We start from the raw sequence: 251,072 nt of genomic DNA on the forward strand, positions 1-251,072 counted from the left end.
CCCAATATCCCAGGTTAGGTAAAGGGGACATTGCCTTGCATAGGGTGCGCTCTTTCAGATGGGATATTCACTTTCGTTGGTTACTAAAACTTTTATGGCACCTATTGTAAGAGTAGGGGTGTTGACCCCAGTGCCCCGGATACATTTCCAGTTGACCCCTCATATCATCATGCACTTCATTACCCTCAGATTCCAATTCTCATTTCTGTCCTCACCTAAATGTACTTGAAATACAGGCAAATAAAATATAAGTTGTTGTGTATAAGTGCATCAGCTAAGTGCATCATTTCCGGAAATGTTAACGCTAATCTCCCTTCTTTCTGTGCTGTAACTCTGCATCCACAGTGACCAGTGCTCCTTGACCAGAGATCTGTCATAGAGCCTCTGAAGAAACTTAAATCTGTTTGGTCTCTTCCGTGTAGGAGTATTTTCTGCACAATGGAAGTGTGCAACCAGTGTAACTTAAGGTCCAAGTTCAATATGTTTTTTTTCTGATCCAGTCAATTTTGCCATAAAATACTATTAAGCCTCTCCCTGGGTCTTCACCAATGCATTGGCCTCTTCCACCTTGAGTGACCAGTAATGACACCGTTTTCAGCTTGAGCCTAATTTACTTGGTGAAACTAAGATGGCTGGCCCGTATCATTGCAGGGTTAGATGCGTTTGAAGGGCACAGACACATTCAGGCCCTGCAGCTCAACTTTGTCTATTTGTGGGACGTTATCACAGACGGTTTGTCCCACTCTTAACAGCACCGAGCTATTCCGGTTCTCCAACTATCCACTGATTAGAGTGAAGTGCTATGACGGGGCAGGGAGGAATGTCCATTGGGAAAGGACGATCCCACCATTAACCCCACACTCAACTTTCCAAAGCCCCAAGCACTTACCATATCCAAATCCTATATTGAAATAAAGTGTACCTTGTCGATCTTTTAACAAGAAACCAGGCAAGCCTAGTTCAGCCAGACCGTATTAGAATATGAAGGGTGATTCGTGCATTTAATAGGTCTAGTGAAGCTACTGATATGACTCATCAAGTCACTTAACATCTGAACAGCGCCTTAAAATGACGTCTTAAATTAACACAGTACATCAATGGAGACGCGTTTTTCTCACAGACACGTGGCCTACAGATTACACGAAAATACAGCATCCATATTAGGAACATTATCATTCCTCCCCAGAAACTCTGTTCTTCCTCCTCCTCAGTCATCACCCCTCCCCTGGTCAAGTATCCGCTCTCCCCTTGTCAAACATCACCCGTTTAAGCTTCAGTCCTCCCCTAGTCAATCGTCAGCCCTCCCCTGGTCAATCGTCAGCCCTCCCCTGGTAAATCGTCAGCCCTCCCCTGGTCAATCATCAGCACACCCCGTGTCAATCGTAAGTCCTCCCCTTGTCAATGATCAGCACTTCCCTTAGTAAAGTATCAGTCAAAAGTATACGATTTTTCCCAGCAAATAAAACAAGCAGAAAAACTGGAACTATTATCACATGGACTCAATATAGAAGAGGTGCTGTATTACAGAAATACACTCACCTAAAGGATTATTAGGAACACCATACTAATACTGTGTTTGACCCCCTTTCGCCTTCAGAACTGCCTTAAGTCTACGTGGCATTGATTCAACAAGGTGCTAAAAGCATTCTTTAGAAATGTTGGCCCATATTGATAGGATAGCATCTTGCAGTTGATGGAGATTTGTGGGATGCACATCCAGGGCACAAAGCTCCCGTTCCACCACATCCCAAAGATGCTCTATTGGGTTGAGATCTGGTGACTGTGGGGGCCATTTCAGTACAGTGAACTCATTGTCATGTTCAAGAAACCAATTTGAAATGATTCGAGCTTTGTGACATGGTGCATTATCCTGCTGGAAGTAGCCATCAGAGGATGGGTACATGGTGGTCATAAAGGGATGGACATGGTCAGATACAATGCTCAGGTAGACCGTGGCATTTAAACGATGCCCAATTGGCACTAAGGGGCCTAAAGTGTGCCAAGAAAACATCCCCCACACCATTACACCACCACCACCAGCCTGCACAGTGGTAACAAGGCATGATGGATCCATGTTCTCATTCTGTTTACGCCAAATTCTGAATCTACCATCTGAATGTCTCAACAGAAATCGAGACTCATCAGACCAGGCAACATTCTTCCAGTCTTCAACTGTCCAATTTTGGTGAGCTTGTGCAAATTGTAAACTCTTTTTCCTATTTGTAGTGGAGATGAGTGGTACCCGGTGGGGTCTTCTGCTGTTGTAGCCCATCCGCCTCAAGGTTGTGGGTGTTGTGGCTTCACAAATGCTTTGCTGCATACCTCAGTTGTAACGAGTGGTTATTTCAGTCAAAGTTGCTCTTCTATCAGCTTGAATCAGTCGGCCCATTCTCCTCTGACCTCTAGCATCAACAAGGCATTTTTGCCCACAGGACTGCCGCATACTGGATGTTTTTCCATTTTCACACCATTCTTTGTAAACCCTAGAAATGGTTGTGCGTGAAAATCCCAGTAACTGAGCAGATTGTGAAATACTTAGACCGGCCCGTCTGGCACCAACAACCATGCCACCCTCAAAATTGCTTAAATCATCTTTCTTTCCCATTCTGACATTCAGTTTGGAGTTCAGGAGATTGTCTTGACCAGGACCACACCCCTAAATGCATTGAAGCAACTGCCATGTTGATTAGATAATTGCATTAATGAGAAATTGAACAGGTGTTCCTAATAATCCTTCAGGTGAGTGTATATTGGAACCCCGACATTCAGAACGTATTATAGGCATTCAGAACTCTACATGTATTATAGGCATTCAGAACTCTACATGTATTATAGGCATTCAGAACTCTACATGTATTATAGGCATTCAGAACTCTACATGTATTATAGGCATTCAGACGTATTAAACTACTTAAAACTGTCTGAAGTTCACATTCCAAGCAGTATAACACAAGCAAAAAACAATGCACAATATGCTCTTTAAACAGCAAAGCTCATAATAAATCTGCAGCTTATTTATATTCTATCTTGTTAAAACCGTGTGCTATACTGAACTGGATGCATAATTGTTTTTAGCCTCAATAAAATCATAATCCCTTTCTTAACAGAACTAAGTAAATTATTTTGTATGCACAATCATTTCAAAGGGCAATGTCAAGTTTTAAATGTAAATGACTTAATTCTGGTCAAACTGAAGTATTAATAGCAGCATTTCCATCCTTAGTAATGCCAAGATGTGAAGTCTTCCATGCCAGGTTCAGTCTTTTTCTCTACTTCTGATCATCAGCTATCAGATGTAAAACAATGTTAACAATATATAGGCCTGGGACCTCAAACTTACTGTGCAGGTTATTTCCTGCCCAGTTGGAAATGTTTACTCAGCTAATCATAGACCACACTAGTAATAACTAGAATTATTTCTTCAATGTGTATTACTTAACAGCTATTGATACAGTTAAACTGACTAATGTTTCTTTCAAAGTTTACCTCCACCACAAACAGCTTATTAGCCAGTAGTAGGCTTTACCAGTATCTACTAACTTACTGGAATAGTCATAAGAATTGAGTGATTGCTAGCGAGTCTGCCAAAGCTATTTCATTTCATGGCATAAGAAAGTATTTTTTTCTTTCATGGCATAACAACATACTTTTTCTCATTCATTCGTGAATTATATTGATACAATAACTATCAAGAAAGGTGACGATAACTAACTTTTTCATCAAGTGAAACGACGAGACAATCGCGGAAATAAAATAAACTATAGGTCACTATAGGTCACAAATTTGCTTCTCTAACCACTATGCTATTTAACAAGGTTTAGTCTGTCACTCACTCAATCATTCAGTAAGAGACATTCGTTCATCCTAGCCGCCTCCACTTACGCGGTCCGTCAAAAATAACAATGGTTACTTTCGTAACCCCAGTTCTATGAGTGGAGCGTCGCCCATAGGGGCTTCGCTCCTATTGGTTTACCCCTCTGCGAATAGGCAGGCACTGAACATTTAAATATGCAAATCACACCTCTCATGGCCATCTGCCCCCATGGCTATAAAAGAGGTCGTCACACCCCAATCTGTCTCCCGACATACCTTTCTTCACGAGAAAAGCAGTCAGTGACAAGTCAGGGCATGAACCTATGGGCGACGCTCCACTCATAGAACTGGCGTTACGAAAGTAACCATCGTTCTATATCGTGAAGCTTTGCCCATAGGGGCTTCGCTCCTATTGGTTTAGGGCAAAGCGAGCGAGCCCAAGATGTATTCCCTGCCGGTCACCCACCTCACCAAAGAGATAAGTCCCAAACAGGACGGCCCAGGCATGGAAAACCACGACACTGAGCTGCTTCCATCCGGCTCACACTAAGCACATACGGTTGCGCTCTGACCACAGCCCCCAAACGAATGTACTTACGGCACCAACCCATCCGGTACCTCCTCAATCAGTCTCGACTGAATCGGAGGCCAGCCCAGAGAACACGCCGAGACCCGGACTTGGCGCAGAAGTAGATGCTCAAGCACACACAGTGCGAGCGTCACACACAAAAGCGCACAGGCACCCCGGAGCAGCAGACAGACCCATGTCAAATGTGCCGTCCCAGTAGCTCAACGGACCCAACTCACACCCCAGACTCAGCCACACTGAGCACAGAGTGAGCCAACGTGCCTGCGGCCATTTCACGTAAGTAAAATCGGACAAACAGCGACGGCGTCACCCAAGACATGGCAGCACAAATGTCCTCCACCCCCACGCTCCTAAACAGAGCGGCCGAGGCCGCCACTCCACGCGTGACCCCAAACCCTCTGGGCGTAGGAGTGCCACGTGACTTGTAGGCAAGATCAATCGCCTCACATAACCATTGAGACAGACCGCCTTGGGGCCACCGTGACACACAAAGAGCTGGGGCGCGGTCTGCACCGCAGCCATGTGCTGAACATACTGTGCCAAAGTGCGAACCGGACACAAACGATGCAAGCTCTCCTCCCTCACACAAAACGACGCCTTGATCACCTTGGGCAGAAAAGCTGGGTTAGGGAGCAACACGGCCCTGCTACCAACGCCATTGGTCTGCGTCAACAGCGCAGAAAGGTCACTGACCCTCTTAGCAGAAGTCAGAGCCAACAAAAGCGCAGTTTTAAGGGACAGCATCTTCAATGGTATCTGATCAATCGGTTCAAACGGCGCGTCACACCAAAGAACCAAAGCCAAATCCCACTGAGGCAACATCCGCCGGGCCACCGGCCGGAGACGGCAGGACCCTGCTAGAAAACGTTTGACCAAGGGATGACTAACCACAGACACTCCATTGAACCACAGTCAAAGACTACAGCGGCCTTTTGGAATGAAGGCTCACTCACAGGTAAATAAGGTGAACACACAACTTTATTTATCGAAACAGAGGAGCTCCCCACCAAACGCACACAGGGTGGGGAAGCGTCCGAGGGACTCTCCCCCCCAAAGAGTCAGGTACGCCGCTTCTTAAAAGGTGGGGCCTTACGGCCCCCGAAGTTATGTTGGCGGGGAGGAGGAGGAGGGGACAACCTCTGGGGGCGAGGTTCCCACACCTCACGCTGTGTCGGGCACGCCGCATCCGGTTCAGAGTGCGGCGATGTTGTGCCCGGCGAAGCAGACAACCCCCAGGCCTCAGTGAGGCCTCAGGAGGAGCAGAGGATGCTACAGACGAAGAAGGGACCGGCAAGAGGGGACCCAGACAGAGACGCTCCTCCATGTCCTTCTTTTGGCACACCAGGGCCTCGGTGACCACAGCGCCGAATAGTGTCGCCCTCCTGTTGCGGAGTGTTTAAGAAGGGGACCTTATCCGGCTCCTTCAGGGAGGTCAGTGCCAACCATAGGTGCCGAACCGGCACGACCGATGTCGCCATCCCCCAACCGGCCGAGAGGGAATTGGCCTGTGTGAGTTTTAAGATGGCCGCCGAAGCACGCGCCACCTCGCTCACCTCAGCCGGGGACAAGGAGGTGCAACCCTCCGTCATCCCAGCCACAGCCGCAGCCAGAAGGCCCACATTGTCGCAAAAGACTGCACCGAGATGGCGTATTGTTTCTCCGCCAGGCTGGCGGAGACACGGTCCCTCACCGAAGGCAGGGCGGGGCGCTTGTCGGACCAGTTGCTCAGGCCCCGGAACCAGGGAGTACGCCAGAGCTGTTTCCAGGGGCGGGATGCCCCTGCTCAGTGTCTCCAACCGCCCCTCAACCGTAGTGAAGGCGAGGTGAGATTTCCCAGTCCCTCGGGTCATGAAAGGAGAGCTCCACACCTCCTCTGCGTATTTGCGCAGGGAGGGGACCTCCGCGTCCAGCGGGCAGCCTCAAACAGAGGCTGCCCGCTCCTTGGGGGGTGAGACAGCCTCCTCCAAAGTGGAAGAGCTGGAACAACTCCGCACCCGCTCAGCCGAGAGAGGGAGAACAGTTCCCGAGACGGGCAGAGCCAAAACCGGGCCGGTCTCCTCAGCCTCCGACCCCGACTCCTGAAAGGAGTCCTCCTCAGAGAGGAGAGAGAGGACATCGCCGAGGGGGACCTCCTCGGAGAAGTAGGCAAGCCTTTCCATCCTCACCGGTAAAGGGAAGCCTTTCCATCCTCACCGGTAAAGGGAAGCCTTTTTCATCCTCACCGGTAAAGGGAAGCCTTTCCATCCTCACCGGTAAAGGGAAGCCTTTCCATCCTCACCGGTAAAGGGAAGCCTTTCCATCCTCACCGGTAAAGGGAAGCCTTTCCATCCTCACCGGTAAAGGGAAGCCTTTCCATCCTCACCGGTAAAGGGAAGCCTTTCCATCCTCACCGGTAAAGGGAAGCCTTTCCATCCTCACCGGCGCAGGCGGTTCACACAGGCTCCTCGGTGGCACCGCCACAAGCTTGCAGCGGTCCCAGACACGCAGAGCACAATGTGTGCGCGTCCACCCCCGGGTCTAATTCGCTACACCGGCAGGTTGACAGAGACATCAGTGGCCGGGGTGCTGCAGCAGAAGAAGCCGCTCCAGCGACTGAAGTTGGTGAAGCCATCCTTAGCTGTGTTGAAATTCATGTGTTGAATGCATATAACTAAACTTTCTCGTAAAAGAAAGAAGGGAGACAGATTGGGGTGTGACGACCTCTTTTATAGCAATGGAGGCAGAAGGCCATGAGAGGTGCGATTTGCATATTAAAATTTTCAGTGCCTGCCTATTGGCAGAGGGGTAAACCAATAGGAGCTAAGCCCCTATGGGCAAAGCTTCAGGATATAGAACTGCATTAATTGGAGTTGATTTCTTCAAATAGCCTTGTACATGGTCGGGCAATATAATAGAACTGGAGCGTTTCCAACTGAGTCGGCTTTAGCTGAAGAACAGACAAACCATCATGTATGTGACAAGGGATGGCCATACATATTTGAACGATAACCCGGGTCGTGCAGGGGTACAAACCTGGTCCACAATACTTTTTAGTTGGGTGGTTGTCAAAATCATCCAAAGGTTCTGTCATCCAAATTCACAAATGGACAGCCATCAATTATATGTTGGTATGTGATTTAATTTTGCAATATATGCGAGACGTTCAATAATTCCTCGAAGAGCTAGCTATAAAATAGAAACATAAAAGAGAGCCATCTTCGAGGAAACAGTGTAGTTCAGTTTGTCCTATTTGTATCTCCGTTGCTTTCCTTTCATTGGCTACTCAGAGGTAATATGATTGGTCAAAACCTAATTCAATGGTGCGGTCCGCGAATATGGGGCTAGTTAGCTAGATTACGCTCATGCGGCAATGTAAATATTAAACTGTTACAGTTTACTGATTGTTTCAGTGAAGTAACAGTACTGTACCATAGTTGATCCTCCGATATCCCTTCACTGTAAGATGCCATAAACTGGCTATTTTGTTTCTCGCAGTTTTTGTGTAGCAAGTTGCTTGCTAGCTTGCTATTTAGCTTAGTATTTTAGCTAGGTATTGACAAGTACACTTACAAGAACATTAAAACAAACGTTGATATATTAAATGTTTAATAATTCTTACTTTGTTGCTTCGACACTAGCTAGTACAGCTCGCCAACGTTCCCAGTCTAGCTGGATTGGTAAACGTTAACAAAGTATTCTAAGGTGTCCTTTTTGTGACTGTACTACCAGCTTGTAATCCCACTGCTAGACAATTCATTTCAGATATGATCGCCTTAGGGTGAAGTTAACTAGTTAGTAAGGTAGTCGCGTTCCCTTGACTCTTAAGCAATGGTTGCAGTTCAGAATGTTGGATAACGTTTGGAGTCACTACCAACCTCTAGGCTGTGGATGATATCCAAACTTACTCCAGCTCATATCACTGGCAAACTTTCTAACTCTTTGTTTACAAAACATTTGAGGCGCTTGCCCATATTATACTGGTTAATGCTGACTTTTCCCTTTTCAGCCCACAATAATGCCTTCCTTCCGTCAAGTTGGTGAGAAGCAGCTCCCCAACCCTGTTCTGTGCATGGCATGGTCACCGAAGAGGGATCTTATTGCCTTGGCGAACACTGCTGGGGAGGTAGAGAACTAAACACTCAAACATATTTATCACATTAGCTTTTTGTGAAAGTCATTTTGTTCATCTGTACCTCAATCCATGTTTTTGTTGTAGCTGCTACTGCATCGCCTTGCCAATTTCCAGCGTGTTTGGAGCTTGCCACCCAATGAGAACACAGGAAAGGAGATCACAGCGCTTGCTTGGAGACCTGATGGCAAAAGTAAGAGATGGCAAAAGATGGACCTGAATATCTCAACTTCACATTGAAAGTATAGAATAATAGTGTTAGTGATATACCTTTATACTCAACCCAAAACCTTTACTGTAGCTCTATATATCAGCCACTGTATGTTTGTATGCTGCCGATCTAAAGTGTCTCCTCTGTGTTCAGTCCTGGCTTTTAGCCTCGGGGACACTAAGCTAGTGGTGCTGTGTGATGCAGAGAAGGCCGATATCCTTCATCTATTCCCAGTGGAGAACCCTGTGTCCTGCATGCACTGGATGGAAGTCCTGGAGGAGAGCAGGTCTGCATGGGGAGTTTACACAATACATTTACAGTGGCACTCAAATGTATTCACCCCCTTGGACTTTAACACATTTAATTGTTACAGGATGTAAGAACACTTCCACGTCCTTGAATATCTCTCAGAAAACCGTAAAGTTCATTATTACTATATGGCACAACTTTCTAAAACAGGCTGTCCTTATGAACTGAGTATTGAGCAAAAAACATAGTAGTTAGGGAGGCCACCTAGAGGCTTCACACGTGGCCTTTATGGTAGACGCACTCACAGCTAGAGTTTGCCAGGAGGCACATCGGAGTAAGAAGATGCTCTGATTTGATGAGACCACAAAGCGGTGATTGGGTTCAACGCTAAGCGCTGTTTGCCACAAGCCTTGCCACACCATCCCAACCATGAAGCGTAGAGGTGGCAGTGTCATGCTATGGGGATGCTTCTCTGTGTCAGGACCGGTAAATCTCGTTAAAATAGAGGGCAAAGGGGTTTTCATTGAATTTGTAATTAATTTAGAATGACTTGTTGATTGGTTTCTTTTGTGTTTATCAGTGGCAAAAATTTAATTAAATCAATTTTGATTTCATGTATCAAAGATTGGGAAAAGTCCAGACAGGGTAAATACTTTTGAGAGACGCTTAATATGTGGTTGGTTAAACTAGAGACTGTTTTGAAGTGTGTAGTGAAATTATGAACCACCTGTCTTTCAGCGTCCTTAGCTCATTCTACAGTTCTGAAGACGAGTCCAACCTTTTTCTTCCCAAGCTGCCAACTCTTCCGAAGAGGTACAACAGTCTCTGTCATAGAATTTGTTTTGGTTTTATTAATCTAGAATACATTTTACAGGACATCCTGTTTTTTTTTTTGTTAACATATATACGGTACCGCACTTGTTTTTACTCCCCCTAACCCAGGCTAAATATTGTGTTGTTTATTCTTAGCTACAGTACTACGTCCAAAATATTCAGGTATGTTTATTTATCTTCATTGCAAGCAATTCATGTAAATGTTTCAGGGGCTCTTTAGTGGTGTTTATTTCAGTCTATCTGCACTAGAATCCCATTTTCCCCAAACTACCGATAAACAAACCCTTTGTCTCATAGTGAAGAGAAGTCAGATGAGATACTCAACCTTTTGGGAGAAGTGAGGTGAGAGTGCTCAGAGTTTCATATGCTTTATTATTGAAGATTGATTTAACACATCTTAAGTACAGTTTCAAATACAGTACTCACATGGTGAATTGTCTGCAGGCTGAACATCCTGGTTCTGGGGGGAGGTTCTTGCTTGTTGGAGCTGTATGCTTACGGGATGTATAAGATCGCCACTTTACCAGAGGTAAGAATACACCCACATTATCACAATCACCCAGTCTCTCCTCACTCGCTCTCGCTCAATCTCTCTCTCTTTCTCGCTCTCTCTCACTCAATCTCTCTCGCACTCTCTCTTTATCAGGTTCCTGGGACATGTCGAAGCCTGTGTCTGTCCAGTGATCTGAAATCCCTGTCTATCATCACGGAGATCCGATCATCTGACAATGACCCGGAGATCCGCTACATCCAGGTAATCAGCCATGACTACATTTAACTAAGGTTGCATTTTGTGTCACATATGCATTTACTCCCTTTTGATTCTCCCTGTTTATGTTTGTCATCTCCAGCTGGACACCGGGCTGCTTTCAGACTGTCTCCCTGAGGTCACTCGGATGGCGCGCAAGTTTACCCACATCTCCACCTTGCTGCAGGTCGGTGGCCTCCTTATGGAACTATTGTGAGATGTCTTCTCATACAGATGGCGTGTCTCAGTGCTACAGCTCGAAAATACTGCTACTTAAACAGAAAATCTGAGTGACGTGAATTATACAGTATAACGAATGCATGTTTTCTGTAGAGGTTATAGAGAAACTTCAAATCTGAATACACTACAAATAGATTTTCCTGCTACGCAGGAACATTCCTTCAACAAAAGGATGATCCATTTTAGAAACAACGTCTGTAGTTAATATTTCCGTGACGTCGTTTGGGAGCATTCGTCATACAAGTCATGGCTCCAGGTGCTTGTTCTGCAACGTGTTCAGCATCTCTGGGTTTTTTCTTCAGTATCTGCGTCTCTCCCTCACCTGCATGTGCGAGGCTTGGGAAGATATCCTCATGCAGATGGACCTCAGGCTTACTAAGTTTGTTCAGGTCAGTGGTCACTGTTATTTCAGTGTGATTTTCCAAAAATGACAGCTGAGTGATCTAAACCAGTTTGTTTTATAGGAGAAGAACACCAACACACAAGTCCAGGATGAGTTTCTGGAGCTTTTACTGTGGGGACAATCAAGGTGAGGAGGGTCCCTGCGATCCAATAATACTTGTACTCTACCCTCTCCTTACCAGATGGGCTTTCTACCAGGTTATTTATTGTGTAGTTATAAGCACACTGGTTTAAGATGAAGTGCTTTGAAATGGCCTGTAGGTGGCACTAAATGACGCCATATACCGCCTCTTAAAAGACTGACTGAAAGATCTACGGGCAGACTCTTACTGAATTCTGAATTTTTGTATTAGCCCTGAACTACAAGCCCTCCTCATGAATCAGCTGACTGTCAAGGTGAGTTGAATAATCCAGTCATTTAAAGATTAGGCATAATTGTGATTTTTTTACTGTAAGACTGATGTGATTCTGTTGTCTCATAGGGGCTGAAGAAGCTGGGCCAGTCCATAGAAACCTCTTACTCCAGCATTCAGAAGCTGGTGATCAGCCATCTACAGAGGTAGCCACCCTTGACTCATCACAATCTCATTGATACCGTTTCGGGTACCAGGCCTCATCTCTCTTTCCATTCCTCTCCACAGCGGGTCTGAGGCTCTGTTGTACCATCTCAGCGAGGTGAAGGGGATGTCTCTTTGGAAACAGAAGTTCCACCCACTCGGCCTGGACTCTGTGGCTATAGAAGGTGTATAAATACTCCATGAACCATGCCATAGCTTTACCGATGAAAATGAGATAAAGGCGGCCTAGCTGGGACATTTGTTCACAGCTCTGTTTTAGTTTTGTGTTGCTTTTAGCATCTCAAATAAAAGTAAAATTAATATTCCTGTTTTGTTTAAGACGCCATTACAGCTGTGGGGTCATTCACATTGAAAGCCAATGAACTTCTACAGTGAGTTTGTTTGTGCTATTTATCAATTTTCTCAATTATTTAAAATGAGGTTTAATTCAACCCTGGTGTTTGGTAAACATCTGCCCCTCATGGCCGTGTGTCTTCCATTCAGAGTGATTGACAAGAGCATGAAGAACTTCAAGGCTTTTTTCCGGTGGCTGTATGTAGGTAAGTCCTCCACATCAGGGAGCTGGAGATGTAGTACCTTTTAACAACTAATGGTACATATAGTATATTTAAAATAATATTGGTTATTAGATACTAGTTTTTCAATGAACATGTTCTGCAGCTATGCTGAGGATGTCGGAGGATCACGTTCCACCTGAACTCAATAAGGTGAGGTGAAACAGAGGGAAAGTTAGGAACATTTCAATAGGTGTTGTACACTAAATGGTTGCTATAATGTTAATCTATCCCATTGAACTCAGATGACACAGAAGGACATTGCCTTTGTGGCAGATTTCCTGTCTGAACACTTCAGTGAGGTAAAGTTGATTCAACAAGTAGAATAGCACTAAATTCACCCAGCTCATCACAAACTAGACTTTAAAAAAATAATATATATATATAATTCCATATTAACAAGCCAATGAAATGCCCTTTCCTGTGCTCATCCAGAATGAAGAGCTGTTTGACCGGAAAGGAAAGTACTTTAATGTGGAGCGTGTCGGCCAGGTGAGGGACACGTCATCTGTGTGGGTTTATTCTAGTGCATGGTTTCTCCTCAGATGTTCTAACACACGGGCACACCTTTAACAGTCAAAGCCGTTGGCTAATTAAATCAGGTGTGCCAGTTTAAGGTAGAAATAAAACATGTTAAACATCTGAGAGAAGCTTTAGGAAAGGTTTGGGAAGGCATGTTCTTGCATGTGAGGTCAGAGTTATCTGACACACTTAAAATCTTTTGTTGTTTCAGTACTTGAAGGATGAAGATGAGGATCTAGTGTCGCCACCCAATACCAAAGGAAACCAGTGGCTGAAGTTCCTGCAGGAGAGCACACATTTGAAAGGTGAACTACTGGATACCCTTTATTTCAGGAGAGAGAACCACACAGGAAGCAAGTGTGCTTTTATTATCAAAATGTCTCTGGATGGAGGATTTTGGGATGAATTTGTCTGTTGTTGTGAATCATTTCCTTATTGAACTGACCATGTTCCTAATTTTCTGGTTTACTTAGAGAGCCCGCTCCTCTTCCCTTCATACCCTCAGAAGTCCTTACACTTTGTGAAGAGAATGATGGAAGGGGTGATTGAGTTGTGTCTCCAGAAACCTGCTGTAAGTCTGAAATGCACTCAAATCTATATTCATGTGCATTTCTTGAGTACTCAAGTGCAGACCAATTAATTCTGTCCCTGGCATATAGCACATTGTCAAATATATCAAATTTGGCTCTAAATCTGCTGAGTCATGCATTTATTAGCACCACTTCCAGGAGGCTATAAATCTGAATAAGTATTTGTAACATGATCCTGACTTGTGGCAGGCTGTTCCTCTCTGTCCACAGTAATAACCTCGACACATTATCAGTTTGTATGTTTAATAAACAGTTATCATTTCAGTTATAGCAGTTTTCCATTCCTAGACAGCACTTTAGAGATGACATCCAAATGAAGCTGTATGAATTCAAGTTCTGATGTGACATATGTTTTGGTATTACTCATGTGCTTATTTATAGGAGGTAATTGGAAAGTCTGTGAAGCGTTCTGTGAGTTTGTCTCTCTACATTGTACCAGAGAGGTAAGCTAGCATTTATGTCATCTTCTCAAAAACTATTTTATTGAATAAATGTTTACTAATTTGTGGTATGTTTATTTCATTGATTTTGTTTCTGTTTTTGCAGTTCAGAAAACACACCAAGGCTTTTTGAACTTCCATCATTGTGAGTAACAAAATATTATTAAAATGTTACCAAAAGACTCATCTTCTCATGATGAAGAATGATGAAGTAATTAATATATAAGAATTATGAAGTAATTAATATATATTACACCGGTTAATTTCAATAACATTTAAGTACTTTTTAAATGTGTCTTTAGGTACAATGACAAGAAGGCCAATTTGCACTATGTGGTGTTCTGCATGCCAGAGGTTTCCCCCTGCAAGCTTTACCTCCTACGGAGAAGTACAGAACCAAACCGGTACAATACAACACTGCTCACTAAGTCATGATGTTCAATCCACATTGACTTTGTCTTTGAACTCCAAATAGCCTTTTGTCTTTGACAGAGCATTTCTTTCTCTGAATATGTATCTGTTTTGGTGTTTTCCCAGGCCTGTTTCCAATGTTCTCACAGCCATAGATCTCAGTAATGTTCTGTGCCAAAGTATTGATGACACTACTGCAGGATCCAGGTGAGTGAATCTCTGGTCATCTCTCCTACAAATGGAACACAATTAACACCACTTCTAGCTGTACAGGACAATATCACTGCCATTTACTTTGTGCTTTTCTCTTTGATTGTTATTGAAGCACCATTTTTTGGGGGGGGGTTCTGTTTTTAGCTCTGACCGTGTGTACAGTTGCCAGGATGCTCGTTTCTATGACAATGAGACATTGACAGTGGTGCTGCAAGCATCAGAGGAAGAGGAGAATAGGGGGCGTGTCCTGGCCCAGCTCCCTCTCTCCTCCGCCCTCAGCTGCAAGGAGGAGTTCAACTGGGACTCCAGTCTTAGGTGTGTGGTTCAAAAGGCAAACATAGCCCTATATTCCTAAACCCCACTGGTGATCTGCTCTTAACTGTACCTATTGCCTCACCTTAAACCATGATTTACTACAAACTGGAACAAAAGATGCGCACGTAAACACAAAAGATAAACCAAACCTGTAATTCACCTGTTGTGTGCTGAACATTTACTCTACGCATTGGCAGTAACCGTAATTAGTCATGTAAAAAAGTTACTACAGTCCCTAAGAAATTGTCTTGTACTTTACATATCCGTAAATGTTATCTTCACTTCAACACTATTAACAGATAAAGGGAACCTATTAAGAATGACACTGATAGATTATACGTTACATTCATTTATTCGTCCATAATAAACAAAAATGCAATTTCATAATGCAGAAAATATAATCACACCCCTAGCTTCAGTAGATGGTGTGCTGCTTTTTAATGTTTATGAATGGCTAAGACCCTCCCAAGTTTGTGATTGTAAATATAGGGGTTTTCTAAAGTTTTTCAGAAAAAAAATGCTTTTTTGTTTGTTATTTGCATAAATGGTTTCGAAGTAAAAAATGTTTTGGTTAAATTGGGTTACCTTATCAATAAATTAAGTTGGAATGTAGCTCATATATCCATGTGTCCAAATGTCAAACTTTTAAGGGGATTTACATACTTTGACTGTATTCTCAGGTTGGACCAGCAGAGTGGTTCCATCCCCTCCCAGGGGCTAGTTCTGGAGAACCAGTGGAGAGACTTGGAGAACATGAAGGCCCAGTTTGTGGCTGTGAATGGGATCAGGAAGGTGGCCTGTGTGGTAAAACAGTGAATTCTCTTACTAAGTCTTTAACAGGCTTCACTTAGAAATTTGGTTTAAAAAGTTCACATTATTCAGTTATGAGGTCCTTTCTTTTCTCTGTAACCTAGCTGAGCTCCAACCTGCGGCACGTCCGTGTGTTTGAGATGGATGTAGAGGATGAGGAGGATGAAGAGCGGCCTGAGTCACAGAACGCTGGCTCGGACCAGGATGGCCTAGAGGAGACCCTGGGGAGCCAGGAGGAGGCTGAAGGAGGACAAACGGAAGGCCAGGGAGGGGGACTGAGGCCTGAAGAGCAGCTAGAGTCTGGAGAAGGACTGGAGGTCTCATAGCAGAACTTCATGTAGGAAATATATTGACCAGCCATTCCACTCACTATGGCAGTAATCAGTCCCAGTTGTGTCATTGTAAAACTGTTGACTACTCCCAGCAATTTTGTCTTTAACAATGTGGAAATAAATGCTTTGATAAAGAAACTTGCTTCTGGTTGTTTTTTCTTTTTTATCTTTTAAAGCAAGTTTCAACTGATCTCTAGATAATGTAACATAGATGTTACATTGATCATCAAAAGTTTCAGTCATAACTATTAGTAGTATTTTAAGATAATACTAATTCCTAGTGTACAGTATAACATCTGTTTTGCCAGACACTAGTCTGAAGTACACCTCACTGGGTGGGGCAAGGCGAAACTTAAGAAAAATAATAGATCTTTGTCAACTAACATGTTGGCTGGATATATCTCATCAATATTCATATTTTTTGTTTACATGTCATTTAATTTAGTTTTTATTCTGATGTTATTTCTATTGTATTGTTTTTTTTTGTGATGATTTCGTTACATGGTCATATCTTGCTGTTGATAAGACAAAGAAAAGTTAAGAACTTAAAAAAAAAAGTGAGCTCACCTCGGTATGGTAAGCGCGTGCTTGGTTACGAGCTCGTAACCGATGTAAACGTGATGACCTAGTCTTGCCTGTTGGTCTTTCACAGTTGGCGACGGGTATAGAGTGAAAATGGCCTCAGCTGTACCCGTGTGTACGAATATTTGGAAAAGATGACGCCGATGAGCCCTATAACTTATTTGAATACAAGTGTATTTAGTATACATGTACGTATTGATTAAACTTACTTACATATCGTGACCACCAGCAAAAAAGAAGAAACGAAAGATCACACAGCCAAGGATTGTGTGTGCCAGTGGTGGCGCTAGCTAACGTTTTAGCTATGGAGGATATCAACTCAAACATCAACGCGGACTTGGAGGTGCGGAAGCTTCAGGACCTGGTAAAGAAACTCGAACAGCAAAACGAGCAGCTCCGTAGTCGGTCCACTCTACTGTCTTCATCTGGAGCAATGTCAGGGAATCATAGACCGCTTAGTGCAGGATACGAGTCGCCCCTGTCAGCCTCCTCAGCGGCTGGGTTGGCCGGCTTCCCTGGGGTGGGGTTCAGCGGAACGGTTGGCTATGGAGGGCTTTTAGAAAACTCCCGTTGTCTGAGCCCTAGACTGTCATATGATGGCATCAGTTTCAGGAGAGCATATGAGGGCGAGGGGGCATCGGCTAACACCCCTTTCACTCGTATCGACCCGTATTTTATTGACGCAGGGGAAACATTAGGTTTTACGGATGAGGGGGAAACTTCAATCTTGGATGAAGTAGAAATCCTCGATCTCGAGGACATGGATTGTCTGAACGAAGATGAAGACAGCTGGTGAGTGATACAGCACTATTACACCATCTGTAATTCAAGTAGCGTGAGGGCTCTCAAACAGCAGTGAGATAATTCAACAGCACGCCCTAATACAAGAACTACCAATCAACCAGTGTGTCAATGCACCCATATGTGACAGCTCCTCAACCTGGCGCAGCTGGTATAGGCATTATCTATAATGACAACCGTTCGGGAGGGGAAAGACTCCTCATTGGAATGCACCGCACGGCCATGTCCTTAATACAGTAGTTTGCGATGTTGTGTTCTTTTGCCAGACACACTGAGGTCATCACACCGCAGAGAGATTGTTTTTCGTTCAGTCAGGGGTGGGGGTTGGAAAAAATCCCAATAAAAAGGGAATCACGTGTGAACTTTCTAACCACCTGTGCTTGTCACATCACATCCTCGTCGTATTGAAACAGTGGAACCTGGCATTCATTGTTCAGTGGTTGCTGCTGTGCTTGAACTAATCACAGTCCCTTGTTAGTCCTCAGCTTAGTTGTAACATTTTGATTTGACCTTGTTTACTCTTTTAAATAAAATGACCCCCATAAAAGCTAGTAGTAATCAGTTATCTATATACAAGTAATCAGTTATCTATATACAATAGATGTGGACAGTATTGTGTCTTCATGCTAACAGAAGCTCAGTCAGTATGTTTTGGTTGCCAGTTTCACTATTTCGGTGACATATTGCCGAATTCTGCCATAGTGGTGAGAAGAGTGCAGTGTGCTCAGTCAAATTGAAAGTTGTTTACCCAGCCATAGTCTATGGGGAAAAGGCCACAGTTAGCTCCTTTGTTAGGATTCCCAGTGCTGCCACACACACACACCAGCCACCAATGTAGTGAATGAAAACAGCCTGAGGGAAAGTAATTGGCTGCTAGGACTAGCTAAGGGATTATGACAATGCTACAGTATGTGACATGTTGTGCATTTTGGCCCAGCCAGTCACCCCACTGAAGTTCAGGGTCATCTGTTTTTGTGCACTGACTGTGCAGTTGCGGTTTAAAGGGTAAGGTCGCTTACACGATAATACACAGATTTACTCTACCAAGTGTAGCCGCCTAATCTGGGTAACTGGAGATGTTTTGATTGGATTTGTGAGGCAGCACAAATCTCAATAGTGATCCCAACTTGAGGTAATCCGTGACACAGTTGCAGAGAGTTAGCCCTCACTGTCAACCTGATGGGAAATAAGCCTGTTTATAATGACATTTTTTGTTTGTTGGAAGAGCTGAACCTCAGAGCCATGTCCGTGCCTGTCTGTGTCCTTCATTCTGACAGACGGGCCCAGGTCTACACTAACAGTCAGTTAGATAGGGGTTTTATTGGCCTCTTAAAGATCATTTAATGGTAATGGGTTGTGTTTTAGGTCAAGGGGTGGGAGGAGGTCAGCTGTAGACAGCAGACGGTCACTAATGATGGCCAGAATGTAAAGGGCCAATGCTCTGGCAGACCCTTCAGTCACAGCATGAGAGCAAAGGAGCCTTTTCCTGGCTTTGTTCAGGGATTATGCTCTGCTCATATCAAAATGACTTTGACTAAAATCAGAGAATCTGGTCTATATTTGGAAGGAAGAGCAGAGGGACTGAGAAGTTACCATATGTCCTTTCTTCACCAGTTCCCCTCCACACACACTCCTTTCCTCCCGCTGCCTGTCTGCCCTGCAGCCCAGGATCCACACCCAGGATTACCCTTAGCACTTTGGACTGAGGGCTCAGCCCGTCCTGGTCATTGACTCCCACAATCCCTAAATTAGCATCAGATTGGGTCTGCCGGCCTGCCCGGTCCTGCAGTAAAGTGCTGTACTGCTGTTACAGTCAGGGATTGATGCTGAAATGCATGTCTACATGTGTTAACTGGACAGTCAGGCTTAATTCCAAGTAACAGCTTGGACACTAGACCCAACATGCCTTTAAAATAAGATTCTTTAAAAGTTATCATCAAAAACATGCGCACTTCTAACCCGCTGTCCATAATCGGTAGATAAGGCTTCATCTCTCAGCCCTATTGTTAGATGTTTTGCATCTGATTGTTCTCATGGTAGGGGTTTTCTCCCTGACTGAGTGAGACAGAGGTGATAGTTGCTGACTCAGATGTCACTTCCTGGTACAGGCACTTTCTCTCTCTCCTCTTTCTTTCTCTCTCTCCTCTTTCTTTCTCTCTCTCCTCTTTCTTTCTCTCTCTCCTCTTTCTTTCTCTCTCTCCTCTTTCTTTCTCTCTCTCTCCTCTTTCTTTCTCTCTCTCTCCTCTTTCTTTCTCTCTCTCTCTCTCTCTCCTCTTTCTTTCTCTCTCTCTCTCCTCTTTCTTTCTCTCTCTCTCTCCTCTTTCTTTCTCTCTCTCTCTCCTCTTTCTTTCTTTCTCTCTCTCTCCTCTTTCTTTCTCTCTCTCTCTCTCTCCTCTTTCTTTCTCTCTCTCTCTCTCTCTCCTCTTTCTTTCTCTCTCTCTCTCTCTCCTCTTTCTCTCTCCCCCTCTAGTATCAGCCATAGCGTTGATGAGATCTAGGCCTAGGCAGGTTGTAAATAATGCTCACCAGTCCTGCCCCATCCATTTCCTGTGATTATCATCAGGTCTTTCATCTTATTGATTTGCTGGTGATTATCCCAGCCAGCCTGGCCCGGTTAGTCTTCTGGAGGATTGCTGTTGCCATTGCAGAAGTGCCAAGTACGTTAACAAACAGGAAGATGGTTTCTGGCACTACTGTTAAACCTGATGTCTGAGATGAGAAAAGGGGATCTAGTGACCTAGACACACGCTGGCAACCAAACACACACTGCTGCAGTGTGGTTTTAATTCTGGCTGGTTCATCATACCCCTCTAGTTCTGTCTGGTTCATCATACCCCTCTAGTTCTGTCTGGTTCATCATAGCCCTCTAGTTCTGTCTGGTTCATCATAGCCCTCTAGTTCTGGCTGGTTCATCATACCCCTCTAATTCTGGCTGGTTCATCATACCCCTCTAGTTCTTCCACTGTCTATCAATAAAAGCATAACATGGCCAAGAAATGTATCTCAGTGAAGAGAAGGGGGTGTGGTATATTTTCAGTGTCATATGTGATTCCTCATGAAACCCAGATGAAAAAAGGAAGGCACGTGCAGAAACAAAATCTCCAAAATATATATGCCAAGTTGATGAATTATTTCTCAGTTGAGCTTTTAGATACACACTTCAAATCTGTATAAACAATCCATCCACTGATAAACCATTCCGGAGATGACAATTCTGGAAAATGTTTTTCATATCCATGTTTTGACACGTGTGGTATCGTCTGCTGGGTTCCTCCAGGCTATACGAAGCCAAGCTGAACAGCCCCCTGCAGAAAGCCCTGAGCCCCATGGTGTGGTGCCGCAAGGCCCTGGACAACCCCAGCCCTGACATGGAGTCCGCCAAGCGTTCTCTCATCCACAGACTGGACCTCACCATGTCAGGTACAATCTCCACACTCTCTTCTCAGTCCTGGTTCCTCTCTTCCTCCCTTGCTTCTCATTTCAAGTGTACAGGTTTTTTCTGGATTCCCGTCTGCTTTCATTCCAATCCCTGCCATGTTAAAATGTAGAATGCTTTGGGATGGGACAGTGGCCTGTGGTTTCGGCTCACTGGTACCTGGACCACCACACCAAGGACAAACGTGCTGTGGTTTTGTGCTAGTTACAGCGCTGTATGGTGGTGTCACAGTATGTGTGAGTGCAGGTCTATCTCTGTCCCCTTGCATTTGAAAACTAATAATAGACAATCAGCGAGGCTCCAAATCCTCCTGTCTAAAGTGAGATGGGCCAGTTCCATTTTTACCCAGGTATTCTCGTGTGACACTCGCGTATCACATTAAGTAACAGTTTGTTGGAGGACTCTATCTATAAACTGGGGTGTTGGTCAACGCCAAAGCAACGGACGACACCTTCAGGACCGTGGGGTTCCAGTCCCGTCTCCTCGGACTAGCCTGTGGCCCACACATCCACGTTCGGACAGTGGTCTTTTGGATGTGTGTGTCCAGACCAAGAGGCTAGATGGCCACTGTGCAGATGGTGGTACCATACTAGATCAATTATTGGGGGAGGGGGAGGTGATATCATTGTGAGGGGAGGATTATGTCACCGATAATAGACATGATGTAATGCTTCTAGCACCCCCACCACCCCCCCCCTACTCAAAATCTCCTCCTTGCCACACAAAGGAACATGCCGGAGTACCGCTGGTGGCCCTTTGCACTGCTTATTATTAGCTACATTCTTCAGGTGTGTGAGAAAACAGCACTGCAGGCGAAACACCTCCTGCACTATGCACAGTTGACAGAGGGTTAAAGGAGCTCCCTGCTGGCTCCTCCATCTTAAAGTACCTGTGCCTGAGGAGAGGTCCTGACTACTTCAGACAGGAGAACAGGACGTTTGGCTGGACTGGCCTGTCCATTACGTACTGATCCGTTTGTGTTGACTGTAAGCCTCACTGACGCCTTGACACGCCCCCCTCTCAGTGTCGACGGGAGTGTGAGGAACCGGTTGCCATGGCGGCGCACGAGGACTGCGTTTGCTGTGTTGAAGGAATTTCACGAAGTGCGGGGTGTCTGGTCTGGATGCTGACTAACATTCCACGCGTCCCGGCGGTGTGTTCAGACCGCGTTATGAGGATTTAAAGTGCGTACAGAAACCCCTTCTTTTGGTGGTTTTAGCAGTCAGTGTCAATGGAAAGCCGTAACGGATGCCAGGAAGGCCCATGGTGACCGCTGGTTCATGGAAAAATCTGTGTCTGTTTCTGTGTCTGTGTGTTTCTGCTGTTTGAGTTTGTCATGGTAACCCAGCCTGTGTTTCTACACTCCCAGTTACATGTAAACAATGCTGTCCCTGTCTTATATTACAAACTGGAGGCAGGAAGGATTTTATTCTCCCAGCTTGTTCAGTTAAAGACATGTTTTATTATGTGTTATTAATGATTATAACACGCCGTCCGATGCCAATTGTGTGAAAACACATTCGGAATGGAGATGTCTGAATAGGCTTGAGTATGGAAACCAGGGTGAGGATTTAAAGCACGTGCATCATTCATACTGAAACACACGCAGAAGAAAATGCGCTACTACATTAACAATATTTTAACTTCTGAGCTAATGGGGGACCTAGTTGATTTTATGAATTCCAAATGTGAATGTCAAAATCACAACGGTAAGAGGGTTATCATAAAAGGATGGACAGACACAACCTTAAAAAAGGAAAGCGACAGTTGCTGCTTTCAGTCAAAGGTAGGCTTAAAACGAATGTCCTTTTCAACTGCCATGGTGAACAGTTGGAAAATCTGAATGGTTGGTTGCATAGCAGACGAGCCTCCGGGTTTAAACTACCCCACATATCAGACATACTGTGAGGACTTTTACAGAGGTTTGCATTGATTACAGGTAACAAATACAACTTTTAGATTCCTGTGTATTTCTCCATTTACAGTAATACAGTCATCTTCCATTGGTGTTCTGCTTTTAAATAGGACTAACGGTTGGAATGTGAATACTGAGAAGCCTGATCATTTCCTGGAATCTTCTCTGGAAAAAAATAACCCTACTTCTGAAAAGGACTTTTGACAGTACCATTCAGTTATTGTATGTGTACATCAGGAAGACTCTAACCCCAGGCTGATAGCTGGCCTGTCTGGCAAGCATCGCCCCAACATGTAGCTACTGGGACAGTACTGCAGCTATAAAGGACTGGATGGTCCCTCCTCCTCTAGTCCAAGTCACGCTCTTTCACTCATTTCATCCCTCTTTTTTCCACCCTCTCTCCAGACCACACAACTAAAGCTCCTGTGGCCCTCCTTCCCCTATCCATCTTCCGTTCAATCAAACCTGCTAATCTCTGGCCCTGCCTGTGCTTTGTCTCTGGGGGTTGTTCACTGACTTTGTGCTGTTTAGGCTAATTCCAATGAAAACCAAAGGTTCTGCTGCCCAACCATCTTCTTTCTCCCACTGTTCTCATGGCTACAAGTTCATGGAAATAGTGGTTGAATACAAGGGTTGGATGTCTTTAAGTGCATGTTATGTTCATTTCTATTTAATAAACTATGCCCTTAGAGAGAGTACACGCAGTATCTGTCTAGGTGGTGTTCAAAATAAATGTTAGCTTTCATTTTGGCCTGCGGCAGATTTCAGGAGGTTTTTCAAAATTTGTTTTAGGCCACAATATTTCAGGAGGACATTTTTATTTGGTCCCTGTTCTGCAAAATGCTAAGACATTCCCTGTAGCCAGGAAAACCACTGAGGTCCTTATGATGATTAGCTATAGAACTGAACTGCTCCATCCAACGTCTTCTTAGCCATTAAAAGTTCACTCTGGTCACCTGATCATCCATCGCCTCCCTGGTGAAAAGTCCCACCCTGCAAACGAATCATTGGTTTGGTAGACAAAATCCGAGTGACATCCGACTCTTGCCTGTTGAAAGTAAGATAGCAGTCAACCCTTCCCTAAATGATCTACTGCACCCCTGATAGTTCTTTGGGTTTGGATTGTTATTGTCAGTGATGTGTCTTAGGGAGGGGAGGTCACACTTTTTTTGAAAACTGTTTGTTTTTGGAGGATGTAGGCCATTTTCATGTGGTCACCATGTGACTGGAGTGCAATTTTAAATCACTCGCCCCCTTGGAATGTAAATACTATATCAAGTGTCTTTGGTTTTGGTGCAATACTTATCTACAGGATTCAACTGTTGTATACGTTCTCCCAAAGGTCTGAAAGAACAATTGAAGTAATCTCTAATCCATTTAGGTTACCTATGGCCAGGTTGAACTCTGTCCAGTTACTTAAGAACTAGAATCAATCAGTTTGCTTTAATCTGGGGAAAAGTGATGTGGAAAACAACAGGGCATTTAACTGTTTGCAGATAACATTCTAGTGGATTAATTTATCTGGACCAGATTGCATTAGTCAATAATCTGTCGGAAATTAATTGTCATACAGTGCCCTCTGGAAATATTAGCACATTTCTTTTTTTAATGTTGTTTATAACCTTGATCTGACACTAATAATGTAATATGAAAGTAACTTTTAAATGAGTGAATTTTTCAAGAAAATAAAATCTTATATTCAGAAATGTGCCAGTTATTGGCACCCCTGCATTTAGTACTTTGCACACTCCCTTTGCCAAGATAACAGCTCTGAGTCGTCCCCCTTAATATTTGATGAGGTGGGAGAACACAGAAAGGGATTTAAGACCATTCCTCCATTCAGACACTCCAGATCCTTCAGGGTCCTTGGTCCTCCCTCATGGACTGTCGTAGTCCGCTCACCTCACAGGTTTCAGTGAGATTTAGGTCAGGGCACTGGGATGGCCATTGCATAAAGCTTCATTCTGACCACTTTTATTTCAGGTCTGTTCTGCAAAGCAGCGCAAACCAGACATATTTGGTAAGACCTGAATCTAAATCTGATAAAAAGAGATATCATACGAATCAGAATGACCTGATATGTAATGGAAAACATTCCCCCTGTCTTCCACTATCTGATACCTGGGGCAACAGCTCCATGTGCTTTAGTCCCCTTCAGTGGGATTGGTTCAGTAACCTCCTTGTTAGCAGCACCTGACCGGAGTCCTCTGTAGGCTCCCCCACTCGGCCCTGCCTCCAGAGGTCAGAGCGGGGGGGGGGGGGGGGGGTAGTTAGTGCCGCAGCTGACACCAACACATGCAGGGGCCACTTAGAGGCTGGCGACTTCTAACTATGTATCAGAAGCCAGTCAGCTGTCTCTCTGTGAGGACCTGGCGGTCTGGTCGGGGCCTGACACACAACACAGCTCTTGTACTGCGCTGTCTCTGATCTCCAAGTAGCATTCTATTTCTGAGCAGGCCGGGGGAGTAGGGAGTATGAAGAGGAGAGTTGGTCATAAAGGACTCTTTTCCAGTCACCACCCAGCTGTGTGAAACCCACCTAGACAGAAAGGGGAGATGAGCACACGTGTGTCCCTGGATATTGGAGTGTAGGCAATACTGTGGGCTGAGCGGAACACAGAGGGACTGCAGCGCAGCAACAGTAATGCCCATGGGCTGGTGAGTCGGCAGAGCAGATCACCAGGCTGGGCTGAGGCTTCGTGGTGAATCGTCAGAGCAGACAACCAGGCTGGGCTGAGACTGGCTTGTTGGCCTGCTGTATGAAGTCTGTGTGGAGAGCTGCGGATCACAGAACCGCATTGTCCTGCCTGACAGCGGAGTAGGGAGTGAATGGGCCATATTGTTAACTCCTCCAGTTCATGAGAAAGACATCCACGTCTGCCATAAACTTTGAGTGACTCAATGATGTCCCCCTCTGCCAACAAATTAAGACATAAGCTAATGGGCCTCAGAGAGACAATGTTCCTTGTTAGTGAGCCTGTAGACATTGGCATTGAAGCACCTAGATGCCTACAATGACTTCCCATGTCAGACATTCAGGGAAGGATCGGTCTGGACCAGGATAGTGTCTGTACAATCAGTCCCACCAACTCTTTACTTCCACAACCTTTGCTGATAACTTCTTTATTGAGAGAAACATTGCACGTTACGCCTGATGTGGTTGTCCCATCTAGCCGAATGACCTGGCTGCAAGTCACATGGGATGACAGCTTTGGTTACTCAAATGTAAATGCAGAATTAATGTTCAAAAAATTATCTCCTCACAGCCAACAAGCGCAGGAGCCTTTACGGGAGTCCCTACAGTCCCCAGGTGAACTACGGAAGCCCGTACTGCACAAACACAGCCAACAGCCCTTACAGCAGTGGCTTCAACTCCCCCTGCTCCACGCCCAGCAGGGTGCCCATTGTCAGACAGCAGCTCATGCCCCCTGTCAACCAAGGTACTCCAGCCTCGAACGTGCCTTCTCTTCCTCTTATTTTCTGTTAACATGTAAATGGCTTTGACATGGGCAGCATCTGTTTACATTGCAAAGCGTTGCTGTTAAACGATCAGCTATGTAGTGGTAATCATGTGCAAGAAGTTACGAGTATGAACAACTTTCACAGTCTTTTTGTCACTACATAAACTCCAGATTGGTTTTGAGGTACAAGGTCTTGTTGGTCGATGTTAACTGGAGTGTGAATGTCCCCCAGTAACGCATCACCAGCAGCGCGCTGGCTCAGCCGAGAGAGATCGCGCCCCCCCGCCGGTCAGCCCACAGTCCTCCGTGGACAGCGAACTGAGCACGTCCGAGATGGACGAGGACTCCGTGGGGTCCTCCACTACGTACAAGCTCAACGACGTCACCGACGTGCAGATCCTGGCCCGCATGCAGGAAGAAAGTGGGTACCTCCGGGTCTGCCGTGTCACAGGAAACGTCTCGCCCTGCGAGATTCCGTTTACGGCCGCGTGTCTGTTTTGACCAGGCGTGTCTGTCTCCAGGTCTTCGGCAGGACTACGCCGCCACGGCGTCCAGGAGGAGCTCTGGTTCGTCCTGTCACTCTCTGAGGCGCAGCACCTTCAGCGACCAGGAGCTGGACGCGCACAGTCTGGAGGACGAGGAGGAGGCGGCGCACCCGGCCTTCCACCTCCCCTCCAGCCGCTTCTCCCCCTCCCCACGACACTCCCCCCGTGCCTCCCCCAGGAACTCCCCCCGCTCCCGTTCCCCTGCGCGCTCCCTGGAGTACAACCACAGCCGGGGCTCCCCGCAGCCAATCATCAGCCGGCTCCAGGCCCCGCGTCACTCCCTACAGGGCCACGCCCCCCAGGACCTGCAGACGAACACCGTGAGGAACGAAGGTAAGGGCACACTGCGAAATGATCCGTTCTGGCTGAAATGCAGGCCGTGTTGTTGCTGTTGGGTCCCGCTGGTTCCATGTGGTTTTGCTCTGCTGTTCCGTTTGTAGACAAGTTGAGGCGTAGTCTTCCCAACCTGACCCGCTCCAACGTGGCCCAGCAGATCCCAGAGCCCGTCAAGAACAGCAGGAGCTGTGAGTCCAACCTGCAAGTGCCGAACGGCGGCTCGCCCAGACACCAGGCCGTCAGTCAGTCAGCCAGTAAGTACTACACACACACTGTACTTGCATTCACTCAGTAATAGCTGGGACTGTTATCCAATTCTGTTGTCGTAGGAAACCATGTTTAGCAGCTGTATGTAGAAGTGACAGGAGTGCTGATGTAACTTTGTTTCAATGAGTGACTGGGTGACACCATAACACGCTTCCTTTGAGCTCTAAGGGTCACGGCTGTCTTGGTTTAGTAGGCTGGGGATTCTTTCTCTGCTTCTATCATTTCTCTTCCTTCACACGCTTCTCCCATATCATCCCCATCAATTAGAATCAAGGGCTTCAAACTGGGTCCTCGTCAGAGTTTATAGTAAAGGATGTTTAGGGGGGAGTGCTGAAGCTGAATTTTCCACGTGAATCGTGACAGAGTCAGTGTGTTTGGAGCAGGATCTATTCCCTTCTAATCCTGTAATGGGTGATAATCTCCACGGTGTCGCCAGGCTAATCCTCACTCAGAACCCGAAGGGAAAAGGCTGCTGGTCAAAGGACACATAATCTGGATCAGTCAATCTGCTGGATAAGAGCTTCATACCCTGATAACCCAGTGTGTGTTAGGTAAATGTTAGGTAAAGTTTGACTAGAAACACTACCTGTGTATATGTGGATGTTATATGAGCATGGCGCCACACCTCAGCTGTTGGTTTTACTCTTCTAACAGGGAATCGCCTCCTTCACTTGTCAGTGTTTCCTCTGGCTGTTGTGGGCATGTTTGACACCACTATCCCTACCTTCTTTCTAAACTCTAAAAGCAGAGCATGCGCTGTCCGTTTTGCCCACCGCTCTTCTTCTGCTGAGGCACTGGTACTGGGTTGGCCTTGTTTCGGCCCAGCTCGGCTCTGAGTTTTCTCCCTCCGGACGGTGGATGTCTGCTGAACCACATCGCCCCCTGGTGTTCTTGGTCACTCAACCTTGTCTGAGAAAAACGCTGCTACTAGCCTGGCTCGGCTGACTCCCTGGGTCTCCCTCCAGCTCCTCCAGCTGTCTGGTCCCTCCCTGTCTCACCTCCTCCACTTCAGAAGCAGCACTGTAGGTCAGGGTATGTCTGACTGTGCTTCTCCACATCTGTCGTCTCCATTTGTTCCCCAGTAGCCCAGCACTCCTCCGCTGCGCTCCACTCCCGGTACTCCACCCCCCCTCGCTCCTCCCAAACAGGACCTCCCGCTCGATCATTACTGTCCCCGAAACCCAAACAGCACCTCCAAAGCCCGTCTTCCCTACGAGGTAACGGTCTCCCAGGCCACCAGATGAGTAGAGAATCCCCTACACACACACACACACACACCTTTAGGGTCTGTCTGCAGCATCCTCCTCCACTGGACTCAGTAGTGTCGATGGGTACGGTCGTGTCCAGGTTTCTGTGGTAAATGGTTGTTTTCTGGGACGGCCATGGAAGGCAATTCCGTTCCTGAAAGTCTCAATGGTGTTCCTGTGTTGGTGGATTTTCAGCGTGGCCTCTTGGGTTTGTCTGGTCTGACCTTATGTAGCAGGAATACAAAGAACCGCATGAACAAGGCTGGAAGAAAATGGAAGCGTCCGGTTGTCAGGCTTTTTCCTTTTCTGCTTTTCTCCTGAAGAAACGGATGCTGCTCAGGATGAATGTTGAGGAAAACCTTCTGAGAAACTGGTTGGGATTTGCCTTGGGGGCTGCCAGATGTCATATCTGTTTCAGACAATGTTTCAGATGTATCTACCAGATGTAGTAGCATGTTATTTACTTTTAGGGTGAGGTGTATCCTGAAGTTTAAAGGGACATTTTATTGTTGAGCTCTTTTCCCCATCCATATCGTCCATGCACTTCCTCCTGCTCTATTGAATGTAGTCCAATCTCTCCTGTGTTCGTCTTTGTTTAGTTCATCTCTCCTGTTGCTTTGGAGAAGAAGGTGATTTCAGTGAGTATTCACTGATCATGCTCCCTAATGTTATACATCGTGATTGTGGTTCCTTCATGACGTGAATGTGTAAGTGTTGAGGCCCAGTTTTTCAAAAGCTACCTCTCCGGATTTCCCCTATCAGATATGGTTACATACGTAGAACTAGAACAAATAGAGCAGATGAGTCGTTGACTTAAACGTCATTGTTTTCTTTGTTCATCCTGTTTGACAACTGTTGAAAAACTGGGCCCCGGGTACCACCTGTAGCATTGGTTTCCTACCACTAGAGGGCATGTGTGCCTCACTCCCCTTACAAATGAACTGTCACAGTTGGACTTGGTAGAGTTTGCAGACACTTAATACAAGGCCTCCTGTTCATTTGTTGTTTCCTTTTGCTTGGTTTCGTGTACGGTTCTCGTGGTGAAATCCCATCATGTCAGCGCATTCGAAGAGTTCTTCTGAACACACATTAGGTATTAGCCAATGCATGTTTTTCATATGTATGCTGCATTCGTATCCCCGTTGCCTCGGGTCATGGTGTTGTGGTCCGTTCCTGAGCGGTGAAACCTCTGACGCTGATCTACATGCCCGTGGTGGGCATAGTGAAGGGTCATAATCTATGAACCTTCTCCTTAAACTGTAGTGTTCTGTCCTGACCTTTGCCCTCTCCTGTCCAGTCCCTTCTCCCAGCAAGTTACGCACCCCGGCCACCCCGTCGCCCCTGGCCCTCAGGCAGCCTGTGAAGGCCACGTCCACGCCTGGTTCTGGAGCCTCCACCCCGACACGCTCCTTAGGCCCGGTGCGCAGCGGTCTTCCTCGGCCTAGTGCCGGGGGAGGGGGTGGTGTAGGAGGCGGAGGCATCCCTGTGCCGCGCAGCAAACTGGCCCAGCCAGTACGCAGGTACACAACTTACATTCACTGAATGTTCAAACACATCTTCCAAACAAAGCAGGTCTGTTAATTAGATGTAGTTAGTTTTGCCGAGTGCCCTTACAGATCTCAGCTGTTTCTCTGGTTCTTCCTCAGGTCTTTGCCTGCTCCTCGAACCTACAGTGGAGAGAACTGGAGGGAAGGCTGCTATTGAGGCTGGCCAGTAGGGGGCGCAGCAGCTCTCATCAGCACAAAGAGGCAGGCGAACATTACAATGTGGCACTTTATCAACCAAGATTTCTTTTACCATGGATAAAGAAACAATATGAAAGAAAAAGTTGGATTCTTCATACTGTCATGAAGAACACAATCTGAATATCTGAAGCAGCATGATGTGTGCCTCTGTCTGGAGGGGCCAGGTAGAGCAGGCAGGCGGAATTCAAGAGATGCCAAAGAAACCAGCCGAGCTCCGATGCCACCAGAGGGCACTCTCGACCGCCTCAGTGTGTCTGGTTAGACATCAGTCATTCACAATGCTTCTCATCATCTCTCCCTCTCCTCTATCTGTTTTCCTCCCTCAGGTTAAAATGTTTCTACACATTTCTCTTTTTGCAGTCTGTTCTCAACAGATGCCTTTGTCAGAGATCTCTATGACGATGCTGTGCAGGTAAAATGTTCCCTTAATATTAAAGAATTGTTGTGAACGTTTTACGGACTGAACACAACCTGTAAGGTTATGTTGTGAATAAATCACATTTTGTTTTCTCTTGTCAATCAACTAGAATGTATTGAAATGTTTGGGACATTTTCTGAATAATTATTTAAAGGTTCCATTTTCCAAATATCCATATTCAGTATTTTGTTCCTTAATTTAAAAGTACATTTTAACCTCAACTGCAAAGCTAATTCTCCAAAGTATTCTTAGATGGTTTCATAACAGGTTATTTGAGTGTTGAATGTTTTTATGTTGAGAACATACAGGTGACTGGTTGAACACATGTGAATGGTAGAAACAGGCCAAAGCCCCATTCCAAACCTGTAACATATCTAGCCTGTGGTTGAATGAGTATCGACCATCACATATATTCTGGGTTTGTCTGGGTTATAATGTGAAGCTGGGCCAATCCATGGCGGTCGTCACAATCTCAAACTTCTGGTTTGGTTAGTTATTTCCATTTGCTCTTGCCCATTCAGTTAAATATGCAGTGATAGCATCCAGACACTAGTCAGTGAGGCATGTGCCCCCTCTAGACATAACTAATACATATAGAATCCCACCCTTGTAGCCGTGCGAACCAAGCATGCAGCAAATGCTTCATTTACACTCTAAGAGAAAATCGTGCTGGAGGATCCTTCAGAATTACTTTAAAAATGTATTTGATTAATCCATTTAATGGTTCCTTAAATATCTTTAAAATAAAGAAAACTGAAGAATCTTCCAGGAGAGTGATATTAAATGTAAAACCTGCAAACAATATTGTGTCAGTGTATGTTATGTTGAGAGAGAAGGAATAAATGATCAGGACATCTGGAAAAAAAGATTATCGTGGAAAGGTTCAATAGGTTTGTGAATTTTGCCTCTTGTGCTTTAAAATGAATCAAAGAGAGATATTGTTGTGCCAGAAATGATCAATCTAGTGCCTATTAATTTAAAGTTTCACTTTTAATGTGCTTTTTATTTTTAATTATCATTATGTGCCAATTTTGTCTTGGTTTGCCAATATAATTTGTCTTTGCATTTCTGGTTGATTTTGTTTGGGCTAATACATTTTGATTATTATTTTGTAATTGCATATCAACAATACATTTATAATTGCTTTTCCGAAAAATACATGTATAATATGCGCCTTGATATTTATAACTACTCTCATTCTGTAAATGAAACTATTTATTTTAGAGAGAGGTGCCTCTGTATGTCAAGGTTTGGATTTCGTGGAAAGCTTGGGCTGTTTTCGCAAAAAGATATGCCACACCATTTTGTGTGATAGTTTTTGTTAATGAACTTTTTATATCCACCAACATGACATTGAACTTCCCGGTGTAAACTCACATTTCAATTAAAAGTTAAGAATCTGTTTTTGGCTGTTGTCATGAATGGGGATTTTATGTTTTGAACCAATTACATTTTTACTTACTGACATTGGAAAGTATTTGGATCCCTTCACATAGAGTGTGGATAGATTTATTACACAATCCTTGTCCATAGGTAATGAGCATCAGCAAATTAACAAAATATTAGATATGTTCTCTGCATACATTTACTAAAGCTCTAAACATCTCTCAATGTGCTCCACCTTTATGATATTATTTCTTATGTAAGTTATTTTAAATAGTAATTCTGTTTTATTTAGATTTTTCCCACGTAGGTATTCCTTTGAAAATTTACAAAATACACCATGTACATATAACATTTAATCGCAGACCTTTATTTTGAAGGCAAAATACAGAAACCGGAAGTCTGATTGTTGCTGCGGAATATAGGCTATATAACGTTTCACCACAGACTTATTTTGAAGGCCAAATATGAAAACCAGAAGTCTCATTGTTGCTGCTGAATCTCTAATGTCGCTTGCATTGCGCTAATCCATTGCTACCGATTGTAGCTATGGAGTTGAAACAGAGCTAACTAGCTTCTTACCTTGGGTTGTCTTTCAGACGATGGCTGTCTACTTTATATGAGTGTGACAGTCACTCAGTTCCACACAGATGTGCGAATACACAGCCATAGCCAGTTACGTTTCTCTGGCCTCTTAAACCAATCCTAGATTGCTGCTAGGCCTGGGGAATACCTATAGGACTTTTGTTGCAAGGTAACATCTCAAAACATGTTAACCCAATCAAATGAATTGCTTCGGACGTGCTTACACATGTTCAAAGAATAACGCGGGAATAATGCCTTCAGTGCAACAGTAGCTAGCTAAGTGAAGATGGCTGGAAAATCGCCAAATAAAGCCCCATCAAAATCTGTGGATGTCGCATTTGTGGTGAACCATCAGTCTTATGGAAACAAACATAACCTTATCTTAGGTAAAAATTATTGCGACCAGACTACACACTTGCTTTAGAAGATATAATAGGACCAGTAACACTGAATGATGGGTTTTCTACAGCTGTATGTTGCTCCTGTAGCAATCTTCTGCTAACATAGAAAAGCGTGGATGAGGTAGGAGGTAGAAAGAATTAGCGGTTTTGTGAAGGGAAAAGATTATTTTAAACTAAGAACAAAAATAAGTGATTCAGCAGTCTCAACCCCCAAATATACCAACATTTTAGCCCTAACGAATTTTCTCATCTGCACGCCGCCAGACAAAATTCGCCATGCATCCAGGACTTTATGGTGGATTGGCACATGACATACCACCATGAGATTGCCAAACGTCAAAGAACTTAGAACATGAGGAAATTTGATTATTTGGTCTGATGACACCAAAATCAACCTTTTAGTCTAGAATTTCAAGCACTATTTCAGGCAAAAAACAAGGTACTGCCCATCACCTCGCTCATACCATTCCTATGGTGGGAGCATCATGCCATGGGGATGCTTCTCAGCTGCAGGAACTGGGAGACAGGTCAGGATTGGAGGATAGATTAATAGTCTCATTGTTGCTAATAGAATAAAATGCAGAGATGTTTTTATGTCCCAGACTTGAAAACGTTATGGGCCATTCCGCCAAATCTGTGCCATTTGCTTGTGACCTTTCTTTTTCCATTTTCAGCACTGTATCTAATAACACTCGTGTTATACTATTCAAAATGTGGTAAGGTCAATCTCAGGCAACTTTTTACAAGGTTTCTTAAAGGAAGATCCTTGCATTTTTCTCAGGCCTGTTATGGAAACTTTTTCAATATCAATTAAAAGTCATGCCAACAAGTTTCTTTGTTTCTCCCTCCATTAAGAGGGTAATTTACCGAAATAATTGGTTAAATGTTCCAAAAATATATATCTGTAACAACATATGCAGATCTTTTTAAAACACCAAGCCATATTTTGTATTTTTAATGGAGACCCCAACCTCAATATTTTCAAACATCAATGATGTAAATTTTCATACAATTGTTTACATGATGGACCAAACATAATAAAAATTTTTTTATTGTTTATCTTTATTTTTTTAATAAAAAACAGTTAAATGACAAGAATGTACATTGGGTAACAGGAATGAGCACTAAGTAACAGGAATGAGTGCTTGTGTGTGTGTGAATAACTGGATGTCACACAACTTCCTTCAAATAAATAAACATAAAACAGAGGTCATTATATTAGGCAAAAATACCTTAGTTTTAACAACATAAAAGCTATAACAATTGTGTGCATGCTTTTGCAAGAGTGTGTATGGAGTGTGTTCTTGTGTGACTGCTTCTTCCCTAAATAGTTCTTGCGTAGTTTAGAGCTGAGCTTTGGGTCATTGTCCTGTTGTAGGAGGGAATTGGCTCCAATCAAACGCCATCCACAGGGTATGTTATGGCATTGCAATATGGAGTGATAGCCTTCCTTCTTCAAGACCCCTTGACCCTGTACAAAACTCATCAAAGATGACCTCACCTGGTCCAGGCAAGCAAACGTGGCAGTAAAAACTGCCCAAAAGTGCCTATACTTCCTGAGTAAACTTTAGAAGTTTGGCATGTCTGCAAAAACTCTCACCAACTTCTACAAGTACACCATTGGTAGTTACTGCTTGGTATGACTGCTTCCCCGCTGCTGATTGTAAGTTAGCAGAGTGCATCACTGGCTGCCAATCTCCCTTCCGTGCAGGGCAACTCCCAGGCCATAAGGCTTCTCAAATAGCAATGTTGTTCTATTGATCACATGAACACTTCATATGCTCTGGTCACATGTACATTCAATGTACATAGAATATTGTATCCATTTATAGTCACTTCTACACTTATATTTATAATATTTAAGATTCCTTTTCATACTGTCCATATTCTCATGGAATTGCTATATTGTATATTTTTGCTATTATTTGTGCTTTATTTCTTAATGCCAACTCCGTAGATGTCGCGTGTCATGTCAAGAATTTCACTGTTCAGAATGACGCTAGGTTATTCAGTGCAACTGACAAATAAAAATACTTAGACATTGAAATTGATGCTCCAGATACTTTTTTATTGGATCATTAATCAGCACAACAGTTTTCATCTCTGCTAACATAATTGCAAATGGGTTTCCTAATGATCAGTTAGGCTTTTAAAATGATAAACTTGGATTAGCAAACCACGTGCCATTGGAACACAGGACTGATGGTTGCTGATAAAAATGCTGCTGTTTGCAGCTTCAATAGTAATTTACAACATTAACAATGTGTACACTGTATTTCTGAACAATTTAATGTTATTTTAATGGACAAAAAATAATAATCTTTGGAATGTGACCCCAAAGTTTTGAACAGTAGTGTATATACATTTAAAATGGCTATTTCATTCAAACTTCTCACTCCTGTTACTTTGATTCAGTCCTGTTACCCTTCAAATTAGTAACAGGACTGAAAGAACAAGACTGAGTTTTTAGCATAATATTCACAAATACATGAAATTTAGCCATATGGCATCAGTGATAGTATCATGAGAACACTTTGCAACTTCAAGTGGTTTACCAAAACTCTCTTATAAAAAACATAATAACATCTAAGAAATAATTTAGGTAACAGGACTGAAAGTTGAGATTGACATTCTCACTCATACCTACAATAGGATAATAAAATACAAAAATGTAATTGGGTGAGAACTAACTTGTGGTCTTCCCATGGTCTTCAGGAGACTCAAATGATGCTACTTCCTCTTGCTCACATGACTTGTGGAATGTCCAAAAGGGGGGATTGTGTCAGGGTAATAGGACTGAGTGAAAACCTGGGGACATGACCATCTTTCTGTATTTTAGCTAACATATTATGAATTTCCGATAATATATTTTTTTATGTCTAAATTGGAAAGCAAATCACACAATAAAACAAAACAAATACAATTTCTGAAGAATTCTAATCATTATATTTCATGGTTGTCAGTGTTCTAGGTCGTTTTTATTAAGGCTTTACATTAAGTATCATCAAATTGCAATTAGGGACAAAGTGCAGAACATCCAACCTTTTTGAGCTTGAGAAGAAGGAAGTATGTGAGCAGTTGCTAAAATCCAGGTGTGCAAAGTTGGTAGAGGCCTACCCAATTAAGAATTATATTAAGAATATTGCAAACTATGATTGTTGCCATATGGGTTTATACAAAGTACTGAATAAAGGGTCTGAATACTACATGAGTACATGAGATATACTACTTATGAATTGGTACACATTTTCTAAACTGTATTTTTGCTTTGTCATTATGGGTAAAATGTGGAGAAGTTTTTTTTTTAAATTGGTGTCCCCTAGATTCAACCAACTTCCGCATTTCTCCAGCTGTGAGCCTTGGATCTCTTTTCTCTCTGTCCCCCTCATTGTGTGTGTGGGAATGAAAATATCGAGGGATTCCAATAATTATAACCAGTTTATGAGAATCATTTTTATTTCTTGCTTAATTCTAGAGAGCACTGTAAGAAAGAAACTGTTCATCTCCATTGAAACAATGGATCTTCTGGCAGCATATCTATTGTCCCAAGCCATAACTCGTTTCGTCGTTAAACCAATTAATTAGTTTTCCGTGTGTCTTGTGGATTGATTTGACTGGAAACCATCGTCCTGTGCAACTGGGAAGCTGTCATTAAATTAATGACTGCATTTGACTTATGGCAGGACTTTGAAATGGCTAACATGAGTACGAGTCCAATTAAAGTCAAACGTGAGAGCCCTTTGAAATTCACATGACACGCCCACTCAGAGATTATTTTTTATATTACTTCGACCAACCAAATTAATTAAAGATTGAAAAAGCACAGAAAAAAAAATATGTTTACATTCAACGAACGAATACAAACATCATAGTTTCCCTTCATGTTTGCCAACTTCGACATTTGACCAGTCACTCAATGTTCTGTGTTTGCCACAGCAAACTGCAAGCATGATTCATTGAATATGGTGTCAAAAGTAAAATGACCCATATGCGGTCTTTCATATAAATAGGGGAACATTTAAGAGTGAACTGTACGATGAATAGGTCTACATGTTTTTTCTAATGCACTAGCACAAGGAAAATATCTCTGAGTGCTCAAATTAATCACCCTAAATTATGAATTTCCCATTGACGGTAGCAGACTCCCACAACCTTTCTTAATGTAATGCTAGCGCGCCTGTTAGCTGGCGGGACGCTAGGAGCCAATCCGTGGCCCTTGACCGCAACTAGGTGGATCAGTGTTTAAAACGAAACGCCATGATGCGGCCGCATTTTCCCTCTAGTGCCTGGAGTTTATAACAATGTAAATTGGTGACAGCGCTCGATGACGACGCACCGCAAAGGGACCGCAGTTTACGCACTGGCACTTTTAGGGGGACAAGAAATGTGGAGAGCTTCTGTCCCCTAGTAAAGAGATGGACAACTCAAGTGTGGTCGTCACTGATATTACAACTACTGGCCTAATAGAATTCCAGAACTTCACCATGAATGACACAATCTCCCGACTCTCGGAAAGCTTCTCCGCGGAGCTCGCCATGTCAGGATTACGCGCAACGAACGACCCCGTGTATCTGAAAGCCAGCACTCTCAGGACTGCTGTTGCTGTTGGGCTTCGGGCTGAAATACCGACCACCGAATCCACTCACGTGGTGATTGCCTTTTGGGATTCCCCGCTAAGTCATGGAATCAATGTTTTTGTGGGGATTGTACTATGTTTTACCATGCTGGGGCTTGGCTGTACGGTAGATGTAAGCCAGCTTGGTGATCATATCCGCAGACCCATCGGGGTGCTTCTGGCTCTGGTGTGTCAATTCGTTATCATGCCCCTGGTCGCCTTCCTGCTCGCTCTGGCATTCTCTCTCAACGATGTAGCGGCTATGGCCGTGCTACTGTGTGGCTGCTGTCCAGGAGGAAATCTATCCAATATCATGTCTTTATTAGTGAATGGGGAGATGAATCTGAGGTAACTAGAAAATAGCAAAGAAAATTCCCTTATGGAATTCTCGCAAAGCGTAATATATTTGGCTACACCTTTCCAAGTGAGATATAAAATGCACATCAGCAAAAGTATTGGAATGTGGAGTCAATTTTCGGTTAGAAAACTTAAGCTAATAAGTAAAATTTTACTTACAATACACGAGTCTAGGTGTCACTTGGTTTTTACGCATTAGAACATTGAAGACGAAGACTTAAGGTGAACCAAAATATTAATGTGCTATAAAAAAAAAGTTATTTTTTTTCAAATAAGGACGCGTTACAAAAGCTACTATTATTCGTTAAACGTCAACCATTTAAAATTATATGTATGTACTGGTCACTGATTTTACGTTATGGGACTTTAATATAAAGTTAATGTGATGGTGTGTTTCATCTTTTTTTCTCTAGCATCATAATGACCATCTCCTCCACGGTCCTAGCGCTGGTGCTAATGCCGCTGTGTCTGTGGATATACAGCCGCGCTTGGATCAACACTCCGGTGGTCAACTTGATGCCGTTTGGTGCGATTATCCTGACGCTATGTAGCACTCTCATCCCCATTGGTCTCGGGGTAGTGCTCCGGTACCGCTACAGTCGGGCGGCAGACATTGTTTTAAAGGTAACTACAGAAAAGGCGTTATAAAAATGTTTTGTTGATGGGTTTCCTTGTTTAATGTGAACACTTGGCAATTTATTACATGGCAGACACTTATCCAGTGCCATGCACAAGAGCAATGACATGTTTTTTTTACATTACACAAAAATATTCAATAAAATAGTATGCCTAAAAATTTAAAGTGAATATTGGATTACATATCTGAATGTGTTTAATAATTTTCTGATTCACTTGAAAAACAAGACAAAAACGGAAGTGTGCATTACACTGTATAGCTTTGTCAGCTAAAATAAAATAAAATAAATTGTAATAGATCTTTTGACATTGTTTTACCACCAGTCTGACACTTGCATAATTGTTTTATGTCTCGCTCTTAGTGGAGACAAAGCTCCACAGGGCACGGTCACAAAGAACCACTGTACTGTCAGGAAGAGCCCCTCCCAATAACGTACCTACTTAAAAGCAGCCTGGAGAGGGAGGGGCACCACAAGTGACAGAATCTAACAAATAACAGATCCAAGGGGGAAGGAATGTATGAAATCCCGAGGATTCAAGTGGACCTTAGTAACTCCAGTCTTGTCCTTACTCTTTATAATATTGTTTCCAATTGAATAGCCTAACCCCCCCACCCCCACCCACACACTATCTTAATATCAATTCATCAATATGTGGATATGTATAAAAGCTAAAACTGCAAATAACTGGGAATACTATGTGAAACCGTCTTGGTGTGGTGAATGCCTACGCCATAAAACACTGTACATTTTCCCCAAGGTGTCCCTGTGGTCTCTGTTGGTGACCCTGGTTATGCTGTTCATCATGACGGGAGCCATGTTGGGGCCAGAGCTGCTGGCCACCATCCCTCCCTCTGTCTACGTGGTGGCAGTGCTCATGCCAGCGTGTGGCTACGCAGCAGGCTACGGCCTGGCCACCCTCTTCGACCTGCCGCCCAACGTACGCAGGACCGTGTCCCTGGAGACCGGCTGCCAGAACGTGCAGCTCTGTACGGCCATCCTTAAGATGGCCTTCCCACCGCAGCTGATGGGAGGCATGTACATGTTCCCCTTGCTCTACGCCCTCTTCCAGGCAGCTGAGGCTGGCATATTCATTGTGGCCTACCAGATGTACCGGAAGGAGGTTTTACAAAAACCTGATACAGACCCATTGGGAAGCAATAGGGACATTGGATATAATAGGTTTGAAGATGAGGACATGGGCTGTGACGCTTATGGGTCTGTGACTACAAGTGACCCAAATCTTATCATGCTGGAGCCTTGCCCCGATTCCACCCCTGTTTAGGATAAGACTGCACACCTTGAGTAGAGTGGTGCATTTTGACATTCAGGTCCACTCATGACATTACTGTCAAAAATGTATGTCACATTAGTAACCTCTGACTCTGGGGAAGAAACCTCATGTTTGTATACATGCCTCATGAAAGGACAGAACATTTATGGAGGAAACCACAAAATATCTGTAGCAAATATAAGCCATACAACCATAAAACATTATGTTCTTAGAAGTAAAAAAAACAAACGTTTTATGAATACTTTAACATCTTGTGTATATATGAAAATGGCTGTGGGAATCGATCTCACTAAAAGTATTTTCAATTTATCACATCACAGCCGACAAAAACATATTGTTTGCCAAAAGTACCAACTTTTAACATGCTTGTAAGTCTATTGTAATCATCTGATCTACAGAACATAAACACTCTTCGCCGCTCACCCTAGCTCAAAGACTGTTGTTGTTGTTGTTTTTTTTTTTATTAAACTTAGATTTTTTTTAATAGAATGCTGCTTTAAAAATGTAATAAATTATTATGACAGACAATTATTATTTTTACAACAAATGTTCAAGTTTAAGGCTACACGTTTTTGTACCTGTGGTTTTAGTTCAAGACAAGAACAATCATGTAGTGACCTACAATCCTTAAACAGAGCCTAATATCATACTCCATATCAATATATGTACGATGACAAAGTCTGTAAAAAGAACAATTGTGTATTTGTTTATCAATGTATATTTAAATAATACCTGAAAAATAAAAACATCTAGTGACACTTCTACATTCCCTTATCCTGCGCCGTTTCATGTTATTCGCAGATCAAGAGTGATTGGTCTTTGAAAGCAATTAGAACTGGCACACCTGACTACAATTACTGAAATGGATCGTCGTCAATCTATTTAAATTGGTAATGCAAATAACCACAGTTGGCTGAGAAAAAATGGCTTCATATTTAGACGAGTCAATCGACAACTATTTCTATTCATCTTACAACCCTTATTATGGCAGGTACCCCAAACCAAAAGGTGCGGGATGGAGAAACAAAACTTATTTGTCTAACTATGGGGACACTGACGCCTACTTTGACAATTACCAGCGTGCGCAACTTAAATCTATCTTATCTCAAATAAACCCAAATCTTACGCCGAGGCTGCGTAAAGCTAACACCAAAGATGTCGCGGTGCAGGTCAATCCGAAAAAGGATGTCTCAGTGCAGTGCTCCCTCGGCCCACGGACCCTCATGGCCAGAAAGAGAGACGCTTTGCGTAAGAGGAGACAGGAGGAGGCCCAGCTTACTAGTAGCCCCGGTAGTCCAGGCACCTCGGTGGGAGGAGTGCGCTACCCTCGCACGCTGGCAGTCTACTCCCCTATCGCGTGCAGGAGACTTTCATCATTTCTAGAAGACGAAAAAGCAGAATCAAGTCAAACACAGACTGATGAACCAGCTGAAACTGAGAAGCAGGGAAAAAATAACGAGAAGTACACGGAGGAGAACATAGAAATCGCAAAAGATGAAAATACTGGGTCAGTTAAAGTTACAAAGAAGACTGAGCAGTCAGTTCTGACCGAGGATGTTAAAGCAAATCAGGCTGGATCTAAAGTCAAGGCACGCGTGAGGTTTCAGGTGAGTTCCGTTTACTTTAATTGACATGCAGACCCACCCACTTCTAGATTTGAAATGTAGACTATGTAAGAGCATCAAGTATAGAGATAATATACCCTTTCTAACTGGTCTTCCAATGCCATCCCAAGTTTCTGGAGCAGAAGTATGGTTATTACCACTGCAGAGACTGCAACCTCCGTTGGGAGAGTGCATATGTTTGGTGTGTCCAAGGAACCAACAAGGTATAGCACTAGTCCATTCACTCCTGAGTATGACTGTCTGGAACTGCCAGTAATCAATTACTGTCTCTGTTAGGTCTATTTCAAGCAGTTCTGTAGAACATGCCAAAAGTCCTTCAATCCTTACCGTGTTGAAGACATCACCTGCCAGGTATAAATCCAAAGTAATGTGTGAACAGTTACCGTAAACCATGACGAACTTGTGCTCCAATTACCTTTGTCCAATCTGTCACCACAGACCTGCAACAAGGCACGCTGTGTGTGCCAAACAACTCTACGCCATGTTGATCCCAAACGCCCACACCGCCAGGATCTCTGTGGCAGGTGCAAGGGGAAGAGGCTCTCCTGTGATAGCACCTTCAGTTTCAAGTACATAATTTAGCAGGAACCTGCACATGAACTTTCACCTACATCACATCCAACCTGCAGGAAGTGTCCTACAACCCAAAGATGGCCCTCATTCACATTGAGGCACTGGGCTTATATTTTGAGTTTTTTTTTTTTTTCTGTTCTGTTGCATTATGGAAGTGATTGCAGGAAAAACATCTGTGATTAAATAAAATGGCAATACCCAGCAGTCTACATTCTCTGGAATTCTTCTTTGCACTGTCTTGGATGGCTCAGTGGACAAAACTGAATTTAAATGTGACTGGGTAATACAAGGTGATTTGTAGAGCAGTCTAGAGTTGCCTCACTGCAGTGTTTCATACACGACCACCTGCTTTTCAAATCAGTGTGACAGAAGCATGTGGAGAAACATCTGCAAGACATTGTTCAAGTGAAATTATCCTTTGGTTTCCTACCCAGAAAATGGTGTATATACAGGTGCTGGTCATATAATTAGAATATCAAAAAGCTGATTTGTCAGTAATTCCATTCAAAAAGTGAAACTTGAATATTATATTAATTACACACAGACTGATATTTCAAATGTTTATTTATTTTAATTGTGATTTATAACTGACAACTAATGAAAATCCCAAATTCAGTATCTCTGAAAATTTAGAATTTTACTTAAGACCATATTACTTAAGGATTTTTAGAAATGTTGGCCAACTGAAGAGTATGAGCATGTACAGCACTCTACTTAGTTTGGGCTCCTTTTGCCTGAATTGCTGCAGCAATGCGGCGTGGAGTCGATCAGTCTGTGGCACTGCTCAGGTGTTATGAGAGCCCAGGTTGCTCTGATAGTGGCCTTCAGCTCTTCTGCATTGTTGGGTCTGGCATCTTCCGCTTCACAATTCCCCATAGATTTTCTATAGGGTTAAGGTCAGGTGAGTTTGCTGGCCAATTAAGAACAGGGATACCATGGTCCTTAAACCAGGTACTGGTAGCTTTGGCAGTGTGTGCAGGTGCCAAGTCCTGTTGGAAAATGAAATCTGCATCTTCATAAAGTTGGTCAGCAGCAAGAAGCACTCTAAAACTTCCTGGTAGACGGCTGTGTTGCCCTTAGACCTCAGAAAACACAGTGGACCATCACCAGCAGATGACATCAGAGAACTTAACTTTGGACCACTCAGCAGCAGTCCAGTCCTTTTTGTCTTTAACCCTTTTCCTTCCCTTCGCCTCTCTATTAATGTGCTTGGACACAGAGCTCTGTGAACAGCCAGCCTCTTTAGCAATGACCTTTTGTGTCTTGCCCTCCTTGTGCAAGGTGTCAATATATCAGTCTGTGTGGAATTAATGTATACATTATAGAAGTTTCACTTTTTGAATGGAATTACTGATAAATAATCTTTTTGGTTATATTCTAATTATATGACCAGCACCTGTAGGTTAAGAGAAACTGGAATCAGTTTCCTTTTAAACAGCAAACAAGCAAATTTCAGCCACTGCTAACAATGGTAGTTCTACAGAAACTGTTAACATGAAATCTACAACATTGGCTTTAATGTTCCTTAAAGGTGATTTCACATGAAAACATTGGGACCCTTACTCTAACAGTTCTGGCCTCATATTGACAATGTAGCCTGTCAAAGTAAAATGTCTTCTCACAAACGGTGTCATTAGAACACAACGATTAAAGTATTACACATTTCTAAACCAGGTGGTTTGAATGGCTGTTAACCATGGTATATGAAACTGTATACCACAGGTATTGCATCACTTTTTACTGCTCTAATTGCATCGGTAACAGATCATTAAGGCATTTTGGGATTTGTTATAAGCAGTGTCATGCCAAAGAACAGGTCTTGGGAATACACCACCCCTGGTACCTTAGTGCTTCCAAATAGCCCTAACAATGTAGTGTGAAGACAATGACAAATTCATATGATCAGGTTTTTATTTATCCAGAGAGGAAAAGGCTGGTATGTGAGATGACAAAAAAAAAAAAAAAGAACGGTAATGCTTCTCTAAATAAAAACTATTTTTCAGGTAAATAATATATCCATTAAATAATTAAGAACAGCATTCAAATGTACCAGACAAGCAACAGACAAGGTCTCTGTGAGGAATGAGTACAGTGATCGTTCACAATGTGCCATGACAAGTTTTCTGCGACGGTTTCAGACATCAAGTTCATGTTCTGCAGTTCCACAGGCAGCGAGCAGTGCCTTTTCAGAAGCAAAAGCAGAGCCTTAATGGCAGCAGTTTCCACTCAGAACACAGGGCCGTGGCACACAATCAGCCGCTTGAATCAGCTAACGTGGACCAACACAGGCCTCGGTTTCCCCTCATAAGGCTTTTTAGCGTATCCTGTGCCGGGCCGACACCAAGAGATCACAGTGGAGAGAAGGAATGCATATGACTGGGCTTGGCTGGGCTGTGGCGGTCCAACAGGAAGCAGAATCTATCCTAGCAAGCCCCTTTAACCAGTTCCAATGACGTCTGACCTCTAAGCATTTGGACCGCGACCCCCACCAGGCAGGCCAGTTTTCAGGAAATAAAGTTTGTGTGAAAGGATAGTGGAGCGAGTCCTTAGTGACTGTCTATTCCATTAGCTTTATACAGACTACCCCAATAAACAGTGCATTACACAAAAGTACAAGAGAAAAATACTGGTTTTACACTATACATTTTCTAAAATATATACAGAGTAAAATAAGTTACTGATGTTTTCATAATGAGTTGTAGCCAGTCTGCGTGTGTATGTGTGTGTTTGTATGTGTGCACGCAATGTGTATACAAGAATATCCAATTTATAGCACACAGACTACAGTCTCTACAGGCAGCTACTTATTTGGTTACAGAGTGAGTTTCATTAGATGACCTATTGAAGATGATGCTGGTCTTCAGTGCAGGTCAATAAACTTGATGCAGATCATTAAACGGATAGATTTCTCTTTCTACAGTCCCCCGTGGGGGTGGGGGAAACGACCTCTCCCCCAGGGTTCCAATTAGACGTTAAATATCCTAACATTTACAATCTAGGATGTTAGCTCTAATAAAAAATAGGCGATTTCTCAAAAAAAATATTCTTGCAGTGCTCTCCTCTTTTAAGCATGCTTTTTTTTGTCTTAGTATTTGTTTAGGCTTCTTGACAGGGACTTTCAAGAGTCCATCCGGTTTCCTTCCGGACGGACACCCAAGTCTCTCCCATGCTCCAACTCTTCTGCTACAAGAACACACCAGATTGTCTCCCTGACCAGACCTCAGGCCCCATCCAGAGTCCTGAGAGGGTCTGAGGAGGCCACTGGCCAATAGGGAGGCCCGCCAGGTCATTTCCGCCAAAACACTTCCAGTTTAGCATCATCATCCCCTGCCTCCGTCTGACTTCGGGACCAGTCTTCACCAGTCACATAACACCACAACTTATTGCAGCAGAATTTTGCAAGTTGGTTATTCCGGGAAAACATATTAGCTTTCTAAGTATTAAGTCATATATATATTAATAAGAGTCACATATATTCCCACACCCTTTAGCCCTTATAGGTGGAGTTTGTCCTTTTCTCCCCAACACTGAGCTGACGGGAGCCCTGAGTGGTACAGGGGATGTTGGCTCTAGTCCAGCCCAAGCCAAGCTGGGTGCCTGGAGCCTCATAGTCCAGTGCTGACTACAGTGGTCTGGGGGAGCTGGCAGGCCTGACTCAGAGCCTCTCTGATCTGCAGGTTGAGCTCCATGAGACGGCCACTGGCCTGGGACAGGTCCCTGCTGGGTCCCACCACAGCCAGGCAGCCCGTCTGGCCCAGTGTCTGGTGACGGAAGTAGATGTGCAGTAGAGTCTGGACTGCGTCGTCTGACTCATTCCCAAATATGTCATTGGGCCACAGAGACCTGGTGGAGGACAGGGAAGGATCAGAGGGGCTAGGAGGTGATATACTACAACCAACTACACTGAGCACATTATACACCTGTGTAATGACTTACAATACAGAATCGATGTATGATAGAATGGGACTTAAGACTATTCATTTTTCTTACCTGAAGGTTTTGACCTGTGTGAGGGCCGAGCCAAAGTCTCTGGCCCTCAGGCTCTCAATCAGTGATTGGATGGCTGACTCGGTGCTGGTCTGGGAGGCATCAGAGACACCCATTTCCTCCTGTCCATCAACTCCAGTCTCTGCCTGCTTCAGACAGCTCTCCAGCATGGCCAGCTCTTCCGACATGTTGGTCACCTTGAAAATACACCACCGAAAAAGTTAATCTCACGTGTGTGTTTCTGCAAGACCTGTCTAGAAATTCAGTGCAACAATGCTGTTAGTATTGATTTGTGATTAACTGGAATATCTGACCCAATCTCTCGATGTGAGAAATAAGTCAGTCTCATTCAGGGGATTAAATGAAATTAAACCAGTAAAAAAAAAACTGAGTGGAACTAGACCCAATGGCAAAAGATTATCACATGGAGACTGTGCAGCCCTGCCTCAGTGCCTGTTGGGCTGCAAAATATTGAGGGTGTGGTTGGTGTGTGTGTAAGAAAGATAAAGAGAACACATACATCTTGGCATTGCATAGAATTTTGAAATCTTATCCTACTGGGACATTCCTTCATAGTCATTTTTTGGGGGCATGTCACCTAAGTGGAGGTTCAACTATACAAAGAGGTGCATGCTTGGGTTGTTTGCATTGTGAAAGTTTAATTTCATTTATTTTGGGGGGAACACAAGATATTTCATTATGTTAAAATCGTTTTTTTCATGTATTTAATAAAAAAAATAAAGTATTTTATTTGTAGTATTGTTATAGTAAAATATGTATTGTTCTTGAACTTGGTTGATTAAATAAAGGTAAATAAATCAGTGGACTGAAGTGATGCCTACTGCTCCTTTTCTATAACAGTGCTTCCGTTGTTGCCTTCCGGCAGCTTCAGTGTTCCACCACCCGTTCCCCTGCCCCGCCCCGTCTCACCTCAGCATCCCACCACCCGTTCCCCTGCCCCGCCCCGTCTCACCTCAGCATCCCACCACCCGTTCCCCTGCCCCGCCCCGTCTCACCTCAGCATCCCACCACCCGTTCCCCTGCCCCGCCCCGTCTCACCTCAGCATCCCACCACCCGTTCCCCTGCCCCGCCCCGTCTCACCTCAGCATCCCACCACCCGTTCCCCTGCCCCGCCCCGTCTCACCTCAGCATCCCCCTTCAGTGTTCCACCACCCGTTCCCCTGCCCCGCCCCGTCTCACCTCAGCATCCCACCACCCGTTCCCCTGCCCCGCCCCGTCTCACCTCAGCATCCCACCACCCGTTCCCCTGCCCCGCCCCGTCTCACCTCAGCATCCCCCTTCAGTGTTCCACCACCCGTTCCCCTGCCCCGCCCCGTCTCACCTCAGCATCCCCCTTCAGTGTTCCACCACCCGTTCCCCCGCCCCGCCTCACCTCAGCATCTCCCTTGATGGTGTCCACAAGACTGATGAGTTTACAGTAGGCCTGGAAGAGCAGCAGTAGCTGGAAGTGCAGCTTGTACAGCCGGCGACACAACTCCAACTCCTGGAGAGAGAGAACACAGAGTAACCCACAGACACCCAGCCACACCTCACCGCCTTCTGAGAAGGCCAGGCATAACGCTCACGTGATCAGACAGATGAATATCCTGGGTTAGAGACAGAAGGGGGAAGAGATGAAAGGGTTAACAAGGGCCAGAGCTGAGAGATGTCCCTACAGAAACTACCAATGGGGTCTAGACCAGTAGGGACGGGCCTGCACTATTAACCAGCAGTACAAGTAGCTATTAACATTAGCCTTGGAGGACTGGGTGTTCAACAGCCACCCCCACCAGTCTGGGCCGGTGACGTCTATGAATGACTGTCTGGGACTGTCTGTCTGTCATGCCCCTGAAGGTACATCCAACCACAGTGATGAGAACTACTGACCATATATGGCCGGAATTATCCAACAACATCAGGGGAACATGAAAGAAAAATTGGATTTTTAACATTTATGGGAATGGAGCAACAAGCATGCAAAATGATAGGTAGACCAAATCTTGCTAATCACAGCTCTCCCTCTCTCTCTATCCTCTCCTCCCCATAACCAAGGTCAACATCCCCCTTCTCAAATTAGCTAGACAACATTTACAATTAGGATTTTACGGCAAATCAGTCGAGAGGATGGGTTAAAGAGTTTTATTAAGGCAAAGCCAAATGGAAAGAATCAATCTGCATAAGGCTAATGATGGGAACAGTATGAGAGGTGAATGAGGGAGGGGCCCAGGCCTCGGCTGGCTGGCTGGTTGGCAGCAGTGGTACATGGACAGAGGGTGAGATGGTCAGTGTTGTCTGGGTGACAGCATCATTATGTTAGAGTCTAGAGGAGTACTAAGAGAACCACTTACTGCTAGTTTTTCCATTTGCTAAGCAAGAGGGTGAGCAGGTCACAAAAACAACAAACAAAACAGGAAGAGAGAAAGAACCAAGAATTAGTGAGCTTTCACATGATACAGTGAGCTGACAGGCAAGAGGCAGGAGGGGTAGCCGTCTTAACACCTGTTTTCAGATCAGTTCCAACAGTGGTTCTGTAAGAAAAACAGCTCACAGCAGCTGTTCAAGGATCAGTGTGTTTACGTCCAAGCAGTGGAAAAACATAGAGATGGGAAATGGGACCGGGAGGCTGCCGTAGACAGAGGGAAATGGGACCGGGAGGCTGCCGTAGACAGAGGGAAATGGGACCGGGAGGCTGCCGTAGACAGAGGGAAATGGGACCGGGAGGCTGCCGTAGACAGAGGGAAATGGGACCGGGAGGCTGCCGTAGACAGAGGGAAATGGGACCGGGAGGAGGACGTAGAGGGAAATGGGACCGGGAGGAGGACGTAGAGGGAAATGGGACCGGGAGGAGGACGTAGAGGGAAATGGGACCGGGAGGAGGACGTAGAGGGAAATGGGACCGGGAGGAGGACGTAGAGGGAAATGGGACCGGGAGGAGGACGTAGAGGGAAATAGGACCGGGAGGAGGACGTAGAGGGAAATAGGACCGGGAGGAGGACGTAGAGGGAAATAGGACCGGGAGGAGGACGTAGAGGGAAATGGGACCGGGAGGAGGACGTAGACAGAGGTAAGAGGACAGAAGACATTGCAGGGGAGTGAAGTGGAAGAGAACAGCGAATGAGTATGTTCAACTGTGCTGATGAGAATGCAACAGAGCTCATCGTTTACAGCCAAGCACTTTCTCTTCCCTGAAAGAGAGGGGGAGGGGAACAAGAGAAGGGAGCTGTACATCTTTCACCTCCAGCAGCCAAGTCAGAATATTCCGGGGACAAGGACATCACACAACATGGCCGGGACTTATTCAGGCCTGGGATCCCAGCTGAGTGAAATTAACTACATTAATTACAAGGCAGAAACCAAAAACAGGTGTGTCTCAGCCCTCAACATCCCTGTAACAGGTAATCTTGGCTGACCTCAAGTCAGCGCATATCTATCAGAAAGCTGAATTAATACTGGCTTCAGGACCAGCGGACTGACCAGGGTTCAGTAGCCAAAAAGTGTTAAGATCAGCAGTTTGCGTCTCATTTGAGCGGCGGATTTGGTGAGCTGGTAGGAAGTTGAACCATTTCGTTGAGAATGAGTGGGCATTTAAAATGGCTTTGAGACTCAGCGATGAGGAGGCATTTTCCATATGTACCGTGCATTTCTACACACAGCTCAGCGGTGTTCAGGTATGTGGGGGTTACCTGGGCCTGAGTGTTGGGGCGCTGGTTGTCGTCCTTGTCGCCAAACGTCTTCCTGCAGTTCTCTAACCACTGTGAGGATGGGAGAAGGAAAGAAGACACACGTCATGCCTACGTCAGTCTATGCAAGGCATTTGTTTTTTAATGGAAAAGTGTAAGAGAGTGTGTGTGTGTGTGTGTGTGTGTGTGTGTGTGTGTAGGGGATAGATTTAATAAGAGTGCTGTACTTAACAAATTAAAGAGGGTCTGCTTCAGGGCAGGGAGGGGGCGGTTCCCCTTCCTTCATGGACCGCACCCTTCTCATTCAATTAGCATCCCAGAATCCCCCATCCCCTGCTCTCACACACAATCTGTCCTCTTTAACCCCCGCCACCCACCATCTCTCCTTCCTGCTCTACGGCACTGTAACTGATTTAGCAGGGCCAGGGGATATTTTTAGCCTGTCAGCAGGGGATGTCGCTAGATAAATCCACTCATATCATTGCAGTGATTCAATGGCTGACCCCTGATGAGAGACACCCAAGCCATTAATCTTCTGATGACTCAGCTTGTTGTCTCTCCTCTGTTCTCTCAGTTTCTCCCTGTTCTGGACTAGAGTGGAAATCAGACTGTATCTAGAGCATCGTTGAGCTTTAGGAATGAGGCCAGTGAAGCCCCCCCCAGAGGTCTGGTGGAGGTCTGGTCTCAGGACAGATATGTAACATAATCAATAACTGGATGGAGGATTGAACAATTGTAGGAACTGTTCTGTGATTTTCCCAGATTATCCTGCTTATTCCTTCCTGATATAGCAAATCCTCCAATAAAGGATCTCGGGAAAAGTAGAGATCCTTTAAAAGAGTTGACAGAATATTGTAAACCTAATTAGGTGCATAAAAATAGGGTGACAGGGTGTCCAATACAGATGGAGATAAGGTGATGGATCTCACCTCCTCGGCTGCCTCCCTCTTCCCGTTGTACGTGTCCAGGTGTTCCTGCAACTCCAGCACGCTGAACTTCAGAGTCTCCAGGAGCCCACATGACACCAGCTACAAAACAGACATAACACACCACACGCTTGAGTAAAAACAGCTGTTTGGAGAATTTTTTTTAAACCTAAAACCCTGGAATCTTTAGTTGCAATGTAGACTCACTGTTTCAGCGTCCAGCAGCACCGTGGGGCACTGAGAGTGAGAGGTCATGACCTCCAGGGAACTAAGGAACTGGTTCCCCATTCGCTGCAGCCTTTCTCCAAGGAAACGAACCGACGAGTGGGTGATGGTGGAAAACTTCCGATGCATGCTCTGCATAAACCCAGACAATGAAAGTCAACAGAGCTCACACACACACACACACAGACAGAATCCTACAGGGTTTCCCTCACCTTAAACAGTCGGGAGAACACGTGGAAGGTGTACACAGCAGAGGACCCATCCGTGTCAGACAACATCTGGTTGACATGGCAACGCCAGGCATCCTCCTCGTTGTCATAGGCGACAGGCTGGAAAGCTGCCAGGATGGCGGAGAGGAAGGGAGAGGGGGGTGGGGAGGCCTTGATCTCGGGATAACCATCCTGATCCCCCTCGTCTTGACTGGAGACACAAACACACAGGATCCTGCTTTAGCTCTACTGACACACAACTCACCTCCTTCCAAACGCACCAACATGCACAGCCTCGCTCTAAGTGGAACCAAAACAAACAGACTTCCTCTGATCCGCTCTCACTGCAGACGTTTTTGCTGCAGTGTGGATTCAGCAGCAATCCACTGCAGAGCCAGAGCCAAGATAACACAAGGAGCTTCTACCTTATTCACACACACACACACACACACACACACACACACACACACACACACACACAGAGATACTCACAGGCCCGTGGGACCAAACAGTCTGACGAAGCAGACAGAGTAGAAGTATCTGATGCCTGTGCTGCCGAGCACTGTGGAGGACACGGTCTTCATCCTCATCTTCACCTTAGCTAGCGCCTCTTCCTCTCTCTGCCTGCCTTCCTCTCCACAGCACGGTAACAGTGTCTCCCTGCCAGCTAAGCTAGCCTGCCTGTCATAGTGCACCGTCCTACACAGCAATGCAGAGCATGCCTCTATCGAAGCCCACGATCTGACACACACACAGCAACACAGGCCCCAACCTCACAGCAGGAAGCTCCACACACAGCGTCCTGCTGAGTTAAGCTTTCTGGTTGGCACACACATATGCACACGTGGGTACACACACACACACACACACACACACAGCCGAGCCCCTCTGTTTTCCCGGGGAGGATCGTTTTGGAGCACCGCCATTCCCTCTAGCGATAAATAATTCTGCTTGGGTTTGGAAAGGGGGAAACATAATTCAAGTAACTGCATGTGTACTAAATGAGCTGGCTTCTATATCTCTGGTATTTCTACAGAGTTGTGTTGTTGATGCACTGTGACTGGAGTCCTCTAGCATGTTTGACCACCTTGGTCACAGTCTGTATGTTAAAGCCAGAAAGGAGACACCTTTAGAAAGAAACCAGCGGCCGGCCAGGAGGCCAGCCTCACCACCCAGCCAGGTGACCTCATCAGCCAATGCAGTTGGGAAAAGCCAAAGACAACCTAACCCATTACTGCAGCTCATAAGACGAACTAGGCCAGGCAGACCTGACACACACACAGACACACACACACACACATACACACTTCCAAGCAACAATTTCAGTAAAAACTGCACATACAATACTTAATGTCCCATTACACACACATGCACGCACACAGTTAAACACTGAAGGGTCAGCGGCAGAGGCATGCCCTTAAAGTGGGTTAAGGGGTTAAGTGCCTTGCTCAAGGGAACATCGGCAGTAGGTGGCACCTGAAATATTCATGCCAGCAACACTCCGGCTTCTCGCTTACAACCCCCAGATTCCTCTTCTCCACATGCAAGTGTGAACTGAAATCATGTACGGAAACGTAAACAGAATGTCAACGTAGAGACAGGATCACTTAGTCACGGATACACACCGGAACACGTACAAACACACCTAACTGGAGGCCCCCGAACCGTGCGGCAAGTTCTCTCACCTGGACATATCCGAGAAGTCCGCCTCCTCCTCCTCACAGCGTTCATCCAGCTCCTTCAGTGCCAGCGTCACATCCTCCTCGCACACGGAGCCACAGGGGCTGTCTGGGAGGGGGGGCAGGACCGTGAGGGAGTCCCCCTCCTCACAGAGGGATCCCGGCGGGGTGTCTATGGCCGGAGGGGGAGGGGGGGCCGGGTCAAGTTGGTCGTGGGGGTCCTGCGTGTCCGTGAGATCGTACAACTCCGGGGGGTCCGGGGGCAGAGGGGGGGCACTGCTGCCAAACCCCGTGTCTGTGCTCACACTGCTGCTCAGCTCGTCCGCTGCCGTCATGCTAACCCCGTCCTAAACAACAACACAGCCAGCAGAGGAGGCTCAGTAGCATGTTGAAGACACTAACAAAGTGGCGGTGGGGGGGGAGTGGGGGTCACATTTATTTCGCCTTCAGAGGCCTGCACTGAAAAACTGCATTCAAAATGAGCAAAGACACCACTTCTATAACACTGGTCTTAAAGACATTTCCTGGTGACCTTATGGAACCAGGTCAGATTGGTTGCCATGACAATAGCCCTTCTGCAAATCTTCCTTAGATCCACTTAACTGTCTGCCTGACATGGAAATGTAACAAAAACAACATAATTCTGAACTAAACAAGAGGGAGTCTTGGTCAGTATAATTTTAAAGACTGATATTCATTTTACAGTTCATATTCTGAGTCGGTCTCTCTCAGGAGAAATCAATAAACAGAAAGACCAATATCAGTGGTGGTGCTTAAGATGGTGACCCTCATGGTTAAAAAGCACTGACAACATGGCCTTCTGAAAGGCCTTCAGACAGATGACCTGTCACACAATGATGTGTTTCATGCCATGAACTAGTGATTTACAGATCACAATAAAACAACAGTAACTAACTGTGCAAACAAAATATCGTTATGGTCAATTACATAGCATTGGAGTTAAAGTAGATCACACGGCACAGAAAAGTGACTGTTGAACACAACCATGTTGTGACCCAACCGACAATGACCAAACGGCTTTGTCATGTGACAGGGCAGATTTCTGAGTGACAATAACAGGAAACAATACGAGTCGCCTGTTCATGCAAGACATGTCCATGGACGTCAAGTCCAAGGAGGGCTTTTCCACAACGTCCAATTGAAATGACTTGATTTCTCAGTGTTTTTCCCTCCATCTGAAAGCCTGGTGCATTAAACAGAGTGGCAGGCTGCCAAGGCGTCACTGACGCACAGGGGCCATATTACGGAAAGCTTTTAGGAGTGGTGGGGGGCCGTCTGGGCTGTCGCAGACCAGATGAGTAACAGTATTGATTATTTTATCGGGGGCTCATTAGGCTAAGAGCTGGGCCTGTGATGAGGGAGATGTCCTTGGCTTGATATTGAGATGATAGTGGGAGGAGTATGAGATCATAGGGAACGCACCATTCACATGACTAAGGAGAAGTGTTCGGTTCTGGAACTGTTTCATTCACATTTCATCCACAGGTTTGTGTCCTTTGTAAGGGCCCGTGAGAATCAATTCAGAATGGGTTTTCAGGGGTCAAACACAGGCAGCTTTACTATCCACACAAACCCTAAGGACAGGGAACTATATACATTATGGACGAAGTGTTGAACAAGGGGGCATACTCACCATGGTTACGCAAGCCAGCGTTCGCAGAAACTGGTTAATGTAATAGGATAATGGAAAATGTTAATGCGAGCGTTAGTGAGCGCATGTTAAAATGTTACCTGATTGGGTGACCAGGTTTGATCTGAATGTTATGTGTGTTTTGCTTCACAGTGCTCTCTAATATTGCTAGCTGACTCAATAAGCTCATACTCACATGCCTTGGGGTTGTCCAGCGCTCAGCAGGAGGTCTAAGTGCCCATTTGAGCGTTCAGGTACCCAATTGAGAGCTGAGCAGTTTCAGCTGGCCTGAGGCGAGCAGCGCCCAAGATCTCTCCCCCAATCAAACATGTCAAAGCCAGACCGGACAAGCAGAGAGAAAGCAAGAGCCCAGAACAGCGGTTGCACCCGCACAACAGGACGACAAGAAGAGGAAAAGATGCGAGCAGAGAGAGCGCCCCCTCCTGCTCTGTCCAGAGAACAGTCAAGAGCCAGCCTGCTGCACATAAGGAACAGCGCTGTCACCACAGAGCCAGGAGAAAATGTATAAGGCGGGCAGCGTAGCGCAGGGAAAAAATTAATAAAATAAAAAAACTTTAAAAGGTAACGAGCTAGAAAGAGCCGGAGCACCACAATTTATTTCTCCCGATTGGTCGCACCTCAGGCAGCTGGCTGCTGAGGGAGTCGGAGCGGGGCATCTCCAGGGCGGGGCTGTCCACGCGGGGCAGCAGGGCGGTGGTCTCTTCCGTCAGACCACTGCAGGATGACTCCTGGGACTGCTGCAGAGAGTCCACGTGGTTGGACGTGGCGTCGTCCGTAGCTGAGTCACTGTTCATCTGAGGTGAGGGAGACGGCAAAAAAAACATTTGACCTCGGTTTTTTTTTAAATACAAATTGGAGCCTACTCATTGAACATCTCTGCTATCATCTACTTCATTGCGCTTCCTCAAGCCTACAGGATATCAGCAAGTATACCGTTTAGGTTTTTCAGTTAAACATTCAGCCACATTTTTCTGACGTTAACCTTTCTGGAAAAAAAACTACAATCCAGGTGTTATTCATAACGTTGGACTTTCCCACAAAAATGTGTCTGTAAATGACATGCTGCATGCTCATCACAGCACAGTTTGAGTTACCTCACATCTACACACGACAGTCTTTTGGCCGACGGCCACTGAAGGCACAGTCTCATTCGCACAGCGCGCCATCAAGCCCAAAGTAGGAGGAAGATGAGAGCACAGGCTGAAGTGCAACTCTAGTCTAGGAATTACTGTTGTTAACAGCTTGGCCAGGTTGGCTACAGAGCCACTTAGAGCAAAGCAAAGAGTTTGATAAAGGCAGCAGGATGTTTGGGTTACTGGGATCATGCTCACAGAGGAACATGCAGTTGATTAGATGCTAGTTGTACATTTCACTAGTGTTTCTGTGAGATGGCATGCTCTGGACTAGAGTCAAGAGTTAACACTTTGATACAGCTAATCTCCCAGCTACTGTGTACAGGAAGGAGCTACATTGAAGACCTAAACATACCAGAAAGCTGAACCGAAACTGAGAATCAGAAGCACCGACTGGGTCTGTACATTACTTACCTAAAACGATTTATGTAGGAATGGGGGGGACAGGTTTGTGGGTAAAATGAGGGGGGAGGCTCTAGGTTTGGGGAGTGAGGGGGGCAGTGAGGGGAAATAGTGACCGTTCCCAGCAGAAGCAAGCGTCTAGCCCCTGACCATAAGGGGCGAGGAGCAGCTCTGCTCAGCGACACGCACACCATGCCAGCAGGCTGTGTGAGGAGCAGGGGGGGCAGAGGGGAACCCGGTTGGTGGTGGAGACTTACGAGGCCAGAGCGGGTGAGAATCTGGCTAGCGGTCAGTACCTCCTCCTCAGACGACTCGTCCGTGTCCTCCTGGTTGGTGAGGTTGAGGCTGGGCGTGCTGCCCGCGTACTGACACTCCTGCAGGGACGGCGTGTCCCCGTCTCCTTCCCCCTTGTCCATGCTGTCCAGGGAGCGCCGACGCACGCCCCAGTTGAAGTTGTCCATGCTCTCGCCCTGCAGGACACCCAGAGCGACAAGTCAGATGCCGGAAAGGACCAACTTAGGAGGAGGCGGGGTCAGATGGGTCACAACAGCACACGTCCACAACACAGTACGCTGCTAACATGCCATCTAAGAGCTGTGTATGCAGTCACGGGATGTGACTACGCCTGTCCTCTAAAGCCGTTCGACCTCAGCCATTTCAGACACCCAACCATTTCGCAAAGGTATAACTGAGTGACAGAGTGCAGACTACATTGACCATGAACCAAACTAAACATTTTTGTGGCATGCTTTATGGGATGTAGACTGGCCAAACCGGTGCTTCTACAGGATTACAACAATCACATCACTGACAGAAACACGGGGGCGTGGTGAAGAGCTGCACTAACAACCTGGACCAAATACATACCTGCAGCTCCTTGTTGCGGGATGAGAGGAGAGGCAACAGGTGGGTTAGACAGAAGAAGTGGGGACAGATATATGACATCATGGAAGAGAAGTCATACGATGACACTCATACAGCAATGTTAAGACGCACACAATCGCACACGCTGAAAGAAACCGTTTACCGTCTCCAATCGACAACGTCGTCCAAAAGGACGGCACAATGACCTTTGTAAGTGGCTTGATACGGTATAGTGTGCAGAGAAAGGCGTGTGTGTAGAGACAGTACATGGCCCTCACCTCTGCGTCCTCCAGCTCCACATCCAGGAAGTCAAAGTCCTTGAAGACCCCAAACTGCTGCTCACTTCCTGCGTCCTCCCCTTGAACCTCCTCTTCCCTTACCGCCTCCTCCACTGTGGGGATCAGACTGGTCTGCTGGTCGCCTGAGTCCAGGTCCTCGTTGGACGAGAACACCACCTAAACCCAGACAGAGACAGCCTGGTTATAGTAAGTGGTTCCCTGATCACATGCAGTGATGGGATGTGTTTGTTGAAGTTGACCACTAAATCGCTGGCCATGCTCGCTCACAGTTTGACATGCAGGGTGTCTTACAGAAGGATTCTTGGGAATGCCCGACTCGGCACCGCACAGAGAGAGAACATTCATGAGCTTCTCTCTAGTTCTCCTCTGAAACGAGACAATAAAAAAAACATGAACAAAATGCCGTTGCATACCAATGTTTGGCATCAGGCCTAGTTTCATCATATAGGCTGTAGGTACCTGGGAGAGCTGAGGCCTCTTCCAGCTGACAGGCACCAGGCCATTGGAGTTGGATCCAGAGGATGTGGAAGACGTGCTTCGTGTCACAGCGATGACCTGCGGCTTCCCATTCCGCCCCGCAGCTGTGCGCTGGTCCCCATACTTATGCCCTATGATGGGCGTCTGGGGGTCAAAGATTAAAATAGTTAGTAAAGGTGATTACACCGGTCTGTTACTTTTTGATAAAAGCCAAGGGGTCAAGGTGAATGGTATTGAAGAAACACGGAAAGAAGAAAAACAGAAGGGTGAAAAGTTGACAAGATGAAGCGAGAGCAGGTAAGAACATGAGAAAATCGCTTTAGCACTAACTTGTATTAGCATAGCATAGAAGCATATTACAGCTTCATAAAAAGAGATGTTACAATATAAAACCAAAAGCACAGCCACAAAACCATCAGTTCACACATTCAGCAGGCAAGACTTCACCTCTGAGATGTCAAAGTGGAAGTCCAGCGTCTTGCCGGGCAGCTCCTTAGAGGAGTTGTTGAATATCCGAGTGAAGGCGATCTCTGGGGACCCTGAGGACTCGGTGCTATAGGAGCGCTGCATCTCATCTGGCACCACCAGGCTGGCCGACCGAGACACCACCAGCTTCAGGATGTTCTGGGCCTCCTTCCAGTACGGGCTCTGAGGAACACATTCATGTTATGTTGACTAGATGGTCAATAAATTCACGCATTTCATAGTTCTACACTTTAACTTTCTGGAAGGTAAAGAATTGTATTTTCCATCACCTAATCCCCCCCCAAATCGGATTGTAGGCAAAGGCTGTGCCCCGGTGATGCGGCTTTCAATCCAACTCAGACCTTTTGGACATCCCTTACAAGTGACCTTGAAAGAACTCTGAATGAATGGTCGTACACTAAAGAAAGAATCCCCTTGTACAAAAGCTGTGTAGGTCGGTGAGTGGTGGAATGTCCTGAGGCTGGATGGTTTGTAAGCTGCAACTCAGTCTGGATGAGCAGTTAGGGCCCAGGGCTCAGGACTGGTAAAAGGCTCTTCCATAAAGAGCCATGGCTGGCTGGGTCTATATGCCATGAGTTGCATGACCTGCTTTAATATACTATTCTTCCAAAATGAATCAGTCTGTAGACAGGGAGACATTCTGGCTTTCTTGCTCAGATAGTCAGTCACACTCTCTCCAGGACATGAAAGCCTTGTCTGCTGACATGAACGAGCTACGGGAGGAACGGTTTCTGTGCCAGGCAGCTCTATGTCTGTATCTCTCATTCCTTCTCTCTAAAACGTCTCAGAGACAGACGCCGTAAACATCAGTGTTGAATCCTGAAATGGACAAACCAGGTCTCACCTGGATGTATTTGCCAATGATCTTCATGATCTCCAGGTTGAACTGTTTGACCGGCGCAGCTGAAAGGTCAATGTGACTCAACAGGCTGTAGATGATCTGTAGCAGGGACTGCTGCATGCTGGGTAGGCCTTTCTCAAGCAACTGCAGAAAAGAGGGGAAGAGTTATGAACAGGCTCTCCTACTGGCCATCCTGGATGCAGGACATCTACCAGCTCGTCAAAAACAATCAATTCAAGGTAACTGAGGGATAACTGTTAATCAATTGGCCGCTTCGGTCCTCCGGCCCAGTGTTACGGGAACTTACCTCGGCCAGGTAGGTGACCAGATTGAAGGTGATCTCAGGGAAGGCGTCGTGTAGGTAGCGACACACCACGTTGATCCAGTTGCTGTAGTCTCTGGAGTAGCTGTGAGTGCTGTACAGGGTCATCATATGTGCCAGGTTAGACAGCGTGGCTGACTTGTTGGACAGCGTGGACGTCTTCTCCTCGGCACACACCTTGGCTATCTTGTCAGCCGTCTCCTTGCAGAACGGTGTAGGGTTGTCAAAGTGCTGGATGAGGTGAGGCAGCAGGCACAGGATGTTCAGAGGGAATCCTACAAGGAGACGGCAACAGATCAACGTCACAATCAAAATTTATGTCATTCTCCTGTGTAAAGATGGTAAACCGCCCAATTCCCATAAGCAGGCACTAGCCTGGGAGGGATGAGTGCCATTTACCAGGCATGGAGCCAGGAACTTGGCGCTAGATGAAATCAATGGGATCAATACCTGCTCTCTTACCTGCCACCTGGGAGGGGTCGACCAGAGTGTGTCGGGAGACGCTGATGAGCTTGCTGAGCAGGTGGATGGTGAGCTCCTGGGTGGACGTTGAGGTGAAGCCCTTGAGGAACAGCTGCAGCAGGCCGGGGAAGCTGTACCACTTCAGCTTGGCTTGCACCCTCTCCAGCCTCTCCCTGCTGTCGGCCTTCTCCAGGGGAAGCTGGCCCAGTAGCTTGTTGAGCAGCCGCAGGGCCAGCAGGTACTCAAACTCGTAGTCCGACTCCAGGAGGGAGGTGGCTATCCAGAACACCGTGGCCATCAGGTTGGACGGGTCCACCGGAGGGGTGGCCTCCCTGCCGGGCCCACCCCCTCCGCCCTCCCGCAAAGACGACAAGCTCCGCGTTCGGGCCAGGTTGCCGTGGCTACCACAGAGGCGGTCGGCGACGTCCAGGGTGTTGCTGCGGCGGCGGTCGCCCTTGCGCTCGCCCATGAGGCTGGCGCGGAGGGAGTTGCTGCGGGCGTGGCCATGCGGGTAGTGGCCCGGGAGGAACAGACCCCCACTGCTCAGGTTCAGCTGGCCCGTGCTCTTCCTATTGGCTGCAAACTTAGCCCCCAGCGAGTGCTCAGGAGCAGAGGCCCTGCAGGGACAAATCAAAGCCAACTCAGTACCTGACTAACGCCCGGTCTCAAAGCGGCGTGTGTTGAGGAAGTGTGAACTGGTCAGCCGCTTACTGTGCCAAGGCGATGAGAAGGTCATAGTTCTTCACGGTGTCAGCGAGCGTGTCGATCCCTGACTCCAAAGTCAGCAGCAGCTCGATAACAAAACCCTGAGGGAAACGAGAGTCGGAGGTCAACATTGCGGACAGAGACGCCTATCCGAGGTCAGAGAGGATAATCCATCAGGGGGGCGGGGGCGCATGTATGAACAGCTACACCCTCTCTGATCTGAGATCAGAAGGTAGTGGCAACAGACTTGAGGCAGATGTCTTATTTAGAGGGTTTTTTCCTGAAACAGACTGACTCACCTGTGCTTCCTCTCCAGGATCTCCCACTGTCTCTACAAGGCGTGACAGGACAGCAGAAAGAGTGGCAGCTGTCAGAGGTTGTTTGAGTGCCCTGAAGATCTGGAAGGATCGGCCTGCATAGTGCCGAGAGGAGCAGGACAAGGCCGTCTGCAGGGCGACCTCACTGAGCAACTGGTCCAGCTGGAAACCTGCCACACAAACACATTGTGTCAAGGAAAGGCAGAGAGGCAACAGAGAGAAATAAGAAAAGCGGGAAGCGGTCTGAGGTGCCGCTTTCAGCACACGTGTACTGCTGCAGCATGGATTCAAACCCGCTGGTCTTTCAGCAGAAACTGTCCATCTTTCGCCAGTGTCTCCGGCAAACACACTAACCTGACTCGGACTGTTTGAAGACAGTCACTACATGTCTGAGGAACACGCTGAGCTGGTCAGCACTCTTTATGTGGGGGTTCTTGGGTGACACATCCTCGTGGTTCCACAGGGGACCCCGCTTCCTGCAGGGCCAACAGAAAGACATTTATTGCAGGTAACAAGAGAAGTTACAACTCTCAACACACAGCGTGTCAAACCCTAAAATGATTACCCCAAAAGACCCAAAGAATCTGAATGAACCGGCACACTTCCACTCAAACACATGCAATCCAACTATACCCCATCCGTTCAGACACGGCTGCAAGCGTGAGACCAGGCACATGGATTGGAGGAAGTTAGTCATGATAGGCCAACACACAGCAAACTGATATAACAGCTCCGACGACCAAGAGACACATCCAATATTAACAGCAAGCGTAGGCTCCAGTATAGCAAAGTATTGCTCACCTGGAAGTGACAAACTCAATGAGGGCTTTGACCTTCTCGTCCTGCTCGGCGGTGACATCCACCTCATTGATCAGGGCAGGGGTGAGGTGAGGCAGGGGCGTTCCTCCGGCTCCCAGGCTGATGCTGGACGATGTCGAGCTGGAGCTCAGGCCTGAGTCTGTCATGGGAGACGGCTGGTAGTCTGGCACAAAGTCACACACTCCTGCATGAGGACCACATACACAAGCACATGAAAACAGAGTTTCTGGGCTGGTGAATAGGTTACCATGGACACATCTGAGACTTCGTGAACTGATCTGTGAACAGGGGAGCAAATGAGGGTCTCTGCTGCCCCCTTCTGGGCTTAAGGAACAATACAGAACACAGCAAAGGAAGAGACAGGATCAGCTAAATATAATTGCAAACTTTGTTAAGTAACTCCCTACCTCTTTTCAAAAAGGTTGAAAGGAAATTGATAATTGAAATGAAAGCTGTCCCCACACTGCGATTTGATTTTACATTGCAGAAGCTGTTTAATTGTTTTGCTAACTTTTCTTTAAATGCCTTATTTGGTTGTCGGTAAAACTGGAGGAGTCCACTGCAAAAAACTGGAGGAAATGCTTTCTCTAAAACCAAAACTCTATCAATATACACATCTGCACCAAAATTAGGCACTCAATTTAATAAATATCATTCCAACCCTCAAACACAGGGAAGTTTGCTTCCTTGAATGTGTGCAAGGCATTATGAAATCCTTTAGCAATATCTGAAAAAACTAGTTTCTGGAGTATACCCCTTAAACATGGGAAAACAAGAACAGTGGGACATTTCCAGTAGAAGGTGTAGAAAACTCAGTGAAGCAATAAACCCAGGTATTGTTTTGGGGTGTTTAAATGTCTTTTTGTCCAAGCCTTTTGTCGTTTATATTCAAACATTTACTTAATTAAAAATTTAAGCCAAACCCAAGGCTTCCAATACATTCACAAACAACAGAATCCTCTCTTCAGCTCCTCTCCTCCTCAGGTTTTACAGAGCAATACTGACCTGTGAGGTTGAACTGGTGGGGCGTTGGCTTCACAGTCAGCACCTTGGGGTCGTTGTACTCCCGGTTGCGCAGTAGCACGGAGGCCAGGGATTGGACGCTGCTGTTGGTTCCCTGGACCACAAGCAGGTGAAGCAGCAGGCGTTTACAGTGCTCATAGACCTCGGGATGCTGGTGGTCAAACCCTGGAAGAACAAGGCACGATGAACACCGGAAAATGGGCAGAGTTTGCCTGCCTTTTTGTCAACTGGCCAGCTCTACACAGGCAAGAGGTGAGTTACCTATGAAGATGGAGTGCAGCAGGAGGTGAATGTAGGCACTCCACTCCACCTTGACCCCGTGGTCCACTATGAGGTCAGTCAGTAGGATCACAGCGATGTTGCACCTGAGAAACACCGCAACAGACGGTCAAGCTGGGACCAGGAGGTCCAACTGGGGCCAGAGGAGGAGTGAAGGGGGGGAAGAGGTTACCTGTGGAGGGGTACTCCGGGGGTATTAGTCTCTGGCAGGTAATCCACCAGAGGGGACCAGCAGCCCCCTGTGGGCGGGAAGGGGAGTGGCTCTGGACGGTTGTGGTCCATCACCTTCAGACGCCAGTTAGCGTACAGCGGCATAGAATCACCTGGGAACAACAGTGGATTAACACCCGTGGTCGCATGGACCTTTGGAAACGCATATCCAAACCAGGGTGGAGATCAGCCGGGCGGTGACTCTTACTCTTCTCCTCCTCGTAGGATCCTCCAGAGCTGCTGCTGTAGCGAGACTCCAGGCGGTGGTGCTGGCGGTTCAGGTTACTGTTCAGACCGCTGTAGATGTCCAGATGGACATAACTGGAGGGGACAGAGATGGACAGCTGCAGTCTCACTGCGAGGGAGCGTGCGTCGGTGTCTGAGACGGTGTGTGTGTGTGTGTGTGAAGTGATCCACGTCATACCTGTCATCCATGTTGGGGTCTTTGTTCTTGCTGGTGTCATGGTGACCTTCTGCTCCCGGCACCATGGTGTTACTGCTGGAGGTGGTTCCTGTGGACAGAGACCGGGAAAGGCATCTAGGAGCTATGGCAACACGACAAGGTTCAGGAGGTGGGTGGGAACATGACACCATGTCAGTACGGCTTAATGAGACGGTCATACACGGAGTCAAACAGTCCCAGAGGGAGTAGATGGGTAAGTAGGTTAGAAACGACAAGGAGTACAGGGGGGCTGTGCTTTCAAGACTGCTAATTTCCGTTCATCTACAACGCTCAGCACTTAATGTGATGCACATGAGTGTATGTCGACTGAATGAGATTGTGTGGTCGGTCTCCATTTCTGCCGTTGCTAGGGCACTGTGACGATGTACATTCAGTGATACATTAGCAAATATTTTGTTGTTTTAAATTATCCATTACCTTTTTGTTTAATGGTAATGTCTTAAGAGTTACTCAGCTTAAGTATCTGTTAGTCTTGGACCAAAAAGCTGCAAGACCAATGATGGCAAATAAGTTGAGGGCTTGAATATTTCTAGCTTGCCTGCATGATCCCTCAACAGCCCACACCAGCAGGCTTCTGTATTCCAACTCCCTGGGTAACTTTGGACAATTGCTTTGACGTTCACTTTGTAACAAAATACGCAGTTTAAAATACATATTGATTTAGGTCCTTATATGTACATTTCCACTATCAGAACATGTACACCAGTTAACATTCTGGGTACGTGTAAACACACTGCAAAGGAAGGCCGTTCTGACTCTGAGGAGGTATAAGGACAAAGCACCAACCCTAAGGGCCTTATTTCTATTATAAACACATTCAACAACATGACAAGAACAGTGAACAATTTGTTTTGCATTGAGTTTAACGTTCTGAAAGCAGGTAGGTGGGCTCCGATATGATTGTCTACCTGCTGAGGTGACCGAGGGGATCTTGTAGCTGGAGGTGATGCGGTAGTAGGGGGGGTTGTCCATATGAGTGACAGCCGAGCTCACTGGGTCTGTCAGGTCCAGTTCAAACATCAGCTCTTCCAGAAGCTGCATAGTCTTATCTCTGCCCAGGTACACCACCACCCGCTTCACCTGAACGAACACACACACACACACACAATAATGGTTGGACATGGAAGGTGTGTGATGGAGAGACAATAATGAATGAACTGGACTGATGTGTGCCGGGGGGGATAATGTATGAACTGGATTAACCTACAGTAGGGTGGGAGAGAGGATAATGTATGAACCCGACTCACATAGGGCAGGAGGCTGGGCTCACTGTTAACCCCTGACATGCTGATCAGGAAGTGCAGGATGATCTTGAGGTTCTTTGGCCAGCTGTCTGCGAGGGTGGTCCACACATTCTCTATCTCTGACCAGGCAAACTCATCCCCATACTGAACACAAAAGAACAACACGGCTCCAGCAAACAGACACCATCTTCTCCAATGTATTTTGAGCGTGTGTGGTTAGGTTGCGGTCATACCTTGGCAGTCATAAACATGAGGTTGTTGAGCACCATGGTTGTGGCGTGCGGGGAGCCCCAGCCCTCCCCTCGGAGCCAGCGGCGGCTGTTGACCATCATCAAGTCACGCTCCCGGGCATCCTCCTCCTCCTCACCCATGGGCGCCTCCTCCTGTCTCCGAGGCGAAGGCTTAAAGTCCACCAGCTCCACGTTGTTCATCCACGGCAAGAGGTAGTGAAGCATCACCTGGCGACCACCAGGGTGCGCTGTCTGGATGCGCTGGCTTACCTCTGGGTGGAAACAGTCATCAGGACATTAAATCTATCTGCTTAATGTCAAAGCTGGGGCCTGCATCTCAAACAGAGGTGTCATCGGACATATTCCCAACAAGCCAGACTAGAGTGTAATGCGTTTGTTTGTTGGTGCAGACCTGAGAAAATGGGCATGGTGAGCTCCGGGTAGGTCCGGGCCAGCTCCTCAGACAACTGGTAGTAGGAGACGGAGTAGAGGTGAGGCAGGGGAGAGGGAGGGGTCAGAATCCCATCTGTTCTCTGGATCTCTAGTTTATGAGCGTAACGGAAGAGCTTGGGCTCCAAGATCTGGGGAAAACACATTGAGTACACTCAAAAATACAGAACACTGAAAAATAACATTTAGTACAGGCAAAGAAACATGCCAGTGGACAGCCGTACATGTTCAGAAAAGTGGCAAACGAACCTGCAACAGCTGCATGGCCACCTCATAGATATCTCTGGACGAATCAGCTGCCTTGAACAGGATTAGGTTGAGCAGCACCACAGTGTCAAACTGGTAATCCCTGGAAAACATGCCGTTTCAATCAGTACTAGTACGTTACAGATTAGAGACATTATAGCCTTTCAGTTAAGACTTATGAAATGTGACAATCAGTACCTACAATATGAGCAAAATGGTTTTAAGTATAATTGAAATAGGTTTAATGTGTTGGAGTGTTTTGTGCCAACATCAGAAGGGTGTGAAATATGTTAATAAAATATTCATGTAGGTATAGTGCAGACTGGCCAGCTCATCTTACAATAGATTACTGCTTGGCCAGCACATCCTTCACTAGGTTACAGATTGGCCAGCTCATCCTTCACTAGGTTACAGATTGGCCAGCTCATCCTTCACTAGGTTACAGATTGGCCAGCTCATCCTTCACTAGGTTACAGATTGGCCAGCTCATCCTTCACTAGGTTACAGATTGGCCAGCTCATCCTTCACTAGGTTACAGATTGGCCAACTCATCCTTCACTAGGTTACAGATTGGCCAGCTCATCCTTCACTAGGTTACAGATTGGCCAGCTCATCCTTCACTTGGTTACAGATTGGCCAGCTCATCCTTCACTAGGTTACAGATTGGCCAGCTCATCCTTCACTAGGTTACAGATTGGCCAGCACATCCTTCACTAGGTTACAGATTGGCCAGCTCATCCTTCACTAGGTTACAGATTGGCCAGCTCATCCTTCACTAGGTTACAGATTGGCCAGCACATCCTTCACTAGGTTACAGATTGGCCAGCTCATCCTTCACTAGGTTACAGATTGGCCAGCTCATCCTTCACTAGGTTACAGATTGGCCAGCTCATCCTTCACTAGGTTACAGATTGGCCAGCTCATCCTTCACTAGGTTACAGATTGGCCAGTATTTCCATTTCCAAAATGTCCATAATATATCGGTAGTAATAGTGAAATGACTTTATTATTATTATTTTTGGTGGATACAAAAGCACAGCCTAAAATGCAGAATTTGTAGAACCAGGCTTTTCTGTGTTGTTAAATTCTACACTTAATTTCTGTTCAAATGGCAAAACAAACACGATAAGACAAGGATTTGTACAGTTTGTACAGCTTTTGTCAGCTGGTCTTAACAGTTGGAATTCAAACTTACTAACGCTAGTGTTGACTCCCACGCGGTAGACATGACACAGCAAACTGTCCAGCTGGGACAATCCATTCATTAGTAGGATATGTTACTAAGTAGGTTCATGTTGTAAGTAGGCAATTGTCCACAGAGGACCACACACGCGCTACAACCAGAGAAGAGACGTGCCTGTTGTGAAAGACGTTGGCGATGGCCCTGAAGCAACCGGCCGCCACGCGCCGTGACCCAGTGTAGCAGCGGTCCACGGCCCAGAACATCAGGTTACTCTGGTCTGGATTCAGCTCCAACAGCAGCATCACAGCCTCACAGCCCAACTGGTGCACCTACAGGGGCAGACGTATGGATTATCAGACCTAACACTGAACTCCGGGCGCCAGCCTAGCAAATCTCCTTCCACTTCTCCACACCGCCCTAAATCACTGAACAGGTGAACGCTCCACATGACCCGGCTCCGTTACGTTTTCAGAGCAGACGACGGGGTCAGGGCAAGGTCATCCAGGTGGGGAGGAGCAGTGGTGTATATTCTCTCTTACCTTCCTGTCCTGGGAGTCCAGGATGTTGTCCAGCCACTTGTAAAGGTAGCCATCTGAGGAGAGGCCCACGTTGTCAGCAACTGGACCGCAGCACAACACAGCAGACATGGCCTACATAGCAAACACATACATCAACCACATAGGCATGGATGGGGAGTACAGACTGGAGCCGGCAAAACTGCTGAGGACTGACAGACTTCTAGAGGTTGGCCAGCTCATACCATATCTACTGTGATTAAAGCGTGATGTTTTCATACACAACCACTAACTGGGTCATTTTGGAGCGTAAAACCATTGTGAAATAATGATTGGAATTAAGTTCCCCTGACTGTCGGGCTGTGTCCAGTTTCCTGACCGTGGTTTACAGAGAGACCTCGACAACGGCTTTGTAAGAACAGACGGCTGTACCTTGAGTGCACAGTACTGGTGCCGGTTGATCTGCATGTTGCGGTCGCTGTAGCGATCCAGCGGGGTGAACATGATGCTGAACGGCCCGGCCCAGTGGCTGAACAACATGAACAGACTGTGTCTCAGAGACTGCTGGGGGAAGATGGTCCTCCTCTGGTGAACTGGTGGGAACACATGTAAGTCAAAACGCCGACCCAACACACCGTTGACAACACTTCACAGAGCGCAGTGTGTATGCAAGCATGTGTGTACCTGGGACGTTCTGGATGATATTGGCCACCAAGGCGCTGAAGTGGCAGCGGATGTCCTTCAGTGTGTCTGAGTCTTTGTCATTTTCGGCCTCCAGCAGCTGTCTGGTCAGATCCACATACTCCAACAGGGTAGAGTTCAGAGAGTGACTCTCCCCATCCAGACCGCCACTCGTACTGCAGGTGAACACACACACACACACACACGTGAGTCAAAAGACGGAAGGCACATGATTCTCTACAAGGATCCCATAACCATTTGCATTGATGTGACAACTTGGGACTGGTCCAAACTGGTCTGGTGTCCACTCACGTCTGACTGATGACTCCAGCATCCGCCAGCAGCTCAAAGATCCGGACCAGCTGGACCCTGAGGATGTCACGGCGCCTGCGTCGCTTCATGTTCTACAACCAGGGAAAAACAGTGGGCAGTGAGCAGTGGCTGTCTGACGGATGACTGAATGAGCTGTTTCAGGACACTGAGCTGCACCCACCTCCGGCCTCCTCTCCAGAGCCTCCTTAATGATGAGGTTCAGCTCCTCTATTAACTCTCTGAAAGACACAATACACGTGAGGACATGCCTGCTGACCACACACTGTGGCTAGCCTTCTGCTGACCATGTAACACACAGAGCAGGACACCATCAGACAACCCCCATAAGACGACCGTCAGCAAACGTGCAGAGGTCCTCACCTGAAGGCCACGGGGTTGGTCCGGCCAAGACCCAGGACGAGAGACTCTGTTATGTCCATGCTCTCAGAGCGCATCATCGGGACGACGTGTTTGAACAGGGATGAGGGGGACGGAGTGCCAATAATCTGAAAAGAAAGAAACATCCCACGTGAAAATAGACCATTCACAAATCTCCAACTGGAGGAAATCGGAAGAGAAACTTGCCACGGGCCCTATTGCTAGCCACATGAAAGGCCCAATATCCGACCTTTGAGTCATAGCTGTAGCCACTGTCCGGCGTGGACGCCAGCGTCTCAGGCGGGGAGCAGCGGACGGAGCCGGAGGTGGAGGATGAGGAGGAGTTGGGGGAGGAGGTGGCGGAGCTGCAACAGAGGATAAGGTAGTTCCTCCATAGCCCCACGTATGAGTCACTACTGCTGCTCAGGCTGTTCACCTTCTTGGCATTTATAGGGCTGCTGCAGGGGCACAGGTCAGAGAGCAAAGGTCAGAGGTGATTTCCTGATAGGTGATATGAAAATATATTTGAAATAATACCCATATACACAAGCACCAACTCTTGTCCCCAAAGGGCCCATAACTTCATACAAGGCCGGGATTTAATGGGATGATGTCATCCTTCAGCGATGGTGTTAGCCATTCTGTCCCCATACATGAGAGAGGGTGACATCATCCTGCACCCTAGCGCTCAGATTGCAAACACATTCTGAGTGGCCTTTCAAAAACGTAAACGTGAGACACACGAGAGAGGTCCATTAAACGGGCCTGGTGACATACTTGATGTCCACTTGTGGAGACAGCAACTGGAGGCGTGTGTAGGCAAACATCCAGGCATAGCTGACCGCGGTGGGGCAATGCTTGGGCAGGTGCTCCTGGCGCAGGTAGCTGGACAGGCTTATGGCCCAGGGGTCCTGACCTTGCGTCACATGGGCAAACACCCAGATGTGCGACGGGCTGACCACGTCGAACTGGTGGCTGATAGGAGACGAGCTCCATTCTGCCAGCGTCTGCAGGTCAATACCGCTGGGACAGTAAAGGAGGTTGGTCTGCAGGACAGAAAGTTAGCGCTTCAATTGAGGCATTATGGGTCAAGTTAAAGAGTTATGGTTAGATTATGAGGCTTTAAAGTTGGGTTATTGATTTTAAGGTTAGGTAAATTACTTATTTATAAGACCACTAAATTGCCGGTCTTAACCTTGATAGTAAAACCAATGTGTTTGTGCATACACGATTCCACAAAAGCTTAGCCATCTTACCTGGTCAGCTCCAGTCAGGTGGATGAAGCTCTCCAGCACAGACGCACTGACTCTGTCCATAACATCTATGGCCAATTCCTCGTCTCCCTGGTGGGCAGAAAAAGTTAGTGACGCCTGAATATTACTGACACAGTACAAACATGCTTACACAGTACAAGGGTTCCATTCAGATCTCCGCATCGCCTGCCAGAGCGTGTAGTTACCTTGGCGATTCCCAAAGCGGTGTGCAGGGCTCGGACCTCTTTGAGGACGTTAACGGCCAGCCTGCGGGTGGCGGGGCGGCAGCTGCACAGCACCACCAGAGCCAGGCCCTCCACCACATGCAGCACCCCCCACAGAGGAGAGCGTTCCAGGGGGAGAGGCGTACCGCTGCCAGGGCCCTGCTGGAGCACACAAACACACATGGACACTTTGTTACACAATAAAACAACTATTTACAGTACAGAACCAGTTCAGTAGGGCTCGAGCAGGACGTGTTCTCATTACCAGCAACAACCTGACAGCGAATAACGGCCTTGCTCGTAGGAAGACCTGACAGTTATTTGCCTGATGCTCTAATCCCAAGCTGCCCTACTGCCACAAATGGCAAGGTGTTCGAAGACCTTTACGAAACACACTGAGCGGACGGCACTGTTACCCGGACCACGGAAGACGCCATGGTATTAAACCTAGCCTCAGCTGACCTGGGCCTCGTGGCTCTTGTTGCTGGTCTGGACGGCCTGCCTCCACTGGCTGATGAGCTGCAGCAGCATCTTGACAGCATTGTCCAACAGCGTGGGATGGACGTCGGTGACCTCACGCACAACAAAGTAGACAAAGCCGGAGAGCACGTCCTCCCTCCACTCTGGGAAGTCCACCATCAGGGCCTGCAGGGTGGTGAAGGCCAGGCCGCGCAGCTCCTCATCCATGTGGATGGTCAGCCTGGGCAGGGGGACAGAGGACACAAACCGTGTGATGCTGGAATCAGATACCATCAGCAAGACTGATCAACTCCCTCCGGAGAGGAGTGAAGTGAGATGGAGGGTCCTTACTTGGCCAGCAGCTCAATGAGGTCTTGTCGGCTCATGCCGTCTGGGATCAGTCTGGGGATGGCTGCCACACACGTACGAAACAGGTCGATCTTTGGCTTCCTCTCCCCCCTGCAACACAAGAGGGACTTCACCAATGTGCAGAGGACCAACACACCTGGTAAAACACACATTTCAGAGGCACTTACGTGATCATGTCCTCAGGTTCCTTGTTGGACATCTGGACGCTGGTCATGCTCATGGAACGGCCCACCTCCTTGTCTAGGTGACGTAGGATGTTGTCCAAGGCCTTCCTCACGGCAGGGTAGTATAGTGACATGCCTACACACACACACACACACACACACACACATTAAATCAAACCCCATTTAATGTGCAAACTCCAAGGTGATTAACTTCTCAACTAACGTAAACGTTAAATATCGGTGTATAAATGCAGGAATTTGCAACAAAGCCAGTGATCCCTGAGTCACAGCCGTGTAGTACTGGCCTTCTGTGACCAGGGCGGAGCTTGGAGGGGTCGACCTACCGATGACCTTGGCCTCCTCGTCAGTGAGGGTGGTGGCCAGGAAGATCTTCTTGACGCGCAGGGTGTTTCCTGAAGGCATGATGACCCCTGTGGTTGGCATTGGAGGCTCCCCGTCCTTCTGCTGCAAACTGTCAGCTATGACCAGGAAGGCCCTGAGGCCGATATTCATCCTCTGGAAAACAAAGACGCAGAGAGATGAAAGAACAGTCAGAGAGGACCTAGGTTGCCAGAACAGAGGACGATTGGAATGTTACAGTCTTCTCTAGCCTCAGCCATCTCATACCTCTGGGTTGATGGTGAAGGTCTTGTGAGATTTCCCAACACAAAGGAGGTCGTAAATGATCTCCTTCATAGCAAAGTCCAGCCTTTCCTGAAAAACGAGCCACAACATAACAATAATCACGTATAGGATACAAGCCTTGACCTACTCCCCTGCAATTTCCTGCAGGAGTCATTAGACCATGGAGGTTTCCTAAAACATACCTGAGCTATGAACTGGATGATCTTGACGAAGATGTTGAGGGGCGTATCCCTCGGCACCACACTGCGGGAACCTTTGGGGAAAAGTGCTGAAACAATGCTGAGCAGCCGGCTGCAGAAAACAAGAGGGAATAACAGTTTAATAGAAACACACTGAGGACTATGATAAGCTTTAAGAATAAATGGGATTCTGGTTCTGTAAAAGGAGTGATATGGGCACTGTTAACTGTGATTCTGACTGGGTCAGTTCATTTTACGTAGAGGTGAAACCCTTGACCTGCCAAGGAGCGAGCCAGTACTGACCTCTGTGTGACCGTATTACTCTCACACTTGATTCTGATGATGTAGACCCACAGCAGTCTGTAGAGCGACTCCAGCGCCACACGGGACATCTTGGGATCTTTGTTCTAAAGGGGCGGAGGGAGAACGTTTAGAACGCCTGCCTACTCAACCCACTGTGTTCACCCATCTGAGAGGACAAGGAGACGTGTTCCTGCTGTGAAAGACAGCAGTCTGCAGGGATCAGGCACGCAAACCATCAGGTTGGCCTGGATGAGGCGAAATGAGGCTTGATTCAAGTCTCAGTCACGTTTGAAAAGTGCCTCGGTAATGATATGATTCACAGAAAGCAGATCTGTGATAAGATAATGAGCCTGCTTCAGATCTGATGACATGTCAGCATTCATACATCTGGTACAAACTAATTACATTCCGGATTTATGAATCATCCTACACTACTGATTGAAAAGATTCTGGTAATTATTTCAGTTACAGAATAAATAATGTTCAGTGAGTCTGGTTATTTATAGAAGGTACACAGTGTTATGCTAGCCGTAGTCTGTGATGTTCCAACCAATGCGTAGTGTTTGTACAGCTGAGTGTTCACAGAACCTGTGACTACAGGTGCAATACACAGCGCTGTAAATTAAGCCCATGGCAGCAACATGCGCTCCAACATCAACACTGCTAACAGCCAATACAAAGGAATCTTTCAAGGGTACCCAGTGACCTTTCCACCCCTCTGTGGACCATGGAGCTGCCAGTTTGCAGCACACAGCCGCAAGCCAACCACGCCGATAAGAGAATTGGGTGTATCTGGGGACAGCCTCTGAGCATCTATAACAAGAAATGCTGCATGGCGTTCCACAGGCCTCTGAAGACAACATCCATCTGGTTGTCCTCAAAACTACCAACAACCTCTTCCAGGCTTCATACTTTCATGTCCATCAAGGAGAAAGGAAGAAGCCTGAGAATGTTATTCACTCGTCAGCATGATTCAGACCGCTCTGTTCTCACCCTCAGGACAATGCTGTAAACATACACAACAGCCAAGCCTTAGAGCTCTGGTTGAATCCAAAAACCAACTAACGGTGTCCAACCATTACTTTGAGCGATCTTTTCTCCTGTTTATTTTCAGCTGAAGGCAACAACCAGTTTCAGTCTAACGCCTTGTTGCTCCTGGCAAAAGGGGTTCATTCCCTCGGGACGGCGTTCAGAAAAGGGGGATTCATGACACTGGACCAACTCACCTGCAGCGTCTCAATCTGCTTTCTGATGCTGTTGTTAGACGGCATCTGGAGCGAGTGACAACGTCAGAGAGACAAAACGACAGAAGACAAGGAGCGTGAGGATGTGGGGAGGGGAGACATGCAGGTTAGAAAGAGAACAGAGCGACAAAATATAACTCAAAAAATGACGTGACTAAAATCCCTCACTACTGATTTATATCCACCTGAATCAGACCCATATTAGGCAGAGTGAGAGGCAAAGAATGGAACACAACAGCAGTAATAGGACGCATGTCAAAACCCAAATATCCACCAACAATGTTGTATAGTAAGACTATACAAACCCTGTGTGGCAATATTAGACAATATTACTTATATATTGCTTACATTTTGACATGTACCTTGACATTCTTAGGTTTTATACTTTGTCAAAGATGTCCAATAGATGGCAAATCAAAATTAAAGGAAAGAAAACGGAGACAGAAAGACGCAAACAATCTGACAGCCAGACACCCACACAGACTGGGGGTAAAGCCAGGGAGAAGTAGGTGTGGATAGGGTTAGGAGAGAAACTATTAAAGGAGAAACTGTGTTAAAAAGGTATCATGTTTTGCTCCCCCCAAAACAAGGCACTAAACTGAATCAGCATTTGAACTGATAATCTGATCGTCACACTTTAAAAGGCCTAAAATGCATTTCCAAACAACTCCGCGCCCAGGAGAATAAAGGTTAGACTACAAAAACATGGGAATTTCGATGGCATTACCACCAATAGGCTGTTCTAAAACACCAATTAAAGGTCAATTAAAACCCAGGAATCAAAGGGAATCTAATCTCACAGGAAATCAAAAGCAACCTAATTACCACCTGATTGGTCAAAGAGAGCTCAACAACGGAGTTGTCAGAGAATTACCACCACAAAAGCAATAGGAATTATAGCCCATATCTGACATGGAATCAGAGGGAATCAATCTAAACAAAGGGAATCAATTCAGAGTTGAGGAGCGTGGAGACAGTCACAGAACAGTTCATTCGGGCTGGACTAGCTGGAGAATGGTGCAGGAGAGGAGAGGAGCATGATTGATTGGCTTGTTTGCTTTGTGATTGGTTTGCGGGGGTTGTTGTACAGGGGAGAAGGAAGATGATCATTGAGGTACACCCTTCAAGCCCCCCAAAAAAGATCAGAACTTAGCTGCGTGTGCAAATACAGCCTAGGACAACAACTTACCTGGGCTAAAGAACATAATGTTAGAACAGTACCATTTTTGTCATGGTAGCAGTAATACATGATAGAATTCGCTATGCAATGAACATATTTCATTTGACCAAAACATTTCTTTAGCACCATAATGCTATAGGCATTGTAGATTATCTTTTCATAATATAGTTTTTAGTACATTTTCATTACGTCCCACTAAACTTCAACATTTAGGCAAACCGCTTTCTTTAAAAATGAAACCAAGGGTGTCCTATGAAATGTATGTTTTTCATGGAAGACTATATATTGTTTACTGGCTGCTGGAGAAGTGATTGAGGGGATCGTGTTGTGTACCTTCAGATGAGAGAGGCAGTTTGTGAGGAAGATGTGCCAGTTATTGAGGAAGAACTGCTTCTGACTGACACACAGCAGACACGTCACCAGAGGATACAGTGCCTGGAGGAGAGAGAGCACAAGTCAACCATGGCACAAAGAGGGAAAAGCAACGTTGGAAAGAGATGTGAGGGAGAAGATTGAGAGTAAACAAACAGAAATGACAAAAGTAAATACTCAAAACAAAAACGAGGGCGGGATGGCGACAACAAGCTAACTTTACCAAGGAGTGCTTCTTTCTGGAGCTAAGGTCAAAGGTCGTCTGGTAGAGCATCTCAACAAAGTTCTTGAGGCACGGCACGTTGACTTCATTCTTCACTGCCTGCGAAGAGGAAGCAAATGAGGGTGGTCATTCAATGGGAGACCTAAACAACACCCTATTCTCTATATAGTGCACTTCACCACCACCTATGGTAAGTCATTAGTGTGCTTCCCTGGTAACAAAGTGTAATACACCATAAACAGAAAGGCTCAATGCCAATGTTAACTTGTTGAGCCACAACAAACAAAGGAATGTGGGTCTTTCCCCTATTTTTAAATGTTCCGTTGTCTGGTTGGTACTCACAGCTGCAACAGGGATAAGGATCTCCACAAACAGGCCAGCCAGGGCATGCTTTACATCCTTATCCTTCACCTCCAGGAAGTACTGCGCACACTCCTGAGGAAGACAGGAACACGGGTGAGGACAGAGGGGGAAACACACCAACAAAAAACCAACTAACAAGCTGAAAAACCGTTAAGACAGATTTCGGTATACAAGCAGAACACATCAGATGCAAGATGTGGTGCCACCTATAAACCACTGCATAGTACCCAGCATGTTCCATTAATGCGCTGGGAAATCAGGTCTTGTTAAGAGGGGAGCATATGGAGTGAGCTTTTTACTGCCGAATTGAGCTTAATGAAAAGGCACTGCTCCGTTCAGGGCTCTTGGCACAGGGATCCACTGTCTGATCGTTACTCATCTGGCTTTATGAGGCTCTGCTACAAAGAGGTGCTGAGCTCAAACAAAAGGGTCACAGTAAAACGTTCATCCTGGCTGTCGTTTAGCAGAGAGTCATTGCTCCACCGTACTCAGCCACTCAGGTAACATCACAAGTATAGTGGTGTACAGTACAGCCATCCAATATAGGACATCCAGGTCTGTAGCTCCAAGACATGGTTGAATCCACTAAACATGAAGGTTTGGAAATCAAGTGCAACTAAAATCAACTTGCCAAAAAGAAACTAATATTCTACTGTTCGTGTTTTGGTACGGTTTGCCAAGGTGTGCTTAAATGAATATTAAGACACACGAGTAGTGACCTGCATGAACTGGAAGGAGGCCTCAAAGTCCTCCACTGGGTACATCTTGACCCTGAAGAACTTCATGCCCATGATGAGGCTGATGATGCTCTGGACCACATAGGGGCTCTGCTCCTTCTGCCTCAGCTCCTTCAGCTCTGTGATGAACTTCTTACGCACCGCCTGGAACCTGGAGAGAAACCCCCCCCACACACACTCAGCACTCCATCTTTGTTTAAACAAATTCTTTGTTCAGAATTTCAGAAGGATATGACAGTTTCTACAGCTAAATCAGAACCTTAATTGGCATTTGCCCAAAGCAGAAGCTATTCACTCTGGGACAAAACACTGAGACAACTTTAAAATACTACATAAAAAAAAAACTTAATAATTTAAGATCAAAACAGAAGTGTCATGTTCAATTAATTAGGTTAGGGGAAAAACTCTTACTTTGACTGTGTGAGCACTCCAATGACTTCAGCATACAGGTCAGCAATGATGTGTACATTGCCAGTGTTGGGGCCAGAGTACCTTTCAATAAAAACACATCCATTATCCACCCACGCACAGACAACGAGCCCTCCTGATATTTGAATCTGGTGGTGTGAAGACACTGACCCAAAAACATCAACAGACCTGTGGAGGAGCAGCTTAAAACAAACATACACCAAAACTAATAAAGAAACAAAGTCCTGAGACAAAAGCTTCAGCGGAACTTTGGAAAACCTGAAGCGTGTGGCAATAAACTGTGGGATTCAGAGCAGCCTGTGTGAATGTTAACTTAAGTTTCTTAAAATGTGGTGACGGTTTTCCTTAAGTGACAAACAGTGTGGGCAGACTAAGTCATTCACACTGGCCATAAAAGCCAGTCTACCGGAATCCAAACACACAACGTAATGAGTGACTCGCGGGCAGAGACCAAAACACTGGGAAATAGGGTGTGGCACTGTGTAGAGCTACACCAATATTATGCATGTGATTTGCACACAAAGTTAGAAACAAACTGCCTCACTGAATTTATGGAAATGTCGACACGTACACAGAATCTATAGAATTGAAAAAATATAGGACAATTGAAAGTAACACCACTGAAGTACAGAAAACCTGAAATGGACAGACATCATCAAATGTAAAGCTAGCCTTGATGAATGACAGTGTTCTTTACCAACTGATATAATAACACTTATGTTGCCATCTGAAAACACATTGCAACAATTATTCCACTTCAGTTGGGAGTCAATTATTTCATTTGACTCCCAATTGAATAATTTGACTCCCAAATATTTATTTGGCAGTCAAAGTGTACTCCCAATTTAACCAACCAAAAATGGCCAAATGTGTCAAAATGTATTAAGAATTCCTTTGGAATTCATTTGGAAATGTCAATTTTCAGAGAAAAAGCAAAGTCTGCATTCCTGATTAATTATGGAGATATTTCCACTTCATAACTACCCTTAAGGCTGACACCATTTAGTTGACCAGCCAATTGTTTAGTCAACCGGCTTTTGGTCAACCAAGATTTTTCTAGTCGAGATGTCTAAATGTTATTTCCTTTGAGACACCTGTTTGATACTCACTTATTAGTGGGTCAGTCATATTTAAACATGTGGAAAAAGATGTAACAGGTTGTAACAGGTTGAGACAGGCAGCAATAGATGACACTGCACTATATCAAATGTATAAACTTGCAGTACTTCGTAACTTCATTTCATAGAAGGTTCATGTACATTTCCTTAGAGATCATGGATGGCAGATGTTTCATTTGAGTAGTATGCATTTATTTATTTTGAGCAACAGAATAAACACCAACAATCTCAACTCAAACTAGTGTTTTTCTTAAAAACCCATGATTCGAATCAATCTTAGACCTTTTAAGGCACCAGCACAGGCTCGGTTTCTTGTCAGATCATAAATCACCTCAAGCCTGACAGCTGCAGTTCACAAATGGGCAAGAGCCTCGCGCCGCACAGGACCATTGAGCTATAAAAGGGCAAGACAGATCATGCAGATACTGAGTAGTGTTGTCGTTGGGGGATAACCGTACTTAGTCAAGGAAGCAGAAATGCTCTACTTGACTTCCAACAAATTCAGCATGACCAGTGAACGCTTGGCATGGATTTGAAAGATCTTCCGGACGTTTGTGAAGCAAGAAAGAAAAACTGGGCAAGACAAGTTCAGCTGGCCGTGGGTAGACCTGACAGTGGTGACGTGGGTAGACGTGACAGTGGTGAGACAGGGAGGGGGGCCGAAGAGCAGATATTTATGGGCCAAGTCTTGATACCTAGTGGCCAGTAGACATGTTTTTGGTCATTACCATGACTTCATAACATAAGAACATGCAAGCATTTTAATGATCTTAAAATGCCATATTGGTGATCACCCACACTTTAGCCAATTTTCATGAAATACATTCAAGCTTTGTCAGTGGGGGACAAAGCAGTTAAAATGGGCCTGCTTCTCATCCTACAACACGCTGATAATCCAGGAATTTATGCCAGGGTCCTATTTGTGGACTTTAGCTCTGCTTTGAACACAATCACACCAGAACCTTGGGAACCATTAAGCCATGACATTCTGTTCATTTCTGGAACAGGATTTTAATTCATAGCCACAATGAGATTGTCAATATGGCATTGCAATATCATTTAAAAGGTTGGCAGTGTGTTATAAAGGCAAAAGGGCAATTACATCAACAAGCCAGGGGTTCTAACCTAGGAAGTTACACACAGGAGTCCAGGGTAAGTACCAAAAAAGAAGGAGGATGGGGATTCCAATCTAAGATGTTGTGCCCGCAAGTCCATCTCTCTAACTACTATGCCAGTGGTTCTTAACCTTCTCCTAGGGACCCCCCAGCCATTCCATCTATTAGATTAATAAACTATTTGTCTAATTAACAAGCCCTTACCTGATGAATCAGGGCTAGAATTAAAAACTGTGAGATGGCTGGGTCCCCAGGAGAGGGTTAAGAACTACTGCACTATGCTATTGGACAATGAATAGTTACCAGGCAGAATTTCAGAATTACTAAAGACAGGCATGCAGAGCATTGTGCAGACATTTTCATTTTATTTAACCAGCTAAGCTACGGATCCAGCATTGTCTGGAAATTTTACTTTTAAGCAATGCCTTTCTGTTCATAAATGTGTGAGTTAGTCTGGGCAGACTGTAACGTAAATCTATTTCCTAGCTAGAAGAAGTGGGAGATCATAAGATAGCGTAAAACAGTGATGTCGACATGGTAGGTATATCACTGGAAATTAAATCTCACAATGTAAACAGGAACGCATTGGTGGTGAATTAGCTGCCTCAGCGGACAATTCAGCCAATGCGCCTGTATTTTCCTTTAGGCTTTATGTTTGGTTTACTGTATGTAGCTAGTATAAAGTTTGTGGGCAGTGCAAACACAGTAATCAATTGTGACCGCGACTGATGGACACTATCCTACGTAGTCTCAAACATGCCGGTGTAAATTCAAATGCTATGGAAATGATTATGTACACCAATATAAGAGTATCGTTTTACTCTCTCTCATAATGTAAACAAGCCCATAAGTAGTTTGTTTGAAGTGGTGAGAACACACAAATCACACCTAGGGTCACTCCAAATACCTCCACCCTGGTCCACTTGAACCAATGTGGTGTCGAGCGACATTCAAATGAGCCCTGGCGCAGTTCATTTTAAGCGAGAATACAATCCAACACAAATAGGAATGTATATTGTGGGATTATTAGGGCAGTTGTCAACATTGAACCAGCTATGTACAGTACAAAGGGTCAAGCACTGGCTAGCTAGCATAATGATGGTCAGAGGAAAAAGTGAAATATCTGACCAGTCAAAACCATTGCCAACCACATGGTTTTTGTTTACAAGGGCAGTAAGAAAACCCTATCGGATTCAATAAGAATTGAAAACAAACGTATCAACTTTGATTCAGACTAACAGACTAGTAGGTGAGAAAACCTTAAAATAAACTGCAACTTTGCTTTTTCCACACTCAATTTGACCTTACAGTTGAATGGTGCTATGGTTGTAGTATGTGTATTAATGACTGCTGGCGTCTTATTATAATTAAACAAGTGTGGTGTCTCTCTGTGTGTGGGTGAGACAATGGGTGCACGCACTAGTGCATGTGTGTATTGGTATCTTACCCCTCTTTGTGTTTAAAGTGCTTGAATGCCAGGTTCAGAACTTCATGTACTAAAACATCTGGCACGGGATGAAGAGGAATCTGTGCAGCAAACATAAAAACAGTCATATTAGGCACATTGATATTCCCTTCACGCGGTCTCTCTTTGCTACCATTCATTCTGCTTCCTACTGGGGCCAAGGACAACCAAGCAGAGTGTTAAGCCCAGGTCCGTTCTACTGGCTTGGATGTGGATTGTCTGCTGCTGGCGTGCATGCTGTGGATGGCTCGGTACGCTGTAGTATGCTGACACTGCAGTGACGGTGCATTCTGCATGAAGCCTGCCACACTGGCGGAAAGGCCTAGCTCAACACACTAGGCAGCACACCACCAGCACGGTGGAAAAAACACTCACCTGTTTTAACACTTCTACTGAAACTAAACAGAATATGAAATCTATGGCTAAGTCCCTCCGCTCCAACAGGTAGTCTTTGTCCCGATGCTGTTCATCCCTAGAGAGAGCGAGAGATTTACAACCAAGTAAAACCATTGGAGATCATTAGCTCGGGAGTGGGAAGTGAGGGGGAGTGGGGAGGGGCGGGAGGGAGGGATGAGCAGGGGGGAGGAGCATCATACCCTTTGGACTTGGTGCTGGAGCGAGGCCTGTACTCATAGGACTCATCCTCAGTGCCGCTCTGCCGCCGATACCAGTCAAATAGTGTTCGCAGCAGGGAGGGCAAACAGTGTTCCGCTACGGAGCTCATAGAGCTTATTAACTGCAGGAGGAGAACAGACACACATTTCGATGGTCACTTTTTCATATATGATGTATTTAAGCATTCGCCATGGTCAAAGGCGTTCAATGTATCACAAACCTCCAAAATGCCTTGTTACTATGATAAACCGGTTTACAACACAATTACAGCAGTAAAGACTGATGTGACTTTACACTAGGGACACAGCGGTACACGGTGTGTAATCAAACCGTTCGGTACGCCCCCTACGGTTCAATATGCACACGCAGAGTTACAATATGCCAGGCATTTTCCTATAATTTCCAAAACATCCTTATTACAGACTACACGCATGATGTGGATTCAGATCCACGGAACCAGACACGTAGCCTGGGAACAGGTAAGGCAGGCAACTGCGTGGGGCAGGCCGTTAGGGGGCTCCTGAGGGCTGACAAACCTTACTCCATAGCAGTGTCCCAAAAATGCAGCAATCCCAGTAACCGTAACACACTCCATCTTTAACAACCAATGGACGATTTTGCAATGACATCTCTGAAGGAAACCTCCCTAAAGGCTTCCCACCAAGAGAGGGGAAACTAAAAACTCCTACCGTTGCATCCCTCCATTATACCTCCGAATTCTAACCACATGTTTTACAACTATTTATATTTATAAAAGCTTATCAGAAGTACAGCAGGCTCCAAGCAGCATGAGAATGTACATAAAGGTCAAATACATAAACAACACAAACACACAACCCCCCCAGAGCAAATATTTTTACCAGCCACATTATACAGATCATTACACAAAGACTGAGGGGCAATGCTTTATGTAGACAGCCCAGTGAAGTACCAGAGATGACACTCTGTCGTAAGGAGACATGAGGATGGGAGGAAATGGATAAAGGGAGCGGGAGAGAGAAGTGAGGGGAAGAGGGTGACCTAATCACTGGGTGACATACAGTACAGTACAGGATGTATCGATTGGGAGTGTGGTGTTGGGTGACATGTCCAGCACACAGAGATCCCATCCTATTGAGCTGCTAGCGCTACAGCTGCCGCAGCACAGGGCTCTGCAGTGGCTGTACAGTCAGTCATCAGTCATTATGGAGGCACGACGGCCAACAACAGGCCCTGGCATCAACGCCTCAGCATGCTGGTCAGCAGAGGGGAATGCAAAGGTATCCCCAGGAGTTGTTTTTGTCCAACTTGGTGCACAGGAGAAAACACACATTCAGACTAAGTTCTATGCATGTCAAGCTTAGCATTCACAGCAGGCTACAGTAACTAGCGTTCCCAGCGGGGTACAGTAACTAGCGTTCCCAGCGGGGTACAGTAACTAGCGTTCCCAGCGGGGTACAGTAACTAGCGTTCCCAGCGGGGTACAGTAACTAGCGTTCCCAGCGGGGTACAGTAACAAAGCGTTCCCAGCGGGGTACAGTAACAAAGCGTTCCCAGCGGGGTACAGTAACAAAGCGTTCCCAGCGGGGTACAGTAACAAAGCGTTCCCAGCGGGGTACAGTAACAAAGCGTTCCCAGCGGGGTACAGTAACTAGTGAAGGAGCTGGCTGAAGGATGCCAGGACTGAGAGTTATGGAATATTCCTCAGTGCCGTCCTTGTACTAGACGGACGCATTCCAAGATTTACTGACCAGGATGACCCAGTAGTACCATTCACCACCACCCCAGTCAGTCAGTCTCACTCAAATCAGTCAGCCCGTCGGTCTGTCCCCAGTCAGTCTCACCCCAGTCCCTCAGTATCAGTCAGTCACAATTGAGGCAGGCAGTAGGATCTATAGAACGCTGTATCGTCGTTGGCTTTGTGTTGTGCTGAACAAAGCACTCTGCAGCAGCTCCATTGTTCGGGTCTGCAGGCAACGGTCAGAGATGTGGAACAGACGGATGGGTTATTGAGTGGGGACTGATTGGGTGGAGCTGGGAGAATTCAACTACTGTATGGATGTGAGGTGTGGGCGTGTGTATGTATGTAGGGGGGTACGGCACATCTGCGCACGCATATGCACTACAACTCACCTGATCAAACTGGGCATCTTCCCCTCTCTGAAGGGACCGTGATAAGGGTTTCTCCTAAGGGAAAGGGAGAGACTGGGCAGTCAGACAAGTCCTCAATGGAAAGACAAGGATTCCTAACATTACAGCTTGTTGTCATTACTATCAGCAGGCCAGTGGACGTGAGGCCAGGTGAGACAGCTGATGAGACTGTGGCTCTATATGGGACCTAGTCATTGATGCTGAAGATCTGCTTTCAGCCTGGGGCCAGCCTGAGTAAATAGACAGCAAAGCTGACCACCGGACAAAAAACAACCAGCTTCTCTTCTCCAGGGTGAATAAACATTTCCCCTTCAAAACACACCCCTGCTCCCTAGTTAGGGCTTATTTAAGTTAGGACTACATTTTCAGAGACATATCAAAGACTAGAGATTTTTGATTATTTTGTTGTGTTAACTTCCACATATCGATAGCTGGAGACACCAACCTCCGAAGTAGTGTGCACCACATTTTGGATAGAGACCCCCACCAATTGCTTCGGAACTGTATCAAATTCCTCTGCATGGTGCACAAATATTGCTTGATTTTCCCCTAATTGACACGCTCAATCCTGCATAGTACCTCTCAAACACACCAGTATAAATTTAAAAACTATGGAAATTATTATGCAAACTAAGATAAACATCTATCGTTTTATTCGCTCCCATGTAAAGCAAATAAGCTCCAAGTCTTATTCGTACTTCCCACAGAATCCTGCTATCTGACCAAAAAAAGCTCCAGATTCCACGAAACTTTTGGGAAATCAAACTGGAATGCATACGCCTCAATTCTCAGACTCCAGAGACACACACACACGCGTTTGTTTTTATATCCTCATGGGGACCTGAAAACAAATTTGCATGCTCCCTTGCTTTAACCTAACCCTAATCTAAACCTAACTTCAATGAAGTAACAATTATGCCTCAACTTTACCTAGATGTAATGCCTAACCTTAACCCTAAATTTAACCAACAATGCCTGGACCTTAAAATAACCCCCAATTCTCACTCTAAAATTAACTGTAAGTTTGACCCTATACCCTGATACAGAAAATGACTTTTGCCTCATGGGGTCATGCAAAATGTCCCCACGAGGTATGTTTTTACTATACTTATGGGGACATTTTGTCCCCACAAGTATAGAAAAACAAGTGCACGGACACACACGACGCACTCATGTTCAAGTGTAAAGACAGGGGTGTGGTTTGGACAGTAACTGTATTTGGGCCCCTCCTTCTCAGATTGCGGTAACTTACTAGCGGTTCGGCCATCACCACCTCAATCTTCTTCTCTGCCAGCACGGCAAACTCCGCAAACAGGCTCTTGATGACAAACTCCCCGGGCTTGAGCTCAGGGTCTATGGTGATGCTCGACATGGCGGTGGCGTTGCGCTTCTCCCACAACTGGGGGGCCACAGAGGGGGCGCGGCGTCTACTCACGCTGTTTACTGGGGCCGAGGCTGCAGGGAGAAAATGAGGGGAGGGGGGGTTGGAAACACTGGGTCAGAGACAGAGAGCGCAGTTTGGTGGTTCTGAACACTGACGTCACATGACAGTGGGTCAGGAGTCAGCTGTAATTCAAACAGAAAGTCACAGAGTCAGACTCCGATCAGAGGCAAGATGACAAATAGAATCCCCCTCAAAGTGGATCTCAGCTCACACTAATGACCGGGAAAAGATAATACCCGTAGAGTTCCCTGAAAAAAATGAAAATAACACTGCCTACAGCTTAGTGTTAAGCTTGATGACACTACAAAAAGTAAGGAATCACCTAACTAACACTGAGGTAAGAGGACAGTACTAGTTGAAAATGTGGAATCAAAAGTAAAAAAAGTGATGAGAAAGGCTTCCATATAGACTACATGACTGAGTGGCAAAAGCATGTGATCATGATGAGACCATGACAACAGAGATTGGCACAGTTTTGAGATGAAGATAAAAACCACTAGGGCAGAATTAAAGTGAAATAGTAAAACATTTTTTAATAAACTAAACAAATACAGTTAGCTAGAAGAAAGGTGAATGTGCATAGAAGCTCTCAATGTTTACACAAGCTTCCTGTAACACATTCCTAGAGGGGTCAGCCTGGGAACTGAATGAGGAGTGCGTGCATGTGGGAGCTTGTGTGTGTTTTCATTAAGCCTTTGTTTGATCAGAGTTCTGTTCTATCCTGTTGGTTTCCTTAAAAAAACAGTTATGGGCATTTGAAATAGTTTCACTTATTGAATATCATCTTTTTATAGGGGGTATATTCAGATAAGCAAAACATGAAGCAGCCGCAGCCAAAAGTACTTTCAGCCAATACATCAAATTTTCTTTTAAAGACAGAGGGTACTGAACAAAGGATATGGACCGTAGAATTCTTAATTGCACTGATATTGAAGAACCTTTGTTTTGATACAGAACTTGATATATTCTTTCAAATCAGAAAATAAACGCAGAGACAAGGTAAGCCTAAAAACACAGACCTTATCTGAAGCGATTCCAAAATCACTCATGGGATAAATGAATGGTGAAATGCAAAAAGAAAACAATGTCCCATTTTGCCATTAGGTTTTCTGTGGATTATACCCCGTCAACCATTCCAGTCTATAACAACGGTGAAAGATACACAACAGTAGAGAGGCCCGCCCATACGCAAGGCTTGTGTTTAATACTAAAACTCCTGCCACTCTGCTGCCTACATAGTTTTTCAGGGTTTTGCAAGCGCTGCCCAACCCATAGTCAACGTAATCTGGTCACTGGTGTGTAGCCTAGAAGCTTGATGTTGTACACAAAACTGGTGCTTTGGAAGATGAGGGATTTCTAGATAAAAATGATCCTAAGCTCTGTGTGATTCTCCCAGCACAATGTCTTCCCAATGCAAAACCCAAGTTCGATGTGTTTTCCACCAGAGCGTTTTTGGGTGGTGGGGGCAGCGTCTGGGAACGAGGTCAGACATTAGAAAACACACTGACTAACAAAAAGAAACACTTCTCTGCCAGAACAGAGGGGCCTCTGAGACGACAGTCTGTCTTCAGCCACTGGTCAGTACTCAATTCACTGGTCAGAATTCCCTCCTCCCAGGAAATGGCCCATGGTTTCTTCCCAGTTACTATGGGAACACTGATGTGTTGCCCAAACATCAAAGCAACAGTTAGGACCCAAAAAACGTCACAAAGCAAAAATTAATGAGTTTTTCAGACGAGGAGGAAAGATGTTCACACCCAGCAACTCACCGATTTCAACCCTACTGAACAAACAGAGACACACAGCTTAACTAGGGGATGGTTACATAATAGGACGTAATAAACGCGGTTGGGTTCGGGTGGAATAACGTCGATAAAGTAGTGTCAGGAGTGTTGCAGTCCTTTGAATTTTAATCAGCAGCCACACAAGCCCACTGTTACTGTACCAGCCGCAGTCACTAAGAGCTGGAGGTGGGGCCCTTACAAGCAGACTAAACATCATTGGAAGTTTCCAGTGGCGTCACAGCCTGGCATCCTTCCAGACCAGGCACCCTGCGGTTTGGAAAACGGTCAGGGACAGAATTTGGATGAATGTGGCTCCAATATTGCAGAGTGTTGCGTAGTTAAAAGTGTTGTTCTGCAGTAGAGAGCCTTTGGAACAGTCCCTCTTTATTGACTGCGTTCCACCAACACCCCCTTTCCCCCCGGTGATGTCACGTGGCCAACCCCGTACAGCCAATCACAGGCCCGTGCCCACAGCCTTCCGCACGCTCTTCATGTCCCTCCTCTGTCTCCCTCTCTCACTTCCCTTACACCCCCCCCCCCCCCCCCCCCCCGCGCCAGCCCTGGGCCGGCTGGGCTGCTGACGGCCTGGCTCACCCAAATGAGAAACCAAACATTGTTTGTACTTTTCCACTCAACAACAGTGAGGAAAAAAATGCAAGGCATCCTATCCCTGGCCAAGTCTCTGGCTCACTTTCTTCCCTTCTCGCTCAATGGGGTGTCATTTGTGATGAGCACCACATCCCTGTGTTCCCCAACTAAACTTATTGACACTGTTAACAAACACCCCATAAACCGGGGAGCTGCTTCCACTTGCTGGTCACTGACAGACTGCTGTAGTAAATCACATAACCACTTTCCACATTCAAATGGGAATGCAAAGGCAAACATGACCTTGAGAGTCCAAGTAGCTACTCATCATAACTCGTCCTTTAGAATTAGGAGGGCATCAAATGAAGTTGCTACTTCATATGCCAGCAATATTGTCACTATAAGCTGATGCTTAGAAAAAGAGAAATTCTTAAAAAACGCTTACCTGAACCAATGCTGTCCTGTAAAACCCTGGCCCTCAGGGGAGTGTAGAAATTCACACTTTTAATAAAAACCTTAAACTGAAAACACCCACTGACTTCATCCGCCTTTCTGTTGCTTAACTGCGCATGTCCAACTTAGTTGTCTTGTGCAATTTGATTGGACGATGTTCTGTTATATATGCGATTTAATTGGCTAATTAATATTTGGAGACATGGCCTCCTTGAAATAAGTCTGCTAAGATTCTATTGAGCATAAAGTTAATGATTGTACTTATATATATCTATAATAAAAAATATGTATTACAAATGTAAGTACATGTAAGTGCCTGTGGCACGGATCTGAAAGACTAACAACAGTGATGTATCAGCATCAGCCAGGGACCTTAAATAGGGCCTTCTCTAGGGCCTTCTCTAGGGCCTTCTCTAGGGCCTTCTTCTAGCACCTTCGTGCAACAGAAAGAATATATAATTTCATTTCAGATGATCACCTGCTAAATCCCACCAGATAAATGTGTTCAGGGCCAGCAACAAAACAGAACGTAATGGGCTGAAGATTTGAATCCCCAGGCAGAACTAACTTAGGAGCTACTGTGTTGTAGTGAAGATGCACCAGGCAACATGTTTCATGCTCATCAGGCCTTAACTCCCGCTGCGACAGAGGAGATCCCAAGCCTGCAGCTAAGAGAGAGCATGTAGCAGGATTATCCAACTGTTACAGCCCACAACTTCACCTCGCTTTTGTAAATATAGAGGCCTCCCGAAGGCTCCCTCACTTCCGCTCTCAGGACAGCCAGGAACAATTGAAGGAACACACGGCTGTGTGTGTCCTTGCCTTGCATTTTGTTTCTGGAGCGACAGCGCTGAATGTTTACAGGTACAGTAGTGTGCCGATGCGTTACGGAGGCTCTATTCTAGCTCAATGTCTGGACATGTCCAGGTTCCGAAGCACGTGTGCCAGCCTCCCTTTTGTAGCAAATAATCAAACCAGCTATTTAGATATCACACAGCAGTAAATGCATAAAATACTCTGATCACATAGTGTCTTAGACCTCAAATAAATTCCCTGTCTTTAATGAGGACATGGTTAATCATGGTATAACCAACAGACTGATAGGCAGATGGGGCATCTACACTGGCTGTTAATAAGCCTGCCAGTGCCTAGCATGAGGATCACAGAACCATATTGTTCTGTTGGCCGTTTTGGGCTTAAGGGACTGCAGAGAAGAGGACAGGCTGAGCAGGTCCGAGTATATAGGAGCTGGAACCTTCTGGAAAATATATAGGACAGGACAGAATGACCAGAAGAAAAAGAGAGAACGCAGGGGATAGAAGTTTTGGCGGGGTGGCATAGTGACAGTTGCTGAAACTAGGCCTTACACCTCATTGTTCTGATGGAGAGGCCCAATGGAGAAGAGTTGGCAGCCAATGCCGAGTGGAGGGGGGCAGAGGGGCATTCATTAGAGAAAGAGGGGCACAGGGGGGAAAAAACTGTTTACCCAACGGTCAGCTTGCTTTTCTGCTGAGCATTTACAAGGAGCCAGCAGCCTGCTACTGTAGCAGATTTAATTCCAGACCGTTGGAGGTGGCGTAGATTGCCTGGTTTAGACTGGTTGAGAATAAGGAAAGTTGCAGTTGGCAACTGAAAATAAAAAACCCACCTATTTTGCACAGCTTGCTCAACATGTTTGCAACTTGGTGGTCCAAAAAGTACAAATCTCCAGGCTAACCTGAACTCATTAGACAGATGATTATTACTTATTCGGAAGTGGGCCACTGGCAGTCCGAGGAAACATTATCAGAAATATGATGAGACTGCGCCAGAACAGGCTTGGTCCGAACCTCACGACAGGCTTAGTCCTTGTCAAATGGGTCAGCATCAATGCTCACAATCAGTGAGCGACATTTTCCCTTGTGTGTTTCTTGATAATCAAAGAGGCAGTGAGCAGGTGAACAAACTGCTTGACTAATGAGCCTTACTGTTACTGTAACCTCCCAGTAAGGTCTGGGAAGAGCACCATGAGGAAGGTCAATAGGATGGCGCCCTGGCCTCCTGATGTGATATGTGCGGTGTACCAGTATAATAATGGGAGTCATCTAGAAGAACAATCAATGAGGAAACATTAGCCGTCCCACAGGATGACAGCGCGGGACAGAGATCAAATAAGATAACTAGTGCAGACACATTTAGGCACATAACATGTACTTGGTGCCCTCAGAGAGACCCAGGGAGCACACTTCCTGTCTGTATGCAATCAGCGTCTGTATCTGGAGATGCTCATCTGGGCAAAGAGGCCCAGAGGGACAAAGACCAGCCAACCAGTAGAGCGATCAGGAGAGGGGGGAGGGAGGGAGGGGGAGAGAGAGACCAGGACGGGGTGGGAAACCAGGAAATGGGAAAGAGAGTGAGACCAGGACAGGGGAAAGAGAGACACTCAGGGAGTCTTACTTGCCTTCTACCTGCACACACAGCAGCATGAAACGGTCCCACCTGGACCAAACATCTGTCTAACACATCTACATGCTTCCCGTCCCACCTTGTTTCTTATTCTGGCCTGCATTACACTGTTGTGAGGCTGCACCTTTCAAGTATGAGAGCAGGTGAGTGTCTGCTGTCAAGGTAGATGAGGGTGTTGCCCAGCTGTGGTATGTAAACACTTGTTTCTGGGCAGGGCAGCTGGTCTCATCTAGAATGGAAGAGGGGGTACTCACAGCTGCCGCTCCACGACTTCAGCAGAGACTTGATGCTGATCTCAAAGAAGAGCGAATCCTGCAGGCTCAGCATGACGCCACTGAGGATGTTCACAGAAGGCAGCGGTTTCACGGGCCAGTCCTGCCAGCGGGGTCCCCCAAAAAATGACAGCTGCAAACTTTGACCTCAATCGACCAGAAACACATACACAATTTCTCCCCCCAAAACACACCACCCGCCCACCCACAAATGCAGCTCTCCCCCTGACAGACAGCAGCCTGAGTTTTACCCTCCAGAGGAGCTGGATATAGGCGCCATCGTGAAAGACCAAGCACCCCACCGGTCAGCCGCTGTGAGCAGACAGGACCATGGACAAGTGTCAAGCTGTTGGCTGTCAAGCTGTTGGCTGGGTTGAGTGGACAGCAGAGGACTAGAGAGACGCGGACGGAGTAGAGCCGGAGGATCCTTACAGCGGTATTCCATCCAGGCGCGTGTTCGCCAGCCAGTCCACAGAGTCCCTCATCCCGCTCAGAGACAACATGAGCTAGGGGAATACGCTCGGGAAACTTTCTTCCCGATGGGCGAGGGAAGACAGCACAATGGCACAGGACTTGTCTTTGTGAAGCGCAGCAAAATTCCCTGTTCTCTTCACTGTTTTCTTCCCTTCCTGTGCGTGTGTGCGTGTGTGTGTGTGTCGAGCCCCAGCCTGCTCCTGCTAGCCCTGTCAGCTATTCTCCCCTTCGCTCTCTCCCTCTCCATTCGCTCGCAGCAGCCCCTCCCCCTCACTAACTAGCTCTTGTACGCTCAGTGACGCTCACTCCCTCTTTTTTATTTTTTTTTCAATAGCTGGGTGAATGGGTGGGGGTGGGGGTGATGTCATCAAAATGCTGCGAGTGTTCCTTGGCTGTGTTCCAGAGCTCCTAAGACGTTATTAGAGTGACTGCTCTGCCAGCCTATCAGAACTACACTTCCTGGTCTCTCCACAGCAGTACTGATGCGTCATCCAACTGCAGTGTATGACAGTGAGAGAGGGGGAAGGAGCCGGACACCAGAGTAACAACAGAGCAGCAGAAAACAAAAAAATCTAAATGATTCTAACTAAATTCAGCACTTGTCCAAATCAAAGATGAAAGTATTTAATAAAAAATGTATGATTTCATATTTATAAAAAATGCCATTCTACACCCACACACCCAACCAGCAACATACATAGTAGCTAATAGTGTCCTTAGTGATGCTGGAAACGAATCGTCATATGAGGAATTTTCACCTTTGACTTGCCTGGGGACCCGAAGGTCCACCGCAAGCTGCGGCCCTCACCCACATGGCGCATGGCATGATGGGTAGTAGGATACCTAATCTGTTTGGGTCAACAACAAATTGACACACCCATAGGATTACATCATGGTTGGTCCAGCAAAAGCCACTAGACACAAAGAAACACTCACGCTCACAGACAAACACGACGACAAATGCCCCAGTGTGTGACTTGGTCTCTTTTTAAACCCTGGCTGCAGACTGAAACAGAGCCACATGACATCAACTGATTTGTGGTCATATACACAGGATTAATTCTGTTCACTAAACATTCCAGGAAGAACAGATACGAGACGCAACGCTAAACAAAACAGCTCTGTTTGTTCTCTGTAGCTTAACCGCCACTTCGTGCTTTCTCAGTCCCCCTCACTGTCACATGACTCCCAACAACAGAACACAAGTTATGCAAAAACCAAGTGGGGCTCTGCATTGTAAACAAACACACTCCACAAAGACTTGCTTTGTCACGCCCTGCCTTCTTGGCTCCACAGCACACTCCCTGGGCGTTCAGGAGGCTTATGATCCACGGAGCAGCAATGTGCACTGAATTACGCAATCACTTCTTGCGATTTAAAAAAAACAATATAGGGCGGTCAGAGGAGTAAGTGCGTGGCCCTGCCAATGTGAAGCCTTGGCCTGTATGCCAATGCAATGACCTCTGCTGCATCTCCAGTTGTCTGAGGAGCAACATTCCTTAAGCGTTCCTTAACACACCTGATCATGTGGTCACTAGACACAAACACACAGATCTCTCTGTTTAGGGTCAATTGTACATTTCTTCAGGAATGCAGTGAAGAGTACAGGATATCATCAAATAACACTGCTCCCCCAACAAGAATGTCAACAATGGAACAAAGCTGTGCAAAGGGGGAGAGTAAAAGTTTAATTCTATAACTCTTATGTAGAAAGAGAGATGAAATTCAGACAACATTTAAACTGAAATGCCGCATTTTGCAACTTCCATTTGGCTTCATAGCATAGATGAAGTCCATGATTTTTGCCCAATGGTTTAAACCTGGTGCTGTAAAGCCAAAATGGATCCCTGATATTGGGTACTAATGTCATTTTTTGCTGACATAAAACCACTTACATTGATGATTTTGGTATGATAGGGATTATATTTATTAGGTTACAGATTTATAAAAAAAACATATTACACATCCAGACCAACATTTCTAACATTGTAGCATCTTTAATTAGGTGCCTCAACTGCAACTCAACCTGAACTTTTGTGCTCAGAGGAAAACTCTTAGCTCTCATTTTAAGACCAACCCAATGTGTTTAAATTCTGGTAGAGGCACACCAACAATGCCCTGGGGTCCAGCATAGGACAGGGCTGCCTTGTCACACTGCATGATAGCAAAGTCTTCTGATAGGTTGGGTGCCTGAATGTATTCTTCTCAGCACAAACATAACAGCAAAAACTTCCTGGCTGAGCAAGCAGTGTGATAAGAATCAGAACGGCTCATCCAGATGTACTTAGGAGGAGCGTTTCCAACAGGCCTCAATGTTTGCAGAATTTGTATCCATGATGTCATTGCATGTACAGTAATAAATCGCTAACCAAAGAACTGTTCCATATATTTGGAGCTAGTGACAAACTAACATTTTGGTTTACCAGCCACATGTAGACGGAATATCAAGATTTCCCAGACAAGTACAGTGGGGGAGAACAAGTATTTGATACACTGCCGATTTTGCAGGTTTTCCTACTTACAAAGTATGTAGAGGTCTGTCATTTTTATCATAGGTACACTTCAACTGTGAGTGACGGAATCTAAAACAAAAACCCAGAAAATCACATTGTATGATTTTTAAGTAGCCAAATACTTGTTCTCCCCACTGTATATGGTTCCCCCCCAAGGACACCATAAAACACATAAGGGTACAGTGTAACGTCTCTAAATAACCTTTCAGTCTCGATTGTCGACTACCTGGCACCTGCTGTGAAGCTGACTAGGCAAGGCCATAAATCTTCTCAAAAAAATATTGGAATTATTTATTTTATCCCAGGGTGAATTACCACATGCGGAGTAGAAAGTGGCGGACACAATATTCCAAAACGCCACTGTTAAGAACTTTGTACATAAATGACTCAGGGCAGAGCAATCTCCTGATTGCTGATTGACATCTCTTCATCTTGACTGGCTCCAGACATTACTGGGCATTAATGAGAAGATCTTCCCATGGGGCCACAATGAGAACTAGGGATGCATTTCCTGTCCACAGCGTTCTGCACAAAGTGGGGGGAAAAGATCAACAATCGATAGAAGCTGTAATTCAACGCCTGACCCAACCAGCCACCAGTACCTAGGCTGCAGAGCAAAGGCCGCTTTGGTCAGGAGCATCCGATTCATCACTGATCTTTCTACAGCTTGGCCTAATTCCTTATCTATGGATTTACCATGCACATCCTAGAGCCTCACAATGCTAACATCATATACTTTTAGCGGCAAAAACAACATTAAATCACCAATTCACAGCTACGTGATAGAGGAAAGCTAATGAAGCTGGGCAGCTACAGCGCCTCTCGGAAGTATCCTGGCATCCCTCTAAAACAGGAGACGTACAGCACCCGTCAAGTATTCACCCCCTTGGGCTTTTTCACGTATTATGACATGAAATCTAAATGTATTTAATTATTGCCACTAATCAACAAAAAACTGGCCTATAATGTCAGTGAAAAATAGAAAGGTGCAGAATTACAAACATGCAATGAATAATCTTCAAACATGCAAGACCATCCTCAACACTCGCCACCCTTTTTTTTTTTTTAAAAAGCCCGGCGGAGGTAAATTCTAATAGGATCGCTCAAGATAAAATCGTGACAGCCCTACTCTTAATTAAATACAGTTTGATTTCAGGTTGTCACACAAAATGTCAAAAAGCTCCAAGGGGGGGAATCCTTGACAGATGCTGCATATCTGCAGTATTAGAGGAACACCAGGCTGCCACACTTCTGCAGCAACACGTCACATGTCAATACCATGTCGAAGAATAATATTCAATAGGAGCTCCCATCAATACGAATTACAGTTCCACCCTGAACCACCAGGTACTCCAAGCCACTGCACCATATCCTCCTTTACCTGAATGCACCCAGTTTTGACAATCAAATGCACAAAGCTGAGTCAGGGTGAGTTACTTTAAGGTCGCCAAAGCACAGCATCCTATAGATGATACTAGCACAGGGCTGCTGTGAGGCAGCCAAATGACAAAATCTCATCAAACAGCCCCCTGTGATCACATCTAGATCACCTTTGTTTACCCGGCACCATTGTCTCATGTACAATAGCATTACATTCACATTTCCAGGAGTCATATTAAATGATTCTAGTCAGGGCTCCAGACTGCAACCAAATTTTTACATTTGGCTAATCTTTTTCTTGTCTTTTGAAGTTACATTTTTTTATTGGTTGATTCAGGAAAACCACCAAAAACAAACCTTTTCCTCCATGTTATTTGATTTAGTCAAACAAATGTAAATTATTATTGTCCTGGTATCAAACTCCCTATCGGTCTGTGTTTCACTAGTTGTGCATACAGTGGGGAGAACAAGTATTTGATACACGGCCAATTTTGCAGGTTTTCCCACGTACAAAGCATGAAGTCTGTAATTTTTAACATAGGTACTCAACTGTGAGTGACTGAATCTAAAACAAAAATCCAGAAAATCATATCATATGACTTTTAAGTAATTAATTTGCCCTTTATTGCATGACATAAGTATTTGTTACATCAGAAAAGCAGAACTTAATATTTGGTACAGAAACCTTTGTTTGCAATAACAGAGATCATACGTTTCCTGTAGTTCTAGACCAGGTTTGCACACACTGCAGCAGGGATTTTGGCCCACTCCTCAATACAGACCTTCTCCAGATCCTTCAGGTTTCAGGGCTGTCGCTGGGCAATACAGACTTTCTGCTCCCCCCAAAGATGTTCTATTGGGTTCAGGTCTGGAGACTGGCTAGGCCACTCCAGGACCTTGGATGCTTCTTACGGAGCCACTCCTTAGTTGCCCTGGCTGTGTGTTTCAGGTCGTTGTCATGCTGGAGACCCAGCCACGACCCATCTTCAATACTCTTTCTGAGTGAAGGAGGTTATGGCCAAGATCTCGCGATACATTACCCCATCCATCCTCCCCTCAATACGGTGCAGTCGTCTTTTGCAGAAAAGCATCCCCAAAGAATGATGTTTCCACCTCCATGCTTCACGGTTGGGATGGTGTTCTTGGGGTTGTACTCATCCTTCTTCTTCCTCCAAACACGGCGAGTGGAGTTTAGACCAAAAAGCTCTATTTTTGTCTCATCAGACCACATGACCTTCTCCCATTCCTCCTCTGGATCATCCAGATGGTCATTGGCAAACTTCAGACGGGCCTGGACATGCGCTGGCTTGAGCAGAGGGACCTTGCGTGCGCTGCAGGATTTTAATCCATGACGGCATAGTGAACTTCTTCCATTTTCTAATAATTGCGCCAACAGTCGTTGCCTTCTCACCAAGCTGTTTGCCTATTGTCCTGTAGCCCATCCCAGCCTTGTGCAGGACTACAATTTTATCCCTGATGTCCTTACACAGCTCTCTGGTCTTGGCCATTGTGGAGAGGTTGGTGTCTGTTTGATTGAGTGTGTGGACAGGTGTCTTTTATATACGTAACGAGTTCAAACAGGTGCAGTTAATACAGGTAATGAGTGGAGAACAGGAGGGCTTCTTAAAGAAAAACTAACAGGTCTGTGAGTGCCAGAATTCTTACTGGTAGGTAGGTAGGTGAGCAAATACTTATGTAATGCAATAAAGGGCAAATTAATGACTTAAAAATCATACAATGTGATTTTCTGGATATTGGTTTTAGATTCCGGCACTCACAGTTGAAGTGTACCTAGGATGAAAATGACAGACGTCTACATGCTTTGTAAGTGGGAAAACCTGCAAAATCGGCAGTGTATCAAATACTTGTTCTCCCCACTGTAAATGTGTCATCCACCCACCCCTTTTTGCATACTGTAGCCAAACCACTTTTTGCTCTATGCCACTTGTGTTAGAAAGTTATCAGACAGATCAGTGCGAACGGCCGTAACAGCCATATGACGTAAGACTATGAGAATAGATTCAACATGTTTCATCTCGTCCTATGTAGACCAGGTGATTTATTTGGAAATCTGACAGTTTCAAAGACATCCCTTCTGCGATCATATGGTCTTCCATTAAGAGTTGCACACCAGTCTGTGACATTCATAAACACACCCTGAAGTCAAAGGAAAATGGACGGCGCCCTTAAACCAAATATGTTGTCTCATAATCAAATAATTCCTTGGAATACACTGCACTCATATCCACCACAGGGTTGGTGTGCTTGAATGACAAATGAGAGCACCACCTCAAAAGACTAGGGAACCAGGGCAGGCCATGTCAGACAGGAGGAAGACCTGAGGGCATGGCACAGAATCCTGCAAAATGGGTGTGGGGAGGGACAGCTCCAAACAGCAGAAAAAGCTACATCAAAACATTGAGGTAATTTATCTTTAGGATACATAGTAGTAGTATAGAAAGTAAGAGTCTGTAATAAATTGCAGTGAAAATGTAAATTCCAAAAGCTAAAAATAAATAAAATCTAAATAAGTTTAATTTTGAGAAAGAAAATATAATTAAAGAGGTTATTAGTCAACATTAAAATGTACAGACATAAGGCTAGGGTTCCCAGAAATGTTGTTCCCAGAAATGTTGACAAGAAAACCGGTCTATTTACAAGAACACCCATTTTAACACTGAATAGCTACAACCGAAACCACCCAAATAAGGCACCCTATCCATTAGCTTGGCAGTGGACACAAACCACATGCTGCCGCAAAGTGTAACACTGCACCCATGGATCTGAACATCTTCCAGGGTGCGGCTTGGTGGGTTCGAACGCCAGAACACACACCGGTAAAGCGACAATCTGAAAAATCAATCATCGCTTTCTTTGGTATGACACCCCAAACGCTGACATTACTTAAATGACTGCAGTGGAAAGGCATCTCTGACTGAAATACGTAGCAAACGATAGTGCTATAGGAGTTTACTTTGAGTTGTCAGGACACAACCATACCACCTTGATCAACATCAAAAGGAATGTTTTGTCTGAACCAGGAAGGGATTGTCCTCCTGGGTGAATGGAATGTTGCAATTATAGTAGTGTCATCTCTTCATGATGCCCAGCCTATTGAGCATAAGACACTTCACACTATCCAAATTAAAAGATCAGAACATTTCCAATATAACCTATCTATTCACTCCTTTCAGGCTTTGGAAATTAAGGTGGCAACAAAGAACACACAAAGGATCAGGAATACAAGTTTATCATCATAAGAGTTCAGGAAACTCTTACGCGATTATATAAAGTATGATTACATTTTTTTTTTTTAAGTGCTTACTCTCCCTCCCTTAGATCAGGTTGTCTATACAGAAGCTGTTCCTACCTACTTAAACTACTATTTGTGGTTTAGATCCACAAAGCCATAATTTGGGACGGGTGTTCATCTGGACCCCCCACATGTTCCACACAGGAAAGTCCCAAGGAGAGAGGGGGCTTTTAACCGGGCAAAGAGACACCAAATCATGTTCCACCGTGCCTGTACAACTCACGGCTGGTTTACATTCAGCTACATTTGTCGAAACATATCTAAGACGAGATGCTAGATAGTTCGTTTTGTTTGTTTGTGTAAACTTGCAGATATCGAGACACCAACTTCCAAGGTAGCGTGATGCACATTTGAGAAAGTAACTCCTGGGGTTTTTGCAAGACCATGGTGTCAGAACTGCATTCTGTGCAGGGCACACTCACATCGCTCGATTTCCCCGCAGCTCATGGCCACGATGCTGTGTGGCACATCTTGGATATGCTGGTGTAAATTCAAATGCTATGGAAATGATTATGCAAACCAAGATGTGAATCTAGCCTTTTACTCTCTTTCTCATAATGTAAACAAGCCTTCAGCTAGATCTTCAACAAGTCCTATAACCTGATTAAAGCCATTAAAGCCTCATTGTCCCAGAGAAGGAATGTCCCAGTAACAAAGCAACAGACTCATATCCAACAGTAGGAATGTAACAACGAAACACTAAAATTCCAGCAGTCATTTCACAGTAACAGTCAGAGAGACACACTCATATCCTGTCTTGCAGCTGTTGTGAAGAAGCATTCTGTCGTCGTCTCATAGGGGTGTAAGAGATCTCACAACATGGGGTCAAAGGTTTTTATGTCTGTGAGGGCAGTGTGAGCCAGTTCAGGTGTAGCAGGCTGTCAGTGTTGACTGTCCGTAATTAAAGTTCTCTAAGAAGGAACAGTGTTTGGCTGGTGTGTTCAGCCATGTTTCAGGGACAAACAGAGCAAGCGTGTTCTGACAGGCGGGGTGAGCACAAAGCCCTGCTGATAGACTGACGAGTCATCGCCCTGCTGACGATAAACACAGGCTGGTTGGCTGACTGGCCTAGCACTCACACACTGAATTACACCCATCATCTCAAAGGCTACTCACAGTTGATCAAGTGGGTTGATTGTGAATACAGCGGAGACAAACTTGATCTTGCAAGCTAGCTAGCAAGTAGGCAAATCAAATAAATAGTTGGAACCCTGAGCTGAGGAAATGCATTTGGCAGTTCAGTTTTAATGTAAGCAGGGGTTTGGGTACATACAATTTTAGTCAAAAGGTCAACAGATCTGGCAATATTAGCTGGGTATGGCCTCCTAAGAGGAAAATTGAATTCCTATACCAGTCACACTGGTTGGTCCAGTCCAATCTGTTCTAAAAGATTCTGAAGGAGACCTTCCAGTAGTCCTATCTAGTGATGTCATCCTTTTTTGGTGCTTCAATCATTTAAAAAAAAAAAGTTTGACATTTACAAGAAACCAAAAACCATCAAATACAACAGCATTTGATGGTTACCAGCGGATTCCCGCATAAACCCAGATCTATGTACCAAGCATTTTCCCTCACAATTCCATTTCAAAATCAGGTGACCCCAAAGGTTGCAATCTCTAATATGGGAAACAATGCCTTATTGGGTTATGCACCAAATGCATAGTAGATGACCAGTACATTTCTCAAAATATCTGCTAAGGAGAACTGCTTGGCGTACACTTATTTAAGGGCCCTTGAGAAACAAACAAAAGCATTCCACAGACCTGTTCCAAGGCATAACACTCAGAAGTAATCACTCCCGCCAACAGAGTGCTGGAAATACCTTTAAGCTAAAAACTCCCAAACAGTAACTCAAGTTCCGTTTCAGCGTAATTTACAACCTTGTGACAGCATATTCCACGCTTCTGCTAGCTTCAACTATACCCTTTTCCTGTGAAACCCTGTGTACATAGAGATCTGTATGACTATGCAGCGTATCTGGAGTGTTAATGTCCCAGACCACAAACTACTAACCACACTAATGTCAACTCCATCAAACGAGACATGAAGCAGGAAGCAGCTTCATTCACCTGGAGGTAATGAACCATCCACCCACAATGAGACAACAAACATTTTCATGTGATGGGGTCTCACTGGTATTACACTTTGAAAAAATATTGTAGCTGATGAAGGTACCAGCCTCCTGTAATAGGCCAAGATAATGCTACAATCAGAATAGAGCACTGTATATAACTGGTTTAACATTTCCCTTCAGTATTTGACCAAGCAAAACAAATGATTCAGCAGGATGTTGATTTTGCTCAAACAGTACCAAGGTTCATTCTAGGCAGAGGCTCCTCCTGTCCTGCGTCAGTTTCTGTCAGTAGTACCTTTGATGCGGTTGGTCCTGCTGCAGCGGGCCGGCCTGGCAGTGGATGTACTCACCAGACCATCCTGGTCCTCCTCGATGGTCTGGCCCATAGCCAGCAGGCCCAGTCGCTTCATTCGCAGGAGGCGAGGGCCTGTGTCCCGTGACAACACCCCCCCGGTTTCCAACGTGCCCCCATCCCCCGACATGACGGCTGGGACCAGACTCCTCAGGAACTCCATGTCTTTATTCCACGTACATTCACTCAGTCTAGCCCAGAGTCCAGAAAGCGCACAGCCTTTCACCGTTTCCCCCCTACCCCATTTTCCAGCACAGGACTACCTGGAGGTTTTCCACTGACAGCCAGGACACTGTCAAAGGCTGTCTGCTGAAGTGAAGAGACACTTTCTGGCCTGTTGAAACACAGCACAGAGAACTAGAATCTATCTTTCAGGCTCCTCTACATTGAACAGTCTGAGTGGAAAACGTCCTTGGCAGCCAGAAAACCTACCTGTTGGCCCCGTTCACAAAGGGAGAAAGCAAAACAGACATGAAACTCTTCCTCAGCAGTGATGTAACCGGGAGAAGGGCGGAGCTAGGCCAGATCGGGTGCCAGGCACTATCATGGGCGGGAGCAAAACATGTTCCACAGAAGATAGCACACGCCTGGGCCTCCAGCCAATCAAAACACAGGCAATGTTGGCCACACCCTGGCCCACCTCCCCCAGCAGAGAGACAGGGGAGTAAGGGAGAAGGAAGGGAGAAACTAGTCTTGGTGTTGAAGTGAACCGATGACAAGTGGAAGGGGTGATTCTACTCTCCGGTCCATCTGTGGGCATTGATAACCCTTATCATCCAGGGAACTGTGTCACATGGAACCACAGAGACACAAATTGCCCTCCACCATCCCTAACTGCTTTCATTTCCACTCTGTAGACACTGTTTATGATAAAAATCTGAATGATGGCAAAATAAAGTTATGTTTTGGGGCCCTGTTAGCAAATCTGTTTATATCTAGAGTAAAGGGAGGATAGTGGTAGTTAGTCAACTCAAACATGCATGATCAAATTCAGCTGCTCCTCAAGAAAAACAGAAGCCAAGACACGCAGACACAACAACTACTAAATATAGTCAACATGCATATGAAAATATAAAAGAGATAACAGACTTATGCACTCCATACATACAGAAATAGCATGGTCATGGAGTATGAAGCCCCTTTAAGGAGCCATTCTAAAGAAAGCCCATTTTCTGCCGATTCATCGTCACCACGCATATGGAGTTTAGCTAACAGTGGAAACCACAATGACGGAACCAGAACTCCCTCAGAGAGCCTGAGACACTTCTCATTTTATTGTACTGTTAATTTTATTGTAGTGTCAATTGACAGCCAATTCTCATTTAAAACAACCTGGCCAAAAGGCATAGCCTAACAAGACAACATTTAAACATAAATACAATCAGTATTTTAATTACGAATTGCAGACCAATTGTGAGAACATGAACTGAATTTTTGGGTATTTTTTGACAGAGACTTCTCATTAACAGAGAATGTATACATATTGTATTGTAAATAAACATGAAAATATCAGCAGCATACCATCATGTGCCTTAAAGTGAATGGTTTATTGGTTAGAACAAAGAACCCCAAAAAGCTGTGGGACAAGAGATAAAACACACCTAAGGGATTAAGATAAAGGGATGGTCAGAACATGTCATGTAAGATGCTGCTGTATAAAAGTCCTGGTCCAGGCCTTAGAACGTTGGGTGTATCTGCAGAAGGGCCTGGCATCAGTGATTGCCATTGTTCTGTGATTCTCATTAAACTCTATTGGATTCAGAAGTTCCTGAGTTGTTGCACATTTGTTTTAGAAAAACATTGGACCGGTTTTTCCACGACAAAGGGTAGTCAGCACTAAGAACACAAAGATCCAGATTCATACAAAAGTGTCATCTGCGTAAATGTGAATAAGAGAGTACCCCGCAGCAGGTGACATCGACGGATACAGAGAATAAGATCAGCCAGAGAATCAAACCCGGAGGAAAACACATTGAAACACCTGGGGTCCAGACAGCAGGCCCTTTGTACATGCACTGTACATGTTATGAAAAACTGTTTTGATACATGATTAAGGCAGTTCTGAGAACTCCAGGCTGATAAAGCTCATCTGATCAGGTGTAGAAGAACAGAAGTAGAACTACAAAGATGACTGTATCATAAAGTCAGAACCCAGCTGTTGTGAGTCACCTGACACAGGTTTACTGAGGTCAGCTCAGCTGCTGTGTAGTAGCCTCTATGAGTAAGGAGCCTTAAAAGAATGAAGATGACCTGCGACCCATAGCAGCTAACATTAAAGCAAAAATCTATGCCATCTATTAAAGTGCAAACCTTTTTCTACTTAAAAGCCCTAAGTTTCATCCATGCTGGTACTGTTTGTGTGTGTGTGTGTGTGTGTGTGTGTGTACGCTTGCACGTATGTATGTTTGACTAAACTCTGAGTGTCAGAGGAAGTGCTCACACCCTTTGGCGCAGTGTGAACATGTCAGTAAAATGTAACCATTTCAGTACCAGCCCAGTGTTAAGGTTAAAGCTGCTCATTGTCCAGCATCGCATCGCATCGCATCATCTTCCGCTTAATCCGGGGCCGGGTCGCGGGGGCAGCAGTCTAAGCAGGGATGCCCAGACTTCCCTCTCCCCAGACACTTCCTCCAGCTCTTCCGGGGGGACACCGAGGCGTTCCCAGGCCAGCCGGGAGACATAGTCCCTCCAGCGTGTCCTAGGTCTTCCCCTGGGTCTCTTCCCGGTGGGACGGGACCGGAACACCTTCCCAGGAAGGCGTTCCGGAGGCATCCGAAACAGATGCCCAAGCCACCTCAGCTGACCCCTCTCGATGTGGAGGAGCAGCGGCTCTACTCTGAGCTCCTCCCGGGTGACCGAGCTTCTCACCCTATCTCTAAGGGATCGCCCAGCCACCCTGCGGAGAAAGCTCATTTCGGCCGCCTGTATCCGGGATCTTGTCCTTTCGGTCATGACCCAAAGCTCATGACCATAGGTGAGAGTAGGAACGTAGATTGTCCAGCACACAACATAAAATAAAAGATTCCAAAAGTTTAGCCAACGCACCCAGATGCACCTCATTCTTCACATTTTTCAGCTTGAACATCACAGTAATTAGAATTATTTGTTATTTCTTGGGTAACCACACAGTCATTCTGCTGTGTAAAAAGAGTGTTGCAGCGGGCATGACCACATAAAGGACAGTGATGTGATATTTGAGGTTAATAGCACTGCAGCAGCTCTGCCCTCTAGAGGCCATCCAGCACAGTGCACTGCCAGAACAAAACAGAGCACCGAGCATGGTTTAACAAGTCTTTGTGCTGAGCTTATCACTCCCAAGGCCCTGTCCATTCCCTTTAAGAAGAGGAGGCCCAGTCCATACCATGAGAAGAGGAGGCCCAGCCCATGCCATGAGAAGCATAGGCCCAGCCCATACCATGAGAAGAGGCCCTGTCCATACCCTTTGAGATTATACTGCAGCAAGTTGTTCTGACTTGGAGTCTCTCCAGACCTGTTGTCACTGAAGTTGCTGTATATTACTACTGACTTCAGTGTAACCAACAGGGTTTTTTCTGCCACAGAAACTCTTAGTGGTCAATTGCTCTGCCTATACTTGCTTGGAGTTATGGGCCATCCATTTTGTTAAGGTGTCTGTTGACTCTTATACGACTTAAATAACCGTCTCATTCTGAAAAATGTATCACAATTAACCAGCGAGTGGTAGCAAGACAAGCAGAGTGTTTCTTTATTAATGGGTATACTGAAACGGCCTAAGCATTTTTGTTGTGCAACCAAACTGCAACCTTGCACGCTGTAGTATAGCTACAGGCTATCCTAAGCTCAGGGGTTGGCGTGTGTGTTCTGCAGAGTGGAGGAGAGCGTGAAGATCCAGTGGGAGTGCAGAGAAAGTAAGAGCTGAGTGATCAGTGAGATAGTCATCAATGGACCAGGGTAGCACAATGGCCAGTGGAGGTGACTGTGGTGTGGAGGGCCCGGGCTGGCGGTGGTGTGGAGGGCCCGGGCTGGCGGTGGTGTGGAGGGCCCGGGCTGGCGGTGCTGCCGAGATAGAACAATGACCCGGCAAAGGAGGCCCAGATCCCAATCACACCAGGAATGTGGAAGAGGAAGCTCAGGGAACAATGAGCAGCGTTCTAACGCCGCACTAGGTACCGCCCCAATGGTGCTCAGGCCATGTTCTGCTCTCAAGCCTGAGAAAACAGGAAAAGTGCCGGGCCGGGGCCAAAGCAGCAGCTCACGTCGCACAGCTGCCAAACACGAGGTGATGTCGTCCCACATGACCCTGCTGGTTAGTCTGACAGGATCCTATAAAACAGCTGTGTAAAAGAAAGACAGTGGCTGGACGCCCTCCTGTGGTCCAGACAAACACTGCACAGGGCTATAAAGGACATTACAGCATTGCCCTGTCAGTAAATACCGTCTGACACCTAAGATGACATACACACCTCATTTTACGCTCTCAGCAATGTGTTGCCTCTGCCTCTGCAACTTTTCTCCAGTGTGTCTCGGGCTTTACCTCAACACCCGACAAGAAGTCTAAGTAGAGCTGCAATGGTACACGCCTCTTTAATGGTTTGAACATGAAGCTAAATGAAGACATGGTCAAAAAGATTTCTAAACCGCTTGCTATGCTGTGTTGAATGCCTCTTGAATGAATTTGAGCTGAAAAAATCCAATATATTCTACAACAAGAGCATTTGCTGACCTATTATATTTGAACATTGAAAACCTTTTTTGTGAGCCGAACTTAAGGACGAATCTCAAGTTTAGCTGCATTTTGTCTTTCTAGTAGAAAACAACGGTGACGGAAAAACAGCTGTTGATAAAAATATTTATGGTATGTCACCACTGCTCAACATGATTAGCTTACTCAGCTGCTAATGCCTCAAACATCTGAGCACATCTACACCAGCAACATCACACCAGTGTCAATATCACCCGAGCAAATTGGAAACGCAATGTGCATTTAAAGAGAAAACGCATTGTAGCTGTGATGACAGAAGATGAATATTGCTCAGCGCGGCCAGTTAAAAGAATACAAATTCAACATTAATTTTAGTTTCTATTCATGGAGTTACGTTTTTAATTGACAAACAGTTAATCTTGAATGCATGACTGCATTAATGTCAAGTTTTTCACCAACAAACCGGTGATCTACTAAAGCGGCTCCGGCTAGCTAAGCATTCACAACGTTACGGATGAATTAACCCATGAGTACAATATTTCTCACAACAGAAACATTGAGTTATTTAAATGCATTACAATTTCCATTAACATTTACAGTATCAGTCGAGTCTCTCAACCAGCTTCAAGATGTAGTACCCTAGAATGCTTTTCCAAAGGTTCTGAAAATATGACAACCCTTCAGTTTTTGACCGATTTTATTTGTTTTATAACTACTTTTTATAGGCATAGTAAAAGCATTGGAAACACACTTAAAACATTTATTTTAAACAAAAAACAACTAAAAAACACTTGCCTTAAGTTGTGGAATTGATGTATTTTTCAAATCGATTAATTCGATTTAAGTAATCAACAGATTAAGTGATTATCAAAATAGTTGTTAGTTGCAGGCCTATGCATCAATGCTTTCGAACAGCCCTTAGCAGAGTCTAATCGGGCTACAAAAATGATCTACAAAAACTCTTTATAGCCACAGACATGCGCCTGATCTTTTAGAGTAAGAAAGAGACTGGAGGGTTTCAGTATCTTCTAAAAGTGCTTGAGCCATGTTACGAATGTACCTCCCATACCTATTTCAACAAACAGGTAGTACCAACCATAGATAGAAAGCAGGAGATGGGAATTATAGCTCCATCTGACATAGTCATCATGTTGATACCTTGTGCAACAAACACTTGTAAACAATGCCAAATATTCGGGATATATTTCTCACTTGTCTCACTTCATTAATACTCAAATTGCTAAATGTAAAAATGTTCTTTCAAGGAAATTACCTAGAAAGCTAGCAGCTTCTATGATCAGTCTCTTCAGACAATGTTTGCTAGCAGATCAAGTTAAGGCACGCCAAAGCACAAGTTAATAATTAATTGGCCGATAGGAATCACACAGACTTTATTTTGGTTGAGTAATAATAACAGTTTTAATTTAGTTTTGTTGATTGCGCTCTCATGAGACATTTTAAGGCTCTCATGAGACATTATTCATGGGTTGGCACTGAATATTTTTACAAATAAATTATAAACTGATCTTCTGGAACTGTTGACATAAATGTTTTGACCGTGGGAGCGTTTTTCCATCCATAGTTGCCTCCAAATATCCAGATGTGTCATATATGAACACAGAACAGTTTGGCCCTGACACATAGCTGCTTGCTCAACAAGCACAACAGCCATCTAGGTCAAACTAATTGTATTGACACGTTCCTCTGTCTTGCAGAGACATGCTTGGATAGGTCTTACAGGGCACACTTAGCCTGAAGGGATCCTTTGGATGCATTACAATTACTTCCCCCACTGTATGCACCTATAACACAGAACAACCCTGAGAAAATAGAAGTCCGGTCACTTCTTGGTGTGAACGAGGTTGAAATATTGTTTCACAGAAGACTGTCAACAATAACCCTAGCTCACAGTCTTGGGTCTAGAGCAGAGGTTCTCAGACCTCTACTTTGGGGACCCCCAGTATGTCCATGTATTTGAAACCATTTCAGATCTAGTCCACCCAAATCAACACATCAACTACTTATTAACCCCTGGACTAAGTGAATTGGGAGTTAGTTCAGGGCTAGAGCAAAGTTGTGAAATGTCTTAGCAAAGTTGACATGGGCCTGGAGTCTTAGGAAGATTACAACAGCCCCCCAAAAAATGAAATTGTCCTCAATGCCATTTCTCATAATTATAAAATATTTACAGTGCCCCGAGATTAGGGGATTAAATCAGACAGAACATTCTTTGTCAGTTCCCACACTGATTAGCTCTGTAGCTCCTGTATAACACTCATGTAACAAAACCACAAAAAAGATTGTGCTAAACCCCGTGTGACATCACATACCTCAGGGCCATAGAGCAGGGCCTGCACAGGATCAGTTAGGAAGGAGAGGTCCCTTGGTGTCAGTGCACAAGAACCTGAAAACAACAAATCATTCCATAAGCCACCAAGCGTGTCAGTCAATCTTTGACCAAGAAGCATTCTGTAAACTCTTCCCACCAATCCCAAGTCACATCCCAAAGTTCCTTTTATACTTTGGCTTTAGAGTACCGAGGCGCCAAAGGTCGGGATACTGCCAGTGCCCAGGTCAATCCAGCGCTGGGATATTCTGTTGCTGTGCTGGGTCAGTCAATGGTAGCTAGGATTAGAATCTCCTCCTGAGTATTGAGCAGAGCAGTAATCTGAAGATTACCCACTCCATCCAAGAGGCAGTTGCATAACAGTGATCAGAAACACCACAATACAGAACTAACACAGTTTCCATCCAGCAGCCATAAAAACCAGAGTGACTGAACCTACATAAAAGCACAGCCCCACATCATATAGGCTACTGCTACTTAGGCGGTGCACCATACATGCACCGCATCCCAGGGAATTTGGAAACACCCACGGGATGGTTTTCCATAACCAAACTACTCCTCTGAAGTAATTATTCTTTTTAAATACATTAGAACATTTGCAGCAGCTTTTCAACTCAAAGGCCTGCAGTCAACTTGTCCAATATGTAAGGACAGTGGTTGCAAACTCTTTTCAGTTAATGAACCAGCAACTGAATTTAACTTAAGCCAGACTGCCTCTGAAGTACCCGCTCAGCTTCATTGTGACCAGTTGAGCCTAAGGTCTCATGAGCTTTCAAGCACCACCAGTACACAGGCTACAGTGGCAAGCATGCTTTGTTGACGTTGCTGAATGTGTCAAGATCATGTAAAAACAAACATGTTGGCATTCAAAATGCATTCAATCCAAAAGGGAGGGGAAACAGCCTTATTACTAAGGGACAGTAGAGGGTGATGAGCTGGTGGTAGCTGTATATGGCTTTACCAAGAGAAATCACCATCTCTGCTGAAATCGAACAATCACTTCGTTTACTAGTCTATAAGTTGCCTTAAGAGAAAATGGTGAGCACACAAACACTTGAAAAGACAGACATAACCCCTTTGTGACAAAATGTCATGATAATATGAACAAACCGTTACGATCCAATTAAAAACATAAAAGCATGGACCTTCCTAGGAACCATTGTGTTAGCAGATAAAGTTCTTCATTTGTCACATTGTGTTTTTTACTATGAGAGCTTACATAATGGCCCAGAACAGTAAAGCACACTTTACTGTGCTTTACTGGTACAAAGCACACTCGAGAAGGGGAGTTGGAGAGACATTTGGTTTAACTTGCTAGATACTGACTTACAGGACTAGTATCTAGTATCCAGAGTTGACCAGTGATTTCAGTACTGAAACAAATAAAAACAAGTCTGGGTGAAGATTTTAATTTAAGTGTATATTTAAACTAATGCAAAAACATTATGAATCACTCAACTCCAAAGGCCTACATTTAATTTTGCAGGAATAAATGCAATTATCATCTGCAGGTTGCATGCACATTGGGCTTTTCTATCAAATGGAGTAGTAAAAGTAATTTTACAAAGTTCAGTTTTTCCACCAGCACATAAGTGAGGTAAGACTGTAAAGCCGGTAAGTGGCCTGTACTCTTGGTTTTAACAGGTTAATTGAAAATATGTAAGCCACTCAAATAATTAATTTAAGAATTAAAACAGAAGATTGCACACTATGGCTCCTCGTCAAGGCTAAATTATATTTTAAAGGCCTAATAGGTGGAATAGGGGATGCAGGTAAAGTGAATGACACTGCAATTTTTTATATTCTCTAAGTGTATGTAGGCATCATGATGAATCGGAACCAGGGACATTTAAGTTAAAGGTCAACGCTCTGCTGCCCCTACCGTGATGACCTAACAAACCGAGGAAGAGCAGGGCAATGAGTCACAGACCAGAGTCAGACCAAGACATAGAGAGGGCGTGAGACACAATCATCCTTCAGGCAGCCCTAAGACAAAAGGTCAAAACAGATGTGGAAAGCCACAAAACCACAGACAAACTGTATTTAATAACAGGCATCAATACAAACACTTGTCCTACTCACAGTCAGTCACGGCGGAATGAGGCATCTTGTCCCAACACACACAGACAGATTAATACATCACGCACTGCCAGAGCTGTGAATAATAGCTCTAACTTCCTGTTACAGATCAAGACTAACTCCAGAAACAAAGTCTATGAGGAGACCACAGACAGAACAAGTTGAGCAGAGAACAAGGCCGCAAGGTCTTTTACCTCTGAGATCTGGATACACAGCCAGACAGCAAAGTTCTGAGTTCTATATATAGACCCATCACATGCAGAACAAGTAGACAGCTGCAGTCATGCATTTAGTGGGTAGAAAATGATGAGGACCACAGAAATGGGGAACTAGAAACTATGACGGGAGAGAAACGTGCTTCAAATTTTTAATGTGGCGTTATGGGAAGTGAGTTCAAGAGCCAGGACAACAAGGTCATGACAGTTGGCCAGTAGGCAATAGACTGGATCAATGATTAACTGAAAGTGAAATCCCCGACAGTGTTTAACTCAGACAGGATGTTGATCTCATCTGCAGGTGGGAATTTACTGCATCATGACCAAGAAAAAAAAAAAGGATTAGTCTTATGCACCGGATACCAGGCCAACCACACTTAGAGTGAGTTCTTATGCTACGATTCCAGCTCAACAATGCTAGATACACATAAAAATTATACATTATATAGAATGTAAATATGTATAATAAACATATACTGGACACCTAGTCATTCAAAGGTATTTCCATAGTTTTATCATTTTCCACATTGCAGAATAATAGCAAAGACATCAAAACCAGGCCTCAAAGTAAAAAAACAATTGCTGGGCCAGTGGGTTTGAAACTTACTGGCTCCAAAAACATTTTCTTCCAAAAGAAGTAATTTATCTGCGTTACAACATATAATCAAATACTTTTGTTACTTAACATATTTAATCCTTATGAAATGCATTCTGGATATACAACAAAAAATATTAATATTTGTTATCACATTTGTAATTAAAAATTTATAAAAAGATAAGTCAACAAAATATCCGACTGTAAAACAAAACACTAACTCATTCATTCCCGGGAAAACAAGGCGTCTTTAACCGTACATTCACACTGTTCGCGAAATTTCGGATAGCCAACGCTAGCATCGCCCAGAGCGCTTCGCTTGTAGCATACTTGTGGGTGTGTCTGTGGGCAAACTAGCGTCATAACAGCAGGTAAACGGTGTATTGAGGTTTGAGCATATCAAATTTGTATGAAGGAACGTCAGATTATTACAATTGTTACAGAAACGTATTTTAATAAATGTTTATATATTTCTATGCCTCATTGATGTAATGCTTACCACCTGCAATGCTAGTTAGCAAACCAGCTTGCTAGAATTAGGTGGCCACCATTCATCTAACGTATCGAATATCGACACCAGAAGCACCAACTATTTCGGCCATCTTTCTCCACGCTGCATTTTTTTTGTTTGCGTCTCTGTAGGAAAATAGCGCGCAATCGTACAGCTCAGGGAATCCCATCACTGCTACAAAAATATTTTCATCTTTTTAAAAAGGACCACAAAAGCAGTTCTTTTTTATTCTGTTTAAGTTATCTTTATTGTACGGAGAGCATTTCACAACCACCTACGCAAAATCCCGTGACTGGTCAGTCCCCAGCGATAGGCGCGGGTGATTTGCAAAAGTCCGGAAATCTGAACTTTCGCCTCTCACGGGTCCCACGCATTGCCCAAAAAGCCACTCGCTCGCCACGCTTCCCTTCATTGAAATGAATTGAACCATTGCGAATAGAGTGGATGTACAGTTAGTTACTAGGTATGCAGTTGTTATAAGTCGAGCAATCACCCAATGGGCATATGCATTTAAATTCCTGACCAGTAAGGTCAAGGGCCCTAAAGACGGATTGTCAGCTACCCGCTTGGCTGTCATGTATACCAGGTGCTGTTTGCTCTTGGCATGGCTGGTCAGGAACTGTTTGCGAAAGTTGTCAATGCCTTTGTAAAGAACAACATTTGTCCGCTCTAGTCCGGAACTTATGACCGACGACTCTGAGTTCCATCGAAGTCGAAACAGGTGCATTATTTTTTGCATCTACGTAAAAATGTTCGCTTTCGTTTGAGTCCGTAGTTATCCTTCACTGCCTTCTTCACTTAAATGACTCGAGTAAGGTTATTATATATATTTTTTTTTTGTTTGTTTTATTGAGAAACTATCCTAGCCACGCTTCACATCACTGCTCAACATGATAATAATCAAGCTTGCCATTTAGCGCTCAGACATCCTAACACTGCCTTAAAACAAGCAACACAAGGTGCCACATGCGATTGTGGCTCGTAAAAAAAAGCGTACCGGCCAATTCCAAAATTCTACCCGCATTTAAATTTAATAAAGAATATATATATTATTGGTGTCAGCATAGAGGTATAACGGTGGGGGAAAATAAAAACATTCTATCTATTTTCCCCATTCCATATGAATTATTCTTGCCAGGGATTTTCCAGCATATAAAACAAAGGCGGCCGCCTTTCCAAAATCTCGCACCGCCTTTGTGTCTGCATGGTAAAACATAATTTTGAGCTCATATGCTAAATAGCCTGCCAGCGACATAATCCTACTGCAGCGAATATGACCGTAGGCAGTCTTCCCAGATGGGTAGGTTTCTCCAACAATTGGGCTTTTTTCAGTGGGCTTGGATTAATGACTTGTTTTTATGGTTGCTATTGTATTAGGGAGGACATTGTAGTGTGTATTAGCTACATGAGTAGACATGGAAATGGCAGATTTAACAGTATAATCAATCATTTTCTTTTTCCAAGTAGACAGATATTATATGAGGTATATCACAGAGGGACGTATGGTAGAGCGCAGGGTAGTCAGGTAGGGGTTGGGGTACCACCTTTGACACATTTTCAGGCCGGAAAAACCCTGCTGGCTCTGCCTAAATGTTACTATAGTTGATCACTTGAAGGGACCATAATGCACACCTGTCGACATAACTTTTACCATTTGGCACCTCCCCTTCTACACATCAAATCAGGAACCATCACTAAACCCACAAAAAAAAAGCATAGAATGGTTTCCAATTAAAAGTAAAATTTCAGAACAAATTTACAAAGATATGTATACATTCTTGAAAGGTGAGACGTGCATTTTCCTATTAATAAGGTAGTTAGTTTGTCTATGCGGGTAAATCTAAGAGATTAAGGACAAACCTGTGTTCACACAAAGATCCCAGGAAATTGAGCAAAAGGGCCACAGCAGAACTAAAGTACATCTGGTTCACCAGCATTACATCACAGGTTTAGCCCTGGCGTAATAACTGCCTTCCTATGGCAGCGGAAACCCCGCTCTTCCCCTAACAGAGAAGGCCTTCAATGCTACTGTTACTCCAAAATAAATGTTTATTCACATATTCTTAAAGCTCCTACTCGCACCCAGTGCAATTTCTGAAGAGAGATAATGCAATGCCGTTTTACCCCCCCCCCCAGCCCTGAAAGTCCAAACACATGCAAACACACTGTAGGAGGTCTGACAGAGGTACTAAATTGGTTTTATTGGGCTGAGGACAGGGTGGTTTCTCGGTTGAAGTCAGCCTCAAACATCAATTATCCAGCTCCAAACCCGTTCTCCCAACCCAAAGCCAAGAATAATCTGCCTCTGCAAAGCCCAATTATAGGCCAATTCTAGCTGCGCTTACTATGCATTTCAGTGCATTGCAGAACAGAGAAATAGGTTCTCTAATTTTATGAATCTTACGACAATGGGGGACAACAGACGACTTATTTAACGTTTATTCGAAGTTGCTTAGCAGTGGACTACCATTTAATCAATATAACTTACTTGGATTTCTCTTTTTTTACCTGCTCTTCATTGTGAACCAACAGATACATTGTGCATCAGTTAAGGTTAATAATTTAGCTCTAAGTAAACACATGCCTACAACCTCTTCAGGTCCATTGGCAAGAGATTCAGCCTTACTATGCAGGCAAATGAAGGCAGTCATTCAGCTGCTAATAAGAATACAGATTGATACCATAAAGTTCACAGAGTAAAACCACAGTTTCCTGTACGTGCTATTGATAAGACTGTAGGTGAACAGTTGACAAGTCTTAGGAGTTCAAAAGCAGAGAATCAACAAAAAGATAAGACATGTGACATTGTGAGCTCCCTATAGGTACAAAAGAGAAATTGCCTGAGTCAGTCCGTCCGTCCGCTCAAACAAAGTGGGAGGGAAGATGGACAATAGTCTGATGGGACAGAAGAAATAGTGAGACGCTGAGCTCATTAATGTTGGACTGCATAGCTCTTATCTGGCACCTATAAATCTAACTAGCACACGTTGCAGTGATAAGACTGATCTGTGGCTCCTACATGGCTTATACTGGCATCCTTACCATTCAACCAGCTCAACTCTTTGTGGTACCAAATCATATCTTCAGAAACATCACACCACTGTGAAAGAGCTTTTACAGTGTACTTCGGTATCAACATTGTCAATACCATACACACATGGTGGTGTGTATCTGCACAAATCCATTGAGCCACCACCAATGATTTCAACTGAATTGTACTGTTGTGCCATACTACTTCTGTTTTCAGACCATGAATATCAGCACAACCTCATTTAGACAGAAGATTCATCAGAGGAAATGGTTTCTTCAACAGAAATAAAACTTGTCATTATAGTTACATGTTAGGTGTATTACAGGCCATTTGGAAAAATGTTGCAAAGTGGTGAGAGAATGACGACAGTCTGCAATGCCAACACGTTAGCTGCCTGGGTTGTTAGTGAGCCTGGCCTTTCATCCCTACCCATCAATGCCATTAACGACTTAACAGATTAAATCAAAACACACACTCCCTGACACACATCACCCGGGAATTATGCCCCGGATAATCGCAGATAGAGTCCCCTCTGCCATCTCGAGGGATTCTCCGCTGTTCCTATGCTTTGAGAACCAGTGTGCATGTGTGCAATGCAAACATACACACGAACACACACATCTGTATGGCCATCAGAGGCTTATCCCTGCAGGGCGAGGCCGGGAAGATCAGTCAACACAACAGAGAGACACATGTTTGGGATAGGGAGGGGCTCACTGTACCATATACCCACTTTAAAGTGACCACAACTGATTCCAGACAAGTGTAACAGCTTCTTGTCCTGACTATGACAATCTAGTTATCTAACCTAATTTATTCTACAGTTATACGGAAGCTGTAAGAGTCATCTGCATCAGCTTATACACAGTAAGATATTGCCGAATCACCATTTTCATAATTAAAATATTGCAATGATAAGCAAATAAGGTTAACAAAAAAAGCTCTTGTATTTGGACCATTGCAAAAGTGGAATTGTCTGGGGTGGATGGAAATGTCAGACTCAAATCTACACCATTCCTTCTGTCTGTAGGTAATCAACATAATTTAATGTTTATGAAACGGCGCAAAGAGCATTAAAGTCCTTGAATCAACTGGTTACTGGTTATTTCAAGCATGTATATCATCACCCACGCTGTAAATGAAAAGACAGACCGTTCTTCAGATGAGAAGTGCATTGCAAAGGCCTTGGGGTCCACAGCCTACATCTGAAATAGTTATGCCCTCACCACCTCCAGGCTTATTGCCGACTGACCGGATTCCTCTGTGTGCCTGTGTTCCCGTCTGACTGCTAGAGCTTCCAGGGGGAAAAAAAGACAAACTCCCTATTGTGTGTCTGTAGCACTCAACAGAGCAGATAAAATAACCCTAAGAATGTTAGACATAAACTAGGCCTACACCACTATCCTCCCTTTTGTCACACGAACACACCAGAAAAGCTGCTGTTTGGTTTCCCATGCCATTCTGGATGTGGCCCAGTAAAGTAGTGGAACAAAAACAGCAGCTTAACAGGACACCTGCAGTTGGGCTACTACTTTAAATACACAAAAGAATGTCCAGCAGCAGTGACAGAATGTTTACTGTGGAAATACAGAATGAAGGCTAACAACAGGTATAGAGAAATCAAAACTCTATTATAGAGTTTTATGGGGATAGAGTTTTTAATGACGATTTTTGTGTCATTCGATGCATCTATACAGACCTGGGCATTCACAAACACATACATTGGACATGACAAAGTTTAATGGTAAATGTTGGAAACTACCTAGCTTTACAGATGTGTAAATACAAGTATGTAGATACATAGTTAGCTAGCCAGCAGGCTGTAAAATTATACGTCTAGCAGGATATTTAATCATGTTCCAACTTGTCTGTTACTAACTTGCCTTCTCAAACATACATTTCAGTGCTAGTGGCAATAGCTACATTTCAATCAACGGACTGGCATAGTTGACAAAAAAAGGGAAACAATGCGTTATCTACATAGCTAGTTCGATATAAACGTTGTTTAACAACTACTACAGCGTGCTGACATGTCATTCTTGTGCTGCGACTTCAATGTCGCTATCATCAAAGTAACGTAAGTTAGCTACCACAGTACTTGCTACAATAGATAGCTACGTTAGCTATAGCTAGTTAAATATAAATAAACAATTGGCCTAGCTAGTAATGCTAACAACAGTCACATTCATTCAGCTTCCTTTCTGTCCACCATTTCAATGTTTACGGACATGACAAATTTCTGACAACATGGTTAGTTAAGTTGCCGTTAAAACGAGGCTAACTACATAGAATAAATAATACATAGCAAGAGCAATGTTAACTAGATAGCTAAAAGTAGCTAGCTTTAGTCAGCTAACCGCTACCGCGTTGGCTACCTAATAAGCTAGCTAGCGATACTACTAGAGCCAGGCTAACAAACGGCTAGTTAGCTGCCATCGACCTATTCGAGAAATATGCTAACATTAGCTTATACTGACGTGTGTAATAAACGTTACCAAGTAAGCAGCACGCAATGAAAAGCTAGTTTGCTAAACAGCTAACTTAAACTATGTGGTGGTGGGACAGACTTCCAAATCTCGGCCGAGCTTACCTTTTTAAAGTGCGCTTACTGTAGCTAGTTTCCTAGCAATCCAACTCCTTTTGCATGCTAAGACGCTTAGATAGGTTTTTCCAACAGTAAAACTTCGCTGGGCTCGCAGAATATATAGCTTTTTCAACATTTGTGCATGTTTCCCCACCTCCCTTTTGCTTTCTGTTTTTTAGAACATTCTTTTTTTCATTTTTTTGAAAGACATACAATTTCGTCGAATGGTAACTACCCTCCGTCCTTGACAGATTGGCGCATTGGTAAAAGATTTTGTAGTTTGTCTTTTCTGATAGGAGAGCAGTCAGAGCACCACTGTCAATGTGTTGGCAAATTTGCCCCGCCCTTTGAATTTTAGGATTGGTTCTGACTGTATACACCTACATTGTGTACATTATTTTATTTGTTCAGCCTCGTGCAATCTTATGCCTCTCTGTATTGATTGGATGGTGTTATTGAGAATGAGTGAACGAGCTACTTGCGCTTTCACACGGACGCTACTGCGTTACAAAATATCGGCGCAAAATCAGTGTTTCGATGGGGAAGGAGTGTTGGTCTTGAGCGGCTGTTGCATTTGGACTGTACGATATTAACACTCAAGCGCCCTCTGGTGCTTTTGTGTGCGCAGCAGCATTTCCCCTGGACAACTTGGAGGTCATTTCTTAAATTTCCCCAGATTTTGTAACTTAATTTGAACTGCTCTTAAATACATGTGAAGTCATGTCGCAAACATCAATGGGATTAATGGATTCTCAACAAGAACAACAACAACAAGTGGCTCAGGTAATGTAAATACAGTATGCACTGTTTGTTACGCTATAACTTTAGCTCACAGTAGCTACTTAGCTAAGCTTTAGCTAGCTTTCTTTGCAGTAGCTATGTAACGAGTTAGCTACTGCACTAGCTTGCCAAACGTTTTTTCCAAGTTAGCTAGTTACAGTAATAACAGCAAGGACATGTTTTTTTTAGAATTTGTAATTAGATAACTTGGTACTTGAGTAGCCATGTCCTGTAATATCTCTACAACACAGTACGCAATGCTCTGTATTCAGATAGCTTGGCTAAGCACACTAGCTGAGTAGCAAAGATAGCATTGACTTGTCTTAGTCCACCACTACTAGCTAAAGCACTGGCATTTATGTACAATATATAGTGCAGGTGACATTGTATAAGATATCTAGCTACAGTATACTTCTGTACCGTGTTGACCAGGGTTCAGTTGGGGTATCCTACATTCCTACTGAGGAGGAGAGGAGAGTGTTTCAGGAATGCGCTACAGAAAGCTTCTGGTACCGATGTAAGTCAAACTAATTATTATATTTTATGCGATTATTGTAGCTTATTATATGTTATTTAGCCTTTATTTCATCAGAGGGGACCATGCATATGACCAAATGTCTCATTTGGTGATGCGCCATGGATCTTTTTTTATTTAGTTATTTAACCAAGTAAGTCAGTCGAGAACCAATTATCTCCTTCGATTAGGAGCTATCCAAAGGTGCTGAATTGCGAGAGAAGGAAAAAAACAACACAAAAGATGTGAAAAGATTATATACAAGAGAAATAAACATGAAATTGTACAATATGCAACTGACAGTGGAATTGGAATTTGCTTTGTAACCCCTCCTAGACTAGCCTAACTTAATAAATAGATTTTCTAGACAGTTGCGGCTGATTCAAATTTTATCAATTTTGGGTGATGGTTAAGGTAGGGGTGTAATAACCTCTTCTGCATAACCAAACTGCATGTCTGTTTCTTAAACCTGTTTTCTGCCTAGGTTTTTGTGGAACACATCTTGCAGGAAAGATAGCCTGGTTAAAACACAGAAAGACCTGATTTTCATTGTTCTTGGGAATCCAATGTTTTATTTATACTGTACCCTGTTTTCTTTCCATATAGCTAGTTTCGCTAGTGTTGTAGTGGCAGGCGTAATAAAATAAGGAACTAAAGTGGCTATAAGAATGTGGGGAGATATTTTGAACTAATTGCTGCCTTTTCTTTCCAGCCCTTCCATTAACTGCTGTGGCAATGTCTGTAGCTCAAGCACTTGTAATGAAAGGTACGTTTTAATGTTCTGTTCAATAAAATTGTCACTTTTTTGGCTCTGATTTATTTAACTGTTATTTAAGCAGTCAACTGAGAACACATTTTTATGATGACCTGGCCAGATGCATTAAATTGCAAGTTGACAAGACGACACAAAAAAAAATAAAAATCAAGTGTACAAAATGAATTCCATAAACATCTAATTACACTAAACAACAAGACATACCGATTTGACCAATTCAGCGGGTGCATTGATCATAGCAACTTGTTTTATTTATTTATATAAACTTTATTATAAAGTTTGGTGAGTTGGAACATTTCCATAGGTAGTCCAGTGATCGTAATGACAACCTTACCACATGGGGTAAACTCCTTGAATGTCTTACTTTAAAACAACATCAACAAGATAATTATATTGTCATCCTTATTGCATTTTTAAATTCCTACACATTTGATGCTTTCTTTTATATGAAAGTTTAGAAAGATAAGAGTGTTTTTGCTGAAAGAGATGTTGCCCAAATTTGAATCAATTCTGCAGCAATACATCTGTATCGGAAGCCTTGGCCACCGGAGTGCCATGGGATATTGTATTTCAAATGGAGAACTTAAACAATATCTGGAGGGTATCTTTAAATAGCAATACAAAGAGCAGCCCAATGCCCTTTAAATATACAGGATTCTACTTGGTTTAATGTTCTGTTCACCTTTCAGGAGTCCTTGCCCCGTCACCAAGATTTGGTTCCCTGCCTAAAGTAGCTAGTAAGTAAAGGCTAGATTTGGGGTATGTGAGGTCCTGCTGGAATTTGGAATATAGTTTTTCTTTGTGAAAAATCTTTGAAGATTAAATTCTTCCTTTATGATGCCCATTTTCAGTTTGTGGCCTGTTTGGATACTTTGGCGGGCAAATCTCCTACACAAAGATTTGTGAAGAGAAGTTCAAAATGCTGGAGAATTCCCCATTGGGTGATGCCATAAGACAAAGGCGCCGTCCTATCTCTTCACAGTAAGTATTGGATCTCACACACACGCTTTCTGGTTGAATGTTCATTGTGCCATTTGAGCCTTTGTTCTAGTACTTATTTTGATGTTGTCAATTCTCATTGGATTCAGGTTTGACACTCAGAACCAGTTACAGTCTGCTGATCCTAATCAGGCTTTATTTGAGCAAGCCTCCCATTCAGTGACTGAGCCTCACTTCCAAGCGGACTCTTCTAGCTGTCCCAGTGACAACTCCTATGGCGATCCGTTCATCTCTTCCCTCAGTGAGCCTGCGCCCACTGGGGCTGCTGATGGCATCAACACACCAGGTAGGGATCTGAGGGTTTGGTGGTGGGGATTACAGACGTAGCCACCTCCATGTTTCATGCACAGAACAATCTTTTAAAATGAAAACACTGTTTTCTTTACAGATCACATTTGGATGTGTTATCTCACTCCTGACTAAACTGGTTGATCAGCTAGTATAACCAGCTAGTGATTAAGCTAGTGATTCTTTTTTATTGGCCATAACATTCCATTGGAATGGCCTTTTTCTCTGAAAGGTCTCCCCCCTCACTGCCCTTTTAGTCTCTTACTTGGATGATGACACTCCCAAAAAGAGACCAATCCTGTATGAGGACCTACGAAGCAGAAACCGTCAGAACTACGAGGTTACCCTGACCCAAAAGGCAGACATACTGCTCAAGCCCCCGGCTGAAGCACCTGTTCCGCAGAAAGATGGTGAAATGCTCCCCACAGTGATATGTTACCATAGGCTCTTTCTATCCAGTATGGTGCCAACAGTGGGGATAGGTTCCTGTCTGTGTAGGCCATTCAGTTTGTCAGCAGTGCTCACATACTTGGACATGAGTGTCATTCTGCCAAAGCATAGGGTCTTGTCAAGACACAGGATATGCTAGTAGTTTACATAATCAATTGGCCATTGATCCTTTATATTTGTTGATTGAAACCAACAATATTCTCTGTGCACAGGTAAACATAACATTGCATTGACATTACGTGATTATCTGATCTTGTTCTCCCTACACAGTGAAAAAGAACCAGTATGGAGATGCGTGGGATGAGTGAAGAGTTCCCTTGTGAAGCCAGTGATCTGCTGTGGTACCAGGAGAAGATGTACAGGAGGGCACATGTAGTATAAACAAGTAGTTGTCCATTTATGCCGTCATGCCATATAAATTTGAAGAACACATGAGGTATTTAATGTCAAAAGTGTCAAATAATTTGTCAAATGGAACATGAGTAGCAGCATTTCAGAAACTTCCAATACAGTTGAATGAATCAAACCAGTTTACCAGTAGCCTTCTGTATTTTTCCTGTCAGTGTAGGTATTTAACTGGCTCTTTTTCTATTGTAAATGGTCAGCACTACCAAAGTGAGCTGATAACCCTAAAGATTCCAAATGGTATCTGGATTTTTTCTTGTGTTAGTTTCTTGTGTTGATGTGACTGATCACAGCTGGTTGATAAAAAGCAGAAAGATCTGTGCCCTTTCAAAAATGTGTTATCCTCCATGGATATCAGTAGGTATTAGTTAAGCAGGATGATCTTGTTTCCAAAAGGATGGATAAGGTCCCCTTATTGTTTTCACAGCGTTGTGAAATGTAACAAAGGGAGAAGGATTTTCCATACATTCACTGTTTGCTTTTCGGCAAGGTGTGGCACCATCACAGCCAAAATCCACCAATCACTGCAGATATGAAAAATAGCACAATGTGCCCCATTTGTTTCTGTTCAGGCTTTGTCAAATAATTTATTATTGACCAAGATTTATTCTGGGGTATACCAGCTGGGTATTTCCCTTTTCAAACTGTGTGCTCGGTAATGTTAACTAGATGGATGACTGATAACTTACAAACATTTGTCATAGTAGTTGCAGGACAAGTGATTAGCACTTGTTGCTTACCTATTCCCTACTGTGTTGTATGGCCCAGTAATAAACTGCATTGCAGTATTCATACTGTTATTTTTCTCAGTGGTCTAATGAACAATGCTTGGGTGTGGGTACTGTGTATAAAATGCTGCAATTACCAGGGTGACTGGACCCTGATGTGGACTTTAACTTGCTTTAAAGTGTGTTGATACAGGGTGAATATTGGAAATAAAGACACTTCGTCAACATTTATTTGGTCTGTTTGACTTCTTCCACATCAATGCATAGAAATAACAGCTCTCAACAGTAGCATATGTGAGAATGCTGTTCATTGACTATAGCTCAGCCTTCAAACCATTGTGCCCCACAAGCTGGCAGTTAAGCTCAGGGATCTGGGTCTTGACCCCGCTATGTGCAGATGGATCCTGAACTTCCTGACGGGCAGACCCCAGGTGGTGCGGATGGGCAATGCCACCTCCTCCTCACTGACTCTTAGTACTGGTTCCCTCCTGGGCTGTGTGTAGAGCCCGCTCCTGTACTTTCTCTTCACCCACGACTGCCTAGCAACTCACGTCTCCAACACCATCGTTAAGTTTGCTGACGACACCACCATCATAGGCCTGATCTCTGACAAATAGTCAGCCTATGACAAGGTAAGGTCACTGACTTCGTGGTGTCCGGATAACAACCTCCAGCTCAAAATCAGCAAAACGAAGGAGATGATTGTTGATCACAGGAAGCAGCAGAGGGGAGACCATGCCCCCATACACATTAATGGGTCTGCAGTAGAGAGAGTGCATAATATCAGGTTCCTCAGGGTCAACATCACTCTAACGTCGTGAAGGAGCCCAGGAAACGTCTCTTCTTCCTATGACAATTAAAGAGATTTGGCATGGATTGCAGGATACTCTCCAATTTATACAGATGCACTATCGAGAGTATCCTGACCGGCTGTGTCACCGCCTGGTATGGCAGCTGCACCGCCCTCGACCATAAAGCACTTCAGAGGGTGATTAAAACAGCAGAGCGCATCACAACTCGGGAAACCCTCTTCCTTTCCATCCACAGTCCATGCACACCTGTCAATTTTACATTGCACTATGGTTGTATAGTTGTATAGTTATTATTATTGATGCATGTTTTTGTATAGTGTTATTACTGATTGATTGTGGTATCTTATTTTTTTTTTATTATAATTACTGTAACTTTTCAACTTAACTGCACAATGAGGAGTAGGAAAACCAAGCATTTCATTGCTGTAACTTGTTAGTGCAAATGACAAATAAACCTTTGAACTTGAACAAGGATCCAAAGAATTCAAGGAGCAAATCTGCCCTGAAAAAGAAAACAAAATCCCAACATGCAGCAGGAGAACCACAGACTAATAGTACAATTTTCACACTTGAAGTGTATGCAGGTTTTACCATATAAAGAAGGACATAGAAATGCCCACAAACTGGTCAAATTAGAAATGAGGGACTTCTTCCTTTCAATTTTGAGAAAAAAAAATGTCTGTGTAGAATCCTGCCTCTATCAAAGTGAATTTGAAAAATGACACAACTTGTCTCCTCATCTTTCCTTACCAAATGAGACTGGAATTGTATTCACTAGTCCATGGTGGTTTAGGGTGGGAATGATAGTACTGTGAGTGTCTAAAGCAAGTATGAGGTGATTACAAGTCAATGCAAACTGATATATGGATTAGTGAGGACATTTCAATGGGGATATCTGAGGCACAAATATTTGAAACAACAACGTAAAACATTACCTCCACATGTCTGCTGGTCATTTTGTATTAATGCTAACAATGTAATAATCTTAAATGTAACTGTTAGATTTAGGGCAAAAGTTACAATTATGGTTGTGGTTGGAGTTAGGCATTGAGTCAGCAGTTAGGGTGATTGTTAAGCCATTATAATTAGGTCTAAATCTATTTTGCGGTCTCCATTTAGATAGGTTAGATGTGTGTGTGTACAGTTTTAATTTTTAGCTTTGTTGAGACTCTTTTGTTGAAGGTGCAGCAGCTGTGGATTGTTTATTACACTGCACACACATGGTTGCAATGTCAAAAAAATGGCAGAGGAGTATGTTTATGGTGAAATTCACCAATCAGGTTTAATGTCAGTCACCACAGCATGCCCCATTTACCATTATTGTCCTTGTGCATTTAACCTACAACATAAGTATTTAGCTGATAATGTGCATATAAAATAATCATTACAAATTAGTTACTTTTGCCATGATTGCTGGTATCTCACTCTTAAATAATCCCTTCCCAGTAAAAAAAACACCCCATGAAAAACACAAGGCAGATTCCACGGCTCCTTTCACCTGTATCCTGGGCCAGAACTACGGTATCCAAATGGGACAGTTCCAAATTACAAACCCTCTGATTCTGAACCTAAGACTGGCCCTAGCCTCTGGAATATATTTTCACAGGTTGGAATGCACAAAACCTTTTCCACTACATACCCAAAGATCCTGCCAGCTGGAGGGACAATACACTAAATTAATATTAAAATGATACAATACTGTTATAATTCCACAATACATGTTCAGTCTACCTGTCACCCAAGGTCTAGATATCTATTTTTATTCATTACTGTTTATCCATTAACTAAATGCAACCACTTATCCTGACATTGGTGTAAATGAACAGAACCCCTCTTATCCCTCCCAAAGGACTGAACACACCTCCTAGTTTGGGGAATGGGACAGTTTCTTTGACGCACTCCAAAATCCTACAACAAAAAATTAGACAGTGCATGTTTGTTTGTTTGTTTCATGGAATGAGAGCAATTCCATAATTCCAATACGACTACTGTAGATTCTGACCTCTGTAGATTAGCCCTATAGTGACTGCCATGCTTCCCAGAGAGCGGGGGAAAACTCAGAGGAGCAGGACAGTGGAGGTTAGTAGTCACTTATCTGGGGCTGGATTCAATACAACCTGCTCTAAACCCTGAGGAGAAATAATATTGTACCTGTGGTGCAAAGTTTATAGCCTACAGGATAGCTCTGTAGGCTATAAAATCATACATTTCCAGTAAATACACTTAAATATTGAGCAATTTATAGCAATCTATAGCCTAATTCGCTACCGATCAAAAGTTTTAGATCTGTAAGATTTTTTATGTCTTTAAAAGAAGTCTCTTCTGCTCACCAAGGCTGCATTTGATTAAAAAACAATTAAAAAAAACAGTAATATTGTGACAATATTATGATAATTTAAAACGACTTTTCTATTTTAATCCATTTTAATATTTAATTTATTTTGAAAAAAAATGTAATCAGCATATTACAATGATTTCTGAAGAATCATGTGACACTGAAGAATGGAGTAATGATGCAGAAAATTCATCCGAGGAATAAATTACATTTTAAAATATACTAAAATAGAAAAGTCTTTTTAAATTATCATAATATGTCACAATATTACAGTTTTTTTTTTTAAATGCAGCCTTGGTGAGCAGAAAAGAGTTATTTTAAAAACATTAAAAATCCTAACCGGTCTAAAATTATTGAACAGTGGTGTATATAATTTATATAATTGTTTTTATGTACAATTCATAGATTTTATTTTATTTATTTGAGTTTCATGTAAATATTTTTTCATATGTAGCCTATTATATACAGTTCATACATTTTATTTTATTTGAGTTTCATCGTGTAAATATTTTTTCATATGTAGACTGTTGCTACACTTAATACATATTTATAAACTTAAATATTGAAATTGTCGTCTCATGTGCTTTCTCTTCCTTCATAAAATTGTAATTTTACTCGAGTGGGGCCAATTTTCATGATCTTGCCTAGGGCCCCACAACCCCACGGGCCGGCACTGCTGGTACGTAAGTTTTTACATTGTACGTCATTTAATTCGTTTCTGCGACGTCCTGAGCAGGTGAGGAAGATGTGGTCATGCAATTACCTTCGGACAACGTTGCCACAACGTTGTAAAAAGGTAATGTCACGACATTACCAATCCCCTACGTCACGGTTGGTCGTGGTTACGTAAAGTGTTTGCTGGGACCTTAAGGATAGGGTGACCAGACGTTTCTGTAAAACACTCAAATGTCCTGATTTCCGAGATTCAATACCAAATTGTCCCGGTTTTCACCACAATAATAATAATAATACATATTCCTGCCTGCCGAAATTATCCCCCCTCCCAAACTTACTTAAAATTGTAACTAGAGTAAAATACCTGTTGTGGTACAGTAAGGTGGTCAACATGAGCTACCAAAATGATTATGAAGTGTGCCAGACTGCAGTCCCAAGATTGAGGAGGGGGGATCATTTCGGCGGGCAGGAGAATGTGAAATACTTCTTGTGGCACTACTGAGTTTGGAAGGCAAAAATATGGTCGTATCCCAATTTGACTCTATATTTGTGATAGGAGCACATTATAAATATAATTTATAAAATGAAATAAAAATTTCAGAGCAATGATAGCTGATTTATTATTCTTAAACTTCAGAAAATACTAGTCTAATAAGAAATGGGAAATATGACAGAGTTTGCCAACGATTTGTAATACACTTGAAACAAATAGCCAACCGAAATAGTGCCTTCCCCCGCGATCAGCCTGCCTTAAAAAATCTAATAAAACGCAGCCTAACGTGATCATCGATTGCTGCCTTGATGTACACAATTAAATTAAAGCTTTATGCTACGAAGATCAGAGAAATGTGTAGGCGAAACTGTCCTCTCAACAAGCAAACAGGTCGCAGCAATGAGAATCGATTGCGCGTTCACGCGAAGGCACAACACCGGTTCGGCACAACACCGGTTTGGGGGTTTGATGTGGTCACCGTAATTTAAGAGCGCCCCAGAACGCCCTCTAAAGCCCAAATCACACGACAGACGGCGTCATTATTGCGCGCGTGATTTTGAAATGATCAAATCACGCGCCGCTCCAGCAAACGTTGTTCTTTGTTTATTTAGCTATATTGACACCTTGCTAGGAACCTTTAGGTATTCGTGGTGAAAATGACTTATTATGGGTAAGCAGTGGTTGACTTCGGCCTTCTAATTTTTGGCAAACTTTGTTCCTTTTTCAGGGAATGCCCTATAAAACGCATACATTTTAATTAAAGGGATAGTTCTTATTTTTCCCAAAGTTCACTTACCAACAGATATTCCAGAAGGCCCATAGTCATTTTTTCAAACAATCCATTACTTAACTCTGTCCCAGTCTTTAATTACTGTTAGCATCATCCAAATTCATGAATGGAAACATTTTGTATCGCTATCGCAAAGCTGCATTGCAAGCGGAAAACTGCCTCAAAACACTTCAAACCACATTCAGTAATCTGTCGCAGTAGCATCATTTTATAAAACTGTACACTGAATTCGAACTGGCACTAGTCAACTATTTCCTATAGCCACCATAGACACAAAGTGCTTTACAGAGACACCCGGCCTTGAATCCCAAAGACAAACAACAGTAGTGTTGGATTTCAGTGGCTAAGATAAACTCCCTAAGAAGGCCAAATTTTAGAAAGAAACCTAGAGAGGACCCAGGCTCAGAGGGGTGACCAGTCCTCTTCTGGCTGTGTCGGGTGAGATATTAAAAGTCCAATTAGAATAATAAATACATTTCTCTGGGCTAAATCCAGAGTCTATTTGATTCTAGACTGGGTCAAAAGTATGACCAGGTGGACAAGGACAGGGACAGCAACGGGCCCCCCAAACTAGGTACTCCACAGGTGTGGACCAGGACCTCATCTCCTCCTAAAAATTAAAACTGGAGGAGACTGAGAAAGGTTAGAAAGTGCATTCCTCATATCCCCCAGCACAATAATATAGCAGCGTAACACCTTGGAACTGAGACGGGGGGGTCGTGTGCTATGTCCCATGAATTTCATTGTGCAGAATGAGGCTGTGTTATTCGGTGCATTTGATAAATGAACTTTGAATTTCTGGATTTCCTTTGTTTGGATCGAATTCTGCCTGATCACATCTTGACCATGCTGATTGCCTGCTCCCGGGGTTTTGGTTTGAAATTAAATTCGCTCTGCAATTGGGACAATACCTCTGCCTCTCCCGGATCGTATTGTGGGAGAATCAATGGAGCAACTTTGCCAATGAGACATACAAAGTTTGCAAGAACATTTTTACAGAGTATTGTGACCCACATTCACTTAGAAGAGGACTAAATGCTAATGCAATTCCATCAAGTCACCCAGTTCAACCTGTGGAGACAAGACAGATTGTAAGTAATACATCCGATTGCTATGTTATAATACACAACGTCCACCTTGCCTCTGGATATTCTGGGCAAGGGTTGAAGATTAACAGGTTCACTTTTTCAATTAACGGGATTACGTTTTTAAAAAGGACAGCAAAAGCAGACAATGGAACTTTATTATTGTGGAACTAAAGTTCTATTGTTTTAATCAAACAGATAGTATTTCACAACTGCCTATACTATGTTTGGTCAGACCCCAGCAATAGGCATGGGTGATTTGCATAAAATTGGACAATCTGAATTCTTTCCAAACCAGGATGTGCAACTTGAGGGGGTGCTCTCTGAACAATTTGAAAGTGGTTTGCAGTTTCTAAGTTTAACAAAAATTGTGCATTTTTCAATTTTCAAATGTGTTTAACAAAAAATATAGCATTTTTCACATTTCTAATGTGTATAAAAAATTATCTATTAAATATAATAATACATTTTTGCAAGAAGTTTAATAATTAATTAAAATTTCTTGCAAAAACCAAAGGCTCTGCAGCATGTGGGTGTGCTCTCAGAACAATCTGAAAGTGGTTGGAGGTTTCTCTTCTATCCACATTAAAAACCTATTTAATTAATAAGGCATGTAATTTATACACGGTCCCTAACCATAAACCCGTTGAATATCCAATATCAAACCAACTTTTTGCCTCGGCGTCAAGAAGAACGTTTATCATTAACGACAGAACAGAAGACAATCGATCTCTAAAAAATGGCAGGTATGCTAGCTATAAACAGTATCGGCTGTTTTGTTTACATTTATTTTAAAAACTAAGAGTAAAACAAACATGGTATGACAAACATACATTTGAAGAACATTTTAATTAGGGCAGTCGTTTGAACTTCGAGCATGTACAGTAGCTATTCAACAAACGTACACTTTCACTTTCGATAGCCTTGAAATATACCCAAATGAGGCAAGCAAGGTTAATACACAAGTCTTATTCGATCTGGATGAGTTAATTTTATGAAGAAATATAAGAACAATAATACTGTGTGCGCGCATGTTCTAGTGATAGTCCTGCATTTGCCGCTTTAGTCCTGGACCTGCATCCCTCATTCCGCTTCTACAATTTCCGGTATTTCATCAACAATTTTTGCAGAGTGTTTTTATTTCAGAATGCAGAAGTAAACCAACATGATGGTCTGTTATTGCAACTATAAATGTAAAAGGTCTGTGTAATAATTGTTTACTGAACAGCTAGCATAAATACAAGCATAAGTCTGCAGTTAATATGTTAAGTTAACGTTTAAAAAGAAAATCAGTGTCTGGGATTTTCCTCATTAAAACATTCTCGCCCGTCCATCAGATTGTCCCTTCAAAGAAACAATTGATAAACACACATGCCCAAATTTGTATTGAATTTAATATATTTGTACCTTAAAAGAAAAAAATTCCCATAAACCATTACTCTAAAAGTAAAACTAACCCTAAACCTAACACTCAACTAAACCCCAAATGCTAACTAATCCCTAATTACCCTAATCCTAACCTTAATTCTAACCTTAACCCAGAGACTGAAAATCTGTATTTTATAAGTGAGGACCATGCAAAATGTTCTCACTTCACCAAAACCGGTGCTCAATTTACAAAGATTGTTTGTAGTTATATTGGCCCTCATCTATCAAAAGTGCGTACACCAATTTTCCAGCGTACACCTGGCGTACACCCAGAACCACGGTGACTTTGAGATTTATCAATATGGACGTTTGGCGTACGGCACTCTCAAATCCTACGCCAGCTCATGAGGTGGTGTACGCACGTTTTGAGTTAGTGCGGAAATGCGCAGGAAAAAAAATCCTAACGCACTGTCAAACTAAAAGATATGATATATTATGACCCACTGTAAAAAAAAACAACAACATAATTACAAACTTCAGTGTTTATTTTTGTGCAACATGGACTTCAATGTTTAATTTGTGTGACTTTACCAAAGCATTTGATTTATATGTATTCCTTCAGATGCGAGCCTGTGCGCTTTACATGACGTTTCAGGGTTAGGCCCGGCAGTTGCGCACGGAGTGGGTTCAGTAATAAAAGGCTTTGAATTACCAAAATATAATTCAGACTGACAAAATAATAAAAATGACATTCTTCTTTTAAATAATAATAATAATAGAAATAATAATAATAACGACATTCTTCTTCTAAATAGCAATAAACGTCATTAATAATAAATATCATAAAATAATAAGACGAATATTACAAATTGTCATGCAATTATTAATGTGAATGAATGGTACTCCACATCACATCATCATCTTTTATTCCGCTTTTTAAACTGCCAAATGTAACAATTATATTTCTTTCTACCTCCCTGGTGATCGTCTCAATCTCCAAAGTTTCTATTTTTTGCCGTCTTCCGTGTGTCCATGGCGTAAAATGAGGGCGTGGGGGAAGCGGAGACTTGAATATATAGGGGCGTGTTATTCTAATGACGATCGTTTTCAGCCGCGGCATTTATCAAGGGCAGGTATTGCGTACACCTGGATTTTAAAGGTACGCACAGCTTCATAAATCAGGCGGTGAGAGGAGTGTAAGCAAAATCTTACGCCAACATATACGCCCGTTTCTACGCAATAATGATAAATGAGGGCCATTGTGTATTACATTTGTATGAATATAACAGTGTTTTGTTATTTCTCATGTTTTGTGGACTGCAGGAAACTGGCAGCTGCTTTCTCAGTATATAGAAATGTAGAATATACTGTATATCCCAATTTTCAAAGCAATTTTCAAAGCTGAGCATTAACAATTACAATGGCCCTCATTTATCAAAAGTGCGTACACCAAATTTCCAGCGTACACCTGGCGTACACCCAAAACCACGGTGACTTTGAGATTTATCAATATGGACGTTGGCGTACGGCACTCTCAAATCCTACGCCAGCTCAGGAGGTGGTGTACGCACGTTTTGAGTTAGTGCGGAAATGCGCATGTTGAGTTATATGTTCTCATCATTTATGTTATATTATGTTGTTTAATTATGATACTGACTGTTGTATACCCAAAATTGTGCAAGAGTTAATTGTGCGCATGTGTGAAGAGACGGGACTTTTATTTTGACTTGTCTCAAGTAAAAAATGTGTAGCCGTATACTCAGCCCCTGCTGCAGTTCCCTCGTGCACTGATGTTATGCCAGTGCAGATGTAAACTGAAAATAAAACAGTATTAATAGTTATATTTGGAGTGATCTTTGGTGGATGGATGACAACAAAATATTGCACATGGACATGGACAAACTAAAAGATGTGATATATTATGACCTACTGTAAAAAAAACAACAACATAATTACAAACTTCAGTGTTTATTTTTGTGCAACATGGACTTCAAGGTTTCATTTGTGTGACTTTACCAAAGCATTTGACTTATATGTATTCCTTCAGATGCGAGTCTGTGCGCTTTACATGAAGTTTCAGGGTTAGGCCCGGCAGTTGCGCATGGACTGGGTTCAGTAATAAAAGGCTTTGAATTACCAAAATATAATTCAGACTGACAAAATAATAAAAATGACATTCTTCTTCTTTTAGACAATAATAGAAATAATATTAATAACGACATTCTTCTTCTAAATAACAATAAACGTCATTGATAAATATCATGAAATAATAAGACGAATATTACAAATTGTCATGCAGTTATTAATGTGAATGAATGGTACTCCACATCACATCATCATCTTTTATTCCGCTTTTTAAACTGCCAAATGTAACAATTTTATTTCTTTCTACCTCCCTGGTGATCGTCTCAATCTCCACGTCAGAGAAGTTTCTCTTTTTTGCCGTCTTCAGTGTGTCCATGGCGTAAAATAAGGGCGTGGGGGAAGCGGAGACTTGAATATATAGGGGCGTGTTATTCTAATGACGATCGTTTTCATCCGCGGCATTTATCAAGGGAAGGTATTGCGTACACCTGGATTTTAAAGGTACGCACAGTTTCATAAATCAGGTGATGAGAGGAGTGTAAGCAAAATCTTACGCCAACATATACGCCCGTTTCTACGCAAGAATGATAAATGAGGGCCAATGTGAATGTATGTTTCATTGTAGGTGAATGTGCCTAGATAATGAGAACAACAGAAACCTCTCTGTTTAGATTATCTCTCTGTAGGTTGCGCTCTACTAACCCCAGGAATGTTTTACATTGACCATTTGGCATGGGGGTCTTGGAAACCTGATCTTTGCTAGGTAAACACACCCTTCAAAGTACACTCACCTAAAGGATTATTAGGAACACCTGTTCAATTTCTCATTAATGCAATTATCTAATCAACCAATCACATGGCAGTTGCTTCAATGCATTTAGGGGTGTGGTCCTGATCAAGACAATCTCCTGAACTCCAAACTGAATGTCAGAATGGGAAAGAAAGGTGATTTAAACAATTTTGAGCGTGGCATGGTTGTTGGTGCCAGACGGGCCGGTCTGAGTATTTCACAATCTGCTCAGTTACTGGGATTTTCACGCACAATCATTTCTAGGGTTTACAAAGAATGGTGTGTAAAGGGATAAACGTCCAGTATGCGGCAGTCCTGTGGGCGTCAATGCCTTGTTGATGCTAGAGGTCAGAGGAGAATGGGCCGACTGATTCAAGCTGATAGAAGAGCAACTTTGACTGAAATAACCACTCGTTACAACCAAGGTATGCAGCAAAGCATTTGTGAAGCCACAACACGCACAACCTTGAGGTGGATGGACCCCACCGGGTACCACTCATCTCCACTACAAATACGAAAAAGAGGCTACAATTTCCACGAGCTCACCAAAATTGGACAGTTGAAGACTGGAAGAATGTTGCCTGGTCTGATGAGTCTCGATTTCTGTTGAGACATTCAGATGGTAGAGTCAGAATTTGGCGTAAACAGAATGAGAACATGGATCCATCATACCTTGTTACCACTGTGCAGGCTGGTGGTGGTGTAATGGTGTGGGGGATGTTTTCTTGGCACACTTTAGGCCCCTTAGTGCCAATTGGGCATCGTTTAAATGCCACGGCCTACCTGAGCATTGTTTCTGACCATGTCCATCCCTTTATGACCACCATGTACCCATCCTCTGATGGCTACTTCCAGCAGGATAATGCACCATGTCACAAAGCTCGAATCATTTCAAATTGATTTCTTGAACATGACAATGAGTTCACTGTACTGAAATGGCCCCCACAGTCACCTGATCTCAACCCAATAGAGCATCTTTGGGATGTGGTGGAACGGGAGCTTCGTGCCCTGGATGTGAATCTCACAAATCTCCATCAACTGCAGGATGTTATCCTATCAATATGGGCCAACATTTCTAAAGAATGCTTTCAGCACCTTGTTGAATCAATGCCACATAGACTTAAGGCAGTTCTGAAGGCGAAAGGGGGAAAAACACCATATTAGTATGGTGTTCCTAATAATCCTTTAGGTGAGTGTATATATCAGCTTGTAACCAACATTACAGGGAGAAGAGAGTGACTGAGATGAGATTGAGGTTGTGTAAGGAAGACCTGGTCCGTAATCTCATGAACAAGACTTTCTAATGCTGCAATAAATAATATAATTTCTCTCTCCCTTGACAAATGGGTATGCTAATTATTACAACCACTATATGAAATGGCCGATTTCTAACAATTATTTAATTGAATCCTATTACTTTCACCAGATCAGAAGCTCTCCCAGGTTCGTAATGAATTTGTGGCCAGAGTGTCCAAGCCAGTGATCAGTCAGCTGCTGGATGACCTTCTGGAGGACAAGGTGCTGAATGAAGAAGAGAAAGACTCAGTAAAGGAGGAAAACAATGCTAGGGCAGAGCAGGCACGATGTCTCATTGATATGGTCCGGAAGAAAGGGCCCCAGGCAAGCAAGAAGATGATTGGCCGAGTTCAGGAGAGAGACTCTGTGCTTTATGAAAGTTTGGGTCTAGAATAATTATACTGAAATGGACGATGGCTTCAATGCTGGAACAGATAAAACCAGTAAATTCATTGTGTATTGCCAATCACAATGTTTGTGTGTGAAATAAAAAACGAAAATCAAATTTAGTAATATTTGTAGGTGCACACATCTTAGAAAATAAAGATAATACTGATATATATTTTCATATCTGACCAAAATATTTTGCTGTATGAACTCTCATAGAATAAATGGTCCCATGTCTCATTTTCCAATTCACAGAAACCTCATTCACTTTGTACACTAACTACATACTCAGAGAGGAGATTATTATAGGGATAACATCTGTGAAGAATCTTGTAAGACACCTCTCTCCCTTTATTAGTGATTAAGAATGTGTAGATTAATCCATGCGTGCTGCCTTTTCACATCAAATACAGATGCCCATTGTAAAGTTACTGTTGGGTGAACTTCTTGTGAATAACAAACCTGTTGTTGCCATCATCACCAGTCTGTCTCTTCCCGTTAGTATTAAGGAGGCAGAAAAAGATATGCATGCAAATGTAATCCTCACCCCTATAAAAATAATTTGCAAAATATGCACGTTTTAATAAAGTGGCAATTCACCGACATGTTTGAAATATTTTGAGACCTGGATACATTTGGTTTGATGTAACAATTATTATACCTGATATGAAAAATGTACTTTGACTATCAAAAAACTGTTTTTTGGTTAAAAAAACATTAAATTGCTCCCACGTGGCTTTCTTCATCACTACTAGTTGAAAATGATGGGTTCTTCCTGAATATTTGGTCACAGGGCCAACATTTTGTACAGTTGTCTAGATGCAGTGGGGTAGGTCAACTTTCCTACTGGCTCATGTTACCCCATTATCCCATAAGTGTAGATGGCTTTAATGGTTCGCTATTGAATAAAAACGTTAATATCTGATATACATGATTAATAACGGCCGTACATGGAGAGAATAGCTTTTGGATAATTGAAAATGTCGGAATATTTATGTCCTAGGACAATATTTTTGACCTTAGACATCTACCTAGCTAACATCAGAAGAACCTGCTTTAAAGTTAACAGATAACCGGATACCATGAGACCAAGCAATGTTATGAAGTAATAGCTAGCCATAGCCTGATATCTTTACATCTGGAAAGTATGTTCATTTAAATGCTAACATTATCAATACATCCAAAAAACCGAATAGTTTTCTTATCAGTGACATCTGCTCTATCAATAACAGCTGTTCGCATGCTCAAAAAGGAAACGACCTTATTAGTGCAGCTGTGTACGATAGGCGCACCCAATAAGGAATAAGGAAATAACAAAAAGGAAGTTCTGGGTGGTGGTTAGCGACGTCTGCGGACCTGCAGTTGAATGCCTTTAGTATTGTCTTGAGGGTGGGTTTGAGTTGTGCTCAGGGCATTTTCTATATAGTTGAAAACCCTGGCGACGGAAGAGCCCATAAGGAAAAAGGCACGCATGATTGGTGATATTACGCTGCTTATGGGAAGCATTTCTTCGTTCTGTACGAAACCGCCCCCAAGAAGAGTGACCTACCTCGTCGTCTAAGTAATGGCAGGTAAATTGCGTAATTATAAAGCATATGTTAGCCTTTGAAAATGATCGACTTTTGCTTACTTCTATAAGGGGTAAGCAAAACTGTTTAAATATAAGCTATATATTTGCTCTTCGAAAGCCTGCAGTCAAGACTACTTTCGCTATAACCCTCAGTCTAGTTATGTTGTAAGACATGTACCATAATGCCTTATGAATGTAGAAAAGTTTCGTAGGCATTATTAGCATCTTTTTTTTGCATACTTGTAACTAACTTGATATTTGGAATCACGCAACTCATTAATTACACTGACCAAAATAAGTTTAGTCTCAAAGGTTTCGCCAGACCTGTGACAAAACTATTTGTAATTGTAAATCACACATCCGTGGTAGTACGTTTTACTGCGTTTGCAAGCGGAGATACCCATGAGGAATTTGATAGGCACGGCATCGCATCTATGGTGGCAGTAAAGTCAGATATATAATTTTTGTTTTCTTTCTCTCTCTTTCATTTCGTAGCCCCCCTCCCAACATACACACGGGTCCCAGTACTCTGTCTAAAATAGCAGGATGAAATGAAAAGTGACTGTTTTTATTTAAACTGCACATTTACTTTGTTAAAACTCCCTTGAAAAGTCTACAAACTTAATTAATGTAGCAATTTTCAAAACAGAGTTACAAAGTGCTTTACAGAACCCAGAGGGAAAGAGATCAGGGTTAAGACAATCTCAAAGACATAATGTAAAGATAAACTTCACTATACACAATCTCACAAACCATTGTTAATTTCAGTGTTAATCTTGTCAGAATGATGACAGATATGACATAAAGATAATATGTTTGAGTAAGGTTAAAGTACAGAACTAGTTTTGGGATGCTGGAATTTTGAATGAAAGTCTTGAATTGTCATGGAACCACACACATGCACACACTCTAAAACCCATGAAAGAGGACAGTTTTGCAGAGCTTCTTCCTCGTGCTCCCTTTCTGCAGTTTAAGAGAGGTGAGTTTGGCAATGTGGTGCAGCCTTATTTTGAGAAACACAGACACAACCAATGACAACAAGTCAGAATGATGGTTGTCGATGCCAAACTGTGTCTCCTCAATGTGTTCCCCAAGCAGAAAAACATCCTCCGTTCCAATCTCCTCCCAGACAATGTGTGTTACTGTCGACACCTTAGGACCTTGCATTGGGGAAGCTTGGCGGATCACCCTCTCTGCAGCTCTCAGCACCATATTAACCAGTTTTCATAGAATATGCCAGACTACAAACCCTGCTATGTAGACCAGAGCATTTTCCATCAGACCACCAAACCGAGTGGGGATATAACTGTGGTCACACACAAGGACCGAAATGTTGGCAAATGGAGATGGGTGCTCTTCAGCAGTTTCAGGAGAGGACATCTCCACAGCAGACAGGGACACAGTGTTATCCTGGGCTGCCACATTTTCTGTCTCACCAGGTGAGACACCACACCGAACCATCAGGTGGCGGAAGATGGCCTGGAACTGGCGTGCCGATGGATTGTTATTCCAGCCGCCTTGTATGGAAAACAGGCACACAATTCATACATTACTCACAAGACATAAAGATATTCATTAGGTATATTTTCTGAATTAATTGTAATTAAAAGAACACCAACCCTACCTGATGCTCTGATTGAATTAAATAGGAGCTCCAAGTGATCTTGGCTGAACCTGTAGGTGAGCACATACCGCTGAACTTTGAGTTCATGTCGATATTGATGACAAATCCGACGACCGACCAGTACCTGCAAAAGAAAAAAGTTGTATTACTCTGATCATGGTGAAAAAAGACGCCCCATGTAAATTTGTTAATTCAAAGCAGTAATGTGTAATCACCCAGTCTTGATTGCCTATCACAGGGGTGCAAACTCACAGAGAATGAAAATGATAAACAGCTACCAGGGCAGATAGATAATTAGTTTGCATCCATGTTTTTAGGAATGGGATCAGTTTCTTGTTTAACTTATACAGCATACTTGTAGACAAAGAAACATTAACTTGGGACAATATAATTGCAGAACTGGGATAACTTGAAAAACTCAAAATATACAAAGAACACAGTGCATATTTCTAAACTGTATGCTCAACGAGTAAACATGCAAGTATTAGTATTTGCTTGAGAACTTTACCACTCCGATGAATTATTAAAAAAAACATGTACTTGGTTCTATAATCACTAATTGTATTACCTCAATGAATTCTGCCATTGCCTCACAGTCCTTAAACTGAGAGTACCTAAGATCCCTCATTGTGCGGAGAGCCACTGACACGGAGCGACTCAGTGTCTGTGCAGCCAGGGGACACCCTCATCTTGTGGTTCTCAAAGTAGACATGTTTGTCTGTAATTGTATTGGCAGCATGCAGTCCATCTTTTTTTTGCACATCATTGAGATGATTGATGTACCTCCAATTGATATGTCCGGTGGTCGTTGCAATTGGACTGTATGCCTGCAGAGTAAGAATCAGTCACTGCTGAGCAAATACAAAGAGCAAAATGTTGATCATCACGTCCAGCCATAACTGTGCAAATGGACAGACAACAATATTTAGATATAACATTTAGCAGCAGAGGCATAATTTGTACAAATAGGTCTACAACGATCATCATTTACCTGCAACATACAGTGGGGCAAAAAAGTATTTAGTCAGCCACCAATTGTGCACGTTCTCCCACTTAAAGAGATGAAAGAGGCCTGTAATTTTCATCATAGGTACACTTCAACTATGAGAGAAAATCACATTGTAGGATTTTTAATGAATTCATTGGTAAATTCCTTGGTAAAATAAGTATTTGGTCACCTACAAACAAGCAAGATTTCTGGCTCTCACAGACCTGTAACTTCTTCTTTAAGAGGCTCCTCTGTCCTCCACTCAACTTGTTATCAGTATAAAAGACACCTATCCACAACCTCCAACAGTCACACTCCAAACTCCACTATGGCCAAGACCAAAGAGCTGTCAAAGGACACAAGAAACAAAATTGTAGACCTGCACCAGGCTGGGAAGACTGAATCTGCAATAGGTTAGCAGCTTGGTGTGAAGAAATCAACTGTGGGAGCAATTATAAGAAAATGGAAGACATACAAGACCACTGATAATCTCCATTGATCCAGGGCTCCACGCAAGATCTCACCCAGTGGGGTCAAAATTATCACAAGAACGGTGAGCAAAAATCCCAGAACCACACAGGGGGACCTAGTGAATGACCTGCAGAGAGCTGGGACCAAAGTAACAAAGGCTACCATCAGTAACACATAATGCCGCCAGGGACTCAAACCCTGCAGTGCCAGATGTGTCCCCCTGCTTAAGCCAGTACATGTCCAGGCCCGTCTGAGGTTTGCTAGAGAGCATTTGGATGGTCCAGAAGAGGATTGGGAGAATGTCATATGGTCAGATGAAACCAAAATATAACTTTTTGGTAAACACTGTGTTTGGAGGAGAAAGAATGCTGAGTTGCATCCAAAGAACACCATACCCACTGTGAAGCATGGGGGTGGAAACATCATGCTTTGGGGCTGTTTTTCTGCAAAGGGACCAGGACGACTGATCCGTGTAAAGGAAAGAATGAATGGGGCCATGATTTTGAGTGAAAACCTCCTTCCATCAGCAAGGGCATTGAAGATGAAACGTGGCTGGGTCTTTCAGCATGACAATGATCCCAAACACACTGCCCAGGCAACGAAGGACTGGCTTCGTAAGAGGCATTTCAAGGTCCTGGAGTGACCTAGCCAGTCACCAGATCTCAACCCCATAGAAAATCTTTGGAGGGAGTTGAAAGTCTGTGTTGCCCAGCGACAGCCCCAAAGCATCACTGCTCTAGAGGAGATCTGCATGGAGGAATGGGCCAAAATACCAGCAACAGTGTGTGAAAACCTTGTGAAGACTTACAGAAAACATTTGACCTCTGTCATTGCCAACAAAGGGTATATAACAAAGTATTGAGATTAACTTTTGTTAAAGACCAAATACTTATTTCCACCATAATTTACCAATAAATTCATTAAAAATCCTACAATGTGATTTTCTGGATTTTTTTTCTTATTTTGTCTCTCATAGTATCTGTGTATCTATGATGAAAATTACAGGCCTCTCATCTTTTTAAGTGGGAGAACTTGCACAATTGGTGGCTGACTAAGTACTTTTTTGCCCCACTGTATTACGTGCCAACTTGAGCATGTGACAAGCGTCCATATTACAAATACATTCTCGCCAGCCACCGGATGTGAGAAACTGGTTTGAAGCGGCTCTTGTGGGTCTCCCTTCAGCTCACACCCAAGTTGGTTGCAAATGCTGACATTGGAGGCATGCCCATCCATTGTTACACATAACACCCGGATGACCTGTACATGCAACTCCTCCAAAGCATGACTGAGAAGGACGCTTTGTGTTTATGGAGAGAGTGACCTGGTCAGGAAGTAAGCAATGGGAGCCTTCCAATGTCCCTGTAGGCCAACCACCATGAACACAAGAGCCTCAGTAGCAACATCAGTCTCACTGATTCCATCACCCATGTCTACAAAACCAGACATTGACTGGGTATGTGGATTGTATTACACATGTTTTCTGATGGACATGGCATCCAACATGAGTGAAACACATCCATATTTAGCCTGGTCTCCCTGTCCTTTGTGTACTCATGGCCCTGCTTTGCCATGAGGTCTATCTGAAGATCTGAAATGTTATCTTACTTGTGAAAAGTAATCCCCAGGGCCCTGCTTTCGATGGTCTGCCGATTTGAGCAGGAATATGCTGCACAGTGCTCTGGCGTCGTTGCTTCTGCTGCTATACAACTAGGAGTATGACCGGTCCAAGATGGTGGACGTATTTCTTGCGCCCAGCAGCCAATGCGGCGTCTACTCTTTATTATGTCTATGAGCGCAAACGTGGCTTAAACCCATTTTGGATTTTGTGATCCCAGGCTTCAGGTCAGTTATGTGTGATAAAATTGAGGGTGCGAGTGGGGGCTTTGCTACATTTGTTAAAGTTGGTGTGAACTACAGAAGGGTGGAGGTAATGGTGTCAGATTGTGTGGGTGTAGAAATTGTAGGACATAAAGAGAATATTCTATAATCTCTGTGAGTGAGTGGTGTTGGGGATGTTGAAAGAGGAGATTCAATGAGGGAAAGGTGATGTGGTGTGGGGATTTTAATGCAGGTAATGAAGTGTGGGGGAGTGTGCGGAAGGATGGCAATGGGAGAACGGTGGAGGACTTTATGGGGTGTCGCGGCCTGGTGTGCTTGAATGATGGGAGGGTGTTATGGAAATTTTGAACTAAGGTACATTTGAGAAATGTCTGTCTTTCTATTGGCTGGTATGTAAATCTTTACTTTGATTGTGACACATGTCTGTATAATATCAGAGGATTATTAGGTATTTGGGCCATGTCCTCCTGCCTAGACAAAGAAGATGTCAGTCCTTTCTGTTCCTTAGGAATGTAGTATAGAGGGTTCTGGTATATGTCTTAGGGGGCATTCTTGATTGGTAGTAGGTTGTAGGCTTAATCATCTGCCAACCTGTATGTTGTCTAGATGCTTTAAGTTTCCCTCAAGGGTTGAGAAAGTTAACCATATGAGGGAAGACACCATGTCCCTTGTGTCAAGCCCAGGACATGTGATAGAACAAAGGGCATGTGTTTGATTGACATGAGACCGATGGGCAACAACTTACCACACCCCTTTTTCTATGTAATAAATACGGATTGTTCATGTATGGAGTTAGAGACTCCTCGGATGATTATGTCTGTAAGCGTTTGACGCGTCTCTCATATTTGCATAATAGTTAATAACTGTTAGAATGTGCCAAGAGAACTTTGTCCCTGTTTCTTACTCCTTTTAAGAGTTCTGATCGATAAAATTGCCATCACAAGGGGTACCAGGATTGATGTTGTGAGGGGTTCAGAATCGTGTCTGGATCTGACGCTGGTGTCTGTGATCATTATCCAGTTGTTTGTAAATTAGGGTTTGGGGTATGTAGACGAGGTAGAGTGGGGACTCAAACATTTTGTTTTAGGAAGATTGGAAAGAGTATTAGCGTGTGTGTGTGTGCAGGATTGGGGGACGTGGCGGTAGGGGAGGAGTCTGTGGATGTGTGTGCAGAGAGTGTGACAGCTGGGATATTGGCGGCTTCAGTGCTGGTGATACCGGTGTCAAAGTGGTGGTCAAAGGAGGGTGGTGCCGTGGTGGACGGATGGATGCACAAAAGGAGTGGTGGAGAGGGATGTTGCATTGAGAGTCCCGAAGAAGGGTCTGACAGAAGTTAAGTTGAGGGATTATCAAAGGAAACAAGCAGTGGCAAGGAGGACAATTAAAACAGCTAAAAGGGAGGCGTGGCGTGAGTACTGTTCCACTGTTGGGAGTGGGACAGATCTGAGTAGGGTGTGGAGGATGTTTAAGAAGATGGTGGGGAAGGACACGGGGGACGGGTTCCAGTGTTGGTGGAAGGTGGTGTTCCTGTGGTCACGAATCTGGATAAAGCCAATGTTCTAGGTGGGGCGTTTGAGGGTGTGCATCGGTGTGGTCATATCACGGAGGAGGGTATGCGAAGGCAAGCGGATGTACTCCGGGAACATGGGGATGTAATGGTGAGGAAAGAGGAGACCGGTGAGGGGATGGATGTAGAGTTCTCAATGTATGAATTGGAGAAAGCCTTGGAGGGGTGTAGGAAGAAAGACTGGATATGCTATGTGATGGTTGAAAAAGCGCCGGATTGTGTGAGACGAGCAGTGTTTGAGTTGTATAATAAGGTGTGGAGGTCTGGGACTGTTCTGGCTGGGTGGAACCGTTTTTGAAACCAGGTAAGGACCCTACGAAGGCAGCGAATTATAGGACTATAGCATTGACGTCCATTCTGGGTAAACTGATGGAGAAGACAGTGGTGGCTAGGCTGGAGTTTTTTCTGGAGAAGAGGGGTTTGGTGAGTGACGCACGGATTGGGTAGGTCAACTGCAGATGCATTGGTCACGGTTAGCCAAAGCGCTGACGTTGTGTGATGGGTGTGGTGTATTTTGATGTGGAGAAGGCATATGACACAATGTGGAGAGAGGGGCTGTTGATTAAGTTGAGTAGGTTGGGTGTAGTAGGTAGGCTGTATAATTGGATTTTGAGTTTTTTGTTTGGAAGGGTGTTCCGGGTGAAGGTGGGGTTTGTGGTGATGATCAATGACATGTTTGGGGCAGTGGGTCCAGGGATGGGACAAAATGATGCAATCATTTTTTCTGTATGGTCCTTGTCAACATACGTACCAAGTATAATTACTATATCATTATCCTTAGAGGAGATGTGTCTATATATGTGCAAAACCACACCCTGGCACATGTTCATCTGTCAATGGCGGCCACGTTTTTCAATGTAATGGCCTGATTGATAGAACTTCTGAAGACCATCGTCTATAGATGCCAAATATCAAAGTGCGTGAGGATCGGACATTTGGTGCCAGTTTTTTTTTGTGTTTTTCACAAATTCAAAATGGCCGTCAAACCATTAAACAAAGTTAATGAGTCCCGAATGCAATTATGTTCCTTATGAGGAGATGGACTTATCTACCTCCTTTCATGGCTGTATCTCAAACGGGGTGAGCATGGTGCCCTTGCTAATAAGGAAAAACCTCAATACCGCCACCGTGTGGTTGATAAAAAAATCCTTGCAGTGATTTTTTCCGTATGGTCCTTGTCAACATGCGGACCAATTACCATTATTATACCATTAACCTGTAGGTGATGTCTATATATACCAGTATATCTATATACTCGTTCAATTGTTTCATTCATTTGAACGTTTGACAGCGGATTACTACAACATGATCACTTGCTGCATACCTCAGTTCTCCGATCAACTTCTATGTACATTCGCAGAGAAAAATAGATCAAGGCAGTAACATCATAAAGACATGTTTATAACTGATAATTGAACGCAAACTGTAATATTTAATATAGTTGATATTAATATAATCAGGGTCCTCAGACACTTGCAAATGCTGTAGAACGTACCACTGCATGTTGTGATTTACAACAGATCGTTTTATCACAGGTCTAGCGAAGTTATAGTGACAAAACTTGTGCGTTTTTCGCCCAGGCCCAAATCCGTGGGGGGGCTAAGCCGGGCACTGCCCCTCCAGATAGCATCTGAGCCTGTTTCTAAATATCAAGATAGCTACAAAAAATTTACAAATTAGTTACACGTTTGCAAGTTTTTTTAAGTATGCAAGTATGCCAATTTTTTTAACAACTACAAAACGAATTGCAATTTGGCAAATCTTTTGCCGGACCGCTTCAGCGGAGCCGGCCAAGAAGAGCGAATGTCTCTTACTGAGTGAGTGACTGACTGACTACCCCTTGTTAAATAGCATAGTGGTTAGAGATTCAGACTGACATCCAGGGGAACGGTGACATAGTCAAAACAAATGATGTATTAGGATTTGTTCAGGATAGACAAAAACTGTGCTGGCTAGTAAGCCTATTGTTATAGTAAGCCTGAAATAAAATAGTTTTATGGTTATATTGCAACTATTTCTGGTGGATTTTACGCATCCATGGAAGTATGTATCTGTGCATGCTTTTTGGGGTATTACACAGTATATCACAACCCCTTGGGCAGTAAAAGAGGAGGGGTTTCCACAATTCTCTCATCTTACCACTTGACGAGAAAGTCAGTTATTGTCACTTATATTGATAGTTATTGTATCAGTGTAATTCAGGAATGAAAAAAAAAAAGAACATTGTTGTGCCATGAAATAGCACGAAACAAATTATGCATTAGGATTTGTTCAGGATCGACAAAAACATTGCTGGCTACAACCTTCAGTAGCTATATTATAGTAAGCCTAAAATGAAACTTTTTATGGTTATAGTGCAACTATTTCTGGAGGATTTTTGAAGTACGCATTCATGCATGCCATTTGGGGTAATATAGGCTAGATCATAACCCTTTTGGCAGTAAAAGAGGAAGGGTTTCCACAATTCTCTCGTCATTTCACTTGACAAAAAATTTGTTGTGCCATGAAATGAAATACGTTTGGCAGTGTGAAGTTCATCTTCAGTCTCGCTAGCCATTGTTCCATTCTTATGACTATTCCAAGTAGTAAGTTAGTAGATACTAGTAAGATAATTACTGGCTAATACAGTTCATCAGTGCTATTTGTGGTGGAAGTAAACTTAAGAAACGTTAGTCAGTTTAACAAAATGCTTAATGGTGTCTAGCGAAGAATTCTAACTTGGTGTGATGTTAATGTGTAACAAAATGATCTAATGTCGAGACACTATACTCAAGGCCCTTATAGCTTAGTGGCGTAATGGTTAAAGACACTGCCTAACACATGGGAGACCTCAGTTTGAATCCAGTGAGGGCCACAACATTCATCCCTTCTAATCACGGGCCGGCTGAACTAGGCTTGCCTGGTTCCTTTTCTTGTTTTTTTTCAAGATTTTGCCCTAATGTTTTTACACCGACAACACCCATGTAGCTGTTTTACCTTCATATAAAACCTTTGTTGCTGTTTTACCTCAATAATAATGCTTCTGGTTTATAATTTTGCATGTGTAGTGAATTGGGAAATGAGGTGATGTTATTTCTAAACGGTGAAAACAATGTTCCAACACACCCTGCAATAAAGGCTGAGAATCTATGCATTAAAGTAATTTTAATGCATATAATTGTTTGATCTAAAATGTAAAGTGTTCTCTATCCCTATAATTTGGGAGGGCTTTGTATATCTGTTTATTAAATATTGTATCGATGACTGGTGAGTTAATCTGTATTCATCGTATAACACAAAATATAAATATGGTTAAAAAATGTATACCCTCAGTCATGGTTAAATCATGGTTAACATTTTAATATTATGAATGGTGAGGTCTAGCATCCATAGCTCAGTCCATGCATTTTATTTTAGGATTAATTGCACCTAAACAGTTATTAAGTAGAAGCATAAAACCCTGTCACCTCAGCAATGTTTAATGTATTGCTCTGGTTAAATCCTGTTTACTCTCACCAGACAAGGAGCTCACAAAAGTCCGGAAAGTCTTCATAGACAGTGTGTCCAAGCAAGTGATCAGTCAGCTGCTGGATGACCTTCTGGAGGACAAGGTGCTGAATGAAGACGAGAAAGACTCAGTAAAGGAGGAAAACAGTGCTAGGGCAGAGCAGGCACGATGTCTCATTGATATGGTCCGGAAGAAAGGGAGTAAGGCAAGCGAGAAGATGATTGGCCGAGTTCAAGAGAGGGATTCAACACTTCATGAAAAATTTGGCCTGTCCTCCGTGCAGCCTGCCCAGATTTGTGAGTAAAACATACACACTGTGTTTGTCACAATCTCAAACTCTTAAGCCTTGATTAGAGTTTGTAAGAACTACTTCTAACCTTACTGAATATACTTTGAATTCTTGCAGCACAGCCATTGCCCCAGTTGTCACAGCAGATAGAGCGCCCGTTGTCCTCGGTTCTCATCCCAAGCACAGTTGATTTTAAGGCACAAATTCTTCAAGCGAAGGGTCGTGAGGTTTGTGGTCTTCAAAGAATAGATTAGTTTCTCTTAATATATTTCTTCTATGTGTACCGGAATAGAAACAGTTCCAATAGAATTGTGTGCTGCTGAGTTTATAGTTCTCGTATTAGACTAAGACGATTTATTAACCCAGGGAGTTAAGAGTTAATTCATTTACAGTTTTTGCATTAAGTACTTTTTTTAAAACACAAAAGCCGTAAGTACAGTATAGTCATACAGTGTAAGTTTTCACCTGTATTTTCACAAAAGGGAGTAACTGTGTAGACAATCTGTGCCCACATTGCTATTACACAGTGGTCTTGGCACCACTTGTGTATTAGGACCAATTTGTCCTTTGTATTTTGATGAATCGAACTGTTGCTAGGCTATGTTACGGTTCAGTCAGCTTTGTGCCTGTCATTGTGTCTCATATCATTAGATCTACCCTCCAAGGGACAAGTCTGGCCGGACGCGCCTGGCCCTGCTCATTAACAACGTGGACTTTGATGATAAGGACATGAAGAGACGAGGGGCAGAGAAGGACGAGGAGAGCATTGAGAAGCTTCTCAAGGATCTTGGATATGATGTAGTGAAACACAAGAACCTGTCTGGACAGGTACACAGATGGAAACATCCCTGCTGCTGATTTGGTGGCTTGTGGTAAAAATCTGGAATGACATTCCAGAGGATCAAAACAAGTACAGGCCCCTGCCGACATATCACTTTCTATCATAAAGAGCACCTTGTTATTATTTGTAGGTCTGTCTTCAAGTCACTGTTCCACCATGATGAATTGCTATTTTGTTCCCCTTGAACATGGTTAAAAAGTTGTCTAACAGTCATATGAATGCACAGCATTCCATATGTTTGGTGAACCATGTTCACACAAGTAACCTTACCGCAGAGACAAAAAGAGACAAATAGAATGGTAGAACTGGTTTCTGTGGCATCTAGAAATATTTCCTTCCTTAGAATTTCTAACAAGATTATTTACAGTTGAAGCTATTACCACATATGCTGTGCAGGATTCGTTTGCAGAGGAATAGAAAAACTGAGTGAAATTGATTCACCAAAAACAACCATAGCCTATAAAAGCCAATGATTTTTTGATGGATTTTAATAACTTGCATTTACCTGATTTGCCATATCTTGTGCTATAACCTTTTACTGAGATAATAGCAATAACGTCAGATTCTAAAAATGGGTAAAAATAAATATCACACATTGTATTCTCATACTCCCAAGAGTCCTAATATGAAGTCCATGATGGACTTTGTTAATAGTACTATTATGTTTAAACAAATGTAGTATTCTATAATGCAAGGTGAATCCATTTTGACACCTGTGACAGACTTTTTCTCTTGCAGGAGATAGACGAGGCTGTGAAAGCTTTCTCTGAACGGACGGAGCACTCCTTGTCGGACAGTGTCTTTGTGGTGATCATGTCACACGGGGAGCTGGGGAACATTTTGGGTATCCATTACAAGGAAGCTGATCCCAAACCTGACATTTTCCCCATCAACAACATCTTCACACACCTCAACACAGAGAACTGCAAAGCGCTGATAAATAAACCCAAAGTCATCCTCATTCAGGCCTGCAGGGGAGGTAATCCTTTGGAAAGTAAATTTTTCAAAAATGTATTTAATATTGTAAGGACAATGTTTGAGTACAAAGCTTTCATACTAAAGAGTGTTTCTTTTAGGCAAGGACGGGGCTGTTTGGGTAAGTGACGCTGTGGCTGCGACTAACCCTGAAATTAATTTCGAAAGTGACTCTATCAGAAGGCAACACAAGGAGAAGGACTTCATCTCCCTTTTGTCCTGTACACCAGGTTAGTTGCTCACATGAACACATTCTCAGGCTTTATATGGTTTGTAAATATAACTATACAGTATATTTTAAGTGCATGAATATAAATCACTACATCCCCTCTTCAGATACTCTGTCCTACAAAGATAACCCACACTAAATCTCCCTTCAGATACTGTGTCCTACAGAGATACTGAAAAGGGCACCTTTTTCATCCAGCGCATCTTGGAGACATTCAATACCTATGCCTGTGAAGATCATATAGAAGAATTGTTCCGGAAGGCAAGTGAAAACAATGGTCTTTCCTTATTGCATTGTCTGTAAAACGAACATGTTTAACATGTTTATATTTTCTTCCATACAGGTCATGGGACGCTTTGAAGATTTCCCTAGACAGATGCCCACCAAAGACAGAGCCACTCTAACAAAGCACTTTTACCTCTTTCCAGGCCTCTAAGCAGGACAGGTTTAAGTGGATCTCATGGCCACAACTCAGTAACTCTATCCAGGTTTCAACATTTTGAGATGCCCTAGGGGGTGCTGTGGTCTAAGCTGCTGCCTCAGGTGCATATGCTGCAGTGTGTTCAAATCTGACCTACTGTTCTTTCAGCAAAAACATACCTTTTCCTTTTCAACTGTCTCTATTAAGTAAATCATAAGCATAAGCATGAAATATATTATTCAATTTAAGTTCAACTTAGCAGACACTAATCTAACGTCCGTTAGAGTAGTGACTGCACAGATTGCCATTGGCAAGTTACAGCAGGTAGAGACATACACTCACCTTAAGGATTTTTAGGAACACCATACTAATACTGTGTTTGACCCCCTTTTGCCTTCAGAACTGCCTTAATTCTACGTGGCATTGATTCAACAAGGTGCTGAAAGCATTCTTTAGAAATGTTGGCCCATATTGATAGGATAGCATCTTGCAGTTGATGGAGATTTGTGGGATGCACATCCAGGGCACGAAGCTCCCGTTCCACCACATCCCAAAGATGCTCTATTGGGTTGAGATCTGGTGACTGTGGGGGCCATTTCAGTACAGTGAACTCATTGTCATGTTCAAGAAACCAATTTGAAATGATTCAAGCTTTGTGACATGGTGCATTATACTGCTGGAAGTAGCCATCAGAGGATGGGTACATGGTGGTCATAAAGGGATGGACATGGTCAGAAATAATGCTCAGGTAGGATGTGGCATTTAAACGATGCCCAATTGGCACTAAGGGGCCTAAAGTGTGCCAAGAAAACATCCCCCACACCATTACACCACCACCACCAGCCTGCACAGTGGTAACAAGGCATGATGGATCCATGTTCTCATTCTGTTTATGCCAAATTCTGACTCTACCATCTGAATGTCTCAACAGAAACATTCTTCCAGTCTTCAACTGTCCAATTTTGGTGTGCTTGTGCAAATTGTAGCCTCTTTTTCAGAAGTGGTACCTGGTGGGGTCTTCTGCTGTTGTAGCCCATCCGCCTCAAGGTTGTGCGTGTTGTGGCTTCACAAATGCTTTGCTGCATACCTCGGTTGTAACGAGTGGTTATTTCAGTCAAAGTTGCTCTTCTATCAGCTTGAATCAGTCGGCCCATTCTCCTCTGACCTCTAGCATCAACAAGGCATTTTTGCCCACAGGACTGCCGCATACTGGATGTTTTTCCCTTTTCACACCATTCTTTGTAAACTGTTGTAAATGGTTGTGCGTGAAAATCCCAGTAACTGAGCAGATAGTGAAATACTCAGACCGGCCCGTCTGGCACCAACAACCATACTATGCTCAAAATTGCTTAAATCCCCTTTCTTTCCCATTCTGACATTCAGCTTGGAGTTCAGGAGATTGTCTTGACCAGGACCACACCCCTAAATGCATTGAAGCAACTGCCATGTGATTGGTTGATTAGATAATTGAATTAATGAGAAATTGAACAGGTGTTCCTAATAATCCTTTAGGTGAGTGTAGAACAGACAGTGTGCCAGTGTTCTGGGTCCTGTTGGGCATTTATTAACAAAAAGCAGAAGAAACACAATAAAAAATGTATCAAAACCCAGGTGCTGCGAGGAGCTTCCCACCCTTCTTTTCCAACTCTTTGCTGCCCAGAACTGTGACAATATATTTCCAAACAATAGTAACAACAGTATAATATAATTTTTATAAGGTATGTTTTTATTCAATTTTTAATCTTTGTTTTCTTATTGTATTTCTTTATTATTATGATGTATTCATTTGTTTTTATGTTTTCATTTTAGTATTTGTTTTTGTTATTGTACTTTCATATATCTTTCTTTGTTAAGCACATTGAATTGCTTCAATGTATGAATTGTGCTATCTAAATAAACTTGCTTGCTTGCTAAAAGACAATGGTGTGTACAAAAGCTTGCATCAGTAATAAAACGCACAGCCATTAAGGCTCAAAACAGAAACTGAACCGTGCATGTAATGTATTGAAACTGAACCGTGCATGTATAGTCCAGCACAGACATAAATGTAGCTCGAACAATTTCCAGTAATGTGGGTATTAAAGGATCGTTTATTATCCAGACAGATATTTTGTAGGAAGGTAACACATTCCAGGACTGAATTGTCCAATGTGGTTATATAAAGATTATCCACATGTCTTCAGATCTAGAGAACACCATATACTTGGTTTATTTATATTTAACACCAATTGAAAATCTCTAAGAAAATGTTACAGAGTTACAATTATCATATATATAATATGACAGGCGCTCTCCAACCCTCAAACAATATTTGCAAGTAAGCATTATTTGCAATTTTGACCCTCAACCTGTTCCACTTTTTTTATTGAAACCCTTTAATCAGGGACATACTAACGATAAGGTAGAAAAGAAAACCAGCAGTCTCCGGCCCATGTAGGATAAGAGTTAAATAACCCTGGTTTAGGTTAGTGTCAGGATAAATCAGAAAATGACTGGAAGTTTTTATATTGCATGTTTTGTTGAGTAAATGTGAAATTATTTTGAAATGGGTATTTGCTGACCACTTCCTTGCTAAACTTGTCTGTAGTTGACAATTACTGTAAATGTATGCTGACTGTCAAACTTGAAAAATTAACACAGTATATTTAAAATATTTTAACATTTGCAGTGGCTTTCAAAGATAATGGATTTTTTTTCATATATTATTGTGTTTCAACATGTCACAATGGATTTATTTACGGGATTTTTCCCACTGATCAACTTGAAAACTCTATATGTCAAAGTGTTTTTTTTTTTTACAAATTGTTCTAAATTAATTACAAATACGAAACGGAAAATAATGGATAGCATGAGTATTCACCCCTTTAGTGAATATTTGGTAGAGGCACCTGTGTCAGCAATTACAACCATGAGTGATTTGAATGTCCCTGCTTGGCATATCTGGACATTGCAATTTTTGCCCATTCTTTGCAAATTATTACGTTCTTTTTTGCCTTCAATCTACACACAGCTGACAAAGTGAAAGCATTTACACCCTTAAACAAGATATTCAGTCAAAGGAAATCTTTGTGCATCTCAGAGATTATGATTAATCTTTCAGCACAAAAAATACCCAAAATGCATAGCCAAGACAATGCTGGAATGTCCTTGAGTGCCGCATCCAAAGCGCATCCAGACTTGAACCCCACTAAACACTTGTGAGACCTGAAAATTGAAGTTCACTAACACACCCCAACCAATCTGACAGAGCTTGAGAGGATCTCCAAGGAAGAATTAGAGAAGCTGCCCAAATCTAAGTGTGCAAAGCGGGTAGAAATATACCAAAAATAGACTTTGATCACTGCCTAAAACACTTTTACAAGGTAGTGAAAAAAGCTTCTAAATATCTGCACATAATATTTGTAAGTATATTTAAAAAGAAATGGGCACCAATATCGAAATGGGTTTTCACTTTGTTTAATGGGATGAGAGAGAGTGATAACAAAGAGAAAGCTAGCATTGCAGCACTACTATCACATTATTTACTAGTCTCGCGAGGCCACACCTCAGACCTTATCTGACATCCTTGGCCTCCTACCCAACGGGCACACAATGTCCTTCTGATATCTTATTGTGGTCATGACATCAGAATGATGTCAGAAAGATGTGTGACGGTTGGGTAGTGACAAGCCAGGCCTGGTTTAAGAGGCTACACATTTACCAAATATCGGGATAAAGGAAATCACTACGCCTGAAGTGAGCATAACCAAACCCAATGGACTAAGATCAGGCATGAGGATGTTAGCACTGGCAGGGGTTGATACAGAATACTAAATTGATACAGAATACAGAATACTAAAATGGTTCCTTAAAATATAATGCCACCTATTCCAAACACATTTGAGAAAAAGTACAGTGTTGCACTCATTACTTACTGCAAGTCGCTCAAGCCTAGAATGTCTGTTTAGAAAAGGTACAGTATGCCCTGACTACTAACTGGCAGTCACTCAAGGTTAGAGTGTCAGCTTAGAAAAAGGACAGAATGCACTCACTACTTACTGCAAGTCACTCAAGGTTAGAGTGCCATTACAGTAAGTAACACACATGTAAATGAAGGAAACAAGGTGGGGTCAACACTTGAGTGAGAATTGAGAGTGGGAGGTAACCTTTCTTAGAAACACTCTGTTACTTTTACTCATCTCTGAAGCTCAGAATTGAAACACACAATCTGCTTGACCTCAGTGGTCCTGAACCTGTGTCCATTTGACAGGGGACACTCCCCCTGAGCACATGCACCACTGAGTTTGGTCCCATTAGAGCTTTCATTGCCTCCGCTACACTCCTACATTTTCTGGGGCCTGCTCCTCTGGTGTGGCTCATGCGACTGGCCCTGCCTTTTGGTTAGCATTTGTGGATCCATTTTGGCAAGATCCGTCTTTGTTAGATGCTTAAAGTAGATGTGTCTGATGAAGGCTCATATGGTTCCTGCCTTGGGTAACTTGGGCGCTTCCCTCCGTGCTCTTGAATATATCTAAATTAGCTTTCTGCTTTCCAACTGAATGATTTCCTAGGTGCATTGGTGAAGGTGCCACCACAACACTCAGCCTGCCCCAAATCAGTTTTACTTAGTGGACAGTTAAATAACACTGGCTGGTTTTCTGTACCCTGAGATTACTGTTCAGAAATGCTCAGAGTGGCTGTAGTCCACTCTAGTGAGTTGACCAACATATTGTCAACATGTAGCTACAAAATGGAACAGAGACCTTGCAAAGATTTGGTTTAACTTTGCAGCAAGTTGAATTTGATGAAACATACAGAGGCCCTTGTTCTGTAATCCAACAAAGTTCTTTATCATGATGTACAGTATTAAAAGTGAGAACCATCCAGTGTGTCAGTCAAGTGGTGGTCCATAATGAATGATGTTGTTATGTATGTTTGCATGATGAGATATGTTTTAACATTTGATATGCTGTCTTTGTACTATTTTCAGTTAAACAGGAATACATTATTTGTACATCCCTGTATTCGGTTTTTATTTGCATTTTATGCAGCGTTCCAACTTTTTGTGAAACAATGTTGTACTAAACATGCTGTTATTTGTAAATTATCTTTTATAATTTCTAAATGGTTCATTAGATATTAATGAAAGTACCTCAAAATATACATTTACTGTCTGCACTTTAGCCATATAGCCATGAAATGATTTAAATACCATGGACTATAATCCAAAGCCAGAAAAAGTAGCACTGCCTAAATACAGTATCTCACAAAAGTGAGTACACCCCTCACATTTATGCAAATATTTGATTATATATTTTCATGTGACACTGAAGAAATGAATACTAAAATCGTTTGAGTGGAACCTGTCCTGTTAAACCGCTATATGGTCTACAGCTACAGCTCAGTTTCAGGGTCTTGGCAATGTTCTTATAGCCTATTCCATCTTTTTGTAGAGCAGTGGTTCCCAACTACGGTCCTCAAGTACCCCCAACAGTACACATTTTCATTGTAGACCCAGCCAAGCACAGCTGATTCAACTTGTCAACCAATTATCAGGCTCTCATTGAGTTGAATTGGGTGTGCTTGTTCAGGGCTACAACAAAAATGTGTCCTGGTGGGGGTACTCGAGGACCGAAGTTGGGAACCACTGATGTAGAGCAACAATTCTATTTTTCAGATCCTCAGAGAGTTCTTTGCCATGAGGTGCCATGTTGAACTTCCAGTGACCAATATGAGGGAGTGTGAGAGAGATAACACCAAATTTAACACACCTGCTCCCAATTCAAACCTGAGACCTTGTAACACTAACGAGTCACAGAAATGGCTAATTGGGCCCAATTTGGACATTTTCACTTAGGGTTGTACTCACTTTTGTTGCCAGCGGTTTGGACATTGATAGCTGTGTGTTGAGTTATTTTGAGAGGACAGCAAATTTACACTGTTATTCAAGCTGTACATTCACTACTTTACATTGTAGCAAAGTGTCCTTTCTTAAGTGTTGTCACATGAAAATATATAATCTAATATTTCCAAAAATGTGAGGGGTGTCCATTCAAAAAGTGAAAAATTTATTTTATATTAATTCATTACATACAGACTGATATATTTCAAATTTATATTTCTTTTAATTGTGATTATTATAACTGACAACTAATGAAAATCCCTATTTTCCGACCAATACAAAAAAAGTATTTTTAGAAATGTTGGCCAACTGAAATGTATGAACATGAAAAGTATGAGCATGTACAGCACTCAATACTTAGTTGGGGCTCCTTTTGCCTGAATTACTGCAGCAATGCGGCGTGGCATGGAGTCGATCAGTCTGTGGCACTGCTCAGGTGTTATGAGAGCCCAGGTTGCTCTGATAGTGGCCTTCAGCTATTCTGCATTGTTGGGTCTGGCATCTTCCTCTTCACAATACCCCATAGATTTTCTATAGGGTTAAGGTCAGGCGAGTTTGCTGGCCAATTAAGAACAGGAATACCATGGTCCTTAAACCAGGTACTGGTAGCTTTGGCACTGTGTGCAGGTGCCAAGTCCTGTTGGAAAATGAAATCTGCATCTCCATAAAGTTGGTCAGCAGCAGAAAGCATGAAGTGCTCTAAAACTTCCTGGTAGACGGCTGTGTTGACCTTGGATCTCAGAAAACACAGTGGACCAACACCAACAGATGACATGGCACCCCAAACCATCACTGACTGTGGAAACTTTACACTGGACTTCAAGCAATGTGGATTCTGTGCCTCTCCTCTCTTCCTCCAGACACTGGGACCTTGATTTCCAAAGGAAATGCAAAATGTACTTTCATCAGAGAACATAACTCAGCAGCAGTACAGTCGTTTTTGTCTTTAGCCCAGGCGAGACGCTTCTGATGCTGTGTCTTGTTCAAGAGTGGCTTGACACAAGGAATGCGACAGCTGAAAGACTTGTCTTGCATATGTCTGTGCGTGGTGGTTCTTGTAGCATTGACTCCAGCTGCAGTCCACTCTTTGTGAATCTCCCCCACATTTTTTAATGGGTTTTGTTTCACAATCCTCTCCAGGGTGCGGTTATCGCTATTGCTTGTACACTTTTCTCTACCACATCTTTTCCTTCCCTTCTCCTCTCTATTAATGTGCTTGGACACAGAGCTCTGTGAACAGCCAGCCTCTTTAGCTATGACCTTTTGTGTCTTGCCCTCCTTGTGCAAGGTGTCAATGGTCGTCTTTTGGACAGCTGTCAAGTCAGCAGTCTTCCCCATGATTGTGTAGCCTACAGAACTAGACTGAGAGACCATTTAAAGGCCTTTGCAGGTGTTTTGGGTTAATTAGCTGATTAGAGTGTGGCACCAGGTGTCTTCAATATTGAACCTTTTCACAATATTCTAATTTTCTGAGATACTGAATTTGGGGTTTTCATTAGTTGTCAGTTATAATCATCAAAATTAAAAGAAAAAACACTTGAAATGTATCAGTCTGTGTGGAATGAATGTATACGTTATACAAGTTTCACTTTTTGAATGGAATTACTGAAATAAATCAACTTTTTGATGATATTCTAGTTTTATGACCAGCACCTGTACTGTACTTTTGGAGTTCACTGAAGCAGTTATAACAGGTCTTACACATTTGGAGAAAGGGGTCTTTTGCACTCAGGAGCGAGAGAATACAAAATGGTTAATTGTATTCTCTCGGGGAGAGCTCAGCTTGGATAATACATTTAAACAGTACCTACTGTACCCTGTAAGTTCACATTTTATGGCTGGTTATGGGTGAACCAATTCTCCCTACCCTATTCACGAGGAACAGGGAGACTGTAATCAGTTTTGAGCCAGGTGTGAATTGGGGTGCAAAGCCATAGAAGAGTCAGCTACAGACTCCAGATGAGAGAAGCTGGGTCAGCCTACTCCATATCTGTTCCAACCTGAGAAGGCCTGTTGGTGACTAAACTGTGTATCAGACCAACTAACTTGGTAAATTGTATTTTGTTTACAAAAGAGAAGTTGTGTTACAGTGTATGGGCAACATGCCTTGCTCTGCCAAATTGGTGTTTGGCTTACTAAACACTCTTTGCAACCTTTTAACTCAGAGCGGCAAGTAATATTACCATAACCTCTCCTCCTTAAACGCTCCTTAAATGAAAACAAAATGTTTTCAAGGCATGCTCTATCAATATAACTGAGATCTACACAATGGTTAACATAAAAAAAAACATTGTTTTATTAATAGCTGCTGCATTCTCAGACACCATAACCCACTCAAGTGGATCTTATACAGTGGGGAGAACAAGCATTTGATACACTGCCGATTTTGCAGGTTTTCCTACTTACAAAGCATGTAGAGGTCTGTAATTTTGTATCATAGGTACACTTCAACTGTGATAGACAGAATCTAAAACAAAAATCCAGAAAATCACATTGTATGATTTTTAAGTAATTAATTTGCATTTTATTGCATGACATAAATATTTGATCACCGACCAACCAGTAAGAATTCTGGCTCTCACAGACCTGTTAGTTTTTCTTTAAGAACCCCTCCTGTTCTCCACTCATTACCTATATTAACTGCACCTGTATGAACTCATTACCTATATAAAAGACAAATGTCCACACACTCAATCAAACAGACTCCAACCTCTCCACGATGGCCAAGACCAGAAAGCTGTGTAAGGACTTCAGGGATAAAATTGTAAACCTGCACAAGGCTGGGATGGGCTACAGGACAACAGGCAAGCAGCTTGGCTATTATTAGAAAATGGAAGAAGTTCAAGATGACTGTCAATCTCCCTCGGTCTGGGGCTCCATGCAAGATCTCACCTCGTGGGGCATCAATGATCATGAGGAAGGTGAGGGATCAGCCCAGAACTACACGGCAGAACCTGGTCAATGACCTGAAGAGAGCTGGGACCACAGTCTCAAAGAAAACCATTAGTAACACACTACGCCGTCATGGATTAAAATCCTGCAGCGCACGCAAGATCCCCCTGCTCAAGCCCACGCATGTTCAGGCCTGTCTGAAGTTTGCCAATGACCATCTGGATGTTCCAGAGGAGGAATGGGAGAAGGTCATGTGGTCTGATGAGACAAAAATAGAGCTTTTTGGTCTAAACTCCACTTGCCGTGTTTGGAAGAAGAAGGTACAACCCCAAGAACACCATCCCAACCGTGAAGCATGGAGGTGGAAACATCATTCTTTGGGGATGCTTTTCTGTAAAGGGAACAGGGCGACTGCATTGTATTGAGGTGAGGATGGATGGGGCCATGTATCGTGAGGTCTTGGCCAACAACCTCCTTCCCTCAGTAAGAGCATTGAAGATGGGTTGTGGCTGTGCCTTCCAGCATGATAACGACCCGAAACACACAGCCAGGGCAACTAAAGACTGGCTCTGTAAGAAGCATCTTAAGGTCCTGGAATGGCCTAGCCAGTCTCCAGACCTGAACCCAATAGAAAATCTTTGGAGGGAACTGAAAGTCTGTATTGCCCAGCAACAGCCCAGAAACCTGAAGGATCCGGAGAAGGTCTGTATGGAGGAGTGGGCCAAAATCCCTGCTGCAGTGTGTGCAAACCTGGTCTAGAACCACAGGAAACGTATGATCTCTGTAATTGCAAACAAAGGTTTCTGTACCAAATATTAAGTTCTGCTTTTCTGATGTATCAAATACTTAGGTCATGCAATAAAATGCTAATTAATTACTTAAAAATCATACAATGTGATTTTCTGGATTTTTGTTTTAGATTCCATCACTCACAGTTGAAGTGTACCTATGATAAAAATTACAGACCTCTACATGCTTTGTAAGTGGGAAAACCTGCAAAATCTGCAGTGTATCAAATACTTGTTCTCCCCACTGTATGTAATGTGTCAGGAATGTCAGTGACAGAGAGGAGGGTGGCTCGTACATTAACGCTGGCCTGTACGTCATAGAGGTCCAGGTTTCTGACGATGTAGTCCACCACCGAGTCCTCCAGGGTCTCTTGCACCAGGTGGGAAGGGGATAATGTCTTCCTCACACGCAACCTGAACTTACGGTAGGCCAACTTTGCTGCTTGGAAGGCCTCCTGGTAAATACATGCACAAAGTAGGGAGTGCAGACAATTAATAAAACAGGAGGTTTACAAACAAACCAAAACATCAGGTGTGACATATTACATTTGTAAGAAGAAAGCACGGTTAGATTGAGGGTTTATAAAACATCAGCTTGTCCCCACAGTACTACACATGCTGTGTCGTTCTTTCATTTGTTCAGGGTGTCCAGGTTCTGTACCACAGATGCAATGAAGATGATTCTCTGGACCTCTAGATCATCTATGTAGCGTCGGAGCAGACTCTGGGCCTCCAGGCGCTCCACAGCATGCAGGTCACTGAAGTGGGACACCAGCCAGGCATGGTGGGATGAGTTGGTTAGCTGGGCCCGGGTGGGAGACTCACACTAAATGAATTACTTAAAAATAATACAATGTGATTTTCTGGATTTTTGTTTTAGATTCCCTCACTCACAGTTGAAGTGTACCTATGATAAAAATTACAGACTTCTACATTCTTTGTAAGTGGGAAAGACTGCCAATTTTGCAGGTTATCAAATACTTGTTCTCCCCACTGTAGGCAGCCCTACTGAACCTATTCCAGCAAAAATAATGGGATGCCTTTATGAAAGTAAGCAGGACTGGTCAGGGACCACAAATTGGCCCTGAAGTTCGCAGGACTGGTCAGAGACCACAAATTGGCCCTGAATTTCTTTTCCTTGAAGAACCAACAACAGACGATTTTTCTTTCTCTCCCAACATTATGGAGATAACAGTTTTGCAATAAGAGACAACAGTACCCCATAGGAAATTGAGAAGTCAATGGGTTAACATGTCACAGCTTGTGAGTGTCAAACAGGAGCATATTATATATTCATAAGAGCCATACCTTTAATATTAGGGACGATAATAGCTACAAGCTCAAGCCATTCATAAGATAAAGTCAATATATAAGACTGGAATAGAAAGCACTCTTAATGTGCCAACCACTAAATTGCAGACATCATCAGTGAAAACTCTAGTAACTCTGTTTCTAGGAAGGAAGCATCAGTGCAATCAATGGAACTTTTTAATGAGATTTATGACACGGACCTGGGTTTGAGAAATGCTGCATTAACTTTAACTTGTGTTCTGGTATAGCCAAAATATATTAAAGGTTACTATGAGAAAAAAGTTCTGACATTTAGTGATAACACATGGCTTGGCCCCATAGATTCTGACATCTCGGATACATCCAACAGGGCAATGATCACAAATATCAAGTATAAATACACAGCTACCCACTATTTATTTGGTACGCTTCAATGTATAATCAATAAATGTAGACTTTTTATAGTAGGCTCTTTTAGATTAGGTTGCATTCACTTAGTGATTATCAATCAATCAATCAAATGTATTTATAAAGCCCTTTTTACAACAGCAGTTGTCACAAAGTGCTTTACAGAGACACCCGGCCTTAAACCCCAAGGAGCAAACAACAGTAGTGTTGGATTTCAGTGGCTAGGAAAAACTCCCTAAGAAGGCCGAATTTTAGGAAGAAATCTAGAGAGGATCCAGGCTCAGAGGGATGACCAGTCCCCTTCTGGCTGTGCCGGGTCAGATATTAAGAGTCCAATTGGAATAATAAATACATTTCTCTGGGCTAAATCCAGAGTCTATTTGATTCTAGACTAGGTCAAAAGTATGACCAGGTGGACAAGGACAGGGACAGCAACGGGCCCCCCAAACCAGGTACTCAGCAGGTGTGGACCAGGACCTCATCTCCTCCTAAAATGTAAAACTGGAGGAGACTGAGAAAAGTTAGAAGTGCATTCCTCATATCCCCCAGCACCATAATATAGCAGCGTACCACCTTGGAACTGAGACGGGGGGGGTCCGGCGACACTGTGGCCCTACCCGGGGGAGGCCCCGGACAGGGCCCAACAGGCAGGAAATCAATCCACCCACATTGCCAGGCATCAACCAAAGGGACACCCACCAACCGCAACCCCCCGACAGCAAGGGTGGACAGTATCAAGCCTACTGGTCACCTTCACGCCCCCGGGCCAGGCTACACCTAATTATAAACCGTGCTGTAGAGATGAGTTTTTAGTAGACACTTGAATTTGCATTTCTAACCTTAATTGGCAGATCATTCCACAGTAGTGGAGCTCTATGAGAAAAGGCCCTGCCGCCAGCTGTTTGTTTAGAAATTCTAGGTACAATTAAAAGGCCTGCATCTTGCGATCGTAGGTTACGTGTAGGTATGTATGGCTGGATCATTTCAGCAAGGTAAGTAGGAGCAAGTCCATGTATTGATTTATAGGTTAAGAGTAAAACCTTAAAATCAGCCCTAACCCTAACAGGCAGCCAGTGTAAGGACGCCAGGACAGGAGTAATGTGTTCACATTTTTTTGTTCTAGTTAGGATTCTAGCAGCCGTGTGCAGCACTAATTGAAGTTTATTTATGAATTTGTCTGGATAACCAGATAGAAGAGCATTGCAGTAATCTAGTCTAGAATTAACGAAAGCATGGATACATTTTTCTGCATCAGTTTTTGATAGAAAGTTTCAAATTTTTGCAATGTTTCGAAGATGAAAATAAGCAACTCTTGAGACATATTTTATATGTTCTTCAAAAGAGAGGTCAGGGTCAAGGGTAACACAGAGGTTTTTTACAGTTTTTTGGGATACGACCATGCAGCCGTTGAGGTTCAGTGAGATCTGCTAACAACGCTCTTTGTTTCTTGGGTCCTAAAACGAGCATTTCTGTTTTCATTGAGTTTAAGAGCAAGAAATTCTCTGTCTAGTTGTGTAAGATTTTTGTACGATATCTTTAAGAGCACCAGAGATGCCGCAGCCCTAACCATTTGAAAGGCTGACCCTTCAAGAAGACATGAAAATAAAACATGTGTGACCCAATTAACCAGACATCTGGTTCCAAATCCATCTATAGTTTCTAATCCATGCAATCTCCCTTCAAGACTACTCCAACACCTTTTTGGCAAGGCTCCCTACATGTGCCTTTAAACCCCTGCAGTCTATCTGGTGTCTAACCTTCCCAAATTCTCCCATGTCACCCTTCTTCTCCCCACACTCCACTGGATTCCAATTGAAGCTTGGTCTTGCCTTGCCTTTTGAGCGCAGAGGAGAACTGCCACCTTCAGGTAATAAAATCCTTCATCCTTACCATTATGTTCTATGACTGATATACAGCAACAGCATTTTCACATCAATTCGACACAGAAAAGCTGCTTTTAAGATGCTTAATATACTGTACCCATTGAGTTAGAGGGCTGAGCTTTTCAAACATCAAATCCTACAATCTCAGGTGAGAGTAACAGCACAGCAATCACCAAGCAGATGAACCACCTGCAGCAGGAGATAAAACAAACAATCTTAAGCATCAATTGTGTCGTTGTTTTCTCACGTCCATGTTTGGAGTCCGTATCTGGCTGCTGCAAACCACAACACATGTTTAGGTCAGAATAAAGGCTCATTGACTGCCACATACCCCCCATCGAGGTCCTACATGACTCCAATGAAGTGTGCAGAGACCTGTCACCTGAACTGTTTCTTTCCCCGTGCTGCGGCATTCAGCAACCAGACACATTTTCCACAGAAATTAATATGACATTGATCACCACATCAAGCAACCTACCTAAATTGAAAATGTAAAAGTGTACATCAACTGCAAACCCATATATCTGATATATTCACCACTCATATCCCATTTAATTATATGCTAACCACCCAGGACATAAAGTATTTCATTTTTGTGTAGATTCTGTGTTTTCTGTCCCTATATGTTGTCTACCACCAGTAGTAGTAGTCTAGTAAACTCAGAGAATATGTACATTTACTCCGTACTCAAAAGTGACAAAACAATGAATGTACCCACTAAAACTAGAAAGTTTGAATTACAGGCGCCCAAGCCACCACAATGAGTCACAAAATCTCAATGATATTTGATTACTAACCCCCAGGGGCAACTGGTCATTAGGGGCAGGTGGGGCATAGCCCCACCTGTTGTCAACAGAAAGAACTGCAACACAATTGTTATTTTTATTTCTCTAAGATTACTTCCTATAATTTATTATCTATGAATATAGCCTCTTTCTTTTATTTCATGCTCATTGGTCCCTGCCTTCCTGCTTCAGACTGTGTTCTGATGATTTGAATGCGCAGTAGTAGTCCATAGGTTAAGCGTGAATGTGGGGCTAGCCCGTCTCTCACAATGCAATGTACATTGTATGTGTGAAAATATTAATATGCATGCTCAGAATGTTAGTGTGATCAATGTAGATCATACAAATTTGATGCCAAGTGGGGCAGACAGCTGGTAGCCCCACTACAGCGTCATTTCGTATTTCAGACATGATTAGCTGTCTGTCTGTCTGGTGCCAACATTAGTTGGCAAGAAGAGCGAGGAGGGTAGACTGTCATAGCTAGCTTGTTAGTTTCACAAACTTGAGAAAATGAATAAAGTAGATTGCATACTTGGCACCGGTTTGAAATCCTTAATTTGGAGGAGAAACTTGAAGTAAAGCAACTTGGTGCCCATCAGCCACGGGATATTGTCATCACTCTAACTGCTGGTAAAAATAACCGCAGGATTAACGTGGAGTGGTTTTTGAAGAAAAATGGCTAACAGTTAGCATACAAAAGAAGGCACTCTTCTGTTTTCCATGTCTGCTATTTGGTGGAGATGGTAGTTGGTCGAGGATGGGTTACAAATATTTGAAACATCTTTCTGAGAGGATTGCAAAACATGAGAGCAGCTGGAGTCATCTGGACAATGCTGTGAAATTGGGCTTACTTGGAAGGGTAAATGTCGCATCCCAAGTTGACAGTGCATACAGGCGTTCCATTGAGCAGCATAACAAACAGATGGAGGAAAACAGGTACTTTCTCAGTCAGATCATAACATGTATTAAACTGTGTGGAAAATGTAAAACCGCACTGCGGGGCAGGACGAGTCGGTGGACTCCCTGAATCCTGGAATATTTTGATGCATTTTCGAGACTACGTGTGAGGGCGAATTGAGACTTCAGAGGCACTATGACGCTCAGCCCATCTTCAAAGGGACATCTAGCACTGTACAAAACGAACTGTTAGACTGTATGTATGAAGTGTACAGGGAGGACATAGCCAAGCAAGGGGACGAGACTCCATTTGTTGCTATACAGGCAGATGAGACAACTGTAAATCACAAATGGTGGTTGTGTTGCGATACATGTTGCCTGACAATACAGTGACAAAGAGGTTTTTGGAGTTTGTGGAAGTCAAAGATAAAACTGGACTTGGCCTCTCTAATAGCATCAAGGGTGTGCTGGAACCACTGACGCTGGGAGAAAAGCTGATAGCTCAGACTTATGATTGTGGGGCTGTAATGAGTGGAAAGGTCCGAGGGGTACTTGCTGAGGCAACACAGAGACGCATTCCAAGGCCACCCGCTGTATGAAGGAGATTTAAAAGTAGAACTGTCAATGCAGTTTGGGAAAACTGCGCTGCTCCTGTGTATGGAGGACATACGCACACAACCAGGATGGGATCAGGCCACCATAAGTGAGGCATATGGCCTGTCAAAAAAACTCGGGGATCGAGCCTTTCTGCAGCTGCTGGAATTAGTTTTTATTTCTTATGCCAGAAGTTTATGTTTTATACAACAGTCTGCAAAAACGGATCATTGATGCATCTGGGATTAGCAGTGCGCTCACCCGTTTCAAGAAGAATGTCCAGAATATACAGACGAGCCTGGCCGACAAGTAACCAACACAGCGCCGGTGATGAAGGAGGCATGCGACACAGTCATCTCCCAGATAGAGCAGAGGTTTTTACAAAGTGACCACCTGATTGCTGCCAAGCTGTTTGACAGCTTGCTCTTCCCACAATTTGTCCTGTCATTCCTTACATCGGAGCATGACTGTGTGGTGAAACTATGGCCTCTAGGAAATTAGGAAAAATTTAAATCTGAGCTGACCACTCTGTACCACCACACTAAGTTTCACACTGGTAAGACGGCCCTGTCTTTGTTAAGATCCATCCATGAGAACAACCTAGAGGAGGCTTTTGCTGAAACCATCACTCTGCTGAAAATTATCATAGCAACACCTGTGACGACATCCGAGTCAGAGAGGAACTTTTACACCTTGAAGAGGGTAAAAACCTTCACTCGCAATACCATGGGACAGCTGCGACTCAACACATGGCCCATCTTGGATGGCCATGTTGTCCATCGAAAGCCAACAGATTCAGCAGCTACATGACTTAATTCCCAAAGTCATCGAAAAGTTTGCCAAGAGGAAGAACCGCCGTGCTACCTTCTCTTCAAGTGAGCCCTCAGCCTTGTTGAGTGAAAGCATATTTTATCATCCTGCCTTTGTGGTGCTGGTCCATGCATTGGTCATATTTTTGTGCCGGATCGATTGATATAGATGGTGATGAGTGTCAGTGTGTCCATGCTTATCTATTAAGGTTGTTGTCATAGAATGGATCTGTATCCCTAAAAAGTTGTCTTTCCGTTTCGTTGTGGCCTTCAGTGGTGTTGAGCTCATTGTTGTTCGCGTATGACCCTGTTGGCACATTGGTTCTGAGCTTGCAGTTGCATTCCTAATTTAGGTTTGTAAATGTGACAGTGGTAATTTTACATGTGTGTGAGAGAGAGGGAGAGCAATTATACAAGAAGGTTTCTCTCTCTCCAGTTCGTGTACTACACCTGGTAGAAGCAAGCCGCTCTGTCATTAGAAGTGTTTTGTGGAGCCACACTGTTTGTTGATGTGTTAAATAAACACATCAGTAGCAAGAGGGAGTTTTGTAGCTTTACTGGTATGTATCCTATATTTTGAAATGGTTTGTGCCCCACCAATTTTTTACATTTAAAAACGCTACTGCTAACCCCATAGACAACGCTTGCCAATTGGCACGTCCTTTTTGGAAGCCCTGAGTTATCGCGCGAGCAGGATTCGAACCCTGCTCGCGCAAGGAAAAAACAACTTTGAAAACTGCATTTGAAGCAGTTCTTAGGACTGACACTTATTCTGAATGCTATTTTAATTAAATACACCATATAAAAATCCAATATCACGTCCTTAAAAGTAGTTAGAATGCATCTAAGATGACGCAAGTAATCTGTAATTAATGAAGCTTCTTGACCATTTAACCAATCGGGGATTCCCAACTAGCTCAAAGCAGATGAATGCATTCAACTGGTATTCACGACTTACCAACTGTTAAATCCCCAACTCCCGTAAGCAAATGAACGTAGCAGGCTTAAGCCTTCTACGTGACACCAGAGCCAGCCTATCACTAATGAATAGTTGTGCGGCTGCTTAGTTCCTCATTCGTCTACATCATCAGTGGGCATGGTTATGTTAACATGTCCCGCCTTCTGGCCGGTCTCTGGACTTCTCACGGACAGTTGTGTGTTTAATAAAAATGCACTCTGATGCGGCAAGTAAGTGTAGTTGTAGCTTTTGGTATATTTTATTATGTAGTATGATAAGCTCATCATTTTTTTTAAATTGCGTAACAGGGTCCGGATATTTTGGATCACTGCCTACTTTAAGATTTAGATTATTTTGTTAGTTGTTAATCGATTGATGGAATACATGTCTGTACAGACAGTCTTGGTATTGCCATTTTCTTTGTATTTCCCAGTGTTGTCTTGGGGCACAACGAGGGTACAGTATGGTGTATTGTGTTATTGCTAGACACACTTTTTTGACTTATTGTTAGGTAGGGCAGCGTTGCAAAGGCTACAATTCTTTTGAATACATTTGCCTAATATGTCATTATAGTCGACCTACTGATACTGGTAAATTGTCGGGTATTTACGAGTAGGAATGCATGCGAAACTGAATAGCAAGTTACACTTCAACAATGTTGTTGTGTAAGGCTAAATAGGTCAGTTTTCTAGGCAACTGCGGAAAATTACAGAGGTTGAAAATTGTGACGCAGTTCTGTAAAATATATTTCTATGCTTGCTGCGATATATCTTACCAAATGTGCGTTAACTTGCCTATATCATTTGTTGCAAGAGAACTAGAATGTACTCGTATACCCTATTCTCTAGGATATAACATTTTTGTAACAATATAACATGCATTCATCAGTTGGGGTGTCAGGAGAAGGGTGCTGAATGAAATTATTATTTTGTTTGCCTGGGAATTGTAGTCCTATTCCACGTAATACTCATCAGGATTTTAAAGCCTTGGTCCAGGAAGTGGACTACAACAACCATGTCTCCGTGTACTCTCCAGATACTTTGTAAACTCTGTGCAAGTTGTGCGTAGCACTGCTATTTTAGGTAGGCTATGCAGCTAGTTCTGTGATGGCTTTCGGCCTTTCGCTGATATATATATCCTGAGCATTTTCACTATGGAAACGAAATAAAAACTAAGATGACACATTGGGAATGTAAATGAGAGAATGTTTCTATTTGGATAGGTTGGAGCACAGTGATAAAATCAAAATCGACAACTCTACTTTCTGTTAACTATGATCTACATGTTTCTAATGAATAGTACGTTACTCTGCAGTTATGGCCGTGATCTGAATGCAGCTGCATTCTCTTGGCTTTCGTTTAATGTATTAGTATTGCATTAATGTATTCCCTTCCTCTCTGGTTTGTGCCTTCTGTGAGAGAATTAAGGCTACTATAACTGCTGTGTCAGCATAACAAATATGATTTTTACTGGTCCCAAATACCCCCCTTTCTTCCTGTTTTTATGGATTTATAGTCGTTTTATCCTCATCCCACCTGTTTTAATGAAACGTCATGAAGATGGTGCTACATACTTATTTCCACAGCCATTATGATTTGGTTAAATGTACACTTGACCCTGTTTGTCATACGAAGTGTAGTGATTCAGGTTGACTATGGGCAGCAGATGGTGAGCTTTCAGTGCCCGGGGACACAAGAGAATTAACATGCATATTATTATGTCATGGCAAGACTGGTGGATCTTTGTGAAAAGATAGGCAGGTATGTGTATGAAGCTTGCATACAGTTGCTTACCTACTCTACTACAGTACTGTTACATTTGTTTATTTTGACCCCCTTTAGATTTTCAGCTGAACTCCCATTTGTCTACACTGGCCAGCATTCACAAAATCTACCACACCCTGCACAAGCTGGTAATAGTATTTTGCCCTCCTATCATATGTGTTCTTTATGTCATAGAGGACCATTAATCTGTTCCAACTTCTTTTCAATTCATATTGTTAATCAGGCAAAGTGCTAAGGACTTGATCATAGACATTTCCCCCTACCTGAAATTCACTCTGAGGTACTCTGAGTTGTAGATTCATTTTATATGCCTGGATGGACCAACTCAATTTATTCCTGCTTTCATCTACTTCTCTGCTGTTCTCCCTCCCTCTTTATGTCTGTAATAATAACAGAATATCTAAAGGTTACAAGCTTGAGGAAATGAGAAGGCTAGCCTCCTTGTCCCCACACAACGTCTCCTTGCTCACCGCATGCCGATGTTGGTGCTGCAGAGTGTGTGCCTGTGTGTGTGTCTTGGTGGAGGTTGCTTAATACAGTGCCATTTATCTCTGTCTTCAGAACCTGACGGAAGACGTTAAACAGGACGGTCACTCCACAGGTAGCAACACTCTTTATGCAGATCCATTTGACAATCATATGCTAACTGTCACAAATCTCTGTATTTCCATGCTCACACTTTCTCCCCCTTCCATTGGGTTTCTTTCAGCTTGCTGCTCCAGAGCTATGCCTCCTAGGAAAAAGAGGAGACCTACTGCTGGAGATGACCTGTCAGCCAAGAAGAGTCGCCAGGAAAGGTACTACCATCCTAACTAACATATGAGTAATGACACACTACAGAAAGGCACTACAATCCTAACTAACAGATGAGTAATGACACACTAAAGTTACTACCATCTAACTAACAGATCAGTAATGATGCACTAAAGTTTCTACCATCTTAACTAACAGATGAGTAATGACTCACTAGAGAAGGTTACTACCATCTTAACTAACAGATGAGTAATGACACACTAGAGAAGGTTACTACCATCCTAACTAAAATATTAGTAATGACACACTACAGAAAGGTGCTACCATCCTAGATAACCGATGAGTAATGACACACTAGAGAAAGTACTACCATCCTAACTAACAGATGAGTAATTACACATTAGAGAAAGGTACTACCATCCTAACTAACAGATGAGTAATTACATATTAGAGAAAGGTACTACCATCCTAACTATCAGATGAGTAATTACACATTAGAGAAAGGTACTACCATCCTAACTAACAGATGAGTAATTACACATTAGAGAAAGGTACTACCATCCTAACTAACAGATGAGTAATGACACACTAGAGAAAGGTACTACCATCCTAACTAACAGATGAGTAATGACACACTAGAGAAAGGTACTACCATTCTAACTAACAGTTCAGTAATGACACACTACAGAAAGGTGCTACAAATATTGGGCAGATTTTCTGTTGACTAATCATTTGTGGGCAGACTACATAATACAAATGAAATGGTAACAAAAAGACAATGGGAAGTAACAAGTACCACATTTTCCAGTACCCAGGTATTATTTCACTAGTCATTTAATTCAATCTTAATTTGGAAGTACATTTGACTATGGCTTCACTTGAAACCAGTAGCCAGAGGAGACTTTTCTGATTACTTTCACCATAAACGTATGTTGTATCAGATGCAGTTATGGACAATAAATGTGCTGTGTTTTCAAGATAAACTGTTCCCTCAAACATGCGTTCATCATGACAAGTGGTTTGCATATGTCATTGTCAGCTCAGAAATTCTAACAGACTTTTAACAACATGGCTTATACACTTGTGATTTGTCAGGATTAACCTTTTTCCTCATGGTGGTGTGTGATATGCTTTCGGACAGAAGGATTTTAAATTGCACAGTTTATTCCCAACACAGTAATGTGTGAAAGTCTATGTTTGTAGTGTGCAGTACCATACATTGTCTGAAACAGTCTTTTTCTATATGCAGTGTATTTAGAAAACATGAAGCACCACAGATCCGAGAGGAGGAGACCTTTTCCAGTAAAAGATGTCTGGAGTGGTTCTACGAGTATGCAGGTGAGACACAAGGTTTGTAGATCCAATTCTCCTCCATCAGAATGTAACGCTTTAAACCACCCTTGTTGCATTAAGATCACAGGTTTCATGTCATAATTGTGTGGAAGTTGTGTATTAGAATGTCTTTTGCTTGCTGGAATTATGATGATCCGTGATGTCATGGATTATGTTTTTGTGTTAGTCATCTGTGTGTAAGAAATTTTGTGAATCTAATACAATTAGATTTGTATTAGATTGTTTTTATCGAATTAAATAAAAGATACACACATGACAGCTGTAAGTGCTCACATGGTAAATACAAGATAATGTAAATCACCAAGATCTTTCTTTAAAAAGTTTTCCTCTGTAAGATAAACATAGCTCACACCTACTCCCTGAGGCGAGGACTGAAGTGCATTGGAGGAGTGTGAAATGATCTTTTTCGCTTGTCTGGTGCTGATCTGTAGTCAGCAGTAATGGATGTCACGCCCATAAAAATACGGGGCAGATTTGATCAGTTGTGCAATATAAGATGTTTCAGTTGGTCTAATAAATGGCCTTAACAGTCTGTGAAGCCATATCCCAGTATATTCTCAGCATACTGTGAAATGGGCGCATTCTTTTTTGTCCAACTCTCCAAACCCAGTGTCTATGTCGGAAATGGAGGTCTGTGATTATGTATTTGGTCCTCATTTTGGTATCATTTAGATCCAGGTATTTCTTGCACTAGAGGTCAAGCTTGTCCACTTTGGACTGAATCAGTTTATCAGAATCAGACGGGTCAAGAATAACCTTTTCATTTGAGTTTTTTATCTCTGTTATCTCAGTGCTGCGGCTACAGTCGTCTGTATTCAGTGTGAATAGGACAGAAAAGATTACACTTGTTTCTGCTACAGGACTGTATTGTTATAAAACGGGTCTCAGTATGTACATGTGTATTTTTGTTAGGCTGTGATGATGTGGTTGGGCCAGAGGGAATGGAGAAGTTCTGTGAAGACATCGGAGTTGAACCAGAGAATGTAAGGACTGAAACAGATTCCAACAGTCATTCAGAGATTGCACAAAGATGAAAATGTTAATGGAGAAATAAATCTTATAAACACCGCAAGCCATTCCAGTGTATTATAATGCATGAGTATGTCATTGTCTGTGGACAGGTGGTGATGCTGGTTTTGGCCTGGAAGCTTGATGCCCAGAGTATGGGCTACTTCACCCTACAGGAGTGGTTGAAAGGCATGGGTTCCCTTCAGTAAGTCTGTTGTGTGTGTGTGCGCACGTGTGTGTGAGTCTGTGTGCGCACACTTTTTCCAGTGTCTATGTCCTCTGTGTCTCTCCACACAGTGAATGTCCATAGCTGTGCAGTACACACACTGGTTCTGACCCCTAGAATGGAACTGTGCCTTTCCTGTGTAGAGCTGTGTAGTCTCCACTGTGGCAGCTGGGTTTGGGTTCTGTCTCTAATGTGTCTTTCTGGTGTTGTCAGATGTGACTGCACTGAGAGGTTGAGGAACTCGCTAGACTACCTGAGGTCGGTCCTAAATGACACCAACAACTTTAAGCTCATTTATAGATACGCCTTTGATTTTGCACGGGTGAGTTAAGTAGAGATCCTATTGGACTATCATCACTAGATTTCCTCCAACCAGGATGTATGTATTCTCATCTGTATTTATATATTCAAAACCTCGACAAATGAAAAAATTAATCTTTATTACCATTTTATAGAACAACATGTAAACACACAGTTGACATCGAGGAATGTAATGCTGTTCTGTCAACTTACAGCTAAGTTTTTACACGTTGGGTGTGAAAAATATTGCCTTGTCTTGAATGGAAAAAGTCAAGAGTCATGGCTGTACTCTTATCAAAAGTCACGGCTGTACTGTTTACACAGTCTGACTTAGTTGAAACTAACTGTAAGGCACATTCTCCTGAAAGCTATTCTTTATGTGCTTTAATGTGAGTGAGAATGAGATCTATACATTAATAAACGTGAATTTGATTTGTGTTCTCATTAATTGCATAGTGCCATTGTAAGTACAAGATATATATGGAGTCGTATTTGACCCCATGCTTTTGATTATGCAGGAAAAGGACCAGAGGAGCTTAGACCTTAACACAGCCAAGTGCATGCTGGGGCTTCTCCTAGGAAAGACATGGCCACTGTTTCCTGTGTTTAATCAGTTTCTTGAGGTATGGAGACTAACCTCTAACTTTCAACTTGAAGGACAATTTCAGTATTTAGTCTGTTATTCTGTGTGGTTAATGTAAATGTCAATTTATAGAAGTTTTTATTTCAAAATTAATGAACATAATCTCAAAAAACACCCACTACTGTACATTATTTTACAAGCTGCAAGCTCTTTGTGTCCAAGCCTGTAGATATGGTGAAAAGTCAACTGTCGTTCCCAAGGACGTTAACCATGCTACCTACAGCTATGCAGCTCATACATGTGGGTGTTTTTGTTCATGTTTTTCATTAGCCCTGAATCTCAGAATGATGCACAAGAACAACAAGCTAAGTTAGTCAACCTACAGCTACATCAAAACTCTTCTTCACCCTTCTATAACATGGCGTTTATATGAAACACACAGGTTAACGTCCTTAATACTGAAATTGTCCTTTAACACAGTGAGAACTAGGAGAAAATGTAGTGTACTATTGACTTCCTGTATGTTTGTTGATCTAGCAATCCAAGTACAAGGTCATCAACAAAGACCAGTGGTGCAATGTTTTAGAGTTTAGCAGGACAATCAACCTGGACCTCAGTAACTATGACGAGGATGGAGCCTGTGAGTGTTCCCACCGACCCGGTGACACTCAGACAAATATGCATGCATTCTCTAGCGGAACCGGGGATCATTGTGCTGACATTCTCCTTTTGCTCTCTCCACTTCTGTCAGGGCCGGTGCTGCTGGATGAGTTTGTGGAATGGAACAAAGAAAGAGAAATGTCATAGCAATAGGTACACTGCAACAAACGCCAACAGAACAACATTATAATCGACGATAACAACAATGGCTATGAGAAAATAAAAGAAACAAACAGTATAAAATGGAAGAGGGTGCATGTCAGCGATGACAGGGGGTGCTTCCAGGTAACGATAGCAGTGTGGTTTTGGCCTGGGGGGGGGGGGGTAGGGTCCAAAACTGGGCGTAAGTTGCCCGGCCGAGTTTGGGATGTAGGTAATTACTGGCCGCCATGGAGACACCAACCCTCTCCGGGTAACGTTCCCTACCCATGTTGAATTGTGGGCAAGCACACGGCGAGCCCCTGTGGCATGCGCCTCCTCACTGTGACGTGTCATATTGCTGTGTGATAGGATAACGTGTTCTCATGAGTGGCTGACATAGGCTAAACTGGTTTTTCTGTGAGTTAGAGATCCGGTCTTTAACCCCTTGCTACCGTAAGAAGGAATAAACCCAAGAAGATTTCTCAATTATGAACTGTCGGTCTTAAAAACACATTTCAAATACTAAATATCTGAACTTTGAACTTGATCTGTGCTTTGTAACCTACAGAACCCGTAGTTGCTATCAGTTGTTTCCTGTTGGGGTTAAATTGGGTCTCTTGTAGTTGTAGAAGCACACAGTGTCAAATGGCTGTGTTACAGTAGTTCTTTTGTAACTGAGGCTGCTGTGAAAGGTGGATAACGACACCTTTGCTGTCATGAGGTAATTTGTGCCAGTGATTTTTTTTATTTTTCCTCCAACGGTTTTCATCCCCACGCTCACCACAATACCAGCCTGTGCTAAAACATATATGTAAGCCCCCTGCAAAAACCTTCAGTTGTCCTCCAATCACAACAACTAACTAATCAAGCGGGCTGCTTGTTGACTCTTATTAGTGCAGTGGTCAGTTGTAAGTGGAGGGGCCAGCATTCATTGGTTATGTGACCAATCTATGTTTCTAAGCTGTAGGTTTGTACTAGGATTTTTCTGTGCCTCAAAAATAAATGTATGGAAGTCACTTTACTTGACACACACACGCACACACACACACGCACACACACACAGTGGTCAGGGATACATTCAGGATCAAAACAGACCTTTAGGCCTCGTCTGCAAGTTAAAATAGAGGTACATTTCTATTTTATCTTGATATATGGCATATAGCTTTGGTCTTGTCTTCCTTTGTCCACTGATCGTATCCAGCTTCAATGCCTATTATTAACTTGCCTCTCTCTCCCCAGTACTGACAGTGTTATAATTGGAAGACTGTATAAGGCCTTTCAGACTATGTAGGAGAGGTTTTTTCTGTACAATAAGGGGAAATCCAATCCCAGCATGCATGCATCGCCATGTATCTTTTGAGAGGTTTCAAAACCATGGACATTGGAAGAGTTAGAATTACAAGTCTGTGATGCTATGCTGTTCTTTTGCCTAGCGTAGGCTAATGTTCTTGTAACACATGTAAACTTTTGTCTCTGGCTGTGATGTGATGCTCAATTGTCATGAGAGTGAAACTATGCATGCACACTCTCCGTCAGAGCCATCTGTGAATGGATGAGGTTTGTTTTGGAAAACTTGTTTTACTGTTGTTGTTTTTTTCGTACAGAAATTTGTGCAAGTGTTTTTGTGCTTTATTTGATATCCTCGGTCATGTTGTCTTAACGCTTTATGAAAACCATGACTGTGTTTATTCAGAGCTGAAACACCTATAACCTCATTTGGGGAGACAAGTTCCCTCCTGCATTTGCCCAACCCCTCCTTTCTAACACAAACCCACACACACTAAAAAGTAACAAAGGAACCACACTGTCAGTCTCCGGTACAAATGGACATGAAATGAATTTCACAAATGGAGACAGGTTGAAGGATAATGTGCTCAGTGTTGAATGTGTGGTGTAAGAATGGTATCAGGTCTTATGACATGCCAATCATTGATTGGTCCAATCCAGTGGTCTCTAAACTAAAACATGTACAGTAAATGGTTCAATTTCTAAAGTAAAAGGATCACATGATTCTTCCACCTGTCAGTAATCCATGATGTCATTTGTGTATTTGTGTATATTAGGTTTGGGTAGACTGAGTTAGTTGCTGAACTCCTCACTAATCATTTGTACAGAGTAATTCAGATGGTATTCTTAAGTGGAAATGCAGGAGGAGAAATAACTTTGTCCTTACTGTATATATGTATGTACAGTATGTGTATGTGTGTTTTCACTGTAACCTCTCTCTATACATATAAAGGGGTTTATTAACTTACCGTTGTCTTTAATTTCTTCTTTACTATCTTCATTTACACAATGATTGTGAATGATTTTTGTCAAAGGTTGGTTTCATTGTGTTTCTAAATTGCACAGGATCATTTTGTTCCAGCTGCTGGAGCCCTAATCTACTTTTGCATAACTCTTGCATTACCATAGTAATAGCTATGTCATCTTGGTCATTCCTATTATGCAGTGCCATTTGGCCCCGAACATTTTTGCAAAAAAGTATTTAAAAATGTTTCTCATGTTTTCAGAAAAGGGTCATGTTTGACCGTCAGTAAAAACATATTGGTCAAACTCAGGCATTTAAATCCTAATAAATGTAGGCAGACTGTACATACGACCATGAGATATTTCCACCCTGTTGCGACAAATAAGTAACTAACTGAAAGCATGACCAATGTTTGTATCTTGAAAAAAATAAACTATCCTCATGGAAAATAAAATATCTAAATATTTATAAAACATCAATGTATTATTTAAGAAGCAATACATACTGAAATTAGTCATTTGTTTTTGAAATTGTCCATCCTGTTAAGTGCATATTCCTAACAGTGTGGATGTTTTTTGGCTAAGTTAGCCATAGCTTTGTGAGTGAGCAAGATATAGCTAGGATTGATGATGAACATTTGAACAGTATTGGAACTGTTCTGTCAAACATTTATTTATAATTATGAAACTTTACATTTATTTTCTCTATTTAGCTGAAAAGGTTGGTGATTTGAGTGATACATATAGAGTAATATTGTGGAAAATAGAACTCAGGTGAAGTACTTTGCTTGGAGCTGTTGTTTTCTAACCCTAAAAATTGTTTTTGTTAAAGGACAATTACAACAAACTAATAAGGGAAATGATTTCAGTTTAACACAAAATGTTAAAATGTATCAGTAATAAACACAATATTTATGGGGAAAACATTTGATAAGGGATATTTTATTTAAGTCAAAATAAATGTGTCATATTTCTCATAGAAGTTGATAACAACTAGAGATATGGCAAAATCGCCGACATTCACTGAAAAAATGCATATAATTCCCTTTCAAGATCAATATTTGTGTTAAGACTAAGGACACCTGGCCTCATATTAACAAGCCTTTGAAATGCATTTTACACTAATAACTGGTATTTTCCTCTGGACATAAATGGCAACTCATAAAATAGGAATGACCCAAGAGTACAACCTATTAGGGATCTACTTGAACAACAGATAAACACATCACATATACAATATGGGCTGATTAACAGGTTTGTTTATCATGAATACTCATTGTGTAAGTGGCAGTGCCATAAATGGATAAAACATTGCTGCAAAAAGAAATAAGAGATTTGTGTTTCAATGTACTGTAGAAAAGCATGTACGAGATCTAGAAAATAGTGCTTACTGCCCTTGCCTTTACAATCCCAGAGTATATGAAATAATTTAAAGTAATAAAAACAGCTGTTATTATTATGATATACCGTTTAACAGCACAAATTATACGTTTTATATGATAATGTTATAAAAGTTATTTTGTAATAAAATATGAAATCAGAATTCTCCAAGTGATCTATTAGTCATCTGCTATGCTTTTTTTAAACAGACTGAAACAAGTAGTTCATCTTAAGCCTCACTTCCCTCCCTGTGTGTCTCAAAGTGGAGGGTGGCGTCTGAGGTAGAGGTGCCCTTTTCTGGACCCTCCCGCTCAGAGATCGCACTATGTCGTGTGGTTCTAAAGGTCTCTGAGGCGACGCTTCGTTGATACTGACGAGCTGAGCCAAATGGTTTAGCAGTCAGCAAACCCATATAGTGCTTCTCTCCTTTCTCTGCCTGTGTGGTAAAGCCAAATCCATCCACTGCTTTCCCCTGCTCTCCCCTGCTCCTCCAACCAGATCCAGCGGCCTCATCGCCCTCTGGAAAAGCTGGTGGTGTCCCTTGTGCAGCAGGTGGAGCCAGTGGGGGCTGAATGTCTACCACCAGACGCCTCCTTTGGCGGGGAATTTGGAGTGGAGACTGTATAAGCCTTGCTTCATTGCTGGGAGTGGGAGTGGAGAAAAAGCGTGATGTTTTGGGCAAAGACACTTTGGGAGTGAGATTGGTTACTTCCTCTAAGCCTCCTTCTTTTCTGTCAATGTAACCCTGTATGGGGCTGCTGTAGTCCGTTCTGACCCTCTGGGCCACCTCATCTGTGCTGTTGTCTAAGGCGTCAAATTTGATATTGAGAGCTCTTCTTTGGGAAAAAGCAACATCTGTAGAACTGTCCATTGTGTCCCATTGCCGCATCTCTGACAGGACCTTCAAACCCCCAAGCCCTGGCCTGTTCCTACGGTCCTCTTCTTTGGTCTTCCTATCCACCTCATCTGTGGTACTGGTTGAGTTGTAAAGGCCAATATTAAGAGCTTTTCTTGGGGTGAAGGAGACTTTAATTGGTGTCTCCCCAGGACTGAGAGAAAAATCTGGGATGTCTCTACCTGGTTTCTTTGTCGGTTCTGTGGGCTCATTTCCACTCTCACCGCTAGAAGAGGATGATTTGGTAGGTGGAAGTGTTAGCTCCTCAGCTCTTGCACTTTCTGAGAAAGCAGTGGAAGAGAGTGATGTTTTGGGGAGAGACAGTTTTGGAACTTGCTTGGCGTCTTCCTGAAAGGCTCCACCCTTTGAGGTAGTTGACTGACTTTGTAAATGCTCCTTGGCGAAGCCAATATTAAGTTCTTTTTTTTTAGCAAAAGAGATATTAATGGATGTGTCTCCAGGACTGAGAGATGGATGATTATAAGTGACATCTGGAAGCCTAGCTTCATCCTCTTCTTTTTTTTCTGGCATTGCAGTCTCATTTCCATGGAAAATGCTGGAAGAGGATGAACCAGAGGGTGGTGGTGTTTGTGGGGCAGCGGGTGGAGCATTCTGAGGGGGCTGAATATCCAGACGTTTCCTATGTTGAGGGACATAGAAGAGTTGAGTTGTAGCCCCGTCAGCTGTCTTCCCATATGAAGAGGAGGAGAATGAGGTTTTTGGTAAAAACACTTGGGGAAGGATCTTGGTGTCTTTAAAGCCTTCATATTTTGTGTTGATAGCAGTCTGGGAGGTGAGACCTTGGTCAGACAACCTTGACTCAGCCTCTGGATGTGGGAGATAAGAGTTTTCCTTGGAGAAGCCAATATTCAGAGCTTTCCTTGGGGCAAAAGAGATATCTAAGCCTGACAGACTGAAAGATGATTCTGGGACTTTTGTTTCCCTCTCTTCTTTTCTTTGATACATTTCCGTCTCATCCTCACTTTCACTACTAGGTGAGGTTGAACCAGCAGGTCCGGGTGAACTTGGGGCAGCAGGTGTAGTCCCCTGATGATCTGAGTCTGATTGATATTGAATACCGTCCTCAGAAATGCCAATATTGAGAGCTTTCCTTGGAGCCAAAGAGACATCAATACCTGCAAGACTGAAAGATGAATTGGGGATCTTAGCTTTCTGTTCTCCTTTTCGGTTCCTTGTAGTTTCATCTTCACTCTCACTGCTGGAATAAAGTGATTCAGAGGGTGGTGGTGTTTGTGGGATGGCAGGTGGAGTATCCTGAGGGGACTGAATATCCAGACGTCTCCTGAGTCTGGGGATATAGACTGGAACTGGAGACTCTTCCTCTCTTGTCCCATCTGAGGGAATTGAAGATTTTGGGAGGTTCTCCTTTATACCAATGACACTCTCTGAGGTTAGGGCCACGCCTGTTGAATTTGGCTCTGATTGATAGTGAATGCCCTCCTTGGAAAAGCCAATATTGAGAGTTTTCCTTGGAGAAAAAGAAACATCAATGCCTGCAAGACTGAAAGATGAATCAAGGACCATAGCATTTTCCTCTTGTCTTTTTTGTTTAATTGCAGTGTCATCTTCACTCTCACTGCTAGAAGAGGATGAACCAGCAGGTCTGGGTAAACATGCGGAAGGAGGTGGAATCTCATTGGGGGACTGAATATCCAGATGTCTCCTGAAACTGGGGATATAGACTGGAGACTCTTCAGCCATTGTCCCTTCTGGCAATGAATATTGGGGAAGCTGATCCTTAGGGGTGATAGCAGTGTGAGAGGAGAGATTCAAGCTACTCGACTTTGTCTCCATCTCTGGTTGATATTGAAAACCGTCTTTGGATAAACCAATACTGACAGCTTTTCTTGGGGCAACAGAGACATTAATGTCCCCAAGACTGAGAAATGAGTCCTTGTGTAAGACATCTGGGACCTCTCTGTTAAGTTTCACAGAGTTTTCTATAGTTTCTTCTTCCCTCTCACTGCTGGAAGAGGATTCAAAGAGTGGTGACTTTTTATGGGTAACAGATTTGGCTCCACGAGGGGGTTGAATATCCAGACGCTTACCAAATCTGGGGATGTGGACTGGAACTGGTGGGCCTCCAACTTGTAACCTTTCTGAGGACAGTGAAGGTTGGGTAAGAGGTACCTTTGCATTAATGGCAAATTGGGTAGTTAGATCCAAACCAGTAGACTTTGTTTCAGGTCCTGGCTGATATTGAATACCATCCTCGGAGAAGCCAATATTCAGAGCTTTCCTTGGGGCAAAAGAGACATCTAAGCATGACAGACTGAAAGATGATTCTGGGACTTTTGTTTCCCTCTCTTCTTTTCTTTGATACATTTCCGTCTCATCCTCACTTTCACTACTAGGTGAGGTTGAACCAGCAGGTCCGGGTGAACTTGGGGCAGCAGGTGTAGTCCCCTGATGATCTGAGTCTGATTGATATTGAATACCGTCCTCAGAAATGCCAATATTGAGAGCTTTCCTTGGAGCCAAAGAGACATCAATACCTGCAAGACTGAAAGATGAATTGGGGATCTTAGCTTTCTGTTCTCCTTTTCGGTTCCTTGTAGTTTCATCTTCACTCTCACTGCTGGAATAAAGTGATTCAGAGGGTGGTGGTGTTTGTGGGATGGCAGGTGGAGTATCCTGAGGGGACTGAATATCCAGACGTCTCCTGAGTCTGGGGATATAGACTGGAACTGGAGACTCTTCCTCTCTTGTCCCATCTGAGGGAATTGAAGATTTTGGGAGGTTCTCCTTTATACCAATGACACTCTCTGAGGTTAGGGCCACGCCAGTTGAATTTGGCTCTGATTGATAGTGAATGCCCTCCTTGGAAAAGCCAATATTGAGAGTTTTCCTTGGAGAAAAAGAAACATCAATGCCTGCAAGACTGAAAGATGAATCAAGGACCTTAGCATTTTCCTCTTGTCTTTTTTGTTTAATTGCAGTGTCATCTTCACTCTCACTGCTAGAAGAGGATGAACCAGCAGGTCTGGGTAAACATGCGGTAGGAGGTGGAATCTCATTGGGGGACTGAATATCCAGATGTCTCCTGAAACTGGGGATATAGACTGGAGACTCTTCAGCCATTGTCCCTTCTGGCAGTGAATATTGGGGAAGCTGATCCTTAGGGGTGATAGCAGTGTGAGAGGAGAGATTCAAGCTACTCGACTTTGTCTCCATCTCTGGTTGATATTGAAAACCGTCTTTGGATAAACCAATACTGACAGCTTTTCTTGGGGCAACAGAGACATTAATGTCTCCAAGATTGAGAAATGAGTCCTTGTGTAAGACATCTGGGACCTCTCTGTTAAGTTTCACAGAGTTTTCTATAGTTTCTTCTTCCCTCTCACTGCTGGAAGAGGATTCAAAGAGTGGTGACTTTTTATGGGTAACAGATTTGGCTCCACGAGGGGGTTGAATATCCAGACGCTTACCAAATCTGGGGATGTGGACTGGAACTGGTGGGTCTCCAACCCATGCCCTGTCTGAAGGCACTGAAGGATGGGTAAGAGGCTCCTTGTTGGCCTCAGGTTCTGGCATATATTGAATACCTTCCTTGGAGATCTCGATACTGAGAGCCTTCCGTGGGGCAAAAGACACATTTCTGTATCTAAGACTGAGAGATAAATCCTTTTGAGCTTGATCACACTCTTCCTCACTGCTACCATTTACTGTGTAGGTTGTGGGCTCATCCCCGCTGTCACTAGACGAGTGCTGTGAAAACACAGGAGAGCATCGAACTTCCATTCTCAGTTCACCCACACAAACTCCTTCCTTAACATCCTGTTGGAAATAGAGGTTTGCAGCAGGGTCTGGACAGCTGTCATGTGTAAGCACTGAATCTGGGAAAACCTCCTTCACTTCATCAATCTGTGCGTTCACAGCGTATTCTGTGGGTTCATTCCCACAGTCACATGAGCTGCTGGAGCCAGACTTATCATTCTCCCTCTGGTCTTTCGCCAGCAGTTTTTCATTCCGAGCTTGTTCAGACTCCTTCCTCAACTGATCCACCAGAGCAGAACCATAGAGATCTTTATTACTGGAGCGTGCCGAAGCACTTCGGATTGAATCAGGAAACTCAAAGCTCTCACCACTGTCGTTCCATAGCTCAGGATCCAATAGGTTGGCCTCTGCCATGATATGTTTCCAATCAATAGAGGACTCAATGGTATATTTGGAGATTTCATCCACACTTCCACTGTTGATTACTTTCACCATAGGGAAATCTAAACTCTGCTTAGTTGTGTCACCTTCCTTCAGTGTGAAATGAGACTCCTGGGGATTATTCTGGGCCAAGTTTTTTGTGGGACAGTCAATATCCTGACCCCTATCTGACCTTTCCTGGTCAGAGTGTGACGACACAGACAAGCTTCGACTTCTCTGCCACTCATCTGGGTCAGGAATGGGTTCAAACTCCACATCATCGGTATGGACTGGGTTAGCACCGCCTGGTGGTTTTCTCAAAGAGACATTAGAGGGGTCTCCACTGTGAGTGTCTGTCTCCACTTGATTGTCCTGTTGGGAGCTACCTGAGCTGACCGAGTCCGGTGGGCGATTTACCTCAAGGGAGGTGTGGAAGGTATCCCTCTCATTAAAATTATTATATGATGCACCATATTCCCCAGCCTGGTTGCCCTGTCTGCCAGTGGCCATAGTATCATAGTATGGAACACTATTTTGATCCCTTAATTCTGAAGGATGGCCACTAAATGTCACTCTCCTCTCCCTGTGTGTCCCTACTTCTTCCCCCTCCTCCTCATCTGAATAGGCATTGTTGTCGTGGGGACCTCGTCCAGCAGAGGTGACGGACTGAGCTTCGATGGGGCTTTTTCTTGTACATTCACAGCACTTACAGTATCTCCCCCATAGAACGTCCAGCAGAGGTCTGGCCAGAGCACCTAGTATAAATGCTACTACTAAGGTGATGAACACAGACAGACAGACTGCCAGATCCAGTTCAGACTGTGTCCTCTGGGTGGCCCTTTGGAGGTCTGTCTTCTGACCTCCCCTCTGGAGTCTGCCCAACTCAGGGTTCATCTGTAGCTGCTCCACATATAAACTTCTGGTGCCTCTGGTTTTTCTTGGTGTCTTGTGGACGTGCAGGTCGAATACAGACACAGTCTCCTCGTCTGGCCCCGAGACACACACGTATAGTCCTGTGTCTTTCTCTGCAATGTCACTGATCAGCAAGCCGTTCTGGCTTCCAGGAACCTGTCCATTAGGTGTCCACCATGTTGAATCTATAACAAATAAACCAACAGGATGCTGTTATACAGTCAACTGTGGTAACCTTTCTTAGTACATACCGAGTGAAATTAAGAAAAAAGCAAGCGTTACCTTGGTTTGGAGAGCTACAGGGCAGCAGGATGTCTGTCCCTTCATCCACTGTCACATCCTGGTGGAGCCCTGCCCTATTCTCAGCAGTAGAGCATGTGAGGTCACTGTCCTCCAGGTGTAACAGGTCTCTACCTGAGTGGACAGAGGGGTGGGAACACACTACACCCTTCCAGCTCTGTTGCTGGTCCATGTCTCTGTCGTAGATCATCCACCGTCTCAAGCTGCGTAGGTTGCAGTCACACCTCCACTTGTTCCCACTCACCTCCACTAGGGCATTTAGGTTGCGCAGCGCCAGGTAGGCTGATGGAGGGATAGTGGTCAACATGTTGAAGCTCAGATCCAGGACCTTAAAGGATGACATTATGAAAAATCCAACACCTGGTCAGGTAGAAAGAATGGGACAAAAAAACTGCTGTTTTTTTATGTTGTAGTTTGAGGAAACGTGAAATTACCCTGATCTCCGGCAGGTCCCTGAGGGCCAGTGGGTTGAGGCTGGAGATACGGTTGTGCTGCAGGTGGATCTCTCTCAGACGGGGGCTCCTGCTCAGGTCTCCAGATCGCAGGTCAGATATCCTATTGTGGGAGAGCTGCAACACCAGTAGGAATTGGCAGCCTGCAATGCCTGGAGGAGAAAGCACATGCATCGTCCCAACATTACAGTGGGTGGGATGACTGGAACGAGGGTTCTATATGCAGGCTTTACCACCAGCAGATTGGCCTGAGATTAATGAACACTTAGTTTTACCGTACATGTCCCTGCCTGCCAGTCTTACCGTACATGTCCCTGTCTTCCAGTCTTACCGTACATGTCCCTGCCTGTTAGTCTTACTGTACATGTCCTTGCCTGCCAGTGTTACCGTACTTGCCCTGCCTGCCAGTCTTACTGTACATGTCCCTGCCTAACCCTGTCTGTGAACAAAACAACACTTGGCTTCTGATCTCTGTACCTGATGGGACTGAACTACCTGCATTGACAAGGTCTGTTTACCCCTGCAATAGTGTTAACCCTGTGTTTAATGTACTGGGCCGTTCTTGGTTGAAGATATGTCACATTGTAAAACCATTTATCATCTTAAACATTGATTTACATAACTACCGTGTTGTTATGAAAATGACCCATAGATATTTTTACTGCGATAATAGACAGGAAAAGCTGTGGGCCTCTTACTCTGTCTATTTGAGTAATAAACAAACCACTAGGGTTGGATAGAAATACAGTGGGGAGAACAAGTATTTGATACACAGCAGATGCAGCAGGTTTTCCCACGTACAAAGCATGTAGAAGTATGTCATTTTAATCATAGGTAAACTGTGAGAGGAGGAATCTAAAACAAAAATCCAGAAAATCACATTGTATGATTTTTAAGTAATTAATTAGCATTTTATTGCATGACCTAAGTATTTGATACATCAGAAAAGCAGAACATAATATTTGGTACAGAAACCTTTGTTTGCAATTACAGAGATCATACGTTTCCTGTAGTTCTTGACCAGGTTTGCACACAATACAGACTTTCAGCTCCCTCCAAAGATTTTCTATTGGGTTCAGGTCTGGAGACTGGCTAGGCCATTCCAGGACCTTAAGATGCTTCTTACGGAGCCATTCTTTAGTTGCCCTGGCTGTGTGTTTCGGGTCGTTATCATGCTGGAAGACCCAGCCACGACCCATCTTCAATGCTCTTACTGAGGGAAGGAGGTTGTTGGCCAAGATCTCGCGATACATGGCCCCATCCATCCTCACCTCAATACAGTGCACCTATGATAAAAATGACAGACCTCTACATGCTTTGTAAGTATGAAAACCTGCAAAATCGGCAGTGTATCAAATACTTGTTCTCCCCACTGTATGTGTAATGTTATGAAAGATCCAAGCCATGGATTTTCTGTTGACAGTAGTTCATTCACATATTGATTTTCAGTCGCTGCTGTGGTCTCCTCCTTTCACTAGGCTGAGACTGCTTAGCTGAAGTGAGGTATTGTGGGTCTGTGCTTCATTAGAGAAGCGGTGGTAGTCTGTGAGCAGAATATCAAGAAGCACGGAGAGGCCTCTGTCTGTTTCACATTGCTCACATAGACAAGTCCTTACAAAACATCGAACTAGGATAAAAACCCCAGAATCCCCAGTGAATACAACTTAAAGGTTCAACTCCTTTGATGGAATGCTAACAATGCAACATAAAATACTGTAAAAAGATAATTGAGATGTTTTCCTCCTTTAAATCCCAATCACTGTACTTTCACACCCTCTTATGAGCCATTGGAATGCCAGTAAACAGCTTATGATTGGCTGAAGATCGTACAATTCATATCGTCATTGCCTGGGTCGGTTTAATCATTTCTAAATAGAGCAAAGTCCTAATTATGATGGATAATCATTCATGAGACTGTGGGTGTGCACTTGTGCATGTGTTAAGCAAAGTCACCTGTTTATTGTTAGTGTAAATACAATTCTTGTACAGCTAAGCAATTCCTCATGTGATACTGTGTGTGTGTGTGTGTGTGAGAGAGAGAGAGAGAGAGAGAGAGAGAGAGAGACACTCACCCTCAGGGATCCTCTCTAGCTGGTTGTTTTCAGCAGACAGCAGCTGCAGGGCAGGAGCCCAGGACACACACTTCCCTCTGCTGTGTGAGAGGGCCGTTCCCCTCAGTTTACCCCAGGTCCTCTCCACACACAGAGAAAGGTGAATCAGACTGTTGTGTCCAATCCATAGATTCTTAAGGCCCCAACTTGGCCACAAGGGGCTAAAGGAGTTAAGCAGGTTGTGAGATAGATCCAGATCAGTTACGGTGGATGGAATATGTTTTTGGCCCAGGGAAAGGCCAACGGAGGAGCAATTAAGCATAGGACCCTTGTGACAATAGCAGGGCTCAGGACAATCAGGGAGGGTTGGAGAACCCTGGACAGGGAGCAGCACTGCAGTATATAACATCCACCTAGACACTGCCATCACTAACACCCCTGCGCCTACATAGGGAGAAAAGAGCTAGTCTCAACATAAAGAACAATCTATGAATACCAATCAATGAATACCAATCAAATATTACAACTGAATTCAATGGAAATCTAGTTTTTTTTCCCATCAAATCTTTTTATTTACTATGTTCTACAAAACTGCATAGGTCAAATGTACTTTAAACTCAAACTTAGAAAGGCACATTCATTTTCTTAGCTCGTGTCATACACACCAACATAAATAAGTAAAAATCCTCCAACTCACCCCTCTGTGTCTGCATCTTATACAACTAGAGTTAACTTGTGAGTAATACTCTCCCCTCCCAGTTCACCGGAAAAAGTAGCTGATTTTTTCTCCTACAGGTCCAGATCAAAGTCTGTGGGCTGAATTGCACTGACTCACCTAGGCACATCCACAATATTACATACAGTTATTGTTATACAGATTCCCTAAATCATTCACATGTTGTAGTTAATGTCTTACCAAGCTTTCCCTGCATGACGTGTTACTGAGTTGACAGAAATCCTTATGACATGGACAACTGATGGATTGATTATTGATGGATGGAGTATCGGAACTGATTTAACCTATGAAAGGTAAAATGTAGCCCCATTACAGTGTTAAAATACATCGTCACATTAAACCTCAAAGTGGAAATTGTGAAATGAAACAGCAAATGGACAAGGCAAGAAGTATTTCAGATCACAGGGCTTTTCAAACACAGCAAACCTCTTTATTAAAACAGTTTTTTAATGCTTGACCTAAAGGTTCCGTTATCAAACAATATATTCCTTAAAAACAGGCATGAAGTCCAGAATTGTGGTTTGAGATGATAACCACATTTCTACAAGTACATTGTCACTGTAGCAACAATTTGATGCACATATTTAGCATTTTAAATAACTGCCACTAAGCTCAAAGTAAATAGACAGCACAAATGTAGCACTGCCACTTTGTGTTATATTGCACAAAATATCACTCAATAATGATTATTTCAAAACCCATGTTATCAAAATATATAATTTAAAACAAACACAAAAAGCTTCATGAATATTTATTTGCGAACTGCAATCATCTGTAGTGTATCTTAGTGCAAGTATGTTCCTGTTTCGGACCAGTAGACAATATTATGTTGTGTAGACTAATGAAAATAAACTCCATTTGGCATTTTAACTAGATACATTTTAATCTTGTTCCTTGTGAAGGATCAGAAAAACTGTTTGGCACATACAGGATGAGAAGGCAGATGTAGGCAGCAATGAAGAAAGATCTGAGAGTCCTACCATAAAAAAAATTCACTAGACCTTAAAACAAGAGCAGTGTTTTTCCTGCTATTAGTAATACTGGACGGATAAAATTAAGTTTACTATTACTTCAGTGAAGTGCTAACCCTTCCACATATCCCACTAACTCCAACAAATAACTCCTTAACTAACCGTAACCAATAATAAATATAATGATCCACAACCCCGAGTCTGGGATTCATTCAAAACTACAACAGCAATCTTTACGCAATTTCATTTACTTCCCATTCAATTTCTGAGAAGTTAAAGCATACCTGTAAAGAAAGTCACCCTGGTAGTAGGCTATGATGTACCCAAGACCAGTCTGCTAATATTTGTAGGTTATCATGAGGTACCCAAGACCAGTCTGCTAGTATTTCTGGAGGTTACCGTGAGGTACCCAAGACCAGTCTGCTAGTAGTTGTAGGTTGTCATGAGGTACCCAAGACCAGTCTGCTAGTATTTGTATGTTATCATGAGGTAGCCAAGACCAGTCTGCTAGCATTTAGTTTATCATGAGGTACCCAAGACCAGTCTGATAGTAGTTGGTAATCATGAGGTACCCAAGACCAGCCTGCTAGAAGTTGTAGGTTTTTACCCAAACCAGACAGTGAGTTTATTCAGCCAATGGAATAAGAACTAATGCGTAAAAATTGCAATGCAGGTTTGATTGAATTTAGCCCTTAACGGTCCATGGCTGATTTCAAACACAGACAGACTTGTACTTGTGAGACACACAGCTGCCAGTGTAATCTATACATAAACAAATGATTATCAACAGGAGTACCCAGAAGTGTTATTAATGTGGGACGGCTTGGTATAAAGCTGCGTCTGTAATGCTGCTCTAAACAAAATAATAATACTCCAGCACTTCTCTGGAGATCTTTGGCCAAGCGGATACGCAGACTAACAAAAAGGCCACCATAAAATAGTGTTTTCGGGTTGTTACATTTCTAATGTGTTTGCAGTATGCACTGCACACTGTTCTAGGGTTTTTCAACAGCAGTTGGCCAGACTTGACCAAAGAAGAATGCAGAATATAACCGAGGGTGTAACATTAGTTTCTCTTCCAGTCTCTTAGTGGGCCGATCCACAGGGGTTTTCAGAGGTCTGGCAGCCCATGTTCTGATACTTCACCTGGACCCGGAACAGAGTTCCATCTGCACACATACACAACTTGTACCTCAACAGGCTCTCGTCGAAATACACGTTGGCTCCCACTGAGGAGTTAGGCATGCGACTGACGCTCACCATCACCGAGCCGTTTAGAACGATACTGTTCTCCTGCAAATGGAAAGTCCATGTTAATCATTACATCTCATGTATATTATTCAATCATCTACATACCCCTTCACAGACAACTGAAGGATATACGTGTATTACAAAAGATGTAAAGGGTGACACTAACAGCTTTGAGCTCAATATTCCCTCCCATCCTGAACTCCACTGTCTTGCCCATGATAAAGACTCCCTCGTTGCCACGGATGATCGCCTTGCTGTCCCCTTTGATGGACAGGTCAGAGGAAGCGTTGCTGGTGATCTGAAAACAAAGAAAGGTGTCTTCAGAGACGTTCAATTTAAATAAGGCCCTTACTGGTGCTGCTTTGGCAAACCTACATCAGGCTTTATTAGATGTTATGTTAGATACCCTTTCTGTGGAGGCTTTCTTAACACTGAGTACTTTGACTCCTTTAGGCAGGTGGAATTCATGGTTTTCAAAGTCTGTGCTGAAGTAGGTGTTCTGAGTGCGTGGGTCAGTGAAGGAGATGCCCATGTCACTGGTAATGGACGTCTTCTCCTTCTCTACACTGAGCTTAGTGGAGCCCTGCTGAAACACCACCTGGAACACACACAAAACACATGTTAATGGGTTGTATGTTTCACAACAAATTGGCTTTGAACATTCATACATTTTATGGGATCATCCCCCACCCAGCATTGTGGTCACTGCATTTTCAATTGGTGCAGACGACTTGTTGATTTAATTAAAAGTGCATTACATTTTCAACTCTGTGACATTTCAAAATGAACGAAATAAATGTAGGTACCTATTTTATTGTCATTGTGATGTCACCAGAATTACTTTGATGATTAAGTGGACAGCAACCCTCTTTAGCTAGCTAACATTTGCATTGTTGGTACTTTGCTAGATAACTGCAACATTATTGTAATATTTCTCTCTACTGAACCTAAAGCAAATCCTCTTTTTGCACTACCCTAGAAGCTGCCTTGTCTTTCTAAAAGGAGACAGGTATCATTAAGCCACAAGACCAATTTATTTTTTAAGGTCTCCCTCACAAAGATAATATTTCTATAGCACATTTTATACAAGGTGGATTTCCACATATCATTCTACACATAATTTGTCAACTTCAACCAAAATTTACTCCCAAACCACTTCAGTGTAAACTAAAAACGAACATTCAGACTGACTAGGCATTAGTCACCAGTCCCGCTCCAATGGTGCGTGTTTCCTAATATGTTCCGTAATGTGTGTTGCCTGGGCTCACTGGGTTGTTGTTGCCGGTGATAACCAGGTCCTGGTCCTTCCTTCCCCCCACAGTGCTCTTGTGTAGCGGGTGGATAACACCCATGTCTGCTTTCTGTTTGAAGCGTAGCAGCCCACTGTCATGGAACTCCATACTGTCACAACCACTGGGCCCGATGCGGATCACAGTCCAAATGACCAGAGTGATCTGAGAGGTAGGACCGATGTCAGAGATTCTCATAGACTGATGTCATAACATAACCATAGCTAACATTGTCATGATACCAGGCATGCTACTAGACATAGAAAAAAAAATATATATATAAGTGAATTTAGATTAACAAGGATGATGACATTATGCATAGGAGCGTGTCCTCGGCCACTTACAATGAGGTTGATGAGTGCGAGGAGGAAGAGCAGGACTATGATGCAGACAGCCATGTTGCCCTTCCGTCCTCTCAGGCCGGTCTTGTGCAGGCGCTCCTCCTCAATGGGCACATAGCCGGCCTTGAAGTTGCTGTTGTGCTCCTTGTTGGTGGTCCGCCGTTCGATGGCCTTCTCCCTCATAGACCTCTTCACAGGTCCGTTGGAACTCTCCTTTGACACACAGAACAGTAAAACCTCAGGATGAGACCTCAGGCCTGGTCAGGACGTAGTGCTGTACAACAGCTCATTTTTTTCACACCAGAGTTCTAGTTGATCTATTAACAATGACAGTATTATTTAACCTTTCACATTTTGTGGAGAAAAAAAGAAAATGTAACTCCCTGGATAAGAGTGTCTGCTAAATTACTTAAATGTAGATATAATGTAACTATTTGTATTTAATCAGTAGGTCTACAGAGAATAACCCAATATAAAGGTGCATGATAAATTATTCAGGTTCCATCTCACTGATTGTTAGTAGTATTATGTCAAGGGCTTTGATTTTAATGCTGATGACATTCAGCTATGTCTCCACAAACACAGATAAATCACTCCTGGTTGCCTGTTTCAACTTCCATATTAAAGATTGGATGCAGCTGACCATCCTGCAATTGCAATGTGAAAAGACTGAGGTTTTCCTGAATGACACCCACCATTCGCTCCTCCGGATCCCTTCAACAGCCCCAGAACAGAATAAAACCATGGCTGTGGAATGCAGTTCAAGTCATTGACAGAGCTGTAGTCTCTGGCCTTTATAAGTGGTAGCTAAAGACTGAACTGTTCAGAAAAGATTTCAAGGACCTAAGTGTGTTCTCCTGTTAACTGCTAGATCTGACCACGTCTATGTTTAGCTTTGATTCTGGCCTTCTCACTATGTTCTTTAAAAATATATATATATATATTTTCTTCAGTGCACCGTGTGAGAAAACCAGATAATTTAAACGAACAGTTAATGTATTGGAACATCGAAACTTCTTCCATTGGCTTGTACGCAGACGCCGGATTCGACTGCTACTGTGGAATGCGCGCAATTATACACCCGAGTCGGTCGGTCTGTCGGTGATGACTAAAAATACATTTCACGCATTTTCCCGTAATGAACGTGAATTATTTCAATTTTAATCTCTGATAAAAAGATGAATTCATGCTTTTGGTTAATACAACCAGTTTAAACGGTATAATATCTAGTAAAAACTGCGACAATCAAACCGTTACTTCAAGCGACATCATAAAAACAGTATCTTCATAGCCTACAGAGGGTGGAAAGGGGTGATTCACCGTGTGGTCATTCCGCACGTTCTACAACGCCAAACCGAAATAATGTATTTACAATTGCTTTGTAGCGCAAATATATGCCTAAATTTGTACCACTGACGTTTGGAAAGAAAAAGCTAAATGTGAAATATAGATAAAGAAGAACGTCTCATTGGAAACAGACCTGCTCAGACGCCATGTTGACCCTCCCTCTCCGAATGCTTTTGACAGATCCGGAGTAGGGAAAACATTGGAGACCACATAATTCAAATTATTAAAATGTATCTGGCAAGTTGTATTACTTGCGAATAGTATTTTATTATGGAACATATTCTATTAAGAAATAAATAGAATAAGGCTAAAACCTTTACTTTTTTACACTTTTTCCATAGCAGGATAACTGTAAATGTAGGCTACCCATGTTTACCACAGATGGTTCATTCCTGGCAAAACCAACCAATGGGAAAGGCAATGCACGATCCCAAAATAGGAGTCTACAAAAAGCATGTCCATTCATATTATCCAGAGATTTCTTTCACGCGGAGCATCCATATTATTCGGACCATTTGTCCACCTATTACTCACAGATCGAGAAACAGAGCATCAGTATGAATGCGGCCGATCCACAGTGTCATAGATAGGCTATCATCAATATAAGCATACTACTGACCATATACATGATGGTCTCGAAATGGTTGTACATAAAAAGTTAAATGAGATGCTGGAAAATGTAATAATTTGATCGGTGTTAAAACGGACACTTTATTTATCTTCGACTATTAGCCCACTTCGTAAAAAAATCATATTTTAAAACATTAATTAGGGACAGTCCATGCAAAAGTGTCTGAAAACAAATAGTTCCTGTATTCCTAGCCTGACACCCAACACCCACGTGTTAGCGGCAGTATGACATTACAATGGTCTCGTTTACATCACATACAGCTTACTACACTTGTGCACCTGCATCATAAAAGAGCAGTAGCCTACGGCAGAATACGTACTATGGAATATCCAATTATCTTTCAGGATTATTACTGAAAATATGATGCCAATGTATGCTGAATTAAAAGCGTTGCCACAAATTAGTTCAAAGTTCAATGGCCAAGGTCAATAATTTGTACCGCGAGTACAAGAAAAGAGCGCGCGCCTGTCACGAGCGCTCTCGCCCCAGATTAAATCCCACGGTTGTCCAGGATCGTTAAACCTTTCAGGATTAGGGAGGGAGCAGACATGGCCGACTCTCTAAGGAGACTGGTAAACACAGCTTCCTTTAGCGTTCTACAGGACAAACTTGAATCTTGGTACAAGGACTACCATGTAAGTCATGAATTATTAATTTATGTCCTAAATCTGTTGGCCGAAAACTAACCTACTACTGTACATGTCCATGATTATTACAATAATTCTAATGTGCAGCGTGGTTGAATAATGTAAATCAAGCTTCTGAAATAAGTGTGTAAATAATAACCTATTTCATGAATCACTTGTTAATTAAACAGCATTGCTCTTCCCATGATAACTACTTTACTATGTGGGATTTTCACCCATATCTCTAAAATAACTTGAATATTCAACAATAGTAAATGGTTTGGAATAATTTACGTTGGCATGTTAGTTACAATTTCTCACATACACAATCAATTGGAATGTCGTCGAAATGTTTTTATAGTAAAGGAATTAACTGGTTCTGATGGTATAGATTTTCTGGCAAAGTTTGGTTGCTATGGACGCCAGTCGTCACGGTGATCATGAAACCATTCCTTTCGAGTCTCAAACGGATAGGCTCCACGAGCACACTCCTCTCGTTTGTTCCGAGAGGAGTGGTCACGCAAAGGCACTAAAAACAACCGAACATTGACTGACATTTTCAGATGGACTTTTCTCCGGAGATTGAATGTAATGAATAAAGATCATTCGTAATTAATGACCCATGTGAATATTTGGTTTTTAAATTATCCAAGTGGATATTTTAATTGAACCCACAGCTGTGACTTCATTAAAGAAAATGTTGCCTTTAAATTGTTTGCATCATTTGTAGTTCATAATTGTCAGTCCTTGTCTGTAACCTTCCTAGGCCATCTCCTGTGACCAGAATCTGAACAGGTGCTGTGAGTTGGTGGAACTCACCTCAAGGATACAAGGACAACTCTTCACCATCCTCAACCTCACTGCTAGAGAGGGTGTGTTTAGGCCTTTTCTAAAAAGGTTTCTATCTTTTGCATTACCCAAACAATTGTCTAATAAAGCTCCTTTTCCTTTGAGTCAGGTGGTCACTATGCAGGAGTGGACGTCCTCAAATCACGTCTACTGCCATGGTTGGGGGCCTCTTTCTCCATGGCAACCTCATCTGTCACCAACGACACCAGCCTCAACCTCATCCAGGTGAAACTATCTGTCTTCTGTTATGGTTTTATAGTACGTTAATTATGAAGTTGTTTTCTGTTCTATGCTGTCCTGGCATAGTGGAATATGACAGTGTTCGTCAAGGCTAAATGCTGTGCGTTGTCGTGCAGGAGACCGTAGAGAAAGAGAGAAGGATCCGGGAGCTGTCTGCCTCCCATGAGAATGACATGCAGAAGATGGAAACTCAACTTTGCTCTGCTCGTCTGCACCTGGACACTGTTAAACAGGAGTAAGTCTTCAATAAACATATAGTATAAACAGGCAGGACCGCTCATTCAAATCCCACCACATCAGCCCAAAATAGTCAATGTTATTATGATGCAGTATAATTACTTTCAAGTGTCTTTTTATGTACGTATGCATTTACAGACTAGAAGATGCTCATCAGCAACTGGACGACACAAAAAACATCTCCGCCACAACCCTGCTGGCCACCGAGGATGAGATATTACAGCTGAAAGCAGAGTGAGTGATGCGTATGGTACAACACTTTGGTCTAACCTTAATCAGGGTAGGTCAGATTTTGATTAGAAACCCAGCAAACTTGCATTTCAACACATTCTGCCATTGTGCCAAGATACTATTACTATACTATTTTACAAATGTCATCATAATGAGAAAATATTTTTCATTTTAAAGCAACCTTTCTGTCAATTCTATACTTTTTGTCACTAGGCTTATAGAAAATGAAATTTTAATAATGCTGATTTCCTAATGTTCTACACACTTAGGCATGATGTTGAGAGTTTAATTTCAGTTTATAAGCTGTATTAATTTATTTCAGTACATTGTGCAATCTGGGTTTTATTTTGAGCTTTAGGTTGCGAGAGGCCCATGACCAGATAGAGATCTACAAAAGAAAGTTGGTTGTTCTGGGGGACTATGAAAAACAGGTGCAACTGCTAAAGGATGAGGTGTCTTTCCTAACAGCAGAGAAAAGCATGTTGCAGGAAAGGTTAGTAGGATGCACAGACACACACACAACAAACACACAAACAAACCCATACACACACACACACAAACACAGCAACAGTAACATTAAATGACATACAGAACTTCTCTCTCTCCCTTCTCCCTTGGAATCTCTCTTTCTCAGGTTGGTGAGGAGTCGTTCTCCAAGCCCGCTGGCGAGACGTAGCCTTGCCTCCAGCCCTCTGAGAAGTGAGTCTCCCACCCGGGCCCAGCTAACCAACTCATCCCGCCATGCCCGGCTGGTGTCCCGCTTCAGTGACCTGTATGCTGTGGAGCGCCTGGAGGCCCAGAGTCTGCTCCGACGCTACATAGATGATCTAGAGATGGTCCAGAGAATCATCTTCATTGCAACTGTGGTACAGAACCTGGACACCCTGTACAAATGAAAGAATGACACAGCATGTGTAGTACTGTGGGGACAAGCTGATGTTTTATAAACCCTCAATCTAACCATGCTTTCTTCTTACAAATGTAGTATGTCACACCTGATGTTTTGGTTTGTTTGTAAACCTCCTATTTTATTAATTGTCTGCACTCCCTACTTTGTGCATGTATTAACCAGGAGGCCTTCCAAGCAGCAAAGTTGGCCTACCGTAAGTTCAGGTTGCGTGTGAGGAAGACATTATCCCCTTCCCACCTGGTGCAAGAGACCCTGGAGGACTCGGTGGTGGACTACATCGTCAGAAACCTGGACCTCTATGACGTACAGGCCAGCGTTAATGTACGAGCCACCCTCCTCTCTGTCACTGACATTCCTGACACATTACATACAGTGGGGAGAACAAGTATTTGATACACTGCAGATTTTGCAGGTTTTCCCACTTACAAAGCATGTAGAGGTCTGTAATTTTTATCATAGGTACACTTCAACTGTGAGTGACGGAATCTAAAACAAAAAGAAAAAGAAAATCACATTGTATGAAGTAATTAATTAGCATTTTATTGCATGACCTAAGTATTTGATACATCAGAAAAGCAGAACTTAATATTTGGTACAGAAACCTTTGTTTGCAATTACAGAGACATACGTTTCCTGTAGTTCTTGACCAGGTTTGCACACACTGCAGCAGGGATTTTGGCCCACTCCTCCATACAGACCTTCTCCAGATCCTTCAGGTTTCGGGGCTGTCGCTGGGCAATATGGACTTTCAGCTCCCTCCAAAGATTTTCTATTGGGTTCAGGTCTGGAGACTGGCTAGGCCACTCCAGGACCTTGAGATGCTTCTTACGGAGCCACTCCTTAGTTGCCTTGGCTGTGTGTTTCGGGTTGTTGTCATGGTGGAAGACCCAGCCACGACCCATCTTCAATGCTCTTACTGAGGGAAGGAGGTTGTTGGCCAAGATCTCGCGATACATGGCCCCATCCATCCTCCCCTCAATATGGTGCAGTCATCCTGTCCCATTTGCAGAAAAGCATCCCCAAAGAATGATGTTTCCACCTCCATGCTTCACAGTTGGGATGGTTTTCTTGGCATTGTACTCATCCTTCTTCTTCCTCCAAACACAGGAGGGCTTCTTAAAGAAAAACTAACAGGTCTGTGAGAGCCGGAATTCTTACTGGTTGGTAGGTGATCAAATATTTGTCATGCAATAAATGAAAATTAATTATTAAAATATCATACAATGTGATTTTCTGGATTTTTGTTTTAGATTCTGTCTCTCAGAGTTGAAGTGTACCTATGATAAAAACTACAGACCTCTACATGCTTTGTAAGTGGGAAAACCTGCAAAATCGGCAGTGTATCAAATACAGTCCCTTGCGAAAGTATTCGGCCCCCTTGAACTTTGACCTTTTGCCACATTTCAGGCTTCAAACATAAAGATATAAAACTGTAATTTTTTGTGAAGAATCAACAACAAGTGGGACACAATCATGAAGTGGAATGAAATTTATTGAATATTTCAAACCTTTTTAACAAATAAAAAACTGAAAAATTGGGCGTGCAAAATTATTCAGCCCCCTTAAATTAATACTTTGTAGCGCCACCTTTTGCTGCGATTACAGCTGTATGTCGCTTGGGGTAGGTCTGTATCAGTTTTGCACATCGAGAGACTGAAATCTTTGCCCATTCCTCCTTGCAAAACAGCTCGAGCTCAGTGAGGTTGGATGGAGAGTGTTTGTGAACAGCAGTTTTCAGTTCTTTCCACAGATTCTCGATTGGATTCAGGTCTGGACTTTGACTTGGCCATTCTAACACCTGGATGGATGTTTATTTGTGAACCATTCCATTGTAGATTTTGCTTTATGTTTTGGATCATTGTCTTGTTGGAAGACAAATCTCTGTCCCAGTCTCAGGTCTTTTGCAGACTCCATCAGGTTTTCTTCCAGAATTGTCCTTTATTTGGCTCCATCCATCTTCCCATCAATTTTAACCATCTTCCCTGTCCCTGCTGAAGAAAAGCAGGCCAAAACCATGATGCTGCCACCACCATGTTTGACAGTGAGGATGGTGTGTTCAGGGTGATGAGCTGTGTTGCTTTTACGCCAAACATAACGTTTTGCATTGTTGCCAAAAAGTTCGATTTTGGTTTCATCTGACCAGAGCACCTTCTTCCACATGTTTGGTGTGTCTCCCAGGTGGCTTGTGGCAAACTTTAAACGACACTGTTTATGGATATCTTTAAGAAATGGCTTTCTTGCCACTCTTCCACAAAGGCCAGATTTGTGCAGTATACGGCTGATTGTTGTCCTATGGACAGAGTCTCCCACCTAAACTGTAGATCTCTGCAGTTCATCCAGAGTGATCATGGGCCTCTTGGCTGCATCTCTGATCCGTCTTCTCCTTGTATGAGCTGAAAGTTTAGAGGGACGGCAGGGTCTTTGTAGATTTGCAGTGGTCTGATACTCCTTACATTTCAATATTATCGCTTGCACAGTGCTCCTTGGGATGTTTAAGGCTTGGGAAATCTTTTTGTATCCAAATCCGGCTTTAAACTTCAAGACAACAGTATCTCGGACCTGCCTGGTGTGTTCCCTGTTCTTCATGATGCTCTCTGCGCTTTAAATGGACCTCTGAGACTATCACAGAGCAGGTGCATTTATAGGGAGACTTGATTACACACAGGTGGATTATATTTATCATCACTGGTCATTTAGGTCAACATTGGATCATTCAGAGATCCTCACTGAACTTCTGGAGAGAGTTTGCTGCACTGAAAGTAAAGGGGCTGAATAATTTTGCACGCCAAATTTTTCAGTTTTTTATTTGTTAAAAAGGTTTGAAATATCCAATGAATTTCGTTCCACTTCATAATTGTGTCCCACTTGTTGTTGATTCTTCACAAAAAATTACAGTTTTTTATCTTTATGTTTGAGGCCTGAAATGTGGCAAAAGGTCGAAAAGTTCACGGGGGCCGAATACTTTTGCAAGGCACTGTACTTGTTCTCCCCACTGTAGTCATGTTTTCCTTCCAATTTCACGGCATAGCAACTTAGTAGCTCTCGTGAATATTTGCTGACGTGTACAGTATGTGTCCACAGCGTATGTATGGTATGTTTATGTGTACATGTAGTCTGATGTTCCTCTGGCTCCCAGGATGTGATCAATGTCATGAATGTGAACCCGAGGATCTCCTTCCCTCCTGAGGTGGACTTGGTCCTGATCAGCAGCTTCATCAGGGAGACATGCCGAGTGGCCTTCGCCATGCAGACACTTGACCCTCCACTGGATCTGGCCTTCACCAGCGATGGAGAACTCTACAGTGACAGCAAGTCCGTGCCCTTCCACTGACCCCCGGAGGTTACAGTAACACCCCCTACATATTGACGTTGTTTTGTCACACATTTACACCATTTTCTGCGTGTCTGTCAGGTACCGTCGCAGCTACGACTCCGAGTTTACTGCTCCTCTAGTGGTGTACCATGTGTGGCCAGCGCTGTTGGAGGGAGACGCAGTCATTGTCAAAGGGGAGGCCGTCACCAGGAGAGGGGCTCTGGTACCAATTCGCCTTCTTTCCTAATGATTTCAGAATGCTGGCCTTGGCTTGAACAACTACAGCAGGGTCGCAGTTCAAAATACAGAACGATTAACGTGGTGTTTCTCTGCTGTTTTCCAGTGGAGGAGCAGTAGGAGCTGTAGTCCTGTTCGCTCTCGTAATGGCAGCCCCACACGCACTCTTGTGAGTTACTATGATGGCTGAGACCTAGCACTTTAAAATACTGCAAATATTAAGAAACCATTTCAAAGTTTGTTTTGATATTATGGTAATAATATATCATTTTTAGAGTGCATTTCCTATGCTCAATGTGCATTTAAAAAAATTGATATATTTTCATTGTAATTATTTGGGTCTGCCCAGTGTTTTTAGAATCCGCTAAAATAATCTGGGAATTTGCAGTTGCTGGGAAAGCACAAAATGAAAGATGTTCACGTGTGAAGTTGGAAAATAATACTACTATGACAGCTCTGGAAATAATACTAATATGAAAGCTCTGGAAAATAATACTAATATGACAGCTCTGCATGTGTAATTTAGTTTTCTCTTGCCACTAAAATACATGCATGCATACCTTGAGCTCTTGGGGTAAGTAGAAAACCCTAGATGTAGTATTGGTAGTATGTAGTATTAGTGCGAGAGAGTAACTGAACCTAAAATCCAAAGATAGGAAACGCTCTAAATGTTTCACCCTCCCCCTTCACTCTTCAGGGGTTCAGTGGCAGCAGAAGCCCCTCTCCTGGACGTCTCTCAACAAGTCGTTTATAAACTGTGACTCACACAGGAAAGGAGAACAGCACACGTATTTCATCTTCACGTTTGCAACAAAGTCTGATCTGGAGCTTTAACGGAGTGGATACTGTCAATATTTCTAAGTTGCGATGACTTCAACTGTTTAGACTCCCTGTCATCATAGACATCACTCCAGATACCGTTTACAGTATACAGTATAAAGGGAAGTTCCATGTTACTCGTTACAGTGTCCAGAGACTCTGGAAGCTGATTCTTTCAGAACAGTAATTCCAGTGGGCTCTAGCTGTGGGTGCTTCACAAATACTTGAAATTTTTTTGATACAAATGTTTTCCCATTCAAAATCCTATTTTCCCATAACCTTAGACTAACCCTAACAGTTACTGGAAACCCCCTAAATCGAACCCTTAATCTACTGTACTCCTAACCTCAACCCCAACCCTTGAATAGCCTTGCCAAATGTTCTCATTTTGCCAGATTTGCAATGGGCTACTACTGAGGACTTCTGGATCTCACAAGTATATTTCTGTGTGTGTTTCTGTGAGTGTTGAGTTTGTGTGTTTATGCTCATTCTCATGGTGATTCTAGTCACACTATGCAACACCAGGATGATTGTGTTGTTGACTATAGTGTGACTTTTAATTATTTTAATGAAGTTTAGACCTGCACAGTAGCACTTTCTGAGACAGATATAGTTTAGCTGTAATATCTTACCTCAAGTCTTGATAGACTCTAGGTCAGGGGTGGGCTAACTCAAGCCCTTGGACCATATCTGGCCTGCAAGTTAATTCCATCTGGCTCTCCGGTAAAACATAACTCAAATATCTGAGTCTGAATTTAAATTATTTAGCCATTATAATGGACCTATTGTAAATGTTTTAATTATTGCCCTTTTCTGGTCCGCGGATTTTCTGATTAATGAATGGACCTCCATTTAATTTCAAAATCCTGATATGATCCCCGAGCCAAAACATTTGCCCTCCCCTGCTCTAGGTTATGAGGGTCTCCTAATGAACCCTGTGACTATTATGGTTGGTTTTGAGACACATGGTGCTAAGGTTCTGTCAGAACTGATCAACTCCACAAACATGAGTGAGAATGTCTTTGCTCTTTGCAGAGAATGATGATACTTTCATAATAATTGAACATGCTGTTTGTAAATCTGTTGTGAAAGGGCATATTGACATTAACAAGAGTTATCAGAACTACATTTGAATTGAAAGAGGAAATACATATACTTTTTGCATTGTAATGTAAGCAGTTGTTCATAATATACTGTATCTGCAGTAATAGTGGAATGATACTTCTATTCACCAGAATTGTTTTTGGGAGGAAACAAAAGCACATCCTAAAATACAGTCTGCACCAGTTTCTATTGTCAAATGGAAAAGCTCCATTGTTTCCTCCATCAGCATCACACAGACACAATCATCGCTCCTCCATCCCAGAGACCAACAATTCTAAGTGGCAAGCGAAATATCGTTTTACATCTAAGGTGTTTTGTGCACCTATTAGCTGTATTTCTAATAGCAGTAATTAAGTTTCACAGTCACGAAAACGACCATGATGTGTCCAACCTTTATTTAGATAGCTAGCTAATGCCAAATAATAATAATAAATGTAGCTGAGTCCGCCATTTGTGTTAGAAGAGTTAGCTAGCTAGCTTCTGTAGTTTATCTATCTAGTAGCAGAGGGTATGCAACAATTTAGATTTTCCATTATAAAAAGGTTTTCGTTAAAACTAATCCTTACGAAAAGACTTGTTAAGCTCAATGAAGCTCTTGTATTGTGAATATGCTCTATATTGTCTTCAACTGAAAATGGTTGACTTGAAACAATATGCCTTTTGGAGTACCCTACTGTAAGTAGGTTGCTTACTAGAAATATACAAACAAGACCTGGAAGAAGCAGGATTTTAAGGCCAGGAGCTTGACAATTGTCTTTGTCAGATGGAATCATACAGAATAATATTTAATTTATCTATAAACTGTTAGAAATTTCTGTGTGATGATTTTTTTGGATAAAACTGAAAACAAATGGTTTCCTTTTTACCCATATGAAAGTACTTATAATGTACTTGTTTGTTACAGAAAACAATTATTTAGCAATATATTGTGCCTTTTATAGATGAGTAAAAATATATATTATGGGATAAGAAGGCTACTTTCAGTTTCTTGTGATAATTATGACTTATTATGGTTTTTCTGCTCCTCATCCCCTGACAGACATTTCCCCCCATTGCTGAACACTACATTTTATGATTGTGTTGTCCTACAGTAAACAGTTTATGGAAAGATTTTGGCTCTTAGTGTTGACTATGTTTACATAATTTAGCACAATTATCCAGAGTGACTTACTGGAGAACGTAACTGGAGAACAGTTAACTGTCTTGTTCAACGACATCAAATCCTCTAACTGCTAGACTAGACTGGCTTTGAATGTGACCTATAAACAGGTCAGTTTGAGGATGGAATGAGGACATACTGAGTGGCAAACAAATCACCTTAAGAATGTGGCCTTGTATTATTTATGATGTTTAAGTATCCTTGGGTGTGGTTCCCTATTCCTGTCATGACAGCAATGTCCAGTAGAAACAGGCAGACAGGCACAGCAAAAACTAAGACAAACTGTTAAGAAAGTCTGATTTACTGACGAATAAAAATAAAACCGGTAATTACCAGTCACATAATGCCAGCCGTGGTCTTGGCCTACGTACAGAGACTGCAGCAGTGTCCTCACTGTACTGAATGGTTTGTGAACTGAAGCGGACAGGATCATTTGAAAGCACATCTTGGTGTAATGCAGTGGTTGTCTGAATTCATACATACTTTAGCATTAAAGCTCTGATCTACTACTACTGCTCACCCTGTATTCTGGGTCCTTAAATCATTTCAAGCTTCACAGCCATATCAGATTATCCTTCCATCATCCATTGCAGCTCCAGTGGCAGTCATGGTGCATAAAATGATCCATTGTCCTGTTCCTCATAAGTGAATTAGAGCTGTCAATTTAATGTAAAAATGTATTTATTCAACCCTTTTTTATCAGTTAAGTTGATGGAAAGCCCATTGTCTTTAAAGCATCACTTTGGGAATAGTAACAGTGGAAGGGGAGGAGATAAGTAAGCCGATTGGAAACTGGGGATGATCGGGATGCCATGAGATGATGGCAAGATTAGAAATGTATCCAGGATACCAAGGCTAACACCCCTAAACTTATAAGTACCATGGGCTCTTTAGTAACCAAAGACAGTCGGCACACCAGTTTGATGACCCATGCGAAAGACAGCAGTCTAAGCAGAGATATTGCTGGGGGATTGGGGTTAGATCTTTAGACCAGTGGTGGGAAGAATACCCCATCCGGCAATACAAAACCACTTCTACATTTTTTCTCCCATCCAGAGACCGACCAGAATTGACTTTGCTTAGCTTAATTTGAAAATGTAATTTTAAAAAGTTATATAGGTCCTAAATTACAACCACGTTTCCAAAAACATTGGGACGTTGTGTAAAATGCAAATAAAAATGAAATGCAATGATGTGCAAATCATTTAACCATATATTTAAAATAATACAAACACAACATATCAAATGTTGAAACTGAGAAATGTTATTGTTTTTGAAAAAATACATGTGTTGATGCCAGCAACACATTTCAAAAGAAGTTGTGAAAGGGGCATGTTGCATCACCTCTTCTTTTAACAATACACTGTAAGCGTTTGGGAACTGAAGAGACCAATTGCTAAAGTTTTGAAAGTGAAATGTATTCCCATTCTTGCTTGATAAAGGATTTCAGCTGTTCAACAATTCAAAAGGGTGTCCTTTAAAAAAATACCCATTCTTGTTTTCAATGGGTGACAGGTCTGGACTGCAGGCAGGCCAGTTTACCCGGACTCTTTTACTACGGAGCCATGCTGTTGTAATACATACAGAATGTGGTTTGGCAATGTCTTGCTGAAATAAGCAAGGCCTTCCATGTAAAAGACGTTGTCTGGATGACAGCATATTTTCCTCCATAACCTGTATATATTGTTCAGCCTTAATTGTGCCTTCACAGATGTGTAGTTCATCCATGTGCACTAATGCACCGCCATACCGTCACGGATGCAGGCTTTTGAACTGTGCACAGATAACAAGCTGGATGGTCCCTCTCTTTAGTCCAGAGGACATGATGTCCGTGATTACCCAAGATAATTTCACATTTTGATTTGTCAGTCCACAGGACAGTTTTCCACTTCGCCTCAGTCCATCTTAAATCAGCTCAGGCCCAGAGAAGGCGGTGGTAGTTTTGGATCTTGTTTATCTATGTTTTCTTCTTTGCATAATGGAGTTTCAACAGTGACATACATAGAGTTCACTGACAGTGGTTTCTGGAAGTGTTCCTGAGCCCATGCAGTGATGTCCACTGCTGAATCATGTCTGTTTTAAATGCAGTGCCGCCTGATATACTGAAGATCACGGCCATGCAGTATTGGTTTTCGTCCTTGTCACTTGCATTGCATACAAAGACCTCCCCACATTCTCAGAATCTTTTAATGATATTATGCATTGTAGATGATGAGATCTCCAAATTCTTTGCAATTTTACGTTGAGAAATGTTATTCTTAAATTGTTGCAGTATTTGCCCATGCAGTCTTTCAGAGTGGTAAACTCCTCCCCATCCTCACTCCTGACAGACTCATCCTCTCTGGAATGATCTTTTAACACCCAATCATGTTACTGACCTGTTGCCAATTGACCTAATTAGTTGTGTGATATTCCACCAGGTTTAGTTTTTTAGCATTACACAACATTTCCAGTCTTTTTTGTTAATTTTGTTGGCATCGAATTCAAAGTGGGCATAGATTTTTCAAGAAACCATCAAATTTCTGTTTCAACATTTTATATATTGTATGTGTACTACTTTTGAATATATACAATTATTTGCATATCATTGCATTCTGTGCTTTTGGAAATGAGGTTGTGAATGTTCACATGTTCCTGTGGTATATTTATTTTTAAATGTCAGGAGATGCATGGATCTCCACTGTTGTTAAAAGCTGAATTCCGCTATGTAGGTTCTACACACAAGGTAGACATTAGATGGCACTGTTGTTCCACAGGATGGACTAAGCAGGGCAGAATAGGTACTCCAAAAAGAATTAGAGCCAAAAATAAGTTTAAACTTCAAAGAAAGAGTTAGAGTCCCTCACTGTCCTTGGACTCTCAAAGTCACTACACATCAGGAACTTGGAGGAAGGCTGTGTGGCTGGATAATTAAATTAGCTTCTAAACCATGACTTCATCAAAAGACACACAGCCCTGGAGAGAATAATTGTTTGAGGGCAAGAATGTGCAAGTATCCCTGCAATACCACTGAGTGCGTTCCGGCTGTGCTTGTCCGGGCTTGCATGTGTGTGATGGTGTCTTTCTTTGTGTACATATGAATGCACTCATTAAGCACAGTCCCAGCGGTGATGCCAGCCTCGTGATTACCCAGCATTCACAGCCCCTAATTAACCCATTCTAGTTAGTGTTCTGTCACTGCCGGCCTTGGGCACACTTCCCTCTCCACTGGCATTGCAATAGTCCTGCCTTGCTCTTCACACATGTCAAACACATGACACAGTTGGCTGTATAAACCCACTACAGTGCTCACAGTTTGGCCCCTGCTTAACAGAGCAGAAACAAAGCTGACACAGGCGTGACTGACCCCGCTCCCACCCAGGAGCGGTTTGTTGTTTAAACAGCTCTATTGTGGATAGCTGCTCATTGGTCACAGCTTGTTTGCTGATGAGATACTGCTCATACGTTAATTAGATGTTGTCGTTGTTTTGTCGTTTTGATTCAAGGGATTCTAAGCTCTCAGGTTGTAATAGTTGTTTGTTGATTAGACAGGGAGCTTGTTAGTTTCCTGGTCGTGAATCTTGTTTGGGGATTACAATTCCCTCTTTCTTTCAGTGGGTGTAGCTATTGTGCGGAGAGTGGATGGTGGAGTGAACAGTCTTGTTGGTAGACAAAACAAAAAGTCTACATTTAGTCCTAGATTTTTTACATAAGGCCAAATGAAATGCTTAGCATCTGTGGTCAAGAGATGTGTGATGATATGTGTAGGTGCTGCTTGTGTGACATTGCTCATCAAATGACTGTGAAAAGATCCTAAAATATCAAGGATCCCTGGCATTCAGCCGGTCTGAAATCTCCTCATATGAACTGAGACATTCTTGTGTTAGTCAACCAATGAATCTGGGGAGTATGTACGGGAAAAACCCAGTTGTTCTGGAACATGCAAAGAATCCTCCATCCTTCTGTCCAGGATGTCATGTTTCTGCACCGCATTCCCACACCGAGTGGCTCCTTTCTGACCCTGTTGGACTCTAGTCCAATCAGCGCCTGACTCCCCGGCACAGTGCCAGGCCATTACCATCGAATAGATGGAACTGGGCTTACAGTGGTTGTGCTGCTGTTCCCTCTCACCAGAGAGAGAGTTGCTAGCTCTCACTCTCAGCCAGGGGAATGTTTACACAGGTGTGCTGTGGTCATGGAGGGCTAAACCACAGAGCCCAGCAGCCCTTAGGGGACAGATGGGAGAGAGGTTCTCCAGTGGCTTCGCTGGGTCTATACCGAGGACAATAAGTCACCCATGGAAAGAATAATGAATTGTACTCGCTTGGAACCTCAACTGTTGCAATTTGACTGGTAAATTCATACAAAGATCCGGTCTGTCCCCTTTTCTGAGATTCTGGTTTGGGAAGTGAAGCTGCCATTCATTCTACCCATTCACATTTTGATAACTCTGCTGGGTAAAGTGCTTTCAGACATTGAATAGGTAAAAAAACATGGGTTTGTTGAAGCATTTATTCAAAATATCAAAAGCTTTTAATATCAAAAAGTTTGTATTTTTTAAATTATATTTTTACAATTTGCCTGTAACTCCACATACACAGCTCCTCTCTACTTCTTGTCCTGCTAACGGTGTAGTCTTGACTTGAGGTTTAAATAGCCATGTCATTTCATAACATCAAGCCTTCTCTCACTCTCTATGTCCATGGACTTTGTGGTTTCCTGTCGCCACATAATCCTGTTCCATACCTGGGACATTGATGCTCAGTATAATGTATAATATCCCACATCACTGAACTGGAACTGAAGAGATGAAACCTGTGGGTAGCGTACTTAGAAACTTAGAAAAGAAGGAAATGTAATTATTTTATATTTTATTTTCATTTGGTGGAGACTATATACATAAACTAGAAGCTTCTGAGTCATGACTTTCATGGAGAAATAGAGCCGTTGAGTTTAATAGGGAAGGAAGCGGAGGAGAAACGAAAGAAAACCCATCTGCATCTCCTGTTTGGTCACCTGAGATTCAGCTCCCTGGTCAGGGGTCAGATGTGATCTATTACCCTGGTTACAGGTGCTGGGCCCAGGCTGACCCCCCCCACCCCCCCACCAGCCCTCTAATGGCTCTACATGTGACAAAACCATTTGTCTGCTGCCATGGTCTGTATTAAAAACGCTCAAACTGTCCCAAAGATCTACCGTTTTTATAGGTCCTCAAATCACAGACTAATGGACAATTGTGAAACATTCCTGACTTTTAAAGACGTAGTATTTTACTCACCAGAATTGTTTTGTTGGTTGATATATTGCATGCTACCAAACACACACACACACACACACACTCATGCACAATTTGCAAGTTTATTTAAACAAACAGAAAGGAAACTGAGAAACTAAGGAGAATGCTTTCAGGATTTGAATGGATACGTGCTCTCATAGTCAGGAAGAGACAAGATGGGTGTAGATCCGGAGGTGTCCCCACACTGGGCCTTCAGATCAGTCTTAGAGCTCTGTGGAGCAAATCCTGCTTCGCCATGGTCCATTTTCAGTGAGTTGTATTCAGTTCGGGACAGCCTAGAGGTTCTCTCGATCTCTGTTCAGTGGAAGTTGGAGTGTGTACCCAGCCAGGCCCGGCCCCTGGCCCCGCAGCTTGCCAGAAGAACAGAGGAACATTAATAGGATCATATATCACTGCACATGATGACACGGTTGCGGGTGACTGAACCACAGTGCATAAACAAAAGAGAAAATTAAAATGGAGGGACAAAACAGGGGTGGTGGGTTGAATGAAAGAGGAGGGGGAATGTAGAGGCGAGGAAATAATTGTAATAAATACATTTTAGAACTAATACGTTATATAGGAAAGTTTCAGAGAAACACTTGACCAAACTCAAGCAAGCCTGTGTGTTGTTCTACTGTCAAGAACCAATCCCAATTCGCAATTAACTGTCTGGACATGGGAACTTTTTATATGCTATCTAAAGAGATTGCAGCACACTACAGAGTTGAAATAATTATACATTCTCACAGACAAACTTCAGCCAAACTGTTGATAGATGTTCTGGATATGGTATTGGGAAATCTTGGAGCGGAGCTGAGATTCTGAGCTGTGCTGAATAGTGACCAGAGACGCTGGGTGAGGCCCTTTGACTCTGCTTTCTGATGGAGTTATCCTTCGCTGGGGGAGTCAGTCAGGAAACCGCCAGGCTCTGGGTCTGTGTGGCCCTGGAGGGCCATAAAACACATCTGGACAATAACTGTACTCAGTGACTGGGGCATAGCAGGGACTAGTTTATGACAGCAGGCAGAGAGAAAGTTATGAGAGGCACAGCTGAAGACTGTTAGAAAGGTAAAGCACGTACAGTATACATAGGTATATACAGTAAGTCGTGTTGGAGTGTACCCTATGAGTGTCAACTACTTTGTGTTGGAGTGGATGTAGTGAGTGCATCTCTCTCTGCTGTAGAAACCACCCAGGACATTGGACGAGTGGTTGGGTTCTGCTGAGCCTGGGAGGTCATGGTGGGGGGCATCCACAGGTGACAGCCCTGTTAGCCTGATTAACATTCAACCAGAAGACCGTCCGAACAGCCATGACACAAAAAAAGATCCTCCACAGCTCTGCTCCAGCGAGGTCAGAGACCATCCGGACCTCTCTGCCAGCGATTCCATGGCCAAACGCTTCCTTCCTCTCCTCTCTGAAGATCAGTTCACCTCACATCCACTTACTTCATCGTTTTGGCTGCTGCGTCTCCCTCTGCAGCAATTTGTCAACGTTGCTTTCGTCCCCTTTCTGTTGTAGCACATCTGGAACTTTATCAGCAATGATGACTATTCAGTGAGCTGTGTGGCCTCAATATGTTTGTTCAAAAGAAAGGGCCGTTTTTATAACATGGAAGTGGAAGATCAGTGTTTGGCTTGCAATACCTCAGGTTTCATTGGATATCGTCATCAACTAGAGAGCAGATGACTGGTTAGCAATATCTGAGTGCCAATCAATGCTTTCAGTGACCAAGTATTTGAAACAAACAGCTTGACTGACATTCAGTGCTCAGAATGTATAGCTCCACTAGCCTGTTCAAATAGTCTTATTTATTTCATAAAATCCTCCCAGTTTCCAGAGACCTGTCTGTGCCAGGCTGTGTAAATCATTTGAATAAACATATTCCTCTTCAATAACTTAAAAGCACAAGGACCCACGAGGGACCCGAGAATGAGATGATTTGGTTCATGTTTTTCACAGACCCGCGTTCCACACATTGTAAAAAGCATGAAGGCTGTCATGATCATTTGTCTCTGAAGCAATGCAGAATCAGTTCAATACAAATAATGCTTTTTTGGGCAGTTTGATCTTATAAAATATGTAAGGTGCCAGTTTCCAGAGGAAATTTAAAAAGTGTTCTGTTGTTCTGATGAACAACAAATTTTGGTGTATGTGGTCACATTCAACCAGAGAGCCAAGATGCTTGGACTCAGGAATGTAATGTATAGAAAAACATCTGGTTGATTTGTTTAATGACTATAGCAGGCATCCATTACTGAGCCGCTCTGGTTTAGAGTGCAATTTGTGCAGGTGTTACTTTTCTGTGTTACTGCTCTCTGGAGGCTTGTTACGCCAAAGCCTGATTTGATACTCTCACGGAAACCGGTGATCAAAAAAATTACTCAACGTTAAACAGTCCCACCCCACAGCTAGGGAGAGGAAAAGCTTAGAGGGAGCGAGAAAGAGTAGATCTGGAGTTTGGTTTTTGTTGTGGAGAATGTGTGTAGGATAATGGCTTCACAGGGGGCATGAGTAACATGTCATATTAAATAAATAAAAAGTTGGTTCGCCCTCCCTGGTCTAAGAATAAAACACAATACTTTATGGAGCAGCTGCAAAAAGTCTTTATACTGATTCAGCTGCATATTAGCTCTCTCTCAAATATGTGCACACACATATTTTTGAGATTCTATTTTTGTGGGGACCTTCATATCAATGAGCTAACCATTATGCCTAAAATTAACCTAGCCCTAATGCTTAACTCTAGTTATAAATATAACCATACTTTCATATCCAATTATAGTTTTATCTTATACCTAACCCCTAAGCCAGAAATTACATTTACCCTAGCAGGATGAATTCAGTAAAATACTTTCCAATGCAGTAAAAAGGAAACACAGGTCCACCCATATAAGTGGCAGGTTTGCTTATTTCTGTTTTGCATTTACCCCAGACAATGTTTTCAATAACACAACTTTCAAGAGCAATTTAGTTTTTTCCCCATGTGCATGTTGAAGAATTTCCAAACTTGAGAGAGTAAACAATGTGCTGTGCTGTGATGTTAATCTGTTTTTCTGTGGCTTTAAATCTTAATGTCAGTAATGTGGTCTCCCTGGTTCTGTTTTGACCGCTCTCTCTCTCTCTCTCTCTCTCTCTCTCTCTCTCTCTCTCTCTCTCTCTCTCTCTCTCTCTCTCTCTCTCGCCAAGACGCTGAGTAGTGAGAATATGTTTCTGGGACACAGGAGCTTTATTTCATGCCAACCAAAGCAATGAGGTGAGGGAGAGTGAAAACAAGGGTGAGAAAAGGGCATTGGTCAGGAGATGTACCAACACACCCAATCATACTGTACAAGACATTGGTCAGGAGATGTACCAACACACCCAATCATACTGTACAAGACATTGGTCAGGAGATGTCCCAACACGCCCAATCATACTGTACAAGAACACATATGGACACACACAGGTCTGCACACATGCATGGAAGCAAACCCACACATGCATGAACACACACACACACACAGATCCCATTACTCACAGCTAAATCAATGTAAAGGCATTTCCTTCAGGGTCCATCGACCTCACTATTTGTATTTTCAAACAAGGGTCTGTAAAGCCCTAGGGGTCTTCAAAGAGGTGACAAGGTAGTTTTTTCAGTAAATGAAATATTGGTATTGTTATACCTACCAAACATATATTTGGTCAAATGTGCATCAATCATCCTGTCTTTCCTACTTACACCCACTCATAGTCATATTTTCCATCAATATACACATTTCCTTTGCACTTGCATATTTTACTAGGTTCTTCCCCATTGCCATATAATATTATGGGGACATTAAAAACCCCTGCATTAACACGCATTGCGTCTTTGTACTCATATAATCCTTCCCTAATGGCTCATTTACAATTCAATTACCAAACCTGACCACTTGGGGGCAGTCTGGCCCTGTTGAATGGCATCAACTGTCATTGCTATCTTGGGTCCTTCCAGGAAAGTGTCCACATAGTGTCAACAGGATTACCTTTGGCCCCATGGTCACCACACACTGAGTGGGTACTGAACAGAAACACACTTGAGGGATGTACGTTAAACTTGATATTTATGATTCTTCAAATTAATCTTCTGTACATTGTTAATTAAACCTAGAACACTATAAAGAGATATGCATAGAACCCCTATATGAAAGCTTTATACTGTTCAGTTTTCGTCCTCCAGCCCAGTTTGGTTCTGGATTCCAGTCATTTACAGCCCTGAGCTATATCTAGAAGTTGCTAATCATTACATACTCCCAGTCAAATTGGTGCCGTTAACATAACTTTCATTGTCATGTACATTTGCCTCATGAATCTGTGTTGTTGGAGATGTTACCTAGAACATATATTCACAGTGAACTTCACACTTGATTACAACTTGATGATGGCTGTATAGGAACCGGGGTGTACTGGGTTGTATGTCTCTCTGGGGCCCCTAAGACACAGTCCCATTTGGGGAGCTCTGACGTGTGCCCACACACCCCTTGCCTCTGCCCCTAAGCCCATCTGCCCCATCAGGAAAATAAACATTTCTGCTGGGATGAAACAGGGAGAGTGTACAAAGCACAGTTACTGTGACTTCTTTTCACTCAGACTGACATCACGGTCAATGGTCCTGATGGTGATTAACAGTCTTGAATCTAGTCATGATTAATGCCTGGCTGTATTTGACTGAGGTACTGACCTGACCTGATGGCCTGTGTCTCACTGGGCTGGGAGGACTGGGTCTGTCGGGGGTGTGGGGTTTGGGAGGACTGTGTCTCTCAGGGTCTGTTGGGGGTGTGGGGGTTGGAAGGACTGGGTCCCTTTTGGGTGTATGGGTTGGAAGGACTGGGTCTCTCTGGGTCTGTCGGGATGTGGGAGATGGGAGGGCTGGGTCTCTCTGGGGTTTTGGATTTGGGAGGACTGGGTTTCTCTGGCCATTTGTTGGTGCATGGGTTAGAAGGACTGGGTCTCTCTGGGGTTTAGGATTTGGAAGAACTGGGTCTCTCTGGGGTGTAGGGGTTGGAAGGACTGAGTCTCTGGGTCTCTTTGGTGTGTATGGGTTGGAAGGACTGAGACTCTGGGTCACTCTGAGGTGTAGTGGTTGGAAGAGCTGGGTCTCTCTGGGGTGTAGGGGTTGGAAGGACTGGGTCTCTGGGTCTCTCTGAGGTGTAGGGGTTGGAAGGACTGGGTCTCTGGGTCTCTCTGAGGTGTCAGGGGTTGGAAGGACTGGGTCTCTCTGAGGTGTCAGGGGTTGGAAGGACTGGGTCTCTCCGAGGTGTCAGGGGTTGGGAGGACTGGGTCTCTCTGAGGTGTAGGGGTTGGAAGGACTGGGTCTCTCTGAGGTGTCAGGGGTTGGAAGGACTGGGTCTCTCTGAGGTGTCAGGGGTTGGAAGGACTGGGTCTCTCTGAGGTGTCAGGGGTTGGAAGGACTGGGTCTCTCTGAGGTGTAGGGGTTGGAAGGACTGGGTCTCTCTGAGGTGTCAGGGGTTGGAAGGACTGGGTCTCTCTGAGGTGTCAGGGGTTGGAAGGACTGGGTCTCTCTGAGGTGTCAGGGGTTGGAAGGACTGGGTCTCTCTGAGGTGTAGGGGTTGGAAGGACTGGGTCTCTCTGAGGTGTCAGGGGTGAATGTGTCACTGACACATGGATTGTTGAATACACATGAGTGCCTATCTGGAGCATGTTGCCAGACATGCACCATTTTCTGTGCCAGTACATTCATGTGTGTTTGCGTGCATGCATGTAGTGTCTTCTGGTTGATTTGTTTGTACAACTATTCACCAGGACAGACCCTACCGTGATCATACCTCTGTGTTCCTCTGTGGGAATACACGTACTCTGACTCACCATTGTTCCTGGCTGTGTATCATGCTCCTCCACAGTATGCGTACAGACAGCAGCTCCAGCCCAGTGACAGGGCACCTGCAGGTTCGTATCGGACACGTTGTCCCGTGACTCAACGCACCGTAACAATGTAGAGTAGGAGTCATTGACGTGATCCCGTTCACACCGTGGGTACCATCTCAGGGCACACTGTGATCGCAAAGTCAGAACCTTGTTAGTCAGGGACACGGTTACCCGCTGGGTCTGTTGTTTCCATAGCAACCCCAGGCCCTCTGTTCATGACAACTGCTGTGTTGCAACACTCGAATCCATTTCACAAATGTCCTCCCCCGCCCAAATCATTAATTTCCTGAATATTTCCCTGTTCTTTTTCCAGACAGCCAGCACACACATTTGCAGTTATGGATGATTCTATTAATAATAAGTGAGTCTCCCTCTTTAATACCTCTTACACTTCGATTGCTTCCTACATATTCTGCCGAGACCACATTTATTTCCCGCTGATGAAAGGTGGAATTGTCTCGGCCAAAGCCAGTCAAGCAGCTCTCACAGTGCGTGTATAGGTGAATAGGGTTTCACACGGGGAAAGAGATGACTGTCTTTATCTGCAGTAGACTAGTCTGTCTGTTTAGTCAGCAGTGTTTGGCTTCAGACCTATTAACTTGACCATGGAAAGTTGCAATTACTAAATGGGATTAAAATCCTAGTCTAGAAGGCCTTTGGAGGTCACGCATTCCCTGGTTTTGGACTGTAATCGTTTCAACATTGCTCTGTAATACAGTAAGGGGATTTTACTATGGAAAGAGCTGAATGGGTTCTAGAGGTTGATGTTTAATGACAGCAAATGGCCATTGGAGGGCAATCACACCTAGAAATGAAACCCACCCCATGGCCATTGGAGGGCAATCACACCTAGAAATGAAACCCACCCCATGGCCATTGGAGGGCAATCACACCTAGAAATGAAACCCATCCTATGGGATGGGCCAATGGACCACTTTATCTTGAAATTAGCAAAGCCAGTTCAGCCAGGTAAGTGGTAACTGGTCAGCTGATGCAGAATCGCTCCTATCACAATGTCCGATTTTATACCTGTCTATTTAAATGTCAGTATACTCACTCTGATATACTGATGGTTGTCCACCAACCACCCCGACCTGTTTGGTTCTATATTTCCTTTGTGGGGGTGGCATCTGATGTGACTGCCTCTAAAATGGAAAGGACTACGCACAGAAATCTGTAGTGACTCAGTATTATGTGAAGCATCCACTTCCAAGTGGCAGTACTAATAAAAATGATAATTTACTATTAAACTTGGCTGGATTTTAAATGTAATGTCTACCTCAATCCTCAAGCCAGTAATTCCATTGGGTTTGACTGGTCAGAACTGGGACAAAAAGCATGTCCCTTAACGACACCATTCTGAGTTCTGGTTAAAACTAGGTTTGAAATTTTTAGATAATTACGCATTAGCATATCGTCTGTTTGAACTTCTGGGTACAGAAGATTTACTTGTTTGTTTCCATCATTTGTTCTGGGAAGAGGATGCTTTGGGGATTAATTCGTTCTAAGAAGCTGTATTCTGATTTAATGCTTGTTCATTATTATACATTAATATACAGTTCCTGTGTATTTGTATGTCCTGTGGGAGAAAGAACATTTCCGGGAATGGTCTAGTGTCAATATGAGGCTTTCCACAGAAAACAGCATGAAGTGGCCTCTCCTATGGTCATCATGACGGGTGGTTCCTTTGATTGTCAATATGACCAGACATTTCTCCCTCATCTAGACTTGCTTGATTTTTTTTTTAGGTCAATAGATATACACTAAGAAGATATAACACCCATTACAGATTACAGAAACATCCCGTTACAGATTTATGCAATTATTTAGTCACTTAATTATTGAAATAGTGCCGTGTTTCCCACCCTTTTGATGTTACTCGTTAGCATCGCAGCTGCGCATCAGAGAGAACTAGATAGATTATTATCATCAAATGAGAAGTAACTACAATGAGTGGAAGAAGTGCTGTAATAAGGCAAGACTTTTGACCTCCATGACTGGGATCAGATCTGGCCTGGTCAGACCCTCTGTTCTGGCTGAATAAACTGATCCTAGACCACCTGCAACTCCATCACCTACTTACGCCCACAGACACAGCTGAATGGGTCTCGATGAAGGAAATATATTAAAGATAAAAATCTTTATTGTACATTGTGTAATTGGTTAAGAACAAAATAACTTAACGGTCAACAGAAACCAAAAACACCAACCGACTGAGCTCTGGATTCAAACTCGAAAATTAAGTAAAGTAAACCATTTACTTAAATTAAGTAAACCATTGAAATCGCAGGCTGTTCCAACCTGCGTGAATTTGATCACGGAAACTCAATGTGACTTAGTGGTGTGTATGGCCCCCACGTGCCTGTATGCACTCCTGACAACATCTGGGCATGCTCCAGAAGAGACGGCGGATGGTGTCCTGGGGGGAGATCTCCTCCCAGACCTGGATCAGGAGGTCAGGGAGCTCCTGGACAGTCAGTGGTCCTACTTCACGGCATCGGATGCACCGATTCATAATGTATTTTCCAAAAAGAACTAAACTTATCCTGGCTCCAGCGGGATTCGAACCAACAACATCTGGCAGTAAAAGCACACAGCTTAACCCACCAAGCTACCCAGGGACTGGCATTTATCAAGGCAATATATGGCGTCTTCATGGAGTACATGAGGGCAAGAAATATGGAAGCCACAGCTCGCCGTATTTCGTGTCCCCTGTCAATTAACAGTGTTTCTTTCCTGAAAATGTCTTGTACTGTTTTATGTATCTTCCTCACCAACACATTCAACAGGTTAACTTCATTTTAGAGTGGATTTTAAAGGACATAATTGTAATGGTGGTGTTGGAGAGGAACCAGGCGCAGCCTGATTGCATTCGGATGTAGACTTTTAATGAAAACAAATACCGAACACAAAACACACTGAAAGAAAGTAAAGCGCTGGCTTCAGCAGCGAGAACGAAAACACACACCTGTACGTGCCCCACACAAGCAACAACAATCGACAGGTTAGAGGAGCAGAGGAGACACATTTAAACACATATTGATGGGGTAATTGGGACCTGGTGTGCATAATGATGAAAGACAAGACAATTAATGGGTCTGGGATGTGTTCGAGGATGAAGGGAACTGGGGTTGCATGACACAGTGGCGCTAATCCTCACTGTACCGTGACAGTAGTGGAATAAAAAAGAACAGTATTTCTGTCAAACACAGGGAATGACTTTTCCCATCTATTAATGGAAAGGTATTTTTGTCCCTTCTCATTTAACAATCATTTTTCCAAAAACGACTTATACTGTTTTGTGTCTTTGCCTCACCAACACATTCAACATGTTATTTTAATGTAAGATTAGATTTTGATTTAATAAAAAATTTGTCATTATTTATCTAAGCCAAAGTCAAAACCTTTGCCTACATATTCTTTGAAAAATAACTTAATTCATACTGCCTCTGGTAGTATTCGAACCAACAAGATCTGGCAGCAAAAGCATACACCTGGGTAGTGTGTGTAATCGTCGGAGCTCTCAAAACCAGAAAAGAAACCAGGCAAGTTCAGCAGCCCACAATTAAAAGTGATGACTGTTGTTGCCCTGACTGGACTCAAACCCAGGTCTCCCACAGCGCTTTGCAGGTTGTTTGCAGGTCCGCTTCTCTAACCACTAGGCTATTTAACAAGGTGCGGCCAGCCAGCCAGTCGGTCAGTCAGAAACATTTGCCCTTCTTGGCCAGCTCAGCTAACGCGGTCCGGCAAAAAGGAAAATCTTATCTGAATCCAACTTCGTGTCAGTAGAGTTGGGATCACTGACACAGTAGATCTTAAAGCAAAAAACAATCTGCATACAGTAACAACATTCACTATTAGTTACTAATTACTAAATATGCATACATCAATTCTGTATTCTATCTTTTATAGCAGTTTTACCAACATGCATCCACTTTCCGTGGTATCACCACAACCACACGTTGCAAGGACTACAGAATGACTACAAAGGACTACAGAATGACTACAAAGGACTACAGAATGACTACAGAATGGCGTAACTACATTATATCTGATAAATGTGCTTAGTCTAACACTAGTAAAACCATCAACAATCCAGCATAAAAAACAAGAAACCAGGCAAGCCTCTCATTCACTGACACATTCAATAGTTGATTCAATTCTGGAACAGATTATCATTCAATTGATTATCATTCAATAAACCTGATGACACCATTTAGAACGTCCTCCAGCAAAGTTCCAGCCACCCTGTTAGAAGGATTGTTTTAAAAATGTCTAACCTTATGTTATTGTTTCTCCCTCACACATTTAATAGGTTTATTTCATTCTGGAGTAGAGGGTGTTCTTTCAATAAACAACAGTGCATGATTGCTGTCAGCCATCTGCGAAAGCTACGTCCCTATGTCCCCCATGGAAATGTTCAAAAAATGTAGGCAAACAGTCCCTCTTTGGAATCGTACCTACAACCTTTGCATTGCAAGTGACATGCTAAACCAACTGAGCGGTAACGTCATGGGGAATTCTGTCGTGTTTCTTAGCCTTGATTCTCTCACAGGTCCTTAAGATCTCAGCAAGCAAAGGCACGGATCTCTTGTGTTTCTTGGCTTTCATCATTTTTATTCATTTGGGCGAAACATACAAGTTCCTGTAAGATAAAAAGTTGCAATGGACCCAAAATGTACAAGCCCAAATGTCATTCTGTGTTCCATGCATTGTTGTGATATTTGGCAAATGTGCCCAATTTGTGCTGACTGTGTCACAGTGTTGTGCATAGCTAAAGCCTGTCAACCATTTCACTGTTTTACTACCATATGTTCCTCTCTATAACCCTCAATCATTGGTGAAGATTACATTTATAATTTCTCAGGCAGATTCCACAGCACTGAGCAAATGTTTCTGCTAGTACTCACAACACATTTGGTTTTGTGGTGTTCTGTGACACCACGTCCCGCTTGCTAGCCGGCACCAGTCCATTCCAACGCTGCTTGGTCAACTTGATATGACCAGAAGGGTCAAGCCTGAGAATAAAATAATTCACTTCTGGGTGTGACTAAGGGGCTAAAGCAGAGGTCTCAAACCGGTTCCATGGAGGGCTGAGTGTCTGCAGGTTTTCGCTCTCATCTTGTACATAATTGACTAATTAGGTCGCTAATTGGTTAGTTTCTACCCCCACCTGGTTGTTTAGGTCTGAACTGGGAACCAATTTAAAGGAAAACCCAAAAACCTGCAGACACATGGCCCTCCGTGGAACCGGTTTGAGACCTCTGGGCTAAAGGAAAACCACAAGTATGAGTGACTGTAGTATATGAAGGTGAAGGACAGGCCCAAGTGTCTAGAAGAGGATGAAGGAGCAGAGTAGAATAAGCAGATGCAGTGAGTGAGGATTTTGAGAATATAAATACAAAGAAAAATCTTCACAGACCCCGATGTCTCAGTTGATAAAGTCATTTTATTGGAACACGGGAAAAATAAATCTTAAAAATGACTGTGGTTGTTATGGAAGTGTTTCAGTACATCAACAGTAAAGTGCACTTTCAGTTACCAAACAACTCATTGGAATGGAGTCATCTCGTGCCTGGGTCTCCCTTCTACTCTCTACTTCTACTCTTATCAAACCAGAGAGGCTAGCACAGTACCTCTGTATTCCTCACCAGCATCTCGTAGGTAGAACACTTCTGGTTATAGAAGACCACGTTAGCAATGAATAGAGATCTGGAAGATTCATGCACACGCTGTCTCCGGTCATAGTAACCCATTTAAAATTGTGTTCTCCCAACTGTTTTGTTAAGCATGTAATAAATATAATCCCAACTGACTTGTCAATTGTGGAGCTACTGTTTGATTCACTGATTGTAATTGACTCATTGATTGGTTTAGGGTTGATTGTAAAGGAGCTCCATGGTTTATTATTTTCAACTACGGTTTCTCTTAGTGTTTTAGTTTCAAGGTTTTAAAAATATATTTCCTATATATATATTTTATGTCATTTTGCACATAATTTAAATACACACTTAAATTTAAACAGGGCAAACAGTTCTGTACAAGTTGATTCCAGTTTTGCAAGGTCATTAATGACTCCAGTTTGGCACATATTCATCAAACTTTACCCAGTTGAACAAAGAAAATAGGCAGTAATCCATCCAAACACTTCAACATGCTCTCTCACATGACACATTATACTGACCAACACATAAGGGTCACAACCCAGGTCATCTGGACTTCACCTTATTGGGTGGTGCCTTTGGGTAGGAATTCTTAAAGTATCACAGTGAATTAGAGACTGTCATTGGACAGTAAGAGCAGTACTGCCTCCATTTGTTAACATCTACAAAACCTTTGATATGGTTCTACTGGACAGTGACCCAAACAGAGCTTAACGTGACCTGACAGAACGGTAAACCAACTGGTCTATATAGGTCATACATACACATCTACAGGCACAGATTCTGAACAGTGAACACTGGTTCAAGGTCTAATGCAAAACAAAGACTACTACATAACAGACCAAGGGGATAAAACAAGAGGCCAATACTTCAAAATGGAAATGACCAACATCTATATTCAGACTATTGTGTGGCTGCACACACAAAAATGACAGTTATCATACAAGCGCTTGCAGCATGTGGACCACAACTCCACATCGCACAGAACAATGGAGTACCAACGCCCTAGGTCGTCGCTTCTCACACACACATACCAATGACAGGGAGGAGACGAGCCAGAGACAAAACATAGGAACATTTACATTCACGTCATCTCCCTCACATTCGTACCTCATGGCATTGTGTTGTTTGACAGAACTTTCCAGTAACTTCCAATTAGAGCTAGTAAAGACGTTTCTGAACTCAACCCCGGGAAAGTGGTCCACCCACTCGGTGGGGTAGACATTACATACAAAAGACAACTGGATGGCATCCAGATGGGTCAAACCCCTTCACCTTCTAGCACAGTAGACATTACAACTCCCAACAAAAAGAAAGACCAGCAATAAATATTGTATCACACAACAGGGCCAGGGGAAACCAAAACAGGGTCTGAACTTAACCAGTCAATTCTACAGGCTGTTGGAACAGGAGAATAGTGCATGTCAAGGACTGTTCTAGTGAATTCTACAGATATAACCGGGCTACTAGGGAGAATGTTGCTCTTGGCCGGTCTCTGTGGGAAAAGAGCAGAGTAGCCGACACAGATACAAACATGCTGCTTGGTCTTCTGGAGGATATTACAGGACTGTAATTAATAGGTTTGGCCTGGTAACAGCAGATGAAACAGTAAACACAGTTCAGCAGTCACATAGACTCTCTCCAAACTAGCATACATCCCAAAAACATACATTACATCCCTGCTCCAGTAATTCCCCACTTGACATTGTACATACAAGGTCACATGATAGCCCTACTAAAATGATTCATGAACGGGTGACATTGTGAAAATAAACATACTATACAGGTATACAAATGAGTCAATATTTTCAACAGCAGCCTGTACCAGTCCAGCCAGCTCTTTACAGCAGAGACTCATGGAGAGTAACCACACCGGGCCCCATGTGGAGGCAAACGGCCATCACACCCCAGGTTGGTGTAGCTTCCTGTCTTCTTTCCCCACTCGTTGCGACTCTGTTTTTTGTTCCATATCTTTGTTGTTCTAAAGTGCTGCCCAAATGCAGGTGGCTGAAGCTGAAAAGCAGTACAGAGTCTTCCTGGCATGCTGAGCGCAGGGAGGGAGAGAAGAAGGGCACAGGAAATGTAGTGCAGGCAGACCCAAGGTCGGCTGTGGGACAGGGAATGGTGTTGGCACAGAGGGGTCAGGGGTCAACATTCCCTTCCTTCTCTCCTGCTGTCTTTGTGGCCAAGTGTTCATTCCTGTTACTCCCTGGATTGGTAGAAGAGGATGTATCCAGACTCAGAGTTCTTGGAGATGTCTGACGTCAGGCCGTAGAACTCCTCGATGGCCTGGGCATCTATTTTCTATACAAACCAGAGAGGGAGACAACAAGGGATGAAATCTGCTATTGGAGCCCAACAAACAGTTGTGCTAGTCAACACATAGGACCTGTAATAGAAAAGAGCAAGACTAGGACACACCTCCACAATGTCATCATCAAACAGCAGCCAGAAGCCATGACTCTTCACTATGGTGATGTAGTGTCCTCGGTTGGGTCCGCTGAAGAACGTAGTAAGACAAAGCAGTGATGCTTTGTGAACTTAATTAGTATAGTGAGTGTGTTTACATAGGAATGTGTCCCTGAAGGGACAGTCAAGTGTGTTTGGGATCGTGTGTATGAGTTAGGGATTGTGTGTATGAGTGTGTTTGGGTTCGTGTGTGTGTGTGTGTGTGTTAGGGATTGTGTGTGTGTGTGTGTTAGTGTGTTTGGGATCGTGTGTGTGTGTTAGTGTGTTTGGGATCGTTGTGTATGAATTAGGGATCGTGTGTATGAGTTAGGCGTTGTGTGTATGTGTATGATTAAGGGATCGTGTGTGTGTGTTAGTGTGTTTGATGTCGTGTGTGTGTGTATGAATTAGGGATCGTGTGTATGAGTTAGGCGTTGTGTGTATGTGTGTGTGTGTGTATGAGTCAGGGATCGTGTGTGTGTGTTAGTGTGTTTGGGATCATGTGTGTGTGTATGAGTTAGGGATCATGTGTATGAGTTTGTGTTTGTGTCACCTACCTGCCACAGTGGACGACCACAGCCACCAGGTCGTACATGCGGTCGAGGTTGACCGCGTCTCCAGAGGTGTTGAAGAGGCGGAGCTCCAGGGGGAACACAACGCGATAGGATAACTTGGTGTAGCGGTGAAGCTGCTCCATATACTTAAACCTCTTCAGGTGGAGAGCCAGGATCATTGGCAGCTTCTTCACACGCATCCTACAGGGAGACACGCAGGAGTTACACACACAGACAGAGCAGGAGAGACAGACAGACCCTCCAGTTAGTAGTGAGGAGAAGTTAACAAATCCCAGTCAACCCACCTCAGACAATCTAGTCCAAACCGATAACAACCAAACCGCAATACAATTATGGTAGCTATTGGGAAAGTAGACAAAATCTCAAAGTTAACTTTAATGCCATCTGTCTCTAAACAGATACGTAATGTCTGACTGAAAACTGCAGAAGAAATTGACAGTTGACAGACTCAGCGAGCACAACCTCACCATAGAGCCTGGTCATCACAGGCAAACCTGGTTACCAGAAAGGACAGGCTGTTCTCACTCTGCTCCCAGAGAGAGGTGGAGACAGAGCTGCATTTCCTATTACATTGTGACTAACATCAAGACCTAAGAAAAGCTCTCTCTGCCAAAATTAACCAGCCACTACAATGAATTTGAAACCATAAAGAAGAAAAATCTATTGTGCAGCCAAATATTTGGCTAGCCAATGACACATTTCCTTTTTCATGACACATCTCATCATGAACATTCTAAAACTGTTGAAAGACAACCTGAGAGACAGACAGACCAAAAAGAAAGAATACAACAGACACGCACACCCCCTTAAAGTGGCAGTGTGTTGTGACTGACCGTTTCTGGGCCTCCTGCTTGCTGCAGCACGTCTCACAGTAGTATTTGTATTCACTGCACAGGGTCTCTGTGTTGCTGAAGTCCCTGGGGAACACAACACACAGAGGGCACTGCGTCAGTCAGAAGTACAAAATGCTACTAAAGGACCAGGGTAGTTGTAGAGATAAATGACCAGAGACAGTATTAATGATGGTAGTGGTAGGGATAAGTTACCAGAGACAGTATTAATGATGGTAGTGGTAGGGATAAATGACCAGAGACAGTATTAATGATGGTAGTGGTAGGGATAAGTTACCAGAGACAGTATTAATGATGGTAGTGGTAGGGATAAGTTACCAGAGACAGTATTAATGATGGTAGTGGTAGGGATAAGTTACCAGAGACAGTATTAATGATGGTAGTGGTAGGGATAAGTTACCAGAGACAGTATTAATGATGGTAGTGGTAGGGATAAGTTACCAGAGACAGTATTAATGATGGTAGTGGTAGGGATAAGTTACCAGAGACAGTATTAATGATGGTAGTGGTAGGGATAAGTTACCAGAGACAGTATTAATGATGGTAGTGGTAGGGATGCAGTGAGGGGGAAAAGTATTTGATGTTTTCCCACTGAAAATGATCAGTCTATAATTTTAATGGTAGATTTATTTGAACAGTGAGAGACACAACAACAATACAAATCCAGAAAAACGCATGTCAAATTTTATAAATTGATCTGCATTTTAATAAGTATTTGATTCCCTCTCAATCAGAAAGATGTGTCTACCAGGCGTCTTTCATACAGGTAACGAGCTGAGATTAAGAGCACAAATGGAAATGGAAGAAACACAAAAGAACTGCAATGACCATGAGAATGGTGAGAAATCAGCCCAGAACTACACGGGAGGTTCTTGTCAATGATTTCAAGGCAGCTGGGACCATAGTCACCAAGAAAACAATTTGTAACACACTACGCCTTGAAGGACTGATATCCTGCAGCGCCCGCAATGTCCCCCTGCTCAAGAAAGCACATGTACAGGCCTGTCTGAAGTTTGCCACTGAACATTGGATTGATTCATAGGAGAACTGGGTGAAAGTGTTGTCGTCTGATGAGACCTAAATTGAGCTCTTTGGCATCAACACAACTCACAGTGTTTGGAGGAGGAGGAATGCTGCCTATGACCCCAAGAACACCATCCCCACCGTCAAACACGGAGGTGGAAACATTATGCTTTGGGGGGTTTTTCTGCTAAGGGGACAGGACAACGGCACCACATCAAAGGGACGATGAACAGGGCCATGTACCGTCAAATCATGGGTAAGAACCTCCTTCCCTCAACCAGGGCATTGACAATGGGTCGTGGATGGGTATTCCAGCATGACTCTGCCCCAAGACACACAGCCAAGGCAACAAAGGAGTGGCTCAAGAAGAAGCACATTAAGGTCCTGGAGTGGCCTAGCCAGTCTCCAGACCATAATCCCATAGAAAATCTTTGGAGGGAGCTGAAGGTTGGAGTTGCCAAACGTCAGCCTCGAAACCTTAATGACTTGGAGAAGATCTGCAGAGAGGAGTGGGACAAAATCCCTCCTGAGATGTGTGCAAACCTGGTGGCCAACTACAAGAAATGTCTGACCTCTGTGATTGCCAACCAGGGTTTTTCACTCATTAAAATGCAAATTAAATGCGTTTTTCTGGATTATTTTATTCTGTCTCTCACTGTTCAAATAAACCAACCATTAAAAGTATAGACTGATTGTTTTTTGTCCGTGGGCAAACATACAAAATTAGCAGGAGATCAAATAAATGTTCCCCCTCACTGTAAGTTACCAGCGACAGTATTAATGAGGGTAGTCGGTAGGGACGAGTTACCAGAGAAGATATTAATGAGGGTAGTCGGTAGGGACGAGTTACCAGAGAAGATATTAATGAGGGTAGTCGGTAGGGACGAGTTACCAGAGAAGATATTAATGAGGGTAGTCGGTAGGGACGAGTTACCAGAGAAGATATTAATGAGGGTAGTCGGTAGGGACGAGTTACCAGAGAAGGTATTAATGAGGGTAGTCGGTAGGGACGAGTTACCAGAGAAGGTATTAATGAGGGTAGTCGGTAGGGACGAGTTACCAGAGAAGGTATTAATGAGGGTAGTCGGTAGGGACGAGTTACCAGAGAAGGTATTAATGAGGGTAGTCGGTAGGGACGAGTTACCAGAGAAGGTATTAATGAGGGTAGTCGGTAGGGACGAGTTACCAGAGAAGGTATTAATGAGGGTAGTCGGTAGGGACGAGTTACCAGAGAAGGTATTAATGGAGTTATAAAAACACAACATGGATGATACAATATACAACTATGCGATGTTATTATCCGTAATTGGAGACATGTACTGAAAAACCAACATTCTGAGATCACTCACAAGGTTCGAAATGCAGAGCGCACAACTGGCTGATTTGATGTGAACAGTGATTGATGGAACATCAGAAGTGCAGCCCAATAGCTCCTACGGCTCATATGTATTGTAAGGATAAATGTTGAATCACTTGCAAATCCCCTGTGTGTCCATGGTATGTACAACACTTCATTAAATGTATTGTCAAATTTGCATTGGTGGCATAAGTGTCGGTGGTGTCAATGTATGCAGAGGGATGCGCGGAGATAGAAACAACAGGTAAGGTCAGGGGGACGCTGGCTGAGATAGAAACAACAGGTAAGGTCAGGGGGACGCTGGCTGAGATAGAAACAACAGGTAAGGTCAGGGGGACGCTGGCTGAGATAGAAACAACAGGTAAGGTCAGGGGGACGCTGGCTGAGATAGAAACAACAGGTAAGGTCAGGGGGACGCTGGCTGAGATAGAAACAACAGGTAAGGTCAGGGGGACGCTGGCTGAGATAGAAACAACAGGTAAGGTCAGGGGGACGCTGGCTGAGATAGAAACAACAGGTAAGGTCAGGGGGACGCTGACTGAGATAGAAACAATAGCGCAACTCTTGTGATTCCAACTGTCAAGCATTAGGGTGTGAGGCAGTGGCATTTACGCCCAGCCAGCAACCCCAAACAGTTCTACCTAGCAAAACATTGTTCATTTAAAGCTACACACCATTACCATAACATAGCCTGGTGGGACAAAGGAAGGAATTTACATATCACCGACACACAAAAGGGGATTTCTGAATGTGTATTGTGCATGGTTCCACATATATTTCTGCATGGTGAACATACACTATATGAGTGACTAAGCTGCAGAGTGATGGCACAATAACACACAGTTGAAGTATAGGCTTCACCAGCATTCAAAATGTATTTAAAGCTCAATTCCAGCATTTACAATCACAAGTATGACTACGACAATCAACGGTGACAAAGATATGTGACTAGAGATCTGATAAGACGGACACTCCCAGTAGCCAGGCAAGGTATTGTAATCGACTAACACAAGACGAATATTACCTGAGGCAGTGTGTTATTGATGTGTTCTGCTCCACGTCCACAGACAGATCCAGGAAGTCCTCATCTTTGCTGCTTACCTGTCAGAGAAAGAGAGCGAGATTGTGTGAACGTGTGGGTTTGTTCACAGGCGGACAACCAGGGAGGCTGCACCTGCTTCGACACCAGAGCACACTGGCTCACTCCGATGTGTTCATAGAGCCATAAGGATGCATCAGTGAGAAGTGCCTGGTGAAGGGCCTTGCTCTGACTCCCTCCCAGCGCTTCTCTTCTCTGAGCACAATGACTCTGGCGTCACAGATAAAGATAGAGAGTGGCAGAGTGGGAACCTGCTGCCTGAGCCAGTGATTGGAGTAGCCCTCACAGGGGAGACCATCTCCTAAATCCTCTCTGAATGGGAAGGACCAGCTGAGGACACGGGGACAACCAGGACAGGACCTGGATGGAGAACAGCTACAAAATCCAAGTGATGGGTGGCAAAGCATATCAAACCCTGCTGAAGAACCACCTTTGAAAGGCTGAATAAAACCTGGAACTATTAGGTTGTATGTCCCATACAGGTATTCTGTTTGCAGGCAATTGCAGACTTTTGAACAATACATTTTCTCTGAACATTGTCACTGAATGTTTTCAGTTCTTCAACCAAAACCTTATATTAAATAAAGGGAACCTAACTGAGAAAGAAAAAAAAAATTTATCTGCTAAATTATTACAATAGAACCGTAAAAATGCGCACAATGACTGCCACCCAACCCTTCTTGTACTAGGTGATCAGTGTCAAACAGATTTAGCATCATTGAAGGTACTATAGTAAATTCTTAATTCTATCATAGAATTCTAAAACTGAATGTCAGGCGACACACCTGATACCTGATTCTGAACAGCACATGGGTCATGCAGGTTATAATCTAAGACAGGCCTTCTAAATAAAAATAGCTAAAACATTCTTGTTTTGGAACGGCCTCGTCAATGGCCAGACCTAAAATGTCAGTTTATGCAGAAAAACATAAAAATGGGGAATCTTAACAGTGCAACAGTAAAGTCACTTATTTACTGTTAGCGGAGTCATTGTAAGACCCAGGTTTGAATCCCACTCATGGATCCTGCCCAGTGGTCCCACAGAGGGCCGTGCAAATACAAAGACCTTACCCACCGGGATTAGAAAGAATGATCAACAAATAAGAACCGTGGCATGACCGTTCATTCGCTGCTAACATCAAGGTGGTGACGACCAACTGTAGGTTGTCCTCACCTCTTGGCTGTCTCCACCCCTTCAGGGCAGTAACCGATCCACACGGTCAAACCACCACAGCTTTCACTGGAGGTTCGTATACCAGTGTCTCCACCCATTTTCAGAAAACATCTTAAACCCGTCCTTGTCAGAGAGTACCTAAAATAGGTCCACTACCACCACCAGAGTTATCCGTTGTCTTTTGTAAACTTTGCTTTCATTTTTATTTGTATGGTCTTCTTCCAGTGCTGACTTTAGCTGGTGACTAATTCCCTGAATAGACTGCACTTACTACTACATTGTGTGGTTGTTGCACCTAGCTTTCAAAAAATGGATCCTGTAAGTCGCTATGGATAAGAGCTTCTGCCAAATGACTAGAATGTAAAGGTAAACTGCAGCACGTTTGTTTGCAGATCATTGCAAGTTGTTGAGTGTAATGGGGAAATCCCCTTTTCACAGGGCATCATTGGGAGTTGCGTAAATTCCTTCATTAAATAGACTAAATAAATGCACTTGTTAAATTTGATTAATCCTATACATTTTTTTATGTTTTAGTTGAAGATCAACTTTCAGTACAAATACACAAACATTTAGAAAAAGGGGCCCCATTTCTTCACAGCATTGTACACCGAAAAATGCATTAAATTGAGGCTCCCTTTCAAACACGCAGATGTCAGGCTTCAGCTCCGTTTCCCCCTTGTGTGGCATTACACGCATGAGCCTGAGGAGGCACGGAACAACAGGAGAAACGGTTAAACTAACAGGCTAATTTCGATTCTGTTAAAAGGCATTAACATCACGTCACGGCGGTGTTGCCATTAGGAGCAGCGTGGGAGGACGCCCTAATGGGTTACACCCCCCAGGCATACAGATAAGCACCGTTTCATTCCCTAAACGAGCGGTGGAGTAAAAAGCTGCCGGTCAGGTTGAATGTGGACCACCCGTATGAATGACATAACACAAACCCGCTAACCCAGAAACCAATCGGCTGCTCTGCAGGCCCTGCCAGCCCGTACTCACCGTCTCACAGTTGAGGCAGCGGGTCTCGTTGGTTAGCGTTCCCTGGAAGATGTCATGCACCCAGGTGGGCTCGATCGTCTTGTTCTCCGGCTCCGTGTCCGCGGTGACGGCGGTGCCGTTGTTCTTCAGGCGCCCGTTCTGCTTCTCTTGCTTCTTCTCCTCCTGCAGGATGTCTGCCACGGTGTTCAGCAGGTAGTTGAGGAACTCATGGGCGTCCTGCTGCATGTAGTTATCGAACAGGTCTGTGGGGGGGGACGGGGGGGGGGGACGGGGACGCGGTCAAGGTGGCCCAGGTGCATCCATGCAGATCGTTGCACATGCACACACACGCACGCACACACGATACGGGTGTGAAAAGTCCAAGTGGCGAGAGAGAATGTGAGAGTTAGGGAGTGTAAAAGAAGGTGAAAGACTGAGTGAGCGCAAGACGGCAGCCGTCCGACTGGCCCAGTGGCCCGACCACACAGATGTACATTGTTCTTTCATAGATACAGTATCTCACACTTCCAGTGACCAGTATGAGGGAGTGTAAGAGCGATAACACCAAATGTAACGCACCTGCTCCCCATTTACACCCGAGACACTAACACTAACGAGTCACATGACACCGAGGAGGGAAAATGGCTAAATGGGCCCAGTTTGGACATTTTCACTTAGGGGTGTACTCACTTTTGTTGCCAGTGGTTTAGACATTAATGGCTGTGTGTTGTGTTATTTTGCAGGGACAGCAAATTTACACTGTTATACAAGCTGTACCCTCACTACTTTACATTGTAGCAAAGTGTCATATCTTCAGTGATGTCACATGAAAAGATATAATCAAATATTTACAAAAATGTGAGGGGTGTACTTTTGTGAGATACTGTAGCTTCTGGGAGTCAAGAGAGATGAGAACAAGCTACCTCTATTCTAGTTTGACACTCTGAATGACCTCAAGACATAGCTGCCCTGCACCTCACAGTGACACTAACCCAGCAACGACACCCCACACTGCCACTACACGCAGCGGTCTCAGCAGGCCCAAACCTCTAGGAAATGGTCTGGAACACTGAGTTTGATTGGTAAAGTAGACTAACTACCAATAGTACTTAGGGGGTTAACAAGTGTTATAAAATGGTTACAAAGCCTCAAGTTTTTTTTTACCTGGAGACACTCAAACAGCTCCCAGTCAGTTCCAGTCAAGCTGCGAGTACAGGTGCTGGTCATAAAATTAGAATATCATCAAAAAGTTGATTTTTTTCAGTAATTCCATTCAAGAAATGAAACTTGTATAATGTATACATTCATTCCACACAGACTGATATATTTCAAGTGTTTATTTCTTTTAATTTTGATGATAATAACTGACAACTAATGAAAACCCCAAATTCAGTATCTCAAATTTGAATATTGTGAAAAGGTTCAATATTGAAGACACCTGGTGCCACACTCTAATCAGCTAATTAACCCAAAACACCTGCAAAAGCCTTTAAATTGTCTCTCAGTCAAGTTCTGTAGGCTACACAATCATGGGGAAGACTGCTGACTTGACAGCTGTCCAAAAGACGACCATTGACACCTTGCACAAGGAGGGCAAGACACAAAAGGTCATAGCTAAAGAGGCTGGCTGTTCACAGAGCTCTGTGTCCAAGCACATTAATAGAGAGGCTAAGGGAAGGAAAAGATGTGGGAGAGAAAAGTGTACAAGCAATAGGGATAACCGCAGCCTGGAGAAGATTGTGAAACAAAAAATGTGGGGGAGAGTCACAAAGAGTGGACTGCAGCTGGAGTCACTGCTTCAAGAACCACCACGCACAGACGTAGGCAAGACATGGGTTTCAGCTGTCGCATTCCTTGTGTCAAGCCACTCTTGAACAAGACACAGCGTCAGAAGCATCTCGCCTGGGCTAAAGACAAAAAGGACTGGACTGCTGCGGAGTTATGTTCTCTGATGAAAGTACATTTTGCATTTCCTTTGGAAATCAAGGTCCCAGAGTCTGGAGGAAGAGAGGAGAGGCACAGAATCCACGTTGCTTGAAGTCCAGTGTAAAGTTTCTATAGTCAGTGATGGTTTGGGGTGCCATGTCATCTGCTGGTGTTGGTCCACTGTGTTTTCTGAGGTCCAAGGTCAACACAGCCGTCTACCAGGAAGTTTTAGAGCACTTCATGCTTCCTACTGCTGACCAACTTTATGGAGATGCAGATTTCATTTTCCAACAGGACTTGGCACCTGCACACAGTGCCAAAGCTACCAGTACCTGGTTTAAGAACCATGGTATCCCTGTTCTTAATTGGCCAGCAAACCCGCCTGACCTTAACCCTATAGAAAATCTATGGGGAATTGTGAAGAGGAAGATGCGATACGCCAGACCCAACAATGCAGAAGAGCTGAAGGCCACTATTAGAGCAACCTGGGCTCTCATAACACCTGAGCAGTGCCACAGACTGATCGACTCCATGCCAAGCCGCGTTGCTGCAGTAATTCAGGCAAAAGGAGCCCCAACTAAGTATTGAATGCTGTACATGCTCACACTTTTCATGTTCATACTTTTCAGTTGGCCAACATTCTGTTTTTGTATTGGTCATAAGTAATATTCTAATTTTCAGAGTTACTGAATTTGGGATTTATTAGTTGTCAGTTATAATCATAACAATTAAAAGAAACATTTGAAATATATCAGTCTGTGTGTAATGAATGAATATAATATACAAGTTTCACTTTTTGAATGGAATTACTGAAATAAATCAACTTTTTGATGATATTCTAATTTTATGACCAGCACCTGTATGTGGTTTTGTTGGAGTGTCTCTCTCACCATTCTCCTTGCGCAGACGTGAGATGAACTTCTTGGGCGGGATGACTCCGACCTTCTTCTTCTGGGTGGCAATGCTGTGGAAAAGATCTGCCAGACACGTGAGCAGATTCTCCTTTTTCTTCTGCTGGGCCTTGTAGGCCAGCACGTTCTCCCGGAAGGGCCGGCAGAAGAACAGGGCCTGGAGCACCGAGTTACAATAACATGTGTTGCCAAACTGTGGGCACGGTCCAGGATGGGTACATGCAGAAAAAGAGATGGGTGACATTTTCAGTCACGGTTTCTGACTACTGGTAAACATTGTTAACATAGTTAAAAGCTGTATGACTGACATCATCAAGAGTCAAGGTGTATGACTTTTGGTATAAAACAGGTAAGATGTTTTGTTCTTATAGTTAAAGAACTGGACTCCATGGCTGCAATCTGCAAGATCACAACTGGTCAATTATTTGCACTTGAGGGCCACTTAGCGGACCTCTTTGTCTGAACAAACACAGGTCGCAAGCAAGGAACAGGACATTATTTTATTCATTATCATTTCTGAATACTTTCTAAAACTCTGATTTTTTTTTTGATGTTCTGCAGTGGTCTGTGAGGATTCACAATTTTGCCTGGTTTGAAGGATGAATCTGAAGTACATGTAGCCAAACTCTGCATGGAGTATAAGTGCTCCCCATCTGAAGTTTGGATTACTACAAAGAAGTTCCTTAGAGACTTTCAGTGAAACTGGAACAGCCAGTGACATTTTTAACCTGTTTAAATAACTAATTTATAAAATAAAATGTTTGGGTACAACAAAAAACAACCAGTTTCCAGAAAACAAAAACACCAACAAGCATCCAATAGAACACATGTCTCTTTTGACCCAGAGGACACCTTGTTCTGTACAGGACACCAATGTTTACCACAATCATCCAGAGGCTGGCAGAGTGAATGACACTTACGTTGACCAATCCAAAGTAGTGTTCGTTGATTGGGAACTGCTCCGGACCAATGTCTTTCTCCAGAGCAGAGGCATTGGTGCCCTGAGGGAGAGCAGAGGGAGAGGGAACATAAGCTCAAATGTGCACTGTCAAAACACCTTATACATGAAATGGGCTCACATCATTTGCTGACTAAAGACACACTAGATGTGCCTGTTATCAAACAGAATGGCAGTGTAAGCTGTTAGAAACTCTGCAGTCAATCTAGCCGAGGCTTCTCTGTTCTACTGGTCATTATATAGCAGGTAATATAGATGGACCAAAGGCCCTTTACAGAACCTCTTTCTAGACGTCACGCCTGTGAAGCCTAACCTTTCCTAAAAATTAAACATTATTTCTGAATGACTGGCCGCCATGAAGCTCCTAGTTTCCCATTACAAACCCTGGGTATTCATACTGGAAATCAGGAGTACTTCGGTTTCATCATTCTGAAAAACTCACAACCAAAATTAAAGAGCATTTAACATTCCGTGAGTGTAGTGACAGGCCACTTATCTACTGACAGAGTCCATTGACTTCCTACAGCCAAGAGAGGTTCCAGATGAAACCACGGCTTTGTTGCAAGAACATAGAGAGACTTCGGCTACCGTTTCTTTAGTCTTTAAATGACTGCCATTTTCTTCCTTTCAAAGAACATCAGAATACCTTGCTTTGTTGCCTCTCATTTCCGTTTTGACTCGGAATTCTTAAGCTTCCATTTCTCATATAAGGGTGTGCTTGTACACGCACGCACGTACCATCAAGGGGGAGAAAACGATGGGAATACAGTCCTATTCAACACCCATCAAATCACAAACACTTTTGTACATTCAAAAATTGAAGTACAACAGTGTTCTGAAATTCATCTGACTGCATTACATGCTACATACACCTGTGGCCAAAATTGGCACCTTTCCGCTTACTTCAAATACTGTAACGCAGTCCCTAAAAATAACTTGAAATTGAACATATTTGGACTCCAAATTTCTTCATCTCATTTATCTTTTGATTAAGAAGTGAATACATCCTTTTAAATCAAAATATAAGCAGGTGGCTCTGACAAAATTACAGACACCCTTGACTTAATATTTGGAAGCACAGCTTTCAGCCAAAATAACTGCAATCCAATGCTTCCTACTGCCACGGATTAGCTTTCTGTACTCCTGTATTGGCAGTTTGGCCCACACTTCTGGTACAAACTGCTCCAGGTCTAAAACATCTGAAAAGTAACTCCGAACTGCTGTGCTATGGGATTTACATCTGGACTTATTGCTGGGCACTTCAGAAGAGCATAATTGTCTTGTAACATTCCTGGGTGCTTTCTGAAGTGTTGGAGGTCACTGTCCCCTTGGAAAAAACATGACATTTGACAAAGACCCAGCTTTTTGAGACACTGGGTTTGACATAATGCTCCAAACTGCCTTGGTAATCTTTTGATTTCATGAAGCCATGCCCATGTTCAGGTCACTCAGTGCCAGCAAAGTAACCCCAAAACATCCCTGAACCTCCTTCGCATTGGACTGTAGGGAAGGTATTCTTTTCTTTGAAGACTTCATTTTATTTTCCCCTAAACCTAGAGATGGTATGCATTACCAAAACGTTCTGTCCGCAGGTGATCGTGGTCTATTCAGGGGTTTGACATAGTTGACGGAGAAGTTGACGCTGTTGAGGGAGAAATATAAGAGCCTAACTGCCATTTACCAAAACACCTGAGTGTCCTAATATAAATCCCCCTATCACAGAGTAGGTGACAGATGGAATGACTTAAAGTTTTCTCCACAATTCAAACAATCCTTTGCCGGGATCTTCCAGGGTTTCTCTTGCGGCTGCATCAAGGGACGTTGGCTGCAGTGGCATGACCTTTACAATCTTGATAACATTACATACAGCTGGGTATGGAAATAACTGAACACTGACACAAGTTTTGTTATTCTGGCTGTTAACCAAAATACATTCAAGTTACAGTTAAATAATGAATATGGGTACAGACCCTCAGCTTTAATTTGAGGATATTCACATCCAAATTGGAGGAGGGATTTAGGAATTACAATCCCCTCTTTTTCAATGGACCAAAAGTAACTGGACAATTGACTCAAATTATGTTTCATGGAGAGGTGAGGGCTATTCCTTCACCAATTAAACAGGCAAAAGGTCTGGAGTTGATTCCAGGTGTGGCATTTGCATTTGGAAGCTGTTGCTGTAAACCCACAACATGCGATCAAAGGAGCGCTCAATGCAAGTGAAACAGGCAATCCTTAGGCTGCCAAAAAATCCATCAGAGAGATAGGAGGAACATTAGGAGTGGCCAAATCAACAGTTTAGTACATTCTAAGAAAAAAAGAACATGGCGGATGATCGTAGGATCCTTTCTGTGGTGAAGAAAAACCCCTTCACAACATCCAGCCAAACAAAGAACACTCTCCAGGTGGTAGGAATATCATTATCTAAGCCTAGCATTGAGAGAACACTTCACAAGAAGGGTTCACCACAAGTTGCAAACCATTCATAAGCTTCAAGAATAGAAAGGCCAGATTAGCCAAAACAACTCTAAAAAAGCCAGTCCAGTTCTAGAACAGCATTCTTTGGACAGATGAAACTAAGATAAACCTGTACCAGAATGATGGGAATAATTATGTGTATGGATATGTAAAACGTTGTGGAGCCAGTGTGATGGCATGGGCATGCATGGCTTCCAGTGGCACTGGGTCATTATTGTTTATTGATGATGTGACAGAAGACAGAAGAACATGAATTAACTTTTAAGTGTATAGGGATATATAGTCAGCTCAGAGTCAGTGAAGTTGACTGGACGGAGCTTAACTTTACAGATGGACAATGACCCAAAACATATTGCGAAAGCCACCCAGGAGTAAAAGGCAAAGTGGAATATTCTGCAATGGCTAAGTTAACCACGGGATCTCAACCCGATCAAGCATGCGTTTCACTTGCTGAAGACAAAACCTAAGGCAGAAAGACCCACGAACAAACAACAACTGAAGACAACTACAGTAAAGGCCTGGAAAAGCATCAAAAAGGAAGAAACACAGAATTTGGTGATATCCACGTGTTCCAGAATTCACCTGCAAAAGATTCTCAACAGAGTATTCAAAATAAACGTTTTATTTATGATTGTGTTAATTTGTCCAATTACATTTGAACCATGGAAATAAGAGGAATGTGTATGAAAATAGTTGCAATTCCTGACATGTCATACAATATTTTGTTCAACCCCTTGAATTAAAGCTGATAATCTGCATTTCAATTGCATCTCAGTTGTTTCATTTCAAATCCATTGTGGGGGCGTACAGAGTCAGAATTCTAAAAGTGGTGTCAGTGACCAAATATTTCCGGACCGAACTGTATGGTGGAAACAGAAACATGAAGGTCTCTGAAGATGGACTTGTAATCTTGAGTGTGTAGCCAAGCACGAACAATCATGTGTTTGACCTCCTTACGGCCCAGATTCACGCGTTGCTTTGCCATCATCATCATGTCAAAGTGACATTCTACCTTCTACATCAGAAAGCCTTCAAAACCAATGTTTTTTCCCCCTGATATTTTCATTAACAAGACTGAACGCTTGATAGTTATAGTGTAGCCTCCAAGTTAGACAATTCTCCTATCCATGTTCATTGTGGTACACACAATGAGAGAAGAATGACAGACGTATGAGTCCTTTTCTCTTTTTAAACTGGCTGAATTTGTGATTTCAATATTGTAGGCACATGCAACTCACCACAAGCAAGTTCCATTCCAAAGGAAAGGAGAAACACCTGCTAAAGTTATTTTTAACTACTTCTAGCCAGCGATATTGTCTGGGACACTTCAGGATTAATTTGTGGAATGAGCTAAGATTTAGCAAAATATTCAGATTGTGTGGTTTTGTTCAGCTGCAAACCAAAGAAACAAATGTTGTTACCAAAAGATTTTTGAATCTCAACAGTTTTCTAGAAGAAATGGTACATTATTATAAAAACATGCAAAGGTACCAATACATTTGGCCACAAAGGTACCAATACATTTGGCCACAAAGGTACCAATACATTTGGCCACAAAGGTACCAATACATTTGGCCACAAAGGTACCAATACATTTGGCCACAAAGGTACCAATACATTTGGCCACAAAGGTACCAATACATTTGGCCACAAAGGTACCAATACATTTGGCCACAAAGGTACCAATACATTTGGCCACAAAGGTACCAATACATTTGGCCACAAAGGTACCAATACATTTGGCCACAAAGGTACCAATACATTTGGCCACAAAGGTACCAATACATTTGGCCACAAAGGTCCCAATACATTTGGCCACAAAGGTCCCAAAACATTTGGCCACAAAGGTACCAATACATTTGGCCACAAAGGTACCAACACATTTGACCACAAAGGTACCAATACATTTGACCACAAAGGTACCAATACATTTGACCACAAAGGTACAACAGTCTAAACATAGTTCTTTAAAGAAAAGTAAGCCTGTTGCACAAGCCTAGAGTAGGCACTCTGTGGACTAATTACAGTCATAAGGACAATAATGGACCTCCTACAAGACTGTGATTAACACACACAATTAACCCAGTTATTGCAATTCTAGAAGAACTGCCATGAAGTCCCCCACCATTAAAACCATGTTGCCTGCTTTCACTAACAATGCAGCAAGTGAGCAAAGGTGGAGGTTTACAGGTGCTTGAGTGGTGATGGTTTCATGTAAGAGACATTGTAAATGGAATTGAGAAAGCAGACCTGAAAACCACTCTCACACATACCAGGGGCCTTTTAAAAACAACAGAGCAGACTTCCTGCCACTGTTTCAGTAAAAGCTGAGGGATGGAACTGGACAAATGTACCACTCATATCCATAGACGGAACTATGGATCCAAGGACTGACCATGCATGCTCCTATAATCATCCTCGTAAATACATAGGTTTATGTACAAGCCCAAATATGTATTTAGCACACCGACCCTTTAAATAATAGCGTAGTTCCATGTTGTCATATTCCCTTGCTGAACTTTCCTCGTAAAATTGGGATCACACCTGATTGACTACAAATACACCTGTTGTCAAACCACATCACTCACTACTACGACACAACCTTTTTGAACACCCAGACAGAAACATACAGAAGAAAAAAACAAAGCTAATGGTACTTATATATGCAAACATGAAAAACGTAGTTAACAACGCCCTGGTAGCACATGTGAAAGAAATATGGTATTAAAGATATATGACCACGTATAGTCTGATGTCAATGCTCATGACGTCGCTAACAAACATGTTTCATTAGCTAGAGTAGGTATCTTAAAAAAAAACATACAGGCCTCATACACGTAATTTATAATAGAACTACCTTTCTGAAATGATGGAACCCACCTCCCTCACAACCCTGTCAAGCAATGGGTGGTTGCTTTATTACTAACGCTTCTGCTTAATAGCTCGAGTTCCAAAAAGAGCAACTTGACGTTCAACCTCTCAGTATTCCAGCAGGCGCTCGATGGTGACTGCAGCAGGCGAACGAAGGCGCTACGGCTACTTACCATATTACAAATGGAGGCGATATTTCTGACAGTCATTTAGTTTACAGGGTCCCCCTCACTGTCATCTTTATAAAGTAAACATGTTTCAATAGAGGACAATACTGAGAAAAGCTACTTCACCGACGCTGGTAGAGGCCAGAATGAAATCAGACAGGATAAAAACAAGCAATGAATGTCCGGACTAGAGACCAAATCGCAGAGCAGGCTGTTACAGCGAAATAAAAAATAAAACAAAATGTTAACACCACGACGACTTCATTATCGCAGACTACTACCACATAATAATTATAAACATGACTGAGTAGTATGATTCACTTGTAAAGTTGCGGCAGGTTGATGTTATTATAGCAGTTGTTAGCAACGGATTACGACAACGTAGGGACATGTACAACCCGCCCATCTCAAAAGGCTACCGCATTTCTGTCAAATCAAACGACCGGATATATGATTGACAGAACAGACAAACTAATCGGAGCCTCGGGTAAACGTTTGAAATGAGAAATGGATTCTGGGAGTTGTAGGGAATGTTGCACAAATTTACACTTCTGTTCAAATGTATTGGGAACTCGTGGAAAAAACAAGCGCTCAATCGGAAAATTCGCCTTCCGTCATCCAACTCTGGAATCATCATTGAGTTCCGAAGATCCCTGACGACATTATTTATTTTTTTGTTTTTATTTTCAATTACATTTTTTATTTTAAAAGCAACATCAAAATTACATATTTCATCAAGTTGCAGATATACTGATTTCAAAACAACTGGGAGAACTGTGAGTAAAACAAGGTAAATTTGATTTCTCTGAGTGCATTTGAACGCATCATGCTTTCAAAACAACTGGGAACTTCCCAGCAAGAACTTCGAGATCACAGCCCTTCCTTGGAACCTGGGGCCGGTTGTTCAAATTTTTTAAAATCTGGATCACAATGATCTGGATTTGAAAATCCCATGTTTTACTATCCAGTATCAGGTAATCCATTTTACATTTGTGTCGTTTTTTCAAAGCAACATTGGATTGGATCACCCAGATACGAACTTTTCCCCTTCCATTTTGAATATATTTTAAACAGTCAGACCCCTAGTCGGACCCACAACAAATAAATGTTGTTATTTGTTAAGGAATATTACATATATATGTAAATATGTATTAATTAAATATATACATACATATACACTCACCTAAAGGATTATTAGGAACACCATACTAATACTGTCTTTGACCCCCTTTCGCCTACGTGGCATTGATTCAACAAGGTGCTGAAAGTATTCTTTAGAAATGTTGGCCCATATTGATAGGATAGCATCTTGCAGTTGATGGAGATTTGTGGGATGCACGTCCAGGGCATGAAGCTCCCGTTCCACCCCATCCCAAAGATGCTCTATTGGGTTGAGATCTGGTGACTGTGGGGGCCATTTCAGTACAGTGAACTCATTGTCATGTTCAAGAAACCAATTTGAAATGATTTGAGCTTTGTGACATGGTGCATTATCCTGCTGGAAGTAGCCATCAGAGGATGGGTACATGGTGGTCATAAAGGGATGGACATGGTCCGAAACAATGTTCAGGTAGGCCGTGGCATTTAAACAATGCCCAATTGGCACTAAGGGGCCTAAAGTGTGGACAGGACTGCTGCATACTGGAGGTTTTTCCATTTTCACACCATTCTTTGTAAACTCTAGAAATGGTTGTGCGTGAAAATCCCAGTAACTGAGCAGATTGTGAAATACTCAGACAGGCCCGTCTGGCACCAACAACCATGCCACGCTCAAAATTGCTTAAATCACCTTTCTTTCCCATTCTGACATTCAGTTTAGAGTTCAGGAGATTGTCTTGACCAGGACCACACCCCTAAATGCATTGAAGCAACTGCCATGTGATTGGTTGATTAGATAATTGCATTTATGAGAAATTGAACAGTTGTTCCTAATAATCCTTCAGGTGAGTGTATATTAAATACAAATATACTGTGGACATTTTAAACATGTTAAATCGTAAAAAGGCTAAATGCCCGTTTAGAGTTCTTCATTTGTGAAAAGACCAGCTTTTTGAAGCCCTGCTATTAGGAGGCGGATATCAAGTCTGGCTTTGGTTTAGTGTAGTTGGGTAAGAGGGATTTGTTCCTCTGCCAGGAACATTAAAGAAGTGACTTATACTACATGCTACTAATGTAGTATGATTTGACCAACTTCAGAGTTTATTACATTCTGTTCCTGAAATCCAACCAGAAACCACCCTTCTGCTGGAATCAGGATAAACCAGTTTTTTTGGATCAAAGGTATCCCAATCCTACTAAAATATTTTGAACAACACATATTGAAGTTTGTATCCAGATCAAAACCAAGATTGGATTATATGATCTAATCCGATTTCAGAATCCTTTTTTTCTTTTGAGCAATACATTTTCAAGATTTGATCCAACCCGATAGCCGAAATCCGCTCAGATTACATCTGAACAGCTGGACCCTGAAGATCACTGACATCTACATTTAAATTGGTTATATTGGAGTTCATACTTCTCTTGAAATCCCCATTACCAGTATAGTTATGGCAGAGCTAAGTCAAGATTGAGAAAAAAAAAGTATACTTTGATGTTTCAATGTCAACTACTGTTATTTGCTCAGCATCAACATAACATATCATATGGTTTGCTTCTGTGTGGTTCAGTCAGAAAATTTGTCTGACAAGCTCCAGCCTATTTTAGACCTGAAATGTTGTAAATAATTAACACGAGGGGTAGAGCAGTTCTCTTGTAAACCTATATAAAAGGGCTGCATCCTCTCTACAGATCCTTTCTGGAGATAACTAATTGGGGGTTACAGGGGGTGTTTAAAAGTTAAATAGTTCTGTAAGTCTTCTGTCTTTTCATATGATTCACCATAAAGAGGGCCAGTGGCTGGCTCTTGCTGTAAGTTATGTCCCACTTGCTAATAAGCTCTGTCCATTCCTGGCCTTATACTGAGGACAGATCTCTCTTTATCTTGGGTCAGGGGTGTCACCCTGGACCTGTGGGGAGGAACATTAAAGCCATTTGTGATGATGTCAAGTACCCAAAAAGGCCACGAGATAATGTGATAAAATGCCACACAATAAACTTGAATGAAACCAGAATTTGGGTAGTTAACTGGTTAAATATAAAGGTTACTAATAATTCACCCTGCCTTTGCAACTCATCACGACCCATTTGCATTCTATGAATGTATCAGTCTTTTATTCTTCGATGCAATCATGTCTGACTTGAAACAGTGGATCATTTACACTCCCTATCTGCCCAAGTTAATTGATAACATTTTAGGGATGTGAATAATGCATTGAAAAGGTATTTGAACAGAGCCAGCCTCCACTTGTGTGGGCTACAATCACCCTTCAAAGGCACACATCCCACTACTGTTTCTGCTCAACACAGACATGACCTTCAACCTCAGGGAGGGCCCAGGATGGAAAGGCTTATCTATACTCTACACTTGAGATATCTGTTGGTACCACCTTGATTGTATTTGGTCCATTAGAATACAGACGCTGATGTTCTACACTTCATCAGAATTGTCTAATCAGCTGGTAGACTAGGAGCTTGTTGACATTGTGCTAAATATATGCTAAAGACGTTTCAAATAAGAATCAAGACGCTAGAATATTTTGTTGTTCAAACTTGCAGATATTGATAGCTCGAAGACACCGCCTTCAGAGGTAGCATGCTCCACATTTGTGTTGAACTGTATCACAATTTTGTCACATTTTTGTGCAGTGTCCCTCCAGCATGTTGCTGGTTTTTATCGCTACTGGTGGCCACAATCATGTGCGGTATGTTTTGAACACGCTGATGGAAATTCGCAATGGAAATTTTTATGCAAACTAAGTCCATCTAGTTTTATTCTCTCTCTCTTAATGTAAACAAGCCCTAAAAGTTGTGATATCCTCTATTTAATATCAAATGTAGAAATGTAAAATATATTACTCCGATCCTGTGTTTACACAGGCAGCCCAATTCATTTACTTAAACAGTAAAAGTAATTTTTAAGTAAGTTGATTGAGAACACATTCTCAGATACAGCAATTACTGGGCTCGATCAGAAATTTAGCCAAGACACCGGTATTTCCAGCACTACACTTACGATAAGTACCACAGGAGAGTCAGGAAACTCAATAACATCCCATTTGACAGGTGGATCCCTAACAAGGGCAATGTCCCCAACCACTACCCTGGGGCATTGCAATTATTTTACACCATTCAATAGAGTGCCTCCTAATTCCCCTTACAGAAGCATCTGGACATCCAGGGATTGACCCGGACTGATCCTGACTAGCCTCAGATGTGTGCCAGCAGTGGAATGCAGGATATGCTGCTCTGACCTGATTGGTATATTAAAAATCAACAATTTAGCCACATTTTTTAATTTGGCTGCCTGTATAGACAGCCTTGCATAGACAGGCCAACCGAGAATCTTTAAAAATAATTTTGTCTAGATCAGCTCAACTGGGCAAATATTGGAAATGGACTGCCAATGTAAATGCCAATGAGATTTGTGGTGCTTCCTGGATGTAAACCAGTGTACAAGTGGGGAACATTTAATTTACCAGTACCACTGGAAGAAAAACAAACAAATGAATTACTGTCATCCCTGCGCATCAATAACACCAGTAAGGAAATTAGGCCAATAACAGTATTTACATGAGTAAATATCAGTTTATTGATTACGTACCCTTTGCCTGAACTGTGTTTTTTAACACTTGACCAATAAGATCAACCCTTTTGCCAATAATTGGGCAAGTGTCTAGAATTGGTCCGCTGGTGTAAACACTGCCAAAGACGGAATTACCTAATTAGAAAATGTCTGTTTAAGATAGGGTGAATATTATCTTCCAGTTTCACTTTAAAGTCTGCCTGAAATAGAAAGGTGCTGCATGACCCCACGTGACAGCCATGCCTTGTGACACTGTACCTGTATGTTTAGTGAGGAGTGGCGATGCACTGTTAGCAGGCACACTAAACACCAGTTAGATGGCAATAACGAAGAAGAAGGGGAGGGATCTCTCTGAGGCTCCACAGGGGCCTTGGGCCCCCAGGTCTCTCTGCTTGGCTTTTGTCTGGGGCTTTCACGACACTCTGCCAGCAATTATCTCCTTACCATTTACATGTGAACAAAAAAAGGAAAAAGGACAGCTAAGAATAAATAGCAGACATCAAGCGCGATGGGGGGAAAAAGAGAAAAGATTCCAATGAAACAACACCATCAGTGTTTTTAGTTTGGGGTAAGAGGACCTGGGAATGACCAAGATTAGATGAAGTCGTCAAGCCTCTTTGTTGGCCTGAGCTCTGGAATGTGACAGGGGTTTATTTGAGAATGCGTTGATTGACAGGTTCCCGTAAGTATTTATGAATCAGGGGGACAAGGAAGAGTGGTAGCTAGCTGCTAAGTTCTCTTACATCCATTGTGTTAGCCCAGATTGTTCTCACTTTCCTGTTTTTATAGACCAATTATAATAAATACTGCTAAATTCCACATCTATCAGTGGAAGTGAATGAGCGTTTTGTTTGCATTCAGTTTTTTACTCAATTGTAATTCCAATCTTACCTTCACTCAAAAAGTTTAGCTTTCCTGCAAGTCATTCCAATTCTGATGTGTTTTCAAAGCTCTTACTGAAATATTTATTATAGTTATTAATATGTCCAGCCTCTATGGACTGAAAATTTGCCAGATAATATTGCATAGCAGATATTGAAATGTGTTGAATGGGAAATGTGTTGAATATATTAATCTCAGAAAAGAATTCAGATGCTTAGATTAGAACTGTTTCCATCACACATCTCGATACCTAATTAGTAACGTCATGAACCACAGAAGATCAGCTCAATTCATTATCACTCTGCTCTACCAGTGGTAATCCTGCTGAAACTCCACATTTGGAGAAAAGTGAACTGGGGTTGTGCTGTCATGATACTAACTGACATCATAGTGACAGATCAACAGAAAGGCTGGTAAGGACTGACAGGAGGTGGTTCTATTTATTTATTTCTATTTTATGGATCAGCGAAGAAGAAGAGATATGCCTATTTAGTCAGAAGGCTAGTTGTGCAGATTCCTGGTAGCAAGTGTGCTGGAGTACACAGATTTAGTGGATGGAGCTCCAAGCAGGCCATGGCTTTTTCAGCCTTCGATTTGTTTTTGTGGCTACAAATCTGTCTCTGATGTGGGTCTTTCCTCATGTCTGGAAGGGTTTGACAGGAATGTTATACCCACTGAATGTTTCCTGGCAACAGTGGAGTAGGACCTCCTGGGAACTTGTCTGTCGGCTCCATTACTGGGAAAGGCCAGGCTCACATGTTTGGGTTGCAGAAACACACACTGAAAAACATGCAGACATAAGGAAATATGCACATACGCAAGAACACACAACACACACAACAGGTCTTTGAAGGGTTCCAGTCATTTGAGTCATTTAAAAAGAGTTTACTAAATTAAAAATATCTACTAAATGTTATTTTAAAAATGTATTTCTTCAGGGATATTTTTTGCTTTATTGGACAGGATATAGATAGAGGAGGGTTTTGCTGAAATTGCACTGAGTGGGATTTGAAGCCATGCTGTGGCAGCTCAGACAGATGGGCCACCACTGTAAGCTTCCTGATGTGTTTTACAGTCATGAAAAGGAGCTGAGTTATGTATCATGTCCCAAATGCTGAGATAAAAAGGACTTTGGAGTAGCTCAGTAAAAACAGTGCCGATTGTTTATTCTTGGTACTGGCCTTGGAGTGGAAGCAGTGGTTTTGTCTGGGTTATTTTAAGGTTTCTGAAGAAACATGTTTTCTTCAGAAACCTGGTGTACTAATGTAATCCTAAATTCATATGTAAGCAGTGAAACATCTTTCATTTGTTTTGGTTGGATTGCAGTGTCATCTGTGCCCCAACCAAGATTTTTTTTGTTAGAGTGGAATGCAGCAGGGATGTGTAGGGTAAGGGGTTGGTGGTTAGGAGTTAAGGTTAGGTTGAGGATTAGGGTTTTAGAGTTAAGGTTAGTTTTAGGGTTAGGGGAAATTATGTAGGTTTTCATTTTTAGTTAAAATAGAACTATGTAGAAAAAAGGATCCTGGATTGAACACTCTCCCTCTGGTTATCAGTTACTCTCAGCTAGAGGCAGACCGGTGGTATTCCAGGTCATTTTGAATAACAGGACTTCAATTACTACATACCTGAAGCACATGGTTACTCTGATTAATGGAGCCTGCCGATTGGTCCGACAGGCAGATACCTGATCTACTGAGGTTTCATAATCAAGACCAGTCTCTTTAGAAATTGTTCTCTTTGGTCACTTGCCATGTTGTTGCCTACTTATGTGGGGCTTAGTTTGATGCCAGTAAATTGGTAACACTGCTCTGCAGGCCTGTCAAGGGCCAAGGGAACTAAAATATAGGCTTATTTGCGCAGACCTACAAACAAACCTAAAACTGTCATGGACAGCACCAACCACAGCACTGTCTATGATAGTTTAGGTTTTAGGGGTGTAGGTGTGCTTTAAAAAATAATAAAATAAACAGAGGTGAAATTATGCTAATGTAGATGGTTTACAGACAGATAATGTCTGCTCGCTCATGGCTGTTGTATTCCAATAAATAAAATAAAGAAGTAGAGATGGGAGAGAGCAGAGAAAAAGAAGTGGGATATAGAAAAAAGAGATACAGACAGACTAAAACAGTGGTAGATAAAACAAAACAGACAAGGTGAAAGACGTGGAGTGAGGGAGAGGAAGAGGAGTGAACGTCCGATAAGAATGGAAGATCAAAAAGGTTATATAAACATAAACTATTCCAGTGTGTTTGTTGGCTTTGGTGATATGTTCCACTAGCCTCATCTGGAATCTATTCCCAAACTGTGCTTTCCAGTTAAACAGAGCACAGAGCAGTCAGGCAGGGAGGAAGTCAGTGTGGTAATGGTGGTAGCCCATGGCCCAGCTGTGTGTTTATAAACCCAGAGCTACTGACAGTGTGGGGTTGACCTTCATCTTGGCCAGTATTATACACTGTCTCTCTGTGCTACCCAAGTTATCGGTCGCAAGGTTACAGAATGATACACAATCCAGAGATACGCACACCACACACATGCGCACACCAAGGCTTTTATAGTCAGTCCCAGCCCTCCCATAATGCACCTGTGCACCTGCAACACATTCAGGCCCAGTCACCTGAGACCAACAGCACTGCCATAGAAAGATCAGAACAATAGGCCCACTGTGATCGTTATAACAGTTATGAGAGAGAGTAGCTGGGAACAGCAGTACAGAGTGACCATCTACAGTCAACTCTTAAACTGCTGACACCTTTAATTATGATGAGCAAAAAAAGCTCCATATATGAACACAGGTGATGAGCTGTGATGTGCTTTTTCAACATGGAACAGGAATCAACCCCCCCCCCCCCCCCAAAAAAAAAATTATAAATGTGACTGGCCTTGTTTTTAGGTAATTTGTGCAGCCTTCCCTGGCAAGGGTAACCGTGCTGAGGCATAATGGTTTTGTTTTTATGCAATTGGAGTACGCATTGGAATGGTTCATCGACATTCTTCCATATAGAATATTTTCAAATCTTTTACATCCTTTGTTCTGCCCTGTTATAGTCAAACTGCAGGCTTTAAATGGAGTTTAAATCTGGTGACAGAGATAGTGAAGTTTCATTTAGTTGTCAATAACTATAAATCTTTCATTTTTTTGTCATGCAAAAAACAGCTAAGTGCACCAGGAGAGAAGTATTTTTCTCTGCTGTCTCTATCACTCTATATAAACCATTCATCACTCGCTGCCCAGACTCATATGCAGCTCTGACCTAGTTTACCCCAGCATACCACCACAATATAAAGGACAAGTGAAAAGATTCACAGTCCATCTCTCAGAGTCAGTTCTTTGTTAGTGCATCGTCCACTGCAAAGAAAGCCTAACATTGGCCAGTTTGTGGCTCAGCTTCGACCTGTCAGTCGGCATTATGAGATCGTGCTAGTTCCACAAGCACCTGAACAATTAGCTGTAACGGAGGAGAGATATTAATTATGTGTTAATCAGATTATGGCAATGTTTTTCCAACTTCCTCCAACAGCACACAGATCTCTCGTAGCCCCATCCGGGCACCTTAGTCCAGGGTTAAGAGTAAAACGTGTACCGCCTGGGGTTCTGGAAACACTTACAAAAGGAGTAGTCTCTCCTCTATGGTCAAGAGTGCAAAGGAAAGTTCAGGTTGAAGTGACTCAACAGTATCTTGTCCTGATTACAGACAATGATGTGAATTTAAGCGTCTTGTCTGGTGTGACCGGGCGGTTAAGGAAGCAAATGGCTGCTGTGCACATGGCAGCTCAGGGCCAGTTTGTAAAGCCATAAACCACCTTAACCATGTTACTGTACCAAACTGAGTGGAGGTACCACATAAACATTATTCTTACATGGCTCTAATCTAAAGGGAGCACATACAGATTTAGGGAAGAGACGTGATTGGTATTAAGGTGTGTTCACATCCCAGACAGAAGTAGGACATTTACGTTATATTTAATCACATGCTGTGTTCAATGTAGCAAACATTGCTAATTTACAGAGTTTCTTAATTTATAGCTACAGCTTCGTAGTTGAGCATTCATTCGTGCGAGTTCTGAGTAGAGGGAATGTGATTTCAGGATTCTCCGTCTCATCCCTTATCATCTAATAATCTCATGTCCTCAGTGACTCGAGTCGTCACCCAAAATCCTGGATTCATTTTCCTGCACGATCACACACAATGCCTCAGCTGGATTAATGGAGTGAATGGGCCTCTCCCCAGGGTGAAATGCAGCGCCAATGCGAATCATTCATTTGCAGACACAGCAGGTCCTCAGACGCCAGACGCGTTTCATTAAGGACAAGCGGGACATTAGTGTTATGTGCTGAGTGGTTGGGCTTTGAGGGGCATGTTGCCCTGCTCCCCAACCATCTGACGCACATCTCATCTCCTCTCAGTCCCGGCTGCCAGTCCTCTCTTAAGGAGTACATGGTGTGTCCACCCAGAAAGCTGACTCCAGTCCTTCGCATTGCCTGAAGGTGCTAGTTTTCTGTTCTTGGTCTGCGGTGTGTTACTGGCCGGGCAGCACGTCGTCTATGCCTCAGATTAAATTGGTGCTACTGCTGAGAACGTGTTGGTGAGAGCCGGGCCTGGCCGGGTCAGAACAGGGAGGGTGCACTTACTGGCCTCTACATACCGCCTGTGGTGAGCTGATGAGGCAAGAGAGAAGCAGCTGCATAACCTCAACTGTTTCCCTCTGTTCACTTAGCCCAAGTGGAATTGGAACACACACACACACACATTACCAAACACACATCCACACACACCAAGACACACACATTACCAAACACACATCCACACATACCAAGACACACCCTTAACCACCTTAAATATCCATTTGAAACAATATAAATGTATACAATATAAATGTCTTAAATATCCATTTGAAAAAAGACAGATTGATTTAAATGTCTTAAATATAAATTTGAAACTAGCCAGATTGACAGAAATGTCCAACATATCCATTTGAAACTAGACAGATTTTCATTGACCCAATACAACTGTGGTATCTACTAATACACAACCAGACATTCACACAAAAAGATTCTGTTGCAGATTGACCGTGGGAATCCAGACCCATCTCACTTTGAATCTCAGAATCAGCCTTCTGGATTGCCTTGTCTCGTACAGGTTCAGATGGTTATCTCCCAGCAACACTCTACTCACTCATAAAGGACTTTTCATTTGTCGGTATACCATGGGCCATAATGTGCATTTAACCACCACTTCTTACATTTACATCAGAGAGAATAAATGCCAATGTCCCTGTAATGTCTTGTATACTTACTATGATGATAATCACCTTGGGTTGCACTTTAACAACACACTGGAGCACACGGAGACTTAGTGAAGATAAATCAATTATGTTAATGGCACTAGGTGAGAGAAACAGATGAAAGTATACCAGACTGAATGTTTTCCCCTTCACTGCTATCCTCTCCAGTGGGTGAAGGCTGACTAGAGTTGCTTCATGTCAACGGCAAATGTCACCATCCCATCTCTCTAACAAAATGACTGGCAATTTGATGTCTCCTTACAGAGTATGCGGAAGACAAATGAGAGGTAATCTGATCACTAAGGAGGAGATAAGCCTTGTAGCCTGCCTGAGTTGTGGAGCGGAGCTGCCGTCCATCACAAAAGACATGTATCAACTATTCAGTGAGACCTGGGTCTTCAGCTTGGTTGTGGACATGACAGGTTCAGGGAAAACAGCAAGGAAAATGAGCATAGAATCCAGCAAAGCATGTTAGTGATTTTTATAATTGGACTGCATATATAAATATGTTCTATGGGTCATTGTGAGCCCTGGGCCAGGCAGCAAGCTGCGGCATGTTGATAAGAACCACAGTCTGAGTCTGGCCTCCTTTCAGAGAGCGCAGCGGACAGGTGGCACAAACAAACTTCTCATATTTCAATATTTTTTTCATCAACCCTTGTGTGTAAAACGTGTCAGTCAGGTCATAGCAGGCACCACTCCTCTGGTGTGCCTCAAAACGTGTCTGTTTCATGGCTCTGTCACCTGTAGTCCACGGTGGTGGAAAACAATGTAGAGTCCCCTGAGACAAAACATGTTGTCTAATGGGGTTTATTATACACCACCTAGATAACTATTGTTTTGCCATGCTACGTATGCATTGGATGGTGTACTTGGGATTGCAGGTTGTCAACAAGCGGTGAATCTGAATTGATCTATTCTTAACATGACCTATGGGAAAGCCCTTATGTGCAAACGACCACAGAAACCCTTAAACCTCCTTAGATGCTGCAATTCATGGACATGAAATGTGGCATCTGCTTGTAATATCAGTTAGCAGGTAAATGCCGCAAATAAATAATTACATCAGTATACACAACAGGGAACTGAGACACACAGCTCGGGCGGGAGAGATCTTTTGGCTTCTCGCAAGTGTGACGATTAGCTAGGTCACCACTTTCCTATAAAGAGCGCATGGACTACTTTAACTGCCTCACAGGAACCATGAAAGAAATGGTCTGTGTGTGGTGACGCAACGCTATCTGAATCACACACACAAAGACATTCAGCCATGAAATAAAGACAAATAACCTTTAATCCCCCGGATGCCTCTCATAACAGAACGTCTGACTTGTGGATTATTCTCACTCTCCTTCGTCTGCAGCCGGACTGTTTAATAGACATTTAGATCCCATAAAGCATAACGTCTAAAGTGGAGCCCAATGACAGATCTGCCCACCAGTGCTGCCAACACTCTGCTTCCCTGGAACCACCGTTCTCTAGAGAATAGTGCAGAGCTGGCCCAGAGGCAGACTGTCTGAAATCTGAAAACAGAAGTCCTGACTGTAGCCCTCCAGAAACAGACCAGGTCGGACAGTTGGAGCTCTAAAGCAGGCTAGACCGACACAGCCCTGAGGGGCAGCTAAATTACCAGCTAAACGAGACCCTAGAACAGTAGCCTGGACCCATACATTTCAGTCTTTTAGCTCTGCGTCCCGACTTGATCTGTGTTGTGTGTATAGAGAGTGTCTATCATATGTTGTGTGTGTGGGACACATAAGCCTTGCTGTGTGGACAAGAAGGTGCTACTTGGGTCGATTCACATAACAACCATTGTAATATTTGAGCTTTGTTTAAATGTACATTTGATTGGTAGATTAAAATTTTATTTCAAATGATTGTGCTTGGTTTCACTATATCAATGCGGACTAAACTGTGGTGAAACCAGGAAGGTTAAAAGAGGCAATTTTTAGACTTTGGTGTTAGGTTTAGGGTAAAATATTTGGGGTTAAGGTCCAAAGAGATAGGAGTTAGGGTTAATGTTAAGTTTCTAAATCTACATTTTAATATGGCAATTTAAATTTTACTACTTTGATGACACAAAATATATTTTTTGGGATCTAGATTCAAAACTCTCTTTGAGAGACCTATATCTTCCCCAGGAGAGAGTGTGGGAGACATCTATACAATGTACTCAAGGTTATAGGTTAAAGACATGGTTTTGATGTATACTTGGTAAATTGTATCTGACTGATACACAAATGATAATGTGTTATTTATGATGCCAGGTTTAATATAGGTAAGCTAGTTGGCAGTCAGTTGTACTGTTGGCTGCAATGTTGAACATCTCTTTTGGATGCAACGCCACATGTTTCTGCACTTCCTTAATACCAGAGAACAGCAGTTTCTCTCTGTTGGCTACATTAATAAATTAAATAATTTTAATGTAGCCCGCACATCTATGAATTATTGGGTTAGTCAAATTTCAGGTATCCTAGTGGTTAGAGCAACTGACCAGTAACTAAAAGCTTGCTAGGTTGAATCTTGATAGATTGAAATCTGCTATTCTGAGCAAGACAGTTAAACCATAATTGCTCCCGGGCGCCCAATTTCAAAGCCCCCGGCATTTTGGGTTGGGTTAAAAGCCAAAGATACATTTAAGTTGGACCTTGTGTTCATTTTGGGCAGGTAATGTGAAAATGGGACAATTAGCAAAATGGGACATTCAAGCTTTGTAATGGAAATCCTTGCATCTGTCCCGTGTTCACAAAGTGTCCCATTTACACCAATCCTCACAAAGTGTCCCATTTACACAATACTCACCCTAAAGAATATCTGAATTAAAGCAGCAGCAGAAAATCACAATAAGGTATAGATGAGTAGCTTGTTTGTTTAGTCCTTGTACTGAGGTATTTACAGTATTCCTCTATAGGCACACATACATACAGAGCAGTGCTGCAACATTAGCCACACCACAAGTAAGGACTAAAGTAAACTGAAAAGTAGTAAATTTTTCATGTTCATACAATCTTACTGTCTTTTCTTCACCAATTTCTCAGTATCCATAATATAGCTTTGCCTCTGTGGTACAGCAGTGAATACTAACGGCCCCAGGAGAGCGTTTAAAGTGGTAGCTCTTGCTGCACATATTCTCCTAATGTAAAACCAGCCTTAACTAATGCATCAATGTTTTAAAACGTTGCTCCACTGATTTACTCTCTGTTCAGTTTGAAAGTGTATCTATGACTAGGTTTACCTCGCAAGACGTTTTGCAAGACCTTTATAACAGTATGCACAACTGAGTATAACTGTACCTACTTATGCATATTTTAGTTATTAAAGACAAGAACAAACTAAGCACTTAGGGATTATTTCCTAGTATGTTACAGGAATATATAGGGAATCAACCTAAAGCCGCCAAGAGCACGTTTCCCTTCATCCTAAGGCTGTCATTTCCAAGCTTCCTCACACCACCAGTTGGAGAGTAATCTATGGCTGTTGAAAGTCTTACAGTAAGTACAGATATGGTCACAAGCATATTATACCAGTGTGTTTTATTTTAACTATGCTTTGTTTCTTTCACTGTCCCCCTCTCTCTCTCTCTCTCTCTCTCTCTCCCCCTCTTTCTCTCTCTCACGCAAAGTTTGATTGTTCTCAAGACTAAACCCTAACATTAATTGTACATTTTCACCCTGAACCTAAATCTAACCACTAAATCAAGAATAGCACGTTCCCCCATTAGGACCAGGATCAGGATCTCATGGATCAGGATCTGGTCCCCACCAGGTTAGAAAACCTAAAAACTCACCTGACAGCGAGTAGAAACCAACAACCAGCCAATCTTATGCTGGAGATCAGGTTTGAAATGTAAACAAGAGGGGAAAAAGTGATGTAAAATTCTGATGTAAATTTTTTCCATCTCCTTTCTGAAGAAGTCAA

The 251,072-nt window shown here is 43.2% G+C and overlaps 13 protein-coding genes across 49 annotated transcripts; 9 read left to right on the forward strand and 4 right to left on the reverse strand.

Annotated features, from left to right (window-relative positions):
* Positions 1-7,684: 7,684 nt before the first annotated feature.
* On the forward strand, positions 7,685-16,081 carry anapc4 (anaphase promoting complex subunit 4). Its single transcript, XM_010872159.3, has 29 exons — positions 7,685-7,839; positions 8,388-8,504; positions 8,598-8,703; positions 8,875-9,007; positions 9,709-9,783; positions 9,940-9,966; positions 10,102-10,146; positions 10,249-10,333; positions 10,451-10,558; positions 10,656-10,739; positions 11,095-11,181; positions 11,257-11,321; positions 11,548-11,590; positions 11,677-11,753; positions 11,836-11,936; positions 12,092-12,143; positions 12,256-12,311; positions 12,433-12,479; positions 12,572-12,628; positions 12,762-12,818; positions 13,060-13,153; positions 13,322-13,419; positions 13,820-13,881; positions 13,985-14,023; positions 14,181-14,282; positions 14,416-14,496; positions 14,647-14,817; positions 15,498-15,621; positions 15,732-16,081. Exons 2-29 carry the CDS (start codon positions 8,397-8,399, stop codon positions 15,951-15,953), a joined length of 2,406 nt encoding a protein of 801 aa, XP_010870461.1. The 5' UTR covers positions 7,685-7,839; positions 8,388-8,396; the 3' UTR covers positions 15,954-16,081.
* A 491-nt stretch (positions 16,082-16,572) lies between these two features.
* Positions 16,573-32,115, forward strand: slain2 (SLAIN motif family, member 2). Of its 7 annotated transcripts, none has more exons than XM_020049324.3 (11): positions 16,573-17,333; positions 20,620-20,762; positions 25,959-26,132; positions 26,386-26,574; positions 26,675-27,031; positions 27,139-27,288; positions 28,384-28,518; positions 29,148-29,186; positions 29,609-29,641; positions 29,846-30,068; positions 30,195-32,115. In XM_020049324.3, exons 1-11 carry the CDS (start codon positions 16,846-16,848, stop codon positions 30,250-30,252), a joined length of 1,989 nt encoding a protein of 662 aa, XP_019904883.3. In that variant the 5' UTR covers positions 16,573-16,845; the 3' UTR covers positions 30,253-32,115. The 7 variants fall into 7 exon arrangements, with proteins under 7 accessions (XP_019904883.3, XP_028977630.2, XP_019904884.3 ...); XM_029121797.2 differs by having other exon boundaries at positions 16,573-16,905; XM_020049325.3 differs by lacking the exon at positions 29,609-29,641.
* A 5,237-nt stretch (positions 32,116-37,352) lies between these two features.
* On the forward strand, positions 37,353-40,425 carry slc10a4 (solute carrier family 10 member 4). Its single transcript, XM_010872162.3, has 3 exons — positions 37,353-38,043; positions 38,466-38,676; positions 39,448-40,425. The coding sequence occupies exons 1-3, from the start codon at positions 37,496-37,498 to the stop codon at positions 39,970-39,972; spliced, it is 1,284 nt and encodes a 427-aa protein (XP_010870464.1). The 5' UTR covers positions 37,353-37,495; the 3' UTR covers positions 39,973-40,425.
* A 442-nt stretch (positions 40,426-40,867) lies between these two features.
* On the forward strand, positions 40,868-42,381 carry zar1 (zygote arrest 1). The gene is made up of 4 exons (XM_010872163.3): positions 40,868-41,588; positions 41,717-41,809; positions 41,883-41,957; positions 42,045-42,381. Exons 1-4 carry the CDS (start codon positions 40,905-40,907, stop codon positions 42,186-42,188), a joined length of 996 nt encoding a protein of 331 aa, XP_010870465.2. The 5' UTR covers positions 40,868-40,904; the 3' UTR covers positions 42,189-42,381.
* Positions 42,382-44,076: 1,695 nt separating this feature from the next.
* Positions 44,077-116,918, reverse strand: fryl (furry homolog, like). Of its 20 annotated transcripts, XM_020048995.3 has the most exons (65): positions 116,628-116,918; positions 107,590-107,663; positions 84,739-84,941; positions 83,469-83,522; positions 81,338-81,477; positions 81,117-81,213; positions 80,724-80,803; positions 77,026-77,106; positions 76,597-76,765; positions 75,857-75,949; positions 75,515-75,613; positions 75,253-75,354; positions 73,722-73,766; positions 72,496-72,599; positions 72,196-72,304; positions 71,996-72,082; positions 71,713-71,884; positions 71,372-71,504; positions 71,187-71,294; positions 70,839-71,076; positions 70,359-70,538; positions 70,156-70,242; positions 69,677-69,945; positions 69,150-69,357; positions 68,903-69,027; positions 68,703-68,760; positions 68,522-68,613; positions 68,213-68,385; positions 67,961-68,121; positions 67,553-67,663; positions 67,188-67,342; positions 65,834-65,933; positions 65,547-65,715; positions 65,138-65,406; positions 64,908-65,048; positions 64,569-64,740; positions 63,622-63,742; positions 63,406-63,518; positions 63,160-63,310; positions 62,970-63,073; positions 62,691-62,873; positions 61,668-61,869; positions 61,221-61,342; positions 60,849-61,036; positions 60,556-60,650; positions 59,833-60,461; positions 59,368-59,657; positions 59,064-59,204; positions 58,181-58,381; positions 57,716-57,877; positions 57,524-57,622; positions 57,236-57,412; positions 56,961-56,969; positions 56,351-56,563; positions 55,176-55,352; positions 52,893-53,233; positions 52,684-52,761; positions 51,211-51,418; positions 50,981-51,130; positions 50,777-50,875; positions 49,851-49,919; positions 48,516-48,533; positions 47,561-47,671; positions 46,170-46,363; positions 44,077-46,022 (listed from the first exon to the last, which is right to left on the reverse strand). In XM_020048995.3, exons 3-65 carry the CDS (start codon positions 84,856-84,858, stop codon positions 45,785-45,787), a joined length of 9,384 nt encoding a protein of 3,127 aa, XP_019904554.2. In that variant the 5' UTR covers positions 84,859-84,941; positions 107,590-107,663; positions 116,628-116,918; the 3' UTR covers positions 44,077-45,784. The 20 variants fall into 20 exon arrangements, with proteins under 20 accessions (XP_019904554.2, XP_019904555.2, XP_019904543.2 ...); XM_020048996.3 differs by lacking the exon at positions 107,590-107,663; XM_020048984.3 differs by lacking the exons at positions 107,590-107,663; positions 116,628-116,918 and adding an exon at positions 100,522-101,038 and having other exon boundaries at positions 70,359-70,535.
* A 160-nt stretch (positions 116,919-117,078) lies between these two features.
* ociad1 (OCIA domain containing 1) lies at positions 117,079-121,789 on the forward strand. Of its 3 annotated transcripts, XM_010872188.4 has the most exons (8): positions 117,079-117,404; positions 117,834-117,918; positions 118,628-118,681; positions 119,380-119,427; positions 119,542-119,671; positions 119,779-119,975; positions 120,235-120,387; positions 120,698-121,789. In XM_010872188.4, exons 1-8 carry the CDS (start codon positions 117,342-117,344, stop codon positions 120,733-120,735), a joined length of 768 nt encoding a protein of 255 aa, XP_010870490.1. In that variant the 5' UTR covers positions 117,079-117,341; the 3' UTR covers positions 120,736-121,789. The 3 variants fall into 3 exon arrangements, with proteins under 3 accessions (XP_010870490.1, XP_010870491.1, XP_019904557.1); XM_010872189.4 differs by lacking the exon at positions 120,235-120,387; XM_020048998.2 differs by lacking the exon at positions 117,834-117,918 and having other exon boundaries at positions 117,315-117,404.
* Positions 121,790-128,430: 6,641 nt separating this feature from the next.
* LOC105011821 (caspase recruitment domain-containing protein 18-like) lies at positions 128,431-134,278 on the forward strand. The gene is given in 2 exon segments (NM_001310940.1): positions 128,431-128,496; positions 133,420-134,278. Coding segments are annotated over 2 exon segments (273 nt in total). The 5' UTR covers positions 128,431-128,489; the 3' UTR covers positions 133,686-134,278.
* Positions 134,279-135,006: 728 nt separating this feature from the next.
* On the forward strand, positions 135,007-148,383 carry LOC105011822 (caspase-1-like). The gene is made up of 8 exons (XM_010872191.5): positions 135,007-135,247; positions 145,237-145,521; positions 145,632-145,741; positions 146,166-146,342; positions 147,094-147,334; positions 147,432-147,560; positions 147,711-147,820; positions 147,903-148,383. The coding sequence occupies exons 1-8, from the start codon at positions 135,241-135,243 to the stop codon at positions 147,993-147,995; spliced, it is 1,152 nt and encodes a 383-aa protein (XP_010870493.3). The 5' UTR covers positions 135,007-135,240; the 3' UTR covers positions 147,996-148,383.
* A 16,927-nt stretch (positions 148,384-165,310) lies between these two features.
* Positions 165,311-174,228, forward strand: dcun1d4 (DCN1, defective in cullin neddylation 1, domain containing 4 (S. cerevisiae)). Of its 5 annotated transcripts, XM_010872193.4 has the most exons (12): positions 165,328-165,395; positions 166,800-166,921; positions 167,007-167,077; positions 167,511-167,550; positions 167,659-167,746; positions 168,952-169,052; positions 169,968-170,038; positions 170,177-170,268; positions 170,503-170,611; positions 171,108-171,212; positions 171,710-171,812; positions 171,924-174,228. In XM_010872193.4, the coding sequence occupies exons 2-12, from the start codon at positions 166,888-166,890 to the stop codon at positions 171,977-171,979; spliced, it is 870 nt and encodes a 289-aa protein (XP_010870495.1). In that variant the 5' UTR covers positions 165,328-165,395; positions 166,800-166,887; the 3' UTR covers positions 171,980-174,228. The 5 variants fall into 5 exon arrangements, with proteins under 5 accessions (XP_010870497.1, XP_010870498.1, XP_010870495.1 ...); XM_010872195.4 differs by lacking the exon at positions 166,800-166,921 and having other exon boundaries at positions 165,311-165,395; XM_010872196.4 differs by lacking the exon at positions 166,800-166,921 and having other exon boundaries at positions 165,311-165,395; positions 168,952-169,040.
* Positions 174,229-175,667: 1,439 nt separating this feature from the next.
* On the reverse strand, positions 175,668-185,433 carry LOC105011825 (mucin-12). 2 transcript variants are annotated; one of them, XM_029121434.2, is made up of 6 exons: positions 185,069-185,433; positions 184,393-184,815; positions 182,303-182,472; positions 181,851-182,196; positions 179,975-181,753; positions 175,668-178,594 (listed from the first exon to the last, which is right to left on the reverse strand). In XM_029121434.2, the coding sequence occupies exons 1-6, from the start codon at positions 185,082-185,084 to the stop codon at positions 175,833-175,835; spliced, it is 5,496 nt and encodes a 1,831-aa protein (XP_028977267.2). In that variant the 5' UTR covers positions 185,085-185,433; the 3' UTR covers positions 175,668-175,832. The 2 variants fall into 2 exon arrangements, with proteins under 2 accessions (XP_028977267.2, XP_010870500.4); XM_010872198.5 differs by having other exon boundaries at positions 175,668-181,753.
* An 82-nt stretch (positions 185,434-185,515) lies between these two features.
* Positions 185,516-190,486, reverse strand: sgcb (sarcoglycan, beta (dystrophin-associated glycoprotein)). Of its 2 annotated transcripts, none has more exons than XM_010872200.3 (6): positions 190,440-190,486; positions 188,963-189,172; positions 188,598-188,783; positions 187,736-187,927; positions 187,496-187,627; positions 185,516-187,371 (listed from the first exon to the last, which is right to left on the reverse strand). In XM_010872200.3, the coding sequence occupies exons 1-6, from the start codon at positions 190,452-190,454 to the stop codon at positions 187,165-187,167; spliced, it is 942 nt and encodes a 313-aa protein (XP_010870502.1). In that variant the 5' UTR covers positions 190,455-190,486; the 3' UTR covers positions 185,516-187,164. The 2 variants fall into 2 exon arrangements, with proteins under 2 accessions (XP_010870502.1, XP_019904707.1); XM_020049148.2 differs by lacking the exon at positions 190,440-190,486 and adding an exon at positions 189,655-189,838.
* An 897-nt stretch (positions 190,487-191,383) lies between these two features.
* spata18 (spermatogenesis associated 18) lies at positions 191,384-198,451 on the forward strand. 2 transcript variants are annotated; one of them, XM_034293654.1, is made up of 13 exons: positions 191,384-191,572; positions 192,330-192,435; positions 192,522-192,637; positions 192,769-192,887; positions 193,028-193,123; positions 193,479-193,613; positions 193,755-193,986; positions 194,193-194,351; positions 197,167-197,342; positions 197,443-197,566; positions 197,687-197,749; positions 198,107-198,154; positions 198,278-198,451. In XM_034293654.1, the coding sequence occupies exons 1-12, from the start codon at positions 191,486-191,488 to the stop codon at positions 198,143-198,145; spliced, it is 1,452 nt and encodes a 483-aa protein (XP_034149545.1). In that variant the 5' UTR covers positions 191,384-191,485; the 3' UTR covers positions 198,146-198,154; positions 198,278-198,451. The 2 variants fall into 2 exon arrangements, with proteins under 2 accessions (XP_034149545.1, XP_010870505.2); XM_010872203.3 differs by lacking the exon at positions 198,107-198,154 and having other exon boundaries at positions 191,386-191,572.
* An 18,804-nt stretch (positions 198,452-217,255) lies between these two features.
* usp46 (ubiquitin specific peptidase 46) lies at positions 217,256-236,701 on the reverse strand. Of its 3 annotated transcripts, none has more exons than XM_010872204.3 (9): positions 236,312-236,701; positions 230,752-230,832; positions 229,811-230,024; positions 227,016-227,257; positions 224,768-224,844; positions 221,346-221,429; positions 220,495-220,692; positions 219,911-219,989; positions 217,256-219,793 (listed from the first exon to the last, which is right to left on the reverse strand). In XM_010872204.3, exons 1-9 carry the CDS (start codon positions 236,345-236,347, stop codon positions 219,692-219,694), a joined length of 1,113 nt encoding a protein of 370 aa, XP_010870506.1. In that variant the 5' UTR covers positions 236,348-236,701; the 3' UTR covers positions 217,256-219,691. The 3 variants fall into 3 exon arrangements, with proteins under 3 accessions (XP_010870506.1, XP_010870508.1, XP_010870507.1); XM_010872205.4 differs by having other exon boundaries at positions 219,683-219,793; positions 219,911-220,020; XM_010872206.3 differs by lacking the exons at positions 230,752-230,832; positions 236,312-236,701 and adding an exon at positions 228,159-228,213 and having other exon boundaries at positions 229,811-229,895.
* Between the last annotated feature and the right edge of the window lie 14,371 nt (positions 236,702-251,072).

This window comes from Esox lucius, chromosome 8 (genome assembly GCF_011004845.1).
Source record: "Esox lucius isolate fEsoLuc1 chromosome 8, fEsoLuc1.pri, whole genome shotgun sequence".
NCBI lineage: Eukaryota > Metazoa > Chordata > Actinopteri > Esociformes > Esocidae > Esox > Esox lucius.

Bases quoted from the DNA above. Each gene is read 5' to 3' on its own strand.
- sgcb (XM_010872200.3), bottom strand. The intron at 188,784-188,962 runs GTAAGTGGCCGA...CCTACCTCTCAG, and splicing joins TCGCACTCATCAACCTCATT to ATCACTCTGGTCATTTGGAC. The intron at 187,628-187,735 runs GTATCTAACATA...CTTTGTTTTCAG, and splicing joins AGAAAGCCTCCACAGAAAGG to ATCACCAGCAACGCTTCCTC.
- anapc4 (XM_010872159.3), top strand. From the start codon at position 8,397: ATGCCTTCCTTCCGTCAAGTTGGTGAGAAGCAGCTCCCCAACCCTGTT. The intron at 10,147-10,248 runs GTGAGAGTGCTC...AATTGTCTGCAG, and splicing joins AACCTTTTGGGAGAAGTGAG to GCTGAACATCCTGGTTCTGG. The intron at 11,754-11,835 runs GTAGCCACCCTT...TCCTCTCCACAG, and splicing joins GTGATCAGCCATCTACAGAG to CGGGTCTGAGGCTCTGTTGT.
- usp46 (XM_010872204.3), bottom strand. From the start codon at position 236,347: ATGACTGTCAGAAATATCGCCTCCATTTGTAATATG. The intron at 230,025-230,751 runs GTAAGTGTCATT...CCGTGCCCACAG, and splicing joins ACTACTTTGGATTGGTCAAC to TTTGGCAACACATGTTATTG. The intron at 224,845-227,015 runs GTGAGTACGGGC...TTTCTCTGACAG, and splicing joins GCTGCCTCAACTGTGAGACG to GTAAGCAGCAAAGATGAGGA.
- dcun1d4 (XM_010872193.4), top strand. From the start codon at position 166,888: ATGGCAAGACTGGTGGATCTTTGTGAAAAGATAG. The intron at 167,078-167,510 runs GTAATAGTATTT...CTCTGTCTTCAG, and splicing joins ACCACACCCTGCACAAGCTG to AACCTGACGGAAGACGTTAA. The intron at 171,213-171,709 runs GTATGGAGACTA...TTGTTGATCTAG, and splicing joins TGTTTAATCAGTTTCTTGAG to CAATCCAAGTACAAGGTCAT.
- slain2 (XM_020049324.3), top strand. From the start codon at position 16,846: ATGGAGGATATCAACTCAAACATCAACGCGGACTTGGAGGTGCGGAAG. The intron at 26,575-26,674 runs GTGGGTACCTCC...GTCTGTCTCCAG, and splicing joins GGCCCGCATGCAGGAAGAAA to GTCTTCGGCAGGACTACGCC. The intron at 28,519-29,147 runs GTAACGGTCTCC...GTCTTTGTTTAG, and splicing joins AAGCCCGTCTTCCCTACGAG to TTCATCTCTCCTGTTGCTTT.
- fryl (XM_020048983.3), bottom strand. From the start codon at position 100,741: ATGGAGTTCCTGAGGAGTCTGGTCCCAGCCGTCATGTCGGGGGATGGG. The intron at 65,407-65,546 runs GTCTGCACCAAC...GTTTCCACCCAG, and splicing joins CACCATGCCCATTTTCTCAG to AGGTAAGCCAGCGCATCCAG. The intron at 53,234-55,175 runs GTGCGACCAATC...GTTGTTGTTTAG, and splicing joins TCAGCAGCCAGCTGCCTGAG to GACGGGGTTAGCATGACGGC.
- zar1 (XM_010872163.3), top strand. From the start codon at position 40,905: ATGGCTTCATATTTAGACGAGTCAATCGACAACTATTTCTATTCATCT. The intron at 41,810-41,882 runs GTATAGCACTAG...TGTCTCTGTTAG, and splicing joins GTGTCCAAGGAACCAACAAG to GTCTATTTCAAGCAGTTCTG. The intron at 41,958-42,044 runs GTATAAATCCAA...CTGTCACCACAG, and splicing joins TTGAAGACATCACCTGCCAG to ACCTGCAACAAGGCACGCTG.
- ociad1 (XM_010872188.4), top strand. From the start codon at position 117,342: ATGTCGCAAACATCAATGGGATTAATGGATTCTCAACAAGAACAACAA. The intron at 118,682-119,379 runs GTACGTTTTAAT...TTCACCTTTCAG, and splicing joins TCAAGCACTTGTAATGAAAG to GAGTCCTTGCCCCGTCACCA. The intron at 120,388-120,697 runs GTGAAATGCTCC...CTCCCTACACAG, and splicing joins ACCTGTTCCGCAGAAAGATG to TGAAAAAGAACCAGTATGGA.
- LOC105011822 (XM_010872191.5), top strand. The intron at 145,742-146,165 runs GTTTGTGGTCTT...TCATATCATTAG, and splicing joins TTCAAGCGAAGGGTCGTGAG to ATCTACCCTCCAAGGGACAA. The intron at 146,343-147,093 runs GTACACAGATGG...TTTCTCTTGCAG, and splicing joins ACAAGAACCTGTCTGGACAG to GAGATAGACGAGGCTGTGAA.
- slc10a4 (XM_010872162.3), top strand. From the start codon at position 37,496: ATGGACAACTCAAGTGTGGTCGTCACTGATATTACAACTACTGGCCTA. The intron at 38,044-38,465 runs GTAACTAGAAAA...TTTTTTCTCTAG, and splicing joins AATGGGGAGATGAATCTGAG to CATCATAATGACCATCTCCT. The intron at 38,677-39,447 runs GTAACTACAGAA...ATTTTCCCCAAG, and splicing joins CGGCAGACATTGTTTTAAAG to GTGTCCCTGTGGTCTCTGTT.
- spata18 (XM_010872203.3), top strand. From the start codon at position 191,486: ATGGCCGACTCTCTAAGGAGACTGGTAAACACAGCTTCCTTTAGCGTT. The intron at 191,573-192,329 runs GTAAGTCATGAA...TAACCTTCCTAG, and splicing joins CTTGGTACAAGGACTACCAT to GCCATCTCCTGTGACCAGAA. The intron at 192,888-193,027 runs GTAAGTCTTCAA...ATGCATTTACAG, and splicing joins CTGGACACTGTTAAACAGGA to ACTAGAAGATGCTCATCAGC.
- LOC105011825 (XM_010872198.5), bottom strand. The intron at 182,473-184,392 runs GTGAGTGTCTCT...TTTCTCCTCCAG, and splicing joins GCTAGAGAGGATCCCTGAGG to GCATTGCAGGCTGCCAATTC. The intron at 182,197-182,302 runs GTAATTTCACGT...TCATCCTTTAAG, and splicing joins GGGACCTGCCGGAGATCAGG to GTCCTGGATCTGAGCTTCAA.